At 44.4% G+C, this 288,358-nt stretch overlaps 2 protein-coding genes across 11 annotated transcripts in view; one reads left to right on the top strand and one right to left on the bottom strand.

Moving 5' to 3' along the window:
- The window catches only part of arhgap17a (Rho GTPase activating protein 17a), a 210,243-nt gene extending 189,031 nt beyond the window's left edge, over positions 1-21,212 (bottom strand). For all 7 annotated transcript variants that reach the window (XM_069928969.1, XM_069928976.1, XM_069928970.1 and 4 more), the window contains exon 1: positions 20,989-21,212. In XM_069928969.1, coding sequence (XP_069785070.1) covers positions 20,989-21,041 — 53 coding nt within the window. In that variant the 5' untranslated portion in view covers positions 21,042-21,212. The remainder of the gene's footprint in view (positions 1-20,988) is intronic.
- Positions 21,213-67,170: 45,958 nt separating this feature from the next.
- Positions 67,171-178,722, top strand: lcmt1 (leucine carboxyl methyltransferase 1). 4 transcript variants are annotated; one of them, XM_069928965.1, is made up of 12 exons: positions 67,177-67,236; positions 68,134-68,234; positions 83,217-83,308; positions 117,245-117,366; positions 131,567-131,643; positions 137,577-137,638; positions 138,059-138,161; positions 167,236-167,356; positions 168,312-168,413; positions 169,332-169,423; positions 171,951-172,048; positions 172,700-178,722. In XM_069928965.1, exons 1-12 carry the CDS (start codon positions 67,234-67,236, stop codon positions 172,738-172,740), a joined length of 1,014 nt encoding a protein of 337 aa, XP_069785066.1. In that variant the 5' UTR covers positions 67,177-67,233; the 3' UTR covers positions 172,741-178,722. The 4 variants fall into 4 exon arrangements, with proteins under 4 accessions (XP_069785069.1, XP_069785066.1, XP_069785067.1 ...); XM_069928966.1 differs by having other exon boundaries at positions 67,230-67,253; XM_069928968.1 differs by lacking the exon at positions 83,217-83,308 and having other exon boundaries at positions 67,171-67,236.
- Positions 178,723-288,358: the final 109,636 nt, after the last annotated feature.

Here is a 288,358-nt window from a genome sequence, read left to right as displayed (position 1 = left end):
TTTCATTGCTTGCCATCAGCGGTTTGAGCGAGTGATACCCGGACAGGAGACTCTGGAGAACAGAGGGGACTCTGACAAGAAGGGTAGTTCGGTCAGGAGACTCGTGCACGGGACCCAGGTAAGAAAATTGACTATTAAGTATTACTCGGGCAACCGGGGATAGTTTGTCAGGGGTTTGTGGTCTGACAGGAAAAGAAAATGGGTAATCAGTGTACCAGAACTGATGATTCCTGGGAGAAAAAGGGATCCCGGAATGAGGGTCCCAGAACTGACAAACTGCTGGATAGTCCTTTGGGGCGAATGTTGGGAAATTGGGAGTGGAGGAAAACCAAAGGGAAAAACAAAGAGACCATGATAAAATTCTGTTATTACAAGTGGCTTCTGACCCTGATTATGGAATCCTCAGTTTGATGGCCATGACTGGAGTCAGATGAAGATTGGATATGCCAAAAATTAAATGTTTTTGTGAATTCGAGGGCTCCTTTTGATCAGGAAGAATCAGATTATGCTGCATGTTGGATCCAAGTGGCTGAATTGTTTATGGCCTCAACGTGAGTTGGAAAGACAATTGCACCCCCTTGGGAACCCCTAGACCACCTGCCTCCGCCATACTACGACCAGAGGGGACATGAGAATCACCGGGATGGTGACGCTCTCCCCGATAACCGCCAACAAAAAAGTATGCTGAATGAAGTGGTTGAGGCACCCTCCCCGGAACCAGAGGATGCAGAACGGGAAAGTCCTGACAGTCAGGAAAAACTTCAAAGAAAGAGGAAGGGTGAGGTTGAGATATTGAAGGATGATATAAAATCGTTCCTCTTGGAAAAGAGGGAAGAGATGGCACAATCAAACCTACAAATGTTTCCCCTTCGGGAAGTTCTGATAGGGAACAGGACTTTGGGATTTGTGAATCTTCCCCTCACCAGTAAGAAACTTCAAGAAGGAGATGAAAAGTCACCTTGGAAGACCCCCTCGGCTTGGCAGAACAATTCGACCAATCCTGGGACCTAATACCTACACCTGGAATGAGATGCAGTCGATAATGATTCGGAGCCAAACAGGAGTGTGGGTATGACAACGACTCTGTATACGCTAATCTTTGTGAGGTATTTCAGTTGGTTGTTTTTCCAGACTCTTTTGTGTAATCTTCCAAAGGCACTATTTGCCTTGGCGAGTCTCTTGTCTATCTCGTTGTCGATCCTTGCATCTGATGAAATGGTGCAGCCGAGATAGGTAAACTGGTTGACCGTTTTGAGTTTTGTGTGCCCGATGGAGATGTGGGGGGGGCTGGTAGTCATGGTGGGGAGCTGGCTGATGGAGGACCTCCGTTTTCTTCAGGCTGACTTCCAGGCCAAACATTTTGGCAGTTTCCGCAAAACAGGACGTCAAGCGCTGAAGAGCTGGCTCTGAATGGTCAACTAAAGCAGCATCGTCTGCAAAGAGTACTTCACGGACAAGTTGCTCTTGTGTCTTGGTGTGAGCTTGCAGGCACCTCAGATTGAAGAGACTGCCATCCGTGAGGTACCCGGATGTAAACAGCGTCTTCATTGTTGAGGTCTTTCATGGCTTGTTTCAGCATCATCCTGAAGAAGATTGAAAAGAGGGTTGGTGCGAGAACGCAGCCTTGCTTCACGCCATTGTTTATGGAGAAGGGTTCAGAGAGCTCATTGCTGTATCTGACCCGACCTTGTTGGTTTTCGTGCAGTTGGATAACCATGTTGAGGAACTTTGGGGGGCATCCGAGGCACTCTAGTATTTGCCAAAGCCCTTTCCTGCTCACGGTGTCGAAGGCTTTGGTGAGGTCAACAAAGGTGATGTAGAGTCCTTTGTTTTGTTCTCTGCACTTTTCTTGGAGCTGTCTGAGGGCAAAGACCATGTCAGTAGTTCCTCTTTTTGCGCAAAAGCCTCACTGTGATTCTGGGAGTATATTTTCGGCGACACTAGGTATTATTCTATTTAGGAGAATCCTAGCGAAGATTTTGCTTGCAATGGAGAGCAGCGTAATTCCCCTGTAGTTTGAGCAGTCTGATTTCTCACCTTTATTTACAGACAGTTTCCTGTTCACTTGCAGGTCAAAAGACCAAGGGTTTGCTGGCACAGAGCCCTCCCCTCAATTTCCCCATCCATCCCGTGAACTCTGGAAATTGGGTCCTAATAAAGTCGTGGGAGGAGGAGAAACTCCAACCCCAGTGGACTGGCCCATACCTGGTGCTGTTGACCATGGAAATGCTGTCTGGACATAAGAAGAGGGGTGGACCCACGCTTCAAGAATAAAAGGCCCGGTGGACCCACAAGCAGAGGGAGAGGAGGAGGAGGAGTGAAAGATCAAAGGACTTTCGTTTTTTGAAGAACTAAAATGAGACTTTTGTGTTTTGTATATTCAATTTTACTTTTGTGTGTTATCGTGCCGTATGCTGAACTCAAGAATTATTTTATCTCCCTGTGTACAAATTATGCTCGACACCAGAGGCAGGCAGATTGCTGGGTTTGCGCAGTGATCCCTCATCATGGGAAGTCTGGGGTTCCCCTAACGGCAGTTCATCTCTCCCCGGAGGAGATTATGGATATCTTGCACTCTAATCCGGGGGAAGTAGAAGTAATGGTAGTGGAGTTCTCAGGGGTGGTTCCTTAGACCAAAACCTAAGGATTCAACTAGAATAGGGGCCGGTCTGCGACTTTCCTTTGAGGCGAAAAGGGGGAATGCCATCTGCTTCTGCAATTTAAATAGCAGTGCCCCATTCCAAGTGGGAAACTCGTTTTGCCAATATAACATCACTACCACAAAATATATCCTTCCACAGCCTGTAAACAGAACCTATTGGGTGTGCGGTGACCGAGCATACCCATGGCTTCCTGGAGAGGGGGACCCCTGGGGGTTCTCTCTGCCGCCGGAGCAGAAGGGGTGGAGCGGGTGTTGTTACTTGGCATATTTGGTTGCCCATGTTCACATTTTAGACCAGGTGCCTGAGTCCTTGCCCCTGTCCCAGCTACTCTGGACCCTTTTTCCCATTTACGGGACTGCGAGAGTTGGTACAGAGATACAAAAGTTAGCCTTAGCCCTGGCGGAACTGGCGAATAACACAGATTTGGCATTAGGGGAGATTCAGTCCCAGGTACAGACCATAACTACGGAGATGATTGCTATCCGACTGACAGTCCTCCAAAATCACATGGCCCTAGACTTTATATTGGCAGAGAATGGAGGCATCTGTGCTTTGATTGGAAGGGAGTGTTGCACATATATTCCTGATGCCTCTGCCAATATCTCGGATCTGGCCTCTAATATAAGTGAGCATAGAGAGAAGATCCGAGCGGCAGGAAACCAGTACAGGAAGGAGACCGGTTGGGGAGAGTGGACATGGATTGATTGGGGTCTAAAAGGCTGGGGGCTGCTCCACCTTGCTATTTACAGTCTAATTATCCTGGTGGGTCTGATTGTCGGATTGGCAGTTCTAAGATGTGTCATCACAAGATTAATTTCCTCTGCGACGGGTCCACGGCAAATGGTGCTAAGGCCTGTAGGGGATGAGCAGCAAGAAATTAAACATATGCTCGGTTTGAGGGAAGCAGAAGAGACCACCAAAGCTATGCTGATGTAATTTAATCAAATATACATGGTAAAAGAAAAAGGGTGGTCTGTGAATCATGGTGGAATGTGATTAAACTGGCACCATTGTGAGAATTAGTGGAACGTGATTAGATTGGAACATGATTAGATTAGCACTTGAGAACAGTTAGCTAACAGTAGTGGACCCCTTGTGTGTCAGAATCTTCAAGGACAATGAGTTCTGGTTTAAACTGGCAAAACGACCAAGGGTAACCTGCAGTCACTACTGCGCTTGCTTAATGAGAATAAATATTAACCTGGGCTCCCCCATGACAAGACTGCCTGATTAACATTACATGCGATGTATGAACAAGGAGGAACCCTGTAGAATCAGGGAAATGGGAAGGCTGTGAAATATTGGGGTACCAATTGGAAGGTGTTGTAAGGGGAGGTGTCTTTGTTAAGTGCAGAATTGTACAAAGGAGTGATGATTTCAAATCTCTGGTGTGTCTTGGGACTAAGAGACACCCGACTTTGCAGACCCACAAAAAAAACAGAACTTGTTCTCCAAGACTTTGTCTCCTGAGTAGTGATTGTGAACACGTTGTATTTCACACTATTCAAGTTCCTTCCCATGCCATTTAGTTTAAAAAATACAGTCCAGGCATTCCAGTGCCTCATGGACGCAGTCAGCCTTTTTTCATCTACCTCAATGACATTCTGGTAGCCAGCAATATGCCCGAGGAGCATGATATACCTGCACCCGCTGTTCAGTCGCCTCACACAGTTCAGCCTCACCATTAACCCGGAGAAGTGCTAGTTTGGCCTCAGAGAAATAGACATTCTAGGCCACAAAATTACCAAAGACAGCACCACCCCTCTATCCAATAAACTGGAGACCATATGATGATTCGCTAGGCTGATGACACTGAAGGGCCTGCAAGAGTTTGTGGGCATGGTAAATTTTTACAACAGATTCATCTGCACGGCTACCAGGATTACACTCCCTCTAATGTTGGGATCGACAAAGCCCATAACGCAGTCGAACAGTCCAAAGAGGCCCTGGCCCATACAACAGCAATGGGCATCACTCTGGAACAGTTTGTTGACGATTCTTGGAGATCCCTTGCCTTTTTCAGTTGCCACCTGCAGCCGCCCAAACTGAAGTACAGCGCATTTGATAGGGAGCTACTCGTCTTCTACCTGGCCGCCTGCCACTTCCAGGAAGGGCATCCGTTTACTGTCTACATGGATCACAAACCATTTATTTTCCCCTTCTCAAAGTCCTCCAACCCGTGGTGTGCTCAACAGCAGAGGCACTTATCCTACGTCTCCGAATTCACCACCGCTACCCGACACCAATCAGGAAAACACAACATTGTCATGAATGCATTCTCCAAGCCAGCAGTCAACGCAATGTTGCAGGGCATTGTCTACCATGTCCTGGCTCATGCACAGCACGATGACCCCGAGAAACCCAGCTTGAGAATTGCAATCATGAGGTTGCAGCTCCAAGACCTCCCACTTGACGCCAATGGCACTACGCTCCTCTGCAACGTTTCCACTGGCCAACCCTAACCACTGGTCCCCGCGCAATGGAGAACAGTCTTCGACATAAGCCAGTTTGTCACATCCCTCAATCCGCACAACGGTGCAAATGATGTCCACAAGATTTGTTTAGCACAGCCTGTGCAAACAGATCACAAAGTAGGCAAAAACCTGCACACACTGCCAGATGGCAAGGTTCAGCGGCACACCAAGCACTAACTCCAGGAGTTGGATGTCTCAACCCGCGGGTGCCAGCATGTCCACCTCGCCCTTGCCAGTCTCCCAGGTGTTGCACTACCTATTTATAGTGGTGGACAGGTTCACCCATTGGCCAGAGGACACACCCATCCAGATGCCTCCAAAGAAACCACCACCTGCATCTCCCATTTTGGTGTCCCAGCACACGTTACCACAGACCGAGGGGGGGGGGGGGGGCAGAGCTCACCTCTATCTTGTGGAGAGAACTCTCTAAACTCCTTGGCACCCATCTGCATCACACGACAGCTTACCACCCCCAAGCCAATGGGCGTCGAGCAATTCCATCCCCATCTTAAATCAGCACTGATGGCATGCCTCAAAAAGCCCAACTGGGTGGACGGACTTCCCTGGGTTCTCCAAGGATATGCACGGCGCCCAAGGATGACCTCAGAGCTTCCTCTGCCAAACTAGTCTATGGAGAGACCATTGCAGTCCCTGGACAATTTCTCCTGCCAACAACAAAACAAGACACCAACAACACCGTCATCCTCCAAACTGGCCTTCATTGCACCACCCCCGCCATCGAGACATGGTCAGCTGCCCTGCAACTACACCCCCCCCCCCGACTTGTCAACATGTGAGTATATATTTGTGCGAGGAGGCGTGCACAGGACTCCGCTTCAGCAATCATGAGGGTCCATACAGGGTGCTGCACAGGCAAACTTCCACATTCACTCTTGGCATTGGGGGCAAGGAAAAGTTATTCATACTGGACCATTTAAAACCAACTCATCTGGACATCCCAGCCAGTACAGGTCTCCCCACCAGTGCAAAGAGGTCCACCGCTGAAACAGCACACCTCACCCTTGATGCATCTCGAGATCATCGGTGCCAGTTCTGGGGTGGGGGGTGGGGGGAGGTTGTGTGGTGACGCACATGTTTGCAACGGCGAATCGGCCTTGCTTGTCACGCATGGTCAGCGGGGTAGCCACTGCAAGGATGGCGTCGCGAGACCATCTCTTCCGGTCGAGACCGAAATGGTCATCCACTCTTGTATCATTATGACGCATGTGCCAGGACGTTAGGGACTTGTCCAGAGACTGGCTTAAAAGCTTCAGCGAGGAATTCAAAATAAAGCAGTTGCAATACCCGAGCTCACAGCCTGATGTCTCAGTTTCTTTACTGCATTTGCTCACCACAAGCTGCATGACATTAAAATTTGTGAGTATTAATATAAATGGATTAAACAGAAATATTAAGAGAAAGTGAGCCTTGGCACACTTCAAAAAATTTCAGACATTTATACAGGAAGCACACCTCACAAAGTATGAACATAATAAAAAGAGTGGGACAAGTAATATCGTCTTCATATTATTCCAATGCGAGGGGGAGGTAATCATTTTAATAAATAAGAATGTTCCAATGGTGGTGAAGGAGGTAGTAGCGGATCTGAATGGATGATCTACTCAGAGGCTTGGTCACTTATGAACCTTGATACACCAAACACAGACAATGAGCTATTATACAAAGGGTCTTAAAATAGCTGGAGGACAAAGCAATGTTGGAGATTTCAATTTTTGCTTAGATCCTATATTGGATAAATCCACACAGAGAGTGACAAAGATTATGGCAACAAGTGCCACAGTAGCACATATAAAAGATCTAAATCTAATAGACAACTGGAGACGGTTAAACCCAAAGATAGCGACTACGCCTTTTACTCAAAACCCCATGATTCTTTCACCAGAATTGACTATTTCCTAATGTTGGCACAGTTGGAATGCAGGATGGTTGAATCGGAGTATTCAGCCAGATTATTATTATTATGGGCGAGGACTATGCAACTTTGACAATAATGATGCCGGAGAAACAGACACCAATGTATAGGTGGTGACTTAATTCTATGGTGTTGAAAAAAGAAAACTTCTGTATGATTACAAGGGAACAAATTAATGTATTTTGTGAAACTAACTGCCCATCTACTAACAACAGTTTCTGATATGGGACATACTAAAAGCCTACCTGAGGGGGCAGATAAAATCTTACATTAAAAATGTAAAGAAAAAACATATGGCGGAAATAAATAATCTGGAAAAAGAAATTACAGCACTAGAGAAGGAATATCAAAACTCTGGCTCAAAGGATAAATACCAAATCTTAATAAATAAAAAGCTTAAATACAATACAAACAAACAAAATGAAAAAAAGAAATAATGAGATTAAAGCAAAAAAAATTACGAATTGGGGGAAAGAGCACACAAAGTTTTGTCTTGGCAGAGGAATTCCCGAGGACAAAACCTCATAATCCAAAAAAATGATATTTTAATCGATTCTATAAAGAATTATGTAAATAAAAATCACCAGAGGATCAAACAAAAATAAATGAATTTCTGAATGGAATTGAACTGTCGAGATTGAGACAAGAGGACCAGATGAGCCCCCCCCCCCCCCCCCCCCACTTCACTAGGGACGAAATTGAAAAAGCTTTTGGACTGTTACAAGCTATTAAGTCTCAGGGAGAGGATGGTTTCCTGCCTGAGTTTTACAAAAAAATTTAAAGATTTGTTGATGGATGGGTGTGGTTAATGAAGTCACAGAGGCAAAGGCTCTCCCAGACACCTTTTCAACAGCAATAATTGTGATGCTACCCAAGAAGAATAAAGATCTGTTAAAACCTGCATCTTACAGACCCATCTCACTATTAAATACAGACAACTAGATAACAGCCAAAGCACTGGCTGAGAGATCGGGTCAATATCTCCAAAAATTAATAAATCTGGACCAAGCAGGTATTATAAAATGAGACATTCTGCTGACAACTTGGGAAGATTATTGAATATAATACATTTGGCACAATTCAGAGTAGTGTAGCAGTATCTCTGGATGCAGAAAATGCCTTCAATAGATTGGAATGGCCATATCTATTTAAAGTAATGGAAACATATGGGCCGGGACAAACATATATTAATTGGGTAAAAACACTATATTCCAAACCACAAACAAGAATCATAACAAATGGCCAAATTTTGTCGACATTCCCCTTAAATAGGTCTAGCAGGCAGGGTCACCTGGGCTGTTTATTAAATCTATTGAATTATTAGCAGAATATATTAGGAAGGACCCACACACAAAGGAATTCAAGATGGGTCAAGCTATTTGCAGACAATATGCTTGATGGAACCAGCAGAGTCGTTGCCCAAATTGCAGGCCAACCTAGAAGATTACGGCATAATCTCTGGATAAAAGGTAAATTTTGAAAAAAGTAGGATTATGCCCCTGGCTATTTCAGACTATGAAAGACACAAACAGGGGAGCTCCATCAAGAGGCAATCAGGTAGTTTTAAATACCTAGGGATAACAACAGATAGAGATTTAAGAAACTTACACAAACTAAACTATACCCCTATCCTTGAAAAGATCGAAGACAATTTAAATAGATGGAGAAACCTGCCCATCAATGTGAGGGCAGGGTAAACTGTATCAAAATGAAGGTGTTGATGAAATTACAATATTTATTTAAATCTATTCCTATTTATCTACCACAAATGTGGAATGATAAAGCCTCCAGGGTCTCCATGGAAAAATTGACATGGGATTATAAATTGGGGATGGGGACTACGATTATCTGATTTTAGGAAATATTTCTTGGCAGCCCAGTCAAGGTTCCTCGCATCTTTATTTGAAGAAGGTGAACCACCAAAATGGGTTACCATAGGATTACATAGCATGGGGGAGGGAGTGACGAGGGATTTCATTTAAAAAACAAATACCAAATTAACAAATAAAAGAATGGATAACCCCATCCTAAAACATCTAGTAACAATCAGTAAAGAAATTGTAATATCACCAAAAGCACCCTTAATACATAATGAACTGATGCCTATGAATTAGGTAACAAAATTCTAGATATTTGGCACCAAAAGGCGATCCGAACTTTGAGGACTGCTATGAGAATAGACAACTCTTGTCCTTTGAACAACTGAAGGATAAATATGATTTTCCCAATGGAACCTTTCACTACTTTCTACAGTTAAGATCCTACCCAAGGGAAAAATGGGGCCCTACCATGACCTGAAAGGAATGAGGTAGAAGGGCTATTTTGACTGGGAGGTGCTCCTAAATTTGTATCCAGAATGTACTTTGTACTTCAAAGTGAGAGTATAAAATTCGACCTGCAAAGATCGTGGGAGAGGTGGGAGTCAGATTTGGGAATAAAATTCGAATGTTGGTCAGGGAAAGTGTAACATCAGTGATCGCCAGACTAAGATTGGTACAATATAATTTCTTACACCAATTATATCCCACAGCACAAAAATTACATAAAGGAAAATCAGAGGTATCGGAAATGTGCTTCAGGTGTGTGTTAGAAATTGGTACCTTTATACACTCCACATAGACCTGTGCTAAGGTGAGACCCTTTTGATTGGAATTATCTAATAACTAGGATTACGGGAACAGACTCCCCCTCAATCGGGAGCTGTATTTATTGGGAAACCTAGAAGATATGGGCAGAACATTAACTAAATTCCAAATTAAGTTTGTAGATATTGCCCTATCAGTAGCAAAAAAATGCATTGCGGTCACCTGGAAGTCTGAATCCCCCCCCCCCCCACTCATATTCGATGGATCATGGAGATGCACAACTGCGTGCCCGTGGAGAAAATAATGTAATTTAAGTAGATACTTTTGCCAAAATATGGCAACCTTATCCAGAGCACTTTGGGGCACAGCTATAAGCACAGCCCATATTTCGAAAAAAAACTAACAAAATACACAATGGACAACAGTAGTGAAGTACCTCAAGGAGTTGAAGTAAATTTGAGAGACTAGTGGTATGCTGAAGATTTCTTTTTAACATTTTTCTGCTTGTTACTTTAATTGCTTTAGTTTTGCTTAATCTTCAAAGTTTTGGGAGAGCGAAGGAAATTGAAAATAAGCTGATATAATGTTTGTATCTGAGAGTGAGTTATACTAAAAGAGTAAATACGTTAAAAATAATTGTTTTTTCACATGTGATACTACATTTGTTTTTGTAAAACTTGAAAAATAAAATCTTCAAAAAAAGAGAAGGTGGGCACGTTTCCTCCAATCCCAATGTCCCAACACAATCTCACAACCACATATGACCCACCCAACGTCAAGGACTGCCGGTTTGTTTTCCTTCATCAAGATTCCCACTGTACACCTCTGCAAAAGCCACTTGAGGGGCCCTTCAGAGTACTTCAAAATGATGCCCCGGTTTTCATCATCAACATGGGTGAAAGACACGAGACAGCCTCTGTGGACTGTCTCAAGCCAGCATACTTTGACCAACCAAGTGCAGGTAGTACAACCCCACCGCAGAGGGCATCCACCATCATAACCAAATCCACCCTCACTTCGACAACCTAACCACCTCCAATACTCCGGTTCTTTTTGGGGGGGGGGGTGGGCTGTTATGTGGCAGATCACACCACTTAGTTCTCCAGCTATTGTTCGGAGTTTCAGGCTCTTGTGGAGGGGAGTTGGACACCAACGAGCTGGCCATCAGAGCTTATGACATCATTGAGAGGAGGTGAAAGGGAGGTGAGGCAGCAGTTATTTTGGCTGACGATGACGACTTCTAAACTGACCTATCGATTTATTAAATTTAATGTTTGTACCCGAATTGTTAAACAAATTTAATGTTCTTACAACTCACAAACGACTACAAGATAACAATTTACAGAATTTATAAGCTTAATTATACCCCTCTACTAGAAAAAATAGAAAAATATCTACAGAAATGGAAAGATCTGCCTATTACATTAGTGGGAAAAGCAAATTGTATAAAAATGAAGGTAATGCCAATTTTTAAATCATTGCCTATTATACTAAAATTTCCTTTAAATTATTACACAAGTATACAAGACAATTCTTATGGAATAACTAAGTACCAAGAATTGCACTGGAAAAGTTAACATGGGACCATAAATTGGGAGGGCTTAGATAATACTTTGTTGAGGCCTAACTGGCGGCACTACTTTACGCAAGTGGCAATAAATGACAATGGAGACAGTGGAGTCAGGAATCAGTACTTTTATTGTGCTTAACCACAGCTTTTATAGTTCCCTCTGTGTGTTTCACGCTGAGCCTTCTGGGATGCGGTAGTGACGTCACTTTCCAGCCTCGGGTGTCGAGTCTCATAAAATGCGCAGGATCTTATTTGTGCACTTCTCCTAATTGCTGGTGCCTGGCTTGTAGCTGGAGGACTGGGACATTGTTGGAGGCTATGTGCTCAGGTCATGAGCTTGCTAAACTGCTGTGGCTGCGTGCAATTCTGTTGTACATGTGGGGCTCCCGCTTCACCCCCCCCCCCCCCCCCCAGAATCGTGGCTGTCAGATGCAGGTTCCGGCTGGTGATTCAGCCTGGGGCATCCTCTGGGACACTTCAGTGGTGACAAGATCGGTCTTGAAAGGTCAGTGTGTGCCGGTTTCAGTTGTTCAATTGTGAACATACACTCTTGGCTCCCTACGTCCAATGTAAATACTACACCTTCTCGCCAAATTACCCTAAAGGGCCGCCCCTCATATGGCTGAGCATTTCTGACCTTTCCTAACCATCACGAATTCCACAGTCAGTAGGTCATGTGGCACCTGATGTTTGGAGCTCCCGTGAAAAACCATGGGATAGGGTTGTTTTGACCTATTGCTATCTCTCAAGACATAAAATATCCAAGTCAGCTGTCTGATTTATGTCACTACCAAAATATATGTCACCTGGAATGGATAGTGGGGTTCCATAGATCATCTCAGCAGTCGAAACTGGCAATCCTTCCTTTGGTGCTGTATGTATTCTCAATAGCCCCCATGGTAATTCATCCTTCCAGTTCAGTCCCTGCAGTCTCGCCTTAAGTGCCAACTTTAAATGCCTATGGAACTGTTCCACAAGTCCATTTGACTGAGGATGATAGGCAGTTGTGTGGTGTAATTTACTTCCACAGAAGTTTGAAATCTGTGTCCACAGGTGGGAAGTAAACTGCATACCTCTATCTGAAGTGATGTGACGAGGTACACCAAATTGTGCAACCCAATTAAAAAAAGGTCCGTGCACACATCTGCGTGTCTGCCGCCTGCTTAGGGATTGCTTCCGCCCAATGACTAAAACAGTCAATAACAGTAAATAAATATCTCATCCCACGGCATCCATGTGGACGTGCTGAAATTTTGCATCCACCATGGAGAATCTTTCAAGTGTCTGTGAATTTTAGCCTTTTGACGCTGAAGACAAGTTTTGGCCCACAGGGTGAGATCTCTCTTTAGACCGTGCCACACATAACGATTTGACACGAGTTTAATGGAAGATCTAATGGAAGGATGTGAAAGATTACGTACATCATCGAAGATCTTCCTGCGCCAGCTAACCGGTAGAATGGGTCTAGGGTGTCCTGTGCAAATGTCGCAAAGGAGTGTGGGACCACTTGCCTCAGTAGTGATTTCCTTAACCTGGAGACTTGTAATGACGGTTTTGTAGGCTTGTATCTCCTCATCCCGCTGCTGGTCTTCCACCAACTGTGCTGTGTCGATTCGACCTTGGACTGCAGAGACAGTTGGTCTCGATAGGGCATCTGCCACCGGATTGGAAAAACCAGCAACATACTGCATGTCAGTTGTAAACTCAGAGATGAATGTCAATTGGCATTGCCTCCTCGTGGACCACGGGTCAGGTATCATACTTATGGCCTACATTAGGGGTCTATGATCAGTAAAGGCCGTAAACATTCGACCCTCCAGCATGTATTTGAAATTGCGCACCGCCAAAAAAAAAAACGACATTAATTCTCGGTCGAATGTGCTATATCTCACCTCTGTAGGTCGAAGATGTCTGCTATAAAACGCAAGTGGCACCCATTGTCCTTTTACGTATTGTTGCAACACTGTACCAATTGCATGGTCGGATGCATCTGTAGTTAGTGAGAGGGGCGCTTCGTGATCTGGGTGGGCAACACTTGCCGCAGATGCCAAAGAATCCTTGGTTCTTTCAAAAGCCATGTCCGCTTCCTCATCCCAATGCAATATGTTTGATCTTTTTCTATTTAATAGGTCAAACAGTGGGCGCATCACGGCTGCCCCCCCCCAATGAAATGATGGTTAAAGGTAACCATTCCTATGAATCGTTGCAAATCCTTCTGAACAAGAGGCTGGGGAAACTTGCAATCACTTTGTCCAGCAACAGTATAGTTCCAGTACAAGAAATCCTGTGGCCGAGAAAATCAATTGCAGCTGTACCAAATTGGAATTTTGCAGGGTTGACTGAAAGGCCAAAATCCTGTTATCTAGCGAACAGGAGACAGATGTGTCGTTTATGCGATTCCTCGTCGGGGCTCGCTATGAGGATGTCATCCAAATATACGAAGGTCCCTTTTAAGTCCCTAGTGACAACGTTCATCAATCTTTGAAACGTCTGGGCTGCATTCTTCAGACCAAATGGCATTCTGATAAATTCAAAGAGACCAAAGAGGGTTATAATAGCCGTCTTTGGAACATCCTCAGGGTGAACTGGAATCTGAGAGTATCCCTTTACTAAATCTACTTTGAAAAATATTGTAGCGTTAAGCAACCGTGCTGAGAAATCCTGAATATGAGGGATTGGATAGCGGTCGGGGATGGTTATATTGTTCAACTGCCTGTAGTCCCTACATGGCCGCCAATCACCGCAGCTTTTAGGCACCATGTGAAGGGATGAAGCCCATGGACTGTTGGACCTGCATACCACCCCTAATTCCTCCATTACTGTGCTCTTGTAATTGTAAGCTTGTCTTTTGGAAGCCTACAAGCCCTAGCATAAACAGGTGGACCAGTTGTATCAATATAATGATATACACCATGCCGCAGCTCATTATCTTGAAAATTAGTCGTCAACAGTTCCGGGAACTCTAAGTATCGAGGCATATGCATTCTGCTGAATCGCCTGAACTCTTACCAGTTGGAAAGAACAACGCATTCTTTTAAGGGGCAAACTTTGGAAGTTAGCAGTGTTTATTAGATGGCATTTATGTACATCAACCAGGAGACCATGCTCTCTCAAAAAATCTGCGCCTAAAAGGGGAAAACCTACTGAGGCCACCGAGTAGAATACCTAACCATGCCATAAGTTCATCCTCTTTGCCTGTTAAACTTTTTGCATTAGAATGCAGTTCTTGGATTATTTTGAAAGTGAATTTATATCTTATTGGATCTACCTAGATTCTTGGTTGAGTGAGAAATTAGTTTTTTTTAAAAATGCAGTTTAATTGATTGTTCATTGGATGAACTTTCAATCATTTTATTGAGTTATATTTGTAAGCAATTAACAGCTGAAAGAGAGATTTGTATGATGGTTCCTCAGTCTTTGCTGTCTTAATGTATCATGCAGCCAGTGATGTATTTTTGAATCACTATGGTAACATGGGAAGGATGACCTTCCTCATTCCGAAAGTAGGAATCGTGGTACCATTAACCTCTGAAAGTGGTGGAGTACATGCACCTTGTGCCAACTCAAACTGTGTCGGGGGAACAATACTGAACTCAGCCCCCGTATCTATCAAGTAATCCACCCCCGAAATCATGGCATCTAAATAAAGTAGACCATGTTCTGTGTCAACCGCCAAGGCCACTAACGGCGGTTGGCAGGTCCGTTTCCCTGACATGGTGGTGGACCTGGGTAACTGCAAGGACTCTTACATCTATAGGTAGAGCGACCCCATCGGCGATGATAAAAACAGTATCCGGAACTTTTGTTTCCTTGATCAGGATGTGCTCGGACAACTCAGCCGCACAGATGGGCTGCACCTGCAATCTATTAGCCTGTGGAAGGCCAGCCAGAAAGTCGGTCGGCCTCTCTTGCTACCAAATGCGGCTCTGCAAAACTCATGTGCACCACATGCACTGGTGATTTCAATAAAAACAGTGCCTCGAAAAGAAAGCAATCAGTATGGACTGCGGCCAGTGATACCAGCTCTTGCATTAACTGGGATGGACTACGGTCCCCCAGTTATTGCATAATCAAAATCCTTATGGCCCGTTCATGATGAGAAAGCTCAAATGTTTTCAGCAAAAAGTCCCAGAATTTAGTGTATTTCTGGTCCACCAGTGGATTATTGATGAATGAACGCACCCTTGCTGCAGTCGTAATGTCTAATGCACTCACAACATGCCAATATCTCATGTCCTCAGATGTAACGTTCCGAAGCTCAAATTGCGTTTTGGCCCACTACAGCACACTACGTGGCTGATCCAACCAGAATGGAGTCACCACTGGTGCTGCAGCCAGAGAGGCTGCATCGACCTCCACCTTCAAAGTCGTCGGTTGCTTGTCCATCTCAGACATGTGGGACTCAGTGTAGCTGAGGCTACCAAAATATGTAGTGGCCTATCTGATAGCACTACCTTACACAAGTGGCAATAAATGACACTGGAGACAGTAGAATCAGGAATCAGTATCTCTATTGTGCTTAACCCCAGCTTTTATAGTTCCCTCTGTGTGTTTCACACGGAGCCTTCTGGAATGCGGTAGTGATGTCACTTTCCAGCCTCGGGTGTCGGGCACCATAAAAAGCGCAGGCTCTTAATCGTGCGCTTTTCCTAATTGCTGGTGCCTGGCTTGTAGCTGAAGGACTGGGACATCTTTGGAGGCTACGCGCTCTGGTCATGCGCTTGCTAAACTGCTGTGGCTGCGTGTGATTCTGTTGTCCGCGTGGGGCTCCCGCTACACCTTCTTAAAATCTGGAAGTCTATCAGCCCAAGTAAAATTTCCATCATCTTTCCTTGAAAAAAATAGTCCACCCTTGTGGATTCGAATGGGACTGAATTTAATAAGAGGAGACAATGAAGGACTTTAACATATATACAGATAGAATGTTAAGTCAATAACAAAAAAAAGATAAACCTATATTAATACATATGATTAGAATATGGCAAGAAATAAATGAATGTATCAGTAAAAAAGCACTGAGGACATTATGTAAAAATGTACCAAGATCGTATTATATGGCGAGCTCACCACTGGCCACCGTGACAGAGGTGCACCAAAGAAAAGGTACAAGGACTGCCTAAAGAAATCTCTTGGTGCCTGCCACATTGACCACCGCCAGTGGGCTGATAACGCCTCAAACCGTGCATCTTGGCGCCTCACAGTTTGGCGGGCAGCAACCTCCTTTGAAGAAGACCGCAGAGCCCACCTCACTGACAAAAGGCAAAGGAGGAAAAACCCAACACCCAACCCCAACCAACCAATTTTCCCTTGCAACCGCTGCAATCGTGTCTGCCTGTCCCGCATCGGACTTGTCAGCCACAAACGAGCCTGCAGCTGACGTGGACTTTTTACCCCCTCCATAAATCTTCGTCCGCGAAGCCAAGCCAAAGAGAAAGAAGAGACTATGTTTATGAATCTGAGAAACAAAATATTGTATTCATGGTAAGACAAAGGAATAAGATATCTTGATGATTGTTATATGGAAGGATCTCATGTCCTTTTTGAATATTTTAATTTTGTAGTTTACAAATTATCAAGAATTAACCATTTCAGAAACATAGAATAAAAAGGAAAAAAATCGTTGATACAGATTGTGCATGTTTGCAACTAACCCCATCCCTCCTCCCCCACCCCCAATAAGTCCCCAAGAAAGAAGGAAAGTAATCTCTTTTGCATTTTGAACAATTAAGAAATATGTATGGAGTAGGTAATGAGACATTCTTTTGCTTTCTCCAGCTAAGTTCATTCTTAAGAGAAAGATGGGGACCAAACTTGGCCCCACCTGACATTAGAGGTGGAACACACCAAAATTTATAACTTTAAGATATACTTTGTTCTCCAAATTGAAAGTACAAACCAGGTTTACAGGTTTGACAGAGATGGGAGTTAGATTTAGGAGTTGCAATAATGGAAAGATGCTGGTCCGTGGTGTTTGGATAGCATGACATCAATTATAAAGGCAAGATACAATATAATTTCGGACACCAATTACCTCACACCACTGAAATTACATAAATCAAAATCAGAAATATCAGAGATATGCTTTAGACGTGGAATAGAAATAGGAATGTTTGTACATCCTATGTGGTCGTGTGTGAAGGTGAGACATTTTTGGCAGGAGATTACCGGAATACTAACAAGGATTACAGGGGTGCCTTCATGAACAACCCGGAGCTTTATCTTTTGTGTAACTTTATCTTTTGTGTAACTTTATTGAAATAAGTAATAAACTAACTAAATTCCAAATTTTATTTGTTAAAATAGCTTTAGCTGTAGCTAAGAAATTTATTGCAATTACTTGGAAACCTAACTCCCCTCTGCAGATAGCACGATGGAAGACAGACATGAATACTTGTATGCCTATGGAAAAAAAATCACATATAATCTAAAGAAAAAATATTTATAAACAAGATTTGGATTATATAGGGGCCAAATATACATTAAAAAATCCTACTATTATAAAAATATAAATGACCTCACCAATAAAGTTTTTTTTAAAACCCAACTATAAACCCTGATGGTGTACGGATTAGTACTGTGAAGTGGGTGGAGGGAAAGGGGTTTTGTTTTGTAAGAAAAAGTTTTTTCCATATATATATATATATATATAGAAAATAAAAAGTATTGATTTTATATTTATGGAATAAAATCCAAAAAAAGGGGTATTCATGGGTACTTGCATGGGCCCCAGCGAGGTCTGCCTTTTTGGTGGCGATATGGAGCAATTCATGCTACAAGCCTACACAAGCAAGGCCCCTCAAATGTTCCTCTGGGTACATCAATGACTACATTGGTGTGCCTCATGTACCCATGATGAACTCATTGACTTCATCCACTTTGCTACCAATTTCCACCCCAACCTCAAATTCACTTGATCTATCTCCAGCAATACTCTCCCTTTCCTTGATCTCTGAATCATCCCAGTAGACAAACTCTCAACAGACATCTTCTATAAACCCACCAACTCCCAAAGCTACCTCGACTAACCCTCTTCACACCCAGTCACCACAAAAGGATTCCATTCCATTCTCTCAATTTCTGTGTCTCTGCTGCATCCGCACTCAGGATGAGGACTTCCACACCAGATTATCAGGGATGTATGTTCTCCTTCTTCAAAAATGGCTTTCCCTCTACCACCAACAACTTAGCACTCACCCTCATATCCTCCATTGCATGCACATCTGCCCAAGATCCCTCCAACCCTATGCACAAGGACAGGATTTCTCGTCCTCACCTCCAACCCCACCAGCCTCCGCATCCAACACATCCCCCCGACATTTCCGCCACCTACTACATGATCCCACAACTAGATACATATTCCCCTCTCCTCCTCCTGTAGCAACTGCTCCCTCCATGACTCCCTTATCCACCCCTTCCTCCTCACCAATCGTCCTCTTGATACCTACCCCTGTGACCTGCAGAAGATGCTCCACTTATAGCCACACCTCCTCCCTCACCACCATTCCAGGCTCCAAATAGTCCTTCCAACTGAAGCAACATTTCACTTCTGAATCTGCAGGGGTCATCTACTGCTTCCAGTACTCCTGTTGTGGTCTCCTCTACATCAGAGAGGCTATACACAGACTGGGAGATCACTTTGTTGAGCACCTCAGCTCTGTCTGCTACAATAGCGTGCATCTCCCAGTGTCCACCCATTTCAATTCTCCATCCCAAATCCTTGTTGACATGGCTATGTCTAATCCACTGCCAGGCTAAGACGACCCGTGAATTAGAGGAACTCCATCTGATCTTCTGGCTGGGCACCTTCCAACCGAATATCAACTTCTCTGGGTTTCGTTTAAAACACCCCCCCCAAACTTCTTCCCCATCACTTTTCCCTATCTCTCTCCCTTCTGTCTACTTTTGCACAAATATGATAAATTCTTTTACCTCATCCCTTATCATATCCAATTAACACCTTTCATTGGTCTGGATTCCTACCCAATTGTTTGAATATTGAAATTTTTCTGAGATTTCCTTTTTCTGACATTCCTTAAAGAAGGGCTTAGGCCCGAAATGTCGGCAATATATTGGTCTACTATAGACACTGAAAGACTGGCTGAGTTCCTCCAGCATTTTGATGTGTTTTTACGCCCTGACCTTAACCAATTTTGTAAACTATTCCTTTTTATTCCATATTCTCCATTTTGTAAGCATTCCTAATTCAGACATCTTTTCAAAGCCACAGTAAATCAGCTACCCCTCCCATAGTCACATCAAAAAACTTAAGTGAGAAACTTAAATCACCCTTCATCAAACCATACTTATCCAAGTGCTTGTTAATTTTCTTCTGAAAGATGCCCTATCTTAAACATTAAGCTCACTAACCTGCAATATCTAGGTTTCTGCTCCCCTTTTCAAAAAAGACTATTCATAGTCAAAAAGGAATTTCGTTTAAAATATTAATTGTAAATTTCACTTTTGAAAGAATATCCAATTGGATGCAAAGGAGAAAGCTTTTTGAGCACAAAGACAGAGGTAGAGCATTAGGTTACATAGTACAAAATGCCTCTGAATAGGTGTGAGGAAAATTGTGGAAGAGCTGATGGAAATCTAAGTATTGGTGTAAGTGTAAGGTACTTAATGAACTGAAGATCCCATGCTGAATAAGTATTTAATTAATACAAAGACAAAAGCATTTTCTCTTAATTCTTGAACTCGTGATCCATTTATAAAAAAATAAATTCTGTTCTTGAAAAACAAAGTGGTGGAAATACTTAAATTAACTACCTACAATTTATCCAAAAGAATGAAAAACTCTTTCATTCCTCATCCAGATAAAGGGACACAAACCCAAAACATTAACTGTTTCCTTTTCACATAGAGCAGTGGTTCATTCCACTTTAAGTATTCCCAATGCCATTAGTGTTCTGTGATTAGTAAGGGGTGGAAAGAAAAAGTTTGAAAACCACAGTTTTAATCATGCCGAGTTGACTCGTTATGTGCACAGTTTCATAACTCCAAAGGAAATGGGCCAATGAAAATTTTTCTCAAGCAAAATATTTCAGTAACAATTGGGTCTAGAGCAGTGATTCTCAACCTTCCCTTCCTACCTTATTGACGGCATAGGGATTACTTATAGTGTATATGCAAGTGGAAAGAAAAAGGTTGAGAACCATTGGCATAGAACCATGACTCCAAGACCAAGTAAAGACAGCTATCTGATCTCAAATCAATGAACCATCAACAAATTCACAACTGGATTCATATCCAACTGTGAGACTCAGGCAGCTGGTCTGACACCTTAGTGCAATTAATTGGTCCTCCTTGGACCACTTTCACAGGTAACAGGTGCAAAACCATAGTAATAGAGAATAGATTTGTTACAGTAAAACTTCTCAAAATAATCAAACATGATGCCGTTAATTTACCAGCATTTTCGCATCTTCCTTGCAAGGTAAAGGCTGACTGGCCAGTGAGGTGGGTTCTGAAAGGCTGACAGATCAGCGCCGACCTCCAGGTACAACACTACAGATGGGCATTCACCCTGACAAAGGACCTCGGTGACCAGCCTCACACGTCCCCCCGGCCTTGTCCCCGAATCCCAGGAGAGGGGGGGAGCCTCCACGGGTTAGCAGCTGCTGACATGCCAGTGCCCCCATCTCCCCGCGCCGGGGCCGAAGTCCGGTGCACCGAGCCACACCGAGCCGCAGCCGGCCCCGCCAGGAGGAGAGCGGCGCCACAGCAACGTCGGCGTGCCCGAGCTCGAGCTGCGCGTACTCGCCTGCCAACGGTCTGGCTGGCCAGCTGCCGCATCCGATTGAACTGCTTCTTCATGGTTCCTCCGATGGACGACCCCGAGGCGCACGGCCTTAGCTCCGGCTCCGGCCCCGGGCCGCCGCCTGCAGCATGGCCGAGACACCGGCTCCCGCTCCCGTCACCGCCAAAACCGGCTTTTGCCTGCACAGGTACACGGCCACACGACTGGGCAGCCGGAAACGACAGCAGCGAACTTCCGCTTCCGGCCGGATGGGCGGAGGTAGTGGAATCAGAGGGGGGGGGGTGGACCCGGTGGAACGGAGGGGAGGGGGGGTCGGACCCGGGTGGAGACGGGAGGGGGGGGTCGGACCCGGTTGGGGCCGACGGGGGGGGGGGGGGGGGGGGGTCGGACCCGGGTGGGATGGGAGGGGGCAGACGGGGGAGCGGACCCGGGTGGGGGAGTGGGACCCGGGTGTGGGGGTGGGGGAGTGGGACCCGGGTGTGGGGGTGGGGGAGTGGGACCCGGGTGTGGGGGGGACCTGGGTGTGGGGGGGGGGGGACCTGGGTGTGGGGGGGGGGGACCTGGGTGTGGGGGGGGGACCTGGGTGTGGGGGGGGGGACCTGGGTGTGGGGGGGGGGACCTGGGTGTGGGGGGGGGGACCTGGGTGTGGGGGGGGGGACCTGGGTGTGGGGGGGGGACCTGGGTGTGGGGGGGGGGACCTGGGTGTGGGGGGGAGGGGCGGAGGGGACGAACCCTGGGGTGGGAGAGGGCAGACCCGGGTGGATGAGGTGTCTGTGTGTCATGCTGATGGGTAGGTTAACCTTACCCTGCTTCAATGAAACAAACGTGCAGGGTCCAGAGTGACAGCAAGTCAAAGGGTGTAGGGTTTGATGTGACAGACAAAGTATAGAGTGTCTATGAGAAACAGGGCAGAGGCATCATCTATTTCATGTCCATTTAAGAATCTGAATACAGCAGGAGTGAACCTGTGTCCTTGAATCAGGATGTTTGTCTTTGTGTCGTGTATCAACTGCCTGATGGAAGGGAGAGAAAGAGAATGTCTTGGGTAGGATGGGTCCTTAACATGTTGGCACCTTTCCCAAGGCAGCTGGAGGTTGGTTTGCACCATGACCTCAGCTGTGTTTACCACTCTTCATTTTCTAATGGTCTTAAATGTAAATTCAGACATACAGCACAGCAACACCTTTCCTGCCCAATCAACCTACATTTTGAAGGGTGGGAGGACTCATGCAGACACAGGGAGAACACCTGTAGATTTTTATAACTCAAAATGGGAAGGGAAAGGAGGTGGGAGAGGGATGGGTAATATGATGCAGGGCGAAGGAAGGTGGGGATGGAGAGTTGGAACAGGGTAGAGGATGGGGAAGGGTGTGGAAGGGGATGGGAAAACAATTTGGGCATGTGGAATTGGGATGGTGGTAAGATAGGTGGAGTGGGGTGGCCATAGGGAAGGAAGAATGAGGAGGGGAGTATGGGTTGGGAGAGGAGGAGTTGGTGAATGGGAATTGAGAGAGGGAACAGGGATTAGAGGTATGATAAGGAGATGGAGAATGAACAGAGAGTTTAGGTAGAGTGTAGGGAGAAGGTGGGTAGGGGATGGAAGAAGCGTGGAGGGGTGGAATGGGAGTGGAAAAGTAAGGGGAGTGGGAAGAGAAGAGGCTTGCTTAAGGGAGAAGGACATAGAAAGGGAAGGGTGCAGGTGCAAGGGAGAGAGGAGGCAGTGAGGATGAGAGGAATGGTGGCATGGGGAAATGAGAGGGGGAATAGGAGCAGAGAGGTGAGAAGAATACAGGGAGAGAGGTAAAGAGAGGAAAAGGCAGGGAGAGGGTGTAGAGAGTAAGTAAGAGCAGAGGGGTGAAAAGATCAGAGAGTGGGGAAGGATAGGGGAAAGTAGATGGACTGAGGTAGGGTGGGGGAAAGGAAGTAGATGTATGCATTCAGATTTATTGTCATAGAACATATAATCTCATACAACCCTGAGATTCCTTTTCCTGTGAGCCAGGCAGAATTCCTACTAATTGGTAGTGCAAAAAACTGTACACAGAATAAACAAGTAAACAAAAAATTAAACAGATAATGAATGTAAACAAATTGCAATACAGAGAGAATTTTTAAAATCTGTAAAGTGCACAAGAGTCTTTAAATGGGTCCCTGATTGAGTTTGTTGTTGAGGAGTCTGATGGTGGAGGGGTAGCAGCTGTTCCTGAACCTGTGGTGCGAGTCTTGTGGCATCAATACCTCTTTCCTGATGGTAGCAGTAAGAACAAAGCGTGTGCTGGGTGGTGTGGATCCTTGATGATTGCTGCTGCTCTCTGATGGCTGTGTTCCCTGTAGATGTTCTCAGTGGGGAGGATTTTGCCTGTGATGTCCTGGACTGCGTCCACTACCTTTTCTAGGGATGACCGTGATGCAGCTGGTCAGCACACTTTCCACCACACAACTATAGAAATTTGCTAGGGTTTTCAATGTCGTACCAAAACCTCCACAAAGTCCTGAGGAAGTAGTGGTACTGACGTTCTTCATGATGCCTTTAGTGTGTTGGGTCCAGGAAAGATCTTCCGAGATAGTAACTTCCAAGAACTTAAATTTGCTCGCCCTCTCCACCTCTGATCCCCCAGTGATCACTGGATCGTATACCTTTGGCTTTCCCTTCCTGAAGTCAACAATCAGTTCCTTAGTAAAACACAAAAATCTACAGATTCTGTAGTTGAAGTAAAAACACAATGCTGAAGAAACTCAGCTGGTCAATCAGTATCCATAACTGACGTTTCGGGCTTAAGCCCTTCTTCAAGGTGTGAAACAATGTTGGCAGGTGTCTGAACAAAAGGTAGGAGGGAGGCATGGTTGCAAAGGCAGGAGCTGATAGGTGGAGAAGGGAGGGAGGGCACAGCAATGAGCAAGGGGAGGAGGGATGGCTGGGTAAATAGAGAGGGAAAGGTAGGAAGAGGGAAAGGGGAGCAGGTAAGCAGAAACTGGAAAAGTTATAGTTAATACTATCCAGCTGGAGACGGCGCCCAGCCATCCCCCCTCCCCCTGTTCACTGCTGTGCCCTTCCTCCTCCACCTATCACCTCCTGCCTTTGTGACCACGCCTCCCCCTTACCTTTATATTAGGACGCCTGCCGACATTTTTATGTACCTTGATGAAGGGCTCAAGTTTGAAACATTGGTTCTGTATCTTTATCTTTGCTCTATAAAGGACACTGTTGACCTGCTGAGTTTCTCCAGCATTGTTGTTTTTAAATCCTTAGTTTTGGTGACATCGAATATGAGGTTGTTAGTGCACCATTCAGCCCAGTTTTCAATCTCCCTTCTGTATGCTGACCAATCCCCTTCATTTATACAACCCACTACCGTGGTACTGACAAATTTGTGGATGGTGCTATTGTAGGTGGAAAGTGAGTAGAGGCAGGGGGCCAAGATTCAAATTCAATGTATTGTCATAGTAATAAAACAGTGTCATATTACATGACATTTCTTTTTGCCTGCTACAAGGCAGACAGATTCGCCACCAGCAGGAATTGCCTAAGTGTCTTTTACAGTCAGACCTACAGTTAGCAAGAGAGAAGCAAAAGAGAGTCCCATTCCCCCCCACCCCCAACCCAAAGTCACCAAGTGTCCGTAGATTTGCCCCCAGTGTTTCTGCAGCCCATGCAGTCACACAAAGTCCAGTCCAAACCATTGGTAACCCGAGCTCCAGATCTGATCCTCCGACATAGTCAGGAACCCCTCGGCACCTCCTCACATCCCGGTTCTGATAGCTGGCATCCCTGCAGCCAGTTCGAGCCAGTCTCCAGCAGTCCACAGCCCTGTGGTGCTCCAGTACTGATGGAGATTGTGGAGATGTCCTTACCAATCCTCACTGATGTGGTCTGGAGTTGAGGAAATCCAGGATCCAATTACACAGTGGGGTGTTGACTCCCAGGTCTTGGAGTTTGCTGATCAGTTTTTAGGGGATGATGGTGTTAAATGCTGAACTGTAATCAATAAAGAGCATCCTGTTGAATGAATCTGTACTGTCCAGGTGTTCAGGGCTTTTGTAGAGCCAGTGAGATGGCATCCGCCATAGACCTGTTGGTACAATAGGCGCTCAGACAGAAGGTGATTAGGGGAGTCGGGCATGGGGGAGTAGGGGGGGATGCATGGGTGATGAGGACAGGTAGAAAAGGAGGGGAAGGGTTGTGGGTGAGGAAATGAGCAGGAATGCAGGAAATGAGGGGTATGGAGAGAAGATGGAAGGGGAATGGGCAAGAGGAAGAGGAGGACAGATCTGGGGATAGGACATACAGGGGTACTGAGATTGATTTTGGTTTTCTCAATACAAAGACCTGATTGGTTATTTATTTTTTTATGAACAGAATCAAATGATTGATCCACCACTGCACTGCCCAGCAATTTACTTGATACAAACATCACCCCAGCTTCGGTCATCAAGCTGCAGTGTGCAGAGCTTATCAAACACATTCACTGAAGCACAGGAGAGCATGAGCATTATACTGAGCATCTGCAAGTAATAGCCCTCCTACCAACCTACTCCTGCTGTACAACCTCAACCACCTCTCTTCCTGGCAGCTGACCTGAGGTCCATGACAGGACCCCAGAATTCATGGGCCACTTCCCCTGTGTCAAGAGCTACCAAACATCAGTGAGGAACTCTCTACTGTTCCCAACACTCCAGCAGTGTCCAAGGCACATGAGAAAACTGTTGTTTGAAGATCAGACCTAAAACTCAGTACCAAGCTCGTCATCTACTGGTTAAACAAGGAGTTGCAGGTGCTGGAGAACTTGATCAACACACTAAAGTGCTTCAGGAACTCAGTGGGGTCACAAAGCATCCATGGAAAGCAATAGCCAGCTAATGTTTCAGGCCTAAGGCCTTTATCAGGGATGCCAAAGATCTGACTAATGTCCAAATATAAAGGTGGGGGGAAGGGGGGGTGGGTGACAGGTGTTAGCTGAATCCCAGTCTGAGGGGAAAGGTAAGACAGGGAGGAGTGGGAGGGCTGAACAAGCCTCTGTGATCGGAGGAAAGAAGGGAATGGGTGGGCAGCTGGAGAAGGATGCTGGTGGTTTCAGGCAGGGGAAAGGAAAGGAGTCAGAGATGAGGGAAAGCAAGTGGGAGGACAGCATTCCCCTTGTCCTCACCTACCAGCCTCCACGTCCAACAATTTCCGCCACCTACAGTAGGATCCCACCATCAAATATGTCTTCCCTTTCCCACCCCCTCCGCTTTATGTAGGGATCATTCCCTCTGCAACTCCCTAACCACTCATCACTTCCCACTAATCCCCAAACCCCCTGCCTCCCCCCACCCCCTGCCCTTCAGTACCTTCCCCTGTCTCCACAGGAATTGCTACACTTTCACTGACACCTCCTCCCTCACCACTATCCATGGCCCCAAGTGAAGTTCACAGATCAAATGTTGATCTGTGAATCAGTTTGAATTGTGGAGCGGATGTTTTTAATGGTACAGCCTCAGAATACAAGAAAATATCACTTTTGAGCAGGTATGACAAAGAATTTCTTTACCCAGATAGTGGTGAATTATGGAACTCGTTGACGTAGACAACTTGTGGATGCCAGGTGACAGAGGTCAATAGAATCTTGATTATGAAGGGAATCAAAAGTTATGGGGAGAAGACAAGAGAAAAGGATTGAAAGGGATAGTAAATCAGCCGTGATGGAATGGTAAGGCAGACTTGATGGGCCAAATGGCCTAATTTTGCTCATGATTTATGGGTAATTTATTGCATCCAATGCAGCCTTATCTAAAGTGGGGAGGCTCAACGCAGATTGGAGATCGCTTCGTGAGAACTTGCACTCTGTCTGCTGCAACAGTGAAGACCTTCCTGAGGCAAACCACTTCAATTCCACATTGTATTGTCACCCTGACATGTCCATCCATGTACTGCCAGGTTGAGGATAGACGGAAATTGGAACCACGCGGACGCCAAGTCAGTATCAAATCTAAGCTCCAATTTCCATTGACTCTCTCCTGTCTTTTTCCTTTTTCTCCCCTTTCGAAGGGTTCCAAGAGATCAGATATACAATTATTTGGATAACTAGGGGCTGATTAGGGATAGTCAATGTGGCTATATGCATGGTAATCATGTTTAACCAATCGTATAGATTTTTTCAAGGAGGAAAGTTGTCTACATGGACTTTATTAAGGGGCTTTGACAAGGTCCCACATGCAGACAACAGACTCGCCAAGGCAAATAGCGCCTTTGGAAGACTACACAAAAGAGTCTGGAAAAACAACCAACTGAAAAACCTCACAAAGATAAGCGTATACAGAGCCATTGTCATACCCACACTCCTGTTCGGCTCCGAATCATGGGTCCTCTACCGGCATCACCTACGGCTCCTAGAACGCTTCCACCAGCGTTGTCTCCGCTCCATCCTCAACATTCATTGGAGCGCTTTCATCCCTAACGTCGAAGTACTGGAGATGGCAGAGGTCGACAGCATCGAGTCCACGCTGCTGAAGATCCAGCTGCGCTGGGTGGGTCACGTCTCCAGAATGGAGGACCATCGCCTTCCCAAGATCGTGTTATATGGCGAGCTCTTCACTGGCCACTGTGACAGAGGTGCACCGAAGAAAAGGTACAAGGACTGCCTAAAGAAATCTCTTGGTGCCTGCCACATTGACCACCGCCAGTGGGCTGATATCGCCTCAAACCGTGCATCTTGGCGCCTCACAGTTCGGCGGGCAGCAACCTCCTTTGAAGAAGACCGCAGAGCCCACCTCACTGACAAAAGGCAAAGGAGGAAAAACCCAACACCCAACCCCAACCAACCAATTTTCCCCTGCAACCGCTGCAACCGTGTCTGCCTGTCCCGCATCGGACTTGTCAGCCACAAACGAGCCTGCAGCTGACGTGGACATTTACCCCCTCCATAAATCTTCGTCTGTGAAGCCAAGCCAAAGAAAAAAAAAACATGCGAGGTGAGTCAGGAAGGTTCAGATGTTCAGTATTCATGGTGAAGTAGTGTCGTGCACTTTTGTGCACCAAAGCAGCACAAAACTCGAAAGTCTGTACAACAGACTTTAATCAGCTTAAAGTGGAAAGCACTGGATGAGTGCATTGTTTCCACGTGCCTGAATGTCTGAGAAAGGGCCAGCTCAAGTCTTTATATGGGCTGGTGATTGATAGTTGGCAAGGTGAGGCCAGTCTCCCAGGTTACCTACCTGCAAGTATAAAGGTTGCCCCCCAGCAGTAGGTTGGCCGGTAGGAGTGTGGCTGTCGTGGAGAATATATCCCTGCATTCACCTCCTTGTTAAAAAGAGTCCTGGGGGCGGTGGGTGTCTAGAGTATTTACAAGTTCAAGCAGTCCGGAGGTCGCCTTTGTCGCTGGGACTGTCACAGGGCAGGCTCCTGGTCAAAGGTCAGTGGGGGCTGGGGCGGGGCCACTTGAAGTTCAGCCAGGTATAGGGTGACCAGTGGCACAAGCGAGAGGCTGCCTGATGGAGTGGGGGTGTTGCTGCCGGTGGGTCTGTGGGGAGGCAGTATGTAGATGTCATCCTCAGGGGGGTGGTCCTGGGTGGGCCGGGGTGACCAGGGTAGAGGATTGGGGTTCCTGCTGGTGTCAGATCCTGGTCAAGACAGTGTCATCCCATCTACTGGGGTACCTGATGGAGGCATAATTTGGTTTTGCGTGGAGGAGATGCACCTGTTCAACTAGGGTGTCGGAGTTGTGGGTCCTCACATGCTTAAGGAGGAGGACTGATCCCGGAGACGTCAGCCACGCTGGCAGGGAGACACCAGTCGCCGATTTTCTAGGAAAGAAGAAAAGGCGTACGTGAGGAGTCTGGTTGGTAGCCATAACATAACAGCGACGGTATGGCGTGAAGTGCCTCAGGTAGGGCCTCTTGGTGGACCATCCTTTTGACCTCAGGGCTAGGAGGTCTGCCTGCCAGATTACCCCATTTTCACATTCGACCTGCCTGTTGCCCCTGGGATTGTAGCTAGTCGTGTGACAAAATGCAATGTGTAGCACTGCCAGGTACTGGTGCAGCTCCTCACTCATGAAACTGGACCCCCAGTTGCTGTGGATGAATGCCAGGTATGCAAACATGGTGAAGATCTGTGCCAGCACCTTGATAATGGAGGCAGTGGAGGTATCAGGGCAAGGGATAGCGAAAAGAATACAGGAGCATTGTCTATGACAGAGAGGAAATAAACATTCTTGTTCGGCAGTGGTCCCTTGAAGTCAATGCTGAGTTGCTCGAAGGGGAGTGGCCTTCACTACATGGGCCTATGGCAGGCAGAAGAAGCGCAGTTCGCACTCCTCATAGACCCTGCAGGACTCGGTCATAATCCAGAATTCTTGGATGGTGAAGGGAGATTCTGGGTCTTAATGAAGTGGTACAGGCACGTGATGCCCAGGTGGCAAAGGGTGTCATGCAGCACCTGAAGTTGTTCAGACTGTGCACTGGTACAGGTCCGGGACAGGACAGGGCATCAGGGGAGTTGTTGAGATTCTCCAGCCTATAATGGATGTCATAGCTGAACATGGCCAGTTCGACTCTTCAGTGCAAGATCTTCTTGATCTTGCCCCTGTGTGTGGTGCTGAACATGAAACCCACTGCACGCTGGTTGGTGAGGAGAGTGAACCTCCTGCCTGCCAGGTAGTGATGCCAGTGACAGACCTCTTCCATGATTGCCTGGGCCTCCTTTTCAATGGTGGAGTGTCCAAGCTTTGAACCGTGGAGGGTCCTGGAGAAAAGGACCATGGGTCTTCCCTCTTGGTTGAGGGTGGCAGTGAGGGCAATGTCAGAGACATCGCACTCCACCTGGAATTGGGTGGTCTCATTCACGACATGCATTGTGGCATTGGCGATGACCTGTCTGATGAGGGCAAAGGCCGCTTGCACTTCAGTTGGGAGGGAGAAGGTGGTGGCTTTGGCCAGTGAGTGGACCTTGTCTGAAAAGCAGGGGACCCACTGGGAGTAGTACAAAAAGAGGCCCAGGTACCTGCAAAGATCCTTGAGCATGTGGGGGAGGGGCAGTTCCATCAGGGGACACATGCATTCGGGGTTGGGACAGATAACACCATGTTCCATGATGCAACGCAGGATGTCGAGGCAGGTGGTGCTGAACACACATTTCTCCCTGTTGTAGGTGAGGTTTAATGCCTCTGGCATCTGGAGGAATTTCTCCAGGTTGGCATCATGGTCCTGCTGGTTGTGGCTGCAGACAGTGACGTTGTCCATGTACGGTGTATTAGAAAAGATAGTGGCTGTCATGTGACAGCACTGCCCCCTACCTAGTCGGAGGACACACCAACTGCCAATCAAAGTTTGGTTCCGCCCCACCCATTAGTGCACACCTCGCTGTTGAAAACATGTAAATTACCTGGACTGCACTCTCCATCCTGCCTGTACTTGGCCTTGGGCCATTGGCTGTTGTAATTAGATTAACCCTCCTGCCACTGAGCTATTGGCGCCCAGTAAATTATGTGGGCTTGTCCCTCCAGCACTATAAAGGTGCCATGTGCTCTTTGTTCTCCCTCTTTACCAGCTTGGGACCACCCTGCTTCTATCCAGGCCTAGAAATGTGGAAGGGTACTGGAGAAACTGTTGGTAAGATGTGCACTGTTAAAAGGGTTGGGAGCATTTAATTAGTGTCCCTTGTAGCATAGAGCCATGCCTGCACTGAGCGAGGGGTGGTGGGGAATCGTTAGTGATTTTTCCCTGATCATTGTAGGTGCCAGTTCAGTGTGTGTGTGTGTGCACGTGCACTTGCGCACTGCATCAGTTGCCATTTTCCCACACTTGCCTTCTGTAAATAAAATCCTTCCCTACATCTGAACTGTGTTCAGAGTCCTTCCCTTTGAGATCTACCAAACCTGCTTCCTCACTCACAACATACAGGAAGGTTGTTTTTAGTTTGTGCCGGTCTACCATACAGTCCATCTCCCGCTGAAACACAAAGACTCTATTTGTGACCCCAAAGGGACCCGATGGAACTGGTAAGGGTGTCCGTCTGCCTCAAAAGCAGTGTAAGGTTTATCCTGGGCATGAATGGGGAACTGGTGAATGTAGAAAAGACCTGGTACTGGGCTATTTCATTAACCATGTCAGTGATGTAAGGCAGTGGGTGCACTGGTTGATGACCATCCTGGGTTTGCTGCCCCCTTTTAGTACTGGGCTCTCCAGGAGCTGTTGCTGTGTTCTACAACCCCCTCTGCCAGATTAATTTTACCACAGCCTTGATAAAGCCCTTGTTGGCTGCACATGCCTGCTCTTGGCCACTATAGGTCTGCAGTCTGGCGTTAGGTAGCTGAAAAGAGATGGTGGGGGTACCCAAAGGGTGGAAAGTCTCCAGGTGGACTTAGAATGATCATGGGATCATGGGACTTTGCGTGGTGAATGGTGAGTGGGGGGAGTGGGCCACCAATGGCAAAAGTGAGGCTGTGGAGGTAGCCCTGGATAACCAGGACACAGAACTTGGGCTTAACCATTAGCCTAAACCCTCAATATGTCTCCCCCCCCCCCCACCCCACTGTTAAGTTCACTGAGGAGCACCCCTATGCCTTGATCGCGTGATCCTGGGACGCTTAAGCAATGGGCAAGTGTGTGGGGTACACCCTGAGTTTCATTGTCTGGATCTCATTCAGGTGTACAAAGCTCTCAGTACTACCGCTATCCCAATGATTTCCGTGTGGAATGTCCTTTCATGTGGTGGATGCTAGGACCGCCTCGGGGTCAAAATTGCTGCTCCCTGACGGTTGTGGGAAGTGGTACCCAGTGGATGAGTAGCGATGGGTGCGTAGCTCTATGTGCGCATGTGTTAACTACGATGTCTGGTTGATGTGCCAGAGCAACTCTGGTCAGTGCTGCTGAGGATTGACCACTGGCCCCTGATGGTGGCGCCCAAGGGATGCACGTGGTATTGGGTAGGCTCAGCGGCCTGGCTGGAAATGATGTCACTGTTGTTGGTGGAAGTTCAGCCGGAAGTGATGTTGTCGGTGCTGTCGGAAGTTGGGTGGTGAAAGATGGCGGCGTCCGCGGAGAGCAGAAGGCAATAGCGTGAGTCGGCATCCAGGCCAGTAGTGACGTCATTGCGGGCTGAAGGGATGGGTAGAGTAATGGTGTTGCCCAACACTCATATGTAGAGGGGCTCAGAGGGTTGGGGTGTGCTCCCGTTTGGTTGTAGAGGGCAGCAATGCACCTGGTGGGTTTGGAGAAGCACAACTTTGTGAAGTGGCCTTTCTTCTCAAATCAGGAGCAGAGCGAGTTCCTTGTGGGGCAGTTTTTACAGGAGCACCTGTCTGACCAACACCAAGACCCACAGTACTTACAGCAATGGCTGGCATCGATGGTGATGATCATCTTATCCTTTAAGGGCATTTCAGCGACTGCTGTTGTTGACAGCGCTGGCCAGGCTGGTGAGTGGGAGCGGCAAGCTTCAAAGACCTCCACATGGTGGGCTGCAGCTTCTAAGGAGCGGTCCACTTCCATGACTCTGATGAGAGAAGCATTGTTCTCCAACAGTCTCTGTCAGGTAGCTCTTGACCGCAGCCCTCATACGCATGAATCCTGGAAGAGTTGCTCGACTTCCCCAGGCTTCCAAGGTGCATGGATGTGCTAGATCTCACAGGGCCACCAGGTAAGCATTGGCTGTCTCCCCTGGCTGCTGTACTCTGTTACTGAGTAAGTACCGGGCGAAGAGAATATTTGTCAGGGTCTGGTACAGGATCATGGTTACAATGCAACAATGTGGTGGCACTCCATAAGCCTACTGCGGAAGAGCATGGGGGACAAGGCAACACCTGGCTGGCTTTCAATCAGCCAACCTGAATGGTCCAAGCCCCACCCGGTTAGCTGTCAATCACTCTCTGGGATATAAGCTAGATCCTGCTCTACAAAGACTGATTCAGAGCTTGCATCAGCATTCACACAGCCAGTTCTGTGCAAGTTTATAGTGAATAAAGCCTGTAGAACAAACTTTTATGTTTTGTGAGTTTGCTTCTGACCAACAGTACACCACAATTTATTCAACATAAAATTTAAAGCTGCTATTGAAAAGCTCCTGAGCGCTCGGAGCCTTGAAATCTACCCACGCCACCTGGAGGCGCAAGCCTGCTTCGAAATCTGGAAGCATACGGTCGAAGCGATCATCGAGGCACACACTGATGCCATCCTGGACTCCAACCAAAAAAGGTTCATTTTACTCCGATCGAAGTGGGGTACACAAACCTTCCAGGCACTCAAAGACTGCACTGGGTACTCTGAAGTAATGAACACCCTCGAGACCATGTATAAACCTCCCACGAATGTGGTCTTTGCAAGTACCTCCTGAGTATCCGACCCCAACAACCTGGGGAGATTGCCAAGTCTTACCTGGGAGCCCTGCGTGAGTTAGCCCAACCTTGTCTGGCAGAACCCGTGGTAAATGAAAGGGAGGTCGAGAGGCTAATCAGAGATGCCTATATCTGAGGGCTACACGCGAGGGCCATCAGGCAGAAGCTGCTAGAGGACAATATCTACTCCCTAGCCAAAACAGTGGAGGTAGTCCACACCCTGGAGGCAGCAGCCTTGCACACCGAAGCCTTCAACTCCAGGCTTCCCCAGGACTCCGTGTGGTCAACACAGACTGCAGATGTGGGCCAAAACCAGATGGTGGATGAGAACGTTGCTGCTGCGGGTGCCCAGCGCCCTTTTAAGTACTGTGGGTCCCGGTGTGGATCTGATGTTCGATCGCGCTAAAACTGTCCGGCCAGAAACCAGTATTGTTCGAGATATGGCAAGAAAATCTACTTCACCAAAGTATGCCTCTCAAAGCCAACTGGCAGCTCAGCCTCCCCAACTCTGGCAGCCCAACCTCTGGCCTCGCCAGCGACTATTGCCGCGTGCACGCCATGCGCCTGGACCAGCCCTCACCCTCGCCAGCACTGTCGCACAAAGACTACAACGGTGTCACTTCCAGTCCACGGTTGACATCGCATCCACTGGTCGTGATGATGTCACTCTCGCTGATGCCCAACGGTGTGACATCACTTCCCCCGTGCAACCAGGTAAGAAGGCTCGCCATGACTTGCACACCTATGCGGTGCCACCATCTTGGGTCGGTCAAGCACAGACACCACCGCCACCCAGACCCTCCCAGGCCAACAATGAAGATGGTACTGATGATGATGATGACGTGGACAACACGGGTACTGACCAAGCTGCCCTACTGATGCACCCGCACCTCCAAACACTGCTAACCACCTCCCACTGCACCCATGCCTACAGAGAGCACCACCTCTCACAATGCCTGCAGAGGATGCTGCCAGCCACGACTCGCCTCTACCATTGGGGAATGATGACTCAGACCCTGAGATGGTCCAAACAGCCATCACCCTGACCAAGGAAATCACTCACGGCCTCGGGCGCTCCATGATGGACGTCAAAATCATCGGGCAGGTAACGAAGTCCCTAATCTACAGTGGCAGCACAAGACTTTCATTCTCCCGAGCGTAGCCCACTCCCTTAAACTCAAAATCCACCCCACCACCTGTTCTATCGACTTCGCCACCCAGGCCCGGACTATCAATATCTTCGGGCTCTGCTCGGCCAATCTGACTTTTGGGGGAGACATACACTGAGTTCAGGCTTCTGATCATGCCCAAACTCTGCACCCCGGTTCTCCTGGGCTTAAAATTCAAATGACACCTGCAGAGCATCACCCTCACCTACGAGGGGCCCCTACCCCCACTCACGCTCCACAGCAAGCCATCCAACCAGCCCCGGCCAGCCTGCAGCCATTCCATGCTGCGTATCCCACCCCCCTCTCTTCTCACACCTCATGCCAGACTACAAGGCCGATAGCCACCAGAAGTAGGCGCTATTGTTCCATGGACAGTCTTCTGGTGGAAGGTGTCATAGCAACAGCCCATGGAGAGCCCAAGTCCTGGTGGTCAAAGGAGACAGCAAGCCAAAGATGGTCATGGATTACAGCCAGACCATCAACCGGTACACCCAGCTGGATGCCTACCCCTTACCGAGGTTAGCCGACATGGTCAACAAGATAGCCCACTACTGAGTCTTCTCCACAATTAACCTGAAGTCAACCTATCGCCAACTTCCCATCTACCCCTGGGACATGCCTTACACCACCTTTGAAGCGGACGGGCACCTGTACCAGTTCCACTGAGTTCCGTTTGGGGTCACGAGTGGGTCTCCATCTTCCAGCAGGAGATGGATTGAATGCTAGACCGGCACAGCTAAAGGCAACTTTCCCGTACCTGGATAATGTCACCATCTGCGGCCATGACCAGCAGGACCATGATGCCAACCTGGAGAAATTTCTCTGGACGGCCGAGGAGCTGAACCTCACTTACAATAAAGAGAAATGAATGTTCAGCATCACCCGCCTCGCCATCCTGGGGTACATCATGGCACATGCCATCATCAGCCCAGATCCTGAACGGATGTGCACATTAATGGAGTTGCCCCTTCCCCACATGATCAAGGCCCTCCACAAGGCCTGTTCTCCTACTATTCACAGTGGGTTCCCCGCTTCTTGGACAAGGTCCTCCCATTGGCCCAGGCCACAACTTTTCCTCTCGCACCTGAGGCACAGGCAGCCTTCATGTGCATTTGGCAGGATATTACAGATGCCATGATGCATGCCGTGGATGAGGACTTCCCCTTTCAGGTGGAGAACAATGCTTCTGATGTAGCCCTCGCCGTTACCCTCAACCAAGGGGGACGCCTGGTCGCCTTCTTCTCCAAGACCCTCCACAGCTCTGAGCTAGGGCACTCTGCCATTGAAAAGGAGGCCCAGGTAATTGTGGAAGTGGTCCGCCACTACCTAGCCTGCAGAAGGTTCACCCTCCTCACCAACCAGCGGGCAGTGGCATTCATATTCAACATAACCTACAGAGGCAAGATTAAGAAAGATAAAATTTTGCACTGGAGAGTTGAGCTGGCAACATACAGCTACGACATCCAGTATCATCCAGGGAAGTTTAACAACTCCCCCGATGCCCTCTCCCGGACCTACGTGTCGCTCCATGACAACCAGCTGCAGGCACTGCATGAGTCCCTCTGCCACCCGGGCATCACCTGCTTATACCATTTTATCAAGTCCCTGAACCTCCTGTACACCGTCAGGGACGTCAGGACCATGACTGAGGCGTGCCGGGTCTGTGCGGAATGCAAACCTTGTTTCTTCTGCCCGTCCCAGGTGAAGTGCCAGTTGATGAAGTAGACAAAGACGATGTGGTCAAACAATAATCATGGTTTTTATTAGCAGAAACTCATGGTACAATAATGAAAGACAATAAATGCATATACAGTTATGTCCAAGTGGAGTGTCCTTAACAGCAGAGATAATGCACAGCCAATGTTAATACAGCAAGGCTCGCCAGAGGGGAGACACGCAACTTGGCAGATATTCACCACTGTCTCCCCCTGGCAGAAGAAGGGTTAAAATCAAAAGGACAGCTGCTAGGAAAGACTGAAGCAAGCGATACATGGATACCATGTTTGCACTTGAGATACTCTAACAGCCAAAATGTGCCAGTATCTAGCAAGCAATCAAAGTATAATGAGATGTTTTATGAATATGTCAGCCTATCAGGTTGTTCACTAATTCTACTGCTTCATCTCAAAGCAAGTGGCTCTTTTGCAACCTTGGGAACTGGTACAGGTCCTGGGTCTGCAGTGTGGGAAGGACTGAATTCTGGACCCGCTCCAGAATCGCCAGCATGAGGCAGTGGAGCCTCAGCATGGCCATCTGAAAGCATACTAGTGGTCACAGGCTGGTGGGGGGGGGTTGAGTGAGTCCAACCTCTCAGGCTCACTCTGAGTAGGGATGTGAGGAAGGGGCAAACCAGGCGAGGCCAGATCTCTTAGGGGTACAGTGTCAGTGCTCCCGTCTGGGAATGTAACATGAGCGTAGTTGGGGTTAGTATGCAGTAACTGAACTGGTTGGACTAGAGGGTCTGTTTTACGCGCCCGAGCGTGGCTCTTCAGTAGCATGGTCCCAGGCTCAGATAAACAGGCTGGCTAGTCCATCACAGTTCATGATTTCCTAGGAAAGGCAAACATACTTTCATGAGGTGTTTGATTTGTTGCAGTACACAATAAGGACCGAATAGAACACAGCTCCTCCGGGCCACCGGGTAACAGGGTAACAGTCTCCCAGACTGTAACATTAGCCCTTTCAACTTGCCCATTGCCCTGTGGGTTGTAGCTCTTGGTATGGCTGGTGGCAATCCCCTTTTGTAGCAGGGCTTGGCGCAGCTCAGCGCTCATGAATGCTGAGCCTCTCAGTATGAGTGTAATTGGGAAAACCAAAAATGCTGAAAATTCTGTCAAGTGACAGACGCTGACGAGACGTCAGGGCAGGGTATCGCAAAGGGAAACCTGTAATATTTGTCAATTACAGTAAGGAAATATATTTTTGTTGTTGGAAGATAACGGCCCTTTAAAATCTAAACTAATCCTCCCAAAAGGTTGGGTTGCCTTGATGAGAGTGGCCTCTGGAGTTTTGAAGTATTACGATTTGCATTCTGCGCAAACAGGACAGCTTTTAGTCAGTTTCCTGACTTCTTCCAGAGAGTTCAGGTGGCCCCACTGTTTCGCTTCATTGACTACGTTGTTTTGAGCCATGAGGTAATCAAAACAAGCAATCCAGTGGTTGAAAATTTCTCTGGCCCTCGGGGCAGACTGATCGATTATCAGCCGCTCTGGCTTGAGTGCTGCATCCATTTCTGCTGATAAAATTCCCAGATGGGAGTACTGACACTTCTTTCTTTGGCTTAGCTTTGCGGACGAAGATTTATGGAGGGGGGTAAATGTCCACGTCAGCTGCAGGCTCGTTTGTGGCTGACAAGTCCGATGCGGGACAGGCAGACACGGTTGCAGCGGTTGCAGGGGAAAATTGGTTGGTTGGGGTTGGGTGTTGGGTTTTTCCTCCTTTGTCTTTTGTCAGTAAGGTGGGCTCTGCGGTCTTCTTCAAAGGAGGTTGCTGCCCGCCGAACTGTGAGGCGCCAAGATGCACGGTTTGAGGCGATATCAGCCCACTGGCGGTGGTCAATGTGGCAGGCACCAAGAGATTTCTTTAGGCAGTCCTTGTACCTCTTCTTTGGTGCACCTCTGTCACAGTGGCCAGTGGAGAGCTCGCCATATAACAGGATCTTGGGAAGGCGATGGTTCTCCATTCTGGAGACGTGATCTACCCATCGCAGTTGGATCTTCAGCAGCGTGGATTCGATGCTGTCGGCCTCTGCCATCTCGAGTACTTCGATGTTAGGGATGAAGTCGCTCCAATGAATGTTGAGGATGGAGCGGAGACAACGCTGGTGGAAGCGCTCTTTGCAGACGATGCTGCTTTAGTTGCCCATTCAGAGCCAGCTCTTCAGCGCTTGACGTCCTGTTTTGCGGAAACTGCCAAAATGTTTGGCCTGGAAGTCAGCCTGAAGAAAACTGAGGTCCTCCATCAGCCAACTCCCCACCATGACTACCAGCCCCCCCACATCTCCATCGGGCACACAAAACTCAAAACGGTCAACCAGTTTACCTATCTCGGCTGCACCATTTCATCAGATGCAAGGATCGACAACGAGATAGACAACAGACTCGCCAAGGCAAATAGCGCCTTTGGAAGACTACACAAAAGAGTCTGGAAAAACAACCAACTGAAAAACCTCACAAAGATAAGCGTATACAGAGCCGTTGTCATACCCACACTCCTGTTCGGCTCCGAATCATGGGTCCTCTACTGACACTGTACCCCTAAGAGATTCACCACACCAGGCTCATGCCTTGAAGGCCACTCAGCCCTCTGAGTGCCTCGGCATAGACTTCAAGGGGCCCCTGCCTTCCACAAATCTGAACGTCTATTTCCTCACAGTCATAGATGAGTACTCCTGCTTCCCTTTCACCATCTCTTGCCCAGATACCTCCATGGCCACCGACATCAGGGCACTGATGCGGCTACCCCGCATTTATCCACAGCAACCAGGGTCTAGCTTCATGAGTGAAGAACTACGCCAGTACCTGACAGCAAGGGGCATCACAACAAGTCGTGCGACTAGTTAAAAGCCGAGAGGTAATGGACATGGAATGTGAGAATGGGATAATCTGGAAGGCAGTCCTCCTGGCCCTTAAGTCAAAGGGCTAATCCATGGACAACTGGCACTCCATGCCATTAGGTCACTCCTGTGCACAGCTACCAATGAGACACCTCAGGAACACTTGTTTTTGTTCCTCAGGAAATCGGTGATGGGAACATCTCTCCCAGCATGGCTTGCATCTCTGGGACTGGTGCTCCTGCGTAGACATGTGCAGCACCCAAGGCTGAACCCCTGGTCGAGCAGGTGTTCCTCCTACACGTGAACCACAACTACACCTACATTAGGTTCAGCTGTGGCAGGGAGGTCACTGTCTCAACCGGGGACCTGGCACCAGCAGGAGCACCCACCACAGCACATCATCCTCCAGCCCAGGACCACGCTGACCTGACATCCCCCGCCCCTCCCCCAATCCCGGACAGCTATGGGACACTCAAAACCTCCCCAACCATGGGAGACAAACCAGCCCCTCCCATTCAATGTATCACATACACCTCAACCCCAGCCACCCCTCCGTGCTGCACCATGCCAGCTGCTCCAACCTCTACCCCCACCCCCGCATACCCTCACCGGCCTGTGACCAGGAGCCAACCTTGCAATGGTTGCAGAGATTCCGACGACCGCCAGACCATCTAAACCTGTAATAATATATATATGTTTTGGGGCTCTGGTAGATCATGGACTGCAACCTTCAACCCCCTGCGACAATTTTAAAGAAGTGGGTGTATGTGGTGGTACACCACCAGCCTACTGCATGGGGAAACCTCTGTAACTGCAGAAGAGCACTGGAGGAACAAGGCAACACCTGGCCGGGTGTCAATCAGGTGAACTGAATGGACCAAGCCCCATCCAGTCAGCTGTCAATCACCCAGATCAAGCTAGATCCGACTCTTCAAAGAAAGTCTCAGAGCTTGCCACAGTATTCACACAGCCAGTTCTGTGGAAGTTTATGTTGAATAAAGCCTTTAGAACAGACTTTATGTTTTGTATGTATGCTTCTGTTCAGTAGAGCACCACAAACTAGCAATGCCTCACAGCTTGATTAGTCTTGGCTGCCACCAGGGGCTGAGCAGGGGACACACAGTTTGCAGATCTGTAATGGAGGCTTGCAAAATCTTTAAAGTAAAGAACCTTTTCCTTCATCCATGTGTTGCCTCAGAACTCACATGTACAAATAAAAGATGGAACATGGTGTCAAAAGTGGGATGAAGGAAATTTAAAGGAAATACTTTAAAAGGAAAATCTAAAGTCAGCAACTGATCAGTGAAGAGAAGCAAGCAAAGTTAAAAGTGGAAGGATTATACCCACTAGCGAAACTTCAGCTGACAGGTAAAGTGGATGAAAATTGGAAGAGATTTAAACAGCATTTTGGATTGTATTTAATGGCAGTGAGAGCTGATGGGAAAAGTGATAAAGTGAAAGCATCTGTTTTCTTACATGTCGTGGTTGATGAAGTCCTGTACGTGTATAATAACTTCACATTTGCTGCTGAGGGATCCAAAATGAAATTGGAAACAATAATGGAACAGTTTGAGGCAACTGCTTACCTAAGCGTAATCTGACGTTTGAGAGGCATAGATTTTTCATGTGTACAGAAAACGGAAGAAAGTATTGATCAGTATGTAACTGAATTGAGAAACAGAAGCAAAACATGTGAATTTGGTGGATTGACCGACTTACTGATGAAAGACAGACTTGTGTGTGGTATTCAAGATAATAGTCTAAGGGAAAGACTGCTAAGAGACCAAAATCTAGACCTGGAAAAAGCCACAGCACTCTGTCGGGCTACAGAAACTGTAAAAACGCAGGCAAAAGAGCTGTTCAATGAAACTAGCTGCTGTCTTGGGTAAACTTATACCTCTCATTTTGTTCGTTTTAGATTGGTCACAGTGTTTGAGCTACCAAAAGAAATTAGACACACACACCGAGAGCAGTTCAGTTTATACAAATGTTTATTACAAATTCAAAAGCTGATTTCACACTACAATATGCAAGCCCTTCCCAACTATACTTATCAATGCCTGGACTGGTCCCAACTGCCGAAGCGAGGCAACAACTGCACACTTGTAGTATGTTGTCAGAGCGCCAGTAGCAGCTTCTCCACCTCCCCCGACTGGGACGTTGGCTAGACTCTAGAAGTTCTTCTTCTTGCTGAGAGATGTTGCCACCTCTCGGAGAGTCTCAAACTTCAGCAGCGGGACCATGGCTTATATTACCCAAAAACTGCTTACCCAAGCATCTATTCCCAGCACAGCAAGAAAGATAAGCAAGCAAGCTAGCATGCTAGGCTTCTATCGAATAACATAATTTTCAGCTTATCACTTTGAATACAATAATTTATTTTGCATCAAGGCTAGGCCTCTGACAGTCTGTGACCAAAACAAGCAGGAAGATTAAATGTTCTCGGTACACAGATGTCCTTTCTTCAGATAACAGCATCTCTGACCCCTTGGTGGAATTTAGCTTATGTCTGCTGATTCTAAAACACAAGCAGGTTCTCGGCCCTGCAGAAGCAAAGGCTGCAAAAGTAAAAAACACGGTTAGAATCGTCCATTACAGCTGCAACATGGATTCAGTGAGCAAGAACAGACTTAAACTGTTTAACAAAAAGAGAACCAAAGTGGAAAGAGAGATGTGGCCAGTGAATAAAAATTAAAAGGACAATCGAAAGCCATGACGTTGAACACTTACCAAAAAAGGGTCCAGCACCTATCAAATATGTGCCACAAAAGCAACCAATTTGCCCGTTGCTGCAGGAACCAAGTGCAACAAAGCAAGGTTCATGCACTAGATGAAATGGAGACAGATAAAATCTATGTAGACATTGTGACTGAAAACAAGAAAGAAAAGAGAGACTGGATGTTGAGATTAAAAGTGAATGACGTATACATTTCAGTTAAATTGGATAATGGAGCATGAATTAATGTAATATCAGAGACTGCTTTTAAGAAGATTAGATCCAGACCAAAGATGTATTGAACCAAAGTGAAGGTGACAGGATATTCAGTTACCAATATACCAGTGCAAAGAGAATGCATGGTCAAAGTGAAATACAAGGATAGATGTTCATTGTGGTAGCAAAGGATGTACAGGCCATACTAGGTTTAACAGCCTGTGAGAAACTGATCCTGGTTGTAGTGATATGTTTTCTTCTTGAATATTATTCCCTACCTGTGCTGTTGAATGTATGAGGCTGCCCTGCCCACTAGTGACTCATCTCCCATGTCTCCGCCCCTTATGACCTGGCCATAAAAGTTGACCCCCCCTCCTCCCTTCTGGCATTCCTGTACCTGGATCCGGGCCAGCCAAAGTCTCATGTTTATTAAAGCCTATCATTCCCTGCTCTCGATTTTGTGGTTATTCATCGAGCCTATCAAGTTAATAAACATGAGCGTCTCTCCAGTAATGGAGAAACTGCTGCATCCCGAATGCTTAAAAGTGGACCCCCAACTATCAGCGGCTTTCAAGTACTATGAACAATGGATCAGCTGCTTCAACCATTTCCTAGAGGCTGCTTCCGACCTTGTGGACTCTTACCACAAAAATCTGAAAGTTTGCAAGCAAGGGTCAGTCAGAGAGCATTCCAGGCAATAAGAGGCTGTACTACATATGTGGAGGCAATGGCTAACTCTGTGCTCTCTACAAGCCCAAGCTCAAAGAGGTTTTCTCACATTACCTTCTCACATTCCGGAAACAGCAGCCCAGTGAGTCGTTAGAAAAGTTCCTTCGTGCCCTGTTCATGCTAGGAAGAGATTGTTGGGGTAGCCCAGTGCGTAGAAGACTTGGTCCAGGATGCCTGTGTGTTGGGGCTAAAGTCTAATTACATCAAGCAACATCTGCTTGAAGAGGACCAGCTACCGTTAAAACAGGCTGTACAATTGGCGATGACACTCGACTCATCCCAGCACCACGCTGAATCGATCGCTGGCAAGAACGGGCCCGCCATGTGCATGCCAGGGGCATCACCATCTTGGGAGATGACGTCTGGAATGGCCAGCCCCACTCTGAGCACCCAGAGTGTTACTTCTGCGAGCAAACGAAGCACCCATGACGACTCTGCCCCGCTAAAGGTGCTACCTGCTCTGGCTGTGGTAAGAAGAGACATTATCAAAGGGTTTGCAAGGCCAAGACTTCCCAACGAGGCAGCACAGCATTCACGACTGATGGGGGGGGGGGGGGGATCCTGACCTCACTTCCGGTACCGGCCACATGCGCTATGAGGGAGGCGCCATCTTACCTGCTGTCACTCCTGCCCCTTACATGGGTAGCGCTGCTGCTGCCCTCCACCCTGATGCCACTCCCAGCTAGCCATCTCCATGGATGACTCGATCCCGCCCAGCTCCATGACGTCACTTTCTCCTTCCTCAACCTCGGCAGCGATGACCACCATATTGCCCAGCAGGCCTCCTCTCTACCAGAGATAAAGATGACGACGATGCTTCACACTGAACCAGGACAACCCTCGCCAAATCTCCCACTCCATGTTGGAGATAGAGGTAAATGGGCACAAAACTAACTGCCTCTTCGACAGTGGCAGCACCGAGAGTTTCATCCTCGGACATTGCCCACAGACTCTCTTTCCCTGTCTGGTCAACAAGTGGCTCAATCTCAATGGCAGCTAAGGACCACCACACTGAAATCAGTGGGTACTGTGTTGCATCTCTAATGGTGGGGGTTGAAAGCTATAATGACTTTTCACTGTTGGTAATGCCCAAGCTCTGCGCGACGATCCTCCTGGGCCTCGACTTCCAAAGTCAGTTCAGGAGTGTGACAATGGTGTTTGGTGGCTTACAACCACCACTCACTGCATACAACCCGCAACTCACTGACCCCCTCCCCCAAAACCTCCAGAACCAGCCTGTGGCCTCTCCACCCTTTGGGTACCCCCTCCATCATTATTCACTAACCTAACCCTGGACTGCAGACCCATAGCCATCATAGCCAGACCCATAGACATGCATCATAGCAGACACCCATCATAGCAGACCCATAGCCATCATAGCCACCATAGCAGGTGCTACAGCACCGAGGATATGGCGTTCATCCAGGCTGAGGGCAATCAAATCCTGTCAGAGGGGATCATAGCCCCCAGCTCCAGTCCCGTATGGTAATAGACTACAGCCAAACTATCAACCGCTTCACACAGCTAGATGCATATCCTCTCCCATGGATAGCCAACATGGTCAATAAGATCACCAAATACAGAGTCTTCTCAACCATTGACCTCAAGTCGGCCTACCACCAGCTTCCCCTCTGTCCAGGAGACCACATATATACTGGCTTTGAGGTGGATGGCAGGTCTTCCACTTCCTCAGAGTCCCCTTCAGTGTCCCAAACAGAGTCTCCGCCTTTCAAAGGTGATGGATCGAGCATAATCTGGCAGCAACCTTGCCCTACTTAGACAATGTCACCATCTGCGGCCATGACCAGCAGGACCACAACGTGTACCTCGCTAAATTCTTGTGTACAACAAAGTCCCTCAACTTGACCTATAATAAGGATATGTGTATTTAGCACTAATCGCCTGGCCCTACTTGGATGTGTCATGGCACATGGTGTCATTGCCCCGATCCCCGACTGGATGTGACCCCTTACGGAGCTACCCATCCAAACACCCTGAAGGCGCTGGAGGTGCCAAGGGCTCTTTTCATACTATGCACAATGGGTGCCCAAGAATGCCGATAAAGACCACAACCTTCCCGTTATCGGCAGAAGCCCAGGCTGCATTCAACCGCATCAGAGGAGACATCGCAAAAGCCATGATGCGTGCCGTGGACAGATCCGTATACTTCCAGCTGGAGAGCGATGCCTCCGACTTCGATTGACTGCCACACTCAACCAGGCAGGCAGGCAGGCCAGTAGCATTTTTTCCCGCACCCTTCATGGCCCTGAGATACAGCACTCCTCTTGAGGAGGCGCAGGCGATCATTGAGGCAATGCATTATTGGCGCCACTACCGAGCTGGTAAGAAGTTTACCCTGCTGACAGACCAATGAGCTCTCCACCTACAACAGCCAGGAAAGCTCAACGACCCCCCAGATTCCCTAGCCAGGGGGACGTGCGCCAAAGTGCACCTCGACCACCTCCAATACCTCCACAATGACCTCTGCCACCCCAGGGTTACGAGATTTTTCCACTTCATTAAGACTCGGAACCTTCCATAATCCATTGAGGATGTCAAGTCCATGACCAGACGTTGCCAGGTTCCTGCCGAATGTAAGCCACAGTTCTTCCGACCCGATAAAGAATGACTTAGTATCGATTTCAAGGGGCCCCTACCCTTGTCCAACAAGAATATCTATTTCCTCGATATCATAGACGAGTGCTCCAGGTTCTCTTTTGCCATCCCCTGCCCTGACTATGACCTCAGCAACGGTTACTAAGGCACTCCGCAGCATCTTCACTCTCTTTGGGTACCACCAAGTACATCTACAGTGACCGGGGGCCCTCGTTCATGAGTGAGGAGCTGGGGCAGCATTTTCTAGCCAGAGGCAGAGCCACCAGCACAACCCCAGGGGGAATGGCCAGGTGGGATTGAGAACACCACCAACTGAGAGGCTGTGCTCCTGGCCCTCAAATTTAGAAACCTGCCAGTATCCTGCTGGCAAGATGTCCTGGCAAGATGTCCTGCCAGAAGCACTACAGGTCATCCAATCACTCCCGTGCTCCGCAACGAACACAACCCCACATGAATGAATGTTTTATTCCATAGAAAGTTGGCAACTGGGACCTCGATGCCCCTCTGGCTGGCAACTCCAGGCCCGGTCCTTCTCCGAAAGCTTGTGAGGGGTCATAAGAGGTGCTGGTCGAAGAGGTACAACTTTTACATGCCAGCCCCCTGTATGCTTATGTGCTGTATCCCGACAGCCACGAGGACACAGTCCCTGTCCAGGATCTGGCACGGGCTGGAGAACCCAAAACCACCCCACCCACCCCCGACCACCCCACCTTTCACATTGCTCCCCGATGGGATTCATCGCCAGGGACCAAGACATCCAGGACACACCTCCCAGAACACACCCCAGTGGCACCGACACTCCCCCACACACAATTTTTCTTTTATTCTCCTCACAGAGGAACCAGTTCTGAGTTTTTATGACCCAGTGAGACCCATCAAGATATCATCAGATGCATCTGTGGTGAATCTCTGCTAAGCTGCCTGTCTCCCATTTGGCAAGCCTTGCTGTACTAACATTGGCTGTGTATTATCTCTACCGTTAAAGACACTCCCCTTGGGTATAACTGTGTATGCACCCATTGTCTTTCATTATTGTACCATGAGTTTCTGCTAATAAAAGCCATGAATATTGTTTGACCGCATCATCTTTGTCTACTTCATCAACTAGCATGACAATTTTATTAGCATTTGCCAGGGGTTCGTCCTTTTCTTTCCTTCGGGGTTCCAGCACTCCTGGATGTTTCCCCTTCGGTTTCTAGCATTTCACTGGACTTCATAGCACTTCTCAGTGTTTTGGCTAGAGTGACTGCCCGATCGTAGGTTAAGGGCTCCGTCTCCAGCACCTTCTGTCGCATGTAACTGGAGTAGATTCCGTTGACAAAAGCATCCAGCTTCAAGGCATTGCGGTGTTGTTGTACATTGACTGCCCTGACACCACATTCGTTTGCCAGTGAGTCGAGGGCTAGTATATAGGAGTATCACTTTCCCTGGGTTTCTGTCATCTAGTCAGCAACTGGTATCGAGCAAGCACCACGTTCTGTGGAGCCACATAGTAAGTGGTCAGACGTTCCTGGGCTCTAGCCAGAGTGGTAGCTGTCTGTCATTAAGGCACTTGACAGAATTTTCAGCATTTTTGGTTTTCCCAATTACATTCATACAGACAGAGGTTCAGCATTCATGAGCGCTGAGCTGCGCCAAGCCCTGCTACGAAAGGGGATTGCCACCAGCCGTACCACGAGCTACAACCCACAGGGCAATGGGCAGGTCAAAAGGGCTAACGCTACAGTCTGGAAGACTGTTAACCTTGCATTAAAGACACATGGTTACCCTGCTACTCGGTGGCAGGAGGTGCTGCATTCTATTCAGTCCTTATTGTGTACTGCAACGAATCAAACACCTTGTGAATGTATGTTTGCTTTTCCTAGGAAATCAGGAACTGTGATGGACTGGCCAGCCTGTTTATCTGAGCCTGGGACCGTGTTGCTGAAGAGTTATGCTCGGACGCATAAAATGGACCCTCTCGTCCAACCGGTTTGTTACTGCATACTTACCCCAATTAGGCTCATGTTAAATTCCCAGACAGGAGCACTGACACTGTACCCCTAAGAGATCTAGCCTCGCCTGGTTTGCCCCTTTCTCACACCCCTACTCAGAGTGTGCCTGAGGTTGGATGAAAGACAATGGGTGCATACACAGTTATACCCAAGGGGAGTGTCTTTAACAGTAGAGATAATGCACAGCCAATGTTAGTACAGCAAGGCTTGCCAGAGGGGAAACAGGCAGCCTATGACTCCTAGTGAGCATTCAGCTGGCCATGCTGAGACTCCACTGCCTCACGCTGGCGATTCTGGAGTGGGTCCAGAAGTCCAACCTTCCCACACTACAGACCCGGGACCTGTATCAGTTCCCAGGTTGCTAAGCCTACAAGACCTGCACCTATTCCTCTGAGAGGCTGCAGTATTTATAAAACATCCCATTATATTTTGATTGCTTTGCTAGTTACTGGTGTATTTTGGCTGTCAGAGAATTCTCAACGCCAAATATGGTATCCATGTATTTTTTGCTTAAGTTTTACCTAGCAGCTGTCCTTTTGATTTTAACACTTCTTCTGCTGAGTGGAGACTGTGATGAATCTCTGCTAAGATGCCTGTCTCCCCTCTGGCAAGCCTTGCTGTACTAACATTGGGTGTGCATTATCTCCACCGTTAAGACACTCCCCTTGGGTATAACTGTGTATGCACCCATTGTCTTTCATTATTGTACCATAAGTTTCTGCTAATAAAAGCCATGAATATTGTTTGACCGCATCGTCTTTGTTTACTTCATCAACTGGCACTATAGCATCACATAGTGGGCTTGGTGCAGTTGTCCTGCAAAAATATGACGACTGCAACCCATTGCATAAGCATCACTCTCAATGACAGACGCAGAGACACGATATGCTCAAATTAAAAAGGAGCTGCTCAGCATCAGATTTCATCAGTTTGTGTCAGGACAAGCAATCAGTGTAGAGACTGGCCATAAGCCCTTGATTGCATTGTTCCAAAAGCCATTAAATGAATGTACAAGTGTACAGGCTTTATGCCGTCCACAGTGAAAACCTCCACCTTGCCCCCGATTTCCAAGGCAATGGGGGAACCATTCTGTGGAGCACTCTGTAGGGTCCCTTATAGGGACACTGAAAAGGTGCTCTGTGACTATCTCTGTAAACAAGCACATAAGCACAAGACATTAAATTGCAGGGAACATGAGTAGGAGGCTGACAGTGACGTGAGGATGGTGGGGGGCGGAGGGTGATTGACGTTTCTCACATGCACTCCAATGTGCTTTCTTTGTCCTGGGTTGGGCTGGTGGAGAGGGCCTCTCCGTAAAGCAACTCAGCGGTTGAGGCATGTAAGTCATCTTTGGGGACTGGAACAATCCTTAGGAGGACCCAGAAGAGCTTGTCTGCCCAGTTGTGGCCCTTGATTCATGACATGAAGGCTGATTTTAGGAGCTGATGGAACCACTCCACCAGGCTGTTGAACTGGGGGTGATAGGCAGTCATGCAATGGAGATTGGACAGCTCCTTCCATAGGTTAGATGTGAACAGCACACCGTAGTGTGGGAGGGGACACCATACCGGGAGACTCTGGTGGATAGAAAATCCCTTGCACACGTTTTGGTGGCTATGTCGGGTGGGGGGTCACCTCCGGCCACCAAGTGAATCTGTCCACCATGGTAAACAGGTAGGGGTATCCCCTTGAGACAGACAGGGGGCCCACGATGTCCACATGGACATGCTCAAATTGGCGTGAGGTGGGCTCAAACTGCTGAATAGGCACTCATGTGTGCATCTGCACCTTCGCCATCTGGCAGTCCGCGTACGCTCTCACCCATTCTGTAACCTTTTTGCAAAGGGCAGAAATCATCTGAATCGCTGTACGGATGGAGGGATGCGACAAACTGTGTATGAGGTTGAAGACCGTTTTCTGCCACTTCGCTGGTACCACTGGTCGAGGGCTTCCTGTCAAAATGTCACACAGGCTGGTGGTGTTCCATCATCCAAGTAGATAATGCAGTTGTTGGCCCATGATGGCCGTGCAGGAACATTCTATGTCTGGGTCGGATGGTTGGACGCGGGCCAGCTCGGAGAAGTCGATGCCCTGAGAAAGGGCTCACGCTGTTGGCCTGGAGAGGGCATCTGTAACTATGTTGTGTTTTCCAGAGAGATGGCGAATGGAGGGAGTAAACTCTGAAATATATGACAGATGCCGCTGTTGGCGGGCAGACCATGGATCTGAAACTTTGTGGAAGGCGAAGGTTAATGGCTTGTGGTAGGTGTAGACTGTGAAGGGTTGGCCTTCCAGGAAACAGCAGAAATGGCGAACTGCGAGGTAGAGGGCGAGCAGCTCTCTGTTGAAGGCGCTGTACTTGAGCAGTTCTAACTGCTCGAGGACTGTGTCCACAGTGGTGCCGGATGCATCGACTGTGAGTGTGTCCATCCATGGGTGCACTAGCATGGTTAAATGTGCCAGGGCCTCCTTAGTACCTGTGAAAGCAGCTTATGCCTCATCTGTTCAATTAAAGTCTCTGTTGGAGGCAGTGATCAGATTGAAAAGGGAGCGCATGATGGCGGCTTCTACAGGGATGAATCTATTGTAAAAGTTCACCATCCCCACAAACTCCTGAAGGCCTTTGAGAGTCGATGGCCTTGGGAACTGACGGATGGCCTCTACCTTGTCTGGGAGTGGCTATGTATTATCTTGGTGAAGTGGAGGCCCAAGAAATCAATCTCCTTGTGGCTGAACATGCGCTTTGCAGGGTTGTTGGTGAGACCGAACTGTTCCAGTCAAGCAAGTAGTTGTACGTGCGCCACATGTTCGTCCTGTGTGCTGCTTGCCACCATGATGTCGTTGAGGTAAATCCTACCACGTCCATCAACCTCTGGAACGTCAGTTCAACATTCCAAAGGATGATTAATTCGGTAATCCAAGGGTTAACACATACAGATGCTTATATTGATGACTTGGTCACAAAAAGTAACACATGGGAAGAACATCTGAGGGAAATGGACAAATCGTTTGCAAGATTATCCAAAGCAAACTTAACTGTTAATTTAGCAAAAAGTCAATTTGCAAATGCCATTGTAACACGATTGGGTCATATAGTTGGCCATGGCAAAGTTGCACCTATTACTAATGCAATTACTGAGTTTCCTATTCCCAATGGCAAGAAAGCAGTAAGGTTTTTAGGATATTTTAGGAAATTTTGCTGAGATTGTTGTTCCTTTAACCAATCTTTTGAAAAAAGGGGAGAAATTTGTGTGGACTAAAGATTGTCAGGCCGCTTTAGAAAATTTAAAGGAGATGCTAAGCCATTGCCCTGTGTTAAAATCTCCTGATTTTGAGAGACCATATTCTGTAGCAGTGGATACCAGTGAGGGGACAGCAGGTGCAGTTTATTACAAAATCATAATGAAATTGACCATCCAGTTGCCTACTTTTCAAAAATATTCAATGTTCATCAAAAGAATTATTCCACTATTGAGAAGGAACCTTTGTCCATAATATTTGCTCTGCAGAATTTTGATGGATATCTCAGTTCCTCTCATGAACCAATTGTGATATTTATTGACCACAATCCTCTGGTGTTTTTGAATAAAGTGAAGAATAAAAACAGAAGATTGTTAAACTGGAGTTTAATATTGCAAGAATATAATATGCAAATTAATCATATCAGATATACAAATAATGTGATAGCAGATTGTCAAGATGTTAAAATTGATCCTGTATAGAAAAATGTACTCTCAACATTGGGTTACATTGTTATAACATGTTACATATTGTGTATTGTTATCTCTTTAGTCATTTTAAAGTCAGTTTAGTTATATCTGAATTTTAACTTGAGTTAAAATTCCTTTGCAGGAGGAAAGCATGACAGATTATAGATAAGTTTTGGGGAGATAAATTGGGGCAGGTTTTTTTTAGTGTAGGTCATATACAAACACTTTAAAACAGATCTTATTTAAAATACTGGAGCTCTGCTCATGCAAGACATTCTAGTGCCAAGAGCTTTTGAAAAAGCTTTGGAGAGTGCCCAAGAGACTTCACTAATGGATTGTTGTTTACAAAAGGGCAACAGATGAAAGAACTCATCAGAGCCGTAGGCTGTCTGGAGTGGAACTTGCTATTCTAAGAGGGTCATGTGGGTCTGCTAGCAGAGAGAGAAAAACAGGCTTTTTCTCTGTGCGCGCGTGCGCGCGCGCGTGTGTGTGTGTGTGTGTGTGTGTGTGTGTGTGTGTGTGTGTGTGTGTGTGTGTGTGTGTGAGAGAGAGAGAGAGAGAGAGTTCTGCAGTTTTACAGTCAGCAGCAGCAGTTGGGACTGGAACAGGACAAGGTGGCAAGTTTGTGGAAAACCCCATTTGGAAGACAGGTTGTGACTGCTTAGTTCAGCCTGGACAAAGCCCTTGTGGTTCAAACAAAAGGAGAGGATTGGCTGCCAAATGTTTCACTTGAAATAAGAGAAACAAAAAGGAAATCTGCGGTGACCTGAAAGAGAGAGGTTATCATCTGGAAAACCCTGATGGGGCAAATTTCTTCAACAAGACACTGAAGTGGCTGGTTACAAGGAATCAGTTGTGGGTGAACAACAAATCTCTCTCTGAAAACCAACAAGAACCTTCCTGAGCAGTAACCATTTACCTTTTAAGCACCAAAGCCTGGTGAACTTCATAAATGTTAAATTCTGTGCACTGTATTGCCTGCAACCAGTGAACTTAGATGAATGAGAAGTGAGATTGGACTGTGAATCAAAGAACTTTTCTGAAATTACATACACGTGCGCTTAGAATTAGAAGGGGGTTAAGTTAGGTTAGTTAATAATAGAAAAAAGTTTGATCCTGTTTAAAGATAATTAAAAGCAACTTTTGTTTCAGTAACCATTTGTCTTGGTGAATATCTATTGCTGCTGGGTTTTGGCGTCCTCTGGGCTCGTAACAGGTGAGAATTAATTCTTACCTGGGAAGTTCTCTGGAAGCCTCTGATTGATTAAAACTTTTGCTGGTTTTCTTAAAAACAATTTTTGTAGCTATCTTATAAACACAACTTTCTACATTTATCCTATAAACTCAACCTTCTATGTTTCCCCATTTATCATGATGATGATAAGTAAAAAATGTCGGTGGAGAAAACTTGGACGGCATTAAAACAGTAAATCTACATGGGTAGCTTGGTAGCTTGGAGGATCATGTTTTTTAAAAATCCCCTGGCAAAGTTTTGTGCAGCAGTCGGGCTTTTTGCACCAACTTTATGTAAGTCCTGTATCTCTCTTTTTGCATGTGGTTCACCCATTTAGTGATGTCATCAGAGCTCTACCTACAGCAACCTTGACCTATAATTTTACAGGTCTCCACACGACCAGCCGGAATAAAATCAGGGTCCATTGTCACAGTACGGATGGCAACCATCTCCAGTGACAGCTGAGAAACCACCTTCCCAGCTATTTGGGAATCCCTTTGCCATTTCATTAGCCAATAGCCCCCCAACTCTGAGTTGGCAAATCAGCTTTTAGGTTGCCTTTCTCGTACCGTCCCAGGGAAACAGAATCATAAAGACCTGCTGCATCCTGGAGATACCTCTCTTCGTTCTGAACCCAGTTATCTCTGATCATTCAGGGTATTAGTGTAGCTTCTGTACATGAGCAATAGGGGGAACCACATATCCCAATTAACAAGTCCATGTCCAATTGGTAGTCAGCCATGCATCTGTTAAAAAAACATTGTATACAGTGAAGCTTTACATCAACTTTCTCCCAGCTTTGGTATGTCCTGGTTCCCTGCTGTCCTCCATGTATTTGTGTCCTTACTTTGGTAAGGATCTGTTTAGTTTAAACCCTGTCTCCAAAAATTCCTCTTTTCAGTCACATTCTGATATTCAGTTCACATATCAAGGTGACGAAAAGTCATAATAAAGTTCTTAGGTTAGAATAAAAAGTCTTTAGGTTTTAGGTGGGCCTTTTTCCTTCTGTCTGTTCGGTATATCCAGTGAGGGTGTCCTTCACGCTTTACTGCAGTCAGTGTTGTTTAACAGGACCTGGAATGGCCATTCCTCTGATCCCATTTCTTCACAAGGATGTAATTTTCAGATTCAATGTTAGGATATTCACCACTTTTTTTCTGTTGGATTACCCTCTTTGGGTGGACTTGATGTACGTGTGAATGCTCGAAGAAGTTTTAGTTAGGTTACTAGAATATTTTCTCATGTTATGGCCTGTTGATACTTTCATCCCCTGTCGTGTGGGCTTTGCTCCCCAAAGTGCCCGAATTGCCTGTCTGTGGACCATCTCTGCAGCAGATAGACCTGCCTTAACTTACGTGCCACTCGCATTTTAAATAATGCTGGGGGTAGTACTTTTAGCTAATTTGACCCTGTTTCCTTAATCAATTTTGCCAGTTTAATTTTTTTAAATCATCTATTTGCACGTTCCACTATTCCTGCTGTTTGAGTTTGTTGGGAGTAGTGGAAATATTGCAGGATCTCCAATTCCTTATTCAATTCTTTATTTTTCTCAGTTACAAAGTGAGGACCATTATCTGAGTTCAGTACTTCAGGTATTTCCCTTGATAAATTTTAATCTAACTGTGAAAGCAGTATAATTTTAACAATTAAAGCACTAATATTTACAGCAATAATTCAGTAAACAGATTATAAACATACAAAAAATGGGCTCATGGCAAAAGGAACATCTCTTCGGGCATGGTGTCCCTTTATTGACATTGTTGACATGCCACATTTATTTATTTATTTATTTCCATCTGCTTCACTAAAATTTTGATTCCATCATGTCTGTAGCGAGGTATTTACAGTAATATTTAGCATTCCCTCCTTGCCAATGTGGGAGTAATTATTCACATAAGAAAGTAACAAAGATATCAGGTATTGTACACACGTCCGACTGGCAGAATTTATAACTGAGTATCGGGATGTGGGGGCGCAACCCCTCTATTCCCATGGTTGGGTCTCAGTAGCAAAGGCACCCCTCTGCTGTAAAAAAGCAGCTTTTAATTTTCTCACTGTTCCAGCTGTCCGGAAACTTGCTGTCTGCCTGCTCACTTGGGGATCTTGTCAGTGAGTTGCTGCAGTTCAATGGAATGGAAATATTCAGACATTCCCTGTTAATTTTCAACTTAACTAATTATTGACTGTTTTCCTTTCAGTTTGCAGGAACACTAGGCTAATGTTTGACTGAGATTAGAGTCCTCATCTTAAAGACAATTGGAGTGTTTTTACCAAAAACAAGGTTGGTTTGAAAGTGAATATTCTGAGTTAAAAAGGTAGCAGAGCAGTAAAAATGGACACTGCATTTTGAAGCGCTGTTTTCTCGACAAATGTTATGTCACACATGTATGACTCAATCTGAACCACTTCTTAACGTCCTTATTTGGGGTATAATTTGCCTCTAAGGTATTTCCTGCAAGGCTTTTGAACCATCAAATGCTACAACAGGCAATTAGATTGGAAATGAAAAAAGAGCTAAGTTTAGTTTGTCCTCAATGGTGACCAGTCAGAAGATGGAGTGTTGTGGTTCTGATTTGCAGGTGGCTTTCTTCAGCTTCTGAAATTCTCCCAAAAATGAGAGAATTTAAGACCCAAAGCCTTGCTGGTATTTAGAATCCATTAGAGCAGCCTCCAATCACGTTTGTTTTCACATTTCACATCCTTCTGCAGTTCTCTTTTTTGCTGCTTAGCTCATTTCCCCTTAAAATCATCCTCTTCATATACCTTTGGCAATCTGGAAGCCACTTAAATGTTGTCATTGTATCTGTTTCCGCCTCTTTTAAAGTGAGCCTGCAACTCATCTCAACTTCTTCATATTTTAACTCTTTATCCAGAAAATGGGTTTATTGAATTTCTTACTCAATTTATTCATGATCATCTGTTTCTTATGTCTACTTTAAATGATCTTCCATTTTCATACACCATCCTGACTTTATTTATTGACCATGGACAAGTACCTCCGGTTAATTCTCCTGAGATAACAGTTAAGTAATTAGCCAGGATCATTCACACCTACTCAAGAAGGGGTCCATTTGACAAAGAGTTTAAAGTGGTTAATCTTCTTGAAAACAATAAATGACTTGTATATTAAAAAAAACGATCAGCAAAGGTGCTTCCCTGCTAACGTGAAGTAATGGTTGAAAATTATGCACTGATAAGTGACTTCTTTTTAATGTCTAAATTTTCTCCATGTATTTTTAAGAACTGGTAATTTTTTGTTGATAACATGTTTCATCTTTGGATAATGTCAGTAGAAACAGCATTTAAAATGGTGTTAGTATGAAGAAGACCGCAGAGCCCACCTCACTGACAAAAGGCAAAGGAGGAAAAACCCAACACCCAACCCTAACCAACCAATTTTCCCCTGCAACCGCTGCAACCGTGTCTGCCTGTCCCGCATTGGACTTGTCAGCCACAAACGAGCCTGCAGCTGACATGGACATTTACCCCCTCCATAAATCTTTGTCCGCGAAGCCAAGCCAAAGTATGTACATACAGGTTAGCAGAACAACAAAGGAGTAAGTCAGTTAGGGGTGTGAGAGATAAGTAAAACTGATATAAAAATATGAAGGTGAGGAAACTAGTATAGATATATGTGTAATGAATAAAGCCAGTATGAATAGGATAAGAATAGATATTAGAATGTAGGAAGTAGAGTTAGTCTGAATAAGATAAAGGTCTTCTAGCCTTAGACAGAATCAGCAAGTTCTGCATATAAGGTTGTAGCCCTGAGAGTGGGGAAGGTGTGAATTAGAACAAAGAGAGGTTTGTGAATGACAATAAGGACAATGACATGACGGGACACCGACGACAGGATACCCCCTGGTCTTCCAAGTTCACAGAAACAGCACGAAGGCAGACAGGATTGCCTAATGCCAAACTCATCCAGGAGGCAGAAGAATGTAAGGGGAAGGGTACTTCTATACTGAAATAAACTGTATAAAAGTTGGGTGACCCCCCAGTATGTGTGTGTATTCCCATGGTAAGGGGAAGCACCCAACTTTGCATTGTTGTATAATAAATGTTCTTTCTTCTCAATTTTTGTCTCGAGCAAATTCTGTGAAGGTACTTCTGTTTCTCACAGGGGGACAGCAAAAGTCTCTCTCTTTCACACTTAAAGGTGAGGGTCTGGATTTGAGTAAAAGTGGACAGAACTTTATATATTTTCACCCTGTTGCAATCTGCTCCTGTGAGAGATAAGTAAAACTGATATAAAAATATGAAGATGAAGAAACTAGTATAGATATATGTGTAATAAATAAAGCCAGTATGAATAGGATAAGGATAGATAATAGATAATAGAATGTAGGAAGTAAAGTTAGTTTGGATAAGATATGGGTCTTCTAGCCTTAGGCAGAATTAGCAAGTTCTGCATATGAAGAGGTTGTAGCCCTGAGGTGTGAATTAGAACAAAGGCAGGTTTGTGAATAAGGACAATAAGGATAATGACATGATGGGACACTGACAGGATACCCCCTGGTCCTCCAAGTTCACAGAAACAGCACGTAGGCAGACAGGATTGCCTAATGCCAAACTCATCCAGGAGGCAGAAGAATGTAAGGGGGAGGGTATTTCTATACTGAAATCAACTGTATAAAAGTTGGGTGAGCCCCAGTGTATGTGTGTATTCCCAGGGTAAGGGGAAGCACCCAACTTTGCATTGTTGTATAATAAATGTTCTTTGTTCTCTATTTTTATCTCGAGCAAATTCTGTGAAGGTACTTCTGTTTCTCACAAATGGGATCTCGTCCAGGATCCCACTCCTTCCACTGACAGTGCCCGACGACGAAGATAGGTGCACCCCAGCTGATTCAGCTGGACTCACGGACGGCGGGTGACTGGTCAGTGGATGAAGCGAGTGATATCCGAGAAGAGGCATTGAGAACAAATGACGGGAGGACGTTAAAGAAGCACGCTAGGAATAGCTACTGGATCCCGGTAAGAGGAATTTTGGGAGGTGTGAGTAGCAAGGGAAATAGTCCGAAGGAAGGATGGGACAATCAGATAACTAAGCAAAGTCCGTTAGGATTAATGCTATCTGATTGGGGTGCGGGGAAAACCAGTGGGAAAGACAAACAGACCATGGTCAGGTATTGCTGTCTGGAATGGGTTAAAAGACCAATAAAAGGGAGTTCGGTATATTGGCCAAAGTTCGGATCCGAGGATGACTGGATGTGTCAGGCATTGAACATCTGGCTCTATCAAAGAGATAATATTGAGAGCAGGGAATATGCAGCCTGCTGGCTCAGTGGATCGGTTGATCAACTGGTTTTGAATGAAAAGGAATGTAAGGACAAGAAGGATGAGGAACCTTTTGTCCCTGAAACACAAGGATGGGATCTGTTACATTCCCTTCCTCCACCTTATGCTCCTCCTATGCCGGCTCCTATCTTTTCTCTCTCTCCTATGGTCTACCCTTCTGCACCTTCCCCTCCTCCCCCACAGCTAAAGAAAGGAGAAGAAAGTAGGGGTGGTATGATGACCTGTTCACAAAGTACTAGATTACCACCTCAATTGACAAGAGAGGGAGGAGACTTTGATTCAAAACAGTGTGAGACCCTCCGGGAGGGAAGGGCAGAACCCTTTGATTCATTTCCCGGAGAGCAGGAATCTAGACATTATAAAGGAGAGGATAAGCCAGAAATTAACTGGATGAGACCTTTACGGGAAGTTCCCATGGGAAGGGGTCTCAGTTTTGTAAATGTGCCCCTGACTAGTACGGAGTAATTTTAAGATAGAATGCCCAATAAACAGAAAGGAAAGGCTAAGATTTTGATGCAGGCAGTCAAGGAAGTCATGGAGGGACAGCTGGCTGTGTGCCAGCTCCTGGACATTGGGAGGTGCTCCGGGAGTGGGAGAGTAGAGACCAGAGCAGGGGCAAGGGTAGAGGGGAATTCCGGGGACAACGCAACAGAGATCTGGATGTATGGGAACAAGATAGTCCACTTCCAGATTGGCCGGCAAAAGTTCTCGTGGAGGTTCACCATCTCATCGTTTCCAACCGCCAACAATAAACCAGTTTTCTGCTCACTGAGCTCAACCTGTCTGGTTGTGTGTTCTTTCAGTAGCAGTGCAGCTGCCGCGACACAATAACAATTAAAATCACCTCCTACCATAATTTTATCATAAGTCTGATTCAAATTAAGAAAAGAGTCCACCATAAATTGTTTATCATCAGTATTTAGGGCATAAACATTCATTAAGGGCCAACACTCAGAAAAAATTGTACAGTTAACAATCAAAAGTCTACCAGCTGCTTCAAAAATGGATTCCAATTTAAAAGGTAACTTCTTAAAAATCAAAAAGGCAACACCCCTTGCTTTAGAATTAAAAGATGATATAACCTGCCCAAACCAATCTCTTTTTAATTTTTGATGTTCTTTATCAGTCAAATGGGTTTCCTGTAAAAAAGCTACATCAACCTTCAATTTTTTAAATATAAGCCAATACTCTCTCTTAATTGGGTTATTCAGCCCATTAACATTAAAAATAGCAAAATTTATATTAGCCATTTAGTATCTCTATAACCAGTCCAGTCCGGGCACAGGGAGAGCAGCGGTGGCCCCGGCCCGGTCCGGGCAGAGGGTAGGTGGCGGCGGCCCCGGCCCGGTCCGGGCAGAGGGTAGGCGGCGGTGGCCCCGATCCGGGTAGGAGCAAGGGGGAGGCGGTGGCCCCGGCCTCGGTCGAGTGAGGCAGGCAGAGGCCCCGGTCCAGACTGAGAGTTGGAGGCGATGGCCCCAGTCCGGGCACAGGGAGAGCAGCAGCGGCCTCGGCCCCGGTCCGGGCAGTATGGACCGACCTAGGAGGGGAGGCAGACCCCTCCAGCCCGGGTAAGAAACCTGCATAGGAGAAGGCCACTCCGATATAAAACCTACGCCCCAAGGACCTCGCTGCCACGTCCCAGCTTGCTTGGCCATGGCACACGAACCATGGGTGTAAAGGGTGGGGCCAGTACTGCGCGCACTGCACTCCACCTAAAAGCTCCTTTGCGCAGGCCCGAGGACAGGTCCACGTCCTCCCCCTCCACGTCCTCCCCCTCCACAGCAAAAGATGCTCACAAACTCAAGCTAGCATGCTGGAACATCAGAACCATGCTAGACAAGGCTGACAGCCACCGACCTCAACGTCGGTCTGCCCTCATTGCACATGAACTCCTCAGACTTGACATCGACATAGCCGCTCTCAGTGAAGTCCGCCTGACAGATGTAGCCAGCCTCCAAGAACGCGGCGCAGGCTACACACTCTACTGGTCTGGCAAGCCTTCGGATGAACGACGCCTATCTGGTGTAGGCTTCATGGTCAAGAACTCCATTGCCTCCAAACTCGAAAAACTCCCGACAGGCCACTCGGACCGGATCATGTCCATGCGCCTCCCCCTTCAAAACAAGCGTCGCATCACCCTCATCAGTGTCTATGCTCCAACCCTCCAGGCGGAACCAGCAGAAAAGGACAAGTTCTACACTGACCTGCGCAACCTCATTCAATGCACCCCTACAGCCGACAAGGTGGTCATCCTTGGCGACTTCAACGCTCGCGTCGGCAAAGACTCAGAAACCTGGCCAGGAATCCTGGGCAAGCATGGTGTTGGGAAGTGCAACGACAATGGGCACCTCCTGTTGGAGCTCTGCGCAGAACAGCAGCTTGTCATTACAAACACCCTTTTTCAGCAGAGGGACAGCCTGAAGACTACCTGGATGCATCCCCGATCCAAACACTGGCACCTCCTGGACTACGTCCTGGTGTGAGAAAGAGACAAATGAGATGTGCTCCACACCAGGGTCATGCCCAGCGCGGAATGCCACACTGACCACCGGCTGGTTCGCTGGAAGCTCAACCTTCACTTCAAGCCAAAGCCCAGGAACAGTAAAGCCCCCAGAAAGAGGTTCAATGTTGGAAACCTGCAGTCAGACGAAGTGAGAGGAAACTTCCAGGCAAACCTCAAAGCAAAGCTCGACGATGCAATCCGCCTCACGGACTCGTCCCCTGAAACCCTCTGGGATCAGCTGAAGACTACCATACTGCAATCCACTGAAGAGGTACTGGGCTTCTCCTCCAGGAAAAACAAGGACTGGTTTGACGAAAACAGCCAGGAAATCCAGGAGCTTCTGGCAAAGAAGCGAGCTGCCCACCAGGCTCACCTTACAAAGCCGTCCTGTCCAGAGAAGAAACAAGCCTTCCGTCGCGCATGCAGCCATCTTCAGCGCAAACTCCGGGAGATCCAAAATGAGTGGTGGACTAGCCTCGCCAAACGAACCCAGCTCAGCGCGGACATTGGCGACATCAGGGGTTTCTACGAGGCTCTAAAGGCTGTATACAGCCCCTCACCCCAAGTCCAAAGCCAGCTGCGCAGCTCAGACAGCAAAGTCCTCCTCAGTGACAAGAACACTTCCAATCTCTTTTCAGTGCCAACCGTTCAGTCCAAGATTCTTCCCTGCTCCAGCTCCCTCAACAGCCCCTAAGGCTAGACCTGGATGAGGTCCTCACCCAGGATGAGACATATAAGGCAATTGAACAACTGAAAAGTGGCAAAGCAGCAGGTATGGATGGAATCCCCCCAGAGGTCTGGAAGGCTGGCGGCAAAACTCTGCAAGTCAAACTGCATGAGTTTTTCAAACTTTGTTGGGACCAAGGAAAACTGCCTCAGGACCTTTGTGATGCCATCATCATCACGCTGTACAAAAACAAAGGCGAGAAATCAGACTGCTCAAACTACAGGGGAATCATGCTGCTCTCAATTGCAGGCAAAATCTTCACTAGGATTCTCCTAAATAGAATAATACCTAGTGTCGCGGAGAATATTCTCCCAGAATCACAGTGCGGCTTTCGCGCAAACAGAGGAACTGCTGACATGGTCTTTGCCCTCAGACAGCTCCAAGAAAAGTGCAGAGAACAAAACAAAGGACTCTACATCACCTTTGTTGACCTCACCAAAGCCTTCGACACCGTGAGCAGGAAAGGGCTCCCCAAAGTTCCTCAACATAGTTATCCAACTGCACGAAAACCAACAAGGTCGGGTCAGATACAGCAATGAGCTCTCTGAACCCTTCTCCATTAACAATGGCATAAAGCAAGGCTGTGTTCTCGCACCAACCCTCTTTTCAATCTTCTTCAGCATGATGCTGAACCAAGCCATGAAAGACCTCAACAATGAAGACGCTGTTTACATCCGGTACCACACAGATGGCAGTCTCTTCAATCTGAGGCGCCTGCAAGCTCACACCAAGACACAAGAGAAACTTGTCCGTGAACTACTCTTTGCAAACGATGCTGCTTTAGTTGCCCATTCAGAGTCAGCTCTTCAGCGCTTGACGTCCTGTTTTGCGGAAACTGCCAAAATGTTTGGCCTGGAAGTCAGCCTGAACAAAACTGAGGTCCTCCATCAGCCAGCTCCCCACCATGACTACCAGCCCCCCCACATCCCCATCGGGCACACAAAACTCAAAACGGTCAACCAGTTTACCTATCTCGGCTGCACCATTTCATCAAATGCAAGGATCGATAATGAGATAGAGAAGAGACTCGCCAAGGCAAATAGCGCCTTTGGAAGACTACACAAAAGAGTCTGGAAAAACAACCAACTGAAAAACCTCACAAAGATAAGCGTATACAGAGCCGTTGTCATACCCACACTCCTGTTCGTCTCCGAATCATGGGTCCTCTACCGGCATCACCTACGGCTCCTAGAACGCTTCCACCAGCGTTGTCTCCGCTCCATCCTCAACATTCTTTGGAGCGACTTCATCCCTAACATCGAAGTACTCGAGATGGCAGTGGCCAACAGCATCGAGTCCACGCTGCTGAAGATCCAGCTGCGCTGGGTGGGTCACGTCTCCAGAATGGAGGACCATCGCCTTCCCAAGATCGTGTTATGTGGCGAGCTCTTCACTGGCCACTGTGACAGAGGTGCACCAAAGAAGAGGTACAAGGACTGCCTAAAGAAATCTCTTGGTGACTGCCACATTGACCACCGCCAGTGGGCTGATATCGCCTCAAACCGTGCATCTTGGCGCCTCACAGTTCGGCGGGCAGCAACCTCCTTTGAAGAAGACTGCAGAGCCCACCTCACTGACAAAAGACAAAGGAGGAAAAACCCAACACCCAACCCCAACCAACCAATTTTTCCCTGCAACCGCTGCAACCGTGTCTGCCTGTCCCGCATCGGACTTGTCAGCCACAAATGAGCCTGCAGCTGATGTGGTCATTTACCCCCTCTATAAATCTTCGTCCGCGAAGCCAAGCCAAAGAAAAGAAGAAAAAGGAAGAAACCATCCCACCATAAATGGTGAAGCACTTCCCCATGACATCAATACACAAAAAACTAAAGATCTCCTCCAAGAAAGAAAAGAAGAAAAAAGAAACCCCATAGAAAAAAAAAACCAACACAAAAAAACCCAATGATATTACCTCCCTCAATTACACGGGAGTGACAAATGCCACAAAGTGGCTGATGACTTCGGAAGGGTCAGCAGTTGGACCATTCCCACTGAACAGAACAATCAAAATTAATACAAAAAATAATTTCAAGTATGAAATGCTTCTTCTAAATTTTGATTAACTTGATCATCATCAATATCAATATTAATCAACTGCTGAGATTTCATCTCTTGTTTACCATTCTTTCCCTTTGGAATAACAACATGCTGCTGAGGAAATTTTTCTGGATTTTGACCCTGATTATTATCGGGTAAAGAATTAGCAAAATCCAAAGCTTCAGCATCATCAGAGAAAAATTGAGACTGATAATGTCCATAAAAAAACTTTCAACACAGCAGGGTAACAAAAAGCAAATTTATAACCCTTCCTCCAAAGAACAGCTTTAGCTGAATTAAATTCTTTAAGACGTTTAATCACAGCTTGACTCAAATCAACATAAAAGAACACCCTGTTATTTTTAACAAGCAAAGGAACCTGGTAATTTCTCACATTCTGTACCGTAAATCTCAAAATCAGTTTTCTATCTTGATAACGCAGGCAAGAAATCAAAATGGACCATAGTGCTTGGCCAGGAAACGGCTTCCTTCATATTGTCCGATGTGCCCTGTCCAACTCCAGACTATTTAGAAAATGCATTATTCCCAAAACTTCGGGGATCCACTTTTGAAAAAACTGGACTTGGTCTGGACCTTCAAAATTTTCCGGAAGGCCAATTATCTTAACATTATTCCTCCAACTTTGATTCTCCAAAGTATCAATCTTCTACAACAACCAGTGAATGAATCTTCCATCTGTCCTAACTTCTTATAAAAGTCAACATCATCCTTACAGTTAATAAATTCTTCTTCAATCTTTTTAAACTTGTCATGAACCTTATCCACAGCTTCAAAGTTTGCCACATCCATTTTAATTGTTATTTTCCCTTTCATCTCAGCAAATTGGTCTTTCATAATAGAAAATCCTTGACTTATTTGCAAAGACAAATCAGCAGTTGAAGGCAAATCTGACTAATCTTAGATTATTAGTTCACGATGGTGGCCAAAACTTCTAGGTAGAAACAATGTCATACAGGTACTGAGTGGCGCTGTCAGTGTTGCTGGACGTTTACTGCAGCCTTTGACAATTTACATCATGTCCAACAGGTAGTAATTCAATTAGCTGCATTTGATCAGGAAACTGATTTATGAATGGGCTGCCTTTTGATTCCATCAGTGGTCAGTTAGCTCTATTGTGTTAAAGATATCAGGCAGGCATCAGGATATCTGGAGCCTGGAGGTTCTGTAGAATTCCTGTCTGGGAGGTTCTCTGGAAGCTTCTGACTAACTAAAACTTATGGTGGATTTCTTATAAATGATTTTTGTAGCTCTTATAAACTTTCTATATTTCTCCTATGAACACAACCTTCTACATTTCTACACTCCTTCCTTCTTAATTGGGCCACCATTTTCGCTAGCATACTCCACTGTTGCCCTTAATGTTGCCTCCCAATCCCAATAACTCAAAAATCTTACAAGGACCGGTTGTGGTTTTTGGTCATCTGCTCTCCTGGGGCAGAGGATGCGATGGGGTCTCTCTATAAGTAGTTTTTCCTTGAATTTTCCCACTCCCAGTGCACATGGGATCCACTTTTCAAAGAAATTCACTGGGTCATTCCCCTCGGTCCCTTCTCTCAGCCCGATGATTCGATTATTTCTTCTGCTGAAGTATTCCATGTGGTTCAGCAGAAGTTGTTTATCCAATTTCCACTTCTTTGTATTTTCTTAAGTTATTATCAGCTTGTTTTCAACCTGGCCCACCGAAGAAGTCATTGCCATCACTCTTATTTTTTCTGCCACTTCTCTAAGTACATTTTCCAACCTAGAAAACCATTCTCTCAGTCTCTATGGCTTCTATATTTTTTTGGAAGTCACATCCCGACATTGGGGCTGCACCCTCTTCGCCACTCCCTTGTGGATATTCTATGATCTTGGCAACTTTTGAGTTTCTTGTTTTACTTTTCTGGGCCTTGTTCTTCTTTTGCTTTTAGCATGTAAAATTTTTGATTTGATGACTTTAAATTGGTCTTTTAATCAATCTTCATGGAGAGCTATTCCAACCTACGTCTGCCTTGGTCCTTTGCATGGCCGCCACCTCACCCCCTCCCCCCCATCATCATGTCCATATTGAGACTCAGGCTGTTAATCTAATTTCATGAGATTTTCCACCACTTCTCTGTAGTATGTCTCATCATTGTTGCTGGTGAGGCCAACTACTGTTGTGTCATCTGAGTTTGAAAACTCTGTAGCAGATGGATCTGTCTACTGCTTTCAACCCAGGATTCTGAAAACTTTCTTAACTTCGATTGTTGTGGAGTAGGTTTACATAGATCAGACTTCTGCTTTATTGTCATTGTACTTATATTCCTTTTTCCTGCAGGACCACAAGAATTATGACTAATTGGTAATGCAAAAAAAAACTGTACACAGCGTGAACATGTAAACAAGGAACTGTAAATGGATATCAAATGTAAACAAACTGATTGTGCAATACAGAGAGAACAAAAATGAAAATAAAGTGCACAAGTAAGAGTCCTTAAATGAATCCCTAATTTAATTTGTCGTTGAGGAGTCTGATGGTGGAGGGGAAGCACTTGTTCCTGAACCTAGTGGTGTGAGTCTTGTGGCACCTATATCTTTTCTGTTGGCAGTTGGCAGTGTGGATTCTTGATGATTGCTGTTGCTCTCTGATGGGAGGGTTTTGCCTATAATGTCCTGGGCTATTTGACTAGATTTTGGAGGGCTTTACACTCAGGGGTATTGGTGTTTCCATACCAGACTGTGATGCAGCCGGTCAGCACACTTTCCACCACACCTCTGTAGAAATTTGCCAGGGTTTCTGGTGTCTCACCAAACCTTCGCAAACTCCTGAGGAAGTTCCACCCCTCTCCAGGTGAACAAAATTCTTGCTCAGACCACCATGCAACATGACCTCAAATTGTGCACATCTCTGGGGAAAGGTTTCTTAACCCAGTCCGCCCAGTCACCTGTCCACCAGACCACCTTGCCCCCATTCCCTGCCCCATCCACCTTGGCACCCTACCCTCATCCCCCTGCCCCATTTCCTGACCCCCCATCCCCTTGCACTCCTGTCACCCCCACCGTCTTCCTATTCCTCTGCCCCATCCTCCAATCCCATTAACCCCAGTTCACCTTGCCCCCATCCTCCCACTTCGTCAGTGCCCCATCCCGCTGTTCCTGACCACCTTTCCCTGCCCCGTCCCCATTCCTCTGCCCCCTGTCCCAATGACGCCCATTCTCCCTGTCCCCATCCCGACGATGCCCTTTCCCTGTCCCCATCCCAACGATGCCCTTTCCCTGTCCCCATCCCAACGATGCCCTTTCCCCGTCCCCATCCCTCTGACTCCTGTCCCAATGATACCCTTTCCCCGTCCCTATCCCTCTGCCCCTGTCCCCATCCCAAGACCCCCTTTCCCCCAACCCTCTCCCCATCCCAATGACCCCCTTTCCCCATTCCAATGACCCCCTGTCCCCATCCCAATGACCCCCTTTCCCCTGTCCCCATCCCAATGATCCCCTTTACCCTGTCCCCATCCCAATGAGCCCCTTTCCCCATCCCAATGAGCCCCTTTCCCCATCCCAATGAGCCCCTTTCCCCATCCCAATGAGCCCCTTTACCCTGTCCCCATCCCAATGACCCCCTTTACCCTGACCCCATCCCAATGAGCCCCTTTCCCCATCCCAATGAGCCCCTTTCCCCATCCCAATGAGCCCCTTTCCCCATCCCAATGAGCCCCTTTCCCCATCCCAATGAGCCCCTTTCCCCATCCCAATGAGCCCCTTTCCCCATCCCAATGAGCCCCTTTCCCCATCCCAATGAGCCCCTTTCCCCATCCCAATGAGCCCCTTTCCCCATCCCAATGAGCCCCTTTCCCCATCCCAATGAGCCCCTTTCCCCATCCCAATGACCCCCTTTCCCCATCCCAATGACCCCATTTCCCCTGTCTCCATCCCAATGACCCCCTTTCCCCATCCCAATGACCCCCTTTCCCCTGTCTCCATCCCAATGACCCCCTTTCCCCTGTCCCCATCCTAATGACCCCCTTTCCCCTGTCCCCATCCCAATGACCTCCTTTGCCCCTTGTCCCCATCCTTCGGCCCTCTGCCCCAACGACACCCTTTCCTCACCCCCCCCGCCCCTGTTCCCGATTCCCACCACCACTGTCCCCGACCCACCTGATACCCGATTCCCCTCCCCTGTCCTCAACCCCACTGACCCCTGTCCCCACCGCTCCTGTCTCCACCGCCCCTGTCTCCGACCCCCTCATTCTCGCGTTGGCAACGATCACATCGCCATGCAGTTGGAAAAGCTGCAGGAGGACCTAACCCGGTCCCGGGGTCCCGCCTCCGTCACTATGCCAACCCGAAATATCCGCCAATAAAAGCAACCTGGACGAACCAATCCAGGGAGCGCATCATTTACGCCAATTGATGGCGGCGTCAGGGCGACGTGTAACGTGACGTCAACACGAATGGTAGCTGGTGCAGTGGGGTGCGCGTTTACGGCGCGTCGGTGGTGGGTGGAGGGGAGGGTGGGATGGGGAAGGGAAGAGAAGAGTTTGGGGGAGGGCTAGGGTGGTGGGGTTGGCGGATGGTGGGGATCCCCGTCCTACAGGGCCCTTCTCAAATCAGGGAGAGTCCACGCCTCCTGGTGTGGGAAGGTCACAACTGCCTCTCCTCCTCTCCTTTCCTTCCCGCCCCCCCCCTCCCCCTGCCCCATCACCCTTTCCCACGCCTCCCCTCATCGGGTAATTCTCTTCCCCTCTCCTCTCCCCTTCCCCACTCATCACTTCTTCCCCTCCCCCTTTCTTTGGGTGCTGCGAGACCTGCTGAGTTTCTCCAGCATGTTTGTGCACTGTCACGGAGCTACGTGCAAAATTTTACATTTGCAAAATCTAAAGTCGTTTGGAAATGCATCACTACCATAAGAAATGTTAAATCACATCACTGACAAAATAGTCAGGACGTTTGTGAATTTAATGATGAAAAATCTTCACATGATTTTTGAAGCATATCACTCTTGTTAATCATCTTTTTTGAAAACTTTATTTATGATTTTCCAAACTCAAATAATTATCAACATTATCAATCTCAATGTTAAGAGTATCAGCATTTCAACAGCTTAAAATGATCAATTCTATACAAGGTTTTCTGCAGAGTATTCCCCCCCCCCCCCCAGCTGATCCAGAGACAGCTAATAAAATCAGAAATCTAATTGTGACCAGAAGACCTCTTCGAAAGGGTGGTTGAGAAATAAACTTTGGAGAGGATAATGAAATAACTTGCCTGCTTTTTGGAATTGTGAATACATTTCTGGGAGTTTGGGTAATCTGCTTGGTATAATACTGGTGCAATCTTTTCTACTTCCACAGAATGAGAATCCAATGGCTACCAACCACTCCTTCACAGGGTCTGATGACACAGCAGACGAAGCTGTCCGTTCCACGTGTGACGATGCTACTATTTGTAAGAGGTAGGAATGTCAATGCTGCAGGAGGACTGGGACACTGTTTGAAAATTTGAAGTACGGAATATACTGCCCATCCCAGATGAATAGGAGGTGATTCACCTTTGGCACAGAGTGATTTTCAAAGGTGTCACTTGATGATGATTGGCTCCTCTGAGGAGCCTCAGCAACAACTAGCTGGCCCCGTGAAGGGGAGGGAGCTCATTCTGACTACAATGTTCAGTGGGAGAAAAAGATGTAAAAGATAAATAGTCTCGATTAAGTTGCTAAACTATTGCTGGCATTGTCAGATTTGACATTTAGGATGGCTAATTTAAATTCAAATACGTGGGATGCAAACATTCCCCAAGCCCACTGATTCCCAGGGTTGTTCTGACTGCACTTCCTGTGTGAATCATCTATTCTTGTACTTTTTCAATTAATTTTCATGATGCCATATTCTTCACAAGTGCTGTGTTCAACTTTCTTAAACTGGGAAACCATTCTGTCATGATTAACACTGTGCTTGTCCTGTTCCATTTCCTCTTTGCTTCCTCCTTTCTTATCAGGACCCCAAATTCATTCAACGTGCAACACCCGTTTTGTCCAATTTAGTAGATTGATACAAGATTCCTTTATTATCATGTAATAAAAACTGTAATATTTACATGGAATTTGATTTGCCATCTGCAGAAATTGGCTGAAGTGCCTCTTGCATTCAGAGAAAGAGAAGCAAAAGAGAGTCCCCTCAAGGTCCCCAAGTGTACCTGTATTCACTTCTAGCACTGTTGCAGCCTCCGCATCCACACAAAATCCAGTCCAAACCATTGGCAGCCCGAGCTCCAGATCCAAACCTCTGATACATTCTTCTATTGTGATGCAGATCCACCAATACCCCAGGCACCCGCCACTCTGTGTAAAATATTTGCCCCACGTATCTCCTTAAGTTTTCTCCTCCTCACCTTAAGCACATATCCTCTAGTGCAGGGTTTCCCTAACAGGGTACCATGGAAAGGCATAGGGGCTCCAGGGAAGAAATGACAGGGAGTAACAGTCTACCTGTTTTTCTTAAAATCACTATTACCTCAATTCAATTGTCTTCAATTTGTTGCTGGGACTGCAGCAAACAGTGCACTCCATCCTAAGAAAACAATGACATCATATAGAGCTCATCCATCTCTAGCTCACTAACTCAATTTGTTTGGAGCTGCAGGTAGATATACTTCTTTCAGGGACATGTGCTATTCCAGGTCTCATGCAAGAAAATATTACTGCCATGGCTGCCATTCCCAGTGCTCAGACTGTACAATAAGTAAAGATCTTTCCTGAACTCACCTGCTCTTACCTGTTCCTTTTCCCTAGACGGCCGCTGTCACCTGCACCACCTCTGCTCACTGAAACATCTTGAGTCCCACTCTTACACTGGCCTCTCCTACAGTGGTCGCTCCACTTGAGCCTTTCCTTTTGTTGGCTACAGTTAATTAGGAAATAATGAACTAAAACCTATCTTTCCTAGTGCTTTTCAGTGGCCCCACTCTCGCTCTCATCACTGCTCTGCTGATTTCTGCTATTGGCCAAGGGCAGATGGCCAGTATAATAAAGCCAGGAAGGACAGGGGGTGGAGTTGGGGAGGTTGACAGGGGACAGTGGGGATTGGAGAACCAGGGAGGGGTGCAAGGTGATGGACAGAGACAGTTGAATGACAGATACCAGAGCGGCAAGAGAAATACTGAGTCAAACAGTGGGAGAAGAGGTAATGTGGAGACAAAGGTTACAGGTACTACCATCTGAGGGGAAAGGCGGAGAACATATGGGGCCAGATGAGATGACATGGAAATCTTGTTGATGATGCATGGGTGGAAGAGGATTGTGATAGTATGGGATCCTATCGCCACTGTATATTGGCCAATCTCCAGGCCCTGAGGTTACTGGGTAGAGCACGTGTGTGCACTGACAAAACTGCAGCTGGGATCACTGACAATCCTTTATCCAGATATCTAAAATCCGGAAAACTCCAAAATCCAGCAAGTGGGGAGAGAGATGGGATTGCGAGTCGGGCGGGGTGGGGGGGGGGAAGACCGGCAGTGCGAGTTGGGCGGGCGAAGGGGGGAGACCAGCAGCGCATGTCGGGAGGGGGAGACCAGCAGCGCGAGTCGGGATGGGGAGACAGGCAGCGCGAGTCGGGCGGGCAAGGTGGGGGAAGACCGGCAGCGCGAGTCAGGCAGGCAAGATGGGGGGGAGACCAGCAGCATGAGTCAGGTAGGCGAGGTGGGGGAGACCAGCAGCGCAAGTCGGGCGGGCGGGCGGGGGGCGGGGGACTGGCAGCGCGGAGCGGGCAAGGGAGAAGGAGTCCGGCAGCACGGGGCTGGCGGGCGAGAGGGAGACTGGCAGTGCTGCAGTGGGGGAGGGGAGACCAGCAGCGTGACTGGTGGGGGTGGATACGGCAGCGCAACTGGAAGGGGGTGGTGGTGGATATGGCAGCACAATTTGGGTGGGCTTAAATTTGGCTATCTGAAATACGGAAAAATCCGAAATTCGGAATGCACTGTCCCGCAAGGGTTCCAGATTAAGGATTGTGTTACCTGTAATTTGCATATAGCAATAGTGATTGGCTGAGAGCCGTAGCCATACCTACTGGCAGGTCATAAAGGGCTGCACCTAACCAGACCCAGGTCAGTCTGGACTGGTTGACCTTGATGTACTACGTTCCAGTCTTTTCTTAATAAAAACCTTGGTTTGAGTCAACAAGTCTTTGAGTCATTCGACGCGCTACAATTTTATTAACAAAAAGTTTCAACGGATGAAGTGAATGCTGTGACCAGAAAGCCTCAGCATCAACCTGTAGTTAGCTACTGCTCAGAGTGATTTCAGGAACTGGGTGAGGTGTTTGGAGGTATATCTGCAGCGCTCAGACCCCGTCGTGGAGGAACACTGATAAACTGTTAGTTCTAATGTCCATGGTGTCCACGAGGGTCAACGAAAATTTCCAGGACACAACCTCCTACACGGCTGCCATGAACGTGCTGAAAGGACTCTACGAGCGGCCTGTGAATAAAGTGTATGCCAAGCCAATGCTGGCGACCAGGAGACAGCAGCAGAGTGAGTCTTACTGAGCCAATCTCCAGGCCCTAAGGTTACTGGGTAGAGCACGTGTGTGCACTGACAAAACTGCAGCTGGGATCACTGACAAGCTCTTACGGGACAGGGTTACGTGGTTGGAATTTGATCCAATGAAGTGAGGCAACTACTATTGGAGCACGGGGAAGACAATCTAGTGGAGACTGTACAAATCGCTGGAGGCTGCAGCCCTAAGCATGGACGCCTACACACAGGGCTGGGCCCACCATTACGGTGTGAGTAAAATGCCTGCTTTTAACCCGGCCTCCCAATGCCTCGTGGATGGCCTCACCGCCGCCGCCACACGACCCGACACAGCCCCTAAGTGTTACTTCTGAGGGATGGAGAAACACAGCCGATCCCTGTGCCCTGTGAGGAAGGCCTGGTGCCAGCAGTGCCAAAAGAACGGCCACTTCGCTAAAGTCTGCCGGTCCAAAATGGCCACTGCAAAGCACAGTTGCTCGTGCGAGGCCCAACTGACTTCCCTATATTCAAACTACTCGTCCTCGGAACTCTCATCCAATGAGAGCGAGGAACCGATCGCACGGCAATGCTTGACGTCACGACGCAAGCACCACGTGTGGAAGGTGCTGCCTTTGCAATGCTCCACCCTTGCCCCTCCACCCAACAGAACTTGCGCGCCAGAAGGCCCCAATGGGTCGCCTGCACCATGACTGCTGCTGTCTCCGCAGCTCGTTGCTGACTCCAATTGGGTCCCTGTGCTGGCAGACCACTTCGGCCCGCCTGTACCATGAGTGCCTCTGCAGCTCTCCACTGACTCCGACCAGATGCCGTCGCCTCCGCAGCTCACCGCTGACTCTAATTAGGTCCCTGGGTCGGCAGACCTCGATGGCCCACCCTCCCCGATGATGTCATCGCGCAAGCGTAGCACGTAACAGGCAGAGGCACCACGACGCTCCGCCCCTGCTACAGCGACGCAAGGCTCCACCAGACGGAACCCGCCCAGTGATGAGTGACGACATCACGCCAGCCTCCACAGTCACCAACACAGGCAGCAGCTCTGCTCCCTGTATTGTTTGCTGCATCGGTGACATTGAACCAAAGCCAACCACGCCCACTAGCTCTTCTTCTTCTTTCTTCTTTGGCTTGGCTTCGCGGACGAAGATTTATGGAGGGGGTAAAATGTCCACGTCAGCTGCAGGCTCGTTGGTGGCTGACAAGTCCGATGCGGGACAGGCAGACACGGTTGCAGCGGTTGCAGGGGTCAATTGGTTGGTTGGGGTTGGGTGTTGGGTTTTTCCTCCTTTGCCTTTTGTCAGTGAGGTGGGCTCTGCGGTCTTCTTGAAAGGAGGTTGCTGCCCGCCAAACTGTGAGGCGCCAAGATGCACGGTTTGAGGCAATATCAGCCCACTGGCGGTGGTCAATGTGGCAGGCACCAAGAGATTTCTTTAGGCAGTCCTTGTACCTTTTCTTTGGTGCACCTCTGTCACGGTGGCCAGTGGAGAGCTCGCCATATAACACGATCTTGGGAAGGCAATGGTCTTCCATTCTGGAGACGTGACCCACCCAGCGCAGCTGGATCTTCAGCAGCGTGGACTCGATGCTGTCGACCTCTGCCATCTCGAGTACTTCGACGTTAGGGATGAAAGCGCTCCAATGAATGTTGAGGATGGAGCGGAGACAACGCTGGTGGAAGCGTTCTAGGAGCCGTAGGTGATGCCGGTAGAGGACCCATGATTCGGAGCCGAACAGGAGTGTGGGTATGACAACGGCTCTGTATACGCTTATCTTTGTGAGGTTTTTCAGTTGGTTGTTTTTCCAGACTCTTTTGTGTAGTCTTCCAAAGGCGCTATTTGCCTTGGCGAGTCTCTTGTCTATCTCGTTGTCGATCTTTGCATCTGATGAAATGGTGCAGCCGAGATAGGTAAACTGGTTGACCGTTTTGAGTTTTGTGTGCCCGATGGAGATGTGGGGGGGCTGGTAGTCATGGTGGGGAGCTGGCTGATGGAGGACCTCAGTTTTCTTCAGGCTGACTTCCAGGCCAAACATTTTGGCAGTTTCCGCAAAACAGGACGTCAAGCGCTGAAGAGCTGGCTCTGAATGGGCAACTAAAGCGGCATCATCTGCAAAGAGTAGTTCACGGACAAGTTTCTCTTGTGTCTTGGTGTGAGCTTGCAGGCGCCTCAGATTGAAGAGACTGCCATCCGTGCGGTACCGGATGTAAACAGCGTCTTCATTGTTGAGGTCTTTCATGGCTTGGTTCAGCATCATGCTGAAGAAGATTGAAAAGAGGGTTGGTGCGAGAACACAGCCTTGCTTCACGCCATTGTTAATGGAGAAGGGTTCAGAGAGCTCATTGCTGTATCTGACCCGACCTTGTTGGTTTTCGTGCAGTTGGATAATCATGTTGAGGAACTTTGGGGGCATCCGATGCGCTCTAGTATTTGCCAAAGCCCTTTCCTGCTCACGGTGTCAAAGGCTTTGGTGAGGTCAACAAAGTTGATGTAGAGTCCTTTGTTTTGTTCTCTGCACTTTTCTTGGAGCTGTCTGAGGGCAAAGACCATGTCAGTAGTTCCTCTGTTTGCACGAAAGCCGCACTGTGATTCTGGGAGAGTATTCTCGGCGACACTAGGTGTTATTCTATTTAGGAGAATCCTAGCGAAGATTTTGCCTGCAATGGAGAGCAGCGTGAATCCCCTGTAGTTTGAGCAGTCTGATTTCTCGCCTTTGTTTTTGTACAGGGTGATGATGGTGGCATCACGAAGGTCCTGAGGCAGTTTTCCTTGGTCCCAACAGAGCTTGAAAAACTCATGCAGTTTGACATGCAGAGTTTTGCAGCCAGCCTTCCAGACCTCTGGGGGTCAATATGCTGTCTTTTTGATTCAGGTTCGACGGAGAGTCTCATTCACCCAAATCTGGTCCAATGATGTGCGCTGGCAGTTCACCCGACAGACCAGAAGATTTCAATAGCCACAAGAACTCACTCAACGAGCATCAAGTGGTATTGTGTGGTGACATTGAAAGTTCAGGGTATCAAATTTACAGGGTTTAAGTTGCTGGTCCTATCTCAATTATGTACTCCTGTATTGTCGGCATTTGATTTTCAATGTAATTTTAAATTGGTGTCACTGCATTACGGGAGTCCCCACTCTCCGCTCTGTCTGCCATCACTCCACCCCGGAGACATCCTGCCAGCAACAGCCCACGCCATTCCCCACACCCCGATGCTCCACTTGCAGCCTCTCCACCCTCCGGGTCGCTCCTCCAGCACTCTTTGCCAACCTCACCCCCGGCTGGAAACTGATCGCCACTAAAAGCCACCAGTACAGCTTCGGGGACAGGAAATATTAAAAGTGAGGTGCGCAGACTGCTGGATGAGGGCATCATTGAGCCCAGCGCAAGTCCCTGGAGGGCGCAGGTGGTAGTTGTGAAGAACGGGGAGAAGCTACAGATGGTGGTTGACTACAGCCAAACAGTCAACCGCTTCACACTCTTGGACACTTACCCTCTTCCACGCATCATGGATGTGGTGAATCAGATTGCCCAATACCATGTGTTTTCCACCATCAACCTTTAATCAGCCTACCACCAGCACCCGATCTGCCCGGAGGGCTGCCCTTTCAAGGCCTTTGAAGCGAACAGGCATTTGTACCAATTCCCCAGGATTCCCTTTGGTGTCACAATGGTGTCGCGGTCTTCCAACGAGAGATGGTAGACCAGAATGGCCTAACAGCTACATTTTCGTAGCTGGACAATGTCACCATCTGTGGCCACGACCCTTAGGATCACGAGGCCAATCTTGAGAAATTCTTCCAAACTGTGAAATGGCTGAATCTAACCTATAATTTTGAGAAGTGAGTCTTCCAGACCACTCGCCTCGCAATTCTAGGTTGCGTGGTGGAAAACAAACGCTGTCTGGGGGGTTTTCCTATTATGCCCAATGGGTCCTTCAGTAAGCTGACAAGGCATGGCCACTAATTAAGTCCACGTTCTTCCCCTTGTCAGTGGTCTTTAACCTCATTAAGTAGGACATCACCGCGGCCCCTCTGCATGCCGTAGACGAATCGATATCCTTCCAGGTAGAGAGCGATGCGTCAGACTTTGCACTGGCAGCTACCTTAAACCAGGCCGGGAGGCCTGTCGCCTTCTTTTCTAGGACCCTCCAGGGCCCAGAAAACCAACACTTCTCTGTCGAGAAGGAGGCCCAGGACATTGTAGAGGTCGTACGTTGTCGGTGACACTACCTCGCTGGCAGACGCTTTACACTGCTGGTCTCATTTATGTTTAGCAACAACCAGCAGGGTAAGATCAAACATGACAAGATCTCCAGGTGGAGAATTGAACTCTTTAACTTTAACTACAATTGTTTTGTACTGGTCTGGCAAACTCAACGACCTGCCCGACGCCCTTTCCCATGGGACATGCGCCAGCATACAACTGGACAGGCTGCAGAGACTCCATGAGGAGCTCTGTCAGCTGGGGGTCACAAGGTTCACACACTTCGTAAAGGCCTGCAACCTGCCCTATACGGTTGAGGAGATCTGCTCCATGACCCAAGCCTGCCCAGTATGCGCTGAGTGCAAGCCCACTTTCTTCCGGCCTGAGGAGATCCATGTCATTAAAGTCACCCGGCCCTTAGAATGTCCCAGTGCGGTCTTCAAGGGGCCCCTACCTTCGACAAACCGTAACACCTATATTCTCACGGTGGTCGATGAGTACTCCCGTTTCCCGTTCGCTATCCCCTGCTCGGACATGACTGTCTCCAGAGTTATAAACGCACTGCACAGCATCGTCGCCATTTTAGGGTACCCTAGTTTCATCCATAATGACCGGGGGTCCTCGTTTATGAGTGCGGAACTGAGGCAGTACCTTCTGGAGCACAGTATTGCTTCGAGCAGAACTACTAGCTACAACCCGCATGGTAACGGGCAGGTTGAAAGGGAGAATGCCACTGTCTAGAAAGCGATCATGTTTTCCCTCTGGTCTAAAGGCCTTCCCACCTCTCTCTGGCAGGATGTCCTCCCAAATGCCCTACACTCCATCAGGTCTCTATTATGCACAGCCACCAACATTACCCCACTCAAACGTATGTTCTCGTTCCCACGGAAGTTGGAATCAGGAACGACCACACCGGCTTGGCTGACAGTCCCTAAACCTGTCCTGCTGAGACGTCACGTCCGGTACTCGAAAAACAATCCCCTAGTTGACTGGGTAACGCTGTTACACGCGAACCCGCACTACTCTTATATCGAGTACCCGGACGAGCGGGAGGACATGGTCTCGGTAAGGGACCTGGCTCAAGCCGGATCTAACATTGTCACGTTCAACCCCCAACCTCCCTCCAATCCTCCCCTCGGTTATATGCCGGGACAGCGGGACCAGCGTCGCTCGCGGATGATGACAGCAGTAGACTGGACCAGCATACGGACAACAAAGACTGTGGACTAGGCAAAACTGCATCCACACTCCAACGATGATTCCCGCCAGCTGCCCTGATCACGGCACAACGCAATCACGTCGGACAATCAGGCCACCCGACTGCTGCAGCCCGTAACCCCTGCATGCTATACCCTCTCCTTTTTTTACTTACTCCAGGGTGAGTCCTTAAAGAAGGGGTGAATGTGATAGTATGGGATCCTATCACCACTGTATATATTTGCATATAGAGATAGTGATTTGGCTGAGAGCCATAGCCATACCTACTGGCAGGTCATAAAGGGCTGCACCTAACCAGACCCAGGTCAGTCTGGACTGGTTGACCTCGATGTACTACGCTCCAGTCTTTTCTTAATAAAAGCCTTGGTTTGAGTCATTCAACGTGCTACAAGAATGGAATCAGAGGAGAATGCAATGTGTTTGAAAGAGGTGTGAAGGAGAACAACAAAAGAGATGGACTTATTACCTGGAACTGGAGAATTCAGTGTTCATACCATTCATTGAGTTTATGTTGCTCTTTACTGAGGTCAGACAGGACAGAGTTGGAAGGGCAGTTAAAAAGGGAGCACCAGGAGTTCAGAATGGCCAATGCAGACATAGCATAACATTGATGTTCTATGAAATAGTCCCCAAGCTTGCACTGAGTGAGGTGAGAGGAGGTGAGCAGGAAAGCAGTTTTTAATTGAGAAAAAGATAAAAGTCTTGTGTGAAGTGCATTGCTTTTGATTATCATGAGACTAAATGAACTATTATTTTTTATTTAAAAAATATTTTTATTGAGTTTAACAAAAACCCTTTGCACAGGTATACTTCTTCTTTGGCTTGGCTTCGTGGACGAAGATTTATGGAGGGGTATCGTCCACGTCAGCTGCAGGCTCGTTTGTGGCTGACAAGTCCGATGCGGGACAGGCAGACACGGTTACAGCGGTTGCAAGGGAAAATTGGTTGGTTGGGGTTGGGTGTTGGGTTTTTCCTCCTTTGTCTTTTGTCAGTGAGGTGGGCTCTGCGGTCTTCTTCAAAGGAGGTTGCTGCCCGCCGAACTGTGAGGTGCCAAGATGCACGGTTTGAGGCAATATCAGCCCACTGACGGTGGTCAATGTGGCAGGCACCGAGAGATTTCTTTAAGCAGTCCTTGTACCTCTTCTTTGGTGCACCTCTGTCTCGGTGGCCAGTGGAGAGCTCGCCATAGAACACGATCTTGGGAAGGTGATGGTCCTCCATTCTGGAGACTAATGATAACATAAACAGTATCGTAAATGTATCACATATCAATTGTAAATTAGAGGCATAATAATTATTATTACATTAACTTATTTCATTTAGGACATTAAATTCTATCATAATAATTGAACAATTAAATCAGAACTCATCTCTAAAAATATTGAATACAAAATTTAGACATATAATACACATAAGATTCCTTTATAGGTTCTAGCTCAAAAATAAGACACAATAAGGAGTGCATTTGACACTGATTTAATGAACTGGCTGCTTTCTTTTATATAGTCAGGCTGACCCTGGCTGCCACGTCACCAATGGGCGTGTCCAGTTCTTCAGGCTCTGATTGGTGTCCTCACAACCCACTGTCGGCGATTGGCTGGATAGGCCCGTTTTGCTGCAGCATCATTGATGGGTGTGGTTGGTGCCACCCTGGGCCTTTCGTGATGTGTTGCTGGTGATTGGCTGTTTTGCAGTGGCCTATGGGAACAGGCTGCTGACGCCTGTGCAGCCTGCTCAATTGCCTTGTTTGAACGGTGTCTTCTGTGTTGGCCTGCAGCGATGGTCACGGCACAACTTCTTCCCCCCCCTCCCACCCCCCTAAGAACTGGCAATTGGAGATGTACCTTTGGAAGGCCTACCACTGCGATGAGGGATTGGGAGTGTGATTGGTTGACTGCTGTCCAAATGTGCCGGTTTGAGCCGGTCAATCATGAAAGTCTCTTCCCTGCTGCCAATGTCCAGAATGCAGGTGGACCCATAGTGTCGGAGGACGTGATATGGCTCCTTGGATGGTCTTTGGGTTGATGGCTGCAGGGTGCCACGCCTCATGAAAACCTGTGTACAGATTTTGAGGTCTTTGAGGACTATATATATCGGGGATAGCCATGCACTTTGGGAAGTGTTCGGGAAAATGCTCCCAAGTATTTGCGCAATCTGGCTAGTGCAGCGTCTGTGGGTCTTCCGGGGTGCTAGCCAAGAATTTGCCCAGGATGACTAAGGGCACACTGCACGCCCTCTTGGCTATGGATGTATTGAAATCCTCCTTGGGTGCAGTTTGAATGCCGAGGAGGATCCACGGCAGCTCATCCATCCAGTTGGGCCACGAGGGCTGATTTGAGGTGCTTATCAATCCGTTGGCTTGTGAATGATATGCTTTTGACTGGTGGAGTTGGGTTCCCAGGGTATTAGCCAAGGCTGCCCATAGACTGGAGATAAATTAGGCTCCTTTATTGGAGATGAGATGTTCTGGGACCCCAAAGCAGGCCACCCGGTTGTTTAGCAGGGCCCTAGCGCATGCCTCAGTGGATATCTCAGGTAATGGGACTGCTTCGGGCCACCTGGTTGAACGGTCTACAATAGTGAACAGATATTACCTGTGACACCAGCAGTGGGCCAACAATGTCCACATGTATGTGAGCCTTCGCCATGGTGTTTCGAAAGTCTGGAGCCTTAACGTGTGTCTGGATCTTAGCAAACTGACATTGTGTGCAAGTCTTTGCCCATTGGCTGATCTCTTTTTGGAGGCCATAAATCGGCCAGTTACCATTCTCATAATGATCCTAATGGAAGGATGTGCCGGATTGTGGACCATGTCAAAAATTTGTTGTTTCCAATTGGCCGGGATGATTGGGCTGTGTCAAACAAAAGAGTAATTTCACCGGATCGATTGGGTCGTTCTCCAGCTGCAAGCCAGTTACTGCAGTCTGATAAGCGTAGATATTGTGATCCGCCTGCTGTACTTTCACCCAGGCCATGTAGCCGATGCCTGGGGCGGGGGCATGTATGGCGGCATCAGCCTCCACTTTGGATTTTCCCACAATGTGACTAATGTCAGTGGAGAATTCTGAAATGTATGAAAGGTGCCTCTGTTGCCTGGCTGACCATGGATTTGAAACGTTACTGAAAGCAAAGTGATTTATGATCGGTGAAGAACGGGAATTTCCTGCCCTCTAGGAAATATTCAAAATGCCTCACTGCCAGATACAGAGCCAACAGTTCACGGTCGAACACACTATTTTTCAGTTCCAGTGTCTGCAGATGCTTGCTAAAAAAGGCCAGTGGCTGCCATTGTCCCTATACCAGCTGCTGAAACACCCCCTCGACCGCTGTATCGGAGGCATCCATTGTGAAGACAGTTGGGGCATCAGGCCTAGGGTGCACTAGTAGCATGGCATTGATCAGAGCATCCTTAGCAGATTGGAAAGCCTCAGCTGCCTCATTCATCCATATAAAGTCTTTCTTGTGACTGGAAAAGAGGGAGAATAATGGCCTCACGATGTGTGCTGGTATGAATTGGTGGTAAAAATTATACTGGCAAATTCTTGTAGGCCCTTGACTGCATTTGGCTCAGAAAATGACTGAATAGCTTTTTACCTTTTCAGGCAGTGGCCTGGCCCCATTTTTTTGATCTGTCGCCCCAAGAAGTCAATAGTCTCATGGCTGAACTGGCATTTTGCTGGGTTAATGGTCAACCCATACTCACTCAGGCGAGGGCACAAAAGTCTTGAGTAGAGTAGCATGGTCACAGCTAGCTATCAGAATATCATCGAGATAGATGAAAACAAATTTGAGATCCTGACCCACTCTGTCCATTAACCTCTGGAAGATTTGAGCTTCATTTTTTAATCCAAAATGTATCCGGGAGGAGCTCAAAATGTGCAAAGTGGGTGATAATGGCGGCATTGGGGTGGACCGGGATTTGATGATAGCCCTGGATTAAGTCAACTTTTGAGAATACCCATGTTCCCTGAAGATTAGCAGTGAAATCTTGTATATGGGGGACTGGATACCTGTCAGGCGTGGTGGCATCGTTAAGGTGTCGGTAATCTCCAGATGGCCTCCAATCTCCTGATTCTTTGGGCACCATGTAGAGCGGTGAGGCCCACGGACTGTCAGACCACTGTACAATGCCAAGCTTCTCCATTTTACAGAATTCCTCCCTTGCCAGGATAAGTTTCTCAGGTGGCAGGCTTGGTGTGGAGGGGAGGGGAGGTGCCTTAGTGAGGATCTGGTGCTGCACCCCATGTTTGGATGTTGTAGACGTGAAATGCGGAGTTGAAATGGAAGGATACTCAGCAGTAATACATGGAAGTGCATTGTCAACAGCGTGTAGGTGTGGGGCCGTGAGCCTAGTGCCACCGAGTGAAAGGGACTGGAAAGTCTTTGAATGTCCACCAGTAGAGAAGTTGTCTCAGAGGAAGTTGGCCCCCAGGAGTGGCTGTTGAACGGATGTCAAAGTGAACTTCCAGGTAAAATGGCAGTTGCCGAAATGAAGGGAAATGGTATGGGTGCCGAAGGTTTGTATGTTTGAGTTATTGGCAGCCCTCAATTCTCAGCCTCCTTCGGTTGCGGTCATCAAAGGCGGAGGGCGGAAGGACACTGAGTTCAGCCCCAGTGTTGACCAGGAACTGGCAGCCTCATAAGGAGTCTCGTATATGAAGCAGGCTTTGACGTATGCTGGCCGTGGCAGCCATCAACGATGACCAGCTCTGGCATTTCCCAGGAACGCACAGGGGGAGTGGCATAGGCAGGCCTCTAAACCCCAGCATTGGTGATTAAAAACATAACAGCTCACCGTTGGGGTCCGCCACTCGGGAGGTCAGTCGGTCGGAGGACTTCCTGGCTAGTCGAGGTGTCGTCACCTGTTTCAGCGTTGTGTATGCATCTCTGTTGCCTATAGCACATCCACTCATGCTGCTACCTTTCTGGGGTTGTCAAAATCCTCTTCTGCAATGAACAGTCAGATGTCTTCAGGCAGCCGCTTCAGAAAAATCTGCGGAAACAGAGGACAAGAGGTGTGGCCATTATTGAGAGTGTGCATGTCTCTCATGAGGGCAGAAGGGTCTCTGTCCCCCAAACTGTCTATGTGCAACAGTTGGGGCAGGTGCTCGCGCTTCGAGAGCCCAAAAGTGTGAGTTAGTAGCTCCTTGATGGCCATAAACTTCCTTTGTTCCGGGGCTGCTGAAGGCAGTTGATGATCCTGGCTGCGGTGTCCTGGTCCAGGGCGCTTACTACGTGGTAGTAGCACATGTTGTCTGGAGAGATCTGGTGAATGGTGAACTATGCCTTGGCTTGCTGGAACCACGCTTGTGGCTGAGACATCCAGCCGCTCGGCAGCTTCAGCGTTGATTGAAGGTTAGCTTCCATTTCAATATCCAGTGTTGGGTTCAAAAACACCGTTTGGACCTGTTGGGGTAACCACCATGGCTTGTCTCGAAGTTGTAGCTCGGCAATAAGACACACACCAAGGATTGCAGATGACACTGATTTAATGAACTGGCTGCTTTCTGGCTGACCCTGGCTGCCATGTCACCAATGGGTGTAGCCAATGTTCCTTCAGGCTCTGATTGGTGTCCTCACGACCTGCTGTTAGCGATTGGCTGGATCGGCCCGTTTTGCTGCAGCGTCATTGATGGGTGTGGTTGGTGCCGGCATTGGTGCCGATTGGCCCTTTTGTGGTCTGTTACTGGTGATTAGCTGGCAGAGCCCGTTTTAGAGTGGCCTATGGGAACAAGCCGTAGATGCCTCGTGTAGCCCGGTCGATTGCCGGATTCGATCGGCGTCTTCTTTGTCAGCCTGTGGCAATGGTGGACCACTGCAATTAAAGATATTTTATACTTCTCTGATGTGATCATGTTGTTCTGTAATATGATCTCTAATCTATAGTTAAACCACCCTTTACTTGTTAGTCGTAATAATGAAAAGGAAAATAAAATTCATACTAATCTATCCCCTCCCTCTAAACAAGGTTATATGTATATATTGTAAACATAAATTGAATAACAGCCCCCAAGTACCAGACGAGGAATTCCTGGAGCATCCACACCACTTAAATCCTCGGATTAGGATAACAATCCATGAATGGGCCCCACATCTTATCAAATCCATACTTTGCATCTTTAATATTAGATCTAGGTTTTTTCCAAACTTAAATAAGACATGGTATCATGTAACTATTGAATGTGAGTGGGTCAAACAGTGTCTTTCCACTTAAGCAAAATTTCTTGTCTCACTATCAATGAAGCAAAAGCTAAGATTCTCTTCTGGGATGCAGACAAAGATGTCTCCTCTTCTGGAGGATAAAGCAATCAAAGGGCATGGTTCTAATTTAGTCTTAAGAATTGTTAATAAAGTTTGGAAAATCTCTTTCCAAAAATGTTCTCAGTTCAGACACTGATCTATTATTTATTGCTTGTTTAGTAAAGCAGTAGTAGAATATTTATGCAAGTTTATTACAGTTCGACCTGACTGCACTTTTTCTTTTCTGTTGGCTAGGTTTGCAGTGAGCAAGAAATACTGGAAAGATCCATACATCCAGTACTTTACAAAGCAACCAAATGAAAGCAAAGCTCCTGAAATAAATAGAGGTATTATCTTTACCACAATTCACTTGTTCTTCTCTGCCCTTCTCTAATATTTTTCCCACTTAATTTGAAGGCACTGGTGTCTGGCTTGAGCTCGGTTCCCTGGCTTATTGTAATTTATGAGTCCATATAGTCCTCATTGATGTTCACAAATTTATTCCATCTCCATCTTTTAAAGATGGCCAACTTTTCTTTCCCTCTTTCTTAATTATTGCTTCTATTTTTTAAATATTTATCATTATATATTGATTCTGTTTGATCTGACACCTCATTGGTCTAGATTCAGGTATTTTGTTTTTAATAGTGATGGGTTACATTGGCAGGGAATGGGTAGAGCATTAGGTCAGAGTTTCTCAAGATTATGATTTCATTTTTGACTCTGCAGCACATTGACAAGCTCAGTCCCTCCAAATCAGATCCCCAGCACCTTCAGGTAGTCAGATTATGTGAAAAGGATGGTGGACCGGTTGGGCCAGTTACCGAAGAGCATTGCCTTGCTCTTCTTCTGGTTTTCCGTGGCACCTGATGTGAACTCAAATGGCCTACATGTACTGGTCAGTCTCCAGACCAATCGTGTATCTGAACAGAAGATATCAACGTCATCCATGTACGGGTGTAGCCAGTGTTCCTTCAGGCTCTGATTGGTGTCCTCACGACCTGCTGTTAGCGATTGGCTGGATCGGCCCGTTTTGCTGCAGCGTCATTGATGGGTGTGGTTGGTGCTGGCATTGGGGCCGATTGGCCCTTTTGTGGTCCGTTACTGGTGATTAGCTGGCAGAGCCCGTTTTAGAGTGGCCTATGGGAACAAGCCGTTGATGCCTCGTGTAGCCCGGTCGATTGCCGGATTCGATCGGCACCTGAGCACCTCCACTGCCGGGCATTGGCAGTTCTTCTGCCCTTGTTCTTCCTGATGGATATGGCAAAGGGCTCTCTGCAGCTCACAAATAAGACTGGAGACAGTGGGCAGCCTTGCCTGACTCCAGACTTGATAGGGAAACTTTCTATTTGCCACGCGTGATTTGAATTGCACGACGGATGCCTTTGAAGAGCAGTTTAATCCAACTATGGATGCCCTCCGCAAAACCAATTTTGGAGAGCACCTGTATGATATCTTGGTCAAAAGCAGACCAGGCAGTTGTCCAACCCACTGTTCTGCATGTAGGTAATGGCATCTCTTCCTCTGGTACTTGTGCTGCTTCCTCCTAAGATGCTGAGAGGCTGCTGGTTTCTGCTTGCAGATTGACCCTTCCCCCTGCTTGTGGTGTCTTTTGCTAGTTTCCTTGGGGCTTCTTAGGTTTCCTTTCTTTTCCCCATTGTCTGCCATTTTTCCCTCCACAGCTCACTCCTCCATCAACTCAGCCTCCTCAGGAGGGAGTAAGGCATGGGGCAAGGGCTAGGCATGGAGTGTGATGGTTGGGTGTGGTGTTAAGGTCAGGGTGAGGTATGAGGTAAAGGCACATAATACAAGAAAGTAATATACATGATAGACTTTTGCCTGCCGTAAGGCAGAGAGTGGCCACTTTGTCTATCGCCCCTCACAGAAACCTACAGCAGCTGGTGTACTGACCAGTCCTGAGCCTGCTTAGCTTCTGAGATGAGACTTCCTAGGAGCACCAAGTGCCGCAGAGCCTCCTCGGGTTGGGTTGAGTTTTTGGTTAGTTTTGTGTTCAGTTTAGGGTTAGGTGTGGGGTTCAGGCTCGGGTTAGCTTAGTGGTTCAAGTTCAGGTTTGGATTGGGTTGTGTCACTGAATGTCTCAGTCAATGTCTCCTCCTTGCTCACCATTGGTGAGGGATGGCGGGACTTGGCATCTTTTTTGGCAAGGTTGTTGTCGTTGTTTAGCGCAGTCCTTTTGCAGCAGCATCAATTGAGATTGGACCTGGGTTCAAATCCTGCCCTGTCTGGAAGGAGTTTGTACATTTTCCCCGTGTCTGCGTAGGTTTTCTTCAGGGTCTCCAGTTTCCTCCCACTGTTCAAAAACGTACCGGGGGAGTAGGATAATGGGGTGAAATTGGGCGGCATGGACTCATGGGCCGAAATGGCTTGTAACTGTGCTGTGTGTCTAAATTTAAAAAATTGGTCCCCCAAACAGCATGGATCCACCCCTTGTCAGCTGGCCAGCTCATAGCAGACGATCTCCTGCTTGCAAACATCCTCTCGGGTGACATCCTCCTTCTGTGCTGTGGCTGAAGCTCCTCACTTCTCACAGATCCAGTTAATCAGCTCAGTTCTGATAACGACACTGGTTCCATTGCCAGCAAGGGAGCCCCAAACCTGGGGGTTAATGGAAGCCCTTCGACATCAGTCTGTGGCCTTATCTCCCATCAGCTGCCAGGTCTACTTAACCCTGCAAGACCAAAGCTGTCAGTTTTAAACATGCTGAGGCTGCAAACCTCATCAGCATATTTCTATTTCCATCCCACCTACTGGCAACTGATTGGCTGGCTCCCCTCTCTCTGGCGTCTGTTGTGCAGATTGGGTTGTAGTCCAATGTAAACATTTGACACCATCTGCACATCAGTCTGTTTGCTGTTACGATTCAGCTCAGGATGTCTCAGGAAGGATTTTCTGAGCAGATTAGTCAATGAGTTAAGCAGTTGCATTTCCCAACAGGTTCCATTTTCAGTGTGAATGACACAAATATATCTGCACATAATGTCAGTGTGATATTTTGCCATCTGAGCACTATAAAAACATGATTTTTATTCATGAAGCCAATTCTGATTTTTTTTCATGAAGATCCACAAATAGAGTGATCAAATTTCACAACTTATGGGTTTGCTGCTTCACTTTTCCAGTGATCAGGGGTTAGATCATGACCTTAGGTGCTCTCTATGTGGAGTTTGCGTGTGACCCTGTGATTGCTTATATTTCTCCGGGTGCTCCAAAGTCTCTGGATTAATGGGTCTCAATGTGAGTGGCAGAATCTTGGAGGAGTTGATGAGATGCGGGGGAACCCGACCAGGCTCCGCAACCAGCATATTATCCTCTGGAATTTCCACCATCTACAATGTGATCCACCACCAGCTTCTCCTCCCCTCCCCACTCTGCTGCTCCCTCTGGACTCCCTTGTCCACTCATCCCTTCCCACTAATCATTTCCTCCGTACCTTCCCTGTGGCCACAGGAAATGCTACACATGCGACCACCTCCTCCCTCACTATCATTCGGGGCCCCAAACAGTCCTTCCAATTGAAGTAACGTTTCACTTGTGAATCTGCAAGGGTCATCTACATCATCTGGTGCTCCACTGTGGCCTCTACATCGAAGAGACTGGACATGGAGTGGGAGATCATTTTGTTGAGCATCTTGGAATAATGGGGATCTCCCACTGGCCAACCGCACCCCACTCCCACGCTAAAATGTCTGTCCATGGCCTCCTGCACTTCCAAATAGAGGAACAACACCTAGGCACCCGCCAATCAAATGGCGTTAATGTTGACTTCTCCAGTTTCTGTTAGGAACCTCCCCTGCCTCTCTTTCTCTTTCCCTATCCCTGTTTCTCCTTTCCTCCACCTCCCAATGCCTGTCCTTCTCCATTTAGAGAGCCCCCATCACTTCTCTGCTTTCTCCTCTTCAGCCCCCTAACCCTAATCTCTTGCCTGTTAGAATCATAAAATGCTGCAGCACAGAGAAAGGCCATTTGGCCCTTCTAGTCTGTGCTGGCCATCACTCTGCTAGTCCCACTGACCTGCTCCCATTCCATAACCCTCCAGATCTCTCCCATCCATGTTTCTTAAAACAACATTGAGCCCGCATTCACCACATCACATGATCCCTCATTCCACACTCCCACCACTCTCTGAGAGAAGAACTTCCCCTAATGCTCCCCTTAAACCTTCCCCCTTCAGTTTAAAACTATGACCCCTCATATTTATCTCCCCCAATCTAAGTGGAAAAACCCTACTCACATCCACTCTATACCTCTCATAATCTTGTAAACCTCTATCAAATCTGCTCTCATTCTTCTTCGCTCCAAGGAATAAAGTTGTAACCTGTTTCATCTTTCCCTGTAACTCAATTCCTGAAGACCCAGCAACATCCTAGTCCCTGCATTCTTTCAATCTTATTGATACCCTTCCTGTAGTTAGGTGACCAGAACTGCACACAATGCTCAAAATTTGGCCTCACCAATGTCTTCAACAACTTCAACATAATATTTCAACTCCTATACTTAAAGTTTTGATTTATAAATCTAAGATGCCAAAAGCTTTCTTTGCAACCCTATCTACATGCAATGTATCGTATTCCCAAATCTCTCTGCTCCTCTGCACACCTCGGTGCCCTATCATTAATTGTATATATCCTATGTTGGCTTGCCCTTCCAAAATGCATCACCTCACACTTGTCTGCAGTATCATGATACAAAATAACACACGCTCCTTCCTGTAACCAGAAACACTAATGCTCCCAATACAACCAGACAAGATCGCTGATACCTTGTGAATAAAATGCACCCTGATACAATACAAAGAAAATGCATCCCGGTGCAATGAAAGTAAACTGTCCTAATGCATTGCAGTGACAATGCACTCAAACAAAATGCCAGAAAATCAGACCCTGGTGCAATATCTCATAAATGCGCTAGTGTTTTTTCAAAAATTTTTTATTTTTCACACCATAAATCACATTAGCCATGATATACACTTTTTCTTTTTCACACATTTACAGTGACTTTTTCTCCCCCCCCCTCCTCCCAAGCCATGCCCCCACCCCCCCCTCTCATCCATTTTAGGTATACAATCTAGGTTGCATTAATTCAGTCAGACAATGTTGTCATTCAACAAAAATACACCAGAAATTCTACGGAGTCCATTCTTTTCTTTCCTTCTCCTTCCATCGACTTAGGTAATGTTTGTCCCCGGTAGATTTTCGCTATTGTATTTAATGTAAGGCTCCCATACTTGTTCGAATATTTCAATATTATTTCTAAACTATATGTTATTTTTTCTAATGGAATACATTTATTCATTTCTATATACCATTGTTGTATTTTCAAATTATCTTCCAATTTCCAGGTTGACATAATACATTTTTTTGCTACGGCTAGGGCTATCTTAACAAATCTTTTTTGTGCATCCTCCAAATCAATTCCAAATTCTTTGTTTTTTATGTTACTTAGGAGAAAGATCTCTGGATTCTTTGGTATATTGTTTTCTGTTATTTTATTTAATATCTGATTGAGATCATCCCAAAATTTTTCTACTCTCTCACATGTCCAGATTGCATGAATTGTTGTTCCCATTTCTTTTTTACATCGAAAACATCTATCAGATACTGTTGGGTCCCATTTATTTAACTTTTGCGGTGTAATGTATAGTCTGTGTAACCAATTATATTGTATCATACGTAGCCTCGTATTTATTGTATTTCTCATTGTTCCAGAACATAATTTCTCCCATGTTTCCTTTTTTATCTTTATATTTAAATCTTGTTCCCATTTTTGTTTAGTTTTACCATTTGTTTCCTCATTCTCCTTTTCTTGCAGTTTAATATACATATTTGTTATAAATCTTTTGATTAACATTGTATCTGTAATCACATATTCAAGGTTACTTCCCTCTGGTAAACTCAAATTGCTTCCTAATTTATCCTTCAAGTAGGATCTCAGTTGGTAATATGCCAGCGCTGTATCTCCAGTTATATTGTACTTATCTCTCATTTGTTCAAAGGATAAGAATCTACTTCCTGAAAAACAATTTTCTATTCTTTTAATCCCTTTTTTTTCCATTCTCTAAAGGCAAGGTTATCTATTGTAAAAGGGAGTAGCTTATTTTGCGTCAATATTAGTTTTGGTAATTGATAATTTGTTTTATTTCTTTCTACATGAATCTTCTTCCAAATATTGAGGAGATGATGTAATACTGGAGAAGTTCTATGTTGTACCAATTTTTCGTCCCATTTATATAATATGTGTTCAGGTATCTTTTCCCCTATTTTATCTAATTCTAATCTCGTCCAGTCTGGTTTTTCCCTTGTTTGATAAAAATCTGATAGGTATCTTAATTGTGCGGCTCTATAATAATTTTTGAAGTTTGGCAATTGTAAGCCTCCTTGTTTATACCATTCTGTTAATTTATCTAGTGCTATCCTCGGTTTCCCCCCTCTCCATAAAAATTTCCTTATTATTTTCTTTAACTCTTTGAAGAATTTTTCTGTCAGTTGTATTGGCAGTGCCTGAAATAAGTATAATATCCTTGGAAAAATGTTCATTTTAATACAGTTTATCCTTCCTATCAGTGTTAGTGGTAGATCTTTCCAATGCTCTAAATCGTCCTGTAATTTTTTCATTAGTGGATTATAATTGAGTTTATATAATTGGCCTAGATTTTTGTTTATTTGTACACCTCGGTATCTTATTGCCTGCATTTGCCATCTGAATGGAGATTCCTTCTTAAATTTTGAGAAATCCGCATTATTCATAGGCATTGCTTCACTTTTATTTACGTTTATCTTGTAACCCGACACTTCTCCATATTCCTTCAATTTCTTATATAATTCTTTTATTGATAATTCTGGTTCTGTTAAGTACACTATAACATCATCCGCAAATAGACTGATTTTATATTCCCTGTCTTTTATTTTTATTCCTTTTATATTATTATCTATTCTTATCAATTCTGCTAGTGGTTCTATAGCTAGCGCAAACAATAAAGGTGATAGTGGGCATCCCTGCCGCGTTGACCTGCTTAAGTTAAATTTCTTTGGTACATGTCCATTTACTGTCACTTTCGCTAACGGTCCCTTATATAATGCTTTAATCCAATTAATATACTTCTCCGGTAAACTGAATTTTTGCAATACTTTGAACAAATAATTCCATTCTACTCTGTCGAAGGCCTTCTCTGCGTCTAAAGCAACTGCTACTGCAGGTGCTTTATTTCCTTCTACTGCATGAATTAAGTTAATAAATTTACAAATATTGTCTGTTGTGCGTCTTTTTTTGATAAATCCAGTTTGGTCTAGATTTACCATTTTCGGTACCTGTTCTGCTAATCTGTTTGCTAATAGTTTAGCTATTATCTTATAGTCTGTGTTTAGCAAAGATATTGGTCTATAGGATGCTGGTATGAGTGGATCTTTCCCTTGTTTTAGTATTACTGTAATTATTGCTGTTTTACATGAATCTGGTAAGCTTTGTGTTTCATCAATCTGGTTGATTACATCTAGGAGGGGCGGTATTAATAAGTCTTTAAATGTTTTGTAGAATTCTATTGGAAATCCATCCTCTCCTGGTGTTTTATTATTTGGTAATTTTTTTATTATCTCTTGTATTTCTACTATTCCAAATGGTTCTGTTAATTTATTTTGTTCCTCTTATTTGTAGTTTTGGTAGTTCAATTTTAGTCAAAAATTCATCTATTTTCCCTTCTTTCCCTTCGTTTTCAGTTCGGTATAATTGTTCATAGAATTCTCTAAAGTTTTCCTTAATTTCTTTTGGATTATATGTAATTTGTTTGTCTTTTTTCCTTGATGCCAATACCATTTTCTTAGCTTGTTCTGTCTTAAGCTGCCATGCTAGGATTTTGTGCGTTTTTTCCCCTAGTTCATAATATTTCTGTTTTGTCTTCATTATATTCTTCTCTACCTTATATGTTTGTAATGTTTCATATTTTATTTTTTTATCTGCCAATTCTCTTCTTTTAGTTGTATCTTCCTTCATTGCTAATTTTTTTTCTATGTTTACTATTTCCCTTTCCAACTGCTCTGTTTCCTGATTATAGTCCTTCTTCATCTTGGTTACATAGCTTATTATTTGCCCTCTAATGAATGCTTTCATTGCGTCCCATAGTATAAACTTATCTTCCACTGATTCCGTATTTACTTCAAAATACATTTTTAATTGTTTTTCAATAAATTCTCTAAAATCCTGTCTTTTAAGTAGCATGGGGTTTAATCTCCATCTATACATTCTTGGAGGGATGTCCTCTAGCTTTACTGTCAATATTAAGGGTGAATGGTCCGATAGCATTCTCGCTTTATATTCTGTTTTTCTTACTCTATCGTGCATACTAGCTGATAACAAAAATAGGTCTATTCTTGAGTATGTTTTATGTCTAGCCGAGTAGTATGAGTATTCCTTTTCTTTTGGGTTTTGTTTCCTCCATATATCCAAAAGTTTCATTTCTTGCATTGATTTAATTATAAATTTGGTTACTTTGTTCTTCCTGTTAATTTTTTTCCCCCGTTTTATCCATATTTGGATCCAAATTCAGGTTGAAATCCCCTCCTATTAGTATGTTCCCTTGCGTATTAGCTACCTTCAAAAAGATATCTTGCATAAACTTTTGATCTTCTTCGTTAGGTGAATATACATTAAGTAGATTCCAAAACTCCGAATATATCTGACATTTTATCATAACATATCTCCCTGCTGGATCTATTATTTCCTCTTCTATTTTAAATGGCACATTTTTACTAATTAATATAGCCACTCCTCTTGCTTTTGAATTATATGATGCTGCTGTTACATGTCCTACCCAATCTCTCTTTAATTTCTTGTGCTCCAATTCAGTTAAGTGTGTTTCTTGGACAAATGCTATATCAATTTTTTCCTTTTTCAGTAAATTTAGCAGTTTCTTCCTTTTAATTTGGTTATGTATTCCATTAATATTTAAAGTCATATAGTTCAGCGTAGCCATTTTATACTTTGTTTATCTTCTCCTTCCGTTTTTCCATCATTACCTTTCCTCCTTTTCCATTTCTGTTTTCTTATTTTCAACTCTTTATAAGACAACATTCCTACAACATCAAACATTTTCCTTATTCTCCTATTTATATCTTCTTTATCCCCAATCTCCCCTTCCCCTCCTGAGTTGTCCTTTATCCCTTGTCGGACAACCACATGTCCCCTCTCCATTTGGATTTGCGAATTCACTCGCAAGCGTCAACTGATTTTGCAGTGACCGCTATTTCTCCCCACCCAGCCCTCCCCAGAAAAGATTTCACTTTTCATATGTAACAAAGGTCACTCTTTTAATTCCCTCCTTATTCTCTCTATTCCATTACCTTCCCTTATTCATTCTTGTCTATACTATCTATATTTTCCTCTAAGTACAGATACCTTCACGTATGCACATTTTATCTATTCACTCTTATACCTCTTTACCCATATACATATCAATCGTGATCATTTTTACTCTCATTACCCGTCTTCATCCCTCAGTCTATTTTTGTAATTGTTCTGCAAATTTTCGTGCTTCTTCTGGGTCCGAGAATAGTCTGTTTTGTTGTCCTGGAATAAATATTTTCAATACCGCTGGATGCTTTAGTTTAAATTTATACCCTTTCTTCCATAAAATCGCCTTTGCTGTATTGAACTGTTTTCTCTTCTTTAGGAGTTCAAAACTTATATCTGGATAAATGAAGATTTTTTGCCCTTTATACTCCAGTGGTTTGTTGCCCTCTCTTACTTTTTCCATTGTCTTCTCCAGTACCTTTTCTCTTGTAGTATATCTTAGGAATTTTACTACAATAGATCTTGGTTTTTGTTGTGGTTGTGGTTTAAAGGCCAATGCTCTATGTGCCCTTTCTATTTCCATTTCTTGCTGTAGTTTTGGACATCCTAGGGTCTTAGGGATCCTTCTTCTTCTTCTTTGGCTTGGCTTCGCGGACGAAGATTTATGGAGGGGGTAAAAAGTCCACGTCAGCTGCAGGCTCGTTTGTGGCTGACAAGTCCGATGCGGGACAGGCAGACACGGTTGCAGGGGAAAATTGGTTGGTTGGGGTTGGGTGTTGGGTTTTTCCTCCTTTGCCTTTTGTCAGTGAGGTGGGCTCTGCGGTCTTCTTCAAAGGAGGTTGCAGCCCGCCAAACTGTGAGGCGCCAAGATGCACGGTTTGAGGCGTTATCAGCCCACTGGCGTTGGTCAATGTGGCAGGCACCAAGAGATTTCTTTAGGCAGTCCTTGTACCTTTTCTTTGGTGCACCTCTGTCACGGTGGCCAGTGGAGAGCTCGCCATATAACACGATCTTGGGAAGGCGATGGTCCTCCATTCTGGAGATGTGACCCATCCAGCGCAGCTGGATCTTCAGCAGCGTGGACTCGATGCTGTCGACCTCTGCCATCTCGAGTACTTCGACGTTAGGGATGAAAGCGCTCCAATGGATGTTGAGGATGGAGCGGAGACAACGCTGGTGGAAGCGTTCTAGGAGCCGTAGGTGGTGCCGGTAGAGGACCCATGATTCGGAGCCGAACAGGAGTGTGGGTATGACAACGGCTCTGTATACGCTTATCTTTGTGAGGTTTTTCAGTTGGTTGTTTTTCCAGACTCTTTTGTGTAGTCTTCCAAAGGCGCTATTTGCCTTGGCGAGTCTGTTGTCTATCTCATTGTCGATCCTTGCATCTGATGAAATGGTGCAGCCGAGATAGGTAAACTGGTTGACCGTTTTGAGTTTTGTGTGCCCGATGGAGATGTGGGGGGGCTGGTAGTCATGGTGGGGAGCTGGCTGATGGAGGACCTCAGTTTTCTTCAGGCTGACTTCCAGGCTAAACATTTTGGCAGTTTCCGCAAAGCAGGACATCAAGCGCTGAAGAGCTGGCTCTGAATGGACAACTAAAGCGGCATCGTCTGCAAAGAGTAGTTCACGGACAAGTTTCTCTTGTGTCTTGGTGTGAGCTTGCAGGCGCCTCAGATTGAAGAGACTGCCATCCATGCGGTACCGGATGTAAACAGCGTCTTCATTGTTGGGGTCTTTCATGGCTTGGTTCAGCATCATGCTGAAGAAGATTGAAAAGAGGGTTGGTGCGAGAACACAGCCTTGCTTCACGCCATTGTTAATGGAGAAGGGTTCAGAGAGCTCATTGCTGTATCTGACCCGACCTTGTTGGTTTTCATGCAGTTGGATAATCATGTTGAGGAACTTTGGGGGACATCCGATGCGCTCTAGTATTTGCCAAAGCCCTTTCCTGCTCACGGTGTCGAAGGCTTTGGTGAGGTCAACAAAGGTGATGTAGAGTCCTTTGTTTTGTTCTCTGCACTTTTCTTGGAGCTGTCTGAGGGCAAAGACCATGTCAGTAGTTCCTCTGTTTGCGCGAAAGCCGCACTGTGATTCTGGGAGAATATTCTCGGCGACACTAGGTATTATTCTATTTAGTAGAATCCTAGCGAAAATTTTGCCTGCAATGGAGAGCAACGTGATTCCCCTGTAGTTTGAGCAGTCTGATTTCTCGCCTTTGTTTTTGTACAGGGTGATGATGGTGGCATCACGAAGATCCTGAGGCAGTTTTCCTTGGTCCCAACAGAGCTTGAAAAACTCATGCAGTTTGGCATGCAGAGTTTTGCCGCCAGCCTTCCAGACCTCTGGGGGGATTCCATCCATATCTGCTGCTTTTCCACTTTTCAGTTGTTCGATTGCCTTATATATCTCATCCAGGGTGAGAACCTCATCGAGCTCTAGCCTTAGGGGCTGTTGAGGGAGCTGGAGCAGGGCGGAATCTTGGACTGAGCGGCTGGCACTGAAAAGGACAAGTTCTACACCTACCTGCGCAACCTCATCCAACGCACCCCTACATCTGACAAGGTTGTCATCCTGGGCGACTTCAACGCTCGTGTCGGCAAAGACTCAGAAACCTGGCCAGGAATCCTGGGCAAGCATGGCGTCGGCAAGTGCAACGACAATGGGCGCCTCCTGTTGGAGCTCTGCGCAGAACAGCGGCTCGTCATTACAAACACCCTTTTTCAGCAGAGGGACAGCCTTAAGACCACCTGGATGCATCCCCGATCCAAACACTGGCACCTCCTGGACTACATCCTGGTGCGAGAAAGTGACAAACGAGATGTGCTCCACACCAGGGTTATGCCTAGCGCGGAATGCCACACTGACCACCGGCTGGTTTGCTGCAAGCTCAACCTTCACTTCAAGCCAAAGCCCAGGAGCAATAAAGCTCCCAGAAAGAGGTTCAATGTTGGAAACCTGCAGTCAGACGAAGCGAGAGGAAACTTCCAGGCAAACCTCAAAGCAAAGCTCAACGATGCAACCCGCCTCACGGACCCGTCCCCTGAAACCCTCTGGGATCAGTTGAAGACTACCATACTGCAATCCACTGAAGAGGTACTGGGCTTCTCCTCCAGGAAAAACAAGGACTGGTTTGACGAAAACAGCCAGGAAATCCAGGGGCTGCTGGCAAAGAAGCGAGCTGCCCACCAGGCTCACCTTACAAAGCCTTCCTGTCCAGAGAAGAAACAAGCCTTCCGTCGCGCATGCAGCCATCTTCAGCGCAAACTCCGGGAGATCCAAAATGAGTGGTGGACTAGCCTCGCCAAACGAACCCAGCTCAGCGCGGACATTGGCGACTTCAGGGGTTTCTACGAGGCTCTAAAGGCTGTGTACGGCCCCTCACCCCAAGTCCAAAGCCCGCTGCGCAGCTCAGATGGCAAAGTCCTCCTCAGCGACAAGATCTCCATCCTCAACCGATGGTCAGAACACTTCCAATCTCTTAGGGATCCAATCTTTTATAAACTCCCTCATATTCTTGCCTTCTTCATCTTCCTTAAGGCCCACTATCTTTATGTTATTTCTTCTGTTATAATTTTCCATTATATCTATTTTTTGAGCTAACAGTTCTTGTGTCTCTATCGCTTTTTTATTAGATTCCTCCAATTTCTTTTTTAAGTCTTCTACCTCCATTTCTGCTGCTGCTGCCTGCTCTTCCATCTTGTCCATTTTCTTTCCAATTTCTGTTAAGGTCATATCTATTTTATTCATTTTCTCTTCTGTGTTGTTTATTCTTTTTCTTAAATCATTAAATTCCTGTGTTTGCCATTCTTTAAATGACTCCATGTATCCTTTAATAAGAGAAAGTACCTCCTTTATCTTGCCTTTCTTTTCTTCTATTTCACTGTACTCTTCCTCTTCCTCTTCTTCTTCCTCTGGGTTGGCCATCTGTTGTTTCTTTGTTGCCCTTTCCTTCTCTTCTGTCTTGTTTCCATTGTCTTCTGTGGTCTCTTCTTGCTGCAGGTGTTCTGCAGCTGTCGTTGCCGGCTGTGGAGATCGACTCCCCAGCTGGTCCCCCCTCCTGTCGGTGTGTTTTTTTTCATGCGCGGTTGCGCACTTTTACTCGGCTCAGCGAGCCATTTTTGTAGTCCATTATTTACCGACCTGAGGGAGCGGGTTTCTCTCTCCACAGCGGGCCTCTTCGAACAGGTAAGGCCTTCACCTTCTTTCTCCGTTGTCTTGTCTTCCTCTCTTCTTACCGTTGCTTTCGATTTTTCTTTTTTTGTCGCCATCTTCTTTCCACCTTTATACTCACTTTTCTTTAACTTTTATTTCTGTGCCTTTGTGTTTTCCTTTGTTTTTCCCGACTTTTCTGGAGAGGGCTGGAGTTCACTGTCCGGCCACTACTCCATCACGTCTATGCGCTAGTGTTCAGATGAAATGCAAACTGGCAAAATGCAACATGCATCACGTGCAAACCTAATGACGTGCAATGTCTTGTTGCTAAATTGCCTGAAGTTCCTGAATGCAGAACCAACGTGCCACTTCAATGCAGTTTTGTGTGCTCCTACAACTCTACCTCAGCAGTCAGTATTATAGTTAAGAGGTGCTGAAGGTCCTGATGTGTATGAACGTAGACCTGACTCTTCGGCATTATCAGATGTATCCAAGGACACTGGGAAGCTAGAGGGGAAATTGCTGGAGCCTTGGTTGAGATTTATGAGTATTCATTAAGTACAGGTGAGGTGCCAGAAGGGTAGTAAATGTGGTGCTCCAGGGAAAAGCCTGGGAATTATAGTAAGTGTAATATTGGAGGTTAGTAAATTGCTGGAGAGTATTCTGATGGAGAAGATGCAAATGCTCGTGGATGAACAAAGGGTAATTGAGGATGGTCAGCATGGTTTTAATGTAATTACTTTTTAATTTTAATGCAACAGCACGGCAGAAAGCCCTTCCACACCATGAAACTCAATGAACCTACTTATCTTATGTTTTGGAGGGTGGGAGCAAACAGGAGCAGCTGGAGAAAACCCAAGCAGGTTACAAGAATGACAAACTCCTTATAGACATTGGTGGATTCGGATCAAAGTTATTGGTGCTGTGCTACCTTTTCCAATAATCACATGCCCCCTCTGTAAATCGTGTAACTGGGAGGGCAAATCTAATTTGAGCTTTTTCAAGATGTAACCAAGAAGGTTAATGAGAGCAGAGCTTCAGCAAGGCATTCAATAAGGTCGCGTACAATAGGCTGCTCTGGAAGGTTAGATTGCATGGGATACAAGGTGAGATAGCAAAATGGATAAAAAATTGGTCTCATAGTAGAAACCTGAGAGCGATGATGCAAGGTTGTTTTTTTGAACAGGAGGCCTGTGACTAGTGGTGTGTCACAGGATACGGTGCTGGGCCATTGTTGTTTGTCATCTGTACGAATGATTTAGCTGAAAATGTACATGGCATGATCAGCAAGTTTGTGGAGGACATTATAGATAGTGAAAACGATTGCCAAAGATTTCAGCAGGTTCTTGATTGGTTAGGCAGGTGGGCAGAAGAATAATTGATGAGGTTTAATGCAGAGAAATGTGAGCTGCTGTATTTTGGGAGGTCTAGGATCTATACAGTGAATGGTAGGGATCTGGGGAGTATTGTAAAGCATAGGGATCCAGGAGTACAGGTACATAGATCCTTAAAAGTGGCATCACAGATGGATAGGATGATCAAAAAGGCTTTTGGTGCATTGGCCCTAATAGTCAGAAATTAGGAAGTCATTCTGCATCTATATAAGGCATTGGTGAGGCCCCATTTTGGAAATTGTGTTCCGTTTTGGTCACTGTGCTGCAGGAAAGATGTCATCAAGTTGGAGAGGGTGCAGAGAAGATTTACAAGGATGTTGCCAGGACTCAGGGGCCTGAAATAAAAGAAGAGGTTGAGCAGGAAAGGGCCTTATTCCTTGAAGTACAGGAGGGCGAGGGATAACTTTATAGAGGTGTACAAAATCATGAGAGGAACAGATCGTCTGAATGTAGAGAGTCTTTTGGTCAGAGTAGGGTACTTGGAAGCCATAGGTTTATAGTAGGGGTAGAAATTTAATTGAAATCTAAGAGGTAAGCATATAACCACACAATCTAGGTTTCTTGTTTTGCCATATGTATGACATAATAATTGATTCAAAATTGTCATAAAAAGACTTGGGAATATTTGCAACAGGAACTTGAATATCACATTAAATCCATTAAATTTCATCACCTTGCATTTGAATTAGTGTGTCATCGAATCAGGAAAACATATAAAATTTTAAATTTAAATATAGACATACAGCATGATTACAGGCCATTTCAGCCCATGAGTTCATGCCTCCCAATTTACACCCAATTAACCTACACTCCCAATACGTTTTGATCCGTGAAAGGAAGCTGGAGCTTCTGGGGAAAACCCACGCAGACACAGAAGAATGTAGAAACTCATGTCAGACAGTGTGGGATTTAAACCCTGGTCCTGATCACTGGCACTATTAAAGCAGATGTGTCTGGTTGTGTCAGGATTTAATTTATCGCATTCTTTCAGGGCCTGTTTATATCGCAATTTGTGAGTGTGTGTGCGCAACTCCAGTGATGTATGGAGCACCTGTGTCTTATTGCTTGAGTGTGTATATTGCTTGGGAGAATAAGAGGGAGTGTTTCTGTTTTGTGCTGGTGAGTATTGCATCATGTTCCATTGGGAAGTATGCATGTCATATTGCATCGAGGAGTGGATGTCTCATTGTGACTGAGCATGAGTGAATCTAGTTACTTTGAGGATGCATGTCTGCTGCCTTGGGGCATGTATACTTTGTGTCAAGTCGTGGAACTCCAAGAGATGGAGGTAATGTGGGAGATGGCTCGATTGACCACAACGCCGCATTTCCTCAAAGAGGAGAACATTTCTGATGTCCTGGAATGGAAGGTCTCATTTTGACAGTAGATGTGGTGAAGATGGAGAAGTTGTGAGAAAAAAAATCAACCTACATTTACTCTGTCTATACATCATAATTTTGTGTACCTCTATCAAATTTCCCCTCTAGGGAATAAAGTCCTCACTTTTTTTGAACACTTTATTTGTAATTTTTCAAACTCAAACAGTGTCAACAAACTATGATAATCCATAATAAAAAAACACACTACACTCTCCAATTATATACAAACTTCACCATCGAGTCCAATTTCCTCCCTTTTTGCAATTAATACATCCAAAGACAAAATTAAATAGACAGTCACCCCAAAGAAAAAAAGGCAGCAATAAATTAGCCCTCCTCATTTATTCCTGTAACATTTATCTTCCTGACAAGTTAAGAACATAAGGACCAAAAAGTAAAACAAAACAGTTACACTTAAAAAATTCTTGTGAAAGAGTAAAAACAAATTCAAAGAGAAAATGATTTGTCAGAACCCCACCGCCAGCCCCCAGGTCTTTGAATTTTCATGTCTCAACCAAATTAAGATGGATCCTAAGTAACCGCTGAGTACTTCCTGGCCACTACCAAAGGAATCAACACAAATTAGATTTGAAATTTGGACATTTTCATCGGAAGCCTTATGTCAATGATGTTTTCCAACAGGAACAACTCTGGGTCCTGTGGAAACTCTTTACCTATGATTTTTTTTCTAGAATTTGGCCTAGCTCTACCCAAAAAGGCCTCACCTTGGAGCATGACTTTAACTGAAGATAGCAAAAGAATATCCTGTTTGACAAATCATATTTATTTTTAAGATGTTCAAATGACATAAGATGACCTTGCTCATAACAGTTCTCGATACACCTGATCCTTTTCTGCTACCAGGTGTCCAGGATCTTGTTATCTATTGACCATGGTTTTAAGCCATTCTGAGTCGGGATTTTTTTTAAAGACAACCCCACTTTAACTCCAAAGCCTTGATTAATCTTGTTCCACGTGTAAAGAATATGTTTTAATAAAAGGGTGTCTTTGTCACCAGATAGCAATTTAGTGTTCCATTTATAATTAAAGTCTTCTGCACCTATAGTGTGCAGACCAACTCTTTGCCTCAAAGAGTGAAGCGATATACCTCAACTGTGCTGCCCAGTTAATATTTCCTAAAGTCTGGTAATATCAGTCTGCCCAGTCTGTAATTCCAAGTTAATTTCTGCATGGAGTCCCTGGCTACTCTCCTATTCCAAATGAACCTTCTTACCTGTGAATTAATATTTTGAAAGAATCTCCAGGGCAATGCTATGGACAAAGTCTGGAAGAGGTAATTAAGCTTCGGCAACACATTCATCGTGATATAATTGACCCTGCCAGTGTGGTGGGCAGGGTCATCCATCTGTTTAAGCCATCCTCAATTTTTTTGAGCAAGTGGGTATAATTTAGTTTATATTAACTTCTGCAGACTTTTGTCCACCCTGACTCCCAGGTACTTGATCCCCTTTTGTGGTCACTTCAATTGACTTTTTTCTTTTCTAAGTGGCATAATTTCACTCTTGTCCCAGTTGATCTTGCACCTGGAGACTTTCCCATAATCCTCCAGAGTAGAGTGGAGCCTGGCCAGTGAAGTTGCTGCCTTTGTCAGATATAGCAGCACAACATCCACAAATTTTGTGTTCTTCCCGGCCCACTCTGAACCCCTTAATGTCTGGATCCTGTTGAATGGCTTCAGCCAATGGTTCTATTGCCAAAATAATAAAGCTGGAAACCATAATGGACACCCCTGTCTGCTAGATCTCGATAATGGAAAGGCTGAAGATATTTGCCATTAGTCACACCTTTAGCCTTAGGTGCATGTTACAGCGTCTTGATCTAATTTATAAAAGTTGATCCTAACCCAATTTCTCCGGTACCTTAAACAGCAAGTCCCATTCTCACTTATCGGATGCCTTCTCTATATCCAGGGCCACGGGTACACTTAGGTCATCCCTTAACAGTGCCAAATGTATGATTTAGCAGTATGCTTATATTATCTGCAGCCTGTCTTTTTTTGCACAAAGTCTGTTCGGTCTACAGTTGTTAGCTTTGGCAAATGCTTCACCAATCTATTTGCCAGGACCTTAGCATGTATCTTATAGTCCATATTCAGCATTGAAATAGGTTTATAAGAAGATGGTTTCAATGGATCCCTTTTTTTAAATGAATCATAATAATAATTGCCGTTGAAAAAAATTCTGGGGGTATGTGTGTGTTTCAACTGCTTGATCCACCACCTCCATAAAGATGGGCATCAGGAGATCTTTGACTTCCCTTTATAACTCGGGTAACCCATCCTCCTCCAGAGATTTGCCAGCTTGTAACAGACTCAGTGCCCTCAACTGCTAGGAGAGGACTTTAAGGGCTCGCTCCCCCAGCTTGTAATATTTCTGCCTCAATCTTAATATGGCCTTCTCCATCGTGTATGCTTGGAATGTGTTATATTTGAGTTTTTTGTTTGTCAAAGTCTGATATTTCTCTTCTGAACCTGAATTTTGAAAATCTTTTTCTAAGTCTGCAATCTCCTGCTCCAATCCCTCTACCTCCCTTAAATATTCTAACTACTTTTGTATATCCAATTATTTGACCTTTCAGGGTGTTCCAAAGAAGAAATTTGTCTGCAGTTGAGTTATAGTTGGCCTCACAGAACATATCTATCTGTGTTCTAATAAAGTTACAAAATTCTGGTTTCAACAGCAAGGCATTAAGGTGCCAACTGTATATTGTCTCCTGTTTATCTGGTATTGTAATTGTCAATGTCAAGGCGGAATGGTCTGACAAAAGTCTCGCCATGTACTCTGTTTCCATGATCCTACACTATTTGGGCTGATGGCAAAAATAAATCTATCCTGGTGTAGGGGTCATGCTGTCTCGAATGAAAGGAATAATCTCTTTCCCTTGGATGCTGCCGCCTCTATGCATCTATTAAAATCAGCTCTTTCATAAAGGTCAGGATAGTTTAAGCCACCCTGACCTTAGTTACCCTTTTCGATGATTTATCCAAAAATTCCCCACTAATTTTCTCCATCAATTTAAAGAAAATATCTTGATAAATTTTTCATCATCCCAATTAGAGACTTTTATGTTCTTTTAAAATTATTTTTATTGAGCTTTATCAGAAAAAGAAATAAAACTGTAAACAAAAATTGCAATGAAATCTTTGCAGATTTACAAATAATACAACTTAATTCTAAATCCAATAAATGGTAATACATAAAATATTTTCAGAGATAATTAAGAAAAAAAATGAAAAGTAAAAAGAAAAAAAATTCAAAGCATTGTGTGAATCCAAACAAGCAGGCTCAGGGGATCCAAACAAGCATGCCCAGCGACATTCATCATCGCACCTCATTAGTCAAATGATGGAAGTGAGCTATAAATGGGCCCCAAGTTTTATCAAAAGAAATCTTAATTTTTGTGACATTATGCCTAATTTTCTCCAGATTTAAAAAGGACATAATATCTAATCACCATTGATTATGTGTAGGTGGGAACTCCTCTTTCCATTTTAACTGAATTACTCTTCTTGCTAATAAAGTGGAGAATGCTCTAACCTGTCTTTGATTAGAAGATAAAAGAATATTTATATCTTTAGAAAAACCAAATCGTGCAATGACCGAACATGGATCTAAAGTGATCCTAAATAGGGTTGAAAAAGTTCTAAAAATGTCAGTCAAATATTTTTGCAAATTAGGGCAAGTCCAAAAGAGGCATCAAATATCTTACATTTGTCACAAAGTGAACTAATATTAGAATAAATTGGAGCAAATTTGACTTTGGAGAAATGGACATGATGTAGCACTTTGAATTGAATATGACTATGCCAAGCACACAATTAAATCAGGCCCAAAATTGAAGTCCATTCTTCTCTGAGAAAGAGATAATCAGACCATTCTCCCATTCAGTTTTAATTCTACTAAAATAAATTGCTTTATTATTCGTCTATAATATAAAGCAGATATCATGTCTTTATGAGTAAATTGTAACTTGAAGAGTTCATCGATTAAAATGTGGCCAGGAAGGGTAGGAAACGTTAAAAGCGTAGAGCGAACAAAATGTCAAATTTGATAGTATCTGAAATAATGTCTATTTGGCAGGTTAATTATTGTCCCCATTGTTGAATGCTATAAAATGTTGTTGTCTAAAAAGATGTTTATAACTATTAATACCTAAAAACTTCCATTCTTGAAAACCGGCATCTAAAGTAGCTGGTTGAAATAAATAATTAGATATTATAGGACTTGTAATAATAAATCCCATAAGTCCAAAACATTTTCTGAATTGATTCCAGATCTTTAATCTCTGTGTTATTATTATGTTCTTTGCCAATTTTTGAATAGAGAGAGGTAAAGATGACCCTATAGGGTACGTCTGAGAGACTTCAACTCCATCTCAATCCATTTAGGATATTCATCTGTCTTTTCACAATGCAACAAAAGTAATGTTTATAGCCCAGTAGTAAAAACGAAAATTGGGTAGGGCTAATCCCCCATTATTCCTAGTGTTCTGAAGATACCTTTTATTCAATCTAGGTTTCTTGTTTTGCCATATGTATGACATAATAATTGATTCAAAATTGTCATAAAAAGACTTGGGAATAAATATCAGCAGTGATTGAAAGAGGTATAAACATTTTGTTAGATTATTCATTTTATCCGAATTAATATGACCAATCAGATTCAATGAGAGTGGTCACCATCCTGTAAGAATTGATTTTGTTTGGTTGGCTAAAAGTGCAAAGTTTTCTTTAAAATTTAAAAAAAATTCTTAGTTATAATAATGCCTAAGCATTTAAATTGTTCATTCACTATTTTGAATGGATATATAGAATAAAATTCCGGTGCACCCTTCAATGGTAGTAATTCAGTCTATGGAAGATTGATCTTATAACCAGCAAATCTGCTAAAACGAGAAAGTAATGATGGTATATTCGGTATGGATAACTCAGGGTTGTAAATGAACAATAAAAGATAATCCGCATAAAGAGATGACATGTGTTCAGTAGTTTCTCTAAACAGGCCAGTAAAATCAGGATTTTCACACAGAGCTGGATTCCAGTACTAAGTCAAAAAGCAATGGGCTCAGAAGACAGACTTGTCCCATGCCTCGTGTAGTCTAAAAAGCTTGGATTGCTGGGAATTGGTTAAAATGGAGGCCATAGGAGAGGTATATAAAAGTTTTATCCAATGTATAAAAGCTGGGCCAAAATTAAATTTTACTAGGGTGGCAAATAAATATTTTCATTCTACTGTATGGAATGCTTTTTCAGCGTCAAAGGTAAAGTACATTCATTGTTTTGAATAGAAGATATTCTGTAATTATGGATATTATAATATGAACGTCTATTTTTAATGAAACCTGTCTGATCTGAGTTTAGTATACCTGGTAAGGCATTCTCCAATTGATATGCTAAAACTTTAGATAAAATCTTAACATCCGCATTTAGAAAGGAGATCGGTCTGTAAGATGCACAATCTTCTGAGTCTGCACTTTTTTAAGATCACCTAATTAGCTGCTTCATTAAAAGGAGGAGGTAATTTTCCTTCTCAGAAAGAGTTGTTTAATGCTAAGTTTAAATGTGGGAATAATTGTTTAGAAAAAGTTCTGTAAAACTCAACTGGATAACCATCGTGCCCCAGAGCTTAACTTGATTGTAATGAAAATACTACTTTATGCAATTCTTCATGTGAAAATGGAGCTTATAGACATTCTTGATTTTAATCCGTATTTGTCAAATGAAACCTTTCTTGTCTGGAACTGTATCAATGGTTTTCTCTAGCAACCAAGAATTTCTTGAAGAATTGTCCATGATAATCACAATGTCTCCACATACTTTTAAATAGCGTTTAACTTCAGACCATTTTTGTCGTTTTTGTAATAACGAAAGATATTCTTTAATCCATCTTTTCCAAAATCTGCAAATGAGGATTTCATTCAGTAAAACTCTGTCCTGTGGCAAATTTGCCATTTGTTGTTGTCCAGGTTTAGCATTTGCATATTGACAATTAACTATTTTGATACAGTTCTTTTGAAGCACCAAGTATCCAATATTTCTGGCACAGTTCATCCAATATTTCTGGCACAGTTCTGATAACACATGATTATAACCACCATGACCTGTTCTCTCATGTTGATGTCGAACAATCAAATCAGAAACAGGAAATTCCTTCGCTAATATAATTGCTTTTTACAATCTTCCTCCTACTCTCAATTCATCATTTACAAGAATAACATTTAACTTGTAAAGATGACTTGTTTTTGTTACATTCAGATTCTTCTTCAATTTTGATAAATCTTTATCAAATGCCTTTTTCTGACAAAAACAAATGATCTCCAATTCAGCATTCGCCAACTCATCAACTGTTAGGTAACAGCTCTTTTGAGTCTTCATATTCTCTTTCTTGATATGATTTAAAAGCATAGTTTTTAAACCTAAGAATCCATGCTTCTGGCTTTTTCAAATGAGATCATGAAGAGTGATAGCAAATTAATTGAGTGATCAGATCATTTTCATTAGATATTTGAATAGTGTTTTGGATTTCAGGATCCTCTATTGAAATTTCTTTTAACTCTTCTGAATTCTGAGATCGTGAGGACCAGACACTCATATGTTGGCTCTTTTCAAAAAAGATTGAACTTTTGATCCTCGTGAAGCCATATTAGCTGGATTATCCATTGTTTTAACATATCTCCCTTGGTTAGATGGAAAATATTTTCGATTTCATTAATTCTGTTAGTCACAAAGGTACAAAACCTTGTTGTTTTGTTATTAATGTATTTAAGCACTGATGTACTATCAGTCCAAAACATAGAGTCTGCTAACTCCATCTGTAATTCTCTTCTTAACATAGTGTGTATTTTGCTCACCTTAGTAGCAGCAGTCAATTGCATGCAAGGAATTGTATGGTGACTGGCTTTAATGGAGCCACTCTGGCTTTTCCCATTACAAATCCACAATGTACTCGCTCTTAGTTATTTTGTAGAACTAAATAACTGACAGTACCAAACTCACCTTCACTTACGTCAGTAAAGTGATGTAACTGAGCAAATGTGGCAATTCCAAAATCTGTAGGTTTAAAAGATCTGTTGACTTCAAAATTTTCTAACATTTTAAGACTCTCAATCCAATTTATCCAATCTTGTGCAATGGATTCTACTATAGTTTCATCCTGTCTAAATTTTCTTCTGAACAATTCAGATCACAATCGAAAGAATACATCTTTTTGTTAAAGGCCTTTCTTTCAAAACAATTTTGAATTTGAAAACATCAGATTGAACCCCTAGAAATTCTTTCAACAGATAGAACATCACAATCCAAATCAAGATGTTTTATCTCCTTTGCTCTTTCTGCCTCAGGAATAACAGCCAACAAATCTCAACTGTTGCTAATCCATTTCATGAGGAAGAAACCTCCTTTTATACAGATCTCTTTTAATTCTTGATAAAGATCTATTGCTTTTTTTTTCTGAAAACACGAAAGAAAGAGAATCATCAACATAGAAATTATTTCTGATGATGTTTATAGTCTGAGAACTAAATTGCTCTTCATTATCCTCAGCACATTTCCTGAGAGCAAAATTTACACAACTTGGTGACAAAGTTGCTCCAAATAGATGAACTATCATTCTGTAGGCAATCTTGTCTTTACTGTAATCTCCGTTAGGCCACCATAACAAATGTAGAAAATCACGATCTTCTGATGGTACTTTCACTTAATGAAACATCGCTTCAATATCTGTAACGATTACAATGGTCTCTTTACAAAATCTTATTAGATCACCTGTTAAAGTACTGGTTAAGTTGAGAATTCAATGAAGCTCCTTGAAATCTTGCTCCAAAATTTTTTGTGGATGCATCACACCTTGATGAGGTAAATACCATTTTTTTTTTTACCATCTTTATGTTCCAAGATATCTTCTGATACTTTTCTATGTAATCCTTGACCATCATGTCCAACATAACATTTGCATATGAAAGGAAGAATTTCTCTTGAATTTTCTTTTCAAATTCAGCATACACTGTCCTACAATTATTTTATTATCTCGCATACGAATTTCTCTTATCTTCAAAGGTAATGTTGTACAGTAATGACCATCAACATGTGTAACAGAAATTGAAACTAAATCCAGAAACTGTTCAGCCTCCTTTGAAGGTTCTTGAATATCTTTGAGACATACAGGAAAATCAATTTTAAACTGTTGTTCCCACAGATCATTAAGTTTCACAACTGAAATTCTGTTGACATTCATGTTCAATGTCCCCTGATCATTATTCATTTTTCCTCCTAATGGTCCATTAATTGTCCATCCAATCAACATTCTCACAGCATAAGGATGGTCATTTTGACTTCTTATTACTTCTAGAGGTTCGAGCGCCTTGGTACATCTAATCCAATTAACATCTCAATCTTGGCATCAATCTTAGGTAAGCAAACATCTTTTAGATGAGCCCACTGTTTGACATCATCCTGATGTGGAATATTCTCCTTATTCACATGCATAGTCTTCTGAGTATATTGTTACGAGCGCAGAGGACCCATAAACCCATCAGCAATAGATATTCACCAAGACAAACAAAAGTTGCTTTTAATTATCTTTAAACATGGAAACAGAATCAAACTTTAACTTAACACTCTTCTAATTCTAAGCGCATGTGTGTCTAAGTTCAGAAAAGTTCTCTGGTTCACAGTCCAATCTCACTTTTCATTCCTCCAAGTTCACTGATTGCAGGCAATTCTTATACTGTGCACAGAATTTAACATTTATAAAGTTTACCAGGCTTTGGTGCTTGAAAGGTAAATGGTTACCGCTCAGGAAGGTTCTTGTTGGTTTTCAGAGAGAGACCTGTTGTTCCAGGACATCCACAACTGATGTACTTCCATCAGTCACCTCAATGTTTTGCTGACGAAACCTGCCCCATCAGGGTTCTCCAGGTGATGACCTCTTTCTTTCAGGCTACCAAGGTTTCCAAGGCAGCCAGTCCTCTCCTCTTGCGTGAACTACAAGGGCTTTGACCAGGCTGTCTTCCAAAATGGGCTTTCCTTAAGCTTGCCAGCTTGTCCTGTTCCAGTCCCAGCTGCTTCTGCTGGCTGTAACACTGTACAAGTCATTTCTGTCTTTCTCTCTCTCTGTCAGAGAAAAGCCTGTTTGACTCTCTGCTTCCAAAACCACATGACCCTCCTAGAACAACAAGTTATCTTCCAGACAATCTACGGCTCCAGCAGGATCTTTCATCTGTTGCCTTTTGTCAACAATAATCCATTAGTGAAGTCTCTTGAGCACTATTCAAACCTCTTGCAAAATCTTTGAGGCCCCAGTATGTCTAGCATGGGGCAGAGCTCCAGTATTTTAAATAAGATCTGTTTTAAAGTGTTTGTATGTAACCTACTCTAACAAACCTTCCCCAATTTATCTCCCAAAAATACTCTGTCACAATATACACTTGGAAGATTGAAAAATTCATTGCTATTTAATCCAACAATCTGTATTCATTTCAATGTTTCTTTCATCAATCATTGTCTTCAACAAGATCTGTGATCTTTTACCATGAAGATTAAGTTTATTCATTCCTTCAACAATACAAAATAGATCAACAAATGTGTAGGACCTCAATATGAAACTCCCCTTTTTTAGCTGTAACCTGCACTGGAACTATTAAGAGGGCTTTGTCACCGGCCCCACTAAGACTGTCTGAACTGAAGCTGAAGCATCCTTTCTGACTGTCTTTAGTCTTGGATTCAGATTGTTTGACATCCTTCTCAACTTTACTTTGTTAAGTATGCAGTAACTTGGGATGTTTTAAACTGCATATATCATAACTGAGACGCTTATTATAAGTATTGCTGATAAAGACAAAGGAGGAAAAACCCAACACCCAACCCCAAACCCCAACCAACCAATTTTCCCTTGCAACTGTGTCTGCCTGTCCCGCATCGGACTTGTCAGCCACAAACGAGCCTGCACGTGGACATTACCCCTCCATAAATCTTCGTCCGCGAAGCCAAGCCAAAGAATTTCTTATCATACGACCTTTTCTCCATTTGTTAACATCTTTCTAAAACATGCTTATCTTGCCATACAAACAGTTTTCCTGAACAGTCTGATTTTCCTTTTCCTTTGTTTCCTTGTTCTTTCCTGTGCTTGTATCTGACCCTTCCCTTCGGTTTCTGTTGAGAGATTGACTTAAACTTGTTTACATCTTTAGGAACTATTAAAGTATCGTTAATATTTCCAAATACTAGCACAGTGTTAATATGCAGATGCCATTCCAAAAAATGTACAACATCCCAGTGTCCACTCCGGGAAGCAACTTTGGTTCTCCTTAAATCCTTCAGCTTATAAGGCAATTTGTTTATAATAATCGACAAATTAGCAAGCAAATTCAGCTCTTGCCAATGTCACTTCTTCCCATTACATTACAACATCCTCTCAGAAAGAATTCCTTTGCATCCTCTGATTTTATTGCTGGCCAAGAAAGGATCTTGTCTATGAGGCCCTTGCGATTTTATGTTTAGTGCCATAATGATGTTGCAATAATTCTTTTGCCTTTTTAAAACCTTGTTCTGGATTTATATATTGGCAACTTTTGACTAACTCCTTCACCTGTCCTCCAGTTTACTGTTCCAGGTAATAAAGATGATCTTTAGCATTTATAGTATTACTTTCAATGTGATGTTCAAATGATTTCATGAACTTCAGATCTTGTAATGGATCTCCATTTAAAAAATTGAATTTCCTTCTTGGGTAAACCGTACAAACCTTGTTGCTGCACTAGCATAGCAGTGATTTCATTTTGTTTTGCTATAAGTGATATATTGTCTTGTCCACCATGGCTCATAACTGGAGAAAAGGTGAATGGAGAAAACAGATCTTGTACAGGTGCCATGGGTGTAGGACCTTGACTTGTAAGACCTTGACTTGTAAGTAATGGCATTGGTGGGAATCCTTGACTTGTAGCTGGTTCTCCAGCAACATGAAGAGACATAAATGGTTGAATATGATTAACTTGCATGGTTGAACTTTTTTGAAGTGCCCTCCTTTCAAGAAGATCCTTATACTGTGCGTACTGGAGAAATTGAAAGTCGCTATTTCTTTCCATAGAGGAGAGGCCGTACTGGATCTGGTTCTAGGGAATGAAACTGGTCAGGTGTCAGATCTCTTGGTGGGGGAGCATTTTGCTGAGACTGACCACAAATCCCTTAGCTTCAACATAATTATGGAAAAGGATCTAAAGAGTCAAAATGAGAAAGAGCTTAACTGGGGAAGGGCTTCAGTTAAGAGTGGGGGAGATTCAAACTAGAGGGCATGGTTTAAGATTGAAGGGGGAAAATTATAAAGGGAACATGAGGGGAAATTTCTTTACGCAAAGGGTGGTAGGGATGTGGAATGAGCTTCCGACAGACGTGGTCGAGGCGGGATCATTGGTTACATTTAAGGAAAGACTGGATAGTTACATGGATAGGAGAGGACTGGAGGGGTATGGATCGGGTGCTGGTCAGTGGGACTAGGAGGGTGGGGATTTGTTACGGCATGGACTAGTAGGGCCGAACTGGCCTGTTCTGTGCTGTAAGTGGTTATCTGGTTATATGGGGAAGGGCTAATTACGAAGGGATGAGGCAGGAACCAGTGAGAGTAAATTGAAAACAAATGTTTAAGGATGAAAACACAGAAGTAATGTCGAAGAAGTTTAGGGGCCAACAGTGCTGGGTTTAAGATAGGTTTGTCCCACTGGGATAAGAAAAAGATGGTAAGAAAAGGGAACCGTGGCCGATGAAACGGGTCAGGCAACAAGTTGAGGAAGAAAGAAGCATACATTAGATATAGGAAGCAGGAAACAGGAAGGGCTCATGAGAAGTATATGGTAACCAGGAAGAAGCTTAAGAAAGGACTCGGGAGAGCTTGAAGGGGGCATGAGAAGGCCTTGGAATGTAGAATTAAGCAGAACTCCATGGCTCTCTATGAATATGTGAAGAACAGAAGGATGACTAGAATGAAGGTGGGCCAGCATAAGGATAAAAGAGGCAATATGCCTGGAGGGAAAGGGGGTTGGGGAGTTCCTAAATGAATACTTTGTGTATTCACAAGTGAAAAGGACCTTGGTCATGGTGAGGTTGAAATGGAACAGGCCTGTGTGCTGGACAATGTGGAGATTAAGAAAGTAGAAGTTTTGGATCTTCTTAAAAACATAAAGATTGATGTCCCCAGGCCAGATGCAATATACCCCAGGTTGCTGTGGGAAGTGAGGGAAGAGATAATTGGGGCAGTAAGCTGTGATCTTTGAATCCTCTTTGGCTGCAGAGGAGGTGCTAGAGGATTGGAGATGGCAAATGTAGTCCCCTTGTTTAAAAAAGGGAATAAGGAGAATCCTGGGAATTACAGTCCCGTGAGTTTAACATCAGTGGTGTGTAAACTAATGGAGAGGATTCTTAAGGATTGGATCTATGAGCATTCGGAGAGGTACAGTCTACTCAAGGATAGTCAGCATGGCTTTGTGAAGGGAAAGCCATGCTTCACGAGTCTAATTGAGTTTTTTGAGGAGTTAAAAAAAAATTGATGAGGCTAGGGCAGTAGATGTGGTCTACATAGATTTTAGCAAGACATTTGACAAAGTCCCTCACAAGAGACTCATCCAGAAAGTCATGAGGCACAGGATCAGTGGAAAATTAGCTATATGGATAAAAAATTAGCTTCTAGAAAGAAAGCAGAGAGTAGTAGAGGAAGGAAAGTATTCTGCCTGGAGGTTGGTGACTAGTGGAGTACTGCAAGGTTCTGGGACCCCTTCTCTTTGTGATTTTTATAAATAACCTGGATGAAGAGGCAGAGGATGGGTCAGTAAGTTTGCGGATGATGTGGAGGTGGGAGGAGTTGTCGATGGAGCTGAGGTCAAAGGTTACAAGAGGATATAGACAGGACGTAGAGTTGGCCAGAAAAGTGGCAGATGGATTTCAATCTGGATAAATATGAAGTGATGCATTTGGAAGAACAAACCAGAAGGCTGAGTTAATGGTTGGTTACTTAAGAGTGTGGATGAAGAGAGGGAGCTTGGGGTCCAAATCCATGCATACCTCAAGGTTGCCGCATAGGTTGATAGGATAGTTAAGAAGGCCTATGGGATGCTGGGCTTCATTAATAGGGGTAATTAATTCAGGAGTAGAGAGGTCATGTTACAATACAAATCTTTGGTAAGTGTTCAGTTCTGGTCACCTCATTTATAGGAAGGATGTGGAAGCTATGGAGAGGGTGCAGTGGAGATTTACCAGGATGTTGCTGGGTTGGAAAACAAATCTTTTGAGGCAAGGTTAGCAGAGCTGGGACTTTTCACTTTGGAGCTTAGATGGCTGAGAGGAGACTTAATTGAGGTCTACAAGATTCTGAGAGGCATAGATAAGACAGCCAGCCAGGGCAGGATCAGCAAACAACAGAGGACATATGAACAAAGTTAAGGGAGGGAAGTTTAGGGGAAACATCAGGGGAATGTTTTTTTTTTAAACACAAAGAATTGTGGGTGCCTGGAATGCCTTGCCAGGGATGGTGGTGGAGGTTGAAACTTTGGGGACATTTAGACAAACATATGGATGAAAGGAAAATAGAGGGTTATGGGGTCAGGAGGGTTTAATACAGTGGCTCTCAACCTTTTTCTTTCCACTCACATACCATTTTAAGTATCCCTATGCCATAAGTGCTCTGATTAATAAAGGATTGCTTAAGGTAGTATGTGGGTGGAAAGAAAAAGTTTGAAAACTACTATTTTAATCGCACCTCATTGACTCGTTATGTGCACAGTTTCATAACTCCAAAGGAAATGGGCCAATGACAATTTTTCTCAAGCAAAATGTTTCAGTAACAATTGGGTCTAGAGCAGTGATTCTCAACCTTCCCTTTCCACCCACATACCATCTTAAGCAATCCCTCACTAATCACAGAGCACTGATGGCATAGGGAATACTTAAAAGTGGTATGTGGGTGGAAAGAAAAAGGATGAGAACCACTGGTTTAATACTTGTATTTTTTTAGGTAGGAATATATGGGTTGGCACAACATCGAGGCCGAAGGGCTTGTACTATTCTGTATTCTCTGTAATGTAACAGGGGCGTGATCAGATAATACAATATTGTGGTATTTACAAGAATGAATTAATGGAATGGTATTGAACACTTTTTATTGATAATTGTGAGCAAGCTTGATGAATGTGGGTAAAGAAAGAATATTCTCTATTAGTAGGAGCTCTTGAGGAAGTAGAGACACTGATGTAGTTTTTTTCATGATGCCATTAGTGTGTTGGGTCCAGGAAAGGTCCTCTGGGTTGGTGACTCCCAAGAATTCAAATTTCCTCACCCTCTTCACCTCTGATCCAACAATAATCACTAGTTTTTCCCTCCTAAAGTCCACAATCAACTCCTTGGTTTTAGTGACATTGAGTGTGAGGTTGTTGTTAGTACACCATTCAGTCACATTTTCAATCCCTCTACTGAGTACTGATTCGTTGCCCATTCATATACAACTTTTTTTATATACATAGTTGCTGCAGAGGATTGCATTTGGGTGGAATTGCATTGTAAGTATTTGTGTTGCAGTATATTTGGGGTGAGTGCATTGTGAAGTGTTTGTATCTGCCTATGTTGGGTGCATTTGTGACTGGACAATGATGCATTGGGATGCAAATGAATTGGGTCGCCTTGGTGCATTTAGATTGGATCATGTCATTGGGCAGATTTACATTAACTTGCATAGTAGTGCATTTATGCTTCTATATAAAGTTATATCAGTTTGCAATAGGTTCTGGTAAGTATTCAGTAGGGCAATATGGGGAAAAATAGTCCTCAGATAGCTCCTTAAGCAGTGGATTGGCAGCAGACACAAGGGGTATCTATTTCTTATTTTCTTGGCTTCACTTGTTACATTACGTGATCAATAGTGACCCCTCACCCTCACGAAACGTGGATGGTTGGAAACTTAGATTTGAAAAAAAACTACTGTTTTGCTCGAGATTTACTTTAAAATGTGCAAGGGGACCTGGGAGTTCTCGTGCAAGATTGAGTCGGTGGTGAAGAAGGCAAATGCAATGTTTTCGTTCATTTCAAGATGAATATAATCTAAGAGCAGGGATGTGATGCTGAGGCTTTATAAGACACTGATAAGACTTCACTTGGAGTGTTATGAGCAGTTTTGGGCTCCTCATTTAAGAAATGATATGCTGACACTGGAGAGAGTTCAGAGGAGGTTCGTTCACAAGGATGATTCCGGGAAAGAAAATGGTTATCATATGAGGAGCGTTTGACAGCTCTTGGACTGTGCTCATTGGAATTTAGAATGAGGGATGACCTAATTGAAACATTTTGAATGTTGAAAGGCATGGACAGAGTAGATGTAGAAAGGTTCTTTCCCATGATGGCAGAGTCTAAGATAAGAAGGCACAACTTCAGGATTGAAGGTAGTCCACTTAGATTGGAGATGTGGAGGAATTTATCTAGTCAGAGGGTTGTAAATCTGTGGAATTTGTTGCCATAGGCAGTTGTGGAGGCCAGGTCATTGGGTGTATTTAAGGCAGAGACTGATGGGTTCTGATTAGCCAGGGCAACAAAGGCCGGGCATTGGGGCTGAGTGGGGAAAATTGATCAGCTCATGATTAAATGGTGGAGTAGACCTGATAGGATGAATGGTCTATTTCTACTTAATTTTTTTAAAATTTTCATTTTTTTAAGCTGAAGTGATGAATGTTGCTCAATTTTAACATTTAAGAAGAATTTGGACAGATACATCAATGGGTGAGGTATGGAGGGCTATGGACTGGGTGTCCATGGAAAGTGGAATTAGGCAAAAAAAAAATGGTTTGGCATGGACTAGAGAGGGCTTGTGGGCCAAAATGGCGTTTCTGTGCTGTAATGTTCTGTGTTTCTAAATTTAGACATACAGCACGGTCACAGGCCATTTTGGCTCACAAGCCTGTGCCACCCAATTAACCTACAACCCCCGATCCGGTACATTTTGTACAGTGGGATGAAACAGGAACCCCTGGGGAAAACCCAAGTAGACACAGGGAGAACGTACCAACTCCATTCAGACAGTGTGGGATTCGAAACCTGGTTTCAATTGCTGGTGCTGTGACAGCTACGCCAACCATGCTGTCCTTTGTCTTATGGCCTAAAAGGTGGTCTCTTTGACCATGAATCTCTTTTCCCACATTCAGTGTCAAGGAACTACAGTAGATGTTCCCTGTCTCAAGTTTATAGTGATCTGATTGTAAAAGTAAAATCTGATGAAACAAAATGGCTGTTCTCTGGTCCTTGGTGTAAAATACGCATACATACAATCAGACAACACACATACAGACAAAAGATACATATGGAGGACGTATTCATATATACAAATAAATAAATATTGTTTTGTAAAATGAAAGTCTTGGACGGTGAGTGTGAGCAGTTCCTTTGGTCAGTCAGCGTTCTCACTGCATGTGGGAAGAAGCTGTTCCTCAGTCTGGTGGTGCTGGCTCTGATCCTCCTGTGTCCCTTTCCTGAAGGGAGCAGCTGAAAGATGCTTTGAATGGGGTCGAAGGGGTCCTGAATGATTTTGCACATCCTCTTCAGACAACAATCCTGTTAGATCTTGTCGATGGGTGGGGGGAAGGGAGATTCCAGTGCTCCTCTCTGCCACTCTTATCATCTTGTGGATTGACCGCCGATCCATTTCACTGCAGCATATGTCCTACATTGAGATGCAGCTGGCCTTGGTGCTCTCGATAGAGCTCCTGTAGGTTGACATCATGGTGGCCGGTAGCCTTACCTGCTTCAGCCTTCTCAGGAAGTGCAGTCACTGTTAATGCCTTCCTGAGAAGTGAGGAGATGTTGAGTGTCCATGATAGGTCACTAGTTATGTGAACGCCAAAGAACTTGATGGTCTCCACTCTCTCCACTGCAGAGTTGTTGATGTGTAGTGGAGGGTGGTTGTTCCTGGTTCTCCTGAAATCCACAATCATCTCCTTTGTCTCGTCCATGTTGAGACTCGGGTTGTTATTCTCGTACCATTTGACGAGATTTTCCACCACTTCTCTGTAATGCGAGTCATTGTTGTTGCTGATAAGGGCAACTACTGTTGTGTCATCTGAAAACTTGATGACACTGTTTTAGCTGGATCTGGCGATGCAGTCATGGGTCAATAGCAGAAACAGAGTGGCCTGAGCATAGCCCAGAGGTGCACCAATGCTCAGCATGAGGGTACTTGATGTTCAGCTACCGACTGGACAGACTGGTCTTTCCATTAGGAAGTCCAAGATCCAGTTACAGAGAAGGGTGTTGGGTCCCAGTGAGGACAGTGTCTCCACCAGCCTCTGGAGAAAGATCGTATTAAACAGTGAGCTGAAGTTGATGAACAGCAACCTGGTCTATGAGGCCTCATTCTCCAGGTGGGTCTGGACGGAGTGAAGTGACAATGCCATAGAATCGTCTATGCAGTGGTTTCTTCTGTAGGCAAATTGATGTGGGTCCAGTGTCTCTTGGAGGTGTCACCAGACCCTCAAAACATTTCATAATGGTGGAGGTTGGTGCCACAGGGCGGTAGTCATTGAGGCCTATTATTGTCGCCCCTTTGGTACTGGGATGATGGCTGTCTTGAACCCTGTGGGATCGATGGACACTGTAAAGAAGTGTTGAAGATGTCCATGAAGTCCTCCATCATTTGGTCTGCGCGGTCCTTCAGTACCCGACCAGGTATGTTGTTTAGTCCCATTGCCTTATGTGGATTCACCTTGGATAGGGTTCTCCTCACCTCATTCACAGTTCTGCAGGGGGAAAAGGAACTTTCTTTGGCATTAGCCTAGCAAACCATGTGTATATGATGTTCAAACTGTCTGGAAGGGAGGTGTCATTGTCTTTAACTCACAAAGTTGACTTGTGATCTGTTACAGTCTTGATTCCTTGCCACGTGCACCTTGTGTTGCATATCTGTCTGAGAATATGGACTACTATCTAAGTGGAGGTCATTTAACATTGATCATTGCTTGTCCTAATTATCTGAGTATTAGGATAAGATCTTGTTATTAAAGTTGCTGTTTTATTTTGCAGGTTATTATGCTCGTGTGATGGCAGTGAATTTATTGCTGGATGCTTTTATAAAGAAAACCAACTGTAATTGTCAAGTTATAAACCTTGGTGCTGGTTTGGACACAATGTTTTGGAGGCTGAAGGTATTATTATAATTTGAATAAATATATTTTGACATACTGCCATTCATTATGAACTGTCGTTCGTCAGATGAGATGATTCTATCCTAATTGCTCTTTTTATGATTCAGGATATAGCGAATCGGAATATCTGTGCCAATCATAAATTGCCAGTTGGTTTAATTGCAAGTAGCTCTCTGTTTCTCAGTACTCCCTAGCATTAATCTAGTAAGGTAGCAGGCCTTTCTCGCCCATGAATCCGTGCCACCCAAATACCTCAATTAACAGAGGACCCCAGTATGTTTTGAAGGTTGGGTGGAATCTGGAGCACCCTGAAGAAACCCACGCAGACACAGGGAGAGCAACAAATTCCGTATAGACAGCGCAGGTTTCGAATCCAGATCACTGGCGCTGTAATAGCATTGCATTAACTCCTACGCTAACCATGCCAAAATGTATCACCTCGGATTTATTGAGATAAAATTCCATTGTTCCATCTAATTTATCAGCCAATCAATATAATTCTGTAACCTTCGACTATTATCACTATCAAGAACACCACCACCAGACAAGAGCCCCACGTGTAAACTTATTAATCATACTTCCTACATTAATATCCACAGCTTTAATATGACAATAAAGGTCTTAGCTATACAGGCTTGAACTCAAAACATCCCTCCATCATCACCTATCACCAATCCAATTTTCCATCCAATTTGCCAATTGCCTTGCAGCCATGAGCTCTTACCTTTTGGTGTATAAGATCAATAAAATATGGGGTTATACTAGATGGCATGCTTATAATACAATCTTTTAGCAAATAGCCTTCAAAATATACTGTTACAAACTAACAACCCTCTCAATTTTGTTAGGGACGAGACTTTGTTAGGGACGAGACTTTGTTAGGGACGAGACTTTGTTAGGGACGATACTTTATTAGGGATGACATATTGTTAGGGACGAGACTTTGTTAGGGACGAGACTTTGGAACAACAATGACAAACATTCACCAGACAGTGGAATTTCAAAATAACTCTTTTTATTAAACTATTAATAACATAACATTTCTTATTTAACTCTAAATTTAACTCTCAATGTAACCCCTCTATGCACAAATGTAAATTTGTGTGTATATTAAAGTCCCAATCTCTGAAAAGTCCATTTTAAAACTCTGACATCATTTTGATCTTGCTTGAAGGTCTCAAATTTTCAGTTCAGAAATAATTATAAAGCGCTTTGAAACCTTATATTTTCAAATCTCTTTAAACTCTCAAGTTTTGATGAGCTGTCTTTCAGAGATATTCTTCAAACAGGAGAGACCATTTTTTGGGCACAAATGAGAATTGGTCTTGCATGTTTAAAAGCCTCTTATTTTGTAGCTCCGGTTTTTCCAGAAGGTCAAATTTTCTGTCTTCAGTTTTCTTTCACGATGAGGCTGCAACTATTTATTTTCAAAAGAGCAGTCAGAAAGTGGTATCATTTTTGAAATCCACTTTGTCTGTGTTCCCCTTTTATTAGGAGTAACACATAGGCAGCTTTATTTTCCCCTCTGCAATAAATATTGCTGCTTTCAATCCTATCTGAACAGAATGGTGAGGTCTTATCTTGTATGCTAAAAGCATCTCGGTCTACTTATGCTTCTGTGATGTTTGCCCACATGGACACAAAATGGCTGGGCTTTTGAGATAATGCCTATTATTTTCAGTATCTCAAGAACCATCATAAATCCTCTAAACTCTTGGCTTCAACTGCAATCAGCAGCCATTCTGTGTCTGCAAATGGCACTTCATCTTCCATCTCAAAGAACCATATGTGTTTAAAATGCTAATATGTTGTCTTTGTGCTGAAGCCAGCTAACAGCTGCAGAATGTAAATAAGCCCTGTCCACCCAAAACTAACTTTTGCTAAAGTATATATTCAAATATGAAATATAGTTTTAACTTTGGACTAAAGATTAATCATAGCACATTCATCACACCTCCTTCCACAAAGAGAAATGTTGAACTACAATCTTTCTTGTAAATATTACATTCTAAAATGATACTATGCAATACAACACTTTTTTCAATAGCACTACAAATATAATGAAAGGCAATCAGTAATGACATTGTCTCATAATGTCATTACAGTGTCTTATAACTAAGTCATATTCTTGCAAAATTAAACTCCAGTTCTATAATCTCCTTATTTTTAATTTTATTCAAAATACCAACAAATTATGATCAGTGTAAACAATGACATATACTTCAAAATGCTGCGGTGGGATAATAATTATTTTTTTAATAATCCTTTTAGTGTTGATTGAATTTAATGATATTTAAGCCACTATCGTCACAGTTCACCATTTCTTTTCAAAATCAAGTGCTATATATGCAGGTTTGTGATGTAATATGTCTTTTAATTTGCCAAATGCTTTCCAAATAAATTTTCACTCTTCAAAATATTAATCAAGTGAAAAGCAATGTCAGCAAAGTTTTTGCAGAATTTCCTACCATTCTTAAAAATGTCCTAACAGCTTTAGGAAATTCAGAAATTGTCTGAACTTTAACCTGAACAAGCTCCAGTTTTCCTTGGCCAGCAACACAACCAAGAAAAGTCACCTGAGCATGACCAAATTCTCTTTTTGCTAAATTAACAGTAAGATTGGCTTTCAAAAGTTTATCAAACAATTTCCCTTTAAAATGACTCTCACAGGAGTCAGCTTGTATGGCCTCATGATCCATAACCACCTTAGTTTCGTTCACAATCAAGACCTCTTTTGAAGGTTGTTTCTGGGTTACATCCAAATTCTCAAAATATAGTTACAACATGTTGTGATAGAGTGTGTTTTGGGAGATAAATTGGGAAAGGTTTGTTAGAGCAGGTCACTCACAAACACTTTAAAACAGAGTTTTTGCAGAGTGCTCAGAGACTCAATAATGGAGTCAACAAAAGACAACAAATGTAACAACAGGCAGTGGCAGCTTTGTTTGGAAAAGAGCATTTACTGCCTGGAAGGTCATGTGATCTTTGCAGGCAGAGAGGAGAAAAAAAAACAGGCTTTGCTCTTGGAGTTGGAGGAAGCGAGAGAGAGAGAGAGAGAGAGAAGAGAGAGACACAGATATCAGTTCCAGAGAGACAAGCTGGCAAGCTTTGGAAGACGACCTGGTTAAAGGAGAGGACTAGCTGTCTGGTGTTTCCCTTGGAATACAAGAAACAGGAAGGAACTCTGTGGTGACCTGAAAGAAAGAAGTTATCATCTGGAGAACACTGAAGGGGGAAAGTTTCGTCAGCAAGAAAGACTGGAGTGGCTGATTGAAAAGGAATCAGTTGTGGATGTCCTGGAGCAAGAAAATCTCCCTCTCTCTGAAAACCATCAAGAACCCTTCTGAGTGGTAACCATTTACCTGTTAAGCACCAAAGCCTGGTGAACTTTATAAATGTTAACTTCTGTGCACAGTATAAGCATTGCCTGCAACCAGTGAGATTGAACTGTGAACCAAAAAACTCTGCCGGGTTAAGTAGATTAAGTGAGTCAATAGAGATGTTAAAGTTTGATTCTATTTTCATGTTCAAAGATAATTAAAAGCAACTTTTGTTTTAGTAACCCTTTGTCGTGGTGTATATCTATTGCTGCTGGGTTTTGGGGTCCTCTGGACCCATAACAATGTTAACATGGCATCTCTGTTTTATGTCTCCCCTCAGGAGTTTTAACCACGTAAATAACCACTCACCTTAGATTCTATCCATAAGGCCAGAAAATCTTGCTCTAAGATTATTAGACATTGTTGGGAATAGAATTAACACTTTATCCCTGGTTTACAACTTCTCTGTCTTGCTTTTCTGTCATTCCAAACTTCCATTTAATCTTGAGCCACTTTTAAATTCTCCTCAGCTATCTTACACAAGTTTTCCAACCATCTGGAAACTTTGAAACATAATCCAACAAATTCAACTGCACATCCTCATTAACCCATTGTTCTTTTAACAACATTAAAGGTCCCCTAACTTCATGTCCAAATACCAATTCCCTTACTGCAAACAAAAGTAAATGAACATCTTCATCCCATTCTTTTTCATTCTCAAAACAATGTCCTCATCATAATTTTTAAAGTTGAATGGAACCCTCCAAATTCCCTGAGATTCTGGATGATATGCAAATGATGCTGTTTGTTTAGCTCCAATTTATAAACTAACTGTTGAAAAATACACCTGACATTAAATTCCTTCCCTGATCTAATTATATTTGTTTAGGAGACCAAATGAAGTGAAACATTTTACTAGTGCCCCAGACACAGTTTTTGCTTTAATGTCCTTGAGTGGGATTGCTTCAGGAAACCTGAAAACAGCACACATAAACAGTCAACAGATATTCATTTCCTGTTTTTGTTTTGGGCATTGAACCAACACAGTCCACAATTACTTTAGAAAAAGGTTCTCCAAAAACAGGAATAGGTTTTAAAGGTGCCTCTGTGTGACCTTGATTTGGTTTCCCCACAAACTTGACAAGTGTGACATGTCTTAAAAATCTCTTAACATCTTTTCTTAAATTAAGCCATTAAAATTGTTTCATAATTTTGTAGGTTGTTTTCTTTACCCCAAGATGCCCAACTAAAGAAGTGCTATGAGCCATATTCAAAGTCTCCTGGAAATACAACCTGTGAACTACTGCCCATTCTTCATGAGCAGGCATCTCCCGTGACCTCCATTTTCTTTTTTTTTAAATTTTTTTATTTTTCACACCATAAATCACATTAGCCATGATACACACTTTTTCTTTTTCACACATATACAGTGACTTTTTCTCCCCCAACCCCTCCCTCCTCCCAAGCCACCCCCCACCCCCCCCCCCCCAATCCATTTTAGGTATACAATCTAGGTTACATTAAACCAGTCAGACAATGTTGTCATTCAACAAAAATACACCAGAAATTCTACTGAGTCCATTCTTTTCTTTCCTTCTCCTTCCATCAACTTAGGTAATGATTGTCCCCGGTAGGTTTTCGCTATTGTATTTAATGTAAGGTTCCCATATTTGTTTGAATATTTCAATATTATTTCTTAAACTATATGTAATTTTTTTGAATGGAATATATTTATTCATTTCTATATACCATTGTTGTATTTTCAGATTATCTTCCAATTTCCAGGTTGACATAATACATTTTTTTGCTATGGCTAGAGCTATCTTAACAAATCTTTTTTGTGCATCCTCTAAATCAATTCCAAATTCTTTGTTTTTTATGTTACTTAGGAGAAAGATCTCTGGATTCTTTGGTATATGTTATTTTATGTTATTTATTCACACCATAAATCACATTAGCCATGATACACACTTTTTCTTTTTCACACATATACAGTGACTTTTTCTCCCCCCACCCCTCCCTCCTCCCAAGTTCTGTTATTTTATTTAATATCTGATTGAGATCTTCCCAAAATTTTTCTACTTTCTCACATGTCCAGATTGCATGAATTGTTGTTCCCATTTCTTTTTTACATCGAAAACATCTATCAGATACTGTTGGGTCCCATTTATTTAACTTTTGAGGTGTAATGTATAGTCTGTGTAACCAGTTATATTGTATCATACGTAGCCTCGTATTTATTGTATTTCTCATCGTTCCAGAACATAATTTTTCCCATGTTTCCTTTTTTATCTTTATATTTAAATCTTGTTCCCATTTTTGTTTAGTTTTACCATTTGTTTCCTCATTCTCCTTTTCTTGCAGTTTAATATACATATTTATTATAAATCTTTTGATTAATATTGTATCTGTAATCACATATTTAAGGTTACTTCTCTCTGGCAAACTCAAACTGCTTCCTAATTTATCCTTCAAGTGGGATCTCAATTGGTAATATGCCAGCGCTGTATCTCCAGTTATATTGTACTTATCTCTCATTTGTTTAAAGGATAAGAATCTAAAGGAAAGGTTATTGTAAAAGGGAGTAACTTATTTTGCGTCAATATTAGTTTTGGTAATTGATAATTTGTTTTATTTCTTTCTACATGAATCTTCTTCCAAATATTGAGGAGATGATGTAATACTGGAGAAGTTCTATGTTGTACCAATTTTTCATCCCATTTATATAATATGTGTTCAGGTATCTTTTCCCCTATTTTATCTAATTCTAATCTCGTCCAGTCTGGTTTTTCCCTTGTTTGATAAAAATCTGATAGGTACCTTAATTGTGCGGCTCTATAATAATTTTTAAAGTTTGGCAATTGTAAGCCTCCTTGTTTATACCATTCTGTTAATTTATCTAGTGCTATCCTCGGTTTCCCCCCTCTCCATAAAAATTTCCTTATTATTTTCTTTAACTCTTTGAAGAATTTTTCTGTCAGTTGTATTGGCAATGCCTGAAATAAGTATAATATCCTTGGAAAACTGTTCATTTTAATACAGTTTATCCTTCCTATTAGTGTTAGTGGTAAATCTTTCCCATGCTCTAAATCGTCCTGTAATTTTTTTCATTAGTGGATAATTGAGTTTATATAATTGGCCGAGATTTTTGTTTATTTGTACACCTAGGTATCTTATTGCCTGCATTTGCCATCTAAATGGAGATTCCTTCTTAAATTTTGAGAAATCCGCATTATTCATAGGCATTGCTTCACTTTTATTTACGTTTATCTTGTAACCCGACACTTCTCCATATTCCTTCAATTTCTTATATAATTCTTTTATTGATAGTTCTGGTTCTGTTAAGTACACTATAACATCATCTGCAAATAGACTGATTTTATATTCTTTGTCTTTTATTTTTATTCCTTTTATATTATTATCTATTCTTATCAATTCTGCTAGTGGTTCTATAGCTAGCGCAAACAATAATGGTGATAGTGGGCATCCCTGCCGCGTTGACCTGCTTAAGTTAAATTGCTTTGATACATGTCCATTTACTGTCACTTTCGCTAACGGTCCCTTATATAATGCTTTAATCCAATTAATATACTTCTCCGGTAAACTGAATTTTTGCAATACTTTGAACAAATAATTCCATTCTACTCTGTCGAAGGCCTTCTCTGCGTCTAAAGCAACTGCTACTGCAGGTGCTTTATTTCCTTCTACTGCATGAATTAAGTTAATAAATTTACAAATATTGTCTGTTGTGTGTCTTTTTTTGATAAATCCACTTTGGTCTAAATTTACCATTTTCTGTACCTGCTCTGCTAATCTGTTTGCTAATAGTTTAGCTATTATCTTATAATCTGTGTTTAGTAAAGATATTGGTCTATATGACGCTGGTGAGAGTGGATCTTTCCCTTGTTTTAGTATTACTGTAATTATTGCTGTTTTACATGAATCTGGTAAGCTTTGTGTTTCATCAATCTGGTTGATTACATCTAGGAGGGGCGGTATTAATAAGTCTTCAAATGTTTTGTAGAATTCTATTGGAAATCCATCCTCTCCTGGTGTCTTATTATTTGGTAATTTTTTTATTATCTCTTGTATTTCTACTGTTCCAAATGGTTCTGTTAATTTATTTTGTTCCTCTATTTGTAGTTTTGGTAGTTCAATTTTAGTCAAAAATTCATCTATTTTCCCTTCTTTCCCTTCGTTTTCAGTTCGGTATAATTGTTCATAGAATTCTCTAAAGTTTTCCTTAATTTCTTTTGGATTATATGTAATTTGTTTGTCTTTTTTCCTTGATGCCAATACCATTTTCTTAGCTTGTTCTGTCTTGAGCTGCCATGCTAGGATTTTGTGCGTTTTTTCACCCAGTTCATAATATTTCTGTTTTGTCTTCATTATATTCTTCTCTACCTTAAATGTTTGTAATGTTTCATATTTTATTTTTTTATCCGCCAATTCTCTTCTTTTAATTGTATCTTCCTTCATTGCTAATTTTTTTTCTATATTTACTATTTCCCTTTACAACTGCTCTGTTTCCTGATTATAGTCCTTCTTCATCTTGGTTACATAACTTATTATTTGCCCTCTAATGAATGCTTTCATTGCATCCCATAGTATAAACTTATTTTCCACTGATTCCGTATTTATTTCAAAATACATTTTTATTTGTTTTTCAATAAATTCTCTAAAATCCTGCCTTTTAAGTAACATGGGGTTTAATCTCCATCTATACATTCTTGGAGGGATGTCCTCTAGCTTTACTGTCAATATTTTTTTTTTAATTTTTTATTTTTCACACCATAAATCACATTAGCTATGATTTACACTTTTTCTTTTTCACACATATACAGTGCCTTTTTCTCCCCCCCACCCCCCCACCCCTCATCCATTTTAGGTATACAATCTAGGTTGCATTAAACCAGTCAGACAATGTTGTCACTCAACAAAAATACACCCGAAATTCTACTGAGTCCATTCTTTTCTTTCCTTCACCTTCCATCAACTTAGGTAATGTTTGTCCCCGGTAGGTTTTCGCTATTGTATTTAATGTAAGGCTCCCATATTTGTTTGAATATTTCAATATTATTTCTTAAACTATATGTAATTTTTTCTAATGGAATATATTTATTCATTTCTATATACCATTGTTGTATTTTCAGATTATATTCAAATTTCCAGGTTGACATAATACATTTTTTTGCTATGGCTAGAGCTATCTTAACAAATCTTTTTTGTGCATCCTCCAAATCAATTCCAAATTCTTTGTTTTTTATGTTACTTAGGAGAAAGATCTCTGGATTCTTTGGTGTATTGTTTTCTGTTATTTTATTTAATATCTGATTGCGATCTTCCCAAAATTTTTCTACTCTCTCACATGTCCAGATTGCATGAATTGTTGTTCCCATTTCTTTTTTACATCGAAAACATCTATCAGATACTGTTGGGTCCCATTTATTTAACTTTTGAGGTGTAATGTATAGTCTGTGTAACCAATTATATTATAGAACCACTAGCAGAATTGATAAGAATAGATAATAATATAAAAGGAATAAAAATAAAAGACAGGGAATATAAAATCAGTCTATTTGCGGATGATGTTATAGTGTACTTAACAGAACCAGAACTATCAATAAAAGAATTATATATAACAATTGAAGGAATATGGAGAAGTGTCGGGTTACAAGATAAACGTAAATAAAAGTCAAGCAATGCCTATGAATAATGCGGATTTCTCAAAATTTAAGAAGGAATCTCCATTCAGATGGCAAATGCAGGCAATAAGATACAAATAAACAAAAATCTAGGCCAATTATATAAACTCAATTATAATCCACTAATGAAAAAATTACAGGACGATTTAGAGCATTGGAAAGATCTACCACTAACACTGATAGGAAGGATAAACTGTATTAAAATGAACATTTTTCCAAGGATTTATTTCAGGCATTGCCAATACAACTGACAGAAAAATTCTTCAAAGAGTTAAAGAAAATAGTAAGGAAATTTTTATGGAGAGGGGGGAAACCGAGGATAGCAATAGATAAATTAACACAATGGTATAAACAAGGAGGCTTACAATTGCCAAACTTTAAAAATTATTATAGAGCCGCACAATTAAGATACCTATCAGATTTTTATCAAACAAGGGAAAAACCAGACTGGATGAGATTAGAATTAGGTAAAATAGGGGAAAAGATACCTGAACACATATTATATAAATGGGATGAAAAATTGGAACACATATCATATATAAATGGGATGAAAAATTGGTACAACATAGAACTTCTCCAGTATTACATCATCTCCTCAATATTTGGAAGAAGATTCATGTAGAAAGAAATAAAACAAATTATCAATTACCAAAACTAATATTGATGCAAAATAAGCTACTCCCTTTTACAATAGATAACCTTTCCTTTAGAGAATGGGAAAAAAAAGGGATTAAAAGAATAGAAAATTGTTTTTCAGGAAGTAGATTCTTATCCTTTGAACAAATGAGTGATAAGTACAATATAACTGGAGATACAGCGCTGGCATATTACCAACTGAGATCCTACTTGAAGGATAAATTAGGAAGCAATTTGAGTTTACCAGAGGGAAGTAACCTCGAATATGTGATTACAGATACAATGTTAATCAAAAGATTTATAACAAATATGTATATTAAACTGCAAGAAAAGGAGAATGAGGAAACAAATGGTAAAACTAAACAAAAATGGGAACAAGATTTAAATATAAAGATAAAAAAGGAAACATGGGAGAAATTATGTTCTGGAACGATGAGAAATACAATAAATACGAGGCTACGTATGATACAATATAATTGCTTTACTGTCAATATTAAGGGTGAATGGTCCGATAGTATTCTAGCTTTATATTCAGTTTTTCTTACTCTATCTTGCATACTAGCTGATAACAAAAATAGGTCTATTCTTGAGTATGTTTTATGTCTAGCCGAGTAATATGAATATTCCTTTTCTTTTGGGTTTTGTTTCCTCCATATATCCAAAATTTGCATTTCTTGCATTGATTTAATTATAAATTTGGTTACTTTGTTCTTTCTGTTAATTTTTTTTCCCAGTTTTATCCATATTTGAATCCAAATTCAGGTTGAAATCCCCTCCTATTAGTATGTTCCCTTGCGTATTAGCTACCTTCAAAAAGATATCTTGCATAAACTTTTGATCTTCTTCGTTAGGTGAATATACATTGAGTAGATTCCAAAACTCCGAATATATCTGACATTTTATCATAACATATCTCCCTGCTGGATCTATTATTTCCTCTTCTATTTTAAATGGCACATTTTTGCTAATTAATATAGCCACTCCTCTTGCTTTTGAATTATACGATGCTGCTGTTACATGTCCTACCCAATCTCTCTTTAATTTCTTGTGCTCCAATTCAGTTAAGTGTGTTTCTTGGACAAATGCTATATCAATTTTTTCTTTTTTCAGTAAATTTAGCAGTTTCTCCCTTTTAATTTGGTTATGTATTCCATTAATATTTAAAGTCATATAGTTCAACGTAGCCATTTTATACTTTGTTTATCTTCCCTTTCCGTTTTTCCATCATTACCTTTCCTCCTTTTCCATTTCTGTTTTCTTATTTTAAACCCTTTATAAGACAACATTCCTAAAACATTAAACATTTTCCATATTCTCCTATTTATAACTTCTTTAGCCCCAATCTCCCCTTCCCCTCCTGAGTTGTCCTTTATCCCTTGTCGGACAACCACATCTCCCCTCTCCGTTTGGGTTTGCGAATTCACTCGCAAGCGTCAACTGATTTTGCAGTGACCGCAACTCCCCCCCACCCAGCCCCCCCCGAAAAGATTTCACTTTTCATATGTAACAAAGGTCACTCTTTTAATTCCCTCCTTATTCTCTCTATTCCATTACCTTCCCTTATTAATTCTTGTCTATACTATCTATATTTTCCTCTAAATACAGATACATTCACGTATGCACATTATACCTATACACTCTTATACCTCTTTACCCACATACATATCAATCGTGATCATTTTTACTCTCATTACACGTCTTCATCCCTCAGTCTATTTTGTAATTGTTCTGCAAATTTTCGTGCTTCTTCTGGATCCGAGAATAGTCTGTTTTGTTGTCCTGGAATAAATATTTTCAATACCGCTGGATGCTTTAGATTAAATTTATACTCTTTCTTCCATAAAATCGCCTTTGCTGTATTGAACTCCTTTCTCTTCTTTAGGAGTTCAAAACTTATATCTGGATAAATGAAGATTTTTTGCCCTTTATACTCCAGTGGCTTGTTGCCCTCTCTTACTTTTTCCATTGTCTTCTCCAGTACCTTTTCTCTTGTAGTATATCTTAGGAATTTTACTAAAATAGATCTTGGTTTTTGTTGTGGTTGTGGTTTAAAGGCCAATGCTCTATGTGCCCTTTCTATTTCCATTTCTTGCTGTAGTTCTGGACATCTTAGGATCCTAGGGATCCAATCTTTTATAAACTCTCTCATATTCTTGCCTTCTTCATCTTCCTTAAGGCCCACTATCTTTATGTTATTTCTTCTGTTATAATTTTCCATTATATCTATTTTCTGAGCTAACAGTTCTTGTGTCTCTATAGCTTTTTTATTAGATTCCTCTAATTTCTTTTTTAAGTCCTCTACCTCCATTTCTGCTGCTACTGCCCGCTCTTCCATCTTGTCCATTTTCTTTCCCATTTCTGTTAAGGTCAAATCTATTTTATTCATTTTCTCTTCTGTGTTGTTTATTCTTCTTCTTAAATCATTAAATTCCTGTGTTTGCCATTCTTTAAATGACTCCATGTATTCTTTAATAAGAGAAAGTAAATCCTTTATCTTGCCTTTCCCTTCTTCTTCTATTTCACTGTACTCTTCCTCTTCCTCTTCTTCTTCCTCTGGGTTGGCCATCTGTTGTTTCTTTGTTGCCCTTTTCTTCTCTTTCTTGTTTCCATTGTCTTCTGTGTTCTCTTCTTGCTGCAGGTGTTCTGCAGCTGTCGTTGCCGGCTGTGGAGATCGACTCCCCAGCTGGTCACCCCTCCCGTCGGTGTGCGGTTACGCACTTTTACTCGGCTCAGCAAGCCATTTTTGTAGTCCCATTTCTACCAACCTGAGGGAGCGGGTTTCTCTCTCCACCGCGGGCCTCTTCGAACAGGTAAGGCCTTCTCCTTCTTCCTCTGTTGTCTTCTCTTCCTCTCTTCTTACCGTTGATTTTGATTTTTCTTTTTTTGTCGCCATCTTCTTTCCACCTTTATACTCACTTTTCTTGAACTTTTATTTCTATGCCTTTGTGTTTTCCTTTGTTTTTTTAGACTTTTCTGGAGAGGGCTGGAGTTCACCGTCCGGCCACTACTCCATCACGTGACTCCTCCCCGACCTCCATTTTCTCATCAATAAATCCTCTTTAAAATAATATCCAACTGGCGCTTTCTTAATTTCCTCGTCAAGGAGAGCTTTATCCCTAACTTCAACAAGATCACTACCTTCACTGTTTTTCTATTCATTTTGCTCTGGATAGTGACGTCGCTTTCTAGCTGCTGTGCACTGTCACAGACTTCCAATCCTTCTAAATCATTTTGGATATCACTGTTTTCACTGACCAGCTTTTCCTCCATCACCCTTGTTACTGCACACACTGGATCTATATCTAAATCTGTCTCTGTTTCATTAGTGACTGGTTTATTTGTTAATTTCACTGCAGAACCAACTTTATCCTCTGCCAAATCATTTTCTAATGACAGTGAACCACCATCTACTGGTAAACTTGATCTAATCCCTATTAGTCCCTACAAGTTCTTATTTTAGAATCAGAGTTCTGACCTAACAAAGAAACATTTAAAGTGGCTGATGATTCATCACAGCTGTAACTCGCAAGCTTTTGTTCCTTTGAAACGACTCCAGCATTTTTTCCACTGGTTAGGCTTTTAGACTTTAAATCAGTTCGCCCAACATTTGCTAGCAACAGTTTCCCTTTCATTCTCAAACTTAATTGGATATTTTACTGCAGAGACAACCTTATCTCTTGACACAAAAGATTTGAGTTCCTTCCTAGTTCTACCAACAATTCCTTTTTTACTTCCATCTCTTTGAATACAAGCATCTAATGCTGCTGGTTCCTTTTCATTCAAGGAAAAACAATTTGCTACCACATGACTAGCTTTCTGACAATAATTTCAAAATGGGCTAAAAGATTTTCACCATCTACTTTCTACCTTATTTTTGTACCGGTGCAACGAGTTTTTCAGAGCCATGCTTGGCTTGGAGGTCAGGAGTGCGTAAGTCTCATGGATAGATGGAGGACTTGGAGGCTGCGATGTCTGGGCCTCATGGGAGGGATGGTGCCAGAGGGCTCGGGTCGCATGAACTTATGACTACTTATAACAGTAGTTGGATTCTCCACCGCTGGTGGACTTTACATATGTGGAGGGGTAGATAACCTGACCTGTTGAAGACTGTGTGAACAGAGCATGCAGCGGCCCCTCAGGCTTGGGCAGTCTTCACCTGAAACTGGTGGACATTTTATGACATATAGTTGTCACCTGTCTCCTTGTGGACATTGGTTTCTGAAAATTGTATGTTGCATTGTATTGTTAGGCAGTTTTTGTACCAGGTTAGGGGAACGCTATCTCAGTTTTAATGCTGTATGGTGCTAATTGCAACAAGTAAATGACACCTGACCTGATACTTCATGTTACCCTTTTGAAAAGGTATTTTGGACACAAATTTCACATTGTGATCCTCATCTACAAATGTTACAAAATGTTGTCCCTTTTGAAAAGTTTCACTTGACTTTAATTAAAGATGAGGATTTAACACATAATCATTTGTAACTTTAAATTGTTTGTTATGTTAAACTGGTATTAATCTTTTTTTTTAATCCTAAGGATCAAAATATGCTTCCAATAAAATACTTTGAAGTTGACTTTCCAGCGATTGTCATGAGAAAAATACACTTGATTAAGTAAGTTCAATTGATTGCAAACATCTACTTGATTTACAATTTCAGATGCCTTTAGGAACAGATTGTACAGTGTTTGCACATATAACAACATTATGTACCCACTGTTTGCTTATTCTCCAAGGTGGACAATAAAAGATTATAATATCATTCCTGCAAAGGTGCCTTGTAGTAATGATAGTGCAGTACTCAAAGTTTTGGAGAAACACAGCAGGACATGCAGCATCTATAGGAAGGAAAGAATAACTAATGTTTTTGGCCTGAGTCCTTCGTCAAGCTATGAGCAAAATGCAGACAGGTCCCTGAATAAAATCTTGATGGAGAAGGAGGAGGAGCACAGGCTAACGGGTCAGAGATGGGGGAGGGATCAGCTCTGAACGGAGGGGAAAGGATAGGGGATAGGGAGTTGGAGAAAAGGAGACCAAGAGATTTGGAAAGAGAGGCACTCAGAGGGTTTTAACAGAAACTGGAGAAGCCAATGTTAATGTTGCCTGTTTAGAGAGTGCCCAAGCGGAATGTTTGCTGTTGTACCTTCAATTTGTGGGCAGCCTTGGTTTGGCAGACATGTTGGTGTGGGAATTGGGTGTGGACTTGAAATGGTTGGCCATTGTGAGGTACCTGTAATTGGAACAGACTGAGTGAAGGTGTTAAAATGTAGAGGAGGCCACAACAAGAACACTGGTCACAATAGATGTCCCTTCAGATTCATGTTCACTTGGAAAGACTGTTTGGAGCACTGAGGAAGTCCCAGAGGGAGCAGACCCAGTGGAATGCAGAGAGGGGAATGGAGGAAATGTGTCTGGGAGATGTTATAGGTAGCAGAAATTGTGGAGGATAATATTTGGATGAGAGGCTCGTGGGTGGTAGGTGAGGACAAAGAGAATCCAATCTTTTATGATTTTTACACAGTATTTGTGGGATTTTTCCGTAATGAATAGCCTCTGATATGCGGACGTTGGTCATTCACACTGTAACGACCAAAACCTGCAAATCTCAGTTTCTCTCCACCATTGTATACAGCATACCAACATTGTGGTATGTAAAGAGGTGGGAGGCAGACTGTGACGTATAACATATGTGAGACATGTAGCGCCACTGCACTCACACCCTCCTTCTCCACAGCCTTCTCCATTCCAGTCCTTCTGGGAGCTATTAATCTAGTGCACGTTCTTTGAGTTCTCTTTTCCATGTCTAACTCTACATTACAAACCTTTCCTTATTTCCTTCTATTTTACTTTACCCAATGTTTTTTTATCACACCCCATCTTATTCTCTCGCCCTCTGCCAGTCCTTTTATTTGTGTTTACTGAAACAACAGAAGTTCTAGGAATAAATGCTCTCTTCTTGCAAAGTCTTCTTTGGCTTGGCTTCGCGGACGAAGATTTATGGAGGGGGTAAATGTCCACGTCAGCTGCAGGCTCGATTGTGGCTGACAAGTCCGATGCGGGACAGGCAGACACGGTTGCAGCGGTTGCAGGGGAAAATTGGTTGGTTGGGGTTGGGTGTTGGGTTTTTCCTCCTTTGTCTTTTGTCAGTGAGGTGGGCTCTGCGGTCTTCTTCAAAGGAGGTTGCTGCCCGCCGAACTGTGAGGCGCCAAGATGCACGGTTTGAGGCAATATCAGCCCACTGGCGGTGGTCAATGTGGCAGGCACCAAGAGATTTCTTTAGGCAGTCCTTGTACCTCTTCTTTGGTGCACCTCTGTCACAGTGGCCAGTGGAGAGCTCGCCACATAACACGATCTTGGGAAGGCGATAGTCCTCCATTCTGGAGACGTGACCCACCCAGCGCAGCTGGATCTTCAGCAGCGTGGACTTGATGCTTTCGGCCTCTGCCATCTCGAGTACTTCGACGTTAGGGATGAAGTCGCTCCAAAGAATGTTGAGGATGGAGCGGAGACAACGCTGGTGGAAGCGTTCTAGGAGCCGTAGGTGATGCCGGTAGAGGACCCATGATTCGGAGCCGAACAGGAGTGTGGGTATGACAACGTCTCTGTATACGTTTATCTTTGTGAGGTTTTTCAGTTGGTTGTTTTTCCAGACTCTTTTGTGTAGTCTTCCAAAGGCGCTATTTGCCTTGGCGAGTCTGTTGTCTATCTCGTTGTCGATCCTTGCATTCAGAGCCAGCTCTTCAGCGCTTGACGTCCTGTTTTGCGGAAACTGCCAAAATGTTTGGCCTGAAAATCAGCCTGAAGAAAACGGAGGTCCTCCATCAGCCAGCTCCCCACCATGACTACCAGCCCCCCCACATCTCCATCGGGCACACTAAACTCAAAACGGTCAACCTTGCAAAGTAGTGGGGTAATAAACATGAAGGTTTTGGCATCGGGGAGGATCTGAGGTCAGGATATCTTTCATGATATCGGCGAGACTGGTAATGCCCAGATGATGAAACAAAATTCTGCCCATCGAATGTCACACCCGACCGTTGTTGCTTCATCAAGTGCTACGAGCTTCCTTGAGGAATTGCCTCTGTTTATCAGATCTTAGGGTTTATTAAGTCAAAGAATTACTAAATAAATAGAGACAGAGAGAAACTTCAGCCAATTGTGGCTGTGAATTCTGAGGCAGAGCCGTCAGTTGGGATCCTGACCCCAGAGGAGGTGGGAGTGTGGAGGGGGGCTTTAGACGTGCAAGCAATATTTTGAACATTAATGAAACAAGGAGGGTGGACGGTGTTCAGATCCCTCGCCAACCAGTGTCGTTGGTGAGACATTTAGATCCTCTAATCATCTGAGGATTGTGTACTTTACATTTCATTTCTTTGTACCTTATCTTGGTTTATTGAGATGTCTCCTTGATTGGGACATACTTTGCCTTCATCTTTGCCCAACTTACTGGTTCTGACCCTCACCTGCCTGATATCCCAATTTGTTGACTGTTAACCATTTTTAACATTCCCCTTAGACGGGCATTCAAAACACCCAGTTCCAACAAATGAAACGCATGTCTACTTGATTAACCTTACACTAAATGCTATTAAATACACTGACATAAGGGTTTACCTAATGGCTGTATCTAAGGAGATGGTCCTGTAATTCCTGCTGTGCAGTTCACATTGCAGGCATTCTGGGAAAATTACAAGGGGTCTAGGCAAAAGAAGTATGGAACTGGAATGGCACCCACATGGTTCTGTGACTTTTGTATAGCATGCGTTCTGGGAAAAGGGAATAATTTCCCAGAACAAATTGGCTGTGTAAAAAGCATACTTGTTGTACCTTGGTGCAAAGGGGGCCAGGGTCAATGTGTGGGAAATAGATGTGTGTAAGGGCTGAGTTGATGGCAGTAAAGGGGAAGTCATCTCTTTTGAAGGAGGACATCTCAGATATTTTTGAATGGAAGACTTCATCCTGGGAGCAGTTGCGATGGAGATGGAGGAATTGAGAGAAAGGAATAGAATCCTTCTAGGAGACCATGTGAATAGACAGAGTCAAGGAAACTATGGGAGTTCATAGGTTTGTAGAAAATATCTGTAGATGGTTGCTCATACCTTGATGAAGGGCTCAGGCCTGAAACTTTGGTTCCTCTTCACTTCCTATAGATGCTGCTTGACCTGCTGAGTTTCTCCAGCACTTTTGTGCATTGTCCAGTCACATCTCATCCTTCATCACTACAAAGAGAAAAGTCTTAACCTGTTCAATGTTGCTTCATAAAATGTTCTCACATCCAGGGAATATCCTGGTATATATTCTTTGCACCCTCTCTAAAACTTCCACGTCCTTCCTTTCATGAGACAATATTTCCTTTCATAATACAATATTTCATGTGTGATCCAACTTGAGTTTTATAGAGTTGCAACATTACCTCTTGACTCTTAATCACCATCCCCTGAATAATGAAAGCCTATCTTAAGGGATCTATGAAATTGGACTCCAAAGGACCCTTTGTTTCTCTTCACTGAAAAATCCTGAAATGAACTACATACAACGCCTTCAAATTTGACCTTCCAAAGTGCATTACTTCTCACTTATCTGGATTGAACTGCATCTGCCATTTCACTGCCCAACTCGGCATCCTGTCTATAATCTGTTGTATCAGACATTACGCTATCCACAACACCTCTAACCTTCATGTCATTTCCTGAACAACCCTCCATTTCTTTGTCTAAGTCATTTATAAAAATCACAAATACCAGGAGTCCCAGAGCTGATCTCTATGAAATGCCAGTGACCTCCAGGCTGAATATGACCCATCTACTGTTACACTCTGCTTTCTGCAGGTTAGTTAATTCCGAATCCACAGAGCCAAGGTTCCATGGATCCCATGCCTGATGACCATGACCATGAGGGACCTTGTACTAAAATCCATATACCCACTGCCCTTCATCAATTTCATTTGTCTACTCTTTGGAAAAACTCATTTTGGCCTTTGAGGCATGACCTGCCCCTCACAAAACCATGCTGACTATCCCTGAGAAGGTATTGCTTCCCTAAATCTCAAATCCTATCTCCAATAATTTGACCACCATTCACTGATTTATAATGACCAGGATTCTCCCTTTTGCTATTCTTAAACAAGGGAACTTTTCCATTCTCCAATCTGCTGATACCTCTCCTTTGGCCAGTGAGGACTCAAAATTCATTCCAAACGCTCCAGCAATCTCTTACCACTCTTCCTGTAATAAACTAGGGTTATCCTACTTGGTCCTGGGAACTTGCCTATTCATATATTTCTAAGAAGAGACAGCGCTTCCTCTTTCAACATGCTTCATGACATTAGGCTGTTCTACACCGACCTCCCATCACCAAGGTCTCTTTCATGAACACTGAAACAAAATATTTATTTAGGATCTTTCCTACCTCCACTGACTCCAGGCATATGATCCCACCCCCCCCCCCCCTCCCCCAGCTTACCCTTACTGCACGTATGTGCAGAATGCCTGAGGGTTCTTCCTTAAACCTATCTCCCAAAGCCTCCTTGTGCTCATCTATTTCTTGTCCTTCCTGACTTTTGGTTCCTATGCCTCGTGTTTGTTTCCTTCTTCTTGACTAGCTGACCCACCTCTCTTGACAACCATGGTTCCTTTACCATACCATCTTTTCCTTTTATTATTGGGACAAATCTAAACTATCTAGAACCTTTGTAAGTGGTCCCCAAATAGTTTTAAAAGGTTTTAGTTTTTAAAACAGTAAAATATTTGTGTTTGTTTAAACTTGGGGACTGCAGATGTGTTAAAATGGTATGAAAGACAGAGACAAATCTATAGATCATTACCCTATTTCAAATGATACAAACATCAGTTTTATTATCGTTGGGTAAATTGAAACATCTATCAATGAGAGATCGTTTCCAGTGACAAGCTAAATTTGGAGAGCTATGATAGTTTACTGTGAACAGTTAAAATTGAGATAACAGCAGAACGTAAGCTAACAAAAATCTACTGATGCAATTAAGAAAAATTATGCACTCTGAAAATTCTGTTCACAGTTAAATTTCTAAACAGTTTATATACAGCCTCAGAGAAACAAGGGTATCTAAAATGCAGCTTATTATCAGTTTATTTTTAATAAATTAATCATAATTTAAATAGTTGGAAATTTCAGGCATTGTGGGAAAATGGTTCATATTTACAAAAATCAACGTTCAGAGATTATTATATTATGGTCAGGATCTAATGAAGACATTTGCACACAATTTTCTTTATATTGATTTCATTTTGATTTCACACTATAAACATTTGCATTGGTTGAAAAATTTTTGAATGAATATAATTAATAGTACACAATGGAGATTTGCAGTATGTAAATTTGGACATCTTACTTGAATTTAGATTCTAGCTAATATAAAGATATCATTTTGATATTTAAATTGCGAATCTGTTGTTAAAGCATATTTGTATACATGATGGTGTTGATGTTTGTTGAATTGAGTCATTGTTGAAATCCTTTTCTAAATCATTTATCAATAAACCACATGTAATTGTTTACTCTTTTCTCTAGAACAAAGTCTCCATTGTCAATATCTATTATAGAAACACATTCAAGTAGTGGCTTGCTGATAGGTGAGAAAGAAAAATTTATTTTTATATCTTCTCTTCAAATATTATTGAGGTTTAAATGGCTTTCCAGAGATATAGTTTCCTCTTGAACTAGCTGTATGAATGAACCAATCCCATTGAGAGATGCCTTTTAAGCCACAGAAATTTATGCATTGCACATTTCAATTAGGCCCTGAATGTGGTCAATTTGATGAGTTGTACAACTTTAGGATGTCTGGTTGATAACTGGTACTGCTTGTCACTTTGTCAGTACACATGCTAGAAGAGCAAAAGGGGTCTCCAAAGTCTTTGTGCAGCAAGTTCCTTCACATCACACCCCTGTCAAGCGTGCGGTGTAGTTCAAATGAATTTGCATTGTAATGAAGTTTGATTTGCTACAATGATGAAGAGTCTCTTCATAAGATGCTTTTGTCCATTGGCCAGATGGCTGCAGCATGGACTCTGATCGCTATGCCATTATTGGGCAAGATCTCCGTGACCACCCCACCTTGTTGGAAAGACTGAAAAGATTTGGTCTGGATACAAAGTAAGTGGCTCTAATTGATTCTTGTCACACTCGTGGATTGTGTAACTGTAACTGCAAGTGTAGCAGGCTGAGCGACCACGTGGGCAGATGGGCCGAATCGCCGCCCCAGACAGTTGGTACAAGATTGCGCGGGCCCCCCTCCCTTTTCAGGAGAAGGCAGTATTTGGCGGCATGCGTTGCCTGGGAGATGTCATCACTTCCTGGTTTCACGTTGCTGGGCAGGCAGTGACTCCACATTGACCAGTGCACAACAGACAGGAAGTGGGTGGTCCCCTAAAAGCAACATGAGAGGTTCAAATAAAGTCAGTCACTGATTCACCCTCATGTTGTGTGGACGAGCTTCATTTTGGGAGTGCTGTCATTAGCAGGCCACTACAGTGGTGACCTCGAAAGTTCCACCGTCTTTGGAACCCACCTCAAACACGACAAAATGCAGGATGCCTAGTACAGGGACAGTCTCCATGACTGCGACCAATGCTGTGGGCCTGCATTTGCTTCCTTTCTGGGGTAACCAGCCCAGGAACTGGCTACAACTGGCCGAGACACGGTTCCAGGTCAGAGGCATTGTCTCGGAGGACACCAAGTACTGGCATGTCATCGGTGCCCTGAATACTACCACCACAGCCAGGCTGAGCACCATCAAAGGCGTACAGGAATTCCTAGGGATGGTGAAATTATATCATTGTTTCCTCCCGGGAGTGGCCACCCTCATGCAACCCCTATTTGACCTCATCAAACTTGGCGACAAGGCGCTCCAGTGGACATGCGAAACCGTGGAAACATTCCTGGCAACCAAAGTGTCACTAGCGGAGGCCATATCTTTGGGCCATCCAGATTCTTCCTCCCTTTGGCTTTCTTCAGCAAACATCTCCAGACACCAGAACTCAACCTCAGTGCATTCGACCACGAGCGGTTGGCCCTGTACCTGGCAATTTCCAGTACTTGTTAGAAGGAAGGGTTTATGTCGCCTACACAGACCACAAGGCACCGACTCAAGCAACCAACAAGGTCTCACACCCATGGTTGACAAGGCAATGACACCACTCCTACATTTCTGAGTATACTACGGACATCGGCCAAGCGCAGGCGTACAACGTTGTGGCCGATGCTCTGTCCAGACTGGCCAAATCTGCTATCTTAGGAGGACTCTGTTACTCAACTGGCCAAACTGGCAGAGGATGTGGACGTCCAGGCCTGTTGGACCGCCACCACCAGCCTGATTTCTGTCCTTCACCGGGGAGCCTGACTTTACTGTGCAACATGTCCACAGGCTTCCCCAGACCCATCCTACCCATGACCTGGCGACGGCAGGTGTTCGACCAAATTCACAGCCTGTCACACCTTTTGATAAGGTCCACAGTCCACCCGCTGTCCAACAAGTTCATATTGCACGGCCTCCATCACGACGTAACTCTTGGGCTAAGACTTGTTTGGACTGCCATCCCGCCAAAGTGGACAGACACACCAAGGCCCCTCTCCAGAGTTTTGTCCCGGTGAAACGCCGGTTTGACCACATGCACTTGGACATCGTTGGTCCACTCCCTGTGAGCCAAGGTATGTGGTATTTATTAACAATAGTTGACTGTTTTACCTATTGCTCAGAAGTGATACTCCTGCCCATATTTGAAAGAGAGACTTACACCAGAGCTTTCTTGTCCACTTGGGCCACACGCTTTGGCGTCCTGACCCACATCATCTCAGACCAAGGAGCCTAGTTCACGTCCTCGCTCTGGGCAAACCTAGCCAAGTTCTGCAGCAGCCAGTCATATCACACCACGTCCTACCATCCTCAGGCAAACGAACTGGTTGAACGTTTTCACTGCCATCCGAAAGGAGCCCTGAAAGCTCAAGGCCTGAATTGTATGGACGAACTCCCATGGGTGCTGTTGGGAATTTGCACATCACCAAAAGAAGACCCACCAGCGTTGCCCGCTGTGATGGTGTACGGCTCCCCGCTTTCCATCCCAGGGTACATTCACTTCAACCCTCCCGGCCCACAACCCAGTGCCTTAGACATCCTCTAGCGATTGAGGGAACAAATGGGTAAGCTAAAACCTCTGACACCTTTCTGACACAGCTCTCCACCCTGCCACGTCCCGGTAGATCTACAGTCCACCGACTTCATTTTTGTTCGCAGAGGAACACCCCTACAATGCCCCTATAAAGGCCCATTCAAGGTGTTACAGCATGACAGCGTCGTTTTCACCCTGGACATTGATGGGCGGCAGGACATGTTTACCATTGACCGCCTCAAGTCAGCGCATCTGGACTCAGTCCAGCCTGTCCCAGCTCCCCAGGTCAGACCACCTAAAGAGAGTACTGTGACTTGCTCAAAGGTTGGCAGCGATTTTGGGGTGGGGGGGGGTTGGTGTAGTGGGCCGAGTAACTGTGTGGTTAGACGTTGGTACAAGGTGGCGCCTATGTTTGGTGACATATGTTTCCCAGGAGATGTCGCCACTTCCTGCTTGCACGTCGCTGGACAGGCAGTGACTCCGCAATGCTCTGACGTCACTCCCATAGACCAGTGCACCCCAGACAGGAAGTGGGTCGTCCCCTAAAAGCAGCGGGGGAGGTTCAAATAATGTCATTTACTGGTTCACCCTCGTGTTGTGTAGATGTACTTAATTTCAGTAGCGCTGCTGTTAGCAGCACAGGCAGTATTATCTCACCAACTCCCCTGTGAGATCTTCATGATCAAAATACTGAAAGAACAGACTGTCAGAAATAGGAGCAGGAGTAGGCAGTTCAGCTCCTGTGCACCATTCAGTAAAGTGGCTGATCAATTTTGCTCAGGTTGACCCTCCCTTAAATTCCCTTAAATCTGAACTAAAAATCCATCTTAGTTTTGGAGGTATTCAAGGATACCTTCAACATAGGCTTCTGGGGCAAGCAATTCCAAAAGCTCACAATCCTTCGAGAAAATATTTTTTTGTTCTTCTCAGTCTTCAAGGATGTTTATTCTGATGGAAAGCAACCTGCTAACATTGACCTTTGAAGAATTTATACTTGTCATTTTCTGAAGTGCCTACGGACCCACAGTGTTCAGCCTTTTTCTTTCTGAAGTGTGGATTATTTTGCAGAACCAATGGAGATGGAAAATAACATCAACTCCACCTTCCTGCTTACATTTGCTTGTGAATATGTTGATAGGAGTAATCTTTGCATGCAGACTCAGTGAAAAGAAATTCTATCTTTATTTCTGGATCCCCTCATCCATTGTGCAAGATCATCCAGCAGTAGAACTGTGTTCCAACAGAATTTAACCTGTAAAAAATTAGGAGACCAAAGGGGGCCTTGAAATATCTGAAATGTCTACGGCCAGAAAATACTCTTGAGCATGTTAAATTTAGACATACAGCTCTGCTCTGTCTGTTATCTTTGTGTCATGAAGGGGGGCAAACTCAGGGAATGATGAGATGCAGCCCAAGCTGCTATGGAAGCTCATGGAGAAGATTGTTGGGTCTCTGAGGTGTTTGGTGCTAGAGGATTATAATATGGTCCCCAATTTCAGGAACAGCAGAAAGGGTGAGTCAGGTAGTTAGAGGCTTGTTAATAAAATTTTATTTTAAAAATTTAGACATATAGTATAATTAATAGGCCGTTCCGGCCCATGAGCTCATGCTGCCCATATACCTCAATGAACCTACAAACCCAGTATGTTTTGAAGGGTTGAACAGTAGGAAACCCACTCAGACAGGGGGACTCTTTATATACAGCGCTGGATTCAAACCCAGGTCGCTGGTGCTGTAATAGCATTGCACTAAATTTAAATGTTTTAAATTAAATTTTAAAATTTAAATATCTCCGCCACCCTTAATCCAATCTAATGTCTGGAATGGAAGTTTTTGGGAACAATTTTGAGGGTCAGGTTAATCTACAGGTGGACATTGAGGGGCTGATCAGTGATTGTCAGCATGGCTTTGTTGGTACGAGATCCTGTCTGACAAATTTAGTGAAGCCTTTTTCAATAAGTAACATAATATATGGCTGAGGACAGTGTGAAACACGAAAGTCTGCAGTCCTTGTGATTGCAGTAAAAACAGAAAAATGCTGGAAGAACTCAGCAGGTCACAAAGAGGCTGAGGATGATGCAGTTGTTAAGGGAGTACACATGGACAAGCATGGAAGGCTACGGATCAGAGTGGTAATGGTATATGTCGGTGTTTGATGGGCATAGTGGACTGAAGGGCCTGTCTCTGCTATGACCTGTGGTCTGGCATACCAGGAATGTTGGGGGATTTGACATTTCAACAGAAAGGGAATGGGAGCTCAGTTCATGTCAGATGGATCACTGCAATGGTGAGTATCATTACTGGCTCAGAAGCTGAAGGTGGAGAATCCATTTTGGAGCAGATAAGAAATGGGCAGAAGTCACTGATGGAAGTAATGTGTAAGCCCATATCCCATCTATGGTGTAGGATGAAGTGTAATTCACTGATGGGAATATTGCATAAGCCCATTTTCTATCTATAGTTAGGAGAATAATAGTTTGTCAAAAATAACGGTAAATAACATTCTGGTGAGAAAGGTACTGTAAAAACAGGCAAGGGCAGAGTGCATTGGAGGAGCAGTAGGTTGAGGGAGCAGACTAGATCTAGTGTTGACTAGTTAGTGATATCAGTAAAGAAATTTCAAATTCAGTCTGACCCCTTTTCATTGTGATCTTTATAAATGACCTGGATGAAGAGGTGGAGGGATGGGTCAGTAAATTTGTGGATGATATGAATGTTGGAGGAGTTGTGGATGGAGCTGAAAGTAGTTTTAGTTTACAAAAGGATATAGACAGGATGGAGAGTTGGGCAGAAAAGTGGCAGATGGATTACAATCTGGATAAGTGTGAGGTGATACATTTTGGAAGAACAGAAGGCTGACTACAGGGTTAATGGTCAGTTACGTAGGAGTGTGGATGAACAGCGGAACCTTGGGGCCCAAATCCATATATCCCTCAAGGTTGCCACACAGGTTGATAGGATAGTTAAGAAGGCCTATGGGATGCTGGATTTCATTAATAGAGGAATTAAGTTCAGGAGATAAGAGGTCATGTTTTGGTAACTATTGTGCTCAGTTCTGGTCACCTTTATTGGAAAGATGTGGAAGCTAAGGAGAGGGTGCAGAGGAGATTTACCAGGATGTTACCTGGATTGGGAAACAAGTCTTATGAGGCAAGGTTAGCAGAGCTGGAACTTTTCACTTTGGAGCGTAGAAGGATGAGAGGAGACTTCATGGAGGTCTACAAGATTCTGAGAGGCTTAAATAGGGTGGACAGCCAGCACCTGTTTTCCAGAGCAAGATCAATAAATACCAGAGTCCAATAACCAGAGCCCACTCTCTTTAATGTAACCTTAACCAGTCTCAACTCTGCCTGGGACTGTAAATTCCACTCCAGCAAGGAGAAGTACCTTACCTGGACTGCTGCTACCACCCAATCCCATCGGGATGCATTGCCCTCGGACGGTTTCTTTCAGGCTGCTGACTGGACAATCTACCCAGGATACACCTTCCCAACCTGATAGGCTCACGCTGCTACTTCCCTTATCCCGGCCACATGGCCAGGTAGTGATTCCTGTTAGGTCTGCTTTGTTCATGAATGAGTGAGACAAACACCAGGCTGAGTCGAAATCAGGGTTCTTTGTTCTTTATTACCGGATTGTAACACTTGCGACTAACAAGTTAGTCGGAGAATGCATTCTGCCGTTATCAGCAAAATGGTGATTTTTTATACCCTTGGATACATGTTTAGAACATCATCATATCATTACTTGTCCAATGACTAAAACTGTTGCTATCCTTTCCCTGCTAGCTTCCTGCCTCTCAATCCATCAATGTCTCTCTTATCTTGTAAGTACAAGGATGCATTCTGTTACTCCTTAGTACTGGGTGACTCCTTCTCCGGTCCCATCTCATGATGTTTTACCTAACAGGAGTACAAGGACACCTCCCCTTCTTGTTACTGCCCTGTACCGGGTAACTCCCTACACATTCCCATCTCATGATGTTTTACCTTACAATCCTCAGACTGGTCGTAGTGGTATCGTAGGACCCTGGGATGCTTCCTGGCCCTCCTCGTCATCTCCATTCAGAGGGACTAGCAAAATACTCATGGTCATTGGTTTGGCCTGCAGGGGTTCAGGCTCATAGGGGGGAGAATGTTTGCAATACTGCTTTACATTCTCGCTCTCCATCCAGGCGACCCCATCCCCCGATCACCTGTTGGCACTAATCCCTTACAACATCAGTACTCAAACCTTGACTGGATCTGACTGCCAGCTATCCCAATGAGTCGCTTCCAAATGCTGCAGCTAAATTAGCCTGCAATATAGTTCACTGCCTTTATTATCTAGTTCTTCCATGATGGAGCATTGCTATTGCAGCACTCCATCTCACCTTTTCATTTTTTAATTTTTTTTTATTTTTCACACTATGAACCATATTGACCAAAATACACATAAACATTTCCCTCTTGAATATACAGTGTCATTTTCTCCCCTTTTTCCCCCATCCCTTCCCTCCCTCCTTCCCACCCCCTCCCCACCCACTAAATGTTCAACATATACGATACATTAAACCCATTAAACAATGTCATCACACAATGAAAATAAACAAGAAAATTGTGTCATCTACTTTTACACACTGGGTCAGTTCATTTCGTCTGGAGGTCCGTGGTAGGACTTCTCTGTTGTGTTCTATGTACGGTTCCCAAATTTGTTTGAATACTGTGTTATTTCTTAAATTATATGATATTTTTTCCAATGGAATACATTTATTCATTTCTATGTACCATTGCTGTATTCTCAGGCTCTCTTCTGATTTCCAGGTTGACATTATACATTTAGATGTATAACATCTCTCACCTTTTCAATGGGTGATCTGTTCATTCCTTTCTCCCCAGGGCTTTGTGCTGCAACCACAGCACTCCTTACTTCCCAGGAACTCTGATTCTTTGAGGAGCGACACAAGGTCGTGCTACATCTCCTCCCCTTGTAGATCCAGACTATCTGATCACTCCACGGGTTTGCCATGATTTACCAAGCTTCTGAACCCAGCACAATTCTCCATCCTTCCCAGGATTCTTCCTCTCTATGGTGGCAGGATTAGCATAGCGGTTAGCGCAGTACTGTTACAGCGCCAGTGATTGGGACCAAGGTTCGAATAAATAGTAGAGTATGTAAGGAGTTTGTACGTTCTCCCCATGTCTGTGTGGGTTTCCTCCCTTGATGAACCCGAAACATGGGATATGTATTTTTACCTTTGATATATAAAGGACACTATTTGACCTACTGAGTTTCTCCAGCATTGTGGGGATGTATGAGATATATACAAACACACACTCATATATATACACACAGTATGTATATTAAATTTTTAAAATGTAGACATTCAGCATGGTAACAGGCCATTTTGGCCCTTGAGTCTGTGCCACCCAATTGACACACCATTAACCTATACCTACATTTTGAACGGTGGAAGGATACCAGAGCCCCCAGGGAAAACCTACTCAGATGCAGGGAGAATATACAGACTCCTTACAGACAGCGCTAGCACTCTAAAGACATTGCGCTAACTGCGACGCCAACTGTATTACTCGAAAGTATATATAAGTAAATAAATTTTGCTTAATAAATAGTAGAGTATTGAAGGATTAGTATGAGCAATTAATTCAACTTTCTCACTGCCTGTGGAAGCAGCTGTTTCTTAGCCTGGTGGTTCTGGCTCTGATACTCCTGTATTTTTTTTCCCCGACAGGAGTAGCTGGAAGATGTTGTGTGGATGGCAGGGGTCCTCAACAATCTGAAAACAACAATCCCAATAGATAGGGGGAGGGAGACCCCAGCAATTCTCTCTGCTGCTCTTATGGTCCTCAGGATTGATGTCCAATCCAGTGCTCTATAGCAATTATTCCACACTGATGTAGCTGGCCAGGCTGCTCTTGATAGAGCTTCTGCAGAAGGTTGGCATGATCATGGCTGGTGGCCTTGCCCGCTTCAGGAAGTGCAGTCACTTTTGTGCCTTTCTGACACAAGTGAAGAGATGATGTGTGTCCAGATAGGCCACATTATGTGGACTCCAAGGAATTTGGTGTTTCCTATGCTCTCCACTACTGAGCCATTAATATGTCGTGAAGGGTGGTCATCCCTGGTCTGCCTGAAGTCCACAATTATCTCCTTTGTCTTGTCGACCTTGAGACTTAGGTTGTTCTTTGGCTTGGCTTCGCGGACGAAGATTTATGGAGGGGGTAAAAAGTCCACGTCAGCTGCAGGCTCGTTTGTGGCTGACAAGTCCGATGCGGGACAGGCAGACACGATTGCAGCGGTTGCAGGGGAAAATTGGTTGGTTGGGGTTGGGTGTTGGGTTTTTCCTCCTTTGCCTTTTGTCAGTGAGGTAGGCTCTGCGGTCCTCTTCAAAGGAGGTTGCTGCCCGCCAAACTGTGAGGCGCCAAGATGCACGGTTTGAGGCGATATCAGCCCACTGGCGGTGGTCAATGTGGCAGGCACCAAGAGATTTCTTTAGGCAGTCCTTGTACCTTTTCTTTGGTGCACCTCTGTCACGGTGGCCAGTGGAGAGCTCGCCATATAACACGATCTTGGGAAGGCGATGGTCCTCCATTCTGGAGACGTGACCCATCCAGCTCAGCTGGATCTTCAGCAGCGTGGACTCGATGCTGTCGACCTCTGCCATCTCGAGTACTTCGACGTTAGGGATGTAAGTGCTCCAATGGATGTTGAGGATGGAGCGGAGACAACGCTGGTGGAAGCGTTCTAGGAGCCGTAGGTGGTGCCGGTAGAGGACCCATGATTTGGAGCCGAACAGGAGTGTGGGTATGACAACGGCTCTGTATACGCTTATCTTTGTGAGGTTTTTCAGTTGGTTGTTTTTCCAGACTCTTTTGTGTAGTCTTCCAAAGGCGCTATTTGCCTTGGCGAGTCTGTTGTCTATCTCATTGTCGATCCTTGCATCTGATGAAATGGTGCAGCCGAGATAGGTAAACTGGTTGACCGTTTTGAGTTTTGTGTGCCCGATGGAGATGTGGGGGGGCTGGTAATCATGGTGGGGAGCTGGCTGATGGAGGACCTCAGTTTTCTTCAGGCTGACTTCCAGGCCAAACATTTTGGCAGTTTCCGCAAAGCAGGACGTCAAGCGCTGAAGAGCTGGCTCTGAATGGGCAACTAAAGCGGCATCGTCTGCAAAGAGTAGTTCACGGACAAGTTTCTCTTGTGTCTTGGTGTGAGCTTGCAGGCGCCTCAGATTGAAGAGACTGCCATCCGTGCGGTACCGGATGTAAACAGCGTCTTCATTGTTGGGGTCTTTCATGGCTTGGTTCAGCATCATGCTGAAGAAGATTGAAAAGAGGGTTGGTGCCAGAACACAGCCTTGCTTCACGCCATTGTTAATGGAGAAGGGTTCAGAGAGCTCATTGCTGTATCTGACCCGACCTTGTTGGTTTTCGTGCAGTTGGATAATCATGTTGAGGAACTTTGGGGGACATCCGATGCGCTCTAGTATTTGCCAAAGCCCTTTCCTGCTCACGGTGTCGAAGGCTTTGGTGAGGTCAACAAAGGTGATGTAGAGTCCTTTCTTTTGTTCTCTGCATTTTTCTTGGAGCTGTCTGAGGGCAAAGACCATGTCAGTAGTTCCTCTGTTTGCGCGAAAGCCGCACTGTGATTCTGGGAGAATATTCTCGGCGACACTAGGTATTATTCTATTTAGTAGATCCTAGCGAAGATTTTGCCTGCAATGGAGAGCAACGTGATTCCCCTGTAGTTTGAGCAGTCTGATTTCTCGCCTTTGTTTTTGTACAGGGTGATGATGGTGGCATCACGAAGATCCTGAGGCAGTTTACCTTGGTCCCAACAAAGCTTGAAAAACTCATGCAGTTTGGCATGCAGAGTTTTGCCGCCAGCCTTCCAGACTTCTGGGGGGATTCCATCCATACCTGCTGTTTTGCCACTTTTCAGTTGTTCGATTGCCTTATATGTCTCATCCAGGGTGGGAACCTCATCCAGCTCTAGCCTTAGGGGCTGTTGAGGGAGCTGGAGCAGGGCGGAATCTTGGACTGAGTGGTTGGCACTGAAAAGAGATTGGAAGTGTTCTGACCATCGGTTGAGGATGGAGATCTTGTCGCTGAGGAGGACTTTGCCGTCTGAGCTGCGCAGCGGGCTTTGGACTTGGGGTGAGGGGCCGTACACAGCCTTTAGAGCCTCGTAGAAACCCCTGAAGTCGCCAATGTCCGCGCTGAGCTGGGTTCGTTTGGCGAGGCTAGTCCACCACTCATTTTGGATCTCCCGGAGTTTGCGCTGAAGATGGCTGCATGCGCAACGGAAGGCTTGTTTCTTCTCTGGACAGGACGGCTTTGTAAGGTGAGCCTGGTGGGCAGCTCGCTTCTTTGCCAGCAGCTCCTGGATTTCCTGGCTGTTTTCGTCAAACCAGTCCTTGTTTTTCCTGGAGGAGAAGCCCAGTACCTCTTCAGTGGATTGCAGTATGGTAGTCTTCAACTGATCCCAGAGGGTTTCAGGGGACGGGTCCGTGAGGCGGGTTGCATCGTCGAGCTTTGCTTTGAGGTTTGCCTGGAAGTTTCCTCTCGCTTCGTCTGACTGCAGGTTTCCAACATTGAACCTCTTTCTGGGGGCTTTATTGTTCCTGGGCTTTGGTTTGAAGTGAAGGTTGAGCTTGCAGCGAACCAGCCGGTGGTCAGTGTGGCATTCCGCGCTAGGCATGACCCTGGTGTGGAGCACATCTCGTTTGTCACTTTCTCGCACCAGGATGTAGTCCAGGAGGTGCCAGTGTTTGGATCGGGGATGCATCCAGGTGGTCTTAAGGCTGTCCCTCTGCTGAAAAAGGGTGTTTGTAATGACAAGCCGCTGTTCTGCGCAGAGCTCCAACAGGAGGCGCCCATTGTCGTTGCACTTGCCGACGCCATGCTTGCCCAGGATTCCTGGCCAGGTTTCTGAGTCTTTGCCGACACGAGCGTTGAAGTACTCTTGCACCATTTCACGACATTTTCCACCTTTTCTCTGTAGTGTGACTCATTGTTTCTGATAAGGCCAACGACTGTTGTGTCATCTGCAAACTTGATGACACCGTTGGAACTGGATCCAGCAATGCAGTCATGGGTCAGTTGCGTGAACAGGAGCAGGTTGAGCAAACAGCCCTGAGGTTCTCCAATGGTCAGCAAAATGGTGCTCGACATTCTACTTCCCTGATTCTTGAGGCTGGGTACCCTAATTATAGTCTCACCTGGCAGTGGAAACAACTTCCCTGCTTCTATCTTATCTGTTCTTTTCATGTCTCTCTAAGATCCCCCCTCATCTTTCTAAACTCCAATAAGAATGGTGCAGGCAACTTATGGGGTAACCCTCTCACCTCCAGAATCAACTTGGTGTACCTCCTCTGCCCCACCTCCAAAGCTTTTCTCAAGTAAGGGTACCAGAACTGCACACAGTACTCTAGGTTTGGCTTCACCAGTACCCTGTACAATTGAAGCAGGACCTCCCTGCGCTTAAATTCAATCCCTCTAACAATGAAGGCCAACATCCCATGCCTCCTTGATTACCTGCTGCACCTACAAACATATTCATCATGTGTTTATCCAGAATCATTCTGGAAGTTGCTATTGAATTTGCCTCTAGCACCTAGTACATTTCAGACTGTAATCATATGTTCTTTAGGAGAAAAAAAATCCTCATATTTCTTCTGATTCTTTTGCAACTCACTTTAAATCAATGTCTTACTAATGACCTTCAAAAAATTGCTTTTTGATTTCTTTGTCAAATCTCTTACTTTGAGTGCAAGGAAGTCCACCCACTTTCTCTAATTTCTCTACGCCTGGTCCTTTGTCCAATGGAACATGCAACAAATGTTATCTCTGCCCCCTCGGATTGAGTTGCTGATGTCCCATGGGAACTGCTGGCTGCCAGCTGCCTGTGGTTCAGTGTGGCACTCTGCTCCTCCATTGAGTCCAGTGGATCATTGCAGAGATGGGAGTGGAAGGAAGGCTGACTGTGTAGAGAAGGCAACTCTTTTCCCTTGAAGAGTGGCTGCCCTGCTGGAAAGAGGTAAATGCAGGGCATTTTATATCACTTATAATATTGCAACATATTACAATACTGTCTCAACCCAGTTCCACTCATTTCAGCTCACCTTTACCCACTCCTGTCCTTACTTTTCTTACCTTGGTGCTCAGGCCTGAAACGCTGGTTATATATGTTCGCCTCCTGTGGACACTGAGAACTGCCGAGTTCTTCCAGCATTTTTGTATTTTTAATACTATCCCAGCAACTGCAGAATTTTGTGTTTTACTTTTCCCTCCACCCTCCCCCACCCCCCTCCTCTCCCACTTTCTTGTCCTGTATCCCATCTCCTCTTCATCCCTCCCAATTTTCCACCCTCAGAATTATTATTGTCCCTTCCCATTGACTCTCATTGACTGAACATCACTCTCCATGGATGCTTCCTGACCCACTGAGTCCCTCCTGTCCTCTGTTTGCTCAAGATTTCAGTATCTGAAGTTCTTCTGTTTCCCTGTATTTGGCATTTTATAGTTTATATTTAATTTTTGATTATTTATAACATTTTAAATCCTTCTTTTAATAATTTATTTCTAAATTTATTTTAAGAGCTGAGCTCACAACTGACTGTCAGGATGCTGGGGGCAGCATATCCCTGCTGACGTACTGTTTTTTTTTTTAATTTTTTATTTTTCACACCATAAATCACAATAGCCATGATATACACTTCTTTTTCACACATTTACAGTGACTTTTTCTCCCCCCCCCCTCCTCCCAAGCCACCCCCCCACCCCCCCCCCTCATCCATTTTAGGTATACAATCTAGGTTGCATTAATTCAGTCAGACAATGTTGTCATTCAACAAAAATACACCAGAAATTCTACAGAGTCCATTCTTTTCTTTCCTTCTCCTTCCATCAACTTAGGTAATGTTTGTCCCCGGTAGGTTTTTGCTATTGTATTTAATGTAAGGCTCCCATACTTGTTCGAATATTTCAATATTATTTCTTAAACTATATGTTATTTTTTCTAATGGAATACATTTATTCATTTCTATATACCATTGTTGTATTTTCAAATTATCTTCCAATTTCCAGGTAAACATAATACATTTTTTTGCTACGGATAGGGCTATCTTAACAAATCTTTTTTGTGCATCTTCCAAGTCAATTCCAAATTCTTTATTTTTTATGTTACTTAGGAGAAAGATCTCTGGATTCTTTGGTATATTGTTTTCTGTTATTTTATTTAATATCTGATTGAGATCATCCCAAAATTTTTCTACTCTCTCACATGTACAGATTGCATGAATTGTTGTTCCCCTTTCTTTTTTACATCGAAAACATCTATCAGATACTGTTGGGTCCCATTTATTTAACTTTTGCGGTGTAATGTATAGTCTGTGTAACCAATTATATTGTATCATACGCAGCCTCATATTTATTGTATTTCTCATCGTTCCAGAACATAATTTCTCCCATGTTTCCTTTTTTATCTTTATATTTAAATCTTGTTCCCATTTTTGTTTAGTTTTACCATTTGTTTCCTCATTCTCCTTTTCTTGCAGTTTAATATACATATTTGTTATAAATCTTTTGATTAACATTGTATCTGTAATCACATATTCAAGGTTACTTCCCTCTGGTAAACTCAAATTGCTTCCTAATTTATCTTTCAAGTAGGATCTCAGTTGGTAATATGCCAGCGCTGTATCTCCAGTTATATTGTACTTATCTCTCATTTGTTCAAAGGATAAGAATCTACTTCCTGAAAAACAATTTTCTATTCTTTTAATCCCTTTTTTTTCCCATTTTCTAAAGGAAAGGTTGTCTATTGTAAAAGGGAGTAGCTTATTTTGCGTCAATATTAGTTTTGGTAATTAATAATTTGTTTTATTTCTTTCTACATGAATCTTCTTCCATATATTGAGGAGATGGTGTAATACTGAAGAAGTTCTATGTTGTACCAATTTTTCGTCCCATTTATATAATATGTGTTCAGGTATCTTTTCCCCTATTTTATCTAATTCTAATCTCGTCCAGTCTGGTTTTTCCCTTGTTTGATAAAAATCTGATAGGTACCTTAATTGTGCGGCTCTATAATAATTTTTGAAGTTTGGCAATTGTAAGCCTCCTTGTTTATACCATTCTGTTAATTTATCTAGTGCTATCCTCGGTTTCCCCCCTCTCCATAAAAATTTCCTTATTATTTTCTTTAACTCTTTGAAGAATTTTTCTGTCAGTTGTATTGGCAATGCCTGAAATAAGTATAGTATCCTTGGAAAAATGTTCATTTTAATACAGTTTATCCTTCCTATCAGTGTTAGTGGTAGCTCTTTCCAATGCTCTAAATCGTCCTGTAATTTTTTCATTAGTGGATTGTAATTGAGTTTATATAATTGGCCTAGATTTTTGTTTATTTGTACACCTAGGTATCTTATTGCCTGCATTTGCCATCTGAATGGGGATTCCTTCTTAAATTTTGAGAAATCCGCGTTATTCATAGGCATTGCTTCACTTTTATTTACGTTTATCTTGTATCCCGACACTTCTCCATATTCCTTCAATTTCTTATGTAATTCTTTTATTGATAGTTCTGGTTCTGTTAAGTACACTATCACATCATACGCAAATAGACTGATTTTATATTCCCTGTCTTTTATTTTTATTTCTTTTATATTATTATCTATTCTTATCGATTCTGCTAGTGGTTCTATAGCTAGCGCAAACAATAATGGTGATAGTGGGCATCCCTGCCGCGTTGACCTGCTTAAGTTAAATTGCTTTGATACATGTCCATTTACTGTCACTTTCGCTAACGCTCCCTTATATAATGCTTTAATCCAATTAATATACTTCTCCGGTAAACTGAATTTTTGCAATACTTTGAACAAGTAATTCCATTCTACTCTGTCGAAGGCCTTCTCTGCGTCTAAAGCAACTGCTACTGCAGGTGCTTTATTTCCTTCTACTGCATGAATTGTTAATAAATTTACAAATATTGTCTGTTGTGCGTCTTTTTTTGATAAATCCAGTTTGGTCTAAATTTACCATTTTCGGTACCTGTTCTGCTAATCTGTTTGCTAATAGTTTAGCTATTATCTTATAATCTGTGTTTAGCAGAGATATTGGTCTATATGACACTGGTGAGAGGGGATCTTTCCCTTGTTTTAGTATCACTGTAATTATTGCTGTTTTACATGAATCTGGTAAGTTTTGTGTCTCATCAATCTGGTTGATTACATCCAGGAGGGGCGGTATTAATAGATCTTTAAATGTTTTGTAGAATTCTATTGGGAGTCCATCCTCTCCTGGTGTCTTATTATTTGGTAATTTTTTTATTATCTCTTGTATTTCTACTGTTCCAAATGGTTCTGTTAATTTATTTTGTTCCTCTATTTGTAGTTTTGGTAGTTCAATTTTAGTCAAAAATTCATCTATTTTCCCTTCTTTCCCTTCGTTTTCAGTTCGGTATAATTGTTCATAGAATTCTCTGAAGTTTTCCTTAATTTCTTTTGGATTATATGTAATTTGTTTGTCTTTTTTCCTTGTTGCCAATACCATTTTCTTAGTTTGCTCTGTCTTAAGCTGCCATGCTAAGATTTTGTGTGTTTTTTCACCTAGTTCATAATATTTCTGTTTTGTCTTCATTATATTCTTCTCCACCTTATATGTTTGTAATATTTCATATTTTATTTTTTTATCCGCCAATTCTCTTCTTTTGGTTGTATCTTCCTTTATTGCTAATTTTTTTTCTATGTTTACTATTTCCCTTTCCAACTGCTCTGTTTCCTGATTATAGTCCTTCTTCATCTTGGTTGCATAACTTATTATTTGTCCTCTAATGAATGCTTTCATTGCGTCCCATAGTATAAACTTATCTTCCACTGATTCCGTATTTACTTCAAAGTACATTTTTAATTGTTTTTCAATAAATTCTCTAAAATCCTGTCTTTTTAGTAGCATGGGGTTTAATCTCCATCTATACATTCTTGGAGGGATGTCCTCTAGCTTTACTGTCAGTATTAAGGGTGAATGGTCCGATAGCATTCTCGCTTTATATTCTGTTTTTCTTACTCTATCCTGCATACTAGCTGATAACAAAAATAGGTCTATTCTTGAGTATGTTTTATGTCTAGTCGAGAGGTATGAGTATTCCTTTTCTTTTGGGTTTTGTTTCCTCCATATGTCCATAAGTTTCATTTCTTGCATTGATTTAATTATAAATTTGGTTACTTTGTTCTTCCTGTTAATTTTTTTCCCCGTTTTATCCATATTTGGATCCAAATTCAGATTGAAATCCCCTCCTATTAGTATGTTCCCTTGCGTATTAGCTACCTTCAAAAAGATATCTTGCATAAACTTTTGATCTTCTTTGTTAGGTGAATATATATTAAGTAGATTCCAAAGCTCCGAATATATCTGACATTTTATCATAACATATCTCCCTGCTGGATCTATTATTTCCTCTTCTATTTTAAATGGCACATTTTTGCTAATTAATATAGCCACTCCTCTTGCTTTTGAATTATACGATGCTGCTGTTACATGTCCTACCCAATCTCTCTTTAATTTCTTGTGCTCCAATTCAGTTAAGTGTGTTTCTTGGACAAATGCTATATCTATTTTTTCCTTTTTCAGTAAATTTAGTAGTTTCTTCCTTTTAATTTGGTTATGTATTCCATTAATATTTAAAGTCATATAGTTCAGCGTAGCCATTTTATATTTTGTTTATCTTCTCTTTCCGTTTTTCCATCATTACCTTTCCTCCTTTTCCATTTCTGTTTTCTTATTTTCAACTCTTTACCAGACAACATTCCTACAACATCCAACATTTTCCTTATTGTCCTATTTCTATCTTCTTTATCCCCAATCTCCCCTTCCCCTCCTGAGTTGTCCTTTATCCCTTGTCGGACAACCACATCTCCCCTCTCCATTTGGATTTGCGAATCCACTCGCAAGCGTCAACTGATTTTGCAGTGACCGCTCTTTTCCCCCACCCAGCCCCCCCCAGAAAAGATTTCACTTTTCATATGTCACAAAGGTCACTCTTTTAATTCCCTCCTTATTCTCTCTATTCCATTACCTTCCCTTATTAATTCTTGTCTATACTATCTATGTTTTCCTCTAATTACAGATACTTTCACGTATGCCCATTGTCTCTATTCACTCTTATACCTCTTTACCCGCATACATATCAATCATGGTAATTTTTACCCTCATTACCCGTCTTCATCCCTCAGTCTATTTTTGTCTTTACCCACATACATATCAATTGTGATCATTTTTACTCTCATTACCCGTCTTCATCCCTCAGTCTATTTTTGTAATTGTTCTGCAAATTTTCGTGCTTCTTCTGGATCCGAGAACAGTCTGTTTTGTTGTCCTGGAATAAATATTTTCAATACCGCAGGATGCTTCAGTGTAAATTTATACCCTTTCTTCCATAAAATCGCCTTTGCTGTATTGAACTCTTTTCTCTTCTTTAGGAGTTCAAAACTTATACCTGCTGACGTACTGTTGATGCACTGCTGGAGTTCCTTGCCTCTCCCAGGATCAGCTCCCTCAGTCTTTGCATTGTGGATGGTTTAGTGAGGGTAGGCAAGCACCCTAGGATGCAAGGTGGGGCAGCAGGCCTATTCTGCCCAATCGCATTCAGATTTAATGTCAGAGTGCATACAACCCTAAGATCCTTTTTCTGTGGGTGAGACAGAATTACCACATATTGGTAATGCAAAAAAAAACTGTACCCAGTGTATACATGTAAACAAATAAAGAACTGTAAACATATAACGAATGTAACCAAACAGACTGTGCAATGCAGAAAGAATTTAAAAAATTAATAAAGTACAAAAGACGGCTTCACTTAACTGGGTGAATGCGACCAAAACAGGATGGGGAATCATTTTCATCCTTATCTTACCCACAAAGGTATCAGAGCCGCTGCATTTCACATCACCTCCAGTGCAAAAGGCCTTTCCCGGGATTCTAACGCTGTAATGCAGGGCCCGTCTCCTTTTGCACTGGGATGCTAGGTCCCTATGTAAAAGGTTGCACTGAGCAAGCTTTTGTTGGTTCAGTGTGAACGCTCCGACCTGACCTGGCTTTAAACACGGATCGTTGACGTGCCGATTTACTGGGATCTCAGTGTAAAAGGGTTAAGTTTGTCATTAAGGGGTCTGATGATGGAGGAATAACAGCTGTTCCTGAACCTGGTGGTGCGAGTCTTGCGGTACCTACACCTCTTTCCTGATGGCAGCAGTTAGCACAGGGCGTGTGCTGAGTGGTGTGAATCCTTGATGATTGCTGCTGCTCTCTGATAGCAGTGTTCCCTGTAGATGTTCTCAATAGTGGGGAGGTTTGTTAATGATGTTGGGGAGGATTAAACTAGATTTACAGGGAAGGTGGGAACCAAAGTGAAGAAGCAGAGGAAGAGGCGGTTGGTGCACAAATAAGGACAGCTGGTAAGGAGTTGCTGAGGGATGACTGGCAGAGAGGGCAAAACTGCAGCCATTTCTGGCATCATCCCAGAGGTCTGGAATATCGCAAATGTTATCCCACTATTCAAGAAAGGAAGGAGGCAGCAGAAAGGAAATTAGTTAGTGGTTGGGAAGATGTTGAAGTCGATTTTCAAGGTTGAGTTTACTGTAACAGATTATAGATATGATTATGGGAGATAAATTGGGGTAGATTTATAGTGTAGCTCACATACAGGCACTTCAAAGCAGATCTCATTTAAAGTGCTGGAGTTCTGCTCAAGCCAGACAGGGCAGCTCCAAGAGCCTTTGCAAAAGCTTTGAAGAGTGCCCAAGGAACTTCAAATGGATTGTTGTTTCGAAAAGCAACAGAGGAGTAGGTCTGGAGTCGTAGGCTAGGAGTGTTGCTTGCTGTTCTAGGAAGATCATGTGGTGTTTTGCAAGCAGAGAGGGAGTCAAACAGTCTTTTCTCTGAGAGAGAGAGAGAGAGAGAGAGATCAGTTCTGTAGTTTTACAGTCAGCAGCAGCAGCTGAGACTAGAACAGGACAAGCTGGAAAGCTTGTGGAAAAACCCCATTGGAAAGATGGGTTGTGAGTACTTAGTTAAGCTTGGTCAAAGCCCTTGTGGTTCATACAAGAGGAGGGGACTGGCTGTCTAATGTTTCACTTGAAATAAGAGAAACGAAAAGGAACTCTGTGGTGACCTAAAATAAAGAGGTTATCATCTGGAAAACCCTGATAGGGCAAGTTTCTTCAGCAAGACACTGAAGTGGCTGATTAAAAGAATCAGTTGTGTGTGTCCAGCGAACAACAAAAATCTCTCTGAAAACCGACAAGAACCTTCCTGAGTGGTAACCATTTCTCTTTCGAGCACCAAAGCCTAGTGAACTTCATAAATATTAAATTCTGTGCACAGTATAAGAATTGCCTGCAACCAGTAAACTTGGAAGAATGAGGTGAGATTCTGTGAATCAAAGAACTTTTCTAAACTTACATACACATTACATACATGTGCGCTTAGAATTAGAAGGGGGTTAAGTTAGGTTAATTAAGTTAATAGTGATAAGTTAAAGTGTGATTCTGTTTTCATGTTTAAAGATAATTAAAAGTTACTTTTGTTTAAGTGACCATTTAAGTAACCAGCATAGTTTCCTTAAGGGAAAATCTTGCTCGACAAACCTAATGGAATTTTTGAGGAAACCACAAGCAAGCTAGACAAAGGATGTTGTGTATTTGGATTTGACAAGGTGCTACACATCAGGCTACTTAGCAAGCTAAGAGCCCATGGTAGAACAGGAAATGGATTAGCATGGTAGAGAGCATTGGCTGATTGGCAGGGAACAGAAATTTAGAATACAGGGATTATATTCTGATTGGTTGCCAGTTGCTAGTGATGTTCACAGGGGTCGGTGTTGGGGCCGGTTCTTTTTATGTTGTGTATTAATTATTTAGATTATTGAATGAATGGCTTTGTGGCCAAGTTTGTAGATAATGCTAAGGCTGGTGGAAGACCAGTTATAGTTGAGGAAGCAGGGTGGCTGCAGAAAGACTAGATAGATTTGGAGAAGGGGCAGAGAAGTGGCAAATAAAATAGGATGCTAGAAAGCATACGGTCATGCACTTTGGTAGAAAAAATAAATGGGCAGATTATTTTCCAAATGGGGAGAAAATCAAAATGACCCAGATGCAAAGGGGCTTGGGATTCTTTGTACAGCATAGGCTGCAGGTTTAGTCGTTGGTGAAGAAGGCAAATGCAATGCTGGCATTCATTTCAAGTGGAATAGAATATAAGAGCAGGTCTTGTGTTTCTCATTTAAGAAAGGATATGTTGGCATTAGAGAGGGTTCAGAGGCTGCTGTCAAGGGTGATTATGGGAATGAAAGGGTTTTCATGAGGAACTTTTTTGACATCCTCTTAACCTGTACTCATTGGAATTTAGAAAAATGAAGGGGAATCTTGTGGAAATATTTCAAATGTTGAAATGCATGGACACAATAGATGGAGAAAGGTTGTTTCTCACAGTGGGAAAGTCTAGGGCAAGAGGACACAACTTCAGGATTGAAGGAGGTCCACTTAGATCATATATGCAGAGGAATTTCTTTAACTAGAGTGTGGCAAATCTGTGGAATTTGTTGCAAATCTGTGGAATGTGGAGGCCAGGTCACTGGGTGTATTGAAGGGAGAGATTGGTAGGTTCTAAAATAGCCAGGGCATCAAAGGTTATGAGGGGAGGCTGGACAGTGGGGCTGAGTGGGAAAATTGAGCAGCTCATGATTGAAGGGTGGGGCAGACTTGATGGGCTGAATGGCCTATTTCTGCATCCTTGCAAATCTTCTCTGCATTCTTTCAATCTTACTGATATCTTTCTAGAAGGTCATATGCATTAAATGGTAGGCTATTGAGATGTGCAGAGCAACAAAGGGATTTAGGAGTGATGGTAAATAGTACCCTCAAGGCAGATACTCAGGTAGATGGTGTGGTGAAGAAGGCATTTGGAATGTTGGCCTTCATAAATTGGAGTAATGAATTCAAGAGTAGGGAGGTTATGATGAAATTGTACAAGGCATTGGTGAGGCCAAATTTGGAGTACTGTGTGCAGTTTTGATCACCAAATTATGGGAAAGATATAAACAAAATAGAGAGAGTACAGAGAAGGTTCACGAGAATGTTGACAGGATTTCAAGGTTTGAGTTACAGGGAAAGGTTGTGCAGACTAGGGCTTTTTTCTCTGCAGCGTAGAAGATTGAGGAGGGACTTGATAGAGGTGTTTAAGATTTTAAAAGGGACAGACAGAGTAAATGTGGATAGGCTTTTTCAATTAAGAGTGGGGGAGATTCAAACTAGAGGGCATGGTATAAGATTGAAGGGGGAAAATTATAAGGGGAACATGAGGGGAAATTTCTTTACACAAAGGGTGGTAGGGATGCGGAATGAGCTTCCGGCAGACGTGGTTGAGGCGGGATCATTGGTTACATTTAAGGAAAGACTGGATAGTTACATGGATAGGAGAGGACTGGAGGGGTATGGACCGGGTGCTGGTCAGTGGGACTAGGAGGGTGGGGATTTGTTACGGCATGGACTAATAGGGCCGAACTGGCCTGTTCTGTGCTGTAAGTGGTTATATGGTTATGTGGTTATATGGAAGGAGTTTTAAAGGGGATCATTGTCAAGGTTTTGCTATGGCACTGATTTACCAGAGCTTTCAAACAAATAAAGAATACCCTCATTCGTTTCCTTCAGCCACCATGTAGTCGACCTTCTTTTATTATTCACTAGACATCACATTACATTCTTCAACTTCCCAAACACCGCCCAGGCCAACCTTTCTGGCCTTCTCATTGGCTCATTGCCACACGGGTGATCCTGACGCTCTCACTCTCCTCCTGCATCTGAGATCCATCACCCGTATACTGACGCTTAACATATCCGTGTATGCATGCTTATACCTCTGCTTATTGCATCGCTTGCATCATCTGCAGCAGCCAGCACTGCCCCCAATGATACACAACTGTGACAGTATATTGTCACGTGCAGTGAGAATGTGAGCTATCCAGCAAGTAAAACAGTGCAGTTACTGAGCAAGGGCAATGTAATTTTGCTAGTGTGAGATTTATTCAAGAGTCTGATAATGGTGGGAAAGAATCTGGCACATTGGTGTGAATGGGAGGAGGATGAAGAGCTTGTAGCTGGTATGCTGTCTGCTTTTCCAAGGCAGTAGGGGGTAGGGGGCGCGGGTGTGGTGTGAGTGGGATCTGAGATGTAAGTTTGTTTTAAACAGTGTGGCAGATACCTAGAACGCACTGCCAGGGGAGGTGCAATTAGTATTGAAACAGGCACGGAGATGAGGTACAGAAGGATCAGCTCCAAATGCAGACAAATGAGCTTAGTGTAGATGAACAAATGAGTCAGCAAGGGCATGGTTGTCCGAAGGGCCCATTCTGTACTGTGCACCTCCATGATGCTCATCTTCCATTCCCCCCCACCTATTTCTCTGTCTCCTGTACACTATAGGCTAATATAAATCTGAATGAGCATTTATCCTACTGCTATTCCTCAGGGAACAGGATGCCATACTTCTCTCCAGCCTGTGAAAACTCTTCACCTCCACTCTGTCCATTCAGGTGCATACAGCTGCTATCTGGTTAACCCCATGGCCTTTATTTTTGTTCATTGTACTTTGTCAGATGTCTGTTGAAAGTGCTTTGCCTTAATGTCAAATGCTCTGCCTCGGGACGTAGCCAGGCTCTAACATTAGGGGGAGCAAACACATAAAAAAGGATCTACCGCCACTGTTATCTCAAAGCTGTGCAACCAGCATACAAAGGAAATTAATGTGTGCACAAAAGGTGAGTTACCTAAAATAATGGAGTTCAAAGAACAGAATAAAATCTTAACTGAATGCATTAGTTCGTAGAATGCAGTCAATCTTCAATTAGATTAAAACATGCCAATGCAGTTTTAAATGCCATGAGAGATTGGCTGTGCCAAACTTGTCTTGAAACAATTTCAAGTTTACATTTGCATTCAGTGTGCACATATTTTGGCCATAGGAAAATACTGCAGAATTGATTTACTTTTCTACATGCTGCATGATCTGCTGAGTTTCTCCAGCACTTTTCTGTACTGCACTAGACCCCAGCAGATGTGCTTTTTCTTGTTGACTTGGAATTAGTGATAGCTCCTTTGCAAACAGGTTAACATATATAAACATATAACAATTACAGCACGGAAACAGGCCATTAGGCCCTTCTAGTCCGCACCGAACCAAACACCCCTTTCTAGTCCCACCTCCCTGCACAATGCCCATAACCCTCCATCTTCTTCTCATCCATATACCTGTCCAACCTTTTCTTAAATAATACAATTGACTCCGCCGCCACTATTTCTCCCGGAAGATCATTCCACACGGCTACCACTCTCTGAGTAAAGAAGTTCCCCCTCATGTTACCTCTAAACCTCTGCCCCTTAATTCTTAACTCATGTCCTCTTGTTTTAATCTTTCCTCCTTTTAATGGAAATAGTCTATCCACATCCACTCTGTCTATCCCTTTCATAATCTTAAATACTTCTATCAAATCCCCTCTCAACCTTCTACGCTCCAAAGAATAAAGACCTAATCTGTCCAATCTCTCCCTATACTCTAGATGCTTAAACCCAGGTAACATTCTGGTAAACCTTCTCTGCACTCTCTCCACTCTGTTTATATCCTTCCTATAATTAGGCGACCAGAACTGCACACAGAACTCCAAATTAGGCCGCACCAACGTCTTATACAATCTCAACATCACCTCCCAACTCCTATATTCCATGCAATGATTGATAAAGGCCACCATACTAAAAGCCTTCTTCACCACCCTATTCACGTGAGTTTCTACCTTCAGGGAACGATGTACCGTTACTCCTAAATCTTTCTGCTCTTCTGTATTCCTCAATGCTCTCCCATTTACCACGTATGTCCTATTCTGATTCTTCTTACCAAAATGAAGCACCTCACACTTATCAGCATTAAATTCCATCTGCCATTTTTCAGCCCACTTTTCTAAGCAGCCCAAATCCCTCTGCAATCCTTGAAAACCTTCTTCATTATCCACTATTCCACCTATCTTAGTATCGTCTGCATATTTACTAATCCAATTCACCACCCCATCATCTAGATCATTAATGTATATAACGAACAACAATGGGCCCAATACAGATCCTTGAGGCACACCACTGGTCACCGGCCTCCAACCTGACAGACAATTATCCACTACCACTCTCTGGCCTCTCCCTTTCAGCCAATGTTCAATCCATTTGACTATCTTAAAATTTATACCTAAAGACTGCACCTTCCTAACTAACCTTCCATGTGGTACCTTATCGAAGGCCTTACTGAAGTCCATATAGACAACATCCACTGCGCTACCCTCATCCACATTCCTAGTCACCTCTTCAAAAAATTCAATCAGATTGGTCAAACATGACCTTCCTCCCACAAATCCATGTTGAGTGCTCCTGATCAGACCCTGTCTATCCAGTTGTTTATGTACTATCTCTAAGAATTTTCTCCATTAATTTACCTACCACAGACGTCAAACTTACAGGCCGATAGTTGCCAGGCTTCCTCCTTGAACCCTTTTTAAATAATGGAACCACATGCGCAATGCGCCACTCACCCAATGCACTATCCCCATATCTAATGACATTTGGAAAATTACCGCCAGAGCCTCTGCTATTTCCTCCTTCACTTCTCTCAATGTCCTGGGGAAGATCCCGTCTGGTCCCGGAGACTTATCCACCTTTATATTCTTCAAAAGCCTTAAAACTACACCTTTTGTAATCTCTATATTCCCCATATTTACCCAATTTGCTTTTTTTATCTCACATCTCCCAATATCCTTCTCCTTAGTGAATACTGAAGAAAAGAAACTGTTCAATATCTCCCCCATTTCTCTAGGCTCCACACACAGTTTTCCGCTCTGATTTTCTAAGGGACCAATTAAGTGGGTAGCTGAGGGGTAGGAGTACTGAAGGATCTGCCCATGGACCGATGGATCAATCAGAAGAAAGTAAAGCATTAATTGGAAACTCCTTCACATGATCAGTCAACACAAACAGCATCATAATACAGTGCAGCCTGTGCGGCTTCGAAGTAATTACAGGCTACTGCAAATTTCAGGACCTATGGATCTCAGTCTTCAGTCAGGATCAGTCAATGAGCAACAGTTCATGTACTAATGCAACAGAAGAAATTTTTAATAAATGAAGTTTCTTTACAGAGCGTGTGGGAGCATGAGCCACTTTTAACGGTGAACATTACACATGCTCACTCCAGTTTTCAAGTACATTGTTTTTTGCTGCTGACTTGCACCAAATGAAATGCAAAATGCCAAAGAGAAGTTGAGTTTTTGGGTTTGGACCGGGCGCTTTCCCTGGGAAATGCAGGCAAACTGGCTGCATGTAGAGCTGAGGTCTCCCACTGATGGAGCTCACTGGAGCAGAGATCAACTCCACTGTGAAGGTGGTGTGCTGGTGGGCCACCAGCACATCACAGGAGACTGAGCAGTGAGCACACAATTCCAAAAGGCACCACTTTTGAAGAATGTGCCCCCCGCCCCCACCTCCTAGCTGCTGTGCCCTTGTTAATTCTCTCTGCTACATTGACATAGACCTAAACTTAACAGGTTTGCTTTGCCTCCTATGGACGCTGTGAGACCTACCAAGCTCTCCCAACATTTTTCTGTGTTTTTACTACAATCACTGCATCTGCAGACTTTCATATTTCGCTTGATTTACCTCAAACAGATGAGCCCATATGATAGAGAACACCCAAGGTGTTTGACTTTCCCGTAAATGTTCAGTCGAGTTGAAGAGAGTTGGTATAAGTTTCAAACTTCACACTCTCCAACACAGTTAACTCTTATTTGTTCTTTTGCATTTTCCTATTGGGGACATTATTATAACTACAACTTTATGTTCAAGCACTTGACGAAGTATTCAAAATGTTTGAGTCTTCAATTAATAATTTTGAAGGTTGAATAGATTCCTTAAGTAATTTTGCCTCATCAATATGCTTTCCTTGCAAATAATGTGCAAGCATTGACTGCAGGAAAAATCTGATACTTCATGGGTTAAAACCAGACATTTTAGAATGCTTTTAGCATTCTTTACCTTTCTGCATGCTTTTTTACATAACTGTTTCATCGTCACAAGTATTTGTTCCTAATCAAGCATAGTATTTAATGAAAGGATAGTTTAACATTTATATTTTTCTGTATCGCTTAAAGTAACTATTTAGTGTTATATGTTTAAGATGTGTTAGCTGTCTTCTTGCAGCTGCCCACTCAGTTTTGTTTCATAAGTAGAAAATATTTGCCATAATAGGGAAGTACAAATAGCATTGCTCGTTTCCTCCACTTTATCGTTACAATGTTAACTGGCAACGTGTGAAGGAAATACTAAGCATTTCCACGGCGAGATGAAGATTCCTTCTCAGATTACAACCTTCTTTACTTGCTACCTTCTCCTTCAGTCCTCGTTGCTTCTGGTGTCTGCACTGTTGATTTGCATTCATGCAATGCTCCCATCTCACTCAGTGATCCAAAATTTCCACCTCTTTCCTGTGTTTACGCTAACTACTTGATCTTATAATGGTGTCCTATTATCCACATTCATTATCTCAAAGCCCTCCATCCGGGAAACCCTCAGCCTTTCTCTGCAGAAGAGAAGAGCAGCTGGTTCATTATATTCTCTGAGCAATGGTATCCTGTTTAACATTTTCACATTTTAATTAGTGGCTTTTTAGAAAAAGGAGGAGTAAAACTCTGCTAATCTGCCATGGGCCATTAAGTGGGAGGGAACCAGGGCCGGGGCATTGGGTGGGTTTATGGGAACCAGGGCTAGGGCATTTGGTGGGTGTGTGGTGAACCATGGCTGGGACGTTAGGTGGGTGCATGGGAACCAGGGCTAGGGCATTGGGTGGGTTTGTGGGAACCAGGGTTGGGATTGGGTGAGTGTGTGGGAACCAGGGCCAGGACAATGGGTTGGTGGGAACCAGGATCAGGGCATTAGCTGTACGGGAACCAGGGCTGGGGCATTGGATTGGTGGGAACCAGGGCATTAGGTGCACAGGAACCAGGGCCAGTGCATTGGGTGAGTGGGAACCAGGGCTGAGGACTGGAAGGGAGCGTGGGGTCCAGGGTCCGGAGGATAGAAGGGAGTGCAGGATCCAGGGCCTGGAGACTAGAATGGAGCACGGGGTCCAGAGCCCGGGGTTTGTCAGGGAGTGCGGGGTCCAGGGCCTGGGGGCTGGAAGGGAGCGCGGAGACTAGGGCCCAGGGGCTGGAAGGGAACACTGGGTCCAGGGCCCGGGGATTGGAAGGGAACACTGGGTCCAGGGCCCGGGGATTGGAAGGGAACGTGGGGTTCATGGCCCATGGATTGGAAGGGAGTGCAGGGTCCAGAATCAGATAGTTGGGAGTGAGCTGAGGAACCAGAGTATTAGCAAATTGGGAAAATGATAATATTATCTTTACTCTTGCAAATTATAAACATTTTGGAGATAAAGTTCCTGATACTAACACACTAATCAGATGACTGTGGGTAGCATGGTTAGTGTAGCAGTTGTTGCAACGCTGTTCCAGCGCCAGCAACTCAGCTGTGATCTCGCACAGTCTATAAGTTGTTTGTACATTCTCCTTGTATCTGCATGGGTTTTCCCAGGGGCTCCAGTTTCCTCCCTCCCTTCAAAAATATTTGGGGTTGTCGGTGAATTGGGTGGTGCAGGCTTGTGGGTCGGAAGGGCTTGTAACTGTTTTTCATGTACGCTTAAATCTTCACTCCTGGTCGCAATTTAGATTTGCATCCAAGGAATCATTATAAAATTGCTCTCAATGTCACCAAGACCAAGGGGCTTATTATTGACTTTAGGAAGGAGAGGCTGAAGGACTTCACACCTGTCCACGTTGATGGGACGGAGGTGGAGAGAGACAGAACCTACAAGTTTCAGAAGACCTAGAGCTAGCACATCGATACAACTGTGAAGAAGCACCGTAATGCCCCTACTTTCCAAGGAACCATCAAACTCTACAGCACAGAAAACAGGCCATTCAGTCCTTCTAGTTTGCGCCGACCCTATTCTGCTAGCCCCACTGACCTGCCTATTCTGCTAGCCCCACTGCCCCACTCCATAAACCTCCAGACCCTCTCTTCTGTCCATGTATTTATCCAATCTTCTTAAAACACAAGATCGAGCCTGCATTCACCACATCAAATGGCAGCTGATTCCACACTCCCACCATTCTCTGGGTGAAGAACTTTCCCCTAATGTCCCCCTGAACCTTTACCATTTCATCTTAAAACTATGACCTCTTTCTTGTATTTATCTCCCCCAATCTAAGTGGAAAAATCCTATTTGCATCCATTCTGTCTATACCTCTCATAATCCTATAAACCTCTATCTCCCCTCATTCTTCTTCATTCCAAGGAATAAAGTCCTAACCTATTTAATCTTTCCCTGTAATTCAACTCCTGAAGACCTGGCAACCTCCTAGTAAATCTTCTCTGCACTCTCTCAATCTTATTGATGATACAAGGTCTGTGAGGGCATGTTGTCAAATACTCAGTCAAACTGTGGAAAGTTTACAGTCCAGTTTCATAACAGCCTGGTTAGGTAACTGAAGGGCCCAGCAGTACAGAAGGCTGAAGGAGGTAGCAAACATAACCAGGTACATCACAGGCTATCATCCTCCCAACCATTACCAGCATCTATGTGAGGTCCTGCCTCAAGGAAGCAGCCAACATCAGATAGAGCCCCCATCACCCTGGTCACAACCTCTTCTCACTGCTCCCTTCAGGCAGAAGGTACAGAAGGCTGGAAACCAGCACTAACAAATCTATTGTTTCTTTTAATTTAATTCAATCAGTTTACTATAATAATTTTTTCTTTACAGGTACCAGTTCGGCTCTATCAGGAATTTTGCTGCAACTGTACATTGTATAAATATGCATGACAATAAACTCATCATGAAGTTACAAACATCAAATGCCTAACTGTTCTTTACTTAGAACGCCCTGTACTTGGCATATGCCTGTTATTCCTCCGTTACTTTCCATCTAGGTTGCCAACACTGCTGTTGACAGAATGTGTTCTTGTGTATATGACCCCGGAGCAATCAGCAGGGTTGATAAAGTGGCCTTCAAGTGTTTTCAGCACCTCCATGTTTATCAATTATGAGCAGGTAATATTAATAATTTTCCCAGACAGTCACTGTTTTTGTTACTTTTGAAAAGTGAAAAGGTTAACTTTAATTCAGAAATGTTGTCATGTATCAGGGTGAATATGTAAAAGTTTGAAAAGGACACTAATACAGTACCTGTAATAACATTTATGAATCCTTCACCTCAGACTTTAAAGGTAATATTGCTTCATTGCAGGACACTCAAAATGTTGTAATTACAGGCAGACCTGGAGTTTTGAAAAACTTGACTTGGGAAAACGAACGTTATTCAAATTCTCCCATGTTTGTAAACCGTTTTTCAAGCTAATAATAGAAATTCCATGGTTCTCATTAATGACTGGCTATCTACATGTTCCACGAGTTAGGCGTAGTATAAGGGTGAACATTCGATAAAATAAAAGAATCCTAGCGATCTGAAAATGGTGACGATAGAAAACGGATGTTTCTGATGAAGAGATGGCTGACAGACTGGACCAGAGCCAGTGTGTAACCTGGGGACTGCCTGCATTGCATTATGATTGTTGTTAAGTGGCACCACAGGGTGAGCTGCTTCCTCCCTGCTCCAGTGACGAGTTCAGTCCCAACTTTCGTATTGTCAGTGTGGAGTTTGCACCTTCTCCCTCTGACACTGTGGTTTTCTTCTGTCCTCCCACATCCTAAGATGTGCTGGTTGCTGCAGCTTATCCCTTGTGTACGTGAGCGATAGAATCGGGGGGGGGGGGGGGGTGTCGGGAATGTGGCCAGAATAAACTAGGTTGGTGGAGAATGAGTGCTCATTGGTACACACTGGCTAGACTGAAAGGTCTGTACCGATACTGTACGACTCTCTCATACCTTTCCCTCAATCCGTGCTGCAAACTTAGACTTCTGTTGTTTGGGAACACTGCTAGTTTGCGAACTTTGAAGTGACTGCATGAGATTAATAGGAACATTCTACTCATTTTGAATCTTCCAGGTGAATATGACGGATCGCTTTGGCCAGGTGATGATCGAAAACTTGCAGCGACGGCAGTGTAGCCTTGCTGGAGTAGATGTCTGTCAAACTCTGGAGACACAGGTTTTGTACAGCTTTGCTGCAGTCACTTGTGTATTCTCCATTCATGTCACTTTTCATTTTCTTTCACCTTCAATTCCTATTGCAAATATTGACACAGAACTTGCAACGATAGCATATATTTTGAACTTTGAAATTATGCAGAAATAGTAACTCAGTTATTCAGGTTGATCATTTGATGGCAGTACTGTATCAATGGGCTATGAACAGAGAACATAGAGCATTACAGCACAGTACAGGTCCTTCAGCTCAAAATGTTGTGCTGAGGTATGGAAACCTACTCCACTACAATTTCACCCTTTCTTACACCACACCCATAACCCTTTATTTTTCTTATATCCATGTGCCTATCACAGAATCTACTGAATATTCCTATTGTACCAGTCACTCACCAGTCTCTGAGTCAACAAAACCTTACTTCTCCCCTAAATTTTCCTCCACTTGCCTTAAATTGATTTTCCCTGGTATTTGCTATTGCCACCCCAGGACAAAGGTGCTGGCTGTCCACCTCATAATCTTATTGTCACTTCTCATCCTGCAAGCTTTCACCAGCGGGGCTCAAAGGAGGGCAATGTCAATAATGGTGAGTCCTTTTAACTGTCCAACAAACTGAAAATAAAGATCTCACGGCACAGTTTGAATAAGAAAAGTAAGTTGCCTTCATATGTGGGCCAACAAGGCTCCCACACCACAGTTATTTATCATAATGGTGTATGTTGAAATATTCTCATACAGAATGTCTCGCATTTACATAACAATGAATGCACTCCAAAACAAAAGTTTTTTTGTGTGGCAGGATAGGATGCTACAAATACAATTATTTTTTTATTACATTTTTGATAATTTTGAAGCCATTAAATATTGAATAGCTCTGTGAGTTCAGCGTGTGACTGTGCCTGACCAAAAATTCTTCCTTCACAGAAGGAGCGGTTCCTTTTGAATGGCTGGGACAATGCGAACGTCTTGGACATGATGACTGTTTACAACAGCTTACCTCAAGCAGATGTTCATGGGTACACATAATTTGGGGATGTTTTACTTTTGTAGGGTTTTTCTGCCAGGTTAATGGTTGAAATTGGTATGTGAAAGGATGACAGAGAGGTAAAAAATTCTTGCATTTGTGTGAAATCTGAAACAAAATCTGAAGATGGTCAGGGGATTTCTGTGTAAAGCAAAAGGGTTCATGTTTCCTATCAAAGATCCTTGTAAAAACACCAGGAACCTAGCAGTAGAGTGAGTTGCTGGAGGAACTTAGAGGATCAGAGCTTGAACTTATATTGTTTATTGTCATACGAACTGAAATACAGTTAAAAACCTTATTTTGCACTTATGTCGGCATGACCCTATAGTTTAGTGTAACAAGCTGGTGGAAGATAAAAAAGGAATAAAATTTTAAATTGTAAAAAAAATTTAAAAATTGGGCATACAGCACGGTAAAAGGCCCTTTCAGCCTACGAACCCTTGCTGCCAAATTACACCCGATTAACCTACAACCCAGAATCTTTTAAATGGAGGGAGGAAACCGGAATGTCCGGAGGAAACCCATGCAGACCAATTGCTCATTGACAGTGCCGAACTTGAACCCAGTCACTGGCGCTCTAACAGTGTTTGTGAGAACCGTGCTGCACTAACAGTGCCACCCCACAGTTGTGCAGAGTATAATGTTACTGAGAAAAAGTTCAATGAATCAGTGCAAGGACAACTTTGTTTTACAAGTAAGAGGTCAGTTCTATAGTCTGATAACACCGGAAAAGAAACTGGCCTTCAATCTGGTGATGTGTGTTTACAAACTTGTGAATCTTCTGTCATATGGGAGGGGCGGGAAAGAATGTGAACTGTGTGGGATGGGTCTTTTAATCTTAGAGGTTCAGGGCTGAAATGTCTGCTATATATCTTTACCTTCTATGGATGCTGCGAGACCAGCTGAGCTCCTCCAGCATTTCTGTGTTTTTGCTACAATCACAGTGTCTACAAGAATTTTGTGTTTCACTTTTAATCTGTTAGCTGCTTTCGAGGCAATGGGAACTACAGGCAGAGTTAGTGGAGGAATTAGAGCATCTGTGGAGGCAAATGAACAGCCAACATTTTGGGTCAAGACCCTTCATCTGGTCATAAAGAGTAAAAGGAGGAGGTGGGGGAATGGAACAAGCTGGCAAGCAATAGGACAAGAAAACATACAGGTGCTGGGGTCTAGAGCAAAACATACGAGTGCTGGAGAAACTTGGCAGGTGACGAAGCATCCACGGGAGCATGAGCCAGCCCTTCATTGGGAATGTGATCTAAGAGAGAAGGACGTGATTGGTAGGTGGTCAGATAGGGAGCAATGGATGATAATGTCAGGTCGGGAGGTTATGAGTGAGACAAGAAAGGACTGAAAGTGATGGAATCTGATTGGAAAGGAAGGTGGGGAGTGGAACCGGGTCGGAGTGGAACCGGGTCGGAGTGGAACCGGGTCAGAGTGGAACCGGGTCGGAGTGGAACCGGGTCGGAGTGGAACCGGGTCAGAGTGGTGGGGTGGGGAGGAGAGATGGTGGGCAGATGGGGATGGGAACCCAGTGGCAGGAGTGTGGGTTTTGGGCAGATGGAATAGGTGGGCTAGTGGAAAGAAACTGCGTAACAGGTGATATGGGGATGTTGGAAAGAATAGGGTGTGTGAAAGCACCTGGGTAAATCAGAAGGAGAGAGAGAGAGGAGAAAACAACGAGCAGGTTATTTGAAGATGGGGAATTCAGTGTTCTTATGATGATCTTGGGATTAGAGTTTTCTGAGTTTCTAAGTCTCTTAAATGCCCCTATTGTTCCAGCCTCCACCCCTGGCAAGGCATTCCAGGTACCCACAACTCTCTGTGCAAAAAAAAACCCTGATGTCTTCCCAAAACTTTCCTCCCTTCACTTTATACCGATGTCCTCTGGTGTTTGCTACTCCCGCCCTGAGAAAAAAGGTGCTGACTTGTCTATCTTATCTATGCCTCTCAGAATCTTGTAGACCTCTATTAAGTCACCTCTCATCCTTCTTTGCTCCAAAGAGAAAAGTCCCAGCTCTGTTAACTTTGCCTCATAAAACTTATTTTCCAGTCCAGGCAACATCCTGGTAAATTTCCTCTGCCCCCCCCCCCCTCCCCATAGTTTCCAAATTCTTCTAAGTGTGGTCTCACTAGAGAATAACAGAACTGTAACACTACCTCAAGACCTTTGTATTCAATCCCCTGATTAATGAACCCCAGCATCCCATAGGCCCTCTTAACTGACCTATCAAACTGTGTGGTGATCTTGGACCCCAAAATCCCTCTCTTCTTTCACACTGTTAAGTGTACTCTGCCTTCAAGTTTGACCTACCAAAATGCATCGCCTCATACTTCATAGGATTGAACTCCATCTGCCACTTTTCCGCCCAACTCTGCATCCTGTTGTAACCCATGACAACCTTCAGCATGGTCCACAACTTTGGAAGAGAACAGTTAAACCATGAGTTAATTCATTGATTCAATGTCTGTGCTGTTCTTGAAATGAAACATTTCCTCCTAACCTTGTTGGCTTCCAGGATAGAGCAACTGGAATTCTTGGATGAGAAGGAGCTTTTGCAGCAACTTCTACAACATTATTGCATCTGCTGGGCTACAAAAGATAGTGAAGATTATGGTAATGAATTTTTTTACATGATATTCACACCATTGGGGTCAAAGTTAGCAAAAGGAACTTCTCTGTATATGAATGGGAAGGTGGGTTGAGTTCAGGTTACAGTATCTCAACCCAACATCCTTGAAGGGAAATCTGAGGCAGTGTGTGCATTAGCCTCATGTTGGTCAACATCTCCTGTGAGGTAAGTCTGCTGTTTCTCCCCCCCCCACCACTGCGAGGGTAGGCTGCCATTCCCCCCCCCCCCTGACTCACCCCCACCATGAAGGCAGTCTGCTGGTGTAAAATATCAGTAATAGCACACCACTTGGCCAGAATGATTATGTACCACAGCTAACAGGAGAATGTGAGCAGCTAAATTGCTTCAGATGTGCACACAGTGGGCTTCTCTTGTGCTACATTACTCCATGATTGAATGTTCTAAGTGAGATGGCTAATCATTTCTGCAAAACAGAATTCTTCCAAGTGCACTGCTGAATTCTCTCTTGAAGGTTTGAGTGACTAGAGAAAAAAAATTAACATGTGGGAGTATTGTAGGCTTGAGTTAAGGACGGACCGACCGATTTGATGTACGATATTCCCTACAGCAAGCTGCCATCCTTAGTTGCCACCCACTGTACTCCCACGTATGTCAATGTCCTTATCTGTTTTCAGGTATTGCTGACATTATGTTTGGAGCATCTGATTTCCATTGACAAGCTACTTCAAACCTGAACTGACAAATCCTCCAATCAGTGTGCACGATAAAGGAAGGCTGCGAAAGCAGAAACAGGGCAGTGCCTTGGTGATTCAGTGTTTGTTCCTGTTTTTATTGATGTGTAGAGCAACAGAAAAGGCTGATGTTACTTCATTTTGTGAATACAGCCTATAAAGTATATCAGATTAACAAACTATTGTTTTGCATTAAAAATACTGATCTGTTTTAATTTGTTGCATTCAACAAAACTCTGTGTCACAATTGGAATGCTGGAAGTATCAGGTTTACTTGTACCATCAATAAATTGACTTTTCAAGCATCAATGCACAAGAAGACAGTTGTGCCACCAATGCTGGAGCAGTTAATGAGCATTTCTGCCCGCTGCCGTTATCGACCTTTGAGTAATTTTATTTGGGATGCATGTGAATGGCAGGTATGAATTGACGAAGTAATACATTTGATTAACACCAGGATCTTCCAGATTAAATTGGAAGGCTCTGGCCTCAGAATTAACCTTGAGCTTAACCTTGAGCTGTTCAATAAAATTAAAGGTCCGTGATTATCTCTAACATTCACAAATGTGCACAGCTGTAGGAAATGTACAAAAACTGTTAAAATCTGGTTAAAATTCTTGATTTCCCAGCCTGAGCACCAAGAATGGCGTGGATGCACTGCTGTCCAAGGTGGCTATCAAGCGAGCAGAATTTGGGGTCATCTGCCTTTGCTAGGCATCCACCAGGTTATCTTAGTGATGGCTTTTGCTGTTGCCTACCACTTCCTCTAATCTAAACTGCCCCTGCCACTTCCTATTTTCTGCATTAGCTGGATCAGTTCATCGCTGATCATCCCACACACACATTGAGTAGTCAACTGGCATCAGCAAGGACAGAAGATCCCAGGTTTAGCTCCCACTTTCATGTGAGTGCTGAACCTCTCGCTGATGCTTCAGCGCTGGGAGCTTTTCAGCCGTATTGTTTTCATGGACCCATGATACTGCTTCAAAAAAGGGAAGAGGTATTACTATTGCTTCCTACTCAAAAAGATGTTATCTGTACAGAGCTGTTAGTGAGCTTTGGCTGTGTGTAAATTAGGCAGCTGCATTTTTGACATCACAGCAGTGAATGGACTTCAAAGAGCTTTAAGGGGACATGGAAGGTGTTGTATAAATACCGTAAATTTGTGTGTATAATGCGACCCCCATTTTTGAGTGGAATAAGGGAGAAAATACAACCTCCCCTTGTCCGCCCGATTCGCGCTCCCATCTCTCTTCCCCCTCGCCTGCCAATTTGTGCTGCTGTCTCTCTTCCCCCCCCTCGCCTGCCCGATTCGCGCTGCCATCTCTCTTCCCCCTTGCCCATCCGATTTGCGCTGCCGTCTCTTTCCATCCTCGCCCGCCCGATATGCGCTGCCATCTCTCTTCCCCTTCGCTTCATGCTGCCGTCTTCCCCCCTCACCCGCCCGATTCGCGCTGCCGTAAATATGTGTGTATAATGCGACCCCCTATTTTGAGCTTGAATTTTGGTACACATTTTTTTGCATTATACATGCATATTTGCGGTACTTCTCTTTCAAACAGTGCTCATTATAAAGCATATTATTAGAAGCAGATTTAAAGTAAAATTTATAAAGCCTCAAAATTCAATGCGTTCTTTCAAGAATATAATTTGACCTTGCCCAGAGTGCAATATGAAAAAGTCTACTTCTGGATATGATCCTGCACACCACCATGCATATCCCATTGCAATAGAATGTAAGGATAAGGAAAATGAATGAGTGGCTGAGGGGCTGGTGTATAAGGCAAGGATTTGGCTTCTTGGATCATTGGGATCTCTTTTGGGGAAGACATGATCTTTACAAGAAGGACGGGTTGCACCTAAATCCAAAAGGTGTCAACATTTTGGCAAGTATGTTTGGTACAGTAGTGGGGCAAGGTTTAAACTAATTTGGCAGGGGTATGGGAACCTGAGTGATAGGGAAAAGGGTAGGGAAGGTAAAGAAATGGCCAGGAAAAGTAATGTTGGGAGGAGAAAGTAAAAAATCAGATGGTGCAGTGAGTTTTCGGGTCAATGATAGTGTTAAGAAAATTACAAAGAAAAATAGTGGGCAGAAAAATCAAAAGAAAAGGTTACAGAAGTCACTAGATATTAAAAGGACAAAGAGCATAAGGGCACTTTATATCAGTACGCAAATCAGTACCCATGCCTATGATTTGGTAGCCATCACGGAAACATGGCTACAAGGTGACCCTAAATGGGAATTAAACTTTTAAGGGTATCAGGTAGTGCAAAGAGATAGACAGGATGGTAAGAGAGGTGGAGTTGCACTCTTAATCAAAGATGAGCTCCAAGCAATAGTGAGGGATGATATAAGATCTAAAGAGCATAATGTTGAGTAGAGATAAAGAATAACAAAGGGAAAAAATGATTGGTGGGTGATATCTATTGCCCACCAAATAACAATAGTTTAGTGGCACAGGAAATAAATAGATAAGTGAGGCATGTAATAATGATACGTCAGTAGTAAAGGGGGATTTTAACCCACATAGATTGGGAAAATCAAGTTGGTTGTTGGAGTCTGGAAGAGGACTTCATAGAATGCATCCGCGATAGCTTTCTTGAGCAGCATGTTAAGGAAACAACAAGAGAAAATGCTCTCCTGGATCTAGAGTTGTGCAATGAGATAGGTAGAGTAAAGGAAGTAATAGTCCGAGACCATCTGGGAAATAGCGATCATAGTATGATTGATCTCATTCAGATGGAAGGGGAAATAGTTAGATCTAAAACTATATATTATGCTTAAACAGGGGTGACTCCCATAGGATGAGGGAGGAATTAGGCAGAGTGGACTGGGAGCACAGGCTAATTGATGAAACAGTTGAGGAACAGTGGAAAATTTCAAAGAAATATTTTGTACTGCTCAACAAAAATATATTCCGGTCAAGAAAAAGGGCAGCAAGGGAGGGAAAAATCAACAAAGGAAATAAAGGAGAGTATAAAATTGAAGGTGCAGGTGTACAAAGCTGCAAAGAACAATGGGAAACTGGAAGATTGGGATAACTTTAAGAGACAATAAGGTAATAAAAGTGGGTAATAAGAAATGGGAAAAAGGTTTATGAAAGTAAATTGGCACAAAATATAAAAACAGGAAGCAAAACATTTTATAAATATATAAAACTGAAGAGGGTGGCCAGAGTTAACATAGGACCCTTGGAGGATGAGAAAGGAAAACTGGTAGCAAAAAATGCGGAAATGGCCAAGGCATTGAACAAATATTTTGTCTCAGTCTTCATGGTGGAAGACTCGTCCAGCATGCCCAAGTGTGGAGTTAAGGATGCGAATGTTGGGGAGGGCCTTGATAAAATAGTTGTTACGAAGGAAGTAGTGATGGAGAAACTAATGGGACTAAAGCCAGACAAATCACCTGGTCCTGATGATATGCATCCAAGGGTTCTGAAGGAAATGGCAGAAGTTATAGTTGATACATTGGTGGTCATATACCAAAACCTTGGATTCTGGGCAGGTCCCGGCAGACTGGAAGACAGCAAATGTCATGCCACTTTTTAAGAAGGGATGTAGGCAGAAGACTGGAAATTATTGGCCAATTAGCTTGATGTTTTTAGTTGGAAAAATGCTTGAAGCCGTCACAAAAGATGAAATAGTGAAACTTTTGGAATGTAAGGGTTCAATCGGGCAGACACAGCATGGTTTTAGAAAGGGAAGATTTTGTTTGACAAACTTGTTAGGATTCTTTGAGCATATAATGGGTGTGGTGGGTAGAGGGGAACAGGTTGATTTCCATTTGGATTTCCAGAAAGCATTTGATAAGGTGCCGCACAAGAGACATCAGTAAGTTACAGGAAAGTGGAGTTCGGGGAAGTATATTGGCATGGATCAAAAATTGGTTGTCTGACAGGAGGCAGAGAGTCAGGATAAGTGGGAGTTTTTCAGGTTGGCAGAGAGTGATAAGTGGGGTGCCACAGGGGTCGGTGCTAGGCATTGATGACTTGGAGGAGGGGACAAAATATTTGCAGATGACACCAAATTGAGTGGAAGAGCAAATTGTAATGAGGATGTGGAGAGTCTGCAGAGGGATCTAATTAAGCTGGATGAATGGGCAAAGGTCTGGCAGATGGAGTACAATGTTAAGAAATGTGAGGTTATCCACTTTGGCAAGAAAAATAAAAGAGCTGAATATTATTTAAAGGGTGAAAACCTACAGCATGCTGTTGTTCAGAAGGACAGGAGTGATTGTGCATGAATCGCAAAAGGTTAGGTTGCAGGTGCAGCAGGTTATTAAGAAGGCAAATGGAATGTTGGCCTTCATCGCTAGAGGAATTGAATTCAGGAGTAGGGAGGTAATGTTGCAACTGTATAAGGTACTGGTGAGACCACACCTGGAGTACTGTGTCCAGTTCTGGTCTCCTTATTTGAGAAATATACTGGCTTTGGAGACGGTCCAGAGGAGGTTTGCTCGGTTGATCCCTGGGATGAAGGGGTTGACTTATGATGAAAGATTAAATTGTCTAGGATTGTATTCGCTCGAGTTCAGAAGAATGAGAGGAGATCTTATAGAAACATATAGGATTATGGAGGGTATGGTTAGGATAGATGTAGGAAGATTTTTTGAGCTGGCCGGGGAAACTAAAACGAGAGGACAGTCTCAAGATTCGATGGAGTAGATTTAGGGCAGAGATGAGGAAAAATAGTTTTTTTCCCCAGAGAGTAGTGAATGTTTGGAATGCTCTATCCAGGGAAGTGGTTGAGGCTGCTTCATTAGACATATTTAAAATTTGGTTAGATAAATTTTTACATGATAGAGGAATTAGGGGATATGGGGAGAAGGCAGGTAGGTGGAGTTAGGTCATAAATGAGGTCAGCCATGATCTTATTGAATGGCGGAGCAGGCATATGGGCCATTTTTGGCCTACTCCTGTTCCTACTTCCTATGTTCCTAACTTCCTTTTCACAAGAGCATAACCTGTTGGCCCTAGTGCAGCAATCACAAACTCCCAGAGCAGTCAGGTTTTAAGCAGCAATCCTCAGCTGTCTTCTGTTGACCCACCTCATCTCACTGTTGACCCTCCTATCCCGAGGTCCTGACCATTGCACACCTACAATAGACTACTTCAACCTATGACCCATCATTGCCTCCAAATGCCCTAATATCCAGGCCTATTATCTGTCCATCTCTCCAATTATAGGTCTATTACAGAGATCTACCCTGGCTTTGCAGGCCTTGATAATTGACATCCAGCCTGACAGCCCTCTTATCTCTGCACGTTACCCACAACTCATTCCTTGAAGAAATGCACTATGCACTTCAGCAAGTCTACCACGGGATTCCACTGCTGATTCATTGTTTAGGAACTCACTGTTGACATTTCTCGGAACTAGGTATTCAAAGAGTTGTAATAACATGGTCAGGGAGTTGGTTACAGAATAAAGCTGCAATGTTCACTGGATAGTTTGGTGGCTGGAATATTCATTGTTCTGTGCCCTGGATATCAGTGTGTGGCCACTCTTCCCCATTAATTGAACTGTCTGTGGATAGCTAAGACAGTAATGTTCATGAGTTGCGTGGGCAGGTGGATCGGCCTGTTAGTGCAGCTTTGTGTCAGTGATGCATGCACTTTTCTGACTTTGCCAAATTAGTCAAGCTCTTCTTCCTCTGTTATTTTACTGAATAAATATAGTCTCTTGAAAAAAAAGAGTTCCTGAAGACAATCATGCCTGAAAAACTCACCTGATCACATTTCAGATTTTTTGTTAAAGTACATATGTGACATCACATACAACCCTGAGATTCCTTTTTCCTGCAGGCGAGACAGAATTACCACTAATTGATAGTGCAAAACTTAAACTGTACACAGTGTAAAACGTAAACAAGTGAAGAACTGTAAACAGATAACAAATGTAAACAAACCGACTGTGCAATAAAGAGAGAACAAAAAGAAAATCAATAAAATACACAAGTAAATGTTCTTAAATGAGTCCTTGATTGAATTTGTTGTTGAAAAGTCTGATGGTGGAGGGGCAGCAGACATTCCTGAACCTATTGGTGAGAGTCTTGGGACATTTAGACCTCTTTCCAGATGGCAGCAGTGAGAACAGAGCGTGAGCTCAATGGTTTGGATCCTTGATGATTGCTGCTGCTCTCCGCCGGCAATGTTCCCTGTGCAGTGGTTCTCAACCTTTTTCTTCACACCCACATCCCACCTTAAGCAATTCCTTACTAATCACAGGGAATACTTAAAGTGGGATGTGAGTGGAAAGAAAAAGGTTGAGAACCACTGAATAAGAAGTAAAAGGTAACCGATATTTCAGGCATGAATCCTTCAAGGTATGAGTAAAAAACAGGAAGGCACCTGAATAAAAAATGAGGGAGGAAGAGGCAGGGAAGGACCACTGGCTGACAAGTAGGTATGAGTGGGAGGATGGAAGAGAGAATAGCTGAGGTGGGGTGGAAGGGATGAGTGGTGAGCAGACCTTGCAGAAAGCAAAGGGAAAGATGTGTCTGCAGGTGGAATCTCATCTGACACAGGTACTTAACTGGTCCCTGACCACCCCAGTTCCAATATCTTTGCTAACTCCATTGCCAGTTACAACCCTGACTGCGGCCTACTCCAGGCTGTAACCTTGGATGCCTTTGCAGCCAGATGCCGCTGATCCTTTCCCACCACCACCAGTCTTTACCCTTCCTTATTCCCTCACATCTCTCCCTACTCCTCACTCCCATCTACTGCTCTTTCTTCCTACCACCTAGCCTGTTAACCCTCTCATCTCTCCCCCAACACCCCTCTGACGACTCTCCCCAAACCTATTCCTCTTCACACCCATTATCCTGTCAGGATCCTATTCCTTTCAATTCCTCTGTCTTTGTTGCATTTGTTCCCAGGATGAGGTCTTTCATTCCAGAACATCTGAGATGTCCTCCTTCAAAACAAATGGCTTCCCCTCCACTGCCATCAATTCAGTCCTTACCAGCATCTATTTTAATTACTGCAAATCTGCCCTTGACCTCTGTCGTGAGACACAGTAAGGAGAGGATTCCCCTTGTCCTCGTCTACATATTTCCTCAATCTAAGTGCATTCCTACCACCTCTCTCCTCCACTGGGACCACTCCCTTCAGGATTCTCTCATCGACTCATGCTTCCCACTAATTGCCATCTCAGTATCTACCTACCTACCTACCCTTCCACCCATATCCGCTTATGACCTCTTACCTGTACTCCTTCCCCTGCCCCTTCTTTCCCCAAACCCCACCTTTTAATTCAGACACCTGCCTGCATTTTGCTCATAACGAAGGGCTCAGCCCCAAAATGTTGGTTACCTTTTGCTTCCACATGACCTGCTGAATTTCTCCAGCAGATTTGTGTATTGCGCTTGACCACAGCCACTGCAGACTTTCTTGTTTAACTTGGTTCCTTTAGATTCAGCTAATGTCCAGACAACCAGAACCATTAAAGCACGTTGTTCATGGAGAATTTTTGAATAATATCTGAGATATATTAAGAAGGTTTATAACTGCATTATATTTAATTTCTGATGGAATGCAGTACTGATAGATTAATGTCCTCACTTCGAATTTGACTTTTCTTCATCATGAATTTACCATTCTCCCAAGTAGCTACAATGAAATGCAGCAGGAAGTGCATGATATCCAGGACTGAACTAATGGGGGCAAGAAACGATCGTACCATACAGGGTCCAGACAATGGCAATATCCAGCAGGGTGGCACGGTCAGTAGCAGTTAACACAATCCTATTACAGCACCAGATGCCTTGGTTTGAATCTAGCACTGCCAAAAGGAGTTTGGACGTTCTCTGCGTGGGTTTCTTTTGGGTGCTTTGATTTCCTCCCACCCTTCAAATCATACGTGGTTGTAGGTTAACTGGTGTATTTGAGCAGCACGGGCTCATGGGCCAGAAGAGACTGTTACCATTACTGTATGTTTAAATTAAAATAAATAAATAAAATCACCTGTAGAAAAATCCAGCTCTCACCCTAATGTTTAGTGGCCTTCGCCATCACTGAATCCCTTTGTTAATGTCCTAAGGGTTACTACTGACTAGAAACTGAAGTGGAGTCATGCCTTGCATAGTGTGGCTACAAGAGCAGGAAAGAGTCGAGGGATCCTGCAATTCCCCAAAGCCTGTCCACCATGTCCAAGGCTCAGGATGGCAGTGTGATGGAACACTGCCCACTCACCTGCAGGAGTATGAGGGAACACTCCCCACTCGCCTGCAGGAGTGTGAGGGAACACTCCTAACTTGCCTGCAAGAGTGTGAGGGAACACTGCCCACTTGCCTGCAGGAGTGTAAGGGAAGACTCCCAACTCGCCTGCAAGACTGTGAGGGAACACTGCCAACTCGCCTGCAGGTGTGTGAGGGAACATTCCCCACTCACCTGAAGAGTGTGAGGGATTACTCACCACTAGCCTGCAGGAGTGTGAGGAGGGAACACTCCCCACTCACCTGCAAGAGTGTGAGGGCCTGACCCATGCAGTGGCAGCAGGTGGTAACATTAGCAGGATGCATATTCTAAGCTCACCAGCTCCACCAGCTGGAGGTTGAGGACCACAAGGACCACCCCTGGAAGCTGCCTCCCAAGTCACACACTGTCCTGACCTGGAAACACATTTCACTGTCGTTGGTCAGAGTTCTGGAACACTGTCCCAGACAGCACTGTGGCGACACACGCACCACAAGTGGTTCAAGAAGGCAGCTCCCACCATCTTCCTAAGGGCAAATTTGGATGGGGAACTCAATGCTGCCAAGCCTACATCCCTGGAATGAATAAAAAAATACAGAAGTTAAATAAATTACAAGGTTTTCCCAAGCGTTGTCAATATCACCAGCTGAAGAGCTGTCACCTGATGCTTTGTTCCAAATTTCCATGGACTTTCTGCCCAACTTCATGCCTGTTGGAAGAATGCTGTGGAACTACAACTGGAAGGCTTTGTTAATAAAAAAGAAACAACCTCATCAGCCACAACTACAGAGGAGGTGGAAAATCTTGTGGAACACTTCATGAACCTGAGTCTCAACATGATAAAACAAAAGAGATGATCGTGGACTTCAGGAGGTCCAGAAACCCCCACCACATCTCGATAACTTGGTTAGAGAACACCAGGTTCCTTGAAGTCTACTCAACAAATGATCTATCATGGACACACAACTCCTCACTTGTCAGGCAGGTGCAACAATGGCTTCACTTCCCAAGGAGACTGAAGCGAGCAAAGCTACCAGCCACCAATATGACAGCCACCTGCAGGAGCCCTGGCATGACTGCATTATCACTGTGGTACAGTTGGTGTAGAACATTGGAATATAATAGTGGCAGAAAGGATCCCTTCCCTCCATTCATGTGATGTACCAGGATTGTTATCTGAAGAGGGTGCACAAATCATTGAGGACCCCTTACACCTCACACAGCATCTTTCAGCTCCTCCTGTTGGGAAAGAGATACAGCTTCTTCCCCCAGGCAGGAGAATGCTAAATATCTAAAGGAACTGCTCACACTAACCATCTGAGACTTTAATATTTAATACTGTGTGTATTGTTTGTCTCTAGGAATTTAAGTATTGTACTGAGGACCAGAGAATGCTGTTCTGTTGAGTTGTACTTCTGCAATCAGATGAATTTAAAAAAAAAATTTTTAGACATACACCATGGTGACAGGCCATTTTGGCCTACAAGTCCGTGCCACCCAATTTACACCCAATTAACCTACAACCCCGGTACAAATAGTAGGAGGAAACCAGACCCCCTGGGGAAAACTCACACAGGCACAGGGAGAACATACAAACTCCTCACAGACAGTGCGGGGTCCTGGTCCTGATTGCTGGCACTATAAAGATGTTAGCCAACCGTGCCACCCTGAATAATAAACAAACTTGATTTGCTGGGTAAATGCAGCATCTCAGGAAGCATCTATAGAGGAGTAGGGATTGTTGGTGTCGGGTTAAGCCCCAGGACCTAAATCAAAAGTATGGAGGAAAGGAAGAGGTAGAAGGGAGTGTTGAAGCAAGAATGGTCAAGAGATGCCAGATATCTGCAGAAGATCTTCCCCCCACTCCCCTCTCACCTGATTCCTTTTGGAGGATCTTAGATTTACGTCCTCCAGAACAGTGGCCTCTTGTCCCAGGAGTTGGAATCTCGGACTCTCACTGAGTCAGGTTGAGTCAGTGGTCTCTAAGCTTCTTGCTGACTTGTCATAGTTTGGATTTTGTCTCCTTTACAGATGCTTTTGTTTCTGTTTGGTATCTCAGTTCTTGTTTGAGTCTGCAAAGTAGGGAAATGTGGTGCAGAGTCAACGTCCCATTAGGAGCTCAGCAGGTGAGATGCCACATTCAAGTGGTAAAGCTTGGTAACTCAGCAGAGCTGGATACGGATCTCACCCCTCTCAGTACTAGTGCAGGGTCTCAGGCTTTCTCACAACCACTGCTTGACCCACCAGTTTGGTTTCCTTTGCTCCACATTCCAGCATCTGCAGTCTCTGACATTGGGTCTTCTGACTAGATCTTTTCACTTCGTAATGAAGCCACGAATTTTCCCCACACTAAGCTTCGATGTATACAATTCAGGAAATCTGTGGTTCAGATCAGGGGTTTGAGGAGGTTTGGGTGATTGAAATGATTAAGTGGTTGGACACCAGACAGGTCATTGGTGATGAATGGAATTGTGGCACCAGCTGTTCTACAGCCAGTAGTCCTTGAGATTTGTCAAGGAAAATTCAACAAACAATAACAAAAACCAGCAAGGTTTGGAGCAACCAGCTGTTGTGAGAATCCAATTAACTTACCAAGGATCTGCGCAAGAGAAAGTCTCAATTCTGTCTGTCAAGAAATGATTGAATGAGAGGCAAGCTGCCCAGGTATACAAAATGTCTGTGGAAAGCCCGCTGCCTTCAGGAGAAGAAAGAATGGGAATGAAAAAAAAATGTTTAAAATCACTGCCCAGATTTGCAAAATCTCAACAGGAGAAAAAATCCTGGGCAGTAGAAGTAGCAAGAGAAATCCAGTGCCTGCAAATTTGCACTGTTCCCACAACACGGAGCTGGGTCCTGACCCAACAGGGTTACACAGTTCCCACAGCATGGACCAGGGCCCCGACCCAACAGGTTTACACAATTCCCACCGCATGGAGCAGAGCCCGACACAACAGGGTTACGCAGTTCCCACTGCATGGAGCAGGGCCCCAACCCAACAGGTACAGAGTTCCAACAGCACGGAGCAGGCCCCAACCTAACAGGTTTACGTAGTTCCCACAGCATGGGGCAGGGCTGACCCAACAGAATTACTCAGTTCCCACAGCACAGTGCAGGCTTCGACCCAACAGGTTAACACAGTTCCCAAAGCACGGAGCAGACCCCGACACAACAGTCTTACACAGTTCCCACTGCATGGAACAGGGCCTGATCCAAAAGGTTTACACATTTCCCACAGCACGGAGCAGGCCCCGACGCAACAGGTTTACATAGATCCCACCGCACGGTGCAGACCCCGATTCCACTGCTTTACACAGTTCCCTCAAAATGAAGCAGACCCCGACCCAACAGTATTACACAGTTCCCTCCACACAGTGCAGGGCCTCGACCCAACAGGTTTGCACAGTTCCCACAGAACAGAGGAGAGCCCCGACCCAACTTTGACACAGTTCCCACCGCACCCAACAGGGTTACACAGTTCCCACTGCATGGAACAGGGCCTGACCCAACAGGTTGACACACTTCCCACAGCACAGAGCAGGGCCCTGACCCAACAGGTTTACACAGTTCCCACAGCACGCAGCAGAAAACAACCCAACAGGTTTACTCAGTTCTCACCACACGGAGCAGACCCCGATCCAACAGGTTTACACAGTTCCCAAAGCATGGAGCAGGCCCTGATCCAGCAGGTTTACACAGTTCCCAAAGCATGGAGCAGGCCCTGACCCAACAGAGTTACACAGTTCCAACCTCACAGAGCAGGGCACCGACCCAACAGGTTTACTCAGTTCCCACAGCATGGACCAGGGCCCCGACCCTTCAGGTTTGCACAGTTCTCACAGCACGCAGCAGGCACCGACCTAACAGATTAACACAGTTCCCACAGCACAGAGCAGGGCCTGACCCAACTATATTACACAGTTCCCACAGCACTGAGCAGGGGCCACGACACAACAGAGTTACACTGTTCCCACCGCACAAAGCAGGGCCCAACCCAACAGGTTTACACAGTCCCCACAGCACGGAGCAGGGCCCCGACCCAAGATCTTTACACAGTTCCCACCGCATGGAGCAGACCACGATCCAACAGGTTTACACAGTTCCCACAGCATGGAGCAGGCTCCGACCCAACAGAGTTACACAGTTCCCTCTGCACAGATCAGGGCCCTATACCAACAGGTTTACACAGTTCCAACAGAACGGAGCAGGGCCCAACTCAACAGGTTTGCACAGTTCCCACAGCACGGAGCAGGGTCCGACCCAACAGGTTAACAAAGTTCCCACCGCACGGAGGAGACCCGGACACAAAAGTGTTACACAGTTCCCACTGCATGGAACAGGGCCTGATCCAACAGGTTTATACAGTTCCCACAGCACGGTGGAGGCCCCGACGCAACAGGTTTACACAGATCCCACCGCACGGTGCAGACCCCGATCCCACTGCTTTACACAGTTCCCACAGCATGAAGCAGACCCCGACCTAACAGAGTTACACAGTTCCCACTGCACAGTGCAGGGCCCCGACCTAACAGGTTTACACAGTTCCCACAGAACGGAGGAGAGCCCCGACCCAACATTTGACATCGTTCCCACAGCACGGAGCTGTCCCCTACCTAACAGGTTTACACAGTTCCCACAATACGGAGCATGACCCGACCCAACAGAGATACACAGTTCCCTCAGCACAGAACAGGGCCCTGACCCAACAGGTTTACTCAGTTCCCACCACACGGAACAGACCTCGATCCAACAGGTTTACACAGTTCCCAAAGCAAGGAGCAGGCCCCGGCCCAACAGAGTTACACAGTTCCCACCTCACAGAGCAGGGCCCCAACCCAACAGGTTTACTCAGTTACCACAGCATGGAGCAGGGCCCCAACCCAAATGGTTTACACAGTTCCCACCGCACAGAGCAGACTCCAATCCAACAGGTTTACACAGTTCCCACAGCACGGAGCAGGCCCCGCCCCAACAGAGTTACACAGTTCCTACCGCACAGAGCAGGGCCCCAACCCAACAGGTTTACTCAGTTCCCACTGCATGGAACAGGGCCTGATCCAACAGGTTTATACAGTTCCCACAGCACGGTGGAGGCCCCGACGCAACAGGTTTACACAGATCCCACCGCACGGTGCAGACCCCGATCCCACTGCTTTACACAGTTCCCACAGCATGAAGCAGACCCCGACCTAACAGAGTTACACAGTTCCCACTGCACAGTGCAGGGCCCCGACCTAACAGGTTTACACAGTTCCCACAGAACGGAGGAGAGCCCCGACCCAACATTTGACATCGTTCCCACAGCACGGAGCTGACCCCGATCCAACAGGTTTACACAGTTCCCAAAGCAAGGAGCAGGCCCCGGCCCAACAGAGTTACACAGTTCCCACCTCACAGAGCAGGGCCCCAACCCAACAGGTTTACTCAGTTACCACAGCATGGAGCAGGGCTCCAACCCAAATGGTTTACACAGTTCCCACCGCACAGAGCAGACTCCAATCCAACAGGTTTACACAGTTCCCACAGCACGGAGCAGGCCCCGCCCCAACAGAGTTACACAGTTCCTACCGCACAGAGCAGGGCCCCAACCCAACAGGTTTACTCAGTTACCACAGCATGGAGCAGGGCCCCAACCCAAATGGTTTACACAGTTCCCACCGCACAGAGCAGACTCCAATCCAACAGGTTTACACAGATCCCACAGCACGGAGCAGGCCCCGCCCCAACAGAGTTACACAGTTCCTATCGCACAGAGCAGGGCCCCGACCCAACAGGTTTACACAGTTCCCACCGCACAGAACAGACCCTATCCAACAGGTTTACACAGTTCCCACAGCACAGAGCAGGCCCTGACCCAATGCTGTCAACTCTGGACCATCTTTAGTCTAATCAGTCAGTCAACCTTGTTGAAACATTACTGAGTGTTTGGGAATTTGGGAACATCCATAAGGTCAATGGAATAAAGACTCAGCCTCCTCCCTGCACCGCCCCCCCCCCCCCCCAACCTCTCCCTATAACTCAATTCCTCCAGTACCAGCCACATCCTGGTGAATCTCCTCTGTACTCCTTCCAACTTCTTGTTACCTTTCCTGTTTTTGGGTAACCAGACTGCACAGGATACTCCCATCAATGTGATTCCATCAATGCCTTTTACAGCTGGATCATGAGGTTCAACTTTTGAACTCAATCCCTACACAATGAAGGCCAATATGCCAAGCACCTTCTTCCCCATCCTGTCCACCTGAATCACCATTTTCAGGGAACAACACACCTGTACCCTGGGTCTGTCAGTTCTACAACACTCTCCAGGACCCCACCGTGCAGCCCTCCCATAGTTTGACTTACCAAAGTGCAACACCTCACACTCGTCAAAGTGAAATTCCATTTGCCATTCCCTGGCCCACCTTCCCAACAGATCCCAATCCTGCTGTAAATTTGGATAGCCTTCCTCACTCTCCACTACACCACAAATTTAATGTCATTGCAAGTTTGCTAATCAAGTTCACTATGTTAATGTAGGTGGAAACCAGCAGTGGACTGTCCCTTGCACCACACCACTGGTCACAGGCCTCCATTCAGAACAACAGCTCTCCTTCCACTAAGCCAATTTCAAATCCATTGGGCCAGCTCCCTTGGATTCTCAGTGATCTAACCTACTGTGCGGGACTTTATGAAAAGGAAGGTCTTGCTTAAGTCCACATGTTTTACGTCCACTGCCCTGTCCTCAGCAACCATCTTCATCACCTCTTTTAAAAACTCTGATCAGATTTGTGAGACACACGTAAATCCATGCTGACTTGAATTGCAGGTTGACCCTGTCACTCTGAATCCTGTCCAGTAATTTGCCTGCCTTTTCCTTGCTGCCCATTTTTAAATAACACACTTCAGCCACCGTCCAGTTTGTGACACTTTACCTGAGGCCAAAGATGATGTAAATATTTCAGAAAGGACTTTCACAATTGTTCCCCGGCTTCTCACAATGTGCAAGGATGCACGTCATCTGGCCCTGGGCATGTGTCCACTTCAATATGGTCCAAGGCTGCCAAGACCTCCTCATTGCTCATTCTAATATGCTTCAAAACTCTCCACTCACTTCCTCCAATTCCCTGGCTTCCATAATCTCCTCCACAGTAAAGATGGTGAGTCTGATGGAATTTAGGCATACAAATGACACGGTAACAGGCCATTTCAGCATACGAGCCCATGCCACCCAATTAACCTACTCCCATGTTACAATTCAAATGGTTGGACGAAACCGGAGTCCCCAGGAAGTCCCATGCAGAAATGAGGAGAATGTACAAACTCCTTACCAACTGGGATTTGAATCCCAGTCCAATCTCAATCACTTGCACTGTAAAGGCATTGAACTAACTTCTACGTCAACTGTGAATTTAATGCAGACAAGTGTGAGGTGCTGCATTTTGGAAGGACAAACCAAGAAAGGACATACACGGTGAAGGTTGGGCACTGACGAATGTGGTAGAATAGAGGGAATAGAGGGAATAGAAGGAAAGTGGGGTCACAGGTTGATAGGGTTGCAAAGAGAACTTTTACCATATTGGGCTTCATAAATCAAAGTATTGAGTACAAGAGTTGGATATTATGGTAAGGTGTACAAGACATTGGTGAGGCCAAATTTGGAGTATTGTGTGCAGTTTTGGTCACCTAACTACAGGAAAGATATCAATGTGATAGAAAGAGTGCAGAGAAGATTTACTAGGATGTTGGCCAGACTTCAGGAACTGAGTTTCAGGGAAAGATTAAACAGGTTAGGACTTTATTCCATGGAGCGTAGAAGAATGAGGGGAGATTTGATAAAAGTATTTAAAATTATGAGGAGGATACACAGAGTAAATGAAGGTCAACCTTTTCCATTGAAAGTAGGTGAGATACAAACCAGAGGACATGGGTTAAGGGTGAAAGGAGGAAAAGTTTAGGGGGAATATGAGGGGGGAACTTCTTCACAAAGAGAGTGGTGGGAGCGTGGAACAAGCTGCCAGCTGAGGTGGTGAATGCGGGATTAATTTTAACATTTAAGAATTTGGACAGCTACATGGAAGGGAGGAGTATGGAGGGCAATGGACTGGATGCAGGTCAGTGGGACTATGCAAAAAAAAATGGTTCAGCACAGACTAGAAAGGCTGAAGGGGTTTGTTTCTGTGCTGTAATGTTCTATAGTTCTGTATTCATTCAAAATTCCACCATCACCTGTGCCTCCACTCAAAAATGGCATTGCTGATCTTTATTTGGACCAATTCTGTCTTGATCCCCCTTTTTGTTCTTACTTGTGGACGCTCTTGGGATTCTCCATCAACTCCATCTCGTTCTTTTTTACTCCTCTGACCTAAGTATCCTTTTTTCTGCAGTCTCCCTCGACAACCACCGTTCCCTAAACCTACCAGCCTTGCCCTTCACCCAAACAGGAACATGCAGTGCCTGAACACATTTCAACTCACCTCCCACTTTCTAGCAGTCTCTTTCTTACAAACATCCCCTCCCAATCAAACTCTGAAAATTCCCCCTAGTTTCTCTGACATTAACATTGCCCCATTTAAGGAATTTATCTTGTAGACCAGCGTAGACCATTACAGCCCACCATGTTCTGCCAAATTATGTAAACCTATGCACCAACCCTATTGTTCCAGCCTCACCACCTCTCCCAGCAATGCATTCCAGGCATCCACTATAAGCATATAACAATTTACAGCACAGAAACAGGCCAGTTTGGCCCTACTAGTCCATGCCGAACATCTTCTCCCACCTAGTCCCAATGACCAACATTTGGCCCATAACCCTCCACACCTCTCCTGTCCATATACCTATCCAACCTTTCCTTGAATATTAATGTTGATCTTGCTTCTACCACCTCTGCCGGAAGTTCATTCCACACCCCCACAACCTTCTGCGTGAAGAAATTCCCCCTCATGTTTCCCCTAAACTTTTCCCATTTTACTCTCAATCCATGCCCTTTTGTTTGAATCTCCCCCACTCTCAGCTGAAAAAGCCTATCCACATTGCCTCTATCTGTCCCCCTTATAATTTTGAATAATTCTATCAAATCACCCCTTAACCTTCTACGCTCCATGGAATAAAGTCCCAGACTGCTTAACCTTTCCCTGTAACTCAAACCCTGAAACCCCGGCAACATTCTTGTAAACCTCCTCTGCATTCTCTCTGTTCTGTTTATATCCTTCCTGTAATTCGCCGACCAAAACTGCACACATACTCCAAATTTAGTCTCACCAATTTCTTATACAATTTCAACATAACATCCCAACTCCTGTGTTCTATACTCTTGATTTATGAAAGCCAACATACTAAATGCCTTCTTCACCACCCTATCCACATGTGATTCAACTTTCAGGGAATTATGTACCATGATTCCCAAATCCCTTTGTTCCTCTTTTAACATTTAACATTTAACGTGTATGGCCTGTTTTGATTAGTCCTACCAAAATGTAGCACCTCATATTTATCAGTTTTAAATTCTATCTGCCATTTTCCAGCCTACTCTTCTAACTGTCCTATATCACCCTGAAAGCTTTGATAATCTTCCTCACTGTCCACAACTCTGGCCGCTACCCTTAACCAGGCAGGCAGACCGGTTGCATTTTTCTCTTGGACCCTGCAAGGCCACGAGCTCCGAAATCCATCTGTGAAGAAAGAGGCTCAAGTCATTGTCGAGGCCATCAGGCACTAGAGACACTACCTGGATGGTAGGAGATTTACGCTCCTCACTGACCAGCACTCAGTCGCATTTATGTTCAATAAGGTCAAGAGGGGAAAAATTAAAAATGACAAAATTGCTAGGTGGAAGATCGAACTCTCCACCTACAATTATGACATCGCCTATCGGCCAGGTGCCCTTAATGAGCCTCCAGATGCCTTATCCAGAGGAAGCTGTGCCTCAGCACACACTGGCCAACTGCGGTCTCTGCATAATGAGTTCTACCATCCAGGTGTTAGCCAGATGGCTCATTTTGTCAAGGCTCACAATTTGCCCTACTCCATGGAAGACGTCAGGGAAATGACCAGGTCTTGCCAGGTCTGCGCAGAGTGCAAGCCACTCTTCTACCACCCTGCTAAAGCATACTTGATTAAGTCATCCCAGCCCTTTGAACAGCTCAGTGTCAATTTTAAGGGACCACTCCCCTCCACAAATGGGAATACATTTTTTTTTGTATTGAATCTTTTTTTTAAATTTTTTTTCACACAATAAACCATACTGACCAAAATACATACAGACATTTTTCTCTTGAATATATACAGTGTCATTTTCTCCCCCTTTTCTGCCCTCCATTCCCTCCCTCCCTCTCCCCCCTTCCCATTTATTCAAAGTTCAATCTATAAGATACATTAAATCCATTAAACAATGTCGTCACTTAATAAAATAAACAAGAAATTTTTATCTTTTACTTTTATATACTGAGTCAGTTCATTTCGTTGTCTTCTCCTTCTGTCATTTTAGGTGGTGGTGGTTCATGGTAGGATTTTTCTATTGTATTTCATGTATGGTTCCCATATTTGTTTGAATATTGTGATGTTATTTCTTAAATTATATGTTATTTTTTCTAATGGAATACATTTATTCATTTCTATGTACCATTGTTGTATTCTCAAGTTGTCTTCTAATTTCCAGGTTGACATTTCCTTCAGAGAATGGGAGAGTAAAGGGATCAAAAGAATAGAAAATTGTTTTTTGGGAAATAAATTATTATCTTTTGAACAAATGAAGGACAAATATAATATAACTCACGATACAAGGTTTGCATACCACCAACTGAAAACCTACTTGAAGGACAAATTGGGAAACAGTCTGAGGTTACCAGAAAGAAGCAATTTTGAATGTGTGATTACAGACACAATGATAATTAAAAAATTTATAACAAACGTACATCAAACTGCAAGAAAAGGAGAACGACGAAACAAACTGTAAACCTAAACAAAAATGGGAACAAGATCTAAACATGGGAAAAGCTATGCTCCAGAACTATGAGAAATACAATAAACACGAGGTTACGCATGATACAATATAATTGGTTACACAGGCTATACATCACACCCCAAAAGTTAAATAAATGGGACCCAACAGTATCAGACAGATGTTTTCGCTGTAAAAAGGAAACAGGAACAACAATACATGTAATTTAGACATGTGAGAAAGTGGAAAAATTTTGGGAATATCTAAACCAGATATTAAATAAAATCACAAAAAGCAATATACCAAAAAACCCAGAGATCTTCCTTCTAAGTAATATAAGAAATAAAGAATTTAGACTTGATTTGGATGGAGCACAAAAAAGATTTATTATGATAGCCCTAGCTGTAGCAAAAAAAGTGAATACGTTTTTGATGAGTACTCCCACTTCCCGTTCACTATCCTACACCCAGACACCTCCACCTCATCAGTAATCAAGGCCCTAGATTCTATTTTCACCCTGTTCGGGTATCCCAGTTATATCCATAGTGACCGGGGCTCATCATTTATGAGCAAGGAGCTACGTCAGTACCTGCTGGCAAGTGGCATCGCATCCAGCAGAGCTATTAGCTACAAACCCCCAGGGGAACGGGCAGGTTGAAAAGAAAATGCCATGGTCTGGAAAGCTATCAAATTGGCCCTCAAGTCAAGAGGCCTCCCAGACTCACGCTGGCAGGATGTCCTACCATTCAGTCGCTACACTGTACAGTGACCAATGCGACTCCTCATTAGCTTTTATTCAATTTTGAAAGAAGATAGGCATCAGGAATTACATTCCCAACCTGGCTCACCACACCAGGCCCAGTCCTTCTAAGAAAGCACGTGAGGAACAGCAACATTCGCGCCCTGGTGGAGAAGGTGAGACTACTCCATGCCAACCCCACGTACTTACATGGAGTACCCGGATGGCAGGGAAGATACCATCTCTATCAGGGACCTGGCAACCACTGGAACTGAGAGCCCATTGCCTCAGGTGACGCATGAGTTCCAGAACTCTTTTTCACCACCTCCAATCATGGCCTCAGGAGATTCGGCTCAGGAAGAAGAATCATCCCCTCTGCCGTAGAACCAGAGAATCTACCGCCCACTGTACCTTTTCTACGAGGGGACCAGGAGACCCAAGGAGCCCAAGGCCCACTAGTGCTAAGGCCCTCCTCCAGGATTTCCAGACCCCCGACCCCGCCGGATTGTTTAAATCTCTAAATAATTGGATATATTTTGATTTTTTTTTTCTTACTGAATCTGTGTCTGTCTTCATCCACAGACGCTAATTCTGCAGGAAGGGGTAAATGCAGTGAACTGAGATTCACTGGTAATGGGTTGTACTGATGGCTGACTCTGCCCCCATCTACCCATATATAACCCAGGTTTCCCGCCTAAACCCTAAGCCTTACTGAAGACCCTTGTAAGACCCTACCCTTTAATAAAAGCGTGTGTTCCCCCTCCAGTTGTGAGAGCTTTTATTTATGCCACACACAGCCCGTGACATCACAGGCAAAACCCTCCCTACCATTGAAAACACACTGCTGTTGTCGGGCTGCAGCAATAATCAAAGACCCTCACCATCCAGCACACGTTCTGTTCTCGTTGCTGCCATCAGGAATGAGGTATCTGTGCCACGACACACATCACCAGGTTCAGGAACAACTACTACCCCTCCACCATCAGACACCTCAACGATAAACTCAAACAGGGACTCAAATATTTATGGACTCCTACTTGTGCACATTACTGATTTTCTTTTGTTCTCTCTGTATTGCAGAGTCATTTTGTTTATGTTCATTATCTGTTTACAGTTCTTCATTTGTTTACGTTTTACACTGTGTACAGTTTATTTGTTGCTCTTCCAATTAGTGGTAATTTTGCTGTCTCCACAAGAAAACGAGTCTCAGGGTTGTATGTGATGTGTTGTATGTTCTCTGTCATTAAATATGAAATCAGAATCTGAAAATCTGATCTGATCTGATCCCTCAATGATCACTGGATTGTACGCCTCTGGTTTTCCCTTCCTAAAGTCAACAATCAGCTTCTTGGTTTTGGTAACATTGTTGTTGGTGCACCATTCAGCCAAGTTTTCAATCTCCATCCTGTTTGCTGAGTCATTGCCTTTTTAATATAACCCACTACTGTGGTATCGTCAGCAAATTTGTACTTGGTGTTATTGTCACACCGAGCCACACAGTCATAGGTGTAAAGTGAGTAGAGCAGGGGGCTAAGACTGCAGCTCTGTGGTGCTTTGGTACTGATGGAGACAGTGGAGGAGAAGTTCTTACCTATCCTCATTGATTGTGGTCTGGAGGTGAGGAAATCCATGATCCAATTACACAGTGGGGTGTAGAGTCCCATGTCTTGGAGTTTGCTGATCAGTTTTGAGGAGATGATGGTGTTAAATGCTGAACTGTAGACGATAAAGAGCATCCTGATGAATGAATCTGTATTGTCCAGGTGTTCCACGACTTTGTGTAGAGCCAGTGAGATGGTATCCACCATTGCTACGATAGCAAACTGGAACATATGCATGTCACCACTCAGACAGGAGCTGATATACTTCATCACCAGCCTTTTAAAACACTTCATCACTGTTGATGTAAGTGCCACTGATCGATAGTTATTAAGACAGGTTACTTCACTCTCCTCAGTATGATTGAGGTCTGTTTGAAACAGATGGGTATCACACCCTGCTGGAGTGAGATATTGAAGATATCCATGATTGTTGGTAAGTTGGTCAGCACAGATCTTTAAAACTCGGCCAAGTCTGGTCTGGATGCTTTCCTCGGATTCACTCTCCTGAAGGCAACCCGCACGTCATCGTCAGGTGCAGACAGGAGAGAGTCATCAGGAGACATGGGGTACACAGAGGTGATTTTCTCTTGTTCTTATGGTCAAATTTGGCGTAGAAGGCATTGAGTTCATCAGGGAGTGAAGCTTTGCTGTTTCCTACTGCACCAGATTCGGTTTTGTAGCAGGTTATATCATTTAGGCCCTGCCACCGCTGTCAGGTACCCTTCATGATTTCCATTTTCATCCGGAAACTCCACTTTGCCTGGGAGATGGCTTTCCATAGGACAGACCTGCTCCTTCTGTAGTGACCGGGATCTCCGGACTTGCTGTGATCTGGCTCTCAGCAGGTCTGGATTTCATTCTTCATCTAGGACTTCTGGTTGGGAAAAACACACTTGTCCACAGCTGTTTTTCTTTGTTTTTTTTCTCTCTTTTATTATCTGTATCTTTTCTCGAGTATCATTTACTTTTTGTACTACTGATGTAGAAATTCTGCCTAGCCCATAGGAAAAAGAACCCCAGTGTTGTATGTGATGTCATCAGATTTCTGATTTCAGATTGATTGTAAGAGTACATACATGACATCACATACAGCCCTGAGATTCCTTTCTCCTGTGGGTGCGGCAGTTACCACTAATTTGTAGAGCAAAAAATTAACTGTACTCAGTGTAAACATGTAAACAAATAAAGAATGGTAAACAGATAATGAATGTAAACAAACTGAATGCAACACAGAGAGAACAAAAAGAAAATCAGTAAAGTCCTTAAATGAGTCCCTGATTGAGTTTGTCATTGAGGAGTCTGATGGTGGAGGGGCAGCAGGAGAACAGAGCATGTGCTGAATGGTGAGGGTCTTTGACAATTGCTGCTGCCCTGTCGATGTACTCAATAGTGGGGAGGGTTTTGTCTGTGATGCTCTGGGCTGTGTCCACTACCTTTTGGAGGGCTTTACATTCAGGGGTGTTGGTGTCCCTATACCAGACCGTGATGCAGCTGGTCAGCACACTTTCTACCACACCTCTGTAGAAATTTGCCTGGGCTTCCAATGTCATACCAAACCTCCCCAAACTCCTGAAGAGTTAGAGGCACTGATGTACTTTCTTCATGATGCCATTGGTGTGTTGGGCCCAGGAAAGATCCTCTGAGATAGTGTTTCCCAAGAACTTAAATGTGCCCCCCTCTCCATCTCTGATCCCCCAATTATCACTGGATCATACACCTCTGGCTTTATTTCCTGAAGTCAACAATCAGCTGCTTAGTTTTGGTGACATTGAATGTGAGGTTGTTGTTGGTGCACCATTCAGCCAAGTTTTCAATCTCCATCCTATTTTCTGACTCATCTCTTTCCTTAAATAACCCACTAGCGTGGTACCATCAGAATGTATAGATGGTGTTATTGTCATACCGAGCTACACAGTCACAGTGTAAAATTAGTAAAGCAGGGGACTCAGTGATGGAGAGGGTGAACAAATTTAAGTTCTTGGGAGGCACTATCTTTGAGTATAGTTCCTGGACCCAACACCATATGTCCTGGGTAAACTTGTACCTCTCACTTTGTTCATTTTAGATTGGTCACAGTGTTTGAGCTACCGAAAGAAAACAGAGACACACGCCGAGAGCACTTCAGTTTATACAAACCTTTATTACTAAATCTAAAGCTGATTTCAAACTACAATATGCAAGCCCTTCCCAATTATACTTATCAACACCTGGACTGGTCCCAACTGCCGAAGCGAGGCAACGACCGCACACTTGTAGTAGGTTGTCAGGGCACCAGTAGCAGCTTCTCCAACTCCCCCGACCAGGACGTTGATTGGACTCTAGAAGTTCTTCTTCTTGCTATCTGTTGATATTGCCACCCCTCAGAGAGTTTGAGACTTCAGCAGCGAGACCACAGCTTATATTACCCAAAAATTGCTTACCCACCTATTCCCTGCACAAAAAAAAGATAACCGAGCATCCTAGGCTTCTATCAAATACCACAACTTTCTAGCTTATCACTTTGAATTCATTGATTTACTTAGCTTAAAGGTCTCGTCTGACAGTCTGCGACCAACAATCCCATCAATCTCAAACAGCAACCGGCTAACAAGCAGGAAGATTAAACGTTCTTGGTACCAGATGTCTTGTTGTCAGATAACTGCATTTCTGCGCCCCATGGTGGAATTAAGCTTATGTCTCCTGATTCTTACATTATTCTCAAAGTAGGTTACAGATACGCAGCCTTGCATAAGCAAAAGCATGGTCTAAATCCTCCGTTACACCATAAAGGCATGATAAAGAAAGTCCGTCAGCACCTCGACTTCCTCCAGAGTTGTCGAGGGTTTGTCATGACATTGGAAAGCCTGTCAAATTTCTACAGAGGTATGGAAGAAATCCAAGATCTAATTACTCAGTGGGTATTGAGGCCCAGGTCTCAGAGTTTGCTGATCAGAAGGCAGCCAACATAATCCAGGACCCCCATCAGCCTGGTCACAACCACTTCTCATGGCTGTCCTTGGATAGCCGGAGTTTCTCCGGCTGAAGAGCAACATCTCGAGGTTGAAGAACAATTTCTTTCCAATATTTGTTAAGCTCTTGAACCTTCCTTGTTCACGTTAATAATTGAGAGCTCCAAATCTGTCTGCATTGTTACAGATAACATTGTAAAAACGCAATGGTGGAGAAACTCAGCTGATCGAATAGATAGCAAAGATAAAGAAACAGAACCAACGTTTCGGGCTTGAGCCCTTCATCAAGAAATTATATCTGTTTGACCAGCTGAGTTTCTCCAATTTGTGGTTTTACTTCAACCAAGGTGTCTGCAGATGTTTGTGCTTCACTGGCGATTATATTGGCTACCTTCTGATCAGCAAACCTGGGCCCCAACTCCCCTGTGTAATTAGATCCTGCATTTCCTCACCTCCTGACCACAATCAGTGAGGATCGGTAAGAACATCTCCTTTAACTTCTTTGACTCATCCCACTTCCTCCAAAATAAAGGAGTAGCCATGGGAACCCACATGGGTCCCAGCTACACCTGCCTGTCTTTGGGCTTTGTGGAGAAATCCAAGCTGCAGGCAAGGCCCCTCAGCTCTTCCTTCATTATAATGACAAATTTCATCAGGGCTGCCTCATGGAACCGCGATGAGCTCGTTAACTTCATTCACTTGGCTGCCAACATCCACCCCAACCAGAGGCATCAACAGTGATAAAAAGCTGACGTTGAAGCACGTCAGCTCCTATCTGAGCAGCAACATGGATCTATTCCAGTCCATCTAGCGTAGCAACAGGTCTATGGCGGATGCCAACTCACTGTCTCTATACAAAGTCCTGGAACACCTGGAAAGCAAAGATACATTAATCAGGATGCTCTTTATCAACTACAGTTCAGCAGTTAACACCATCATCCCCTTAAAACTGATCAGCAAAGTCCAAGACCTGGGACTGAACACTCCACTGTGTAATTGGATCATGGATTTCCTCACCTCCAGACCACAATCAATGAGGATCGGTAAGAACTTCTCTTCCACTGTCTCCATCAGTACCAAAGCACCACAGGGCTGTGGTCTTAGCCCCCTGCTCTACTCACTTTGCACCAATGACTGTGCAGCTCGTAATGACAATAGAACCATCTATAAATTTGATAATGATACCAATTCAGCCCTCACCCACATGTCCACCATTTCCCACTCATCTGCTCTGGCCCCCTCGCCCCCAGATACAACAAACACAGAATCCACCTATCACTCCACCAGCCCCTGCATCCAACTCATTTCTGTAATTTCCACCACCTACAACATGATCCCACCACCAGATACATCTGCCTTCCATCAGGACCACTCCCTCCGTGACTCCCTTGTGCACTCACCCCTCCTTACCAATCATGCACTTGGCAACTTCCCCTGCGGCTGCAGGAGGTGCTGCACTTGCGCCCACACCTCCTCCTTCTCCTCCATTCAGGGCCCCAAACAGGCCTTTTGAGTGAAGCAACACTTCACTAGTGTATTGGTGGGAATTATTTACTGCATCCGGTGCTCCCACTGTGGCCTTCTGAATGTCGGAGAGATGGCACAGACTGGGAGATCACTTCGCTGAGCACCTTTGCTCTGTCTGCATTAATAGGTGGGATTCCCCCAGTGGCCAACCATAACAATTCTGTGCCTCACTCTCATGCTGGCATGTTTGTCCATGGCCTCATGCACCGTCCCACCAAGACAACCCGTAAATTGCAGGAACAACACTTGATTATCCAGCTGGGCATTCTCCAACTGAATGGCATTAACATCGACAACTCCAGTTTCTGTTAGCCTGCTTCCTATTCCCCCTCCCTTCCCATTCGCTCTGTCTTCTTTCCACCAGTTCTCCACCACCTTCCCTCTCCATTCACAAGCCATCCTTCCTCCTGCTGTTTCCTGGTATTCCGTCCCTCTCTTATCCACCTGTTACTTCCCACGTGTGAGTCTGTGCTCTTCCCTGCACCATATTGTTGATGTGCCTGCCAACGATTTTCCATACCTTTATGAAAGGCTCAAGTGGAAAGTGTTTCCTATGTGTCTTTATCTCTGCAATATAAAGTACCAGCTGAGTTTCTCTGGCTGAGTTTCTCCAGCTGAATTTCTCTGGCTGAGTTTCTATGGCTGAGTTTCTATGGCTGAGTTTCTATGGCTGAGATTCTCTGGCTGAGATTCTCTGGCTGAGATTCTCCAACTGAGATTCTTTGGCTGAATTTCTCTGGTTGACTTTCACCGGCTCAATATCTCAGGCCGAGTTTCTTCGGCTGAATTTTTCCGGCTGAGTTTCTCCAGCTCATTATCTCTGGCTGAACTTCTCCAGCTGAGTATCTCCGGCTGAGTTTCTCTGGCTGAATTTCACCAGTTGAGTTTCTCTGGCTGAGTTTCACCAGTCCAGTTTCTCCCGTTGAGTTTCTCTGGCTGAGATTCTCTGGCTCAGTTTCTCTGGCTAAGATTCTCCGTCTGAAATTCTCTGGCTGAGTTTCTCCAGCTGAGTTTCTCTGGCTGAATTTCTACAGGTGAGTTTCTCCAGCTGAGTTACTCTAGCTGAGTTTCTGCGGCTGAGTGTCTCCGACTGTATTTCCCCAGCAAAGATTTTCCGGCTGAATTTCTCCAGCAGAGATTCTCCAGTTGAGTTTCTCCATCTGAATTTCTCCTGCCGAGTTTCTACGACTGAGGTCAGTGGCTGTGTTTCGCTAGCTGAATTTCTCCGGCTGAGTTTCTCCATCTGAGTTTCTCCGGCTCAGTTTCTCTGGTTGAGTTTCTCCGGCTGAGATTCTCTGGTTGATTTTCTCTGGCTGAATTTCTCCAGCTGAGAATCTACAGCAGAGTTTTTCAGGCTGAATTTCTCTGTCTGAGATTCTCTGGCTCAGTATCTCTGGCTGAGATTTTCCGGATCAGTTTCTCCAGCTGAGATTCCCCGGTTAAGTTTCTCCAGCTGAGTTTCTCTTGCTCAGTTTTTCAGGCTCAATTTTTCCGTTTCAGTTTCTCTGGCTGAGATTATATGGCTGAATGTCTTTGGTGGAGTTTCTCTGGCTGAGTTTCCCAGCTCAATTTCTCTGGTTGAGTTTCTCCGGCTGAATTTATCTGACAGAGTTTCTTCGGCTTAGTTTCTCTGGTTGAGTTTCTCCAGCCGTTTTTCTCTGGCTGAGTTTCTCTGGCTGAGATTCACTGGCTGAAGATCTACAGCTGAGTACCTCCAGCTGAGTTTCTCTGCCTGATTTCCTCTTGCTGTGTTTTTCCAGCTGAGTTTCTTTGGCTGCTATTCTCAGTCTGAGATTCTCCTGCTGAAGATCTCTGATTGAGTTTCCCCAACCAAGTTTCTCCGGCTGCGATTCTGCTGCTGAATTTTCTCCAGCCGAGTTTCTCCGGTTAAGAAACTCCAGCTGAGTTTGTCTAACTGAGCTTCTCCAGTTGAGATTCTACAACTCAATTTCTTCGGCTGACTTTCTCTGGCTGAGATTCTCCGGCAGAGATTCTCTGGCTGAGTTTCTCCAGCTGAGTTTCTCCGGCTGAAATTCTCCAGCTGAATTTCTCCGGCTGAGTTTCTCCAGCTGTGTTTCTCTGGCTGAGTAGATCGCAGCTGAGATTCTCCAGCTGAGTTTTTACAGCTGAATTTCTCCAGCTGAGATTCACCAGCTGAGTATCTCTGGTTGAGTTTCTCCAGCTGAGTTTCTCTGGCTGAGATTATATGGCTGAGTGTCTTCGGCTGAGTTTCTCTGGCTGAGTTTCTCCAGCTGAATTTCTCTGGCTGTATTTCTTCCGCACATTTTCTAAGGCTGAGATTCTCCGGATGATATTTCTCTGGATGAGATGATACTGCTGAGTGTCTTCAGCTGAGTTTCTCTGGCTGAGATACTCTGGCTGAGTTTCTCCGGCAAAATTTCTCTGGCTGAGTTTCTCCAGCACATTTTCTAAGGCTGAGATTCTCCAGCAGATATTCTCTGGCTGAGTTTCTTCTGCTCAATGTTTCCCGCGGAGTTTATCCGGCTGAGATTATATTGCTGAGTGACTGCGGCTGAGTTTCTCTAGCTGAGTAGATCCCAGCTGAGATTCTCCAGCTGTTTCCCCAGCTGAATTTCTCTGGTTGAGATTCTCCAGTTGAATTTCGCCGTGTGAGATTCTCCGGCTGAGTTTCTCTGGCTGAGACTCAAAGGCTGAGTTTCTCAGGCCGAATTTCTCTGGCCGAATTTTTCCATCTGAGATTCTCCAGCTGAGTTTCTCCAGCTGAATTTCTATGGCTGAGTTGCTCCGGCCTAGTTCCTTTGGCTGAGATTCTCAATCTCAGTTTCTCCAGATACGTTTCTCTGGCTGTGATTCTCAGGCTGAGTTTTCAGACAGAATTTCTCCATCTGAGATTCTCTGGCTGAGATTCTCCGTCTGATTTTCTCCGGCTGAGTTTCTCCAGCTGTGTTTCTCTGGCTGAGTAGATTCCAGCTGAGATTCTCTGCCTGAGTTTATCCAGCTGAGATTCTCCATCTGATTTACTCCAGCTGAGTTCCTCCAGCTGAATTTCTCTGGCTGATTTTCTCCAGCACATTTTCTAGGCTGAGATTCTCCAGCAGAGATTCTCTGGCTGAGTTTCTTCTGCTCATTTTTTCCCGCGGAGTTTATCCGGCTGAGATTATATTGCTGAGACACTTCAGCTGCGTTTCTCTAGATGAGTAGATCCCAGCTGAGATCATACGGCTGAGTTTCTCCAGCTGAATTTCTCTGGCTGAGTTTCTCCGGCTGAGTTTTTCTGGCTGAGACTCAAAGACTGAGTTTCTCAGGCCGAATTTCTCTGGCCGAATTTTTCCATCTGAGATTCTCCAGCTGAGTTTCTCCAGCTGAATTTCTGTGGCTGAGTTGCTCCGGCCTAGTACATTTGGCTGAGATTCTCCGCCTCAGTTTCTCCAGATACGTTTCTCTGGCTGTGATTCTCGGGATGAGTTTTCGGACTGTATTTCTCCTTCTGAGATTCTCTGGCTGAGATTCTTCGCTGAGTTTCTCCAGCTGAATTTCTCCGGCTGAGTTTCTCCAGCTGAATTTCTCCGTCTGAGATTCTCTGGCTGAGATTCTCCGCTGAGTTTCTCCAGCTGAGTTTCACCAAATGTGTTTCTCTGGCTGAGATTCTCCGTCTGATTTTCTCCGGCTGCGTTTCTCCAGCTGTGTTTCTCTTGCTGAGTAGATTCCAGCTGAGATTCTCCGGCTGAATTTATCCAGCTGAGATTCTCCATCTGATTTACTCCAGCTGAGTTCCTCCAGCTGAATTTCTCTGGCTGAGTAGCTCCGTCCTAGTAGCTCTGGCTGAGATTTTCCGGCTGAGATTCACTGGCTGAAGATCTATGGCTGAGTTTCTCCAGCTGAGTTTCTCTGCCTGATTTTCTCTTGCTGTGTTTTTCCAGCTGAGTTTCTTTGGCTGCTATTCTCAGTCTGAGATTCTCCTGCTGAAGATCTCTGATTGAGTTTCCCCAACCGAGTTTCTCCGCTGCGAATCTCCTGCTCAATTTCTCCAGCCGAGATTCTCCGGTTAAGAATCTCCAGCTGAGTTTGTCTGACTGAGCTTCTCCAGTTGAGATCCTACAACTGAATTTCTTTGGCTGAGTTTCTCTGGCTGAGATTCTCCAGCAGATATTCTCTTGCTGAGTTTCTACACCTGAGTTTCTCCGGCTGAGATTCTCCAGCTGAATTTCTCCGGCTGAGTTTCTCCAGCTGTGTTTCTCTGAATGAGTAGATGCAGCTGAGATTCTCCGGCTGAATTTTTACAGCTGAATTTCTCCAGCTCAGATTCACCAGCTGTGTTTCTCTGGCTGATTTTCTCTTGCTGTGTTTTTCCAGCTGAGTTTCTTTGGCTGCTATTCTCAGTCTGAGATTCTCCTGCTGAAGATCTCTGATTGAGTTTCCCCAACCAAGTTTCTCTGGCTGCGATTCTGCTGCTGAATTTCTCCAGCTGAGTTTCTCCGGCTGAGATTCTCCTGCTGAATGTCTCTGGCTGAGTTTCTCTAGCTATGTTTCTCTGGCTGAGTAGATCGCAGCTGAGATTCTCCGGCAGAGTTTTTACAGCTGAATTTCTCCAGCTGAGATTCACCAGCTGAGATTATATGGCTGAGTGTCTCCAGCAGAGATTCTTTGGCTGAGTTTCTTCTGCTCAATAATTCTCGCAGAGTTTATCCGGCTGAAATTATATTGCTGAGAGACTTCGGCTGAGTTTTTCTAGCTGAGTTGATCCCAGCTGATATTCTCCGGCTGAGTTTCTCCAGCTGATTTTCTCTGGTTGAGATTCTCTGGCTAAATTTCGCCTGGTGAGATTCTCCGGCTGTCTTTCTCCGGCTAATTTTATCAACTGATATTCCAGGGCCGATTTTCTGCTGCTGAGATTCTTGGACTTCGTTTTTCCGGATAAGTTTCTCCACCTGAGATTCTTTGACTGAGTTTCTCCGGTTGAGTTTTTTTGGCTGAATTTCACCAGCTGAGATTCTCTGGCTGATTTTCTCTGGTTGAATTTCTGCAGCTGAGATTCTCCGGCTGATTTTATCAGCTGAGAATCTCGAGCTTAGTTTCTCCGGCTGAGTTTCTCCATCTGAGTTTCTCCACCTGATTTTCTCCAGCTGAATTCCTCTGGCTGAGATTCATCAGCTGAGTTTCTCCGACTGAATTTCTCCAGTTGAGATTCTCCGGCTGAGTTTTTTAGGCTGAGTTTCTCTGGCTGAGATTCTCTGGTTGATTTTTTCAGGTTGAATTTCTGTGGCTGAGATTCTCCGGCTGATTTTATCGGCTGATATTCTCGGGCTTAGTTTCTCCGGCTGAGTTTCTCCATCTGAGTTCCTCCAGCTGATTTTCTCCAGCTGAATTTATCCAGCTGAGATTCTCCGGCTGAGTTTCTTCGGCTGAGTTTCTTGGCCGATTTTCTCCGATTGAGTATCTGTGGCTGAATTTCTCCATCTGAGACTTCTCCAGTTGAGTTTATCCGGCAGAATTTCTCCTGCCGAATTGCTCTAGCTGAGTTTCTCCGTCTGAGTTTCTGTGGCTGAATTTTGCCGGCTGAATTTCTCTGGCTGAGATTCTCTGGGTCAGTTTCTCTGGCTGAGTTTTTCCAGCTGAGTTTCTCTGACTGAGCTTCTCCGGCTGAGATTTTCGAGCTGAATTTCTTCGGCTGAGTTTCTTCGGCTAAACTTCTCCGGCTGAGTTTCTCCGGCTTAAATTCTCTGTCTGAGTTTCTCCGGCTGATTTCTTCAGCTGTGTTACTCCAGCTGAGTTTCTCCGGTTGAGATTATGCTGCTGAGGTCTTCCGGTGTGATATTTTAACTATTGCAAATCACCTTTGTTTTTGCATGATAATTTTTGAAAAGGAAATTCCATTCCTATTATGGTATTTATTTTTACAAAATTGTTTGTCTGCAGTGTGTAAGAATTCTGGTGAATGTGCTGTCTTGGGTAAACTTATACCTCTCATTTTGATCGTTTTAGATTGGTCACAGTGTTTGAGCTACCGAAAGAAAATAGACACACACACCGAGAGCAGTTCAGATTAGACAAATGTTTATTACAAATTCAAAAGCTGATTTCACACTACAATATGCAAGCCCTTCCCAACTATTCTTATCAACGCTTGGACTGGTCCCAACCGCCGAAGCGAGGCAACGACTGCACACTTGTAGTAGTTTGTCAGAGCGCTGGTAGCAGCTTCTCCACCTCCCCTGACCGGGATGTTGGCTGGACTCCAGAAGTTCTTCTTCTTCTTGCTGAGAGAGTCTCAAACTTCAGCAGCGGGACCATGCCTTATAGTACCCAAAAACTGCTTACCCAAGCACCTATTCCCAGCGCAGCAAGAAAGATAAGCAAGCAAGCTAGCATGCTAGTCTTCTAACGAATAACATAATTTTCAGCTTATCACTTTGAATAAAATGGTTTATTTTGCATCAAGGCTAGGCCTCTGACAGTCTGTGACCAAAACAAGCAAGAAGATTAAATGATCTTGGTACACAGATGTCCTTTCTTCAGATAACAGCATCTCTGGCCCCTTGGTGGAATTTAGCTTATGTCTGCTGATTCTAAAACACAAGCAGGTTCTCAGCCTTGCAGAACCCAGAGCTGCAAGGTTTTAAAAAAACAGGTTAGAATCTTCCATTACATTCCACCCCTTGGTCACAGGCTGTCAGACACGAGATTTGACAAGCATAAGAGTATAAAAAGAGCGTAAAAGAGAAATTAAAACTACAATAATCACAAAAACAAGCAATAAAGCGAGCAACCAACGGAGAATATTGTGGCCCAACCCCCCAAATGTACCAGCTAACAATGAAAAAGAATTCCAACCAAGGCTCACATTATCCTTGTTGGCCACAATACCCAGACACTGAAGCTCACGAACAGAATTTGAAACATGCTGAACAATAACATATTTATATAAGCTGCACTTGAGGCGGGTGACCGAGGACTTCCTTGATGTAATGCATCGGACCGTGTCCCCCACGGGCAACTCACTCGGAACGTCCTTGTCATTACAAATCCAATTGTTGGCACCAAAGCAGCTGTTAAACCAGATCACCAGGAGCGTAAAACGGAGAACCTGGAACAAAGAAGCCTGACACATATCACTCACGATACCGTAAGTGTTCAGTGTTTAAACAGACTAAATCATCATGTCCCTCAATAGCTACCCACCGAGTGTTACCCTGGGCAGGTGTCACTATTTCTCCTTTTACAGGAGGGCCGCTACCTGGTGGTGCCACCCATACCTTTTGTCCGGCATTCTCTAGTTCAGGGGTGGGGGGCAATGATTGTTTTTCCTCTGGAATAGTCTGTAGTTCAGAAGCGTGAAGAAGTCGGTGGAAAGTTGTACCTCCTTTTAACGGGCGATGATTCAAATTGTCGACAGCCTGCTGCAGCACATGACACCACCCCTTCAGGGTTCCCAGTGGTGTTAACAAACGAATTTGTTCCTTCAGTAAGCCATTCATTCGTTCAACTAACCCAGCAGCCTGTGGGTAATAAGGAATATGGTGAACCCATAAGATACCGTTGTCATTTGCCCACTTCCCGGAGAAGTGCGAGCCATTATCAGACTGAATCTCCTCTGGAACATCATAATGAGAAATTAAATGATTTAGTCCTTGGATAGTACTAGCTTGGACAGCCGTCTTGGTAGGAAAAGCAAAAACCAGGCCCGAAAAGTTGATTGGGACGTAATGTTTACCCATACAGTCTGGCATAGGGCCTATGTAATCAATTTGCCAAACCGGAGCTGGGCGAGCACCCCGTTTTATTCAGCCATGCGGACCAGGAGGAACGACACGGGACTTCACAAGTTGACATTCTGGGCATGTACACACGACCATGCGGACATCCTTCTACCCCAAATGACCACTCTATTCATGTGCCCATCGGGCCGGGGGGACGGTATCAGCACGGCTGATAGTGGCAAGCTGATCTGCAACTGCATTATGTTGTGCCATGTTAGTCTCCACATTAGTATGGGCATGAACGTGATGCACAGTTATCTCACAGTGGTGGGAAGCATCCCACAACAACTGCCACAATTCTTTGCCCCACACTGGGCGGTCATGTATCATCCAGTCATTCTTTTGCCAATCAGGCATCCATACCACAAGTCCATTAGCCACAGCCCAGGAATCAGTAAACAGGCGAAGAGGGTGATCATGGGGATCTAGTGGTAAAGTGACTGCCTTCAACTCAGCATACTGACTGGAGCCACCATCCCCCTCCTCTGATAAGTGAGTTCCTGACTTGGGATGGTAAGCCACTGCCTTCCACTTTTCCTTTCCCTGCACCCACTGGCTGCTACCATCAGTAAACCAGGCATCCTCTTGTTCTGCTGGAGTGAGCAAATCATATGGTTTACCCCACTGAACTGGTGAAGGCAGGTTCAACGTCTTCATGACAAGACGGAAGATCAGTCACCTGTTCATGTATGCGGCCCACCCCTTCAGGGTGCACGACTCTGAATATACCACTTCCATTTAACAATAGAAGACTGCTGCGCCCACCCGATCTTTAGATTAGCATGATTAGCCAGAACCCAATTCATTATTGGAAGTGCAGGTGTCAATTGAACATCTGCATCACCTGTCATTCTTTCAGTCTCCAGCAGGGCCCAGTAACAGGCTAGTAACTGTTGTTCAAAAGCAGAATAACGAGTGGCAGCCTCAGGCATGGTACGTGAACAGAATCCCAGCGGGACTCGGCGACCCTCTTGTTTCTGCCAGAGGCTCCAGCAGGCCACATCATCAGTAAAGGAGACCTGTAGTTCGTAGGGGGTATCTGGGATGCGGGGAGCAATGGCAGGGCCTGAAGAATAGCCTGCTTGGTGGACTGGAACGCCCTTTCCTGATTGTCACCCCATACAAAGTTTGTTTTCTTTCGGGTAACCTTATACAGAGGACGTAAAAGCAATGCCAAGTGTGGAATATGGCATCGCCAATATCCCAATAACTCCAGGAAACGCTGGGTCTCTTTTTTGTTAGTAGGACTGGTCAAGTCTGCAATTTTATTGCGAACTTTATCGGGAACCACTTGTTCTCCAGCATGCCACTGAATTCCAAGGAAAATAACTGTCTGGGACGGGCCCTGTACCTTGGCGGAATTAATGGCCCACCCTCTTTGCAACAGGGTATCTTGGACACTCTCCAAACCTTCCTGTACCATCTCTTCTGTGGCCCCTTGGATCATCACATCATCAATATAATGGTGAATTGAGAGGGCAGGCGATACTGGCACCATCTCCAGATCACAGGCAATTAGGCTGTGGCAAATAGTGAGGGAGGGAGGTGGTAGAAGGTATACTGGCGCCCCTTCCAGGTAAAGGCGAACTGATCCTGTGAGTCTTCAGCTATAAGAATACTGAAGAAGGCGTTAGCGAGATCAATGACAGCATACCATGTTCCTGAATTCCCAATAGCAATGTTTTCAATAAGGGTAACAATGTCTGGAACTGCTGAAGCAAGTGGTGGGGCATGTTTGTTCAAAAAGCGATAATCAACTGTCATTCTCCAGGAGCCGTCCGGCTTCTGGACCGGCCAAACATGGCTATTAAAGGGCGACGTTGCGGGGCTCACTGCCCCTTCTTCTTGCAAAACATCAGTGGTGGCACTAATCTCTTCTTGCCCTCCAGGGAAGCGATATTGTGGAATGCACACTGGTTTCATGGGGGGTGGCACCATCACAGGATCCCACTTAGCCTGACCCACTACTAGTTTTTTTGTAATAGTCCAAATTCCAAATGCAAATCCCCCTTGGCTAGTATTAAGGGCCATACCGGCCAACATATTAATACCCAGGATACACTCGTCAGTAGCAGCCACCAGGGCATGTAACCAGATAGGGGAAGGGCTATCACCCACCGTGGCATGGACTTTTATTTCCTTTGCCAGGGTGACCGCTCCTCCCAACCCCTCTATTCGAAAGGTCAGTTCAGTCCAGAGGTCGGGGTTACCCGGAATCACCGAGTGTTCCGCACCGGTATCGACCAAGGCCAAATATTGGCGGTCATTACCCCCACCCCAATGGATTGTTAATGGTATGTAGGGCCGTGGGTCCCCGTGTATCCGTCGTATCTCAATGGAGTAGACACGGGAGCCCTGCCCAAACCTTCATGCTTGAGTAGGGTTCGGGGGCTTCCAAGCCCACATACCACTATTATCCATAAGAGCCTTGTTAACTATTTGTTGTACCTCATCACGGGTAACTGGAGCAGGGGAAGCCTGCTCGATAGAAGCAGCAGGGGGAGCAGAGGGCACAGCTGGGCCAGGAGGACTCAGCAGCTGGGGATGATGTTCCCCTGCCTTTCTCTTATAAAGGGCATAAAGGACTGCAGTAGGTTTCCCATCAATATCACTTTTCAGTACGCCTAACTTTAATAAGGTTAGGAAAAGGTCCTTTCTTGTCGGTCTGTTATTAGCAGTAGCCCCTCTCTTTTCATCCTGCTTGTCTGATTTAACCTGGGTTGTACGTGAGTGGATTTTACCTCCCAATTCTAATTCTCGAAGCCCAGATAAGGCGTGCACCGCCTCAGACACAGGGTGTCCAATTAGTGGACTAGTTATGGACAGAACCAGCCCCCGTGTAGTGGGTTGGGCGGAACGAACCAATCTGGCATGCATTGCGGCCATGAATATCTCTTCCATCAGGGCTCCCCCCATGTACCCACAGCCTCAAACACCCTGCATTCAAGGCAGAGGCCAGGGCCTGTTGATGAATTACTGCTATAACCTCCTCTGGGGTTCTCCGATTGTTCTGCAAATGTAAATCCCAATCTACTGGTGATGGGTATACTGGTAGCAGGGCATCCCCTAGAGCAGCTCAGCAGTGATCCGGATATCAGTAGTCAACATTCCTAATCCCAACAATTCCTCAGAGGTTAAATATACATTACCCCCTCCTTGTTCCCAGACACGCAGGAGCCAGGCAGCCAGAGTTTCTCCTGCCTTTTGCCTAAATCGATCTCCAATGGCAGCCAGCTCTTTTATAGAGAAGTCACATATCACTGACTGCTCTTGACCCCTGTCCCCACTTCTTTGGCCCACAGGGTCCTTTGCCCAGTGGACAGGATGAGGCCTAGGCCTTCCCGTAGAGGGGGTTGGCCATTGAGCATAAGCAGGGGTTTGGGTATTTTCCCCTGGGTCCACGTGGGAGACCGGGGTATCTACCCCTTCAATCTCTACCCTTACATCATCCCCCCTTCTGTCTGTTTGGGAAATCTGCTGCCTTATAGGGCGGGCGTGAACAGCGGGTGGAGAGGGTAGTATGTTAGGCACATGCTGAGGAGTATCTGCATTATTACCATGGTCATCTTTCCAGATATTCCCAGCCCAATCCTCAATTACATCAGGATCATCACCATTCATTATCATGGCACGAATACAATATGGATCGGGTTCTACTCCTTGCCTTTCCTTATCTGCATAGAGCTGCTGCCGGAGTTTAATATTACGGCAGATCGTTTGGACATGCTTATCTTCCCATTCTTTGGCTCTGTCCTGACTGGTGCGAACAATCTCACTCATCATGGAACAGCGTTGTCGTATGGCTTCTAGCTCCTCCTCTAATTGCTTTCTCTTGCGCTGAGATTCTACTTCTCTTTGAAGTGATTCTGCTTCACACTGTACGGAGTGGCATAAGGCTGTGGCCAGCAACCAAAAACCATCTGTCAGCGTCGCCCTTTTATCAGGAAATTTACTTTCTCGAAGGAGAGTGGCAACCTGCTCTCCCAGAGGCACACTTGATGAATCTAACTTCTCATCCCAACTAATGGGTGGTCCCAACAAAGACAGGGTATTGGCCAACATGCCAAACCCATCGTCTTTGGAAGTCCATCCAGGAATCAAGAACTGCTCAGGGCTCACCTCTTTCTTTCGGCGAAACATCTTGAGACCAACCCTGCTCACAGCGCCAATTGTCTTGGGTAAACTTATACCTCTCATTTTGATCGTTTTAGATTGGTCACAGTGTTTGAGTTACCGAAAGAAAATAGACACACACACACCGAGAGCAGTTCAGTTTATACAAATGTTTATTACAAATTCAAAAGCTGATTTCACACTACAATATGCAAGCCCTTCCCAACTAAACTTATCAACGCTTGGACTGGTCGCAACCGCCGAAGCGAGGCAACGACTGCACACTTGTAGTAGGTTGTCAGAGCGCTGGTAGCAGCTTCTCCACCTCCCCTGACCGGGATGTTGGCTGGACTCCAGAAGTTCTTCTTCTTCTTGCTGAGAGAGTCTCAAACTTCAGCAGCGGGACCATGCCTTATAGTACCCAAAAACTGCTTACCCAAGCACCTATTCCCAGCACAGCAAGCTAGCATGCTAGGCTTCTAACGAATAACATAATTTTCAGCTTATCACTTTGAATACAATGGTTTATTTTGCATCAAGACTAGGCCTCTGACAGTCTGTGACCAAAACAAGCAAGAAGATTAAATGATCTTGGTACACAGATGTCCTTTCTTCAGATAACAGCATCTCTGGCCCCTTGGTGGAATTTAGCTTATGTCTGCTGATTCTAAAACACAAGCAGTTCTCAGCCTTGCAGAACCCAGAGCTGCAAGTTTTAAAAAAAACAGGTTAGAATCTTCCATTACATGTGTACAGTGAGTATGTCAATAAAATTATCATTCCTTGTACAAACCTACTTTCCCCCTGCAGGGATAGAATGTGCCAGAACTGGGACCCGTGATTGGAATTGGTACAAGTAACCGAGCTAGTCATCCAACAGTTAGCCTATGCCATTCTTCAGAAATCGACAGCCCAGTGCAGGCTCTTCAGCCTACAGCAATGTGGCAACCAAATAACCCTCAATTTTTCTCATCTCCAGCAACCTATCTAATTATCTCTTTAAAAGATTCTACCTGCATCCACCATTTTTGCTGGCAGTATTCGATGCACCAACCACTCTCTGTGTGAAAAACCTACCTCTTACATTGCACCCCCCCCCCTCGCCACTTCCCTGCCCCATTTACTCCCAAGCATCTTAATTTATGTCTCCTGGTGTTAGCCATTTCAACCTGGTAAAAAAGCTTCCGGCCATCCACACAATCCATGTCTCTCATCATCTCACACACCCCTATCCTCCATTGCACCAAGGATAAAAGACCAAGTTCGCTCCACCTATCTGCATAAGCCATACTCTTCAATCTAGACAGCATGTACATCTCTTCTGCACCTTCCCTAGAAGTTCAGCATTCTTCCTGTAGTGACCTGAACACAATATTCCAATGGTCTTATATAGCTGCAACATTACCTCGCGGCTCTTGAACTAGATCCGATGGTTAACGAAGGCCAACGCACCATGTGCTTTGTTAACAGCACTATCCTCCTGTGCAGCAGCTTTTAATGTACTATGTACACAGACACCAAGATCTGTGTTTGTCAACACTGTTCAGAGTCCTCTCAGTAATCTTCTATTCTGCCTTCAAATTGACCTACTGAAATGAGCCACCTCACATTTTTCTGGTTTTAAACTCCATCTGCCACTTCTCAGACCAGGTCTCATCCCTCACCCTCCAGACGATCCACAACAACACCACGTCATCCGCCAACTTCCACCCTCATCCAGGTCATTTATAAAAAGCACTGAAAGACGGGGTCACCGAAAAGATCCCTCAGAACACCACTGGTCACTGACCTCCAGGTAGAATATGAACAATCTACAACCACCCTCTGCCTTTTCTGGGCAAGCCAATTGTGAACCTACAAAGCAAGGCCTCCTGGCTTTCTGAATGAGTCTTGCATGGGAAACCTCATCAAAATCCATTCACTGCTCCACCTTCATCAATGAACCTTGTTACATCCTCAAAACTTTCCTCGAGACAAATTCTTCCCCTGACAAAGCCATGCTGACTATCCCTGATCAGATTATGCCTCCCTAAATTATTGCAAATCCTATCTTTCAGGCTCACTGGTCTATAATTTCCTGGGTTTTCTCTACTCCCTTTCTTGAACAGGTGAACAACATTTGCCATTTCCCAATCCCCTGGTACTTTGCATGTCTCCAGTGACAATGAGAAAACATTACTAGTGGCTCAGCAATCTCCTCCCTCACTGGGTGAATCTCACCAGGTTCTGGCGACTTATCTAACCTCATGCTTTTCAAAAGATCCAAAACATTCTTAATGTCAATATGCTGAAGCCTTTCAGTCATGTCAAGTCATCCCTCAGAATTGTCAACAAGCTTTTCTCCAGTGGATACTGAAGTGAAGTATTCATCTGCTACCACCGCTGGCTCTACGCACATATTTCTGCTCTCACCCTGATGGCTCCACTCCTCACATGACTTCTCCTCTTGTTCTTCACATACTTGTACAATGCTTTGGGGTGTTCCTTAATCCTGTTTCCCAAGGGCTTCTCCTGGCCCCTTCTAGTTCTTTCAAGCCCTTCCCAGGCAATCTTGTAATTCTCCAGAGCAATTCTCTGTGAATTGGAGCAGAAAGCAAGTTTATTTCTAATCGGGTGATCCGTTCCCAAGAAACTCCTATTTAATGACAGCTTGTGCCTTACACGTATCATGTCTTCATTTGTTGTGCCATTTTAGAAGTCGAATCATAGCAACTAATTATCCAGACATGTTGTCCACACTGTGAGAATCTGGAGCTGTCAGTGAGTGTGTCACCCAAAGGTAGTATTATCAAGAGAGAGAAAATGAGGAGGGAAATGGCAGCAGAAGAAATTGCATGGAGCTGCAGTACTGGTTGTCTGGAGAGAGTTTCACATCAAAGGTTATAGGAAGAAGGCCGGGCAGTGGGGCTGAGTGGGAAAATGGATCCGCTCATGATTAAATGATGGGGTAGACTCGATGGGCTGAATGGGCTATTTCTGCCTCTATGTCTTATAGTCTCATGGCCTTAAATCTCACATTGGTTTTATTTTAGACTGACTTTGTGGAACAGACATTAAATTATATTGAATTATGTACTGACATGCATATTGAAATACAGTGAAAAGCATAATTTTGCATGCTATCCAGACAAGTCAACCCATTCTTAAATACAGTTGTTTCACAGATAATAAAATGCAAGTGCAGAATGGGGTTGGGTGATTTACTGCTTTAGAGAGGTAAAAGAATTGCAGATGCTGAAAATCTGAAATAAAAGAGAAAATGCTGGAAATCCTTCCGTGGGAAGACAAACAGGGTCAATGCTTCAGGTTGGAGGCCCTTCATCAGAACTGAATGAATGTGAGTTTGCCTAAAGGTCTTGCACCCAATTAGGATTGCCTCATGTCAGGGATTGTCATCTGTGTTAATGTGAAGTTACATCCAGGCATTATTCAGGCAACTGCTGCTTTCAGAGGATGGGGAAGGAAAGTTATCCAGTCCTTTCTCTCTGCCACACTCAGCATTCAGAAATCTACAGCATAGTACAGGCCCTTCACCCCATAATACTCTAACAACTGCCAAGAATGTCCCTGCTGCATAACCCTCCATTGTTCTCATTCCATCTACCTATCAAATCAGCTCCTAAAACATTCTATTGTCCCTACCTGAACCACTTTGAACATTTCTGGCTGCTCAGAAACTTCCAGTGAGACAGCAGCCATATTGGGTTGAGTCAAGGACCAGTGCATTAGAGCAGTTCACGCCCCTTCTTGACTCAGTGCACCTCCACTCCAGACCCTATCACTGCAGCTGATGCTCCGATGTGAAGAATGTTGCTAGATTTACCAAGCTGCCATCGAGCACAGACTTACACAGTGTGTCACAACTTGCTCACACCAACAAACTGTTCCACCCACACTAGTCCCACCTGCCTGTGGTTGGCCTATAACCCTCTAACCACATCCTATCCATGTATCTGTCCAATTTTTTCTTAAAAGAGAATTAGAATTTATTGTCACAAACAAGCCACAAAATTCGTTGTTTTGTGGCAGCGTCACAGTGCAAATATTCATATAAACCACCTTACAAAATAAATAAAAATAGTGCATGAAAAAGTCAAAGTGAGGCAGTGTCTGTGATTCATTGTTTATTCAGGAATCTGATGGCAGTGGGGAAGAAGCTGTCTTTGTGCCACTGAGTGCTCGTCTTTAGGCTCCTGTACCATTTTCCCGATGGTAGCAGAGTGAAGAGGGCATGGCCTTGGGTCCTTGGGGATAGAGGCTGCTTTTTTAAGACACTGCCTCATGTAGATGTCCTCGATGAAGTGGAAGTTGGTGCCTGTGATCTTTTTTAAATTTAAATTTAGACATGCAACACAATAACAGGCCCTTTTTGGCACATGAGTCCGTGCCGCCCAATTACACCTGATTGACCTACAACCCCACTATGCCTTGAAGGATGGGAGGAAAACCCCATGGAAAACCCACGTAGACTCAGGGAGAACATACCAACTCCTCACAGACAGTGCAGGATTCGACAGGCTGTTACAGGCTGAGTTAACAACCCTATGGAGCTTTTTCTTTTCCTGAGTGTTGGCATCTCCATACTAGGCAGTGATGTCACCACCCAGAACACTGGTTGCAATAGTACCTGCCTCAACCACCTCCACTGGCAAGCCCGTTCCATACACTCAACACCCTCTGTGTAAAAACGTTATCGCTTGGGTTCTTATTAGATCTACCCCCCCCCACCCGCACAACCTTAAATCTATGTCTTCTGGTTACTGATTCCCTGACTCTGGACAAAAGATTCTGCGTTCAGTCAATCTATTCCACTCATGATTTTGTACACTGAGATTGCCCCTCATTCTCCTGAACACCAAGGAATAAGACCCTCACCTGCTCAACCTCCTCCTATAGCTCAGGCCCCTGAATCCTGGCAGCAATCTTGTAAACCTTCTCTGCACCCTTCACAACAACCTTCCTCTATCACGGTGACCAGAACTGAACACAATACTTCAAATGGGGCCTCACAATGTCTTGTACAACTTCCAACTTCTGTACTCAAGATGGATGAAGTCCACCTAATCTCTCTGTGATGCCACTTTCAAGGTGGCACGCACCTGTACTCCTAGATCCTTCTGCTTTCCAACACTCCCCAGATTCCCACCATTCACTGTGTAGTTCCTACTCACGTTAGATCTCCCAACTGCAACACCTCACATTTAATACAATTCCACCAATCTGTCCTCTGCCCACCTGCCCAACCGATCTAAATCCTTCTGCAAATTTACCACTGGCTTCACTATGTACAATACCAGACTCTTTAGTGTCATTCACACATGCTGCGTACATTTGCATCTAATCAATGATACAGATGGCAAACAGCAATGGGCCCAGCATTGAACCCTGTGACACACCATTAGTCACAGGCCTCTTGTCTGAAAACAACCTTCCACTCTCACTGTCTGCCTTCTCCCATGAAGCCAATTTTCTATCCAATCTGTGTCTCTCCTTGGATCCCATACCATCTAATCTTCCAGAGCAGCCTATTGTGCAGAACCATGCTGAAGTCCAGATATAGGCTGTCAACAGCTCTGCCCTCATCAACCTTCTTGGTCACATCTTCAAAAATCAATTAGATTTGTGAGTCATGACCTCCCACTGATAAAACCATGCTGGCCATCCCTAATCAGCCCATGTCCAGCCAAGTGCATGTGTATCTTCTCCCTCAGAATCCTCTCTTGTCACTTACCAACCACAGACGTTAGGCTCATTTGCCTGTAGTCCCCCAGCTTTTCTCCATAGCCTTTCTTGAATAAAGGCACAACATTTGCCACCCTCCATTCTTCTAGTGCTTAATGACAACTCACAAATCTCAGCGAAGGCACCGGAAATTTCCTCTCTAGTTTCCCAGTGTCCTCGATACATCTGATCAGGCTCAGGAGACAGGTCTACCTTCATACACATCAAGACCTTCAGCATCTCCTCAACTGTAATGCTAACTGATCTCAAGTTCCCCAGACCTCATGTAAAATCTCCACAGTAAAAACAAGGAAGTAACCATATAACCATATAACCATATAACCACTTACAGCACAGAACAGGCCAGTTCTGCCCTACTAGTCCATGCCATTACAAATTCCCACTCTCCTAGTCCCACTGACCAGCACCCGGTCCATGCCCCTCCAGTCCTCTCCTCTCCATGTAACTATCAAGTCCATCCTTAAATGTAACCAATGATCCCGCCTCAACTACGTCTGCCAGAAGCTCATTCCACATCCCTACCACCCTCTGCGTAAAGAAATTTCCCCTCATGTTCCCCTTATAATTTTCCCCCTTCAATCTTAAACCATTGAGGAGGTGCCCATCTCTTGTGACTCCACACAGAGTTGGCCACATTGATTCCAGAGACATCCTATTCTTTCTCTAGTCACCTTTCAGAATCAGAATCAAGTTTATTGTCATAGAAATGTGTCATAACATGTCTTGTTTTGTGGCAGTAGGTGCAAAATTGCTATAAATTACAGTTCTGTAAATACAGTATTTAAGCTAATCCCCATGATGGCACTGGCTGAGTTAACAGCTCTCTGTAGTATTTTCCTGTCCTGTACATTTTTGTGCCCTGTCCCTTCTGCTAGTCTAACTCAGGAACATGGCTTGAGTTGCCTGTTCCTGCTGGGCTGTCAAAGTACATTGCTTTTGGACAATGAACCTTGGCCCAGTGAGGAACATGAAGGGAGATGAAGAAGTGAGTGTAATGTCCTCCATACATCACCTTTCCCTCTCTGCCCTTTAATTAGCTCTCTCTTTCATGCCATTTTCTGCCACATCCAATGTCATAACCAAACATATTTGTCTGATTGAAGTTGGCCTCTGAGGTAGACGGAGCAATTGCTAATTATTTCCAACCTGTTTCAGTTCGTTCTCCAAGACGAGTGGCTCTGTAATATTCAAAATTATTCAAAAATGTTAAAATGTTACTCATCAGAACTTATGTAAAAATTGATTTTTTTTTGAACGACACATTTTCGAGAGTTGAGAACACTGACAACAGCTATTAAGGAGCCTCTTAAACACCATTACATGAAACAACCAATCGACATACTCTCCTTAAGCTCTGCAGGTAAAATAATTACTCATCATTCGAAGTCCAAAGTAATAATATCACAATTTTGAAATTCACGTCTGGTCAGTTTTATATGAATTATTATGCAAGTTCAGGTGTGGGCAGTTTCATAAATAAACTAATGACACATTCATTCAAGTGTTGGAATCCATTAGTGATGCACTGTTTTCTGGGAATGGGATTTGTCTTTTGGCCACAAGATAAAGGTTTTGGCCACCTCTTCCCCTCCAAATGCTTCACATTGCATGAAGGCACTGAGAAGCAATTTGAAGTGTTCATTTGGTGCTTTGCTTCCACTGACCTTGCCCAGCTCAGCATCCCAACATCTCCCTTCATCTTGTGACACACTCCCACTGAAAAATACAGCTCATCCACAGCTTAATGGATGCTGACAAGGGAAAGAACCATGGCCGTCCCTCTTCCCCCACATTTCAGCTCGGAACATATTTGAAATCAAAGCTCAGCATGAATATCCAGAGTGGAAAAGTTTGACAGGATAAAAAATGAAACCTCAAGTTATAATAGTGCAAGCTATTTATTTTAAAGAATTTGGACAGTTAATTACTGGCCGGGAGTTGGAAATTTTGCAGTTAGCTGCTTCAGATGGGAATTTGCTCTGAATGTGAGTCACATCCCACCAGAAACATTTCATAATATGTTACTTGTGGAAACACATACGAGTATCTGAGCCTTGCATACCCCATCAAACTAACCTTTAGATCCAATTCATTTATAAATTGAGACAGGGCTGTTCTTGAAGTGAATGCAAATATGTAATAGAGCAAATAGTCTAAACTATTTCATTTGCAATTGATCTTGTTGGTCATTTTGAGATATGTTTGGTTCTATTTATGGAATGCAGGTATACACTATTACGGAATCATGGCCTTTACTCCATATCCTTTATGTTGAACGTTTTTGAACCAACGGAGATTTTTAATTTTTTAAACTTTTAACGATACAGCACAGTTACAGGACCTTCCCACCCACGACTCTGTGCCGTTCAATAACCTACCAAATCCCATATGTTCGTGGAGGGTGAAAAGCAGAGCACCTGGGGTAAGCCAACACCTGTCACAGGTAGAACATATCAACTACTTAACAGACAGCACCAGATTTGAACCCGGGTCACTGTGTTGCAATTGCATTGTGCTAATCTCTACGCTAACTTTTCCACCCATGGTGATGGGCACCAACTGGACCTTTCAATGTGTTCCAGGATCTGTCAGTGATTGGAAGAAGATCACAGCACTTATGATCCAGTTATACAATTTACTAAATCCACTTTATTCAATCCAGAGTTCTCAGCTCTACCCTCAATAACTGATGTGTGCACACAACTCACTCACAAGGATGCTTTCAGTTGACTAATATTGCAGGTAACATCAAAACTGCTGGTATACTGGATATAAAATTACCACAGGATCTACATCAACTGGGAAAGAGAGTCAAGGAAAGGCAGATGGAATTTAACTTGGACAAGTTACGCCTTTGGAAGGTAAACCCAGGTTAGGATTTCCATAGTAAATGACAGGGAGAGTGAGGTAGAACAGAGAGACCAGGGCTACAGGTACAGAGGCCCCTGAAAGTGGTGAGACAGGTGGACAGGGTATTGAGTACAGGAGTCTGGACCTCATGATACAGGTGCTTATCCTTTTATTTGAGAGCCTTGGGACCAGACACTTCTTGGAAGTTGGATATTTCCAAATGATGGAATTAAAATGGTGGCACTACAGATTCGTACAAAACATAAGCCTTTTTTATGGAGCGATGCTGCTTTGAAGCAATGTCCATATTCATTACCCATAATTCCCCCACCTAGCTGGAATCGCTCTGGGAAACACAGAGCAGTTCCAGGTCCATGGGGGCTTATGGGTAACAAAGATAGCCATTAATCCTTTTAAAACAAAAAGAGGCTCACCCCGCTGGACTCCTTGTCTGCCTCCTCCTAGCCCGGTTCAACTGCCGTTGGGCTGCTTCCCTCTGAACCGGCTCAGCTGCTGGGGGGCTTCCCATCACCTGCTCCTCGCTTGGGCCTGACTCTTGCTGGTGCTCAGGCTTGGCCACTTCCCGGTGTCACATCGGCTTCTCTCCCTCTGGCACCACCTTCTCCTCGGCGCCGGGTTGCTTCTCTCCTCCTTTCTCTCGGGCCGTGGAGCTCAGCATCCAAGTCCCTTCACCTTTTGGCCCCAGTGGCTTGGTGGGTCTGACTCTCCTTTGCCCAGTTGGGCCTCCACACACTTCAGCCGTGTTCTCTGCTCAATCTCTCAACTGCTTGTCTGAGTCGTGTTTTCTCCTTGCTCTCTCCCCACTCGCCCACCTGAATCACGTTCTCTCCCCACTCTCTCTAGAACACCTGAAAATATACTGTATATGCAGAAAATAACATTCAGTTTTTGGAGGTTTTCAGAATCACAGATAAAGGGATAAGAATCTGTACAAATAATGGCATTTGATCGATTAATACAAGTATGGAAGATAAGACCGTGTCAAGTCTACACTTGGAGGTGAGTGCTCAGGGCTGGTTCCCAGCTTGAAGCAGGGTGTCCTTGAGCTGGAAAGAATGCAGAAAAGATACACAAGGAAGTTGCAGGACTGGTGGGGGAATGGGAGGGTTAAGTTGTAAGGAGAGGCTAGATTGGTTGCAACCATGCTCCCTGGAGTGGTGGGGGCTGAGGGGTAACCATTTAGAAGTTTACAGAATCGTGGACATCGATAAGGTAAATAGCCATTTTAGTGTGTTCTCTGGGTAGGGGAATTTAAATCTAGAGGTAAGAAGAGATGGAAAAGATTTAAAGGGGATGTGAGGGGCAGAAAGTGGCACAAGTTACCAGCGGAAGTGGTAGAGGTGAAGACAAAAACAACATTGAAATGAAATTCAGATAGACACAAGGAACCATGGACAGGAAATGGTGAGAGGGAGATGAGCTGAATGTTGGCAAATGGGGCTGGCTTGAAAGACATTTTAGTCCGGAGGGTTAAGTTGAGCAGAAGGGCCTGAATCTGTGATGTAAAACTGTGGCTTGATACTGGAAGAAAATAATGATGGGGTGGTTGGTGTGGACACACATAATCCTCGGTGAGTCACTGGCCCTGTGCAGTCAGTTCAGGTTTTGCTGCATAGAGTCCAGGTTTCAATTCTACTGAGTCTCTTGCAGTCTTCACTAAAATATTAGTGAAATGTGATAGTCTGCAGACACTGTGATTGTAGTCAACACACTGAAATGCTGGTCTTTTCAGCATCGACAGGAGACAAGGATCTATCACCAATGTTTTAAGCCTAAACCTTTCTTCAAGGAAAAATCAGAAAGCGTCAGAATTCAAACCATGGGGGAGGAATTAGGGCCAACAAAAGGTGTTAACTGGATGTGATCAGGGAATAGGTAGAATTGATCATGTCTTGTCCCTTGTCCATTCCTCCATCCCCACCAATCGTCCCCTTTGGACCTACCCCTGTAACCACAGGAGGTGAACTACTTGTGTCCACACCCTCATCACCATTCAGGATCCAAACAGACCTTCCAAGTGAAGCAACATTTCACTAGTGAATCTGCAGGGGTCATCTACCGCATCTGGAGCTCCCGCTGTGATCTCCTTTACATTGGAAAGACTGGATGCAGACTGGGAGATCACTTTGTTGAGCACCTCAGCTCTGTCCACCACAATAGGTGGATCTCCCAGTGGCCACTCATTTCAATTCTCCACCCCATTCCCTTGCCAACATGTCTGCCCATGGTCTCATGTTCTGCCACCTGTAATTTGGAGGAACGACACCCGACTGTGCACCCTCCAACTGGATGGTGTTAATAGCAATTTCTCTGGCTTTTGTTAAAACTTCCCTCCCTCCACTTCTCCCCCCACCCCACCCACCCAACCATCGCTGTCGTCGTCTCCCCATTCCCTGTCTCCATTCACACAGAAATGATAAATTCTACCTAGTCCTTGATCACATCCAATTAACACCTTTTGTTGGTCCAGATTCCTCCCCCATGGTTTGAATTCTGACGCTTTCTGATGAATCCTGCTTCTATTTTTTCTGATTTTTCCTTGAAGGGCTCATGCCCGAAATGTCGGTGATAGATTTTTGTCTCCTGTCGATGCTGAAAAGACCAGCTGAGTTCCTCCGGCATGTCACTGAGATATCAGCTCAGTGTGATAATGAAGCACAAGAGGTCATTACATCAATATTCTTTTTGGAGAATGGAGTCGCCTTCAGTGAACACTCTCCCTCTTTACTTAATAACCAGCAGTGTGACTGTATCCCTGATCTTTGAAATAAATGACCACCCACCTTGATCTTGATGATTAATAAACAACATGATCTCAGAGCTTTGTCAGGGAAAGCTATCATTTTCCAAGACCTCCAAGCCATGTCTGAAGAATGGTGGGTGGATTTTAATGTGGCTGTTTAACAGGTTAAAATTAATCGGTGAAGTGATTGAAAAGGAAAAGATGTAGAGATTGGCCGATTATTGAAAGGAACAAGCAGCCTACAGTTCTGAGTTCAAATCCATCAGAACCACTGCCGAATTAAATTCAGTTAAATCTGATCTGGAAAATAAGTATTTACCTATTCTCTGGAGCTGTGTGTGTTACACATTGATGATCTTCAGCTGAGAAAGACCATGAACAGTTACTCTCCAACCAGATGGCATCAAGATGACTTCAGTTTCCATTAACCCCCTCCCTTGATCTCTCCCTACCATTTGGCTCCTTCCCTCCAGCTCCCATCCCTTTCCCTTCCCTTTCCTGTCAGAGATCTCCCCTCGGCCCTCTCCTTGTAAATGTTTTCTCTTCTACCCTCACACCTCTCTGCACCTGTCCCCTCTTCCCCGTGATCTGTGCTCCTCCACCACCCCTTCTCTCCTACCCCCTCTCCCCACCTTTCTTATTCAGCTTCTGTCTGATGAAGGGTTTTGACCTAAAATGACAACTGGAGGTGCTGTGTGATCTGTAGATCCAACTCCAACAGTGTCATCAAGTGACAATGATGAGTTGCACTACAGAGACAAGGTGGAAAATCTCGTGAAATGGTGCAAGAGTAACAATCTCAACATGGACAAGATGAAGGACTTCAGGAGGACCAGGAACAATCACCCTCCACTACACATCAACAATCCTGTGGTGGAGGGAGTGGAGAGCCCCAAGTTCCTTGGAGTTCACTTAACTAGTGACCTATCATGGACACATATCTCGTCACTTGTCAGGAAGGTGCAAAAGCCACTGCACTTCCTGAAAAGGTTGGAGGGAGCAAGGCTACCAGCCACCATCATGTCAACCTTCTACAGGAGCTCCATCGAGAGCATCCTGGCCAGCTGCATCACAGTGTGGTATGGATGCTGCAGAGAAATGTCACCCAACTACAGGAAGGACAACAATGTTTGAGAGAGGGCATAGAAGATTTACTAGCATGTTGCTGGGTCTTCAGGAGTTGAGTTGCAGGAAAAGATTGTACAGGTTAGGACTTTATTCCTTGGAGTGAAGAAGAATGAGGGGAGATTTGATAGAGGTTCACAAGTTTATGAGAGGTATAGACAGAATGGATGTGAGTAGGCTTTTTCCACTTAGATTGGGGGAGATAAATAAGAGAGGACATAGTTTTAAGCTGAAAGAGGGAAGGTTTAGGGGAAACAATAAGGGAAACTTCTTCACTCAGAGAATGGTGGGAATGTGGAATGAGCTGCCATCTGATGTGGTGAATGCGGGCTCAATTTTGTGTTTTAAGAATAAATTGGATAGATTCATGGATGGGAAGAGTCTGGAGGGTTATGGAATTGGAACAGGTCAATGGGACTAGGGAGATGATGGCACCATAGACTAGAAGGGCCAAATGATCTGATTTTTGTGCTGTAGTGTTCTATGACCCAATAGATGTCAATCCACAGGAATGCAAGGGTGGCAGAGAGGATCACTGGCATCTCCTGTGCTGCCCAATTACACCCAATTGACCTACAACCCTGGTAGCTTTGAATAGTGGGAGGTAACTGGAGCACCCAGAAGAAACCCACACAGTCATGGGGAGAATGTACAAACTCCTTACAGAAAGCGTCAGATTAGACCCTGAGTTGCTGGCTCTGTAGCAGTGTTGCACTAACTGCTGGGCTAACTGTGCTGCCCTTTTTAAAGGCCTTACTGAAGTCCATGTGAACCACATCTGCTGCACTGCCCTCATCAATACACCATGTTTCCTCTGAGATAGATAGGAATCTCTGGCCCAAATAACCAACCCCTTCACCAGGTTATGGCACTAAACCGTCTATCAATAGGAAACAGCTGCTCAGCATCTACCCTACCCGAGATCTTGTGCATCTCAGTGAGATCATCTCTTCATCTTCCATGCTGCATTAGCATGCATCAACCTCTGACCTCCTCATTCCATGGTAACTGATCCAAACAACTTTCCTCAATAGGCAGACATGCAGTGTCCCCATTAACTGATTTTGTTTCTGAATTCCTTGCTGAACCAACATGTATACATTCTGCTTCTCACAAAGTATTCCAGGTTCTTACAAGCAGTTCAAGATTCTTTTTGTCATGTAATAAAACATAAATATAATATTGGGCATAATTGCTGTAAGGCAGGCAAAGTGTCACCATTAGCATTGCCTGGTGCCTCTTACAACTCATCTGACCAGTGTGAAGAACCTCACATTTTCCATATTGCGCCTTCTACTTTTTTGCCGATTTGGCCTTATCACACCTTGCAGAAAGTGCGTCTACCTCTTCAGAAGCTGAAGAAAGTTAACATGTCACCTGCATCCTTCAACAACTTCGACAGATACACTGTTGATACCAGTCAGCGGTACTATGTGGGATGGGAGCTGCTTCACCCAAGACCCCAAGAAACTGTAGAGGGATGCGATTGTAGCTCAGACCATTTCACACATTCCTGCTGCCCCCCTCCCCTCCATCTGCTGCCTTGGAAAAGCAGCCAACAGAGGTATAGACCTTTTCACCCCCTTGCCAACAGGAAGATTCATGAGAGGAAGAATCCTACACTGGCAAATTACCATTTCCCTTTGTCCTGTAACTCTGGGCTTGTACTTTGTATGGGTGACTAGCTGGATTGCTTGCAAAGCAAACTTTCCCACAGCACTTTGGTGCATGTGACAATAAACAAACTTTAAGAACATAAGAAATAGGAGCAGGAGTAGGCCATCTCGCCCATCAAGCCTGCCTGGCCATTCAATGAGACCATGATAAGCTCCTCTCCACCTACCTCTCTTTTCCCCACATCCCTTAATTCCCTTACTATGTAGAAATCTATCCAACCTTGTCTTAAATATATTTACTGAGGTCCCCTCCTTCTGGGAAAAGCATGTTCCTCCTCATCTCTGTCCTAAATCTCCTACCCTGTGCAGTGGGTCTGTGCTAATAGTTGTATTTAGGTTAGTGTTACGCTATATTTCTTATAAATATATTTTCAATAATGTGTAGTAGGTTTGGAACAGGGTTACATACAGATGGCAGCATGTTTGCAAAGGCATCATTGCATTCAGAGCAAAGTGTCAGTTTGGAGTCACAGTGTCTAGACACGCAGAGCAAATGGATGTGAAGTGGGTCTTAATTATTCAAGAACGTTGGAGTGTTTGCTTTATTAAAAAACGGAAGTATCTAAGTACTCAATAAGAACTGCTGAAGGAAGCCGTCTGTTTTTAAACTAAACCACTTAAGGCCTCTTAAAGAAAGAAATGAAACTCAGATCCATGTGAGTGATATATTTAAGCCTTTGAAACAGAACTGAGGCCACCTTTCGGAGTTGTGTCATCTACAAGCTTCATACAAGTATGAAGATCACCGAGTTTACAAGAAACTGAGGTTGACAACTGTTTAAAATTCCCATAACTGATCACATATTTTCCAGGTATTAAGACTCATTGGTGATGTCATTTAATATGCGTGAGTTTAAGGCAAAAATACCCCAAAGCAGGGGCATCTTAAGACCAGAAGAAGCAGAAACAAGAAGATTGGCTGCATCCTCTGGAGAAGGAGGTGGTGCTGTTCAAGTCTAAAGTAACCTCATTTTGTTATTAGAAGGCAGCCTCAAGTTGGAAAGAAGCTTCAGAACTCTTAAGAAGCTAAGATGGAGTTAAAGATCACCAGTGTGAGAGTTGAAGAAGAAATCTATTCCCAGGGAAATAACTCAACAAGATTTGTGAGTTTGAACAAAGTCAGTGTTAACAAACACTTCATTACTGCTTTCAGCAACAATTTAAAAGACCTTCATCTTTCGTAATCACTTCTGAATTACAATTTAGTAGACAAGTTCAACAGGACTTTAAAATACTGGGCCTTAAAAATAACTTTTCAGACTCAGATTTAAACTTAAATAGTTTGGATTTTAATACATACACACATTTATACAATTAGATTTGTGCAGGACATTAGGGTTAAGCAAGTTTACAATTAAGTGAGAACTGTTGAGTGGTTAATAGTTTAATAAAAACCATTATTTTCAATTTACTACTGTCTGGCGAATATTCCATTGTGGTTCCCTGTGTTAGTACTAACAGGGGTCAGTTAGTTCATAAAACCTGAATCTTGAGACTATGTCCCCTAGTTCTGGTCTCCCCAACCAATCGAAGTAACTTACGTACCTTCATCTTATCTTTGCCTTTCATAATTTTATATTTATCTATGAGATCTCCTCTCATTCTTCTAAATTCCAGCGAATACAGACCAAGATAACTCAATCTCTCCTAACGGGCCAACCCCTTCATCCCTGGAATCAATCTGGTGAACTTCATCTGCACCACCTCCACAGCCAGTACATCTTTCTTCAAATGAGGAGACTAAAACTTTGTGCTGTTCTCAGATGCAGCCTCACCGGTACCAGCATAACCTTCCTGCTCTTAAATTCAAATCCCTCTAGCAGTGAAGGCTAGTATTTCATTTGTCTTCTTGGTAGCCTGCTGCACCTGCAAACCAACCTTGCGATTCATGCACCAGAACTCCAGACTGCTGCAATCGCTTGCCATTTAAATAATATTCTGATCTTCCATTTTTCATTCAACTGGGGACTCTTTACCTCTTCCTTTCATCTCACTATCTCACCTGCTTTTGCATATTAGTAAACTTGGATAAGTTGTACTCCTTCTTCATCCGCTGCCAGTATAACTGAGTAAGTTGGGGGATGATGGTGTTGAGAGAGTGAAAAGGCTTGTCTTTAAGGATATGGCAGGAAACAAGTCAGATGGAAGTTGGACGAAGTGCTGGTAGGTGGTAGATGCAGAGAAAGATGAAGTGTGGGGTGATGCATTGTGGGGTTCAGTAGGGTAGGCCATGTACAGCTAGGACTTCGATGGACATTGATGAAGAAAGGGACCAAGGGATTAAGTCCATAGTTGCGGGTGAATGGCAGGACTGGTGGAGAGGGTGGTGAAGAATGGTGGCATGCTTTTTTTCACAGGTTGTGGTGTGGAACTTCAGAGATGAGATCTTATTTTGTTCCTTTACAAAGTAGAGGTCCAAGCACACCAAGGGGATTGCTGTAGTTCTGGTCACCACACAACAGAATGTACGTGGCTACATCGCAGAGAGTGCAGAGAAGATTCACCAGCATGTGGCCTGGATTGCAGGACTTTAGTTCTGGGGAGATGCTGGGCTTGTTTTCCTGGAGTATAGGAGGCTGAGGGGTGATTGCTTGGAAGAACATGGAATTACGGCAGATTGCAGGTAGGGTTTTCAGAAACAAGATGAGAGGAAGGAGACAGAACAGAAATCTGAGAGCCATGTTGCTTTTACACACTGAGAGTGACTGCTATCTGGAATGCGCTGTCCAGGGAGGTGCTGGAATCAAATACTGCATACTCACGTAGTTTAGGATATTTAGACAGACACTTGAATAGGCAAGACAATGGGGTGGGGGGGGGGGATAAGGTCTAATAAGGGCAAAAGAATTATTGTAGATGGACAAAATTTCAGCTGAGAGATGATAGGCTGAAGGAACGGCTTCTGTGAGTATAAATTGTAAATAGATTGGGTGTCCATGTTAGTTCTGGCAGCACTGCAGACAGCACAAGGACAATGACATCTCGACCCTAAGGGCCTTCATTTTATCAAAGCTTATTCTTGGATTTGTACCAGCAGACATTTGAAAATCTAGATCCATTACATCCACTGCTGTACTCACACTAAAACCTCCATTAGATTTATCAAAACCATTCAGAAATCTACCTGTATTCAGGAAGTTTAATACTTGTTCATTCAGTTACTGGTCGAGGTTTATTGGTACACATACAAAGATCCAGAGAGAAGTTTGTTTTGCAAGGAGTGTAGTTGGATTTACATAGTGACGCACAGTACAGCATGGAGGATTGGGCGTACATAGTGATACACAGTACGGAATGTAGGGTTGGACATGTGTAGTGATGAAGAATACAGCGTGCAGGGTTGGGCATATGTAGTGATGCAGAATACAGCGTGCAGGATCCGGCATACGTAGTGATACAAAATACAGCGTGCAGGGTTGGGCATACATAGTGATGCACAGTACAGCATGCAGGGTTGGGCATACGCAGTGATGCACTGAACAGCATTCAGAGTTGGACATATGTAGTGATAAAGAATACAGCATGCAGGGTTGGGTGTACATAGTGATGTACCGTACAGAGTGCAGTGTTACATAGTGACGCACAGTACAGTGTGCAGAATTGGGTGTACAGAGTGATGCACAGCACATCGTGCAGGTTTGGGTGTACATAGTTGTGCACAGCACAGTGTGTAGGTTTTGGCGTATTTAGTGATGCAGAGTACTGCATGCAGTATGGGGCGTACATGATGACACACAGTACAGCGTGCAGGGTTGGTGTACATAATGATGCACAGTGCAGATTGCAGGGTTTGGCGTACAGAGTTATGCAGAGTACAGAGTGCAGGGTTGGGTGTACATAGAGATGCATAGAACGGCGTGCAGGATTGGGCATAGTTAGTGATGCACAGAACAGCGTGGAAGGTTGGGCATACGTAATGATGCACAGTACAGTGTTCAGGATTGTGCGTACACAGTTATACACAGTGCAGCATGCAGCTTTGCGCATACGTAGTGATGCACAGTATAGAGTGCAGCATTGGGCGTAAATACTGATGCAAGGAAAAGCGTGCAGTGTTGGGCGTACATAGTGATGCACATTACACTGTGTAGGGTTGTGCGTACGTAGCGATGCATAGTACAGCGTGCAGGATTGGGCTTACATAGTGATGCACAGTACAGTGTGCAGGGTTGGGCGTATGCAGTGATGCACAGCACAGCATGAAATGTTGGGCATACATAGTGATGCACAGTACAGCAGGAAGGGTTTGGCGTACATAGAGATGCACAGTACAGCATACAGGGCTGGATGAACGTCATGATGTACAGTACAGTGTGCAGTGTTGGCAGTATGTATTAATGCACAGTTCAGTGTGCAGTGTTGAGTGTACATAGTGATGCACATTACAGTGTGCAGGGTTGTGTGTAAGTAGTGATGCACAGTAAGCCTGCTGTGTTGTGTGTACAAAGTGTTGCACAGTACAGTGTGCAGGGTTGGGTGTACATAGTGATGCACAGTACAGCATGCAGAGTTAGGTCCAGTTAGTGATGCACAGTTCTGCATGCAGTGTTGGGCGTACATAGGGATGCACAGAACACCATGCAGGGATGTGTGTACATAATGACCCACAGTTCAGTGTGCATGGTTGGGTGTACATAGTGATGTACCATACAGCGTGCAGTGTTGTGCGTCCATTGTGTCACACAGTGCAGTGTGTTGAGTATACATAGTGGTGCAAAGTACAGCATGCAGGGTTTAGCATACACAGAGATGCACAATTCAACGTGCAGAGTGGGACATAAGTATTGATGCACAGCACATCGTGAAGGCTTGGGTGTACATTGTGATGCACAGTACAGCATGCAGGGTTGGGTGTACATAATGATGCACAGTGCAGATTGCAGGGTTTGGCGTACAGAGTTATGCAGAGTACAGAGTGCAGGGTTGGGTGTACATAGAGATGCATAGAACGGCGTGCAGGATTGGGTATAGTTAGTGATGCACAGAACAGCGTGGAAGGTTGGGCATACGTAGTGATGCACAGTACAGTGTTCAGGATTGTGCGTACATAATAATGCACAGTCATCATGGAGTGTTGGGTGTACATATTAATGCACAGTAATGCATGCATGATTGGGCGTATGTAGTCATGCACAGCACAGTATGCAGTGTTGGGCATACATAGAGATGCAGAGTACTGCATGCAGTATGGGGCGGATACACAGTACAGATTGCAGGGTTGGGCATACAAGTTATGCACAGTACAGCGTGCAGGGTTGGGCATACAGAGTGATGCACTCTAAAGCATGCAGGGTTTGGCGTACATAGAGATGCACAGTACAGCATGCAGGGTTGGGTCTATGTAGTGATGCACAGTACAGCATGCAATATTGTGCATGCATAGTGTCGCACAGTACAGTGTGCAGGTTTGAGTGTATGTATTGATCCACAGTACAGCGTGCAGGATGGGCTTATGTAGTGATGCACAGTGCAGCATGCTGTTTTGTGTGTACATAGTGAGGCATAGTACTGCATGCAGGGTTGGGCATATGAAGTGATGCACAGTACAGTGTGCAGTGTTGGGCATACGTAGTGATACACAATACAGCATGCAAGGCTGTGTGTACATAGTGATGCACAGTAGAGTGTGCAGATTTGGGCGTATGTAGTTATGCACAGTACAGCGTGCAGGTTTGGACCTACACAGTGATGCACAGTACAGTGTGCAGTGTTGGGCATACGTAGTGATACAGAGTTCAGCGTGCAGAATGGGACATACCTAGTGATGTGCAGGGCTGGACGTACATTGTGATGCACAGCACAGCGTGCTGGATCTGGCGTACATAGAGATGCACAGTACAGCATGCAGGGTTGGGTGAACATAGTGATGAACAGTACTGCATGCAGTGTTGGGTGTATGTAGTTATTCACAGCACAGCGTGCAGTGTTGGGCGTACATAGTGATGCCCAGTACTGTGTGCAGGGTTGTGTTTACATAGTGATGCACAGTACTGCATGTACTGCTGGATGTACATAATGATGCACAGTACAGTATGCTGAGTTGGTCATACGTAGTAATGCACAATACAGTATTCAGTGTTGGGTTGAAGCAGTGATGCACAGTACAGCATGCTGGGTTGGGCGTACATAATGATGCAAAATTCAGCGTGCAGAATGGATGTATGTAGTGATGCATAGTACAACATGCAGGCCTGCACAGACATAGTGATGCAGAGACCGCATGCAGTATGGGTCGAATATGACAATGTACAGTACAGCGTGCTGTGTTGGTATATATAATTATGCACAGTGCAGCATGCAGGTTTGGGCGTACAGAGTTATGCACAGTAGAGCGTGAAGGTTTGTGCTTACTTGATAATGCACAGTACAGTGTGCAGAATGGCACGTACATAGTGATGCATAGTACAACGTGCAGAGCTGGGCATACATAATGATGCAGAGTACTGCATGCAATATGTGGGGTGTACGTGACAACGCACAATACAGCGTGCAGAGTTGGTCTACATAATGATGCATAGTGCAGCATGCAGGGTTGTGTGTACAATGTTATACACAGTACAGTGTGCAGGTTTGTGCGTACATAGTGATGCACAGTACCTCAAGCAGGGTTTAGGGTACATAGAGATGCATAGTAGAGCATGCAGGTTTGGGGGTATGTAGTGATGCACAGTACAGCGTGCAGCTTTGGGCATACATAGTGATGCACAGTACAGCTTGAGGGTTAGGTGTAGTTAGTGATCCACAGAACTACAGGCAAGGTTGAGCGTACATAGTGATGTACAACACAGCATGCAGTGTTTGGTGTACATGCACAGTACTGCATGTATTGGGCATATATGGTGACGCACAGTACAGCATGCATGGTTGTACCGATGTAGTGATGCACAGTACAGCATGGAGTGTTGTGCGTACATAGTGATGCACAGTACAGCACGCAGATTTGGCGTACATAGAGATGCACAGTACTGCCTGCAGGTTGGGCATCTGTAGTGATGGACAGTACTACATGCAAGGTTGGGCTTACATAGTGATGTACAGTGCAGCGTGCAGGGTTGGGCCTACACGCAGCACAACTGGGGTTGGGCGTACGTAATGTTGCACTGTACAGCATGCAGGGTTGGGCATACATTATGATGCACAGTACAGTGTGCAGTGTTGAGCATACATAGTGATGCACAGTACAGAGTGCAGGGTTGGGTGTACGTCGTGATGCATAGTACTGCATGCAGGTTTGGGCATACATAGTGATGCACATTGCAGTGTGTAGGTTTGGGTGTGCATTTGTATGCACAGTACTGCATGTAGGGTTACACCGAGAGAGCAAAGGACCAATAACTTGTGTTGGGCTCATTCAGGAATCTGATAATGACAGGAAAGAACTGTCCTTGAATGTGATGGTGCATCATCTCATACTTGTGGGCCTTCTTCTTAACAATAATGGGGTTAAGAGAGTGGATGGAGTTGATGCAAATGAGGCATGTTTGCATGATGGTTTGATCTGTGTACACAACTCTCTTCAATTTCTTGGGGCCTCTAGGTTAGAATCCTATAACTTGGGGTGCTAAGGTCAAGGTCACGGAGTCTGGGGATAAGTTTATCTGGCTCTCTTCTGTTGAAGGTGGAGTTGCAGTCAATGAATAGTTGTCTGACATGGATGTCCCTGTTGTCCAGTTGTTCAAGGTCATGGATCCTTTTGCGGCGGAAGGGGAACGAATGGGTCAGGGTGACTGGAAGGTTGGAGTTAGTGTGAGCCATGACCATCCTCTCAAAGCACTTCATGAGGGTAGGTGTCAAAGTCCTTTCTTTTCTCAATGTTTGGCCACTTGTGTTACTTCGAACACACCCTCAATCCTAGGCCAATCACCATTATTATAAACCTTCATGTTTACTGTCCTTAGCCTCTGCCATTAGGTTCTGTTCCTGTGCTGCTTTTATTTATTGACGGTGCTGTAATTAGCTGCCATTAACCAATATCAAATGCTTCAATCTAATTTGCCACTTTACTCCTCAAACTTAAATATTTGGCATCAAGTTAGAAGTCCTGTTTGCGAATAATGTGGCTCCTGTTCTATTCCCTTCTGAATTCCCCTCTCCGAGACTGAACCTGCTTGACCGACTGTTGTCAGTCACTTATGACTTTGTGTATTGAGTGGAAATATTCCTGGAAGATAAGTAAAATTAGAGATAAGCCCCCATTTGCCTGCTAGATATGCAAGCTGCTGGTTTCGAGCTTCCATATAGAACTAATTATTGCATTGCTCATAAGTTGTGGCCACATGTGTCTTCTCACACAGATGAGTACTTCGCCTTTTCATCCTTCCCAAAATAAAGCTCCAAATTTTGTCAGGTACAGTATCCAAGGTGTTACATCAGCTGGACAAACCCACTAATTGGACCCATGACAATTCAGACACCTGCTGCTAATATCAGGTCCTCCACAGAGAATTACAGTTGAACAGCATGGCTGATATTGCTGCGTTGAAGTGATCTGCTGTTTGGAAACTTGATATTGTAAGCCCCCACACTCATTTCCTTTCAGTTCCTGCTGTAATAAGTGGGTTGGTGCGGTTTTGTAATTTTCCATTCTGTTTGCTATTACTTGGATGTGAATCCCCAAACAAATCACTGCAGGAAGTAGGAGCACACTTTGTTTTACACGCTGTTCGTAACCCTTCATTACTCATCTCCTCTTACATGGCACAAAGTCAAACAACCTATCAAGATGTAATGCTGGAGCGATTCAATACAGCAAACTCCTCTCGGGACTAATTGCATTATTGAACAATCAGGCACACCCATGAAACCGCCCTTGAGTGCTCTCAGTATATTATTTCTGAAGACTAACTGGAGAAAAATTCCAATAGTCATAAAGAAACATGATAGAAATTGAGGACAAAATAAACACTAATTAGAATTAAATGGACGGTTGATTCCCCACTTCAATTGGAATTTTCTTCAGAATAAAGAGATGTAGAATAAAGTAATAGGGTGTTGGAGGTGCCGTGGATGGCGAGGAAGGCTTTCAAAGTTTGCAGAGGAATCTGGATCATCTGGGAAAATGGGCCAGAAAATGGCAAATGGAGTTTAATGCAGACAAATGTAAGGTGTTGCATTTTGGAAGGACAAACCAAGAAAAGATGTACACGATAAATGGTAGGGCACTGAGGAGTGCGGTAGAACAGAGAGATCTGCGAGTTCAAATACAGGATTCCCTGAAAGTGGCATCGTGGGTTGTAAAGAGAGCATATTGACCTTCATAAAGTATTGAGTAGAGGAGTTGGGATGTTATGTTGAAGTTGTTTAAGACATTCGTGAGGCCAAATTTGGAATATTGTGTGCAGTTCTGGGCACCTAACTACAGGAAGGATATCAGTAAGATTGAAAGAGGGCAGAGAAGATTTGCTTGGATGTTGCCAGGTCTTCAGGAGTTGAGTTGCAGGGAAAGATTAAGCAGGTTAGGACTTTATTCCTTGGAGTGTAGAAGAATGAGTGGAGATTTGATAGAGGTTTTATGAGCGATAAAGACAGAGTAAATGCGAGTAGGCTCCTTCCACAGATTAGGAGAGATAAATATGAGAAGACATGGCTTTAGGGTGAAAGGAGAAAGGTTTAGGGGGAATATTAAAGGGAACATCTTCACTCAGAGAGTGGTGGGAGTGTGGAACAAGCTGCCATCTGAGATGGTAAATGTGGGCTTACTCTTGAGTTTTCTGAATAAATTGGATAGATACATGGACAGGAGAGGTCTGGAGGGATATAAACTGGGTGCAGGTCGATGGGACAAGCGGAATGATATTTCTGTACAGACTATCAGGGCTGAATGGCCTGTTTTCTGCGCTGTAGTGTTGTATGGTTCTGTGTCCTCCAGCCTTTGGAACATGTGTCTTTGCCACCTATCACCTATCCTTCACCCTTTACTGCTGCACCCATCCTCTGCTCACTCCTGTCCAATGTCCTCCACCCTGTCCTCATTATACTGGCCATCCCCCCTCTGCACACTGTCCTGAAGGGTCTCCACCGGAAATGGTGACCATTCTTATTCTCCCACTGATGATGCTGAAACTACTGAGCTCTTCCAGGAGACTGTGTTTAGTTTCAGATTCCAACATTTGCAGTCTCCTGTGGTCCGTCTGTACTGGCCCACTGATCCAATACAATCCACATCCTTCCTTATCTTAGCGACTCAGGTTCACGTCTAGATACTTCTTCATTGAGAGGGTCCTTATCTCAACCTCCACATCCTCTCTCAACCTTTCCCTCCTTTGCTATAAACTTATTTCCTCTAATTTGAGACACGCTTGGGGAAAGTTTCCCACTGTCTGCTCTCCTTAAGGCCCTCAAATTTGTCTTTGCTCTGTCAAGCCAGTCTCAGTCTCCTCTAATATAGAACAGTTGCAAGTTTAATCTTAATCTACTCCTGTACAGTTTAGAATTATTTACATTTTCCAGAATATCTGCTTGGTAATAATATTTAAGTCTATTTATGGTCAATATTTATTGGAACCATTGAACCATAGAAAATTACATCACAGATAAGAGACCCTTCGGTCCTTCTAGTCTGTGCCAAACTATTATTCTGCCTAGCCCCACTGACCTGCACCCATTCCACACCTCTCCCAACAACCCCCATCTATATGCCTGTTCAAATTTTTCTTAAATGTTAAAATTGAGCTTACTTCCACCATTACAGCTGGAGATCGTTCCACACTCTCACCATTCCTTGTGTGAAGAAATACCTCAATTTCCAAATTAATAATTTATTTATTTTTTTTAATAATTAAGAAATAAATTAATAATTGAAAACTAAATAGATTAAATTTGGAATATTATGTGCACTTCTGGTCACTAACTATAGGAAGGATTGAGAGAGTGCAGAGAAGATTTACTAGGATGTTGCCCAGACTTCAGGAGTTGAGTTACCGGGAAAGATAGAACGGGTTAGGACTTTATTCCTTGGGACGAAGAGGAATAAATGGAGATTTGATAGAGGTCTACACGATTATGAGAGTGGATGCAAGTGGATGCGAGTCGGCACTTAGTTTGGGTGAGATAAATACGAAGGATCATTATTTTAAGATGAAAGGGGAAAGGTTTAGGGGGAATATTAGGGGAAAGTTCTTCACAGAGAGAGGTGGGAGTGTGGAATGAGTTGTCATCTGATGTGGTGAATGTGAGCTCGATTGTGTGTTTTAAGAATAAATTGGATAGATATATGGATTGGAGAGGTCTGGAGGATTATGGTATGGGAGCAGGTCAGTGGGACTAGCAAAATATTGGTTGGCATAGACTAGAAAGGCCAAATGGTCTATTTTCTGTACTGTAGCATTCTATGGGTCTAATGTTTCCCCCCCCCCCCCCCCCCCACACTTCTCCCATTTCACCCTTAACCCATGTCCTCTGGTTTGTATCTCAATTACTTGCATTTACTCTTTTGATACCCATCATAGTTTTGTGAACCTCTATCAAATCTCACCTCCATCTTATGCTTCAGGGAATAATGTCAAAACTGTCTAATGTTTCCCTGTAACTCAGTTCCTGAAGCCTCAGCAACATCCGAGTAAATCCTCTCTGCATTCTTTCAATTTTATTGATATCTTTCCTACAGTTAAGTGACCAAAACCGTATGCAAATGTGGCCTCATCAGTGTTTTATGCAACTTTACCATAATATCCCAACTCCAAAACTCAATACATTAAAATCCCTGTTATCCAGCATTCAAACAACCAGCAACCTTGTTAGAAACAGAAGTACCTTCACAGAATTTGCTCGAGACAAAAATTGAGAACAAAGAACATTTATTATACAACAATGCAAAGTTGGGTGCTTCCCCTTACCCTGGGAATACACACACACACATTGGGGCTCACCCAACTTTTATACAGTTGATTTCAGTATAGAAATACCCTCCCCCTTACATTCTTCTGCCTCCTGGATGAGTTTGGCATTAGGCAATCCTGTCTGCCTACGTGCTGTTTCTGTGAACTTGGAGGACCAGGGGGTATCCTGTCGGTGTCCCATCATGTCATTGTCCTTATTCACACCTTCCTGACTCTCAGGGCTGACTAACTTCTTACATGCAGAACTTGCTAATTCTGTCTAAGGCTAGAAGACCCTTATCTTATTCAGACTAACTTTACTTCCTACATTCTATTATCTATTATCTATCCTTATCTTATTCATACTGGTGAACTTGCTGATTCTGTCTAAAAGGCTAGAAGACCCTTATCTTATTCAGACTAACTTTACTTCCTACATTCTAATATATATTCTTATCCTATTCATACTGGCTTTATTCATTACACATATATCTATACTAGTGTTAGAAATAGAAATACCTTAACAGAAATTGCTCGAGCCAAAAATTGAGAACAAAAAACATTTATTGTAACAACAATGCAAAGTTGGGTGCTTCCCCTTACCCTGGGAATACACACATACACTGGGGCTCACCCAACTTTTATACAGTGAATTTCAGTATCAGAATACCCTCCCCCTTACATTCTTCTGACCCCTGGATGGGTTTGGCATAGGCAATCCTTCCTGCCTACGTGCAGTTTCAGTGGACTTGGAGGACCAGGGGGTATCCTGTCGGTGTCTTCTCATGTCATTATCCCCTTGCCCTTGTCCCCATTCACACCTTTCCAACTCACAGAGCTACAGTCCCTTCATATGCAGAGTTCGCTAATCCTGTCTAGGGTTTACTAATTAAATATGCCTAACTTGATAAATCTGTGTATGGCTTACTAATTATATATGTAGAAATTGGTACTTCTGTCTAGGGCTAGGAGACCCTTATCTCATCCAGACTATCTCAACTTCCTACATTCTATTATTCCTTACCTCTCCTTATCTTATTCATACGGTGGGCTCACTGATCCTGTCGAAAGGACTAGAAGGTTCTTATCTTACATAGGCTGACTCTGCATCCTGCATCCTAATTTCCATGCTTAGCCTGTTCATACTGGTTTAATCCATCACTCCATGTGTCTGTACTAGTTTCCCCATCTTTCATATTTTTATGTCAAATTTACTCATCTCTCACACTAGTTTCCTCATCTTCATATTTTTATATCAGTTTTACTCATCTCTCACAATCCTCACTTTTCTTTTAGATCAGTGTCACTGATCTGTCAAATGAAATGTGCTATTGCTAAAGTTGGTCTTTCTCCCAGCGGGTCAATAAATGAATTGCAGTGTCATAAGCATCCATTTGGGAAACACACACCCCTTGGGTTATAGAAATAGGGGTCCGCAAAATCATGAAATGAATACCAGCCTTTAGGTAGGGGAGCACCACACTGACCAGAATAGTGAGTCCTGCTGCTATAAGGGCTGTGAGTATCAGGCTCCAGTTCTCAATAAAAAGTCGAGTCCATCCCACATCAGTCCAAGGTTGCCAAGTCTGAACATGGGTATGGGCAAATTCTTGTCGAAGTCCTGAAGCAGTGTCTTTAACCGCCTGACTGTTGTAAGCATTGTCAGTACTGAGTCTCGCACAGACGCTGCCTCCAGTAGCCAACAAGCAATAGAGAGCCAGGTGGTTTCGTTGAATCATTGCTTGTAGCTGTCGTCTTTCTTCAGCCCCTACATTCAGGGCCATCGCCGTCCGTTCGGCGACGATCTCCAAAGCCGCCTGGAGTCTGAACAAACGATTTAAATGCCCAGCAGCTTTAGTATTCTGGAACTGTTTATTTCGTTTACCAGTGGGACTCCCCTTAAAGTAGTGGTATTTAAGAATTGAAATGGCTGTGTAACCCAAAGGATGCTCTACAATAGCGCAGGTTGGGGAGGGGTGTTTCTTGTAACTTAATCTGTGAGTTGTAGCCTGCCTGCGAATATTAGCATATGTATCAACTCTCTCTCTGCCACATGTACAATTCTGACAATTATCCTGTCTGCCTTTGTGCCCACATCTGCTTTGTGCTAAACGTTTAAAACTGATCTTGTTAATATCTGCACAGTCCAAAATACCATTAAAATCATCATATTAGAGGTATTCTGTTCCCCTGGTCCACATTTGAAATCTATATTAGCCCCTACCTTACTATGATCGTACCCTATATCTATGCCCCGTCTACATTCTAAAGTAAAATACTGGCCATCTATGCTGCCCCTATTCCAGGAGGACTTAATACATTTTGAATACTTTAGTGATGTCCCAGAATTTGGGAGGCAACAATTAAACAGTACAATAAATAATAAAAACAACATTACAAGACTTTTTCCTGGCGTAGTGTAACTTTCAAGTCAGGATGAAGGACTGCACGCCAGGTGGAGGGTGGATTTTCAAGATCTATAGTCTGTGGTTCAGCAGCTCGTTTGATTCGTTGGATGTCACTCCAACCCTTTTCTTTCATTCGTACAGCGGTGTCTGTAATCAAAAGTACACAGTAGGGGCCATCCCAGACAGGTTTTAGTTGTTTATCTTGCCAAACTTTAACAAATACCCAATTACCAGGTTTAATAGAATGAATAGGATACTCCAGGGGTGAGTTTGAGCTAGTAAACCCTTCTGAGCTGCCAGTCTATGCCCAGTCTTTTACAAACCCCCTGGAGTACCCGAGAAGTAAAGTGTGTACCCCGATCCAAGTCAGTGGTCTGGATCATCCCATACCGTGGAATCACAGAATCCAGTAGTTCTCTGATAATGGTGCTAGCACGATCATTCGGGGTTGGGAAAGCCTCAACCCATCGCGTGAAATGATCTACCATCACCAACAAGTACTTGTAAACACCTATCTTAGGTAACTCTGTGAAATCTACTTGTATCCGTTGGAAAGGGCGTACAGCGATATCGCGACCGCTAGGCATTACCTGGCGCATGACTTTCTGACAAATTGGACACCCCTGAGTACTCTGCTTGGCTATAGTGTATACGCCCGAACAATGAAAGGAGCGTACAAAAGTGTCGACAGGTGCATGGGCTCCCCAGTGTGTCTGTTGGTGGAGCTGGTCAAAAATTTGCTGTGCCAATCACTAGTTTAACGCATCACCTGATCCCTCATATAAACCTCCTCTTCTCGTGAAAAGATGGGAGTCTTTTTAAGCTCCTGTGGGATGGGGAGTAACAGCTGCATGTCCACTTTCGCAGTGAGCGCAGCCTGTTTAGCACCTGCATCTACCTGTCTGTTGCCCTGTGCTTCAGGGCTGTCACCAGTTTGATGGCCCCGTACATGAACCACAGCTATTTCTTCAGGTAACGTCAGAGCCTCCAAGGATTGGACAATTAGGTTCTCATGCATCAATTTCTGTCCTTTTCCCGTTATCATTCCCCGCTCCTTCCAGATTTTCCCAAAGGTGTGCACTACCCCAAAAGCATATTTTGAATCTGTGTAGATTGTGCCCACCTTATTTTCCAGACCTTGGAGAGCTCGACAGAGGGCATATAATTCGCAAGACTGGGCTGACCAGTGACCGGGAAGGCGACCGGCTTCAATAACTACTCCCTCTTTCCCATCCACTACACTATAGCGAGTGCCATCAATACAGCGGGAAGAGCCATCAATAAGCCATCGTTCTCTCTCCTGTAAAGGCTCATCACTTAAATCCTCTCTAATCTTAGTCTGCAGGTCTATCACCTCCAAGCATATATGCTCTAACTCATTGATGGTGTTGGCAGAGCTTGAAGAGACTAAAAAGGCTGCTGGATTATGTTCTCTACTTGTAGTCAGAGTCAGATCATCCCCAACCATCAAGATCGCTTCATGTTTGAAAATTACACCATTAGCCATAACGATTCGGCGAGTGATATTAACTGTATTCTGAAATGAATGAGTGGAAACGAGTGGGAATAAGACATGTCTTTGTCACTGCAGACGGCAACGAATTTAACGATTATTTAACGTCGCTATTGTAGTTTAAACATTAAATGCCTTGCGTCACAGCCCACAAGAGCTGGCCTTATTTAAAACAATCTGTAAAAACCGGCACCGAAAACATTCAAAATATGTACTTATGAGGATTGCACACACAATCATTTAAGTACAGTCTAGTTTTTATTATATTCCACTTAGAGTTCTACTACATGAATCCTGGAGCTTGTGGGGTCATTATTGAATCAAGAAATATTGGTGCCCTGCCAATCTCATTCTAACATGCCAATTTCTCCAGTCCTTAAGTCAAGATGTACTGAATAGCATCTGGTACAAGATCTGTGAGCTATTAATGATATTGTTATGCCTATGCACCCAATTGTTCTGAACTATGCCACTAATTAAATCATATTCCAGAACTAAATTACAGCGGGAATACAGAGAAATTGTGCTGAGGCATGAGTTTCACTCCAGAGGAAAATGCACCAGAGAAATCAATCATTAACTTATTGGATTCCCCAGAGGTTTCTTTATTCTCCAGAGGTGGGCGATCTTTTAAGCTCACAGACCTTGACTGCTGAATGTGTACTAAATCTATTGAGAGGGCTCCATACCTCTAACTGCAAGAGAGGAGCCTGGAGCCTCAGTTTCAAGTGAACAGCATACAATTCATTAGTGCCACAACGCGCTTAAAGGGACATGCACACTCCCCCTTCAACTGGCTGATCCAGCCACTTTACACATCAGATCCTTTCTTTATCTCACATACACTTAAAGTTAAGATGTATAGAACTCACCCTATTTGCGCAAACATTTCTCCCTGCAAATGTTATAACATCACTCAACTCTCAGGTACTCCCTGTGCAAAATCACATTTGAATATAATTTATTTCATAAATTGGAATTAACTGGTGGTTAAATTTGCTCATTCTACAGTATTGATAAACGATCATTTATGACATTTAAATTTTAGCATGAATTTTAATCAGTATTGGTCAATGACTGAAGTGAGAAGTCGTGATTTATGAAATTATCTCTGGTCTCTACTCTCCCACTCCCGGCACTTCTCCCAACGTCCAGGAGCTGGCACACAGTCCCTACCTTTTCCTTGCTGCCCCTCCACAGCTCCCTTAAATGCCTGCATTAAAATCTTAGCCTTTCCCTTCTGCTTATCCTCAGATCTCTGTACAAAGGCTTTTTGCGCAATTTGTAGAAGCTGGGTTATTCCCTGCTCATGCCAATTCTCAGTTTTCTGTAATTTCCTCCTTATGTCTGGGGCTGAATTTGTAACAAAACTCGTTAATACTAATTGTTCCCCTGCTGGGGATTCTATATCCAGACCCCCATATTGCTGTATAGCCGTACGCAATCTATTCAAAAATGCCGAGGGGGTCTCCTCGGGTCCCTGAGGAACTTCGAATGCCTTTTTAAAGTTCTGTCCCTTCGGAACAGATTCCCTGATTCCTTTAATCAGATTAACCCTATACTCTTCCATTAATACCCGACCATCATTGGTATTTTTATCCCAATTAGGTCTAGCCAAGGGGAATTTAGCTTCTCCAGGTACCGCATCTGGTCCCCCTTGGTGATCCCGATCCCAGACTCTAATCCCGGCCTGGCGAATCATTCCACGCTCATCCAGGGTAAACAGAGTCCCAACAATTGATCCAATTGTCCAGCACATCCCTGGGGATCCTCTATCAGGGAAATCACTTCCCTCTTAAAATTACACACCTCCGTACTGGTCAAGGGCACATTTACAAAACCGAGACCCCCTCCCACGGGAACCTCCCATAGGGGTCTCATCCAGCTAACTTCTAGCTTATAATTTCTGAAATCCTGCTCTTCAGAAACTGACTCACAGTATCCTGGCCTTTCTTCCAGTAGGTTCTCACTCTGCTCAAAACTACCATGGAGGCAATCTAATACTTTGCGAACGGGTCATCATACCACCCCTATTCACTTGAGGAAGGGAATGTAACACATCCCATCCTTGTGTTCCAGGTACAAGAGGTTCCTCATCTCTCTTGTCCTCACTTCTCTTTTCTTTCAGGACCAGTTCGTCAACTGATCCTCTGAGCCAGCAGGCTGCCTATTCCCTGCTTTCAATGTTATCCCTTTGATTCTTATACAGCCAGATGTTCAGTTCCTGACACATCCAGTCATCCTCGGATCCGAGCCTCGGCCAATATACCAAGCTCCCTTTAATAGGGCTTTTAACCCATTCCAGACAACAGTACTTAATCATGATAAGTTTGTCTTTTCCCCGGGTTCTCCCCGAACCCCAGTCAGATAACATTACTCCTAATGGATTCTGTTTGGTTATCTGATCATCCAATCCTTCACTAGGATTCTCTTTCTTACTACCCATACCTCCCATACTGACAGGAATAAAAATTTCTCTTACCAGATCCAGTAGCTACTCTTATCGCGCTTCCTTAACATTCTCCCGTCGTTTGTTCTCAATGCCTCTTCTCGGATATCACTCGCTTCTTCCACTGACCAGCCACCCGTCGTCCGTGAGTCCAGCTGAATCAGCTGGGGTGCACCTACTCTCGTCGTCGGGCACTCTGTCAGTGGAGGGAGTGTGATCCCGGATGAGCCCCCATTTGTTAGAAATAGAAATACCTTAACAGAAATTGCCCCTTACCCTGGGAATACACACATATACTGGAGCTCACCCAACTTTTATACAGTGAATTTCAGTATCAGAATACCCTCCCCCTTACATTCTTCTGACCCCTGGATGGGTTTGGCATAGGCAATCCTTCCTGCCTACGTGCAGTTTCAGTGGACTTGGAGGACCAGGGGGTATCCTGTCGGTGTCTTCTCATGTCATTATCCCCTTGCCCTTGTCCCCATTCACACCTTTCCAACTCACAGAGCTACAGTCCCTTCATATGCAGAGTTCGCTAATCCTGTCTAGGGTTTACTAATTAAATATGCCTAACTTGATAAATCTGTGTATGGCTTACTAATTATATATGTAGAAATTGGTACTTCTGTCTAGGGCTAAGAGACCCTTATCTCATCCAGACTATCTCAACTTCCTACATTCTATTATTCCTTACCTCTCCTTATCTTATTCATAAGGTGGACTCACTGATCCTGTCGAAAGGACTAGAAGGTTCTTATCTTACATAGGCTGACTCTGCTTCCTGCATCCTAATTTCCATGCTTAGCCTGTTCATACTGGCTTAATCCATCACTCCATGCGTCTGTACTAGTTTCTCCATCTTTCATATTTTTATGTCAAATTTACTCATCTCTCACACTAGTTTCCTCATCTTCATATTTTTATATCAGTTTTACTCATCTCTCACAATCCTCACTTTTCTTTTAGATCAGTGTTACTCATCTCTCACAACCTGCAAAAAAAAATGGACAATAAATAGGTAAAAATATGAAAGTTTAAAATTGATTCCCCTTAGCATTAATTTGCCACTCAAGGCAACATGCAGTCTCCAGATTTAAAAAAATACACTTATCTGGCATCTACCAATCCCCATGGGTGTCAGACGCCAGGGGTTTTACTGTACTTTAATTGAAGGCCAATGTGCCAAAGGCTCCCTTTATGTACCTGTGATGCCACTTTCAAGGAATTTTGTTCCCAATTCTCTCTGTTCTATCACACTTCTCAGTGGCCTATTGTTTACTGTACTGACCTTGGTTTGCCCTTCCAAAATGCAACACCTCACACTTGTCTGCATTAAATTCCATCTGCCATTTTGCAGACTGTATTTCCAGCTGGTCCAGATTCCTTTGCAAGCTTTAAAAGTCTTCCTCACTGTCCACAACACTTCCAATATTAGTGCCCTCTGCAAACTTGCTGTTTCAATTCACCACATTATCATCTAGATCTTTGATATAGATGACAAACAACAATGGTCCCAGCATCGATCCTCAAAGCACACAGGGCGTCGTCATCCACTCTCTGGCTTCTCCCTTATTTCCATTACAAGTTCACCATGAATACCAAGTGACTGAACCTTCCTGACCAACCTCCCATGTGGGACCTTGTCAAAGGCCTTACTAAAGTCCATATAGACAACATCCACAACTTCATCAACTTTGCTTATAACCTGCTCAAAAAACTCGACAAGATTTATTAAACATGACCTTCCTCACACAAAGCCTTCCTACTATCCCTAATCAGTCCCTGACCATCCAAATAATTGTATATATATCTGATCTCTTGGAACGCATTCCATTAACTTACCTACTACTCATGTCAGGCACTGGCCTATCATTTGGTGGGTCTTTGTTAGAATATTTTTCAAACATTGGAATTTCAGATCTTCTGGCTCCATACTGTAGATCACCAACCATTCTGATCTATAAGAAGTCCAATGTTGTCCCTAACTCTTCTTTTGCTCTTAACATACCTACAGAAACCCATAGGATTTTCCATCACCTTGTCTGCCAAAGCAACTTTAAACCTTCCTGCTTTCCCTCTTAAATTTTTCATATTTATTTATACTCCTCAAGTACTTCATTTTTCCCCTTGTTGCCTATACCTATTAAACACCTCTCTCTTCTTCTTAACCAGATCCAATATATCCCTCAAAAACCATTAACTTTGCCTTTAATCCTAACAGGAATACAGGAATATCCAAACTCTGTACTCACACAATTTCACCTTTGATGGTCTTCTACTTACCAAACACACCCTTGCCAAAAATAAAGGATAGCCCAATCCACGTTTTCTAAATCCTTTCTCATTTCCTCAAAATTGGCCTTTCTCCAACTGAGAATCTCAACCTGAGACTCAGAATTATACTTCTTCATAATGAACTTGAAACTAGAGCCAAGGAATTCCAATATACATACCTTTGTCAACAGTCCTGTCTCATATGCTAATTGGAAATCCAATATTGCACTCTCTTCAGCTGGTACCTCCATATAATGTGTGTGTGTGTGTGTGTGTGTGTGTGTGTGTGTGTGTGTGTGTGTGTGTGTGTGTGTGTGTGTGTGTGTGTGTGTGTGTGTGTGTGTGTGTGTGTGTGCGCGCGCGTGTGTGTGTTGTTACGAGCCCAGAGGACCCCAAAATCCAGCAGGAATAGATATTCACCAAGACAAATGGGAACAAAAGTTACTTTTAATTATCTTTAAACATGAAAATAGAATCAAATTTTTACTTATCACTATTGACTTACTTAACCTAACTTAACCCCCTTTTAATTCTAAGTGCATGTGTGTGTAAGTTCAGAAAATATCTTTGGTTCACAGTCCAATCTCACTTCTCATTCATCCAAGTTCACTGGTTGCAGGCAATTCTTATACTGTGCACAGAATTTAACATTTATAAAGTTCACCAGACTTTGATGCTTGAAAGGTAAATGGTTACCACTCAGGAAAGTTCTTGGCGGTTTTCAGAGAGAGACTTGTTGTTCCAGGACATCTACAACTGATTTACTTCCATCAGCCACTCCAGTGTCTTGCTGACAAAACTAGCCCTTTCAGGGTTCTCCAGATGATAACCTCTTGCTTTCAGGTCACCACAGAGTTCCTTTTTGTTTTTCTTATTCCAAGTGAAACATTAGACAGCCATTCCTCACCTCTTGCATGAACCACAAGGCCTTTGACCAGGCCATCTTACAATCAGGCTTGCCAGCTTGTCCTGTTCCAACCCAAGCCCCAGCTACACTGTACAAGTGATTTCCATCTGTCTTTTTCTCTCTCACTGTCTGACTCTTTCTCTCTGAGAGAAAGCCTGCTTGACTCTCTCTGCTTGCAAAACCACATGAAAAAAATCCATTGGTGAAGTCTCTTGAGCACTCTTCAAAGCTTTTGTGAAAGTTTTTGAGGCCCCGATAAGTCTAGCATTAACAGAGCTCCAGTATTTCAAATAAGATCTGTTTTAAAGTATTTGTATGTGACCTAATCTAACAAACCTTTCCCAATTCATCTCCCAAAAACATATCTATATACTCTGTCACAGTATGTGTGTGTGTGAGTGGGGGTGTGTGTTGCTCTTTCGGTTTGTGGAGCTCTTCCAGTTTGTGCTTGGGGGTGCCTGTGGCTGGTTGAGTCCCGGGCAGGTGACCTGGCTGAGGGCGTCCTTGTTTTCTTGCTTGGTCTGCCAGAGCATGTCTGCGTGGGTGGCGACACTTCGTGGATCTGAGAAATTCTCATCTGCCAGCAGAAGTTGGATGTCCTCTGGCATCTGCTCAAGGAAAGCCTGTTCGAACATGAAGCAGGGCCTGTGGCCCTCTGCCAGCATGAACATCTCGTCCATGAGGGCAGATGGGGTACTGTCGCCCAGACCATCCAGGTGTAGAAGCCTGGTGGTGCACTGCTGATGGGAGAGGTTAAAGGTCCAGACAATGAGGCTTTTGAGAGTGAGGTATTTACCATCTGCCGGTGGGTTGTTGATCAGGTCCTCCACCCTAGCCGCGGTTTCTTCATGAAGTGCGCTCACAATATGATAGAATATCGTGGCATCTGAAATGATGTGTCTGAAGTGAAACTGCGCCTCCTCCTGCCCAAACTAAATTTGTGGGTGATGCATCCAGAAGGGGGGGAGTTTCACCTTGATGCTGTTGCATCCATATTGGGAGGCCAGAAAACCTGGACTCACTTGGGTCACCAATGAGGCGGCTGCTACACACACAGAAACACATCACAGGACATGGTGGAGGTTTCGTTGAATTGTTTATTCAAACTTTGCACACGTCCTTTAAGGGTGGCGTGAGTTCCGCCCCCACGCTGGTGGTGACATCATCACATTTGCCCGAGGTGCGTGCTTTGTCTAAGCCATGAGGCACTGAGATCCCTTGACAGCGCCATCTTCTTGTAGCTGCGATACAAGAGGGGACCGGTTCACCACGAGCGATGTGCACTGCCACACAACTTTAAAAAAAGAATTACTGACCCTCACCAATTGTGGTTTACGTGGATTACAATCCATTAGAGTTTTTGAGTAAAATGAAACATAAAAATAGACGTTTGTTAGATTGGAGTTTGATTTTGCAAAAATATGATTTAATGCTAACTTATTTAATTTATTAATTTATTAATATATTAATTTAATGCTAAAGGCAAAAATAATGTGATTATTGATTGCCTTTCAAGATGTTGAATTTTCATGTTGTTTTTGAAATATTTGTTTATATTATATTGTATAATATAAAGATGTAAAATCTATCAGATGAATGGTAGATTGCAGTTTAAATTTTTGATCAGTAAAAAGTTCAAAGTTGTCTTTGTTGGAAGAAGGCGTGACGGAATTGTGTTGTTATTATTAACTTTAGTTGTTATATATATATTTCCTAGTAGGGGACTTTGTGAGCTGGAAAAATAGGGACACACTTACAGAGACACAGAATCTCACACACACAGACAACCATTTGAGATGACAGATGGCAAATATTAGAGACTGTTTGCCAGGTACCAGGACAGGTGCCGCTATTGCCTTGCTGACCACGGGTCTGACACTTTGCTGAAAGCACAGGTAATAGGTTTGTGGTCTGTGTAAATTTTGAACCCTGCCCTCCAAGAAGTAATGGAAATGCCAAATTGCCAGGTATAAGGCTAACAGCTCCCTATCAAAGGCCCTGTACTTGATCTCTGGTGGCCTGAGATCTTTACTGAAAAAGACCAGTGGCTGCCATGGTCCGTTAACATTCCCGAACACTGTGTTATCATGAAGGTGGTTGGAGCATCTGTTCTGGGAAGCACAGGGAGGGTAGGTTTGGCCAGGGCATCTTTGGTTGGTTGGAAAGACTCAGTCGCCTCCTGTATCCATTGAATGTCTTTACTGGGCCCTGCCTTGAGGGGAAATAGTGGACATGATGTGGGGCCACTGCAGGTATGAAGCGATGATAAAAATTGACTGTACCTGCACACTCTTGCAGTCCCTTCATGGTCATTGGTCTGGGGAAGGAACGAATAGCATCCACTTTGGTGGGTAACGGCCTGACCACATGTTGGTCAATGCAATGGCCCAGGAAATCAATTATCTCTCGGTCAAACTGGTTCTTGGCCAGATTGATGGTTAAACCAAACTTGCTTACTCTGGAAACAATAGTCTTAATTGAGCATCGTGCTCGGTATAGGAGTGGCTGGCTATTAAAATGTCATCAAGGTAGACGAAGGTGAGGGGCAGATCCTGGCCCACTGCATCCACCAACCTCTGGAAAGTCTGAGCCGCATGTTTCAGCCCGAATGGCATGTGGAGGAATTAAAATAATCCAAAGAGGGTTAGGATGGCAGTTTTGGGAATGTCATCGGGGTGCACTGGGATCTGATGATAACCCTTTTTGAGGTCCACCTTAGAGAATATCTGTGCCCCTTGCAGGTTAGTGGTGATGTCCTGGATATGAGGCATGGGATACCTATTGGGTGCCCTGAGAGAGGGTGTCTGAAATGTCCAGACCTGAACCAGCCGGCACCCCTTAATGTCCACCAGTAGTGAGTTGGCTCTCAGGAAATCGGCACCCAGTAACAGTTGTACAGCCATCACCGTAAACTTCCAGGTGAATTGTCTGTCCCCAAAGTGGAGAGGAATTGTACAGGTGCCAAATGTCCAAATGTTGGAGCCATTCGCTGCTCAAAGCTCCCAACCCACCTTGCTGCTGCGGGTTTCTAGGCTGGACGGGGGAAGGATGCTGTACTGTGCCACAGTGTCCATCAAGAAATGACGGCCCGACAGGGAGTCCTAGATGTGAAGAAGGTTATTCAGTTGGTCAGTCATCGCACCCATCAACGATGGCTGGCCTTGGCATTTCCCTGGAATGAACAGGGGGAGCGGCAACGACGAGCCTTGGTACCCCACCACTGATGATAAAAACAGCAATTCTCACTGGTGGGGTGTAATGGTTGGTCAGTGGTTGGATGGTTGACGGGCTTCCTGGCCGGGCAATACTGACGAGGTGCTGTCACCTGTTCAAGTGAAACACAGGCATCCCTCTTCACCGCCCATAGCAAATCTGTTCAGGTAGCCACCCTTCTGGGGTTGTCGAAGTCTTCCTCTGCAATAAGCAGCCAGATGTCTTCAGGCAGCCACTCCAGGAAGATCTGCTGCAACAGCGGGCAAGAAGTATGGCCATTGTTGAGAACAAGCATGTTGTTCATGAGGGTGGAAGGGGCCCTGTCCCCCAAATGGTCGATGTGCAGCAGTCGGACCACATGCTCGTGCTTTGAGAGCCCAAATGTGCAGGCTAGTTGCTCCTTGATGGCCACATACTTCTCTTGCTCCAGGGGCTGCTGGAGGAAGTCAATGATGTGGGCTGCGGTGTCTTGATCGAGGATGCTTCGTGGTTGTAGCGCTTGTCATTGGTGGAGATGTGGCGAATGCTGAACTGCGCCTCGGCCTGCTGGAACCACGCCCGGTGGTTGTGACGTCCAGAAGCCCAGCAGCTTCAACACTATGGTGTTGATTGTAGGCTGTTCAGCCTGGTTAAGGGATGCCAGGGCAGAGTCTGATGCATCACTTTCCACCTGAAAAGGGGTGGATTTGTCCACAGCTGCATTGTGGCCTTGGTGATGTTGAACTTAAGGCTGCACGAGCCTCCTCTGCCTGGTGGAAGGACTAGCTTTGATAAGGGGATGGGTCTTCTCCACATAACTGGGGACCCTCTGAGCATAATAGGAGAAATACCAAAGGCACCTCTTCATGGCCTTGAGGCTGTGTGGGAGGGGAAGCTCAGGAGGGTCTGGGTCCGGGCCAATGACGCCATTCTCCAAGGATGACCAGGCGACTTGTGTGGAACACGGACTTGGTCTTTTTGTATGTCAGATTAAGGAGCTTGGCTGTCTCGAGAAATCTCTGGAGATTGGCATCATGGTCCTGTAGGTCATGGCTGCAGTTGGTGATGTTGTCAAGATATGGGAAAGTGGCCCGCAACTTATACTGATCCACCATATGGTCCATCTCCCGCTGGAAGATCAGGACATGTTCGTGATGCAGGACGTGGTGGAGGCGGCCATCCTCATTGAATGCCATTTACTGGCAGTCGTCTGGGCAGATGGGGAGCTGGTGATATGTTGACTTTAGGTCAATGGTCATGAAGACCTGACACTAGGCAATTTGGTTGACCAAGTCGGCGATTCGTGGAAGGGGGTATGTGTCCAATTGAATGTATCTATTGATGGTCTGACTGTAGACGATGACCATCTATTCTTTTCCCTGTTCCGCACTGCCATGACCTGTGCTCTCCAAGGACTGTTGCTGGCTTCAATAACTCCTTCCTTCAGTAAGCACTGTACTTCTGTACGGATGAAAGCCCTGTCCCCGGCCCTGTACCATCTGCTTTTAGTGACATCGGGTTTGCAGACAAGGGTGAGGTAGATGACTAGCACTCCGATTAAGTGTGGAGAGCCAGCAAGTCGTGCATGGTGAGTGGTTTGGTTGGTGGACGTGTACAGCGGGGGGTTGGCTATTGAATTACTGATTATAAATGGAGAGGATTGGATGGGACCCATCAAACACCCTTGTCACGCTTTTAGGTGACATTGAAAATCTAGCCCCAACAATATAGCAGTGCAGAGCTGCATATTATATCAGTCTAAAGTTGTCATATACAGTACCCGTTAAAGACATAATATAGAAACCATGTACATTCACTGTAAATGACTTGGATGCCAAGGGGACCTGGTTCTGTGAGGGAGAGGCTCCGCACCATGTCTGGATGTATAAAACTCACCGTGCTACCGCTATCGAACGAGCAACTTGTTACGTGGCCGTTTACCTTAATGTCCATCATCGACCTGATGTGTTGGTGTGGACTGTCCTGGATGAAGGTGATGGAGGCTAGAATCAAGTTGATGCAGTAGAAAATGGCGATGTCCAAGATAGTGGCCCCCAGGGCCTGCATGCCGTGCAGCTGGGACCTGAAGGAGGCAGCCAAGATGGTAGCCCCCATGGATCACAAATGGCGTTGCTGTCCCGGGGTGATAGCGGTGTTGTAGAAGACGTGGCACTACCAGGAAGGGGTTTGGACTTGCACACTTTGGCGTAGAGACCCTTCTTCCCGCGGCTGGAATAGATCAAATCTTTTGCTGGGCAGTGTTTCCTCTGATGCTTGCCCAGGCTGTAGAAGTAGCACTTTGGGGGTTCCTGGACACTGCGGCTGTGGTCGGGTCAGTACCAGAGATGGTCGAGAGCATCAGGAGGGTTTCGGGAGCATTAGTGCTCACTAGTAGTGGGAGGTGGTGACACATTGCAGGATGGCTGCAACAGTGGTGACCACAAGGTGGCCATGTTGTCAGTCGAGTAGTCCTCCATGTTCTAGAGATCCACCCCCAGCAAACCTGTCAGCTTGACTGCTCTCCACATTCTGAACTCCCCTTGCTCCAAAAGTCTCAGTCGTATGTAATTCGACATGGGCGTCCTGGATCACGTCCTCTGTATACTCTGCAGCAGACACGGATTTGCTTTCAAAGGCCCTGCCAAGTGCATATTTGACTCACCATGTTGTTGCTTTCTGGTCAATAGAAGGTGTCTAGCATAGACCAGGTATTGCCCTTTGAGGGTTTCTATGGCCTCCTGGTATATTATGGCATCCCTGATCATGGAGTAGACCAGGGTGCCAACCGGGAGTGCAGGTTTTTGATCGCACAATGATAGAGGAAGCCTGCAGGAAGGCCTCAAAACAGTGCAGCCAAAGCTCGAAGTTGGGAGAAGCCTCAGGTGATTGAGGGTCGATTTCCAGCTTTTCTGGTTTGAGGATCTGCTCCATTGGAGAAAACTTCACATGAATTAAATTGTTTCCCCATTAATTACTCAGGAGACTATTGTGGAGAAACCAATAGGCTTTAATTCACTCGAGAGCATACTGTATCCTTGCTGTTCAGTTGTCCTGCACTGAGTTGCAGAGGGCTTTGGAACAGTCACCTTTATGACTATTTGGCACCAGTCACAGGTACCACCAGTGTGCTTGACCAGATAATTACACATTGCAGTGTTTTATCACACACCCTCTGGACATCCCCTCCCAGATCCATCAGCATAGTGAGGTCCAAGACCTCTGGGGGAAGTTCTGTTGCAGTGAATTGCCAGCCCAAACTTTGATGCATGGCATGTGTTCACTAGCTGGCCGTGGACCGTATGAGAGGGTTTGTTCACCTTTGACAGGTCTTGTTTTTCATTCTGCAGGGTGTCTAGCCACCTTCCGCACCAGGCAAGCCTGGTGGGGGAGCTGGTTTAGTCACCAACCACCCACCATGCGACAGGTAGTACTGGGTTACTTGGTAACAGTAGCACTCAGATGAGAGACAATACAACAAAAACAGGCCTGTTCAGCCCTTCTAGTCCGTGCTGAACACCTTCTCCCACCTAGTCCTAATGACCTGTGCCCACCCCATACTTCCACACCTCTCTTGTCCATATACCTATCCAACTTTTCTTTCAATATTAAAATCAAGGCTGCACCTACCACTTTAGTCAGAAGTTCATTCCACACTCCCACCACCCTCTGAGGGAAGAAATTCCCCCTTCATGTCACCCAACTCAATATTATTTTCCCGAGTGAATATGGAAGAAAAGAAATAATTTAAAGTTTCCCAATCTCTTCTGATTCCTCACGTGGCCTCTAGGGGCCCAATTTTATCCCTCACTATCACTTCTAATGTACCTGTAGAAACCCTTTGGATTTATTTTCACCTTTCCTGCCAAAGCAGCCTCATATCTCCTTTAAACCTTTCTAATGTCTTAATTAAGATATATAAAGCACTCTTTATATTCTTCAAGTACCTCATCCTGCTGTCTATACCTATTGTACACATCTCTCTTCCCCCGAACCAAATTCCCAATATCCTTTGAAAACCAAGGCTGCCCATATTTTCTAACCTTTCCTTTAATCCTAACAGGGACTCTGTACTCTCAAAATCTCCCCTTTGAATATCTGTTACATTCTTCCCAGAAAATAAATTATCCCAATCCCAAAATCCTTTTGCATCTCCTCAAAATTAGCCTTATTCCAATCAAGAATCTCCATAGGCCCAGCCCTATCATTATTAACCTAAAACTAATAGTACTAGACCCAAAGTGTTCCCCAGCACGAACCTCTGTCACCTGACCCATCTCATTCCATAATAAGAGATCTAATCCAATCCAATAGGAGTTACTTCAGGATATAGACAAGATGAAGAGTTGGGCAGAGAAGTGGCAGATTGAGTTTGATCCAGTTAAGTGTGAAGTGATGCATTTTGGAAGGTCGTACTTAGAGTACTTGGTTAATGGCAGGATTCTTAATTTTGGAAGAACAGAAGAACCTTGGGGTCCAAATTCATTGATACTTCAAGGTTACCATGCAGGTTTGATAGGATGGTTAAGAAGGCTTATGGCTTCATTAGCTTGCTGGGGCTGGGGGGGTGGGGAGGGTGTTGGTGTTGAGTTCAAGAGCTGGGAAATAATATTGCAGCTCCATAAAACTCTGTTAAAACCAGCCATTATCAACTTTTTGTTGGCTCTGGCCCTCTAAGATCTCTGCTCAAACTTTTTGGGCTTCCTTCCCTATGAAGCTGTCATTTAGTTGGTTTCTTCAATATTTCTCTCTTACTGACTACCTAAAAAGTATTTTACGATTTCAGTCCATTGCCCCTTTAAATATGCTTTGGCCTCCATTGAGAATGGCTGGTCTAGACCACTAGACCACAGTGGGCGGAAAGTGGCAGATGGAGTTTAATCTGGATAGGCGAGAGGTGACGCATTTTGGTAGGCCATACCAGAAGGCTGAGTACAGGGTTAATGGTTGGATACTTAACAGTGTGGGACATCAGGTCCAAATCCATAGATCTCTTAAGGTCGCAGAGGTTTGATAGGACAGTTAAGAAGGCCCATGGTATGTGGGCTTCATTAATTTGGGGATGGAGTTCAGGAGTCATGAGGTTGCAGCTTATAAATCTCTGGTGAGACCACTCCTAGAATATTGTTCTGGTCTCCTCATTATAGGAAGGATGTGGAAGCTATGGAGAGGGTGAAGATTTACCAGGATGTTGCCTGGATTGGAGAACTGTCCTATGAAGCAAGGTTAACTCTTTATTGTGAAGAAGAATGAGAGGTGACAATAGAGATGTATAAATTTATGAGGGGAATGGATAGGATGGATGGCCAGAACCTTTTTCCTGGGGAATCAGTTGCAAATTCCAGAGAACATCGTTATAAGGTGATGGGAGGAACATTTAGGGGAGATTTCAGGGGTACCTTTTTTTACAAAGAGAGTGGTGGGTGCCTGGAATGCCTTGCCGGGGGTGGTGCAGGAGGCTGGTATGATCAGGATATTAAAAAAACTCCTAAACAGGCACATGGATGCAGAAGAAATAGAGGGTTCTGGGTGAGAGGAAGGAAAGGTTCAGATTGTCAGCACAAATTGGTGGGCCAAAGGCCCACTGTGTTGTAACATTTTATGTTCTATGTTTGATGGCTGGCCTTGGACACTGGTGGGAGATTCTGTCCCTAACTTTAGAATCTGAGTTTATTGTCATGAACATGTCATACAATTTGTTGTTATCGTGGCAGCATCACCCGGAAAACATTTCTATAAACCACCTTACAAAATAAATAAAAATAATGCAAGATAAAGAAAGAGTAAGGCACTCATAGACGCTGAGAGAAACACCATAGGCCACAGACACTGTGATTTTAGTAAAAAAAACAATATGCTGGAGGAACATAGCTGGTTTATTCAGCATCTAGGATATTTTTGACAAGGACATATCACCGATGTTTCAGGCCTGAGCCCTTCTTCAATGAAAAATCGGAAAAGGCAGAAACAGGATTTATCAGAAATTCAAAGAATAGGGGAGGAATCCAGAACAAAAGGTGATCAGGGACTGGGTGGAATTTATCATGTCTGTGTAAAAGGAGACAGGGAATGGAAAGATGACAGGGGAAGCAAGGGGGTAGGGGGAGAAAGATTTTAACGAAGGCCAGCAAAGTTGATATTAACACCATCTGGTTGGAGGGACCCCAGTCAGAAGATGAGGTTTGTTTCTTCAATTTACGGGTGGTCTCAGCCTGGCAGAACATGAGAATATGGACAGACATGTCAGCAAGGGAATGGGATGGAGAAATGAAATGGGTAGCCACTGGGAGATCCACACTATTGTGGTGGACAGAGTCAAGGTACTCAACAAAGTGATCTCCCAGTCTGCGTCAAGTCTCTCTGATGTAGAGGAGACCACAGCGGGAGCACCAGATGGAGTAGATGACCCCTGCAGATTCACTAGTGAAATGTTGCTTCACTGGGAGGTCAAGTGATGTGAGGAGAGTAGGAGAAGGTAGAATCCTGGAGCTCCCAGGATTTTCAAGAATAAATAGGGTAAGAACCTCAAATGAATAACTAAAATACCAAAAAAAGGATGTGGGAAGAAACCTACAATAAACAATGAGTAAGAAGAGTAAATTCGCAAATAAAAGCACAAAAGAATCTCCATCAAAATGAGAGGCCCAGCCAGGGATTTTCGTGGTGAGGAAAATGGCGGGGCCGCCCCGAGATCCGAGGAGGGAGCTGCAGCTTCAGCTGAACGACCCACCCAGCAGGGAGAATGAGACTCAGGTGAGGACAGTGCTGTTACCTGGCAAGTACACAAAGAAAGCCTTTCCAAAGCTCCTGGAGATGGGGAGAAGCTTTGGGCCCCCCTCCCCCAGCAGAAATGCCAGGTCAGATGCCCTTGCGGTATGTGTGAGGCCTGGGATGAAGTCGGCATCTGTCATGGTCGCTGAGCAGTGACGCTGAAGGGTGTGGGGAGCGGGCAAGCCGGACAGATAAGAAGTTGTGAAGAACCGGCGTCGACTCTGGTACTTCAGCTCCAGCGGCAGGTCCAGAGCCAGGTCACGTGGTGCAGGGGGTGATGCAGCAGCAAACGGCATCGGGTCAAGAGCAGCAATCAATGGGTACAGCGATGGACAGGAAGAGACGACATCCACCAGCAGCAGCAGTGACGGGTCCAGGAGCTCTGAAGAGGATGAAGGCAGCGGTGGAGGATGGTTCTGTCAGGCTGTGGGATGTAATGGACATGCTGGGCCAGATGGAAAATAGGCTCTTCCAGGCTATTGAGTGGAGAGCCCAAAACATGGGAGAGAAGCAGAGCACCCTATCTGGGCTGATGGGTAGGGTGGTTGAAGTGGAGGAAAGGGTGGGTAAAAATGAGGACATTATACATGAGATGGGCAATAAAGTGGAGATGCTGCTGAATGAAAGGGAGAATATTTGGAGGAAACTGGACGCCCTGAAGAATTACAGCAGACGAAATAACATTAAAATAATGGGGCTGAGGGAAGGGATTGAAGGGCAAAACCCAGTAAGTTTTCTTTAGACCTGGGACCCTGAGGAGCTGGCCAAGGATATATTAGGGGAAAAGATTGAGGTGGAAAGAGCACATAGATCCCTTTTCCCAAGACCAGGTCCCGGGCAGAGACTGCGTTCTGTCCTGATAAGGTTGTTATGTTATCAGGACAGGGAGAAAATATTAGGAGTGGCGGCGAAGGGTGCAAAAAGAAGAGGGTCCCCCTTAGAGATAGAGGGAAATAAAATCTTCTTCTACCCAGACATTAACGTGGCACTTTTGAAGACCAGAAAAGTGTTTGAACCAGCTAAGAGGCCGATCAAGCAAAAGGGGTACAAATATGTACTGAGACAACCAGCCATCCTGAAGATTATATTACCAGGAGGAGAAAGACAATTTATTGCGGATCCAGAGAAGGCGTGGGAATTCGCTGAAGGTTTGCCCACCTTCACAAAGAAGTAAAGCCTGACTGGAGATCAGCCTACAGTGGTTCTTATTGCATTGAGAATTTAGCCCACAGGGGTGTACAATCATCTTATGAACTGTATGATATTTTGGCATTTAAATTGGAAAAAAAGGGTCGATAAGAGGTTATGCCAAGTAATCAAGAAGTTGTAATTACAGTTTTTCCTGGGGAGCTCGGGAGGAGTAGATGGTGGCATAACCTGTTATTGGGGGGGAGTGTTGACAACCGAAGGAGGTTGGCAACAGAGTAGGGGAGATGCTGAATATAACATGGGACAAAGATCGGGGGAGCAATGGGAGGTTAAGGGAAGGTATGGCTGTGAATATTTCTTGCATCTTCTTTTATTTTTTTGGTTAGTTATTTGAATTTTTGTCTTTGTCCTTGTTCCCGCCCTTGTTCCTCACCTAGTTATTTTCACAGCTCAGATGGAGCTGAGTACAGGGCGGATGGTAAGAGATTGGGAGTACAAGGGCGGCTAGTGATGGGGGGGAAGCATTTAGGGGAGGAACCCGGGGGTAATGGTTAGGAATGTAAAGTTTGCTACATTTAATATCAATGGCTTAAACAGTATGGTGAAATGGAAAAGGGTCTTGGCACACATTTAAAAAATGGGAATAGATATGGCCTTCCTTCAAGTGCGCATTTAACATCAAAAGCTAAAAGGGGGGGGGGTGGGTGGGTTAGGTTATATCCTCCTCATTTGGCTCAAAGGCAAGGGGAGTGGCAATTCTAGTGGGGAAGAGTGTTCCAGTGCAGGTGCAGAAGGTGATTACAGACAAAGATTAGAAGGATTCTCTGGAGGGGTAAGATGCCAAGGGTCTCTATGGAAAAATTAACATGGGACTATAATCTAGGCAGATTGAGATTGCCAGACTTCAAAAAATATTATTGGGCAGTTCATTTGAGATACATCACCTCTCTCTTTCAGGGAGGAGGTGTACCATCTGGGCACAAGTTGATCTGCACTTGGTGGGTGAGAAGATAGCAGAGGATTTTATTTACAAATATGATGCCAAATTGTTGGCAGGGAAGAAGAGTGGCCCCATACTAAAACAAGTGATTAGTATCTAGACCAAAATTAACCAGTATCTGAATGCTAAAATGGAGCTGTCACCAAAAACACCCCTGACTCTTAATAAATCAATACCATTAACGGTAGGAAAAAGATTCTAGATATCTGGAGCTGTAATGGAATCAGGTACATAGAGGACTGATACAAGCAGAGGCAATTAATGTCATTTGAGCAGCTAAAAAATAAATATGTTTTGCTGAATCAGACATTCCATTGTTGTCTTCAAATAAGGTCTTTTCTTCGGGACATATTGGGTCCAATTATGGCCCTACCTTGATGGAATAACATGGAAGCCTGGATTCGAAGGGGAATCGGGAAGAAATTTATTTCAGCCATGTATTATTCTTACCTGTTCCAATCAGAGGGACCCAAACCTTGCCTTCATAGGTCAAGAGAAAGATGGGAGTTGGACTTGGCCATTAAAATTAATGAGAGATGCTGGTCCGACTTGTGCTGGGAAAGCATGACCACAGCCATCAATGCAAGGTACAGGCTGGTCCAGTATAACTTTTTGTACTAGTTCTAATGCCACAGAAAATAAACAGTTCAAAACCAGAATTCTGGGACCAATGCGTCAGATGTGGCATTGTGACCAGGACATTCATGCACACTACCTGGTCATGCCCTTTTGGGCAAGAGATCCCTGGTTGGTCCACCAACAGCGTCACCTCAACTCCACTGACATTCGGCACAAGGTGGGGAAAGACAATGTGGTTGCCGATGCACTCTCACGACTGGCCATTTGCGCGCTGAAACCCGGCCTTGACTTCGACCACCTTGCCCGGGACCTGAAGTCCAATGAGGAGACGTGGGCCTTCAGGACTCCTATCAAGGGCCTGCAGTTCCTGGACCTCCCGACTCCTCATGGTGAGGGCACCGTCCTGTGCAATGTCTCCATGAGCACCCCACAACCAGTGGTTCCCCAGCAGTGGCGCAGGCAAGTCTTCCACCATATCCATGACTGGTGCAGGTTCTGACCCAGTCCGCAATCTGCTTCCAAAGCCCGTGCCAGATGAAACGTTTCATCTGGCATGGACTTTGGAAGCAGATTGCGGACCGGGTCAGAACCTGCACCCAGTTCCACCTTTCCAAGGCACACAGGCACACCAAAGCACCTGTACAAGATTTCAAACACATCCAGGAACGGTTCATCCACATATATGTGGACATCGTTGGACCCTTGCCCATTTCCCGAGGTAACCGTTACCTTTTCACAGTGGTAGACCGCACCAGTTGTTGGCCCGAGGCAATCCCGATGCCAGATGCCTCCACAAACTCCTGCTCCCGAGTGCTTTTGAATGGTTAGGTTGCCTGGTTCGGTGTCCCGAACCACCTCACGAGTAATCGGGGTGCCCAGTTCACCTCTGCGCTCTGAGCATAGCTCACAAACAGGCTGGGGATCAAGCTACATCACACCACGGCCTATCACACACAGGCCAATGGGCTAGTCAAGTGATTGCACCGCCACCTGTCCAGCCTCACCGGCCCCGACTGGCTGAATGAGCTGCCTTGTGTGCTCCTGGGCATCTCTCGACACCCTACAGGCGTCATCAGCTGAGTTGGTTTACGGTGCACCACTAGCCCTACCCGGTGAGTTCGTCAATGCACCTCACAACCCCCAGCAGTCACCGCACGGTCTATTTCCCCGCCTCCGGGCCCAGTTGGATCCTTTCACACCCCCAACACCGCCCAGACACGACACACGGACCTCATATGTCCCCAGCAAGCTGTACTCTGCAGAGTATGTTTTTATCAGGCGGGGCCTGTCCACAGCACCTCGACAAAGACCATAATACGAAGGGCTGTACAAGGTCGTCAAGTGTTCAGGATCCACTTTCACACTGGTCATTGATGGTAAGAGGGAACTGTTACGGTAGACTGGTTAAAGCCAGCACACCTCGAACCCACCGAACCAGTAGTTGTGGCCCAACACAAGAAGCGAGACCTCCCGGCAAAAAAGGACATTGGCGCCGGTTCTGGGGGGGGGGTTGTGTGATGGTACGCCATTAAGCAGGTAAACCGGCCCCGCTTGTTACGCACGCGGTGGGGCAGCCGGCCAAAATGGTGCCATCGGGGGTTTCCTCCCAACCTCGGCACCGGGCTCAGAAGCCCGCGCTTGGGGACCCACGTGATGCCCCGGTGACGTCGGGGCTCCCCAGCGTGGTTCTTAGCCAGATCTGGGCTGGGAGTATAAGGCCAGCCAGGCAGCCTGCAATAAATCAGTTTTTGCTCACTGAACTCAACCCGTCTGGTTGTGCGATCCTTCAGTTAGAAAGTGTAGCCGCTGTTTCAATATGTGTATTTGAATGTGAACTGCCATTGTTGGCATGACACTGTATATGGCTGTGCAAGCTTGTGTGAAAATATAAATAAAATATTCAAAAAAATATTGCTTAACTTGGAAGGAGTGTTTGAGGCCCTGAATGGTGGTGAGGGAGGAGGTATGGGCACGTGGAGCATCTCCTGCAGTCACAGGGTAGGTTCCAAGGGGTTGATTGGTGAGAAGGAAGGGTGGACAAGAGAGATATGAAAGGAGCAGTCCCTGCGGGAGGCGGAGAGGGAAAGAGAAGGGAATATGTGTCCAGTGATGGGATTTCATAGTGGGGGCTGAAATGGTGGAGGAGAATGTGTTGGATGCCAGTGGGGTATTAAGCGAGGACAAGAGGAACCCTTTTCCTGTTGCGTTTGGGGACGGAGGGAGGCCAGGACAGATGTGCTGGTAAAGGAGGATATGCGAATGTTGGGCGCTATCGGTAGCCCCAATAATGATGCAGACAGAAGACTGAGGGGAACGATAGGCTTTATTGAGCAAGAGACTGCTGGCCCAGGTCCAGGCTAGGAAAATGAGCAGGGAAGGAGAGGGGATTCGACCTTTATGGCCCAGGCTCACATGAGCAGGACTAAGGGAGGAACTAAGGCAGGGAGACACCCAGAGGGTGAGCCAGCCAATGCATACAGTCATATCACCACATTCACCTCCTCCTTTTCAAAAAAAGAACCCACCGGTAAACAATAAAACCCAGAGGCAACAACAGCAGCAATTTAACATAGCAACAATACAGCAGAACTCAACAATCAATACACAAAGTGGTGGGAGAAGCGGACACCCCCACCGGCTAGAAGTTGAGCAACACAGATGGCCTCCTCTGTCTGCCGGACCACTGGGTAACTGGCATGTCCGTATGGTGCTCCTCCGGACAGGGGGACGATGGGGGATTGTCTGCTGCAAAAACTGTGGGGTTTGGGTGTTGGAGGTGGACTCCTGGAGTGTTGGGGGGTCCTCCGCAGCTGCATGAGGAGTAGAGGCCTGGTCGTCTGGCTGCAGGACAGACAGCTAGATTCCAGGGCCGTGCTTGGATGTGGCACCATTGGGTCCATGGCATGGTCAGCAGGTGGTAAGGCAGTCTCGGGGTCTCCGGCCCTTTCCCGGTCTTGTATGGGCACAGTATCCTCGTGGCCATCTGGGTACCTCACAAATGTGTATTACGGGTTTGCATGTATGAGGTGCAATGCTTCAACCAGTGGATCCATCTTATGGCCTCTGACATGTCTCCAAAGGAGAACCTGCCCTGGGTTTGTCAGCCAGGAAGAACCATTCGCAGACCTCCTAGGGAAACCAAAGAGGTGTTCATGTGGGGTGGTGTTAGTAGCGATGCACAGTAATGACTAGATGGCGTGGAGAGCTTCGGGCAAGTCGTCCTGCCAGTGGGACACTAGCAAATTCTTGGACCTAAGGGCCAGGAGTATCGCCATCCAGATGGTGCTGTTCTCCCTTTCCACCTGGCCATTATCTCTGGGGTTATAGTTGGTGGTCCTGCTGGTGGTTATGCCTCTGGTCAGAAAGTACTGACGCAGCTCCTCACTCATGAACGAGGTCCCCCGGTCACTATGAATATAGTCAGGGTACCCGAGCAGAGTGAAGATACTGCTCAGGGCCTTGATGACTGTAGCTGAGGTCATATCCGGGCAGGAAATTGCAAAGGGCCTGGAAAATTCTTCCCCCACCATCAGAAAGTAGGCGTTCCTATTTGAAGTCGGGAGGGGGCACTTGAAATCAACACTGAGTTGTTCGAAAGGGTGAATGGCCTGATGAGGTGTGCCTTTTCTGGCCAATAGTAGTGAGGCTTACACGGCGTAGATTTGGCAGCGTGTGGTCATGGACTGGACATCCTCGATGGAGTAGGGGAGGTTCCTTGACCTGATAAAGTGTTACAACCTTGTAACAACTCCGGGGTTGTGCAGGACCTGGAGACAGTCGAGATACGGACTGGCGCACGCCCCTTGGGATAGGGTGTCTGGGGGATCGTTGAGCTTACCCGGCCAGTACAAGATGTCATAATTGTTGGTGAATAACTCAATCCTTCACCCCAGAATCTTGTCATTCTTGATTTTACCCCATTGTTTGGCACTAAACATGAAGGCCACTGCCCTCTGGTCAATCAACAGGGAAAATCTCTTTCCGACGCCTCCTTCTCGACAGAGGAGTGATGGAGTTTGGGACCATGAAGGATGTGGGAAAAAAATGCTACGGGCCTGCCTGCCTGGTTTAATGTGGGCCTCCACCGATAATGGAAAAGTGGTCGACCATATTAGGGGATGGGCCTTATCGGCGTAGTTGGGCACCCACTATGCATAGTACGAGAAGAGCCCCATGCACCTTTTTAGTGCCCTCAAAGTGTTTGGGACGGGGAGCTCCAGAAGGGGTCAGGGTCAGGGGCAATGACATCATGTGCCACAACGCATCCAAGAAGGGCCATGCGTGTTGAACACGAATTTGTCCCTGTTGTACGTCAAGTTGAGTAACTTGGCTGTACACAAGAACTTTGCGAGATTAGCGTCGTGGTCCTGCTGGTCATGGCCACAGATGATGACATTGTCGAGGTATGGGAACATTGTCATCAGCCTGTGTTCCTCCACCATCTGGTCCATTACTCTCTGAAAAGCAGAAACACCGTTAGTAATGCTAAAGGGTACCCGCAGGAAATGGAAGAATTTCCCATCGGCTTTGAATCCAGTATAGATTCGATCGCTTGGATGGAGGGGGAGTTGTGGTAAGCTGACTTGAAATCAATAGTCGAAAAAATTCTGTATTTGGCGACCTTATTGACCAAGTTAGCTATATGGGAGAGTGGTACACATCCAGCTGGGTGAAGCAGTTGATGGTTTGACTGTAATGAATTACCATCCGGGGCTTGCCTGCCACTCTGACCATGAGGACCTGTGCTCTCCAGGGACTGGTGCTAGGGGCTCCACCAGAAGTCACTGAACCTCAGCCTGGATAAATTGGATATCCTCTGAACCATAGCACCGACTTTTGGTGGCGATGGGTTTGCAATCTGGGGTGAGGTTCGTGAACAGCGATGGAGGGGTCTCCCTTAAGGTCATAACTGGGGACCGAGTGCCAGGACCGCTGGAAGGTGCCAGGAACTGAGTGCCAATACGGCTGGACGGTGCTGGTGATTGGGTGCTGGGGTCACAGGATGGTAACAGGGCTGGTTATCCAGTCGGGGATGGTCGTCCGAATGCTGTGGGCTGTGGACAGTCAATGGTAGTTGGGGGCCTCCGAACACCATCATCATGCTCCTAAACTGACTCTGAAAGTCAAGGCCTAGGAGGATCGGCGCATAATTAATAACACAAAGTCATTATAACATTCCCCCCATCGTCAGCGATGCTACACAATACCCCCAAATAGTCGTCTGTTGGTCCCTTGCTATCATTGTTCATGGGTCAGTCCAGAGGGAGAGTCTCTGGACCACGTCGGGATGTACAAAACTTTTCAAACTGCTGCTATCAAAAAGGCAGTTTGTTTTATGCCCATTCACCTTGATCTGCATCATTGAGTTCAAGATTGGGTGAGGACTGGCTTGATTCAATGTCTCTGAAGTGAGGACTGGCGTTTCTTCGTTGTTGTCGTCAGTGGGGAGACATGCCCAAGATGGCAACCGCCATGTTGACCATGCAGCATTGGATGAAGAAGAAGGCGGAAGTGGAGTATTGGCAGTCGGAAATGACGTCACTGGAGTGGTAGATCGAGGTGCAGTGGTTGGGAGCGGTGGCCGGTAAGATTGCGCTCCCCTCACCGTGCACGCGGTCAATGTCAGATGCTCTTCAGGAATGCATGCCGTGCTGCTTGCAGGCTGTGATCAGGAACTGTAGACCTTTTGATAGTGGCTGGCCCTTCTTTCCACAGCCCGAGCACGTTGGTCCTTTCGCGGGGCAGAAGCACCTCGCAAGCTTGGCCTGCCTGCAGAAGTTGCATCTCGACGATGCGGTCGGTGTGATTGCAGCTACAGTTGGGTCGTTGATACCCGATGCTGAGTCCCAAGCCAATGGCCTTCATGGTGGATCGTACACAGTTGGCCTGCTTCTGCCCGCAATAGACTCCGCGTGGCCCTGGGCCGAGTCCAGGGTTCTGATCAAGTCAATAGCCTTTTTGAGATGGAGCGGGTCCTCCTTGAGGTGTCTTTGCTGATGTAGTCCGACCTCAACCCTGATACGCAGGTGTTTCTGATCAGCTCTTCCACGCACTGGGTCAGCGATATCATGCCCGGGCCCGTGAGATCCCCCAAACAGTCTTTTCCCAGTGTGACCAGGGACCAGATGAACTCTTCAGTGGACTCACCAGGCTGTTGTTTCTGGAACACCAGCAGGTAATGGGAGTAAACCACGTTCACTTTCAGCTTATTTCATGCCTGCAGCTCAGCCATCGCCTCAGTGTAGGTCACACTGCCTTGGATGGTCAGGTCGGCCTTCTGGCCGACTCATGCCTGAAGGACCTTGAGCTTCTTTTCATCCGAGTCGACCACCAATGGTGTCGAGGAAATTGTTAAAACAGTTCACCCACTGCTCAAAGTGTATCGATGCACCCAGGACTTGGGGGTCTACTTCCAGCCATTCAGGGCTCATTTCTCCATAACTGGAGAGTTCCAAAATCTAGCTTAATAAATTGCTGGGTAGCCCCAATAATGATGCAGACAAAAGACTGAGGGGAACGATAGGCTTTATTGAGCTAGAGATTGCTGACCCGGGTCCAGGCTAGGAAAATGAGCGGGAAGGAGAGGGGACGACCTTTATGGCCCAGGGTTACATGGGCAGGACTAAGGGCTAAGGCAGGGAGACACCCGAAGGGCGGGCCAGCCAGTGTATACAGTCATATCACCACAGTGAGTGAGTGCCAAATTGATGGTAGTTGAGGGAAAGCCATGTTGTTTGAAGAAGGATGACATCTCTGATAATCTGATGTGTAAGTTTTTGTCCTGGATGCAGATATGACAGGGAGAATAGAATGGAATCCTTATAGGGGATAGGGTTGGAAGAGGTGTAGTTGAGGTAGCCGTGGGAGTTGGTGGGTCTATAGAAGATGCCCATCAAGAGTTTGTCTCCTGAGATGGAGACAGAGAGAGATTGAGGAAAGGGAGAATGTTACTAGAGATGGACCAAGTGAATTTGAGGTTGGGGTGGAAGTTGGCAGCAAAGTAGATGAAGCAGCACCAAATTAGTCATCGATGAAGCAGAGGAAGAGTTGATGGGTAGGCTTGTAGCATGGTTTGCTCCACATTGCCAACAAAAAGGGGTACCCATGCTACCCCTTTAACCTGAAGAAAGTGTGATGAGACAGAGAAATTATTGAGGGTGAGGACAAGTTCTGCCAGCTGGAGGAGGGTGGCATTGGAGGGGAAGTAGGTTGGTTCTATTGTCCAGAAAAGAAACAAAAGGATTTGAGGCCTTCAGTATGGGGAATGGAGGAATATTGGAACTGGATATTCATGGTAAATATGAGGTGATTGAGTTCATGGAATGGGAGTTGTTGAAGTCATGAAGGGTGTGTGAAGTGTCCCAGATGTAGGTGGGGAGGGATTGGACTGGGGGAACAACATAGATATCAATTCGGTGGGGCAGGGGAACATGGACATGATGGTTCTGCCGGGACAATTAGGTTTGTGGATCTTGGGTAGGATCTTGAAATTGATGGTGTGGGGTTGGGAAACAATGAAGATGCTGCCTGACCAACTGAATATTCCCAGCATTTTTGCTTTTATTTCAGATTTCCAGCACCACAAAATATTTTTGATTTTTATCTTCTTAAACCCCACTCTTTGAAGGACCACTTGGAAACACACAGGAGAGTGCAGATGCTAAAATCTAATCCCAAACACACTCTACTGGGGAACTCAGCACCTGAGCAAAAGAATGGTCAAGGTCATGGGCTGGGCTGAGAGTACAGAGAGAAGCTGGGATGTGCTTTGGGGATGTGGGAGGACATTGGAGCTTTTGGATACAGAGAGATGGCAGGGATAGGATGAGTATCGGATTCTCTCTGCGGCCCCAGTCCTGACGAAGGGTTTAGATGTGAAGCATCAACCATTCCTTTTCTCCCACTGCTGCTGCTTGACCTGCTAAGTTGCTCCAGCAAGTTGTGTTTAGCTTTTGATCAACTCTGTTCTTTGCCAGGCTACTATACAGCAGTCTGATAGGGGGGGGGGATTTGGGCGAAAAGAAAAAGGTTGAAAACTACTGTTTTAATCGTACCTCATTGATGAGTTATATGTGCACGGTTTCAGAACTCCAAAGGAAATGGACCAATGACAATTTTTCTCAAGCAAAATATTTCAGTAACAGTTGGGTCTAGAGCAGTGATTCTCAACCTTCCCTTCCCACTCACATCCCACCTTTAAGCAATCCCTTTCAAATCACAGTGCTCTTATATAGATTGCTTAAGGTGGAATGTGAGTTTGAGGGGCAGAAGAAGTAGGTTTAAGGGGAGAGGGAAGAGATTTAAGAGGAACCTAAGGGGTAACCTTTTCACTGAGAGGGTCCTCTGTATCTGGAATGAGCTGACAGAGGGAACTGTACAAGTGACAACATTCAAAAGGCATTTGGACATATCTAGAGACAGGAATTGTTCAGGAGGATATGGAGCAATGCAGAATGCCATCTTGGTCAGAATGCCATATATAAGTTGGGCTGAATGGTCTGTGTGGCCCTCTGACTCTGACCCAATGTGTAGTTATTGGGAGGGGCTAAGGGTTGTACCCTGTCCTTGTTGCCCACCACAGAATAGTTGAGGAGAGACTGCCCAAGGCATGGTGCTGGATGAGTCTAAACTCAGGTGGGTGAGAGGAGGTGCCATCCTACAGAAGTTTTTCTGCCTGACACTTGGCTATGGGAACAAGCTGCTCACACCACATGGCACGAGATGATCCACTGCTGGTTTATCTCGGAATTCCAGTGTCTGCAGTTTGGTTGCTTTTGGATGACACTGGAGGGATCTGATCTAGGACTATAGAGTTGGATTTATTTAACATGGGTCAAGTAGACATCCATTAGTAGGTTCCCCTGTGTGTGGGATCCTCAAACTGGGGAACTGGCCACAGATGAAGGGGTGCCAGGGTACAGATGAACCTCAAATCCTCCAATAGACGAATTATCTGCCATACTGGCTGAGATGGATTTGCTAGACTCTGGGCAAGGGATGTGAAAGTGGAGGGGAGACCAAGGTTATAATGACCACGATCCCGGGAAATGAGAGGGTCCTGAGGCCAGATCCTGCTCTTCTGGTGTGTAACGGACAGCTCTCCACTCCATCAGCTCCCAAGTCGCTCACAGCAACTGTCCCCCAGAACTCCCTGAGGGTCTCTTCTCTCTCCTACTGGCTGCTGTGAGTGCTGTATAGAAGGTGCACGGCAATCACCCTCCAACAAAGCTACCCAGCCCACCAAGGACAAGGGCAGCAGCTTCATGGGAGCAGCACCATCAGCCATACACCATATGACCATGACCTTGGGCCTGGCTGAGGATCTCTGTAGCTTCCACCTCAGCAGCAAAGTTGGGAAATGCCAGCAGTGGGTACCCCAGCACTGCCAAGGACGGTGAGTGATGGGCAATAATGCTGGCCTCCCATTTACACCCACCAGGGAAACAAATATAAAGGGCTCTCATGTTCTTATGTATTTCATACTCTACACGATAGCAAAAGTTTTTCAATACTGAGGATCTAACAGTTTGGAGAAATAATATTCAAAACATGAGAGCTGTTTTCGATGCTCTGGTAAGCATCTTGCTTTGGTTACCATGGAAACCATTTTTCCTCATTTTTATAGCTTTGCCTGGAACAGTGTAAAATGAACATCCCTACCACTAAATGTGGCTTGCAGAAAGCAAGTCCATCGTTCTTCCCCCTCATCGCCAACCCTCCATAAACCCCCTTGGGAAAGGTAGAAAATGAAGAACAAACAATAAATATCTTCATGTAAAAACACGCAATGCTGAAGAAACTCAGCTGTGTCCTTCTTCATCTTCCTGAGTTTGAGCTTTGCTGTTGTTTCAGAGTTTACAGCCACATTCACTGTAGAAGATTGACTTAACCATTACTGACATTTTCATGTAAATACTGTAAACACTGAAGAGATGGATCCGTTCCAATTCGCCTGTAGTAGCAACAGGTCCATGGCAGGGGCCATCTCACTGGCTCTACACAAAGCCCTGGAACACCCGGACAGCAAAGATGCACTCAGCAGGCTTCTCTTCATCAACTGAAGTTTGGCATTTCACACCAACAACCCCTCAGAACTAATCATCAAACTTCAAGACCTGGCCCTCAATACCCCTCTGTGTAATTAGATCCTGGATTTCATCACCTCCAGACCCCAGGCAGTGCACACTGGTGAAAATTTTTAAAAGAATCTAGCCATACTGCATGGTAACAGGCCATTTTGGCCCACCAGCCCATGCCATCCAATTTACACTCAATTAACCAGATTCAAACTCGAGGGCATGGTTTAAGATTGAAGGGGGAAAATTATAAGGGGAACATGAGGGGAAATTTCTTTACGCAAAGGGTGGTAGGGATGTGGAATGAGCTTCCGACAGAAGTGGTCGAGGCGGGATCAGTGGTTACATTTAAGGAAAGACTGGATAGTTACATGGATAGGAGAGGACTGGAGGGGTATGGACCGGGTCCTGGTCAGTGGGACTAGGAGGGTGGGGATTTGTTACGGCATGGACTAGTAGGGCCGAACTGGCCTGTTCTGTGCTGTAAGTGGTTATATGGTTATATGGTTACCCCTGGTATGTTTCATACGGTGGGAGGAAACAGGATTCCTCCAGGGAAAACCCACACAGGCACAGGGTGAAGGTGCAGACTCTTTACAGACAGAATGGGATTCAAACCCTGGTCCTGATCGCTGGCACTGTAAAGGTGTTGTGCGAACCATACACAATCTCCATCAGCACTGGAACACCACGTAGCCCTCTGTGTAGCTCACCATAACAACACCATATAACAATGCAATGAACACAGTTAGTAAGTTTGTTGATGACATTAACATTGGTGGTTATCATGGACAATAAAGGAACTTGTCTAATGTTACAGCAGAATCAAGATGAACTGGGAAAGTGGGCCAAGGAATGGCAGAAGGGATTTAACTTGAATAAGTATGAAGCGATGCATTTTGGCAAGATAACACAACAACATATGAACCTGAAGCAGGGTTCAGCCGTCCGACCCATCAAGCATGCTCTGCCATTCAATGGGATCACAGCTGATCCAGCAGTGGACTCAGTTCCACCTACCTGGCATTTCCCCATGACCCTTCATTCTCCTACAATCCAAACTTTTGTATAACTGTCTTAAATACTTTCGTTGAGGTGGCCTCTACTGCTTCCTTTGGCAAAGAATTCCACAGTTCTCTACTTCCTGGAAAAACAGTTCTTCCTCATCTCCGGCCTAAACCTACTTCCCGAATCTTGAGGCTCTGTCCCTTGGTTCCAGCCTCACCTACCAGAAGGCACAACTTTCATGATTTTATAGGTTTCCTGGTGACTCAATATTCAGTTATAGTCTAACTCCCTCATCTCAGAAATCAACCTGGTGAACCTTCTCTGTGCCACCCCCAAAGCTGTCTGTCCTTTCTAAAGCAAGGAGACCAGAACTGCACACAGTACCCCAGGTGCGGCCTCACCTGTACCCTATTCGATTCCAACTCTCTGTTAACCAGTCCTCTATCCATGCTAATACACTACCCCACCCCTCCCCCCTAACTCCATGCATCTTTTGTGTGGCACCTTATCGAACACCTTCTGAAAATCCAAGTATACAATATCCACCGTTCCCTTTGATCCACTGCTTCCCTTTTCCGCTTTATGTAATTATAAACACTTTTTATATTTTGTACCAGTTTACTTTCATAATCTAGCTTCCCTTTCTTAATTGCTTGCTTGGTGGTTGTTTGTTGCTTTTCAGTTTACCCCATCCTCCAATTTCCCACTGAATTTAGAAGGTAGTGCCCACAAGATGATAGATTTCCCCCTGCAATCTGAGTGGGGGAACCTAAAGTCAAATGTGTGAGAGCAAATGCAAATATGGAGGAGTGAGGCAGGATTAAGCTAAAGCTAATTGGAAGGTGGTCTTAGCAGGGTAGATGGTGGAACACCCGGGAATAGTTCAGAAGATGCAAGATAGATTCATCACAAAAAAAGCTTTCTAAAGGGAAGGTTGGGCAAATGTGGCTGACAAGCAAATTAAGGTCAGCACAAAAGTGAAGGCAGACTCTACTGGAAGAATTAGTGTGGGGGGTTCTCAACCTTTTTTGCCTTAGGCTGCGCTTTAAAGATGTACACGCCACAATTAGCAGAAAAAAGTTATATTCAAAAGAAGTTTTAACTAAATCATTTACTGAATGTGTATTTTAATGCAATTAAGATCAGGAATACACTGGAACACATTCAACGACTACTTCAATATATCAGCCATCTCAAACACACATTCAACAATTGTCGTCACTTCAGTGGGAACCTTGGCCCTGACGCTGTCTGCAGATTTGTTTGATTCAGGGGACTAATTTTGTTAGCTTCAACCTTAAATCTCCACGTTTTATAATTTACAGTCAGTTTCTCTTATCTTGTAGCAAATTACTAATAATACAGAAGACACATTCAACTAAATAAGACGATGGAAAATGTATCAATAGTTCCCTTGCTAAAGTACTTGAGTTTAGGTATTTCTTTTCAATCACATTAGACAACCACACATTTTGAATTTTAACTGGGTGATTTTTCTTAAATAAAATTACCACTCCTCTAGCTTTAGAATTAAATGAAGAAAAAAAAACTAGCTGGTTTACCCAGTCTCTTTTTAATTTTAAATGTTCTTTTTCAGTTAAATGAGTCTCTTGCAAAAAAGTGATATCTACTCCCAATATCTTAATATATGACATTTTCTTTCTTTTTATTTTTCTGTTAATCCCATTAATGTTAAAACATAATCTTAACTTTTTTATTCATTTTCCTTATTTATGTTTTAAAAAGTTCATTCCCAGCACTCCTACCCAAGAAGAATTCCCACAAATTGATTTGGTCCTGAGTGTTATTGTCTGCAAGCCAAAAACATCAAGGTTATTCAAAGTAAATACATTATAGTTAATTACTAAAAAGAAAAAAAGAGAAAAGAAAAGCAAAACAAAAATCCCTCCCCCCAGTGCTAAAGAAGCCAATGCTACCACCGTTCTTTTGACAGGTCATGGGCAAACCACAAAAACACGTGGCCGCCAGAAAGCAAGCTAACTCGTCCCCCAACCCTCGTGGGGAAAAAATTTGTTATCTAACCAACAATTCCATCCAATATAAAAATTCCTGATCTGTCAAAGAAAAGAATAAAAAGGGGGAAATATCTCCCCCTCTCTTTATACATCAAATTCATTGCAACAAATTGTTACTTGAATTTTAGACTAATTGTGAACATACTCTTCAGCCTGTAATATAGCTGTAAAAAACTCATTCTGTTGATTTGGTTAAAATATTTTCAAAGTAGCTAGATAATGCAAAACAAATCTATAACATTTATCATATAAAACTTTCTTAACGATTAAAGTATCTCCTTTTCTTCTATAGCTTTTGACTCGAATATGGATTTTTAAAAAATCTTAACCCTTTCATTACTCAAAGGTCCGTATTCTGAAGCTCTTCTCATCGCCAAACCAAGAAGCCTCTCTCTATCCTTGCAGTTCAAAAATCTGACCAGGATAGATTAGAGTCTCTGGTTAGGACCCGGTTTTGGTCTCAAAACTCTATGAGCTCTCTCAATTAAAATCTTATCCTCAAAATGTTCATCTCCAAATATCTTCGGTATCCATTCTTGAAACAAACAAATCACATTTTGTCCTTCTTTGCCTTCAGACATTCTCACAATTTTAAAATTATTTCTTCTACTATAATTTTCCAGGGTATCAACATTTTCCAACAGTTTTTCATTCATCGAGATCAAACTGGCCATCATATCTTTGGACATATTAGGCCCCTCTCAATACGTTATACTTTTTGAACATCTTGAATTTTATTTTCCAAATTTTCAACTCTCTGTGAGACGTTATTTATCAGCTTTAAAGCCTCATTGTTTTAATTTGCTTTCAATTCTGCAGTTAACATTTTAAAATTATTCTCCAAAGTTTCATTAAGTCCATCTATTTTAGTCTTAATCTTATTAATTTCTTTCTTAAAAATCTTTCTCTTGCCTCTAAATCATTCCTCTTCTGAACTTGACATTTCTTCTTCACTCTCATACTCTTCTAAAGTGTTACCTTCTTGCTCAGAAGCCAAAAGGCCAACTGCCCCTTTAAGAGACTTGGTTTTTTTTTCCAATTTCTTTTTCTTCTGTACCGCACATGTTTTAGTTTTTCCTCCAATGCCATCTTTGCAGGACAGTGCCAAGAAGGCTCCAGAAGAAGGTCCTTCACCAGGGTCTTCGCTGGCAGATTTGGAGAGGACTTCAGTGGCCTGCTTTGTCGACAAGATAGGCCCAACTTCTTTCTTTCCTCCAATTTTTTTGGTAGGTGTTAATTTTGGAGTCTTCTTTTTTAGGCAACATCTTTTTTTTTCTTTTGTCATTACCTTAAATTAACTTTAAAGTAGTTTTTATTAACTTTTCTTAATATAAACTTTTAAAAATTAATCCTGTTAAAGTCGATAGGGTGACTGGTACTTCTCACAGCATCACGTTACATCCCTGACACAAAACTGCTTAAACAGACGTTTATATTTGGCATTAGCTTTGATGGCATTAATACACTTTATCACAGAATGCAGTATTTTGTGTGGAACAGGGAAAACTTGGTGGATAACACAATGCATAACCTACATGTTTGGATTTTCATCCTTCATTAATTTTAAACATCCTGGTTTTTTTTACCCATTATAGCAGGTGCACCTTCTGCAGCACAAGATATAATGTTTCCTTTTGGTATTTCATTTTCATCCAAGTAATTTTTGAGCTTGCTGTAGATATCAACTACAGTAGTGGTTTTTAATGATTTACAAAACAACATCTCTTCTTGAAACTCTTCCTGATCAATATATCTCACGTAGGCCAATAACAGCGCCTCACTGTCCCCTATGGTAGATTCATCCACTTGTATTGAGAACTTTTGTGATTTCAACTTCTCAATAAGCTGTTTTTCAACATCTTGAGCCATGTCATCCATTCTGTTGCAGACAATTCTGTTACTCAGTGGCATTGCTTGGACATCTTTGTCATCCTTTGCAGAACTGTATTGAGAAACAATGATATTGTGGGTTTAATCAATTCCTCCCCAATTGTATGATTCTTTCCATGTTTTGCTATCAGAAGAGAAATTTCATTGCTAGCTTCAAGGGTGTGATTCAGGGCTGTAGTTTGCGCAGCGAAAAATGAAGCGATTTTTAAAAATCTATTTTCAAACTTCTCTTTCAGTGAATTTCAAATTGACATGATTAGGATGTTTTACCCTCAAATGAGTTTCAAGACGGCCTGCTTTCATTAGGTTTTTCAGATGCATTCTCCGATAAAAATGTGCCTGAAGAAGCAGAAGCAGCCCTTTAAATTGTCGTTCAGGTGGCAGCGCTGAAAGCGCAACGCTGGCCACCTGAAGACACAGCTGCACCAGATGCAGCTCTGAGCACTCTCTGGCTCCTGCCCAATGTCATCTGTGCTCCCACAACAAGAAGGAACACAGGATGATGGCAGACCCTGTGCAGGCAGGAAACATAATAATGATGATTTCAGCGTTTCTGATTGTTCAGAACGAGATACGGCAGATCCTTGGTAAGGCTACTTGTGCTGTTGAAGCTCTTCAATCATCCTTGAGATCTAAAAATTGCATAGGTGCAATCAGGAGAAGGTTCCTGCAAAGGTTGAGGGCAAAAAGGCAGCAGTTAGTGGTTGAAAGGCACGTGGAGTGTAAGCATCGTAGATGAAGGCAAATGCTGCTGGTCAGTCAATTAGCTATGGTGACACATCGGTCTCTCTAGAGGTTGAACTGATCCCAGGGTGCTGAGTTCTGGAGTATTGTCCTCACCAAATTTGATGATGCTGAGTGGCACCTTTCACTTCATGCTGGAACTCTTAGAACCTCACCTGAAGGCGCAAAGACTGGACTTGCAGCAACCATTGGAACCTGGACTTCGATTAGTTGTGGCCTTGTGGTGGTATGCCACCTCTTGTGAGTATTGATCCCTCAGTACCAATAGGAATCAGCACCGTGTGCATGGTGGTGGAGGAGGTGACTGCAGCCTTGAGGAAGTTCCTCAGTAAACGTTTCATCTCCCTGCCAAGTGGAATATGTCTCCAGGAGACCATTGATGGCTTTGCACAAAGGGGATACCCAATGTGTGCTGGTGCCATTGATGAGTCACACATTCCCATTATCTCCCCCAGCATGGATGTTGCAGCCTACTACAATTGCAAAGGGTGGCATTCGGTGGTTCTGCAAGCGGTGGTCGACTACAGATTCTGGTGAATTAAGCCTCTATTGATCTTTATCACATCACATCTCAAATGACTATAACTTCACTGTAATTTCCATTCATGTTATAACTTCTCAGATGTGTTTATGGGGTGGCCAGGCTGCACACATGATGCCTGAGTCCTAGATTGGGTATTATGCAATGATAAGGGGCTAATCAGCAATCTTGTTGTGCGAGGCCCTTTGGGTAGGAGTGATCACAATATGATCGAATTCTCACTCGACATGGAGAGTGATGAAATTAAAACCGAGACTAAGGTCCTGAATTTAAATAAAGGGAATTATGATGGTATGAGATGGGAGTTGAGTAAGATTGATTGGGTGGTGTTTATGGGGGAGTTGACTGTGGATAGACAATGGAAAGCATTCACAGATCTAATGGAGAAATTGCAAAAATCGTTTATACCGGTTTGGCATAAAAATAAACCAAAAAAGGTGACTCAACCGTGGATAACAAGGGAAATTAGAGACAGCATTGGGTCCAAAGAGAGAGCATATCAATTGGCCAAAAAAAGTACCGCAACCGAAGACTGGGAGTAGTTCAAGATGCAGCAAAGGAGGAGAAAGGGAATAATCAAGAGAGCAAAAATAAATTACGAAAGTAAGCTTGCGGCAAATATAAAAACCGACTGCAAAAGCTTTTATAAATATGTCAAGAGGAAAAGATTGGTGAAATCCAGAGTAGGTCCTTTGCAATCGGAATCAGGGGAATATATAATGGGGAATAATGAAATGGTAGACCAATTAAATTCTTACTTTAGTTCTGTTTTTAGAAGAGAGGATACAAATAACCTCCCAAGGATGTTGGGAAACATAGAGACTAATGCAAGGGAGGAACTGAAAGAAATCAGTATCTCTAAGGACATGGTCTTGGGGAAATTGTTGGGATTGAAGGCAGATAAATCCCAAGGGCCTGATCATCTACATCCTAGGGTACTCAAGGAAGTGGCCATTCAGATAGCAGATGCTTTAAGAATTATTTTCCAGAACTCGATAGACTCAGGATCAGTACCCATGGATTGGAGGGTAGCTAATGTTACCCCACTATTTAAAAAGGGGGGTAGAGAAAAAGCGGGGAATTATCGGCCGGTGAGCCTTACATCAGTAGTGGGCAAAATGATGGAATCCATTATTAAGGATGTAATAGCGGAGGATATGACTAGCAGAGAAGGGATCAGACGGAGTCAACATGGATTTACAAAAGGTAAATCGTGCTTGACAAATCTATTGGAATTCTTTGAGATGGTGACAGGTAAAATAGATGGGGGAGAGCCAGTGGATGTGATGTACCTGGACATCCAAAAGGCCTTCGATAAGGTCCCCCATAAATGACTGGCTTCCAAAATCAAGGCTCATGGGATTGGGGGCAAAGTATTGATGTGGATTGAGAACTGGCTGGCAGGTAGAAGACAGAGAGTTGGGATAAATGGCTCGTTTTCTGAGTGGCAGGCGGGGTGTCACAGTGATCTGTACTGGGACCCCAGCTGTTCACAATTTACATTAATGATCTGGATGAGGGGATTGGATGTAATATCTCCAAATTTGCAGATGACACTAAGCTAGGAGGGGTTGTGTGCATGGAAGAGGGGGTCAGGAAGCTCCAGTGTGATTTGAATAAATTGAGGGACTGGGCAGATACATGGCAAATGCACTACAATGTGGATAAATGTGAGGTTATCCACTTTGGTAATACAAACCGGAGGGCAGATTACTATTTGAATGGCAATAGATTAAGAGGTACAGCAGGCGGTTAAAAAGGCAAATGGTATGTTGGCCTTCATATCAAGAGGGTTTGAGTATAGGAACAAGGATACCTTACTGCAGCTGTACAGGGCCTTGGTGAGACCACACCTGGAGTATTGTGTGCAGTTTTGGTCACCTTATCTAAGGAAGGATGTTCTTGCAATGGAGGGAGTGCAGAGGCGATTCACCAGGCTGATACCTGGAACGGCAAGAATGACTTATGAGGAAAGATTGGATAAATTGGGATTGTACTCGCTGGAGTTTGGAAGATTGAGAGGGGATCTCATAGAGACATATAAAATTCTGGCAGGACTGGACAGAATGGATGCAGATGGGATGTTTCCAATGATGGGAAAATCCAGAACCCGGGGCCATGGTTTGAGGATAATAGGCAAACCATTTAGGACCGAGATGAGGAGGACTTTCTTTACCCAGAGGGTGGTGAATCTGTGAATTCATTGCCACAGAGGGCAGTAGAGGCAGGTTCATTAAATATATTTAAGAGGGAATTAAATCTATTTCTTCAGTATAAGGGTATTAAGGGTTACAGAGAGAAGGCAGGGACGGGATCAGCCATGATCTCGTTGAATGGCGGAGCAGGCTCGAAGGGTCGAATGACCTACTCCTGCTCCTATGTTTCTATGTTAACTTTCCTCTGTATAGAAAAGCAGAGGACCAGGGCAGATATCTCTTCCCACGTGACATGAGTGTTCATCCTTCAAAGCTCAGTGTTTCAATATGTTATGCATGCTTATTGTGTCAACGTTCAGGTGCATGAATTAACTACATTTCTGCATTCTTGTGCCTGCAGGTGTCCAAGGATGTGGAAGGAGTGGAGGTTCTAGAGCATCTTGTGGGTGATGCGGCATACCCCCTGCGAAGCTGGCTGTTGAAGGGGTTCACACAGCACCAAGAACTGGATCCAGATCAGCGAAGATTTAACAAGGCACTTAATTCTGCAAGGATAGTGGTGGAACATGCATTTGGCTGTCTAAAAGGCCCTTGGCGATGCCTGTCCAAGTGTCTAGATATCTCTACCACCTTAGTCCCAGATGTTGTGTTTGCCTGCTGTGCACTGCACAATATATGTGAGATTAACAAGGAAGACTTCCCGTCAGAGTGGACATTGGTTGAAGCAGATGGTCCTGCACCCAATAGCCCAGATTGTCGTGATCAACAGGCCCATGGGCACCAGGTCATCCATTCTGCCATTATGTCCATCCTGTAAGGGTATGTCCCAGCTACCCAGCTCCCCATTTTCCACAACTTGTTCCCTCCCCACCCAATACGCAGACATGAGCCTGCTGCCTGGCATGTCATGTGCTCTCGTGATGGAATGGGTTCATATAAATGAAACAAGAGACTTGTGTGTTTGTCAAAAATTTAATAAAAGACGTTCTTTGAGAAATCACACTGCTTCATAAATATCTGAGGTAAATATCGCAAAGTAAATATTTCACATCATGCTTAAACTAGATGTAAACCATGGAATGGACAAATAACAGTGCAAATCCACTCCACACTTGAACACCACAGAACAAACACTAAAACAGTAAACACAACAAACATCACCACCCGGCACCATAACATCTCACTGCTGAATGGTTCCATCCTTAAAGTGTCGCACAGAACATTGCACTTATGAGGGGCTTCATGAACAACAAAAGTGAACAGTGAGTTAGCAGCATTAAGGATGTTTAGTCCGACACAAACCTCATTCCAGCATTGAGAGGAACGAGTTGGAGGTGGTGGATGAGGAACCTGCCACAAACCCCTCGCGTCCACTACCGTGGACTACCGTGATGCACTGGTGTGGAATGAAACGACAAGCTGGATGGATGGGGCCAGGTACATGGGATGAGGCTGGCCATATAACTGTGGGAATGGGGATGGGGAGACCTCCATTCGCGTGACCAATCTGTTGAAGATGACTGACTGCCTGTCCATTGCAGTGCTCAGTCCCCGCAGGGAAGCAGCAAACTCAGACACCAACTGGGCATGCTTCTCCACTTTGGAGTGGCGCGTTGCTTCCTCATCCTTCCTCAGGTCACCAAGCATGGCTCACTCGTGATGCAGCACCTCGTCTTCATGCTGGTGGTCTCTCTCACTGTCCTCCCTGTCAAGTGCCAACATCAAAAGAATAGGAGAGTAGGGGCAAGTGCATCAAGAACAAAGGTGGAGGGAGAAAGGAGATATGGTATCAAGGTATTGTGCATGATTGTGCATGGAGTGTAAGGAATAAAATGGATGAGCTTGAGGCACAAATGGCAATGGGAGGTTATGATATTGTTGGAGTAACGGAGACATGGCTGCGGGAAGGGCAGGATAGGGTACATGTCCTATAGAAAAGACAGAAAGTTAGGAAGAGGAGGTGGGATAGCTCTGTTGGTAAGAAATGAAATTCAGACGTTTGAAAGGAAAGACATTGAAACAGGTGGGGTAGAGTCTGTTTGGATAGAATTAAGAAATTGTAAAGGCATGAGGACCATAATGGGGGTCATTTACAGGCCTCCGAAAAGTAGCTTAGATATCAGTAGAAGTATAAATCAGGAATTAAGAGTGGCATGTCAAAGTGGTAGCAATACAGTAGTTATGGGGGACTTTAACATGAAGGTGGACTGGGATAATCAGACGGGGGCAGGACCACAAGAGACTGAGTTTAGTGAATGTCTATGAGATACTTTCTTGGAGCAGCTAGTGGAGGAACCTACCAGGGGGAAGTCGATTCTGGACTTGGTGCTGTGCAGTGACGCAGAGTTAATAAGTGACCTCGATGTAGGGGAGGCATTAGGGAATAGTGACCATGGTATGGTTGCTTTTGAGCTGCAATTAGAAAGGGAAAAAGAAAGGAAGTCGGAAGCATCTGTACTGCAGTTAAATAAAGGGGATTATGCAGCTATGAGGGAGGAGCTAGCCAAAATAAAATGGAAAGATACACTAGCTGGGAGGACAACTGGGGAAAAATGGCAGGTATTTTTGGACATTTTTCACAGGTTTCAGGACAAATTTATTCCAAAGTGGAGGAAAGGCTCTAGGAGATGCAAATGGCAGCCGTGGCTAACTAATGAAATCAAGTGTAATATCAAATTCAAAGGGAGTAAGTATAGGATAGCGAAGCGGAGTGGGAAGTTAGAGGATTGGGAAACCTTCAAAGAGCATCAGAGGGTAACTAAGAAAGTCATAAGAGAGGGGAAAATGAAGTACGAGAGGAAATTAGCAAATAATATAATGGAGGATAGCAAAAGCTTTTTTAAATATGTGAAGAGGAAGAAATTGGTTCGGTCCAAAATTGGTCCATTAAGAATGGAAAAGGGTGAAATTATTACCGGAAACAAGGAGATGGCTGAGGAATTTAACAAATACTTTGCAACTGTCTTCACCAAGGAGGATATAGGTTATGGTCAGTTAGGGGGTAATGGTCATGCGGTGTCAAGAGACTTGGGGAACTTTCCTGGGGAAGTAGGGGATCTAATGGATATCCGGATCCAGAAACAGGAGGTTGTGAGTAAATTGTTGGGACTGAGGGCTGATAAATCCCCAGGGCCTGATGGGCTGCATCCCAGGGTGCTTAAAGAAGTTGCTATGGAAATTGTGGAAGCACTGGTCGACATTTTCCAAAGTTCCATAGATTCGGGGGAGGTCCCTGAGGATTGGAGAGTGGCTGATGTGGTGCCGATTTTTAAGAAGGGAGGGAGGGAGAAAATGGGAAATTATAGACCGGTCAGCCTGACGTCGGTGGTGGGGAAGATATTGGAGTCTATCATTAAAGGAGTAATAGCAGAACACTTAGGCAGAAATAATAGTATAAGGGCTAGTCAGCATGGATGCCTTAAGGGTAAGTCATGCTTGACTAACCTTCTGGAATTTTTCGAGGATGTGACAAAGAGGGTGGACTTGGGAGAGCCTGTGGATGTGGTGTATTTGGACTTCCAGAAGGCCTTTGATAAGGTACCACACGGGAGACTAGTTGGCATGGTATTGGAGGTAAGGTGCTGACATGGATAGGAAATTGGTTAAGAAATAGGAAACAAAGGGTTGGGGTAAGCGGGTCTTTTTCAGGATGGCAGGATGTGATGAGTGGAGTGCCGCAGGGATCGGTATTGGGTCCTCAGTTGTTTGTAATTTATGTAAATGATTTGGATGAGGGGATTATTAATAATTTGAGCAAATTTGCAGATGACACGAAACTGGGTGGCGGTGTGGGGTGTGAGGAGGATGTCAGGAAAATGCAGAGGGACTTGGACAGGTTGGGGGAGTGGGCTGCTGAATGGAAGATGACGTTCAATGTAAGCAAATGTGAGGTTATCCATTTTGGGGGCAATAATAGGAAAGCTGAGTATTATTTAAATGGAGACAAGCTAGGGAGTGGGGAGGAGCAAATGGATCTGGGAGTACTTGTTCACCGGTCACTGAAGACTAGCATGCAGGTTCAGAAAGCTGTGAAGAAGGCTAATAGCATGTTGACTTTCATAAAGAGGGGATTGGAGTATAGGAACAGAGACGCCCTTCTGCAGTTGTACAGAGCCCTGGTGAGACCCCACCTGGAGTATTGCGTCCAGTTCTGGTCTCCAATTTTGAGTAAGGACATACTAGCTATAGAGGGTGTGCAGCGCAAATTTACAAGGTTAGTTCCAGGGATGGCGGGGTTGACATATGCTGAAAGGCTAGAAAAACTGGACTTGTATCCGATGGAGTTTAGAAGGATGAGGGGGGACATGATTGAGGTATACAAAATTATCAGGGGGATAGACAGGGTGAAGTCGGATTACTTGTTCCCAATGATGGGGGAGACGAGGACTAGAGGGCATAGTTTAAGAATACAGGGTAGGCCCTTTAGGACGGAGATGAGAAAACATTTTTTTACCCAGAGAAGTGTGAATCTGTGGAATGCTCTGCCACAGAGGGTGGTAGAGGCAGATTCGCTGATTATGTTCAAAAGAGAGTTAGATAAGACTCTAGTGGGCAAAGGAGTTGAGGGTTATGGGGATAAGGCTAGAAAGGGGTACTGATGGTAGTGATCAGCCATGATCTGTAAAATGGCGGTGCTGGCTCGACGGGCCGAAGGGCCTACTCCAGCTCCTATTGTCTATTGTCTATTGTCTATTGTCTATCATCGCCTGCAGCTCCTTCGCGAGAACCTGATCCTTGGTCAGTTGCTGGCGCTTGTGTCTGGAGGCTGTGGGTGGAAACAGGAAAAGTGCATCAGCATTGGACTTAGGTGCTTCTCCATAAACACAACCTCAATGCTACTGTAGCTGTGTTCTCTGTTGAGAGTGTCGCCTCGCCACTTCCAGGGACAGTGACCTCTGCGCTTTCTCTCTCGGAGGCATCCAAATCTGTGGCTGCCAGGTCCTCGGCAGTGGCCTCCTCCTCCTGGTGTCTCCTCCATTGCTGCTGGGTGAACCCTGAGATCCCTCAGGGATCTCTAGAGTGCTGGCTACATTCAAGGGAATAGCTGAGCATCTAGCCCCCCAGAGAGTGTGGCACTGGTCGAAGTACTGCCACTCCTTGCACCCATTACTGGTCTTCCTGTTGTGGTCCATGACTGCGTGGAATTTCTACCTCATGCTCTTGAGCTTCTTGACCATCTGGTTTTAACTCCGGTTGTGCCCTTGTGCTGCGAGCACTCCAGACAGCCACTCAAAAGTGGGACCATCCCTCACTGTCCCAGTGAGCTCCCTTTCCTGGGATTCCTGAATCAGATGGTCGAGAAGCAGTCTTACCTCTTCTTCAGACCAGTTACTAGCCTTTTTTGGAGCCATTGTTCAAATACACCATTTTCCTGCACTGCTGAAACAAATCGACTGTATCTGCACTCGCCTGCCTGCACAATGTGCTTCAAGATTGGCGCCTGACGTCTCAGGCTGACGATGTCACTACCACATCAGCAGCCCGCCCCTTTGACAGCCGCTTTAAGCCAGCTGCATTCAGATGGCTGGGGGAGCCACTGTGCTGCGCTGATTATCCCTCTCTGGGGAGGGTTACGTAGCTCGCCTCACAGGTGCCTCCTGAACATTCACGTGGCCTCCCCACAGCCACATATTGCCAAAATATGCAGTTTTACAAGCAGGGCAATTGGCCACCTGGAAGTACCTATTGATTCATTTGTCAAAGTCTGTTGGCATAAAAGGCAAAAAAGGTGCCTGTTCATCGTGTACAGCAGGTATAAACCCAAACCCAAACCCAAACTTCAAGAACTCGACTGAATATTGACGAACCTTTTGCTTGCTTGGTCTGCTCATTTTGAATATACAACAGTGTGAGTCCCTGAAACAGATTAATCAATATTTTATGATGTCTTACAATTTAAAAATGTAATAAAAGTAATGATCGATGAAGAATATTGACCCTAAAATACATGAAAAAAAACACTAGCGTGGTTTCTGCGCTAACTGTGCTTTACTTTCTGGGGACCCTAATTTTTTAATGATTTTGGTTCTCTTTCAGGCTGGTGCCTGGGGTGGAACACCCTCCTGTCCCCCATCAATATGCTAGTGCACAAAGATACAGGTCTCACTCACTACTGAACTGAAAAAGTAAAGGGGTATGGACGGAAAAATGATTGTGGAGATCATTTGGAATCCTCGTCGCCAATGAGATAATTTGGAATAGATGATAATAAGACCGGTCAGAAAAAGTATAATGTTAACCAAGGATAACAACAGTTAAAATAAGAGAAACAAAAGAGAAACATCGGAAGATCAAAAACATGTTATGAAAATAAAAAGAACCAAATTATTTTACTTGGAAGTTGCCATGATTGTGTTGTACTAACAGTATTGCAAAATCACATCTTTCACACCAACATAACTAGTATATTTTTTCAAACCAACTTTTTAATTATTTCCCAAAGTATTTCTACACCCCACTAAAATATTCTTAAGCCCCACACCCCACCAAAATATTCCCACACCCCACGGTGGGCGTACGCCCCACCTTGAGAATCTATGAATTAGTGGGAAGCCAGAGAATTGGGTAGCTTTTAAAAATCAACGGAGGATTCGAGATTTATTTCATTATCACATAATAATACAAAATATGTAATATTACATGAAAATGCCTTCGGCCTGCCATAAAGGCAGCACTGTTAGCGTAGCAGTTAGAACCATACTATTACAGCGTGGGTGGCCGGGGTTCGAATCTAGAGATGTCTGTGAGGAGTTTGTATGTTTCCCCGTGTCTGCATGGGTTTCCTTTGGGAGCTCTGGTTTCTTCCACCCTTCAAAATGAGGCTTGCAGGTTCATTGAGATATTTCGATGGGCCTGTACCATGCCATTTGCCTAAATTTAAAATTTAAAGGCAGACTAAAAGCCCCTTATGGTAAGAGCCAAGAGAAAGTCACTTCAGAGTCAGTAAATCTCCTTGGATATGCCTCTAGCACTCCTTCAGCCTTTGCAAGCTGCATCAGCAACCTGCGTTCCAGATTCAAATATCTGATACGATCAGGAAGCCTTCAGCACCCGAGGCCTTCGGAAACCCTTCTTGCCCTCAGCACCCTCTCGAATCCCAACTCCAGTACCTGGTTCCCATGAGCCAGTCTTCAGAATAGAGGGATCTGACAATACGGATACATAATTCCCCGAACATTACATCACAAGCAAAGAGGGTTATAAAGAGATCTTTTGACATATTGGTTTTCATAAATCAACGTAGTGAGTTTAAGATTTGGGATGTTGTGGTCGAGTTGTATAAGACATTGGTGAAGTGGAGAACTGTGTGCAGGTTTGGTCACCTAACTACAGAAAAGATATCAATAAGTGAATGAGTGCAGAGAAGATTTACTAGGATATTGCCCAGACTTCAGGAACTGAGTTACAGGGAAAGGGCTTTATTCTCTCGAGCGTAGAAAAATGAAGTAAGATTTGAAATTATGAGAAGTAAATATAAGTAGACTTGTTCCACTGAGGGTAGATGAGATATAAGCTAGAGGACATGAGCTTAGGGTGAAAAGGGAAAAGTTCAAGGGAACATGAGGGGGAACTTCTTCACATAGAGCAGTGTGGATGTGGAACAAGCTGTCAGGTGAAGTGGTGAATGTGTGCTCAATTTTAACAATTAAGAACGATTTGGACAGGGACATGGATAGGAGACAAATGGAGTGCTGTGGGCTGGGTGCAGGTCAGTGGATGTTGGCAGGATAATAGTTTAGCAAAGATGAGAAGGGCCAAAGGGCCTGTTTTCTATGATTCTGCAGTTCTATGCTTCTTCATCTCTCGTGGTGTATGGAACATCAGTGGAAATGTTTTCCGCTCTCTCCTGAGGTGTGCTCTCTGAGCTGGGACCAACTTCACCTCACTTCTGGGATGGTCTTAGATCTGGAGCCAACTTCCCCTCTCCCTGGAGGTTTGCTGCATGAGCTGTGTCCTTCTTACCTTCTCTCCCATGTGTGGAGCCTGATGGCACCATCTTCACTGCTCTTCTGAGGGGTGGTCCCAGATCTTGTACCATCTTCCCCTCCTTTATGCCGTGTGCTCCCTGAATGAATGAATAAAAGAAAATGAGAAGGTTATGAGGTGGAAAAGGTTCTATTTGGTAGGAATATATAGGTCAGCACAACATTGTTCTATGTTCAATGAAACTTCTTCCCCTCTCTTCTGAGGTGTGGTCCCTGAAGTTGGACTTTATCTTCATCTCTCTCTTGGATTATGATCCTTGAGCTGGGATGAATTTCTCCTCTCCTTTAGGGTGTTGTCATTCGGCTGGGACTATTTTCATCTCTTTCCTATGGTCTGGTCTCATGAGCTGTGATCATCTTCAACTTCAACTCTCTACTGATCTGGGAGCATCTTCCCTTCTGTCCTAGGGTGTGGTCCCTTAGTTAGGACCAACTTCATCTTCATGGTTGGCTTAACAGCTAGCACAACAATACAGCCCCAGCAATTAGGACCAAACTGGGGTTTGAATCCCGCACTCACTGTAAGGCATTTGTATGCTTTCCCCATGTCTACATGGGTTTTCTCTGGGGGTTCCCTCCTATCCTTCAAAAAAAATGTAGAGGTGTGTGGTGATATGACAACCAGCCGACTGCAGGGTGCGATCTGTACCTGCAGGAAGACCACCTGACTCCACCTGGCCGGCTGTCAATCAGCCTACCCAAATATAGACCTGAACTGGCCCATCCTGAGCCAGTCACATGGGAACCACCAAAGCATGAACTGGTGTTCAGACTTATACTGGAATAAAGCGTGTGGTACAGTCTTTTAAGTTTTGTGCTTGCTTGCTGCTACCTCAGCGCACTACAATTTATTCAGATAAAAATTTAAAGAATGACCATGGAGAAGTTCCTGGGAGCCTGGAGATCGACCCAAAACACCCGTAAGCCCAGGCACGCTTCGAGATCTGGAGGCACGCGATTAAGGCGATCATCCTAATGCAGTTTGAGGTGATCAGCACGAACCAGAAGCGACTCGTGGTGCTCCGCACGAAGCTGGGCCCCTGAGTCTTCCAGGCCATCAAGGACTGCATCGACTATGAACTGGCAATGGCCGTCCTGGAGGCGATGTACAAACCCCCGACGAACATGTTCTACGCAAGGTAGCTGCTCAGCATCTGGTCTCAGCAGCCAGGTGAGATGGCAGATGCCTATCTGGGGGTCATACGGGAGCTAGCCCACCCATGCCTGACCCAGACTGGGAGGATAGATCAGGGTTTCTGGTTAGGATCCAGTTTTGGTCTCAGAGCTCTATGAGCTCTCTCAATTAAAATCTTATCCTCAAAATGTTCTCCAAATATCTTCGGTATCCATTCTTGAAACAAACAAATCACATCTTGTCCTTCTTTGCCTTCAGATATTCCCACAATTTTAACATTATTTCTTCTTCTATCATGAATCGTTTTCAAGGATTGACTTCTTTTTAGTATCGGCACACTTACAAGGGAAAATACAACAAGCGGAATATAAAAGTAGGGTGATTTCAGATCATTCTTTGTTATATTTTACATATGCAACTTCTTAGAAAATTCAAATGGCCTATTGTTGGAGGTTTAATACAATGTTGTTAAAAATATGGAATTTATTGATTTTTTTGAAAAAACAAATTAATTTTTTTTGAAAGAAAATTCTATTTCTGTTCAAAGTAAGTTTGTATTATGGGATGCTATGAAAGCCTATTTGAGAGGACAAATAGTTATACTAAAATAAAAATGAATCGATTAAATCAGAGTCTTGAATTAGAGAAACAGATTGATGAGTTTAGAAAAGGAATTTCAGAAAGATGCTACAGAAGATCAGAAAATAGAATTATCTAGGTTGAAATTGGAATATAATACTTTGCAATCTTATCAATTTGAATGTGTGATTAATAGGACTAAACAACGGTATTATGAATGGGGAGAGAAAGCACATAAGTTACTGGTGTGGCAATTAAAGAAAGAACAGATTTCGAGGACTATTAATGCTGTTAGACAGAATTCTCTTATTACTTATAAACCTCGTGAGATTAATGATGAAGGAAAACAAGAAACTGGATCGATTGATTTAAAAAAAAATCACAGTTGAATTTACCGATATTAGAGGATGCAGATATACAGGAGTTAGAAGAACCATTTGGAAATTAAAATGGCTATGCTGGAAATGCCGAACGGTAAATCGCCTGGTGATGATGGATTTTCGGTTGAATTTTATAAAATTTTTTATGATGATTTATCTACAGCGTTTGGGGATGTATTATGTCAAGTTGGAGAATTACCTGAATCTTGTTCTAGTGCTTTAATTACAGTAATTCCAAAAAAAGATAGAGATCCTTTGAAAGTATCTTCATATAGACCAATTTTGTTGTTAAATGTAGATTATAAAATAATAGCTAAAATATTAGCTAATAGATTGGGTAAATTTTTACCTAAGTTGATTCATATGAATCAAACAGGTTTTATAAAGAATAGATGTGCTTCAGATAACATTTTGTGCATGATTAGTTTGATTAGTAGATTTCGACAATCTTCAGATTACCCGATGGTGATATCTCTAGATGCAGAAAAAGCATTTGATAGAGTTGAATGGAATTTTTTGTTTAAAGTTTTGGAGAAATTTAAGTTTGGTCCTTTTTTTATTGGTTGGATTAGGGCTCTATATAGTAAACCAGTAGCTAGAGTATTGAGGAGCGCTTTGATTTCGGAACCCTTTAAGTTAATTCAATCAACTCGTCAAGGTTGTCCTTTATCACCAGCTTTGTTTGCGTTAGTGATTGAACCTTTAGCACAGCTGATAAGACAAAATACACAGATACAAGGTATGAAAGTTTTAGACAAGGAGTATAAAATTTATTTATTTGCTGATGATGTATTGGTGTATTTAACAAACGCAGCTCAGTCACTTTTGCACTTGAAGGAGTGTTTAATACAATATGGATGTCTTTCTGGATATAAAGTTAATTGAGAAAAAAGTGAAATATTACTGGTAAGTGAAGGAGATTATTCAGTTTATAAGAATATTATTAATTTGAAATAGACTGATCTAATTAAATATTTGGGTGTAATTTTGAATGCTAATGATCAATCTTTATATAAATTAAATTATGTTCTGTTAATGAAAAAAATTAAAACTGGTTTGATCAAATGGAAAGAT

The sequence above is a fragment of the Narcine bancroftii genome, chromosome 3 (assembly GCF_036971445.1).
Source record: "Narcine bancroftii isolate sNarBan1 chromosome 3, sNarBan1.hap1, whole genome shotgun sequence".
NCBI lineage: Eukaryota > Metazoa > Chordata > Chondrichthyes > Torpediniformes > Narcinidae > Narcine > Narcine bancroftii.
The sequence above is the reverse complement of the archived record's forward strand: the minus strand, read 5'-3'. Positions and strand labels throughout refer to the sequence as shown.

Bases quoted from the DNA above. Each gene is read 5' to 3' on its own strand.
- lcmt1 (XM_069928965.1), top strand. The intron at 168,414-169,331 runs GTTTTGTACAGC...CTTCCTTCACAG, and splicing joins GTCAAACTCTGGAGACACAG to AAGGAGCGGTTCCTTTTGAA. The intron at 172,049-172,699 runs GTAATGAATTTT...ATCTGTTTTCAG, and splicing joins AAAAGATAGTGAAGATTATG to GTATTGCTGACATTATGTTT.